The following is a 288,358-nucleotide window of genomic DNA, read 5'->3' on the forward strand; positions in this document are numbered from 1 at the left end:
CACACATACACAAATGACAAAAGATTCAACCAGACTGTAGACTGGTCTTATTAAATAAATAAACAGTCCGGTAGAAATGGGCTAAAGAGTTGAAAAGAGGGGCACCTGGGTGGTTCAGTGATTGAGTGCCTGTCTTTGGCTCAGGTAGTGATTCTGGGGGTCCTGGGATCGAGTCCCTCATCAGGGTCCCCACAGGGAGCCTGCTTCTCCCTCTGCCTATGCCTCTGCCTCTCTCTCTCTGTGTCTCTCATGAATAAATAAATAAATTCTTAAAAAAGAGTTGAAAAGGCACTCAAGAAAGAGGATTTCCGAATGGTCAATAAAACAAATAAACAAATAAAAAATGGGTACATGTAAAAAATGCTTAACATGATTAATTGTGAGAGAAATAAAAATAGAACCACAATGAGATACCACCATACTACCACCATACGGATACCAGAATGACTCAAAACAAAACGCAATACAAAGTGTTAACAAAGATGTGGAGTAACTAGAACTCTCATACACTGCTAGTATGAATGTAAAGTGGTAAAACACATTAGAAATCTCTGGCAGTATCCATCAAAGCTGAATGTACTAATATCCTATGACTCAGCAATTTTAATTTCACTCCATCATATATACTCAACATCTACGTATACATATGTTTACTGAAAAAAATGGACAAGAATGTTCATATTAGCACTATGTGTAGTATCTGAACACTAGAAACAACCCGAATGCTCATAAATATTGAAATAACTGAATAAATGATGGTATATTATTAAAACAACGAATTACACAGAAATAAAAATTAATGAATTGCTGTCATAAGTAGCAACATGGATGAATCTCACAAGCATAAATTTAGTGGAAAGAAATCAAATACTAAAGCGAACATACTGTATAACTCTATGTAAAATTCAAAATCAGACAAAACTAATCAAAAAGGTAAGATAGGAGGTGCTGGGGTGGCCGTGACTGTGGTGGTGACTAAGTCCTGGAAGAACATTGCGTGGCTGTGGCTATAGGTGAAGTCTTTCAAGTTGGGCATGGAATGTTTCAGAAGCGATTGAAGAAAACCCACTGACAAAGTGCATACTACTTGTTATTATTTCACGTCTACTCCTACTGAGATATTATCTCAGTTCTAATGTCACTGAAGGAAGCTTTATTTTGGGATCAGAGCAAACATAAAGACTGAAAATTCAAGACAGGAATAGTCTCCGCCAGTCAAGAAATCCTCAGAAGCATTTTGCTCTGGATACAGAAGATGAAGAAAACAGAAATGTTAGTAGATGCTGTTGTGCTTGTTCTGGATAAATTCGATGATCTGACTGACAATTTCTCCTCCCCTCACACACACTGAAAAGTTCTTGGTGGCATTGTCATGACAACAGGCACAGATGTTAAAGATGCCAAGGTGATAAGTGTTTCCACAGGAACAAAATGTATTAGTGGCAAATACATGAGTGATTGTGGCCTTGCATTAAATGACTGCCATGCAGAAAGTATATCTCAGAGATCCTTGCTTAGATTTCTTTATACACAACTTGAGCTTTACTTAAATGACAAAGATGATCAAAAAGGATCCATATTTCAGAAATTGAGTGAGAGAGGTTTAAACTGAAGGAGAATGTTCAGTTTCATCTGTGTATCAGCACCTCTCCTTGCGGAGATGCCAGAATTTTTTTCACTGCATGAATGAATGTGGAAGAACCATCAGACTTGCTCAGTGGCGAGTATCTTTGGAGTGTGGTTACTTAATCTCTTTCAGATAACTTTATTTTTCAATGTTCAAGTACTTAGGCATAAAAACATTATGTGGAAACTACTCTGTAGTTATCACAGAAAGTCAAAGCCATTCGAAAAGGATGAAAGGCAATGATTTTGGGTCTTTCAGGTCTTGACTCTAAGGCCTTTTAAGTAAATCCCTCTGCAAGATTAACCTTTTTAATCAGTTGGAAACCTTGCTATATTCATAGAGGAGATTATAGCCTGGATGTGGCACCTCTGTGTTTTTTTTTCACTCATGCATATGTATTTAGGTCCTGTCTCAGTGGCTGATAATCATAGATGCCATGAAAATTACGGAAGCATTGGGTTTTCTGAGATTAACTTTGGGCTGGAACTTGCTGAACATTCATCCTTTCATAAAGCCACCTAGGATATGTCCTCACAATGATAAACTGCCAGCCACAGAGTGAGCCCCTCTGCCAGTGCTGCCGGAACCTGCTGGAACTCTTTGCAGGTGGTGGTACCCAGGCTCGTTCTTGGGAGGTCTGATGGACAGAACTGAAAAAAACCCATGGCCAGTAGATGGTATTTCAGTGGTGTCTTGAACCTATGCTTAATACTCTTCATTACTTGAAAAAATATAAGGTGGCTAACAAGAAAGTGGACAAGAACTTTTGAATTCAACGGTCTTGACATCTAAGTTCACTCTTTTTTAAAAGGACACAGTAAAAAAATAAATAAATAAAAAATTAGAAATAAATAAATAAAAGGACACAGTTCAGGTATTTTTGTCCTTTAGAAAATATTGTTTTACTTACTGTTTTAAAGCATAAAACTAAAGTCATAACTCTAAAATGTGTGCTTTTTGATGTTCTGTTGTTTTGGTTTTTTAGGGTGTGCGTGTGTACTCTGTCTTGTTTTGCAGCACTTGGCTACTTGGCTATTAGCACATCTTTATTTTGAGGAAAAGGAGGATTTTTTTTGAAAGCATGTGTTAAAGGACATAAATGTAGCAGGGATGAGGGAAACAGAAGTTTTCTCAGATCAAATTGTACAGATCCCTAACCTTAGCCCCCAGTTTTAAAGAAAAACAAAATAGAAAGACTGATAAAACTTGATGGTGGGTAAGTTGAAATCCTCACATCAACATCTGTGGAGCTCTCAGTGGTAATCATAAAATACGATGTTGAGTGTTTTGTTGTAAAAAAAAAGTAAGAAGATACCTTTAGGGAGGAAGAGAGGGTAGTGACAGGGGGTGGGGGCACCAGCAGTACTTATTCTAGTAATGTTCTAGTTTCTGATCTAGTGGTAGCTACAGGATAAATTTACTGTGGGAAAAAATCATCAAGTCACACAAGTATGATATGTGTTGTGTGCTTTTCTGTATGAATGTCACTTTCTTCATTAACCAATCTTACTTAAAATAGAGTAATAGTTCAATAATTAGAACAATTATTTCCACCATTTTCTTTCCCCCAATTAGTCTAATCTACTCATAAATATTTATAGTAATTGGCCCCAAATATTCCAAGTATTCTTCTAATGCTTAAGGCAAAAATTTAGGTAGACTTCTGCAACATCAAAACACAAGACTTAAAACACACACACAAGACTTTCACATATTATTCCGTCCCTTTTCACTTTTGAGTAGATTCAGCTTTTCAGTTTAAGACAGGCTTTATTTCAACAAAGCAAGCTTCAAAGTCATCGAGAGCCTGTCTGACCCTTCCATTTGACATTGTATAATAGCAACATTAAGTACTGTGACTGATCTTCATCAAGAAATTCTTAGTATTGGCAGCAATACAGGCTTGGGCTGGAGTATAGTTTACAATCTTGGAATCCTTTCTCGGATGTCCTCCAACTCCTTTTGGTAACTGGCACAAATTTCCTCCACAAAATGGAACTGAGGAACTCAAACAATACTGTGCTTTACTTTCAGATAGAAACAAAAGAGTCTGTTGGAAAATCTGCCTCTGGCTAACCTTTGCATGCATAACTTGCTGGCTGCAGTGTAGATACTGTGTCTTTGCATCTTTTCTCTTTATCCACCTGAACTGTAAACAGCCCAGAAATTAACCTGTGTCCCATATACGCAGCAGCTTAGAAGCAATGGGGGGCACCTGGGCACCTTTCTTTGTACCGACATCTGTGGAAACAGAAAAAAAGGTACAGTTTTTTCAAAATAAATACACTCATTTTTTTTTCCGTATCTGCAGAGTATTTGCTTAATTAGGAAGCCCTGTGCTGAGGATTTCAGCATGCTACAGAAGAAAATACTTGATAACTGCCCTTTGATTTTAAAAAACTTAAATATATGAATGAAAACATAGCTACAGTCATGAAATGTGTCTCCAAGTCTTTCCTAAAACTCCAAGATCTCTAAAAAGGAAATTAAGTGATTTCTTGCAGGGAGGGAGATTGCATGGTTAATGGTAAGGACAGTTTGAGGAGCATAACTGGTAAGTCATAAAATGCTTCTTCTATTGCTACCTCTTTCTGTCTCTGATGTCACACGATTCTTCATTTAACAAATGTTCACTGAATGCTAATATGTACTGGGCCTTGTCCTGGGTGTTGAGGCACTGTCTTATGTGCTGGGAGCTCAGCAATAAACAATATAGGCAAAGAGCCCTGACAGTGTGGAGCTTATGTCCTACTGGGTATATAGACAACCCGATGCAGACAATAATAAAAGAGTAAATATGTAAAACAGATAGTATGTCAGGGCAAGAATGTTAAGGAGTGCCAAGGGGCCTATTTTAGATAGTGTGGTTATGGATGGCATTACTGAAAAAGCAATATCTGAGCAGACACCTGAAGGAAGCAAAGGAGAAAGCCATGGAGCTGTCAGTAGGGAGCCATATGGCCGGAGAACTTCCTAGTCCAAAAGAGTAGGGAGCACAGAAATCCTAATGTGGCCCTCTCTTGGCCTATGTGAGGAATGGCAAGGAAGCTCGAAGGAAGGTAGATCATTTTGCCAGGACTACTGTGACACAGTACCACAAACTAGGTGGCTTAAAAAAAAAAAAATTCACTCTCTCACAGCTCTGGAGGCTAGAAGTCCAAAATCAAGGGGGTGGTGGTGCCATGCTCCCTGCAGAGGCTCCAGAGGAGGATCTATTATTCCTTGCTCTTCGAGCTTCCAGGGACTGCATTCCTTGCCATGTGGCCACATCACTCTGACCTCTGCCCCCTTCTTTACATATCCTATTCTTTGTGACTTCTCCATATGTCTCTGTGCTTCTCCCCTATAAGGAACCCTGTGATTATGTTGGACCCATTGGGATGATGCAGGGTAAGCTCCTCCTCTCAAGATCCTTAATTTAATCACATCTTTTGCCATAGTAAGTACCATTCACAGGTACCTTCCAGGGATTTGATGAGGGTATCTTCAGGGGACATTTTTTCCTTCTTTTTCCCCTAAGGGAGGATGTTTTCAGCCTACCACTGAAGGGAAGAGTGAAAGAGTAGGAATGAGGTCAGAGATACAGCCAGCAAGCAGGTCATGGAGGGACTGTAGGCCACCACTAACCTTTAGTCTATTTCTCTGAATAAAATGGGAAATCCAGTGACATGATCCAACTTATTCTATATTTTTACTGTTTAGGAAATCTCTTTCAAAGTAATATCTGTATAGTTGTGATAAGGTTGTGATTCTTTCTTGGTTGTCTGATGGATCTTATTGATCCACATTGTGAAGATGGGACTGTTTATCCCTCATACCAAAGCCCCAGAGTTGTTTTAAAATCAGAGAGTAAATTCAGAAACAAAACTTACCTGTGGCTACTGAACATGCCCAGCTCTTACAAGTTTTCAAAAGAAAACTCAGGGACAGTGCAATTGGTAGCAGGAAGGGCAAGTGAGCCTAAAAAGAGACCCCTGCCAAAAGGAAGAGGAGGACACATGGGCACTGCAAAAACACCCATAATCCAGAGAAAAATCTCACCCTGTTCCTCTCTCTTCCACTCCATCACCCTCATCTCTGTCCACCCTGATACATCTATAGTGGGCCTGGGTTCCTGTCTGATCAGAAACATCCTTACCAGCCAGGCTAAGAAGCTTAGGCTTCACCCTAAGGACAATGGAACATCGCTGAAGGATTAATAGCTAAGACTCAGTGTGGTTTTGTTCCACAAACGTCCCAAAGGCCACAGTTTCAGATGGATGGGGTGGATGGAGAGAAGCGGGAATGCAGAGAAAGCCAGCCAGGACTGCAGGATTTCAGGCAAGGCATGAAGAGAGCCTGCCCCACATGGCAGCAGATACTGAGGCAGGGCAGGGTGCAGAGGATGAAAGAAATCTTCACACTCCTCGTACTCATAGCTGACAGCATTGAAAGAAACAGCATTATAGTAAAACAGCGCCACACTATATGATCCATATTGTAGAAGAGGGGTCATACGGATCAACGCCTGTTGTCACATGTAAAGTCACTATTCCTGACAGATGGGAGCACTGATTCATTGGGGCCCATGTGTATCAATGTCTCTAGGAAAAAACTGTGCCACATGTCCTACCTAGAGTACTGCAAGAAAAGCGGTAAGGAAGTGAATAGGTTTTAGGCTATGTTCACCATCTACCTCTCCTTAAATGACTGCTACTCTTTTTGCTTTGATGGTCAAGTCCAGATTCAAAAGGACATTTTTAAACTAACCACATCTTTTTCTCTCTGAGAGAACCTGGAGAGAAAAAAATGACAATTGAAGATACTGGTGGAGTGATCATAATCTTAGACTGCCCAGGACAGTCCAGGTTTACAACTGTGGAAAATTACATAATTATTAATAATAATGGCACCTCTTTTCAATCTTAAAAGTGACCTGGCTCAGATGATTACTTGAATGATCACTCCCAATGATCAAGATACAGGAAATAAAAAACCTTTCTCAAACCTGAAGGAGGCATTTTTGCAATTTCATGGCTATAACAGAAGCATGAACAATCTTACAGATATCACATTGTCGCCTGATGGTCCTGTGCCCTAGATTAGAGAAAACTTGCCTGATTGCACAGAGGAAAATGCTGATGAATACAATCAGTGTGTCTATTCTAATGTCCCCAAGTACTACTAATTCTGTTCATATTTAGCAATAAAATGATTTTGGTGAAGCTTAGGCTTAGGTCCGGAATGAGCACAAGTAGGACAAATGGCAGGAGGAAGTCAGGGCTCACAAAGGCCATCTGTTTCAAGAGGGAAGAAAGGGAGTGAACTCGAGGTAGGATCTAGCTACCATATAATGTCTTACTCCCATCAGAGAGCGAAACAAGAACAAGTAGTCAGAATTCTATAAAACTTATGTCCCCATAGATGGGGCCCAGCTACAGAATTTGTGGGGCCAGTCCTAAGTGAAATGCAGGGCACCTTGTTCACATATTACTAAAATTTCAGGATGGCAACAGCAACACAGAGCAGAATTAAGGACCCTTCTAAGTGCCATGCCCTGTGCGATGACATAAGTACCCGCAAAGTGGGCCTTGCTGGCCCAGATCAGGGCAGGGTTTCCCTCAGAGCACCTCCCTACTCCACCACTCTTCCAACTCCCTTCCCAAACTCACATTGACCTCTAGTAAAAAGTTACTGACACGTTTGTGTCACTTTGTACTTGACGTAATAGTACTTTCCCATATTCCACAATCAGTTTAAGCGCCTGTAACAAATACTAGAGGCTGAGTGCCAGCACGGCTATATTCTGTTGAGAGCCCTCTTCTTGGCTTGCAGATGACTGCCTACTTGATGTATCCTCCCAAGGGAGACAGATCTCTGTTCTCTTCATCACCTTACAGAGGCACAATCCCATTATGGGCACTCTCCCCTAAGACCCTGTTCAAACCCAATTACTTCCCAGGTCAAATACCTCCGAACACCATCTCTTCAGGCATTAGGGTGTCAATGTTTGATTTTGGAGGTTGGGGTGGGGAGACTCATAACACACTCATTTCGCAGTAATACACTACCTCAGTGAGTTTCCAACTGCGCTACCTGGACATGTCTCAGAGGCCACTGAGGGCAATGAGTGAAAGACCAACTGGGTGGGCTCCAGAGCCCTACTTTAATTTGTTTTATTGTGTGAGGTTCCTTGTAAGTTCTCCTCTTGGGAAAGATAAAGGGCTCTACTCCAAACAAAAGTTTATTTTATTTTATTTTTTTTTATTTATTTTATGATAGTCACAGAGAGAGAGAGAGAGGCAGAGACATAGGCAGAGGGAGAAGCAGGCTCCATGCAGGGAGCCCGATGTGGGATTCGATCCCGGGTCTCCAAGATCGCGCCCTGGGCCAAAGGCAGGCGCCAAACCACTGTGCCACCCAGGGATCCCCAAACAAAAGTTTAAAAGCCATTGCGTTGTTTGGTTTGAGATAAGCAGGGAAAATTGTATTCTTTCTAATTCTTGGGTGGGAAGAATAGATGAACATGTATTAAGTGCCTATTATATTCCAGGTACTGTGTGAAGTGCTTTCAGACGTTATAGCATTTAATTCGTACAACTCCACAAGGCATGTGTAATTCTCTGCTTGTAATAAATGGGACACTGAGGGGGCAGATAAGTTAACAGATAAATCCAATCAATATGTGGCAGAGCTGAGATTTGAACCCTGGCCTGTTAATAAAGCACATGTCCTCTCCATAATACCATATGGCTCCCCATCAGATAAGCCTACCATTGCTCCCCAGCAGACACCTGGCTGTAGAATCTACTGGGTGCTTTCTGCTTAGACTCTTAGCCACCAGCCCATCCTGGTACCTCAGGGAACCAATAGAAAGCCAGGAAGTTACTGAGTGGAGCAGATAGAAGCCGGGAGCCCAGGAGCCTGGACTTGCTGTCTTTGAGGCAGAAATAAGCCATGGGCAGGGAGGCCTGAGTAATGACCCTGAGGTGTTGCACTGCATGTCCTTTGAGAAGTGGACACTGCATCATCTGGGAGCAATGCAGCGACTTTCAACAATCAGTTCTGCAAATGCAATTTTCAGCATCAAAGAGTCTTAACACGTTTCTTTTTTGAGATATAGTGTCAAATTAGTTCTATGTAATGACTGTAATGTCTATCAGATGAATGAATCCTGAGGAGTGTCTCATAATGAATACTATTTATTCCACGCTGTAATGTTGCTGAACACTCCCGGACCGGAGGCAGACTTTGGAACAGAAGTATAAAGCTCCGTAGTTGCTTTGCAAAAAATAGTATGTAAACAGTAAGGCACGTAGACAAGATGCAGACATTGTAATAAACAGCTGTGATCTAGTGAGATCAAAGGGAATATTTTGTGTCAACAAGGATGAAGAAACGGGTTCCACTGACAGCAGAGGCTGTGCTAAGGCTGGTGGTTTTCAAATAAATAGTATAATCAGAACTCCCGCTGCTAGCATGCACATTTTTTTTTTCTCACACAGAATAGAGATAAATTGATTTTTTGAAGCCTCCTTAGATTAAATAGTCAGGATTAAATTGAAAGTAATGTGATCTTATCTAGAGAGGAAGGTATTGGTATTCTTGACGTAGTCACATGCATCCGTAACGGGATGCAATCGCAACTGCTTCAGAGAGCCAGTCATGGTGTTTCTCGCATCTTCTAATGTCACAGAAATAAAAAAGCCTTGTACCCTTCCCATCCTCTCAGTCCTTTTTTTTTCAAATGAAAAGAATGTGGAGATGAAAGCACAGCTTCCTCCCCATTAGTGCCAACAACTGCACTTCTCTCTTTTCAAATTTGCCTCTTAGGAATTCTAGTTTTAATAAGTGCTTGGGCACCAAGCATTTTCACTGAAAGAAAAGCTGTAATTTTTACCAGAAGTGCAACTTTCGAGCGGAATTTAATCTCGTTGGAAGGCAACAGAGAAGAACTTAATATACTATATTACCCTATGCAAATTATAGTTGTTGGGCAATAATTAGGTGTTATACATCTTCTGTTCATAGCGCCGCTTTTATATACGGACTATTTGAAACTTGGAAGTCTATTTCTTATTAGACAGACAGTCTCTGGGAAAAAAAAAAAAAAGACAGACAGTCTCTGGCAAGCTAAACAGGATCAGAAAGTTTAAAGGTCCCTACTTCAAATGATGGCGAGAATTGAATTTTCTGTTTAATACTAGCAAAGCTCTTGTGGAAGCTGCCAAGCTGTACTCACTGGGCGGGCTCTATGGTGCTGAAAAAGGGGCAATGGTACTGTCCTTAAGGCTCCCATCTCCTGACCTCTCCCCGAAGACGGCCCTACTGTCAGTTCCACAGAAGTAGCCCTGTTTTCTTCATCTGGAAATTGGGTTCGACACCTGCCATCCAGGCCTCTTGAAAATTCAGTAAAATCATGATGCAAAGTGCCTAGCACTCTCTAAATAGTAGCTCCTGGTATTATTATTGTTCTTATTGTCACTGTTGTTGTTCTGAAGAAGGGAGACTAAATGTCACAGGACAACAAGTAACAGTATTAGCTGCAGGCATGTTTCCATAATAGCAAAAACAGAAAGGACATGATGTCAGAACTACAAAGAAGCCAGAAGATTAAAGACCAATTCTCAACATACTGATTGAGCAGCTGTGGAACTCTGACCTTCTGAAAACAGCATCCTCTGGCACTACTCCACTATGACAACACAGGCTCACCAATGCTCCTCTAACATTTGAAAATCACTGTATTATAAAGCTAAATTGATCGGCATGTTCATATCACCATCTCTTTGATTTTTCTGTGGTATGTATTAGCAGGTCTTTTTACCCAATTTCTCTTTCTTTAATGGAGAACTTCACCTTCTTTCATGACATTCTTGTTTTGCCACTTGACACGTAAATGCTTTTACTGAAAGCAAAGTACAATTTACGGCACAGAACATTTCTAAATTACAGGTTGTGTGAAACTCGGGTCGCCATTTTAGAAACACAAACTTCAGAACCAAAGAGAAATAGCAGAAAACAACAGCAGTTGGTGACACAGCTGCCAAACAAATTGGAGGTGACATTTAGATCTACATTTTAATTCTCTTTTCTTGAATAAACCATCTTCCCCCACTAAATCTCTGTAACTCTGTACTCAGTTGTGTTTTTTTTTTTAGACCCTGCGGTTAATAATTCTTTTTAATTTTTTTAAAATATTTTATTTATTTATTCATGAGAGAAAGAGGGGGCGGGGCAGAGACACAGGAGGAGGGAGAAGCAGGTTCCATGCAGGGAGCCTGATGTGGGACTTGATCCTGGGTCTCCAGGATCATGCTATGGGCCAAAGGCAGGCACTAAACCGCTGAGCCACCCAGGCATTGTTCTGCTGAAAATCTGCCTAGCATTTCTCAGAACACACCTCTTTAGATCAGAACCAAGATAGAGGGGATCCCTGGGTTTAGCACCTGCCTTCAGCCCAGGGCGTGATCTTGGAGTCCTGGGATCGAGTCCCACAGCAGGCTCCCTGCATGGAGCGTGCTTCTCCCTCTGCCTGTGTCTCTGCCTCTCTCTCTCTCTCTGTCTATGTCTATCATGAATAAATAAAATAAAATAAAATAAAATAAAATAAAATAAAATAAAATAAAGAACCAAGATAGATCTGCCTTCTTGCAGAAAGCCGTGAGATCATTTGGGAGCAGATATCGTAGATGACGGGCACAAGGTGCTTTGCCAAACACTCTGCCCAATGTTCTCTTCTGCTTATTCTCATGGCATCCAATGATTGTCAGCAAAGACCAAGGTGGCATATGACTTAGACAAGAAACTGAAAGAGTTGGTAACCCAGGTAGTGTTTTCTTCCCTCCCTCCTGCTGTTTGAGGCCTGGGGGGAGAAAGGCAGCTCTGGTTGGTAAAGGGATCCCAAGGGAATCGACCTTTGTAAAATCTTAATCAGATCACATCAAACTTCTACTTAAAATTCTCCAATGCCTTCTCATGAAATATATAGTCTTTACCAATGATTGCTATGGCTCTGTGTACTGTTGACCTCTTGAAACTCGTCTTCTGTCTTTCTCCCATTGCCCACTCTGCTCCTGCTTCACTGTCCTTCCTGTTTCTCAAGCAAGTTCAAGCTCATTCCCACCTGAGGGCATTTGCACTAGATGGTCACTCTCTGTGGAAGGCTCTTCTCCCAGAACTTCATGTGACCAGCTCCTTATTATTTAGGTTCAGCTCCAGTGTCAACTTCTCAGAGGTCATTTTCTTGACCAGAAACAAAATAGCCCTGTCAGACTACAGTATCATCTCTCTGGTTTACTCTGTGTCTGGCATTTATTACTTTGTGACATTTATTTGTTTACATGTTGCCCTCTTCCATGTAGAATGTAAGCTTTGTGAGATCAAGGACATCATATGTCCTATTTACCACTGTATCCTCAGGGCCCAGAAGAGTACCTGGAAAGCTTAGTGGATAGTAAATGATGTTTGCCTATTGAGGAAATAGGGTATGAATTTCTAAACCGTAGCTTTAGATATCAGATGAATTGTGTTCTTTGTTCAAGTTAGAAGGCATCTCAGTATAGGGGTAAATACATTTGCTTATATTGAACATGATGCAAGAGTAGAAAATATGGCCTGATAAACTTCTGAAACCAGTTACTAAAGGGAATGCAAGGCAGCATTTAAAAAAAAATAATATGGGGGATATTAGAGATTAACATAAGAAAAAAATCCTGAAGGGATTTAGGGCTTCAGATGTGTATATGCCAACATGGCAAGCATAGATGATGGACAGGGTAAACACGAGTTTATAAAAATAATGTGGTGAAGATGGTCTCATAAATAGTATGTTTAGGTTGGGTGAGAATCAAGATTAGAATCCAATGATGAAAAGGTCTTCCCTTCATGCATGATGTTTTGTACCACTTACCAGGAGAGCATTCATGAAAAGGAAAAATGAGAGAGGTGACACGAGTGCAGAAAAATTATTATTTGTCATATGTGAAATTATTTCAGTATTATGAACATAATCCTTCCTTACCCAAACGGCCAGGCAGCACAATCCAGGGGCAGTTAGTTCTTGGCCAGTGCCAGGGTTTAAACCTGGGACAGGGGCATCCATAGCCCTTGGGCTTGGCATAGGAAAGGAGGAAGGAAGGAAGAAACAGGTAGACAGAGGGACTAGTAAGTGCTGATGAGTAGATCGGTGAGCAGGCCCATATGTCTTCCAAGATGGACAGTGTTCCTGCTGCCCGTTCCTGTGTTCTCAGGAGCCCTAGCATTCAGCCCTCTTAAATGTAGTTATGGATAAAATTGTCTTGGGAAACAACTAGGGCAAGCTCTTTTGCCTATGTTTGATATGTTTCTTTTTAAAATACATTTTAAAGGGGGGAAATTAGGGATACCTGGGTGGCTCAGTCAGTTAAGCATCTGCCTTTGGCTCAAGTCATGGTCTCAGGGTTCTGGGATCAAGCCCTGCATAGGGCTCCCTGGTCAGTAACGAGCCTGCTTCTCCTTCAGCCTCTCCCCTCCTCTGCTCATGTTTTCTCTCTCACACTCTCAAATGGGTAGATAAAATCTTTTTAAAAAATCCATAAAAAGGGGGAGAGGGATTATAAAGAGAATTACTAAATAAATATAATATTTATGGATAATGGGAAGATTATAAATATAACTGAAGTCGTAATTTAAAAAAAATATTATTGTGGGAGGCCATGCCTGGGAGGCTCAGTAGGTTATGTACCCTACTTCAGCTCAGGTCATGATCCTGAGGTCCTGGGATGGAACCTGGTGCCAGGCTCCCTGCTCAGTGGGTGGTCTGTTTCCCCTCTCCCTGTACCCCTCCCCCTGCTCACGCACATTTTGTATCTCTCTCTCTCTATCTCTCTCTCTCTCTGTCTCTCAAATAAATGTTTAAAAAATAAAAAGTATTACTGTTTTTCCTCCATTTGACTTTCTGAGTACAAGGATCAGATCTGCACCACAGTCTTAAAATTTTCCCTCACAGGTGTTTCACCTAATACATTTTTCTGCATGTCTAATCCTGCCTTGGCATCTCATTCTCAGAGGACATGAACTAAAATTCAGACATTAAATATAAAGATAAAAGTATGTTAAAACTGAAAGAATAGCAATATATATATCATACAAAAATAAATCATGAGAGGCAATGCAAAGAACTATCTTTTTTATCTGTAATAGCATTTATTATTCTGAAGTCTATTTCTCTGTTATTGATATAGGCATTTTAGTTTTCTTATGATTTGTTTCTGTATGATATATATTTCTATTCTTTCAGTTTTAACATATTTATATCTTTATACTTAATAGATGGAGCTAGAGAGTATTATGCTAAGTGAAAAAAGTCAGAGAAAGACAAATACCATACGATTTCACTCATATGTAGAATTTAAGAAACAAAACAAATTGGCGTGAGGATATAAAAGAGAGGAAGCAAACCAAGAAACAGACTCTAACTATAGAGAATAAACTGATAGTTACCAGAGGGGAGATGGGTGGGGGGTGGGTGGGTGAAATAGGTGATGGGATTAAGGAGTCCGCTTGTGATGAGTACCAGAGTGTTATGTGGAAGACTGGAATCACCCTATTATACACCTGAAACTAATATTACACTGTATGTTAGCTAACTGGAATTTGAATAAAAACTTAAAAAAAAGTGTTCTTGATGATACTGATTTATTGAAATGACATAAAATTCAAAATGTTTATGCACCTCAAAATAGACTAAGCAAAAACTGACAGAGCTGAAAAAAGAAACAGACAAAACCACAATAATAGGTGCAGATGTCACCACTCTTACTTTACTAATTGATAGAAGAGAAAGACACAGAATCAGTAAAGATATAGAAGACTGGAAAAGCACTATCAACCAACTTGACCTCACTGACATATATAGAACATTCCACCGCCAAGAAAGAACATGGATTCATTTCAAAGACACATTGCAACATTAAACTAGATAGACCATAAACAAGACTCAGCATATTTTAAAGAATAATATCATGAACCATATGCTGTGCGACCACACAGGACTGCATAAAAAAATCAGTAAGAAAAAGATATCTAGAAAATCTCCCAAATATTTGGAAATTAAATCTGGCCACAAAGAGAACTGTAGGCTTATATGGTTATGCTGGTGAATTCCTCCAAATATTTAAGGAAGAAACCATGCCAATTAAACATATGTTATTACAGAAAATAAGAGAGGAGGAACCAATCTCTGAATCTATGAGGCCAACATTGCCAGAATATGAAAACCATACAAAGGCATGACAGCCATAGAAAACTAGACACATATCCCTCATGAACATAGACACCAACACCTTAACAAAATTTTAGCAAAGGTAATTCCACAATATTAAAAAAATCACATCATGATCAAATGGGATTTATTTCAAGAATTTAAAGTTTTTTAAAAAGTATTTTTATTATTCACTTTTTAAGATTTTATTTATTTGGGAGAGAAAAAGTGCACATATGCGTGCAGGCAAGCAAGATAGATAGCACAAGCAGGGGGCAGTGGTAGAGGGAAAGGGAGAAGCAGACTCCCTCGAGTCCTGCAAGGAGCCCAATGCAGGACTCAATCCCCGGACCCTGGGATCATGACCCGAGCCATAGGCAGATGTTTAACCGACTGAGCCACCCAGATGCCCTAAAATTGTTTTTTATTTGAAAATTAAGTGATGTAATTTTCCATGTTAACAGGCAAAATACCATAGATGAATGGATAAAGAATATGTCACACACACACACACACACACACACACACTGGATTATTACCCAGCCATCAGAAAGCAAGATCTTGCCATTTGTAAAGACATAGATGGAACTAGAGGATGTTACGCTAAGCAAAATAAGTCAATGAGAGAAAGACAATTATTACATGATTTCACTCATATGTGGAATTTAAGAAACAAAACAGAGGATCACAGGGGAAGGGAAGGAAAAATAAAATAAGATGAAAATAAAGAGGGGATCCCTGGGTGGCTCAGAGGTTTAGCGCCTGCCTTCCATCCAGGGCATGGTCCTGGAGGCCCGGGATCAAGTGCCGCATCAGGCTCCCTGCGTGGAGCCTGCTTCTCCCTCTGCCTGTGTCTCTGTCTCTCTCTCATGAATAAATAAATAAAATCTTAAAAAAAAAAAGAAAAGAAAGAGGGAGACAAACCATAAGAGACTCTTAACTATAGGAAAGAAACTGAGAGTTGCTGGAGGGGAGCTGGGTGGGGGATGGAATAACTTGGTGTTGGGCATTAAGGAGGGCATGTAATGTGATGCACAACTAATAAATCATTGAACACTACATCTGAAATGAAGTATGTACTTTATGTTGGCAAGCTGAATATAAGTTAAAAAAAAGAAATTGAACTGTTAAAAATGTTTTAAAAAACCCACAGAAACAAGACTTAGTTATAGAGAACAAATCTAAATTAGTGAAACATATCCATGGACTGGAAGACTAATTGCTAGAATTTGAAATCTCCCCTGAATTATCTGTATGTTAAATGTAATTCCAATCAAAATCGTGGTAGGGTTTTTTAAATAGAAATTGACAAGCTCATTCTAAAATTTATTTGGATAAACAGAGGAACTTTAATAGAAAAATAATCTTGAAATGTGTGACAACAAGAGGGGAGGTTGGTGGGGTGGTGAGTAAAAAGTGAATGGGATTAAGAATGCTGTATTATTAAATTTATTTATTTTTATTTTTTTAATTTATGATAGAGAGAGAGAGAGAGAGAGAGAGAGACAGGCAGAGGGAGAAGCAGGCTCCATGCACCGGGAGCCCAATGTGGGAGTCGATCCCGGGTCTCCAGGATCGCGCCCTGGGCCAAAGGCAGGTGCCAAACCGCTGCGCCACCCAGGGATCCCCAAGAGTACCATATTATTAGTTTCAGGGGTAGAATTTAGTGATCCATCAGTTGCATGTAACACTTAGTGCTCATCACATCTCGTGCCCTCCTTAATACCCATCACCCAATTACCCCATCCCCCCAGCTACCTCCCCTCCAGCAACCCTCAGTGTTTTCTAGAGATGAGAGTCTCTTATGATTTGCTTCCCTCTCTTTTTACGTCTAATTTTATTTTTCCTTCCCTTTCCCTATGTTCATCTGTTTTGTTTTGTTTCTCAAATTCCACATATGAGTGGAAATATTTAAAAAATTATTTAAAATATTACATAAAAATATAAAAAAATATCTAACTTTGGGGCAGCCCCGGTGGCGCTGTGGTTTAGCGTCGCCTGCAGCCCGGGCTGTGATCCTGGAGACCCGGGATCGAGTCCCACGTCGGGCTCCCTGCATGGCGCCTGCTTCTCCCTCTGCCTGTCTCTCTGTCTCTCTGTGTCTCTATGAATAAATAAATAAATAAAAATCTTTTAAAAATATTTAATGTTAATGAAATATAATAATTTGCATATGATACAATATATCCATTTTTAAGTGACCAGTTTGATGTGATTTGAAAAATACATACACCGATGAACTAACACCACAATTAAAGAACAGCTCTGGGGATCCCCGGGTGGCACAGTAGTTTAGCACCTGCCTTTGGCCCAGGCATGACCCTGGGGTCCCGGTATCGAGTCGCACATCGGGCTCCCTGCGGGGAGCCTGCTTCTCCCTCTGCCTGTGTCTCGGCCTCTCTCTCTCTCTCTCTCTCTCTCTCTCTCTCTGTCTCTCATGAATAAATAAATAAAATCTTAAAAAAAAATAAGGGAACAGCTCCATCACCCCCTCAAGGCTCCCCTACTCCACTTTGAAGTCAGTCACTACCACCACCCCAATATAGATCGAGGCAATCACTGTTCTACTTTCTGACAAAACTGACTAGTTTTTTTGGTTGTTGTTCAAGAATTTCATATAAACAAGATCACACGGGAGTGTTCTTTTGTTTCTGGGTTCTATTGCTCAGTATAATGGTTTTTTTTTTTTGAGATTCATCCCTATTTTTGCATGTATCAGGGGTTTATTCATTTTTATTGCTGCTAGTCCTCCATTGTATGAATATACTTCAATTCGTTTATTCATCAGCTGGTGAATATTTGCATTGTTTTCACTTTGGGGCTTCTATGCATACAGCTGCTATTGACGTTTGTGTGCCAGCCCTTTGTGAGGACATATTTTTTTATTTCTTATTGGGTAAATATCTAAGAATAAACTTGCTGGCTTAGAGTGTAAGTTCAAGTCTACTTTACAAGAGATTATTAAATTGTTTTCCAAAGTAGTTGTTACGTTTACATTCCCACAAACAACGATGAGTGTTCCCATTGCTGAACAACCCAGCCAACAGTTGGTATTAGTCTTTATTTTTAAATTTATCCATTCTAGTAGGTGTATAGTGGTATCTCATTATGGTTTTATTTTATTCTTACCGATGACTAATTATTTTACCATATGTTCATGTACTTACCAGCCATTCACATGTCAGCCTTTGTAAAGTGTCCAAATCGTTTGCATATTTTTATTGAGTTGTTTGTCTTTTTATTGTGTTGTAAGAGTTCTTTATACATTTTGGGCATAAATTCTTTCTTTTAAGATTTTATTTATTTATTCATGAAAGACAGAAAGAGAGAGAGAGAGAGAGAGGTAGAGACACAGGCAGAGGGAGAAGCAGGCTCCATGCAGGGAGCCTGATGTGGGACTCGATCTCAGGACTCCAAGATCACTCCCTGGACCAAAGGCAGGAGCTAAACCTCTGAGCCACCCAGGGATCCCCTGGACATAAATTCTTTTGCAGAGATTAGAAAGAAATTTTCTTTCTCTCTGTAGCTTGCATTTTCATATTCTTAACAGTATATGTTTCGAGAGCAATTTATTTTAGCTTGGTGAAACCCAACTTATGAACTCTCTGTAGGAGTCATTCTTTGTTTAACTCAAATAAAAATTTTGGTATCCCAAGATCTTCTAGAAGTTTTAGAACCTTAACTTATACATTCAGGTATATGATATATTTTGAGTTAAATTTTACGTATAGTGTGAAGGAAGAGTTGAAGATGATATTTTTTCCATGTTCAAACCAAGTTATTTCAGCAGCATTTGTGGAAAAGACTATCCTTTCCTTCCATTGACTCACCATGGGACTTTTGTCAAAAATTAGCTACCATATATGTGTGGGTCCATTTTCTGACTCTATTCATTTCAATTTATTTATATGTCTCCCCTAGAATATCACACTGTTTCTTGAAGTCAAATATTGTAAGTCCTCACACTCTGCTCTTCCCTTTCATAATTTTTGACTCTACCAAGTCCTTTGGATTTCCAATAAAAATTTTAGAATCAACTTGTCAATTTCTACAAAATAAGGCTTCTGCCATCTTAGAATTGCATTGAATCTATAGATCAGTTTGGGGAAATGCACATCTTAACAGTATTCAAACTTCTAATCTATGAGCATGACATATTTCTCCGTTTATTTAGGTCTATTTTATTTCTCTCAGGCATGTATTATATTTGCCAGTGCATAGTTCCTACATCCATGTTTGTAAATTTATTTCTAAATATTTCCTATTTGTAAAGCTATTATAAATAGTAAGCTTGAATTTCCTTTTCTAGTTTTCCATTGCTAGTATGTACAAATCAGGCTCCCTGCCTCTTTCTCTGTGTCTCTCATAAATAAATAAATAGTCTTTTTTTAAAGATTATATATAAAATATATTTTTAAAATGCTATATTTAAAAATGTTTTTTAAAAGATTTTATTTATTTATTCATGAGAGACACAGAGAGAGAGAGAGAGGCAGAGACACAAGCAGAGGGAGAAGCAGGACTCGATCCTGGATCCCGGGATCACCACCTGAGCCAAAGGCCGGGCCCCAACCACTAAGCCACCCAGGCGTCCCTAAATAAAGTCTTTTTAAAAAAGTTTTTATATTGTCCTTGGATACTGCAACCTTGCTAAATTTGATTATTACTTCTAGTATTCTTTTGGATTTATTGGAATTTTCTTTGTATATGGTCATGCAATTTTCAAATAGAGTTCTACTCATTCCTTGCCTATTTGAATAACTTTTTCCCCCTACATTATTTATTAGCTAGAATGGCCAGTAAATTTGTGATTAGAAGTGGTGAGAGAAGATATACTTTGTTTCCAGTCTTAAAGAGAAAGTGTTCAATTTTTCACCATTAATGACTTTAGGTGCTAGCTTTACATAGATGATGATATATAAAAATTAACTCAAAATAGATGATAGATTACACTAGTGGAAATGATTAAGACTGGCTCTAGATTCTTTTTTATTTTTGCATATAGTCCATTTTTCCAGCACTGTTTATTGAAAAGACTATCTCTTTCATTTTGTTTCACTGATCTATATAATAATTCAGATCTATAGTTGCACAAATGCTTCTCTATACTGATGACCAGCCTTATAATCAGTGTAAATGCTCCAACTTTGTTCTGTTTAAAAACTTAAAAAAGGGGATCCCTGGGTGGCGCAGCGGTTTAGTGCCTGCCTTTGGCCCAGGGCGCGATCCTGGAGACCCGGGATCGAATCCCACGTCGGGCTCCCGGTGCATGGAGCCTGCTTCTCCCTCTGCCTGTGTCTCTGCCTCTCTTTCTCTCTCTCTGTGTGACTATCATAAATAAATAAAAATTAAAAAAAAAACTTAAAAAAAACTTTTAGCTACTGCAGGTCCTTTCATTTTTTATATGAATTACATAAATAGTTTGTTAATTTCTTCAAAATGCCTTCTGGAATTTCAACTGAGATTTATTGAATCTATAGATCAATTAGGAAAGAAGAATGGACATCCTAACATTTGGTCTTCCAAATCATGAACCTGTTATACAACTTCTTTTAGTTAGATCTTTAATTTGTCTTAGCTGTGTTTTGTGGGATTTAGTATACAGGTTTTGAACATATATTGTTAAATTTATTTAAAAGCAGTTCATATTTTTGATGCATTTCTAACTAATATTTACAGTTCAATTTCTAATTTTATATTTACTATTTAGAAATACAATATATGGACCTTGTATTTTCCAACCTTGCTATACTTGTTTATTTGTTCTGGAAGCTTTTTTGTGATAGATTCCTTACAATTTTCTACACGTGTGATCATGTTATCTATGAATGAAGACAGTTTTATATCTTCTTACCAATCTGTGTGCCATTTTTTTGCCTTAATGCACTGTCTATTTTAGGGGGGAAAGCATTCAATCTTTTTGAGTATACTATTAGCTGTAAGATTCACTAGGTGTTCTTTGTCAGGTTATGATATTTTCTTTCCTTTCCATTCCATTTCCAGGTTGCTGTGAGTTTTTAACATGGATGATTGTTAACTTTTGTCAAGTGCTTTTTTATATCTGTTGAAATGATCATTTTTGCCTGTTTTTTTAAAATTCAAATTCAATTAATTAACATATAGTGTATTATTATTTTCAGAGGTAGAGTTTAGTGATTCATAAGTTGTATATAACACTCCGTACTCATTGATTCTAGTGCCTTATTCATTTTTTAATTTAAATTTTAGTTAACATACAGTATAATATTGGTTTCTGGAGTAGAATTCTGTGATTCATAACTTACATACAACATCTAGTGCTCATCACAAGTGTCCTCTTTAATACCTCATCCCCCATGTAGCCCATCCCCCACCCACCTCCCTCCATCAACCCTCAGATTGTTCTCTATTATTAAGTGTTACTGATGGCTTGTTTCCCTCTCTCCTTTTTTTTCTTTTCCCCTTTTCCATATGTTCATCTGTTTTCTTTTTTAAATTCCACATATGAGTGAGGTCACATGGTATTTGTCTTTCTCTGATTGACTTATATTACCTAGCATAATACACTCTAGCTCCATCTACATTGTTGCAAATGTCAGGATTTCATTCTTTTTGATAGCTGAGTAATATTCCATTATATATATATCCATTCATCAGTCCATGACATTTGGGCTCTCTCCATAGTTTGGCTATTGTTGATAATGCTGCTATAAACATCAGAGTACAGGTACCCCTTCGAATCTGTATTTGTGTATCCTTTGGGTAAATACCTAGTAGTAAAATTGTTGGATTGTAGGGTAGTTCTATTTTTAACTTCCTGAGGAACCTCCAAACTGTTCTCCAGAGTGGCTGCACCAGTTTGCATTCCTACCAACAGTGCAAAATTCTTCTTTCTCTTCATCACCACCAACACCTGTTGTTTCAAAACTGGAAGCATCACAACTTTTGATTTCAAACTATATTCCAAAGCTGTAGTCATCAAGACAGTATGGCATTGGCACAAAAACAGACATATAGATCAGTGGAACAGATTAGAGAACCCAGAAATGGACCCTCAACATTATGGTAAACTAATCTTCAACAAAACAGGAAAGCACATCCAATAGAAAAAAGACATTCTCTTCAACACATGGTGTTGGGAAAACTAGAGAACAATATGCAGAAGAATGAACTTGGACCACTGTCTTACACCAAATGCAAAAATAAATTCAAAACGGATAAAAGGCCTAAATGTGAGACAGGAACCATCAAAATCCTAGAGGAGAACACAAGTACAAATTTGTTTTTTATTTTTGTTCATGTTTTGTTTCTTCAATTCCACATATGAGTGAAATCCTGTGGTATTTGTCTTTCTCCGACTGACTTACTTAGCATAATATTCTCTAGATCCATGATGCAAATGGCAAGTTTTCATTCTTTTACATGGCTGAGTAATATTTCAGCGTGTGTGTGTGTGTGTGTGTGTGTGTGTACATCTTCTTTACCCATTCTATCTATGGACACTTGGACTGCTTCCATAATTTGGCTATTTTAAAAAATGCTGAAATAAACACAGGGGTGCATATATTATTTTAAGTTAATGTTTTTTCTTCTTTGGGTAAATACCCAGTGGTAGAATTATTGGATCATATGGTAATTCTATTTTTTAACTCTAGTATAGCTAATATACAGCATTATATTGGTTTTAGGCATAAAATATAGTAATTCAACAAATATATATATATATCATTATATATATAATTCAACAAATGTATAAAATATATATGCATATATATATTTTTAGTGCTTATCATGATCAGTGTACTCTTTAATTTTCATCACCTATTTCACTCATCCCTCCACCCACCTCCCCTACCTACTTTAACCATGCAGACAACACCTGGTAATATAATGAGGTAGAAAGTTCCTGTATCCCTGAATGACCTTGTGTAGTAGAACTGCTCCACCACCTTAGGCTATTCATCCTGTTGCATGAAAAAGAAAAATTTCTGTATCATTTAAATCAATGTATTTGAGGGACTCTTTTTTGTTAGCTGTTATACTAACTAATATATTCACCAAATAAGAAGAAAAGAATATTCTGAATAGTCTCTAAGGATCTTACAAATCTATTGATTTGATGGATTTCTATGAATTTTCTACAAGACTTTGGAAAATACAACCATGACCCTTAGTACAAAGCCTATGCTTTTTCAGGTTTCCACACTTTATTTTACAGCATGAGGCCTTCACTTGGAGCTTCCATTATTTAGGTACATTCCTTATGTTATTTTCTTAGCATAGCCATCTGGAGCACAGACTCTAAAATCATCTCAAAGGTTCACATCGAGACTCCAACCACTTCCTAGTGTTCAATTAGTTAGAAGGTAAGTCACTTAACTACTATAAGCATCAATTCTTTATCTTAAAAAATGGGAATAAAAACTGTACCTACATTGTAGATATGTTTTTAGGATCAAAAAGCACTTTCCTCAGAATCTGACAAACACTAAACATAAATGTTAGCAAATTCTGATAACTCGTTACTTTTGATCTTTTGTTTCCTTAGTGTGGGAAATTATTCCATTTCCTGTTCCTATCAAATTCTGATAACTCATTACTTTTGATCTTGTGTTTCCTTAGTGTGGGAAATTATTCCATTTCCTGTTCCTATCAAAATTCTGTTAATCTTTCAGAGCTCAGACAAAATACTTCTACCACTGTTAGGGCTTTCCTGTTAATACCCCTCTACCCAGAAGAGTTTTCTCATTCTTCATATGATGCATTGTTTGCAATAAGAAATTTGTGTAAGGATACAAAACATTAAGTCATTGTGCTTCATATATACATATATATGTATGTGTGTGTGTGTGTGTGTGTGTGTATAAAATTTTTACTTTTCACTAAATCCCAGTTTTCTGATTTTCCTTCTATATCACAGGCCACTCCTTTTCAGTTTCCCTTGCTTGGCTGTCCCTCTTCTACTTCACTTCTAAATGGTAGAGTGCCTAGTGTTCAGTCCTTAGGCCTCTTCAATATTCATAGATGATATCATTTAATCTCATGTCTTTAAGTACCTGATGACTATTTATGTCTACAAAATAGATCTCTCCTTAACTTCAGTCTCAAGTATTCAACTGCATCCTCAACATCTCCACTTAAGTATCTAATTGGCATCTCAAACTTAGCAAGACAAAAATATATCTTTAAATCCATGCTCTCAGCCTAATTTGCTCCTCCTGTGGTGTTCCCCATTTTAATAAATTAAACTACCATTCATCCAATTGCTTAGGTCAGACACCTAGAATCCAGACTTCATTTTCTCTATTTCTCTTACTCTCTACATCCAAGCCATCAGCAAATATAGCCAGCTCTATCTCCAAAACTTATAAAATTCAACTATTTCTCACTGTTTTCTCTGCTACACACCTTGTTTAAGTCACCAACATCGCTGATCTTGCAACAGCTTCCAGTCACCCTGCTTCCTCACAGAACTATAAGGAAGATTTTAATATGGAAATAATAACAAATCTGCCTCCTACTCATACTCTCTCAAGACTTCATATCACATCTGCAGGGAAATCCAAACTCATCCAATGGCCTATAAAGGCCCTATGTGATCTAGCCCATGTCCTTTGACTTCATTTCTAACCTTTTGCCTTTTACCTAACTATACTATCCTACTTTCTGTTACTCATGCATGCCAAATTCAGTTTCATATTAGGTTATTTGCATTTATTTTATCTCTCTGCCTGCAATGGTCTTACTCCTGATGTTTTCATGGCTGACTCTTTCTTATCATTGTTCGGAGAGGCCTTCCATGACCACTCATTCTAAAGTAATCATCTACACTTACTCTCATGCCACCCAATTTAAATTCTCTATGTAGTACTTAATACTACTTGATGATTTACTTGACTATATTTGTTTGTTTATGTGATTCCTATCTGTTGTACTTACCAGAATGTATGCTTTGCTAAAAAGATCTTGATTGTTTTGTACTGAACTCCATACCCGGTATGTATCTAAAACAATTTGTAAACATAATAAGAATTCAAGAAATATTTGTTGAATGAATAATTTTGCCTTTAGTATCCCACACAGTACTTATTTGTTTTCCTCAGTCAAGTAAGTATAAAGAAACCATAACAAAAAACTATCAAAGTCAGAAACTTTGCAGAAAACAGTGTTTGACAAAAAACTTTATGAAGGCCAATCAATAGATGTACATATAGCCACATGCATACATACATATGTCTAGATGGATAGCCATAAAGTCTATTTCCAACTCCAACCAAAATGTAATAGTGGTAGGAGAAATGATGGTTAGTGCTAACCCATACCTTTAGTGGAGTAGCCTTATAAATTATTTGTCCTTTCAAGGAAAGGTTGTGCTTCTTATGCTACTTAAGCTGGCACCTAACATACACTATATTGATAACATGTAACTGTCACAGACTGGTCAGTGCCAATGACCATGATGGATAGTTACAGTGAATCATTGTCACAAGAGACCATCCTGTGGGCAGAACTCCTTTTTATGAAAAGACAGAAAGTAGGTGTATGACTAATATGATTTATTTGCAGTTGCTTATGACAGAAATTATTCTGACACCTGAATGATGCTCCCTTATCCATCCTCAGGAAAATGCCCAGTACAGGCTATGTATATAAAGGACAGAGGTATAGCCATAAATTCAGTGATTCAGATAATCAAAAGTTGAAATGCTTCTGGAAAATGAATAGAACTTCTGATGCTGGCCACAATGGAGTAAGCTCACTATATCCTGTTTCTCCCATTAATTGTAGCTAAAAATTGTGAAGAGAAAAAACAAGAATTGCCTGAGTACTCTAAAATTAAAGTAAATAATAGCAGGAAGACTGTATAGAAAAGTCAAAACTTGAAGAATGACTAAAATGGTAGTGAAGTACTTGATTTTATTTTCTTCATATATATATATATATAAAAGAAAACGTTGAAGAATGACTAAAATGGTAGTGAAGTACTTGGTTTTATTTTCTTCCTTTATAATAGGTTTTAACCCAAGGGTAGGACATGTTGCAGAGGTACACAGTGAGAATGAATAGGAAACATTCTGAGAGAAACTATTTTTTCTCACTTTCTTGCCTTGAGGGAAGACCCGGTGATATGGAAATGCAAGAGAGCCTGAAGGGGACTATGACTCTAAGAGAAACCCAACATTCTGACCAAAGAAAATAGAAAAAAGGGGCCCCTGAGAGCTATAAAGTGTCGAGGGAAATCCAGGAGGTACGAGTGCTAGAGAAAGGTTTCTCCTAATTCTGCGTATGAAGTAATACATGTCTTAGACTTGCCCCTGAGCAACACACACATAAAGCAGAAGCAAAGAGGCATAGTTTGAGAATTGAACTATGATATAAACCACTACATGAGTTTCAGACTAACTCCTGAGTGGCATATACATGAGGCAGACCCAAATACCACAGTAAAGGTTTTGAAACCTGAATTGACCTTGTAACCACTGCCCACAGAAGGTGAGGCGGAACTTGTGATTTGAGCCTAGGTGACTGCCTCCTAAAGCAAATAAACAAAAGTCTACATTCTACTGTCCCAGAGTCTTCAATATAGTATTCACAATGTTCAGGATACAATCCAAAATTTTTCAAAATATAAAGAACTAGGAAAATCAGGCCAATTTTAAAAGAAAATGATAATCAACAGATGCCAACACTGAGAAGGCACAGATGTTGGAATTATCAACAGTTTAAAAGCAATTATTAAAAACATGTTATGTAAGATGAAGGCGAACTCTCTTGAAATTAGTGGAAAGGTAAAAGTCTTCAGAAGAGAAAGAAATTATAAAAAAGAAACCCAGTGGAAATTTTAGAACTGAAATATAAAATATTTGAAATTACAAAAACCTCATTGGATGTGCTTAATAGAATTAAAACGGCAGAGGAAAGATTCAGATAGCTTGAAGAATGATCACTAAGAATCATCCAATTTGAAGAACAGAGAAAAGAGGAATGAAAGACTGAAAAGACCTTCAGGGATCTGTAAGATATAAACATAAGGTATATGTTCATGTCATTAGAGTCTCAAAAAGATACTGATTGACTGAGAAAGATATTGATACCTCTAAATTTTGAAGAAATAATGACTAATAACTTACCAAATTTGTTTGGAGATATAAATTTACATTCAAGAAACTCAGCAAAATAAAAATAAAATAAATTCAACGAAAACCAAAAACAGATCCAGCATCATTAAGGTGCTGAATACGAATGATAATTTTCAAAAAAATCTTGAAAGCAGCCAAATAAAAATGACACAATACTCAAGTAAGAACAATTCAAATGACTGAACATTATTCATCAGAATCCATGATGGCCAGTAGACATTAAACATCTTTAAATGCTATAAGGAAAAAAAAGAAGAAAACAAACTAGAATTCTATATCCAAAGAAAATATCCTTTCAAAATGAAAGAAAAAAAAATGAAAGCAAAATAGACATTTATACATGAAGAAAAACTGAGAGAATTCATTGCCAGCAGATTTTCTCCAAAGGAAATGTTAAAAAGTTGTATAGATTTAAGGAAAATGATAACAGAAGGAACTTCTGGAATGAAGGAATGAAGGAAGAACAAAAGAATTGGCCAATGTCTGCATAAATATAATAAGACTATTTTTCTCCTAAGTTCTTTAAAATATTTATCACTGTTGAAAGCAAAAAAATACATTATCTGGTGGCATTTTCAGTGTATGTAGGTGTGACACATATGACAACTATAACACAAAGGGGATCATGTAAATAGACCTGTGTGGCTGTAAGACTCCTGCATTGCACCTGAGGGGGTAAAATGTTGACTCTAACTTGACTGTGAGTGGTTACACATACATTGTTGAAACCTCTTGAACAAACGCTAAACAAAAGAGATACAATCAAAAAGTCAACAGATGAATTAGAATATATATACACACATACACACACATATATAATTCTATACGTATATACATACATGTGTGTGTAAAATTATTCAAATATTGTCAAGGATGTGGAGGAACTGGGACTGTCATACAATTCTGATGGGAATGCAAAATGGGATAGCCATTCTGGAAAAGGATTTGGTAATGCTAAACATAGAATTACCATGTAACCTAGCAATCCTATTCTGAAATATTTACCCTAGATAACCAAAAACATATGTCCATGAAAAAAAACCTTGTGTATGAATATTTATGGCAGCACTATTCACAATAGCCAGAAAGTGGAAACAATCTAAATATCCATTAACTGATGAAAGAACAACGTGTGGTACATCCATACTATTGACTACCATTCAGCAGGAAAAAGGCATGAACTACTGATATATGGGACAACATGAAGGAAACCCCAAAGGAGTATGCGAAGTGAAATATGCCAAATTCAAAATTAACAAGGCAGGAAACCACAAATGTTGGAGAGGATGTGGAGAAAGGGGAACCCTCTTGCGCTCTTGGGGGGAATGTGAACTGGTGCAGCCACTCTGGAAAACTGTGTGGAGGTTCCTCAAAAAGTTACAAATAGACCTGCCCTATGACCCAGCAATTGCCCTGCTGGGGATTTACCCCAAAGATACAGATGCAATGAAACGCCGGGCCTCCTGCACCCCGATGTTTATAGCAGCAATGTCCACAATAGCCAAACTGTAGAAAGAGCCTCAGTGTCCATCAAAAGATGAATGGATAAAGAAGATGTGGTTTATGTATACAATGGAATATTCCTCAGCCATTAGAAACAACAAATACCCACCATTTGCTTCAGTGTGGGTGGAACTGGAGGGTATTATGCTGAGTGAAAGTCAATTGGAGAAGGACAAACATTATATGTTCTCATTCATTTGGGGAATATAAATAATAGTGAAAGGGAATAGAGGGGAAGGGAGAAGAAATGGGTAGGAAATATCAGAAAGGGAAACAGAACATGAAGACTCCTAACTCTGGGAAAAGAACTAGGGGTGGTGGAAGGGGAGGAGGGCGGGGGGTGGGGGTGAATGGGTGACAGGCACTGAGGGGGGGCACTTGATGGGATGGCACTGGGTGTTATTCTGTATGTTGGCAAATTGAACACCAATAAAAAATAAATTTATTATTAAAAAAAACAAAAAAACAAAAGGTTGCGTACCGTATAATCCCACTTATATGACATTCTGGAAAAAAGGAAATTATATAGATGGAGAACAGATTAATGATTACTAGAGTTTAGGAAAGAGGTTTTATTCCAACAGGGCAGCACAAGGGAATATTTTAGGACGACAGAACTCTGTATCTTAATTATGATGATTTTCACATGACTCTATGCATTTGTCAAAATTCAAAGAACTGTATAGCAGAAAGAGTAAGTTTTACTGAATACATATAAAAAATTTAAAAAATGAGTATATGTTGATCTCTGTATCATCTAGGAAAGAAAAAAAAAGTTTTAACCTAAAGAGTTATTAAATTTGAATATGATCAATAATTTATTTATTTTTTATTTTTTTATGATCAATAATTTAAAAAGAAATACTTTTTAAAAACTCTACCATTCATGTTATTTAATATCCCTAAAAGCTGGAGTAAGCAGAATAATCAGAAGTTGGACAGCAGGTGGTCTCATCAAGAAGTCATCAAATTAACATGCCAGTCAAAATTATCACACTGCTCGGCCCTCACCCTAAAGAACTGGCTTGCTGGGGAGGGACTGCTTTGGTATAGAAGTGGCACATTCCAAAGATATGTTCTCCCTTTTATTTTTTTTTAAATCTTTTTTTTTAAAGATTTATTTATACATTCATTCAGAGAGAGCGAAGAGAGAGGCAGAGACACAGGCGGAGGGAGAAGCAGGCTCCATGCAGGAAGCCCGATGTGGGACTCGATCCTGGGTCTCCAGGATCACACCCCAGGCTGCAAGCGGCGCTAAACCGCTGCGCCACCGGGGCTGCCTTTTTTAAAAAATCTTTTTTAAAGATTTTATTTATTTATTCATGAGACATATGGGCGGGGGCAGAGACACAGGCAGAGGGAGAAGCAGGCTCCATGCAGGGAGCCCAATGTGGGACTCCATCCCGGGTCTCCAGGATCACGCCCTAGGCCAAAGGCAGGCTCTAAACCGCTGAGCCATCCAGGGATCCCCATGTTCTCCCTTTTAGAAACTTCTTCTGATAACAGTACATTACCTCTTCCAGGCCTGTGCATCCTATCGCTTAGGAAAAAAAAAAAAAACCCTAATATATTCAAAAGACTAATTAGAATTTAGTTTACACACCCGGCAACATCAAAATAAAAACATTAAAAATATGTTTAAGAAGACTAGGATAGTTAAGGCAATTGGAAACAGGAATGATGTGATTATTAAATTAGTTATTTGTCAGTTCTATATAAATATTTGCAGGAAGGTGTGGTTTGGGGCATAAAAGCAGTGCGCTGATAGGAGGTCTCGTGCACAGAGTGCCCAACAGAACTACACACTGATTATGACTATTTCACTGTTCAGCATACAAATGTGAGGGAAGGACCATCTGTTAATTGCTCACTATGAAGTAAGCACCTCCCATGCATTTTTCTCATTCAACTGTCAACACTTCTGGGAAGTAGAATTTACTGCCCCCTTTCCATTGATGAGAAAAATGGGGACTCAAAGAAATTAGGTACGATGCCCAGTGCTATAAAGATGGGATCTGAACCTAGATTTGATTTCGATTTCACACTGGCTCTCTAAGTACCTACCATAGTACCTCTCAGTCCTGTAGGTGCTAACATAACTGAAAACAGAACCAAGGGGAAACAGACCCGACATTGTTATTTTCATGGTATTTTTACATAAAAGGGGGTAGGTTCGAGGACTGCTAGAGGGTGGACAAGAAAAAAGCAAAAGTAATAGTAAAAAGCTTTTAAAGTTTTAATCAAATACAGCTATTTCTGGTGCACCTAGTTTCTTGTTTCTTCCCTGTGTGATTTACAAAAATAAATATGTCTCAGACTTCTTCCTTGCCCAAATGATCACATTGCTCAGAGAAATTTTTAATGAAAATGGAGATTCAGTTTTAAAATATTGTTAGGAGGTAACTGCACTTTCAAGAATATTTTCCTTATTCTCATTACTTTTTCTTTTTTTGCATTTGAGACAGCATGGTATAGTTTCAGTCTTTCTTTAAACTCACATTCTATTTGACTTATTTTTGTTCTATTTTTGCTCTCTCAAGACTGGCCTCACTTTATAAGTTCTGGTTACAAGAGTTGTTTGGATGAAAAAAGTGTATGTAGCTTCCTGAGGTGTTGTGTTCTTTCCATTCCAACCTAGGCTTCACAGTGCAAAGTTCAGCTTTTTGTTTTGTTTCGATGATAATGCTGCCTTAAGCCCAGTAGTTACCAGGACCTCCACCTACCAACCTTACACCTTGCTGGCAATGAGTAGAAAAAGGTCTGTGTTTCAGGATACCCACACCAACCCCAAAAGCTAGAAAAAATTCTAAAAGTTTATCTTGCTGTGCACATTTGTATTCATATACATAAACATATATGCTTAAAAAAGCTAGTCTCGTTATAATAGTCATTTTCATCATGGCAAAATTAGCAGGGTAACAGATGGTTTGCCTTAGTATGTGAAATGCATTTATAAAGGACAAGAGGTGTATAAGTGCTTTGGGAAATTTCCCTTCTTTCAAAAAAAAGGGGAAATTATATTTAGAATAATGGAATAAACTGGCATTACAACTGTTGATTTTTTTCTTTTTTTTGTTGTTTTTTTTTGTTGATTTTTTTCTAGACAAAAATCAATAATGTATGACCCATATGCTTACGAGTCAACTTTTATTTCAGATTCTAAATATAGTTCCCCAAAGTTCCTTGTATAAACTCATTTTAAGATATCTGACTGGTTATCACTGGGTAATACCAGAGGACCCAATGTCAACCGATGTTGGAGCTTTTGTAAAGGGTACTTTAAAAACAATTGATCTTGGGATTTTAAGTTCCTGCTATAATTCTATTGAGGCAATTATTCAGAGTAAAAGAATTAAAAAAGGTCACTGAATGTATTGATTGTGGTGGTCCCAATTTAGTCACACAAATGGGCTCATTCCTTGCCTAACAGAGCCATCCCAAATGAATGTGTTTGACTTAATCAATTCTAATAGCAGAGAGAAAGAAAGAAGGGAAGAAAGAAAAGAAACAGAGAAAGAACAAAAGAACAAAAGAGGTCATTCTCTGTAAATGGGGTTTTGTGAAGCAATCAAATCAGTTTTCCTGATTATCAATTCTAACCCAAGAATATTTGGCAAAAGTTTTATACAATAAAATTTTCCAAAAGTTGTGGATACATAACTTCCTTATTCTGTTTACTTCCTTATTTGATATAGTTTTTTCATTTTAACTTAAGGAATCAGGATCAAACAAAACATCAATTATATTATAGCATTTCTGTTGAATAAAAGCCAATCTAAGTGCGTAATGCAGGGAAATTATTTCTACAAATAGTATCATCTTTACCATGTTCTTAATTATCATACATAATTCCTTTCTAAGGTAATTACAAGATAGAAAACAGATATAATTATTATAGCATATTAATAATTATATATTATATATAATTATTATATATTATAACTATATCTATATCTTATTATCTATTATTAGAAAACTAAAATATAATTCTCCAGGGAGAATGTAGGTGGGTAGAGGACCAGTGGCAAGCTTGCAGAGACAGGAATTCCCTGCTTTTTGAAAGTTCAGGGTGTGCCGCTTAACTTCTCTGAAAGACTTACATTAGTACCTATTTTGGATAACTGAAAGAAATCCAAAGAGGATTTTCACTTTTTTGAAAAAAAAGGTGGCAGGTGAGAAGAGTGTGCAGTGTGTTTTGCTGTGAGCTGTTTTATACAGGCAGCATACAACCTGGAGTTGTGACAGTGGCATCACCCAGCCTCTTACCCAGGAACTAACTTGGCATCTCAGCATCACAGTGCCATTCCCTGAACTGTATCTGAGAGCATCTATCTGTGCTTTATTCTGAATTATTTTGTGCATCTGTTAGCGAGATGTGTCATAAGGGATCAGAAAAGCCTAAGAGAGCCTATCTTTTGCGGTCCAGGAACACTCAAAAAATTTCCCATATAAATTCATGGTAATTGCTTCTTCACTTCACACCATTTTTTGGCCAATGGCAGGTTTCTTAGGGACGCTCTACTTTTGGATAGTGGAGGAGACCTGTACTCCAGGATTCAGCTAATGCAGAGAAGAAGCAAGCAGACAAAGGAGACTGAGACAGAGCACCCAGTAATATAGGAAATAAATAGGAGAATGTGGCATCTTGGAAGCCAAGAGAAAGGAAAAATGTTTTAAGAAGAATGAAATGAGCCTTCTAAGAGGGAGCTGAGGGATTTGAGAGTGAAAAGATATCTCTTCCAAAGAGTATTGCTCTTTGAGAAAAGGAACTGAGAAATGGGGCTGTAGCTAGAAGGTGATAAAAGGTAAGAAAAAATGTTTATTCTTGCCTTTGACATAAGAAACGCTAAGGGCTTAAAATTTTATTTCTACTCCGAATTGAAGCATAGTTGGCATACAACATCACGTTAGTTTCAGGTGCACAACATAGGGATTTATCAATTCTATAATTACGAAATGCTCACCACAAAAAGTGTAGTTACCATCTGTCGCGGTACAAAGTTATTAACAATATTACTGACTATATGACCTATGCTGTGCCTTTCATCCCCGTGACTTATCTATTTTACAATTGGAAGTTGGTACCTCTCAATCCCCTTCCCTATTTTTTGGTCTTTGCATTTGATGGGAATGACACAATAGAAAGAGTAATGCTTCACTAGGAAGAGAAGGGAACATCCATTGCTGGAGTGATGACATCGAGAAGGTGAGGGGATGACACCAGAAGCACAGTTGTGGGGTTGGGCTCAGATAGCAATTGAGGTGCTGCTTCCACAGTAGCATAAGGAAAGTAAAGGAGTGTGGATGCAGATGCAGGGAGGCTGGGAGTTTAGGTTTGGAAAGATGTTGAACTTTCTGAATTTAGCTGCACCAAGAAAATGGATTTAGGATTATGGAGGATACTTGCGATCAGTTCTACAAATCCAAACATTCCCTGTACCCAGACTTCATGGTTATAATTCAGTGTGAATCCTATCACTGTTGCATTATACTCCTACATAGTTTATTCCTCATAAATTTCCAAATGTGGGTTAATCCGAGTGGAAAATTAGGGAAATTAAGTCAGAAAGAGGATTCTTCTAATTTCACAAAAGCAATTCCAAATTTTCTAGATTTTATTTTTAGCCTGGTGGCTAAAAAATTGTTTGCTTCAGAAGCATTTGTCCCTTGATTCTTGGTGAAGTTGAAGGTGGAATCGATGTTGTTTGATCCTGACCAATCTAGGGCTTAGTGGACTGTAGAGCTCTTAGGCCATTTCGCTTAGCGACCTGAAAGCTTTATTGACTTCATCACTTCCCTTCTGTAAGAACTCTTTCTAGGGGCTTCCTCCAATGTTGCATTACCCCCTTTCATTACATCCTAGGCGATCTGCCAATACCATCTTTTAGAAACAAAGAGGGTTTATTCAGAGTTTGTCAGCCCATAATATATTCAGTTATTTTCAGTGAGCAGATGCTATATGCAGAGCTCTGTGGAAAGTTTTCTAGGAAAGCAAGGTCTCCAGTCTATATTTTCAGGCATTTATTAGAGACCCCGAGGCTTGTCACATGATGCGATGTGCTAGGAAATAAGAGAGCTATGATTCCAGTGGTGCCGTCACCAGCTCCAGTCCTGTTCTCTATTGCCAAAACCAAACAGCAATTCTTTTTGTGTTTCCTGACATAGTCTTTTCAGAATCTAGCATATCAGAACTTTGAGATTTATCTAGTTTAGCAACTTTATTGTATATATTGGGGAAACTGAGACCCACATGAGGGTAGAGATGTGCCAGATTTGACCCAGGCTTAGCTGACTCCTCATGCATCACTCTGTTCACCATTGTCAACATGTTCTCCTCTCCCAAGGGGTCACTTTACCAGAGCCATCATCTTCTCAGAGCAGGCCACATGGTCATGTTGACTCCTGACACCTGTCCTGCAAGCTTCTGGAGCAACTTTCCCAGGGACCATTGTGAAATCCAGTCATGGTTAAGGAGCAAGGACTAGAAAACAATACTAAGGCAGAGGAAGCAGGACAGTGATACAGGGGAGAAACAGAAAAATACAAAGTCCTGAGCAAACAAACACTGGGGGAAAAAGATCTAGCATGGGGAAAAATGAAGAAGACAGCTGGCACGACAAAAAATGAAGAAGAATCCACAGATTGTTTGAAATAGCAGGGCAGAGAGGCAGACGAGTTATGTAGCACTCTTTCCCAGACTGATGGGGAGGACCCAACCCAGCTGCCCTGACTCTTCCAAAGGCCACTCTATTTCTTGCTGGTGATTCATCTTCCCCTTGACAGAGATAGACCTCCTGCCTCGCTGCTCTCTTCCCTGTTCCCTGCTTTTACTATGTTTGGTATTGTAAAATGACATTACTGCTGGTGCAATCTTTTTGTGAGGGAACTCATGGCCTCAGAATGAAAGATTTCATTACAAGAATAAAACACTTAAGAGCTCATAAAGTGCTAACTCAAGTAGTATCTCCTTTGGGTCTTACAATATATTTGAGGCAAATACTGTCTGGGACCCTCTAGCATGGTTCATGGTGGGTAGGCAGGGGCTAGTGGCCATGAAGGATTATTACACCAAACATCCTCTGGGAACATGCCAATCAAGGACATTCCAAGTGGGACTGGAAGAAAGTCAAGGCCACAAGTCACGAGAGGCTAAATCATATGACCAGGTGCCGAGGTGACAGAAGAGGATAGGGAGGACACAGACCAAGGAAGTTGAGATCCTGGATTAATGAGTAAGGGTAAAGTGTGGATGGAGTTAATTGATTCAGAAATGTTGGCACTGACAAATATTAACCAGGCCGCAGAATGCTCCAGTCAGAGCCACTGACTCTTTCCTACATCTGCATACACTAGACACCCATGTTCTTTAGGTCTTTGAACTTTCTGTTCCCTTTGGAAAGCTGTCCTACACCATTCCCATATCTACATGGTCTACTCCTTCACGTCACTAGGTCTCTACTGAAATATCACCTTACCTTGTGAGGTTTTCCCATACTTTCCTTTCCTACCTAGCATGTCCTCCCCCTTTCCATGCTTTATAGCTCTACACACAACATCTGTCACTATCTGAGTATAGATGTAGATATAGATACAGATATAGAAATATAGAGATAGACACATCTACAAACAACACGCACGTGCACACACACACTCATTTGCCATCAGTCTATTCCAATTGTAATATGGTCACAAGGACAGAAACTTTCTTTCCTTTAGTCTGTCTCTCCAGCCTCAGGACTAGTGTCTGGCCTAAAGAAAGCACTCAATAAATATTTGTTGAACAAATGGAAATTATGTTTCCTTGTCTGTGTAGCTAGACTGCAAATATCTCAAAAGGCAAAAACAACACGTCTTCATCATTACATCCCCAGTTCTTTGCAGGGGACCTAGGACACTATGCAGAGGACATAGGACCTAGGTGCTAATTAGGGAATGGTAGAGTGAGAAGTGGCCAGTCTGTCCCATTTCTATGGATCAAGCTGCAGGATATCTTTAAACTCTTTGTCCTGCCAACCTCAAATTTTCCTCTCTTCCATCAATTTCCCACTGAGCAACTGCTTTGTTATTCCGAGGGTATCCATTCTCCCTATATGATCACTTTCCCAGAACTAGCCCCAAATGAATACAGCTTTATTCTTTGAGAAGTCAGTTTGCTCAGGGTCTTCTGTATCTGCCAAGTTTCTTGTACTTGATGAGATATTTGTTAATTAACTTATAATTGAGAAGGAACAATTTCATATATGTGAGTGCTATCACATTACAGTATCTTAAAGTGTTATTTGAAGCAACACAATTTTTAACTGGAAAGACATAAAAATACCCTCTAAGTATAAGGCTAGCTAAATGAGTTCCCCAATCAAGATTTCAGAAGTGATTACAGAAATGGATACATTCTGTAGTTGAGTTAATAGACTTCCTTTTTTAGGGTATAAAGTCCTTAATATCCAGATCATGGTTTTGATGTGTTCTTGATGCTGCCTAACACATTTTGACTGCTCAATAAATAGCAATCAAATTAAAACCATGGAAACTCTAACATTAATAAGACTAATAAAGTGCTTGGCTCTGCCTTCCTCTTTCACTAGCAAGTACCTGTCAAAGGGCTTACATAACAAATGCAGTACACCCTTAGTCATTGGTATTTTGTCCTTTTTCTTGCAGGAAAGATTTAGAAATATTTATAATCTGTAAACAGCGGCAGGAAAGATATAATCAAAAACAGTAGCAAGTTACTGGAACTCAGCTCAAAATGACAAAGTAATGAATCAGAATTACAAGAAGCCATTGAGTTTTAAATATTCTTGAGAACAGATTACAGGGAAAACCTTGATTTGGGAGTGGACAAAAAAGAGCATTAAATGGCTCCTTTTCACAGGTGACTTGCTCTTTCCCCCATGAATCCATCTGCCACAGCAGCTGCCAGTATGATGGAATGATGAGATCTGGATAGGGACAAGTACCGCTATACCCACACCCTCTCTTCCCTAATGAGTAGGGTGGTTGACTGACAACAAAAGGGCACCCTTTGTCTCATGTTTAAAACAGGAGTAATAATGCACAGTGATACTGTGAAGATTATATTGAATAATGTATATGAAAGTATACAGGGTCTCATACCCAAACATATACAATCCCGTTCATAACACTAAGGCATCCTAGTTATGCTTTTGTGTTCTCATGATTTTCTGTAGACCAATCTATATCTGCACATAACTCTAACATACAGAGAAACTCATTAATGTTTCATAATCTTTTTCAGAGTATAGATTTCGTACTTCTCAGCTGAACCCACTGTGGTCCTTGTAAAGTGCCAAGAGGATGGTCCACTTTAGTAAATATATGTTCCATTATCTATTGGGCATTAGGTGTTAACTTAAATAATAATATTATTATTTTAATCTTCACAATAATTCCTTAGTAAGTGGATAATAATACCCCGATTGAAAATGATGAAAATAAGAATTAGAAAGTTTAAGTCGCTTGCACAATGTGATATAATCATGAATTGCTCAAGCCCTGACTCAAAATCCAGGTCTGACTCTAAAGCCCATATCCTCTTCTGAATGGCAGGGTGCCTTCTAGTACCATAAGAGTATGTGAACTGGGGACGCCTGGGTGGCTCAGTAGTTTGGCGCCTGCCTTCGACCCAGGGCGTGATCCTGGAGACCCGAGATCGAGTCCCATGTCAGGCTCCTTGCATGGAGCCTGCTTCTCACTCTCTGCCTCTCTCTCTGCCTGTGTCTCTGCCTCTCTCTCCGTATCTCTCATTAATAAAAATAAATAAAATCTTTTTAAAAAAAGAGTATCTGAATTGGAGATCTAAGTAATGGCTGTAGTCATTGCCCTGGTGCTATATTTGCATAAAACAAAAGGACTTTATTGACTTGGGTATGAGACTCTGTACACTTTCATATACGTTATTCAGTATAATCTTGACATTATCACTTTGCATTATTACTCCTATCTTTGAGATGAACCAACAGAACTTGACAAGGTTAAGTGATTTGCTCAGTCACACAGCAAGAGGCAGATCCAAGTGCCAAGTCTTCCAACTTCAAGTTCTATATTTTGCTACTGGTTATCATGCTTTGGTTTGCCACTTAATTCCATGCATGTGTATTTACACATACACAAGCACCCCTGTTTTATCTCAATTAGACTAAGCTAGCTATTATAAAGTAAGGATCATAATTCATATTGATTTATATGTTACATTGTACCTTGTACATGATACTTAAGAAATGGAACCACATCTTTACTAGCAATATGAAAAGGATTTAACAGAAATGTCAAATAAAAACTGATTTCTAGTAATATGTGGAGAAATGACAAGGTATTCACAATACAACAAATGTTTTCAATATACTCTGGTACTTCAAGATAGAAATCAAGGAAAAAAACACCACCCAAAATATTTTTATCCCAAATCAGGGACATTGAAAACAATCATTTGCTAAAATCTGCAATGCAGTGTGAATTGAAGGTGTTTTATTAAATTCTAATTGACATTTAAAAATATAAGAGTTATTAAAAAGAGAAAGCTATGACACGATGAGAGGCTCTCAACCTTAGTAGTAAATATAAGGTAAGCAAACAGTCTATGATTTAAAGTAAAATGAACAAGTAAAGCAGACTTCTAAAACAATGAGTGGAATATGGCTGACAGTATTGGTTTGTCATTCCTGAAACAAAATTATTTGGTGAAACTGTAAGATGTAAACATCAAAAAGAAATTTATATAGAACTCAAAATAGTGGCATTTATTTTTAACTCAATATAGCTGAAGCACACTGCATGTTAAAGAAATATGTAGCTAAATAAGCTGATGGCTGGGCCATGTTTTGTGTGTTAGCTATATAAGGCATCAAAAGAATATGTGAAAACTGAACTTTAAAAAATTTTGCTAGTTCATCCAAGTGCTCCGTATTACAGCAAGACACAATAATTTTGCATGACTCATCAATAATTCAGCCCAATACATTTATATCATGAACTTATTTTTCAAAGATTCATGCAAGCTTTTGTGAAAAAAGGCACAGTTGGGTCTAGATAGGAGATAAGGAAATGAATCACAAATGTGTTGTTCAAAAAATGGACAAATAGATGTGTCTGGAAGCTGGCAGAGGTAGACAATATTGAGAGAATATAGGTTCATGAAGAGGATACATGGGGTGATTCTCTTGATTCTGAGATGGTAGAGGGAGAAGACCTATTAATTTCCATAGGTAGATCATCCATTAATCAAGAGAATGAAATAAAATCCTAGTAACTAAATTCTATTAGAAATTATCACTCTCTTTGGTTCAATCATCAACATTTTGATGTTCAAATTATCCTATTAATGTACACAAGCTTTTAGCTATCAAAACTTGAAAACACATGGAAGAAATTTGAATGCATATTTCTAAATGAAAGGAACCAGTCTGTAAAGGGTACCTACTGTGTGATTCTAACTATGTGACATACTAGAAAAGACAAAACTATAGAAATGGTAATGAGATCTGTGGTTACCAGAGATTCAGGCAGAGGGATGGAGAGACGAATAGGTGGAGCATTGGGGATATTTTTAGGACAGTGTAATTATTTGGCATGATACTGTAACAGTGGATATATGACATTATGGGCTTATCAAAACCAATAAAACCAACAAAACATAGAGTAAACCATAATGTAAGCTATGGATTTTTAAATAACAGCATTTCTATAATGGTTCATAGTGGAAAAAAATTTAGCATAATAATGCAAGAATAGGGGAATAATAGGGGAAGCTGTGTGGGTAGGGAGAGATATCTGTACTTTCTACTCACTTTTACCATAAATTTAAACTTACTGTAAAAAATAAAATTTTTAATTTTTAAAATAATTTTATGTATTGTTAGATTTATCCATAATTATTTCATGTTGTTGGGGTGATTGAAAATTTAATTTTATTTTAAATTTCAGTTTCTAATTGTTCATTGCCAGTATATGGAAATACATTTGCATGTTGATCTTATACCACACGTTTGTGCTAACTTCACTTATTTTTTCTACAAGTTTTTTTCCTCCAGATTTACTGGGGTTTTTCTATACAGCCAGTTTGATTGTGAATAGAGACAATTTTATTTGTTCCTTTCCAATCTGTATGTACAAATACACATACCCAGTCAGTTCATAGCAGAATTTGTAGGAATGTATATATTTCATTAAATGACAAATACTAGAATATTTGGAAGTTATCTGTACAATGTGCTTTTGTCACTATGAATTCCTCTCATAGCTCTATTTTTAAATGACAATCATGGCTACCTCCAGAAAATAAAGTCATTTTTTAAAAAAGATTTTATTTATGTATTTGAGAGAGAGAGAGAGCACAGAGGGAGAGGGAGAAGCAGACTGCCCACTGAGCAGGGAGCCCGACAATGCTGGGCTTGATTCTAGGATCCCAAGATCATGGCTTGACCCAAAGGCAGATACTTAACCAACTGAGCAACCCAGGTGCCCCATAAAATAAGGTCATTTTTGATGGATGTGAGCAATGACCCAAATACTTAAGAAACATCTATAAAAGGACTTTGGAACTATCTAGGTAGAGGTAAATGCTTTGCTCATATTCTACAGATTCCCTACAAAAGACTATTCAAACAATGTAAACACTGTAGCTGGTAAATGCATCTGAGAAAGAATATTAATCATTTTGAGATAGAATTAAAACAACATAGTGATTGAGTTGAATTGGAAAAAAAGACATATTCCTACCTTTTTTTCATCACTTACACAAAGTGTGCAATAGTCCATTATATAGCAATTCTCAAGATACCAGTTACACTAAAAATTCTGCATCTGATTTGAGTTCCCGATAGACTCCAATACACAGAACAATCATGAGGAAGAAAATACTCAAGTAACTGGTATTCTTGAGTAAAACCTATACTACCCAGTAAGCTGTGATAGATAATCAATATGCAGAATTTTTTGTGGTTGTATTGATATTATCTTATGGAGGCATATTTTGTATATCATAAAATTCTCCCTTTTCATGTCTAATTCAATGAATTTTGGGGGAAAATTTACTAAGTGTGGTAAAACCACCAAGACCATCACCATGAATCAGTTTGGCAACATTTTCAGAACCTCAATAAGAACTTTCATGCACATTTACTGTTAATCCCTGTTACCCACCACTACCACACCAGGTAACCACTAACTTCTTTTCTATCTTTAGAACTTTGCTTATTTTGAATATTTAATATAAATGGAATAATAAAATATGTGGTCTCTTATGTCTGGCTTCTTTCACTAAGCAAAATGTTTTTGAGGAGTGGTAGCTTGCCTTCATTCCTCTTTATCACTGAATAATATTCCATTGAATGAATATACCACAATTAGTTTATTCATCCATGAGTGAATGTTTGAGCTGTTTATAACTTTTGATTATTGTGAGTAATTCTACCATTAAAATTCTACCATTAAAATCACTAACAAGTTTTTTTGGGTGTGGGCATATATTTTCAGTTTTATTGGGTATATACTTAGGAGTTGAATTCCTGGATCATATGGTAATACCGTGTTTAACTTTGTGAGAAACTGCCAAGTATTTTTTCCAAAGTAGCTGTGTAATTTTACATTCCTACCAGGAATGTATGTAGGTTCCAATTTCTCTAATACTTGTTATTGTCTGTCTTTTTGTTTATAGTCATCCTAGTGGATTTATGGGATTTTTATTTGTATTCTTCTGATGACTAGTGCTGTTGGGTGTCTTTTCATGTGCTTATTAGTAATTGATATATCTTCTTTAGTGAAATGTCTATTCAAACCTTTTGCCCATTTTTTGATAGGACTATTTGTTTATTTGTTATTAAGGTGTAAAACTTTTTTGCACATTCTGGATACAAGTTCTCTGTCAAATACATATTTTGCAAATGTATTCTCTCTTTCTTTTGCTTGTCTTTTTTAAAGTAGGCTCCATGCACAGCATGGCTTGAATGCATGACCCTGAGATTAAGACCTGAGCCGAAATCAAGTGTTAAGACACCTAACTGACTGAGCCACTCAGGCATCCCTCACTTGTCCTTTTTTTTAATTAAACTTTTTATTTCATGATAATTGTAAATGCACAGGCAATTTTAAGAAACAGTACAGAAAGATCCTATATTGTTCTTACCCAGTTTCCCTGATAGTAAAATCCTGCAAAGTAGTATAATATCACAAACAAGGATATTGACATTGATAGAGTCATATAACAAACCTTTCTATTACCACAAGATCTCTTATGTTGTTTTTTTTTTTTTTTATAGCCACATTGGTTTTTATCCAACTGTACACCTTTCTTAACTCCTGGCAATCAGTAATCTGTTAATTTTTTGAATATTTTTTTTCTTTTGTGGTATGTGCCTAAAAAAACACTTTCAAGTTAAGATCATTTCCAAGAAGTTTGAAGTACCCCTTTCAATATTACTATTGTAGCCAAAGTTTTTGGAAATCCTTCCAATTTATTTAAAACTATTTTAAATGAAATTACCTTTTTTGTTTTTGTTTTTCATAGACCAGATGCCATCATATGGCTTCAGTGTGTTCAGCTTTATTTATTTTTATTTTTTAAAAGATTTAATTTATTCATGAGAGACGCACAGAGAGAGGCAGAAACACAGGAGAGGGAAAAGCAGGCCCCCTGCAGGGAGCCGGATACAGGACTTGATCCCAGGACCCCAGGATCATGACCTAGTCAAAGGTAGATGCTCAACCACTGAGCCACCCAGGTGCCCCAGGGTGTTCAACTTTAGTATCAGAAATAAAATGAAGTGGCTGTCAGATTTCTCTAGAGTCCTCATATAACAAAAGAAATGATTTGTGAAGCCAGAAGACAGCCTTATGACAGAAATTCCGAGATGGTTTAGATCAGTAATTCAGGGTGGCCAATTAAAACAAAAAAGAATATTAGATGGTACCTGCACTACAAAGGAGCCATCCCACCCAAATGCCTCAAAAGACTGTAGGTTGATGGTTAAAGGGTGTTTTTCTTCAGTGGTTTAATCTAGTTTCAATTCAGTTTTAGAATGCCTCTTGTTTTATGAGTTGCTATAGGTATACCCTTCCATCAGTCAAAGAAGTTTCAGTTGTAAATCTGACACTATTATTTATATGAGAATTGATGCTAAATTTGGTTGAGTTACATCACTGTAATTAAGTATAAAGACAATTATTTAGGCAATTGGAGCCTTAAATTCATTTTCCTTAGGATGTTCCTTATGTTCCTTATGTTGTCCCTTTTTCTCTTTCTCTTGTGCCCTTAAGAAAATGGAAGTGACAATATTTGTCAGTATATGCTAGGTTATGCTAATATACAACTTCAAAATCTCAGTGGCTTAAAAGGCTCATTTCTTCACTCACACAAAGTCTACTGCTAAATATAATATTGAATGAAAAAGGTAAAGTCAAACAAATATACACCAGACTTCAAGATCACATAAAATGTAATTGCATAATGTTTAACAAAATATATATAGAGAATGAGGAAATGTCTATGCTAAGTAGCCTGACTACAGCGATCATTTCACTATGTATATGCAGATCAAGACATCATGTTGTACGCTTTATTTTTTAACTTTTATTTTATTTAAATTAAATTAATTAACATATAATGTATCATTAGTTTCAGATGTAGAGTTCAGTGATTCATCAATTGCATATAATACCCAGTGCTCATTACATCACATGCCCTCCTTAATGTCCATCACCCAGTTACCCATTCCCCCATCTCCCTCCCCTTTAGCAACCCTCAGCTTCTTTCCTAGAGTTAAGAGTCTCTTATGGTTTGTCTCCCTCTCTGATGTACACTTTAATATATACAATTTTTATTAAAAATATAATTTAGGTTAGTGGTTTCCTTTAAGATGGATAGTGAATATAATGGCAGTCATTGGGATCCCTGGGTGGCGCAGCGGTTTGGCGCCTGCCTTTGGCCCGGGGCGCGATCCTGGAGACCCGGGATCGAATCCCACGTCGGGCTCCCGGTGCATGGAGCCTGCTTCTCCCTCTGCCTATGTCTCTGCTTCTCTCTCTCTCACTGTGTGCCTATCATAAATAAATAAAATTAAAAAAAAAAATTAAAAAAAAAATAATGGCAGTCATTATCTTTTTATTCTTTATTATCTTATATGTATATATATATATATAGCATCTATTTTTTCTATGTGTGAAATATTTCATAAAAACAGTTGTTCAAATTGTACATTATCAATGATAAACTTGTATTTTAAAAACATTTTTAGAGGCTCTGTTTAAGAGTAATAAGTAATGCCAGTTATAGCTGGTTTACAATACTTAACTGAGGTACGGTCTAACCCTAGACCTCCTCTATTGTAAAGGTTTTCATAAATTCTATAGACATAATTTACACTTGAGCATGACATATAAGACGCAGCACATGGTTGTAGTTAACATAGACTACCAGCAAAATGCCTCAAATTTGATTCAAGTTACATAAAGGATACCCACCAATAAAATAATTGAAACTGTAAGGACATCTCAAAACTTGTAGGTATGAGGACTTCATCTATTTTTTGGGGGGGGGATTTTTATCTGCTTATTTAGAGAGAGAGAGTGAAAGAGAGAGTGAGCAGGGGGAGGGGTGGAGGGAGATAATCCCAAGTAGACTCTGCACTGAGAGCGGAGCCTGATGCAGGGCTCAATATCACAACTCTGAGATCATGACCTGAACCAAAGTCAAATCGGACACTTTAACCAACTGAGTCACATAGGCTCCCCAAAGCTTTCGTCCATTTTAAATTTTAGTTGAGTATTAGTTCGTGATCATTACCGAAAGGCAAAAGTGGGGTCCTTTGAGATGTGGTTTTATGTGAAACTGCTTGACCAATGACAATCATACAAGATTCCAGAGAGTGGCATCACTTTTTTACCCCACAACAGTCAAGCATAAATGCAAAGTAATGATATATAATCAGAGGAATATAGATTTATTGAGAAAGTTTTCAAATCTAACAGTTTTCCCTTTAAAATCAATCTCCATGAGAATGGAAAGATGAAAGACTTTGTAATATCTTTTAGACTGAGATCTCCCAGGTCAAAAGCAATCTTTTACCTCAGACTAACAGGGTAACAAACACAGTAAATACTCATAAAATGTGAAATGGCATTAATTGATCCAAATTAAGACCATTGTTTTTCAAGTTTCCCCATATGAGAGTCATCTTACTCTCTATCTCTATCTCTACATGTACATCTATATCTATCTGTATCTATCATCTATATAAAAAATTCTCTAGGCATGGAAGCTGGAACAACAGGGGCACATAAGCAGGCTGAAATGGTTGACTCACAGGGAAATGACTAAGTCACCAAAATACCATAATGTGGGCACTTAAACTATCTAACATGAGGATACTCACTCTTGGGGGCTATAGAACCCCCATAAGTAGTTTATGAATGGGACTTAGGGAGCTGGCAAATATGGCTACATCAGAAATACTTTAGGGACTACAAAAAGTTTTTCTTTTAAACCATTACTATATGACAGCCATCTAGAATTATTAAATTCAGGCTTTTGCTGAAAAAAAAAAGAGTAAAAGCCAACATGTATACATCTATAATGAACTGCTATGCGGAGCAATTATTTTTTTAAAAGATTGTATTTATTCATGAGAGACAGAGAGAGAGTGAGGCAGAGGGAGAGGCAGGCTCCCCTCAGAGCAGGGAGCTTGATGTTGGACTCGATCCCAGGACTCCAGGATCACGACCTGAGCCAAAGGCAGATGTTCAACCAACTGAGCCACCCAGGCACCCCTGATATGTAGAGCAATTAGAAAAGGATATAATGGAATAGCTAAAAAAAAAAAAGCCTTAGAAATAATGAAGCTAAGCTGGAAGGAGTAAAGTGAAATTCTTTGAAACTTAAGACAAAGTTGAAACTAGATAGCCTTTCCACCATGCTGTATGTAGAAATACAACACCCTTTCCAAAATTCCCAAACAGAAGTATAACTTGAAAGTCATTCTCAACAATAATCCAAAAGACTCTATTGCTTAAACAATTAATCTGGACAACAGTACTTGAAAATGGAACAAAAATTCATCAGTTTGCTAGATGTTATGCCCTTCACTGGATACTGGACCAAGTTCTAGCCATCTAAAATACAAACTATAGAATTCTGGAGCTTCGCGACCATTAGCTCCAATTACCATAATTTACCTGTGGAAGCAGAATTTTCTCATAGGAGTTCACTGACTTGTCCTAGGGTACATAATGGGTGAACACACCTGTACTAGGACCCTGGACTCCAAGTCCAGTGCTCCTCTTATGAGTTTTAACTTTCTTTGGATTCCGTAGTATAGGATCAGAACAATGTGTTCCTTAGCGAAATTTTGAAGAAGAAATAATTTGGCCTTGGCCTTCTTGTCCATTTCTCAATATCTTCCTCCAGGCACTCAGCATTCCTATTCTGCTCACAAGTCAGCACTGCTGCATTTATGGGCAATGCTTTGTATTCCAGATCTTTGTCATCACACTTCCCAGGGGTGCTGCAGTTTTTAATGTAAGAAAAACTCTAATAGTAGAATTTTAGGTCACAGAAATGTTTGGAGACGAAGGGGACATTTGTATATGCTCAAATCACAAGCAGTTTCATATATAAATCTTCTACTTCTGTGACATACACACCTCTGGCTACATTTTTTTTTTTTTTGCAATTCCAAAGGCAAAATTCAATGGAATATTTTCCACAGATGCTAATGCAAGTCCTGAGTAGAGTCTCAGATTGGATCACTAATGAACATTTGCAACAAGGTTATTTCAGGCAACTTAATGACCCAATGGCTCAGCAATCAAATCAATTGTTCAGCACCTGACCTTTAACTAGACAAAAATCTATATCCCTGACAAATCGGGTCTCCTGACCAAACAAAAAAGAGGGAAAAATGACTAGAGCATTAGCAAGTCTGAGATAAGAGAACAAATTACCTTATAATTTAATAAAATATATAATCACTTTTTCCTTCCTACAAATGCATCAGTACACCTACAGATTCAGCTCCAAACATAACAACCAAGCAACTACCACGGTGCAAGAAAGGCTGATTTCTTTCCTTTTTACACTAAATATAGCTTACTTAGGAACTATTGTAGAACAGCAATTTTTCTCCATCCCAAAAATCCAAATAGAGAAACATACTTGTGTCACTAAAACATACTGCCATGAAGTATTTTCTACCACATAGGTGAACAGAACTCTTTCTGGTTGTAACAGTGCTGCCATTGAAAGGCATGTTTTTCTTTTCTTTTCTTTTTTAATTTTTTTTATTTATTTATGATAGTCACAGAGAGAGAGAGAGAGGCAGAGACACAGGCGGAGGGAGAAGCAGGCTCCATGCCCCGGGAGCCTGATGTGGGATTCGATCCCGGGTCTCCAGGATCGCGCCCTGGGCCAAAGGCAGGCGCCAAACCGCTGCGCCACCCAGGGATCCCTGTTTTTCTTTTCTTTTAAATAAGCATAGCCTTGCAGATAATAAGGCTCAATATATTTTTATAATGTGCATAATAATGGCCTTCTCTTTAAGCTCTTTGATATGATTGGTCACTACAGGCTCTGAAACCTATAGCAATAGGTCACGGCCAGCATCCTAAGTAGCAACTGGGTCCACGTGGCCCTTAAAGTATCCATGTTTCTCTTGGCATTGCCTATACAATCATTCAAGCATTTGCCTCCAGTGGCAGCCAAATACCATGTCTTTTAAAAAGTTCTTTCTCTGGAAGTAAACCTATGCTTTCAGAATTGTTTTTCTGACTCTATGAACTGAAATCACAACTGCCTTTAGGGAAGGAAGAATGCTGCTTCAGGTTCCATTTAAGTTTTGTATGTGGAGAGAGGAAAAAAGCATTAATTCAGCTTATCTTCATTATGCATGAGGCCCAAGTCCTGTATTTATTAATTAGCATTTAAGATGTCAACAGATGTGCTCCATATATGAATGAATAGATGGCTGTCATAGAGTTTATCTTCCTGATGTTCTCCAATTTCCAGCCACAGAAGCCTCTAGAATATTGAACAAGCTCATGGAGGGGCCGCAGTGATACACTGCTGCAGTTAGGAGCAGAACATCAAACACAGAGTTCTTTAAGTATTTGGTTGTAGGCACATATCTTCATTTCTAGTGAAGAAAGAACAGAACTTCTCAGTATCTCATTGCAACAGTTAACAACAGCACTAAATATCTCAAACTAACATGATTAAATTGAGGGAACTTTAAAAATGAATGTGGTGATATTTTATTGTTTGTGGCCCAACCAATATGCCTCTTCTGACAACGATTCAATTTTCTGGTTCAAGTATAATTTTGGCTTTCTAAATAGCTGAGTACATACGTGGTACATATTAATATATGAGAATACAATTATTCTGTAATGCATTTAATGTTCAGTCAATCGGATTATCTTCTAGTTTAACCCCCTGATTATAATAGCTATTGGAGAAAGGGGGGGTAGCCAGGCTGGGGGGTTGGGGGTGGGTGACTAAAGGGGGTGATGAGGGGGATTGAGAGAGAGTGGAGTGGAAAGAGTTGCTGTTCAGGACTATAATTGAAAGCTAACGGGATGTTTTATTACCACCCAGATATGAGCTAATTCCACCTATAATTTCACTAGGGGAAAAAGAGTGCTTTATGTCCTATTAATTCCAAAGAATTTTTTATTGTTTATAATATTTTTATAATACACTCCGTAAAGGTAATAAATTGTGTCATTTTCCATTTGGTTTCGACACTCTATCTAATCAGCTTCCGAATAACGAGGAACATTATGAAGTAGCAATGCAATCTTGAATACACATGGAAACAGTACCACAAATCTGCCTGCCTATTACTTTCAGTGAAGGTAATAATCAAAAGTGCCTCTTATAAAAAGTACCGCGTATTATAGCTTCAGAGAATTCAGATGGCATCTCAGAGAACTGCTATGCATAACTGTTCATGAAGGTCAAAATAACTAATATAGCATGGGATGTGCTGCCTAAGGGAAGGGAGATTTTTTTGATCTTGCAGAGGCCCACAAGTCCATAACCCAGCAGCATTACATGATAATAGGTCAAGCCCAAGGGAAGTTAGCTCAAAAAAGGGAGGAATTGACCTAAACATTTACAAGAAGTCACTAACACTGATCAGCTCTCTTATGTACATTATTTCAGTGGTTTCCAACTACATTAATTAGAATATTTTTCAGCTATTTTAATAGAAAAATATATATAAAATAATAATTGGTTTCTTTCACATAATGGTCCAGTGTGGTGGATCAGACTAGAATGGGTGCTCCACAACAAGCAGTGGTTCTGGATCACAGTATCATTGCTCTGACTTTCTCAGCATAGTTTTCAAACCCAGGACCTAGAATGTCTGCTCTAGTTTCAGATAAAATTGCTGCATTCCAGCCAGCAGGAAAAGGATGATAAATTAAGAGGTCATGATTTTTCTTTATCAGCATTCCCAGATGCTTACATCTCATTGGTCATAACTTGGTGACGTGGCCACTAATAGTTGCATGAGAGGCCAATGTATGAAACTGTTATTCCGGCAGCTATGTGAGCAACTAAATTTGATCATATTAGAATATGAGAATAGATATCGGAAGGCAATTAGTAGTACCTGTCACAGCAACAAGTGGTCTGTGGAGCTCAAGTGTTCCTAGAATTATGGCAAAGGAACCACAAGGTCGTATGTATACGAAGTATTAACTGCAAATGGAAGAAACAATATACTTAATAGATGTATGCACTGTTAGATAATAAAATGCAAATGTATTTAAAAGTGTTCTTTAATTCGTGACAGTATTTTTATCGTTGCATATTCTCCCAATCAATAATACTAATGTATATCGACTTTATGTTAGGAAAAGGAAACTGAAGCTTAGAGAGGTCAAATGACCTGCCCTCAAATTAGACATCTAGCCAGTGGAGGACTTAGAACTCCTATCTAGGTTGTGTGAACCCAAAGCCGATATTTGTCCACTATGTCACACAATTCCCAGGCAAGCAATGCTGATAGTTTCTCATGAAGCTCAACAAAGATGGTGAAAAACAAACATCATGAACACTGAACAATCTTATTTGTATACCATTCTCTCTACTAGGCTAACTAAAAAGAATTTTGGGCAACATATGTCATGCTTGGTCTAAGGAAGTGGCAGGGCAGGGCAAGAGAGACCAATATGTGGACTATGGTTAGAGCTAGAGCAAGAGTTCCAATCTTGATTATCAAGAGCTCCCAGCCACAGGCTAAGTAAGACTGAGATTCACAGAGGTTTGCAAGGACCACCAGACTCAAACAAGAAGAGCTAGTGTCCCTTAATCTAAGGTCTCAGCTTATAACTTGAATGCCCAATTTTATGTTCCCTGCCCACCCTAAAGGTCAGAAAGTCAGCATATTATGATAAAGTCAGCATCCTCCAATTATGCTTTGGATTCAGACACATTCAGATTTAAATCATTGAGAAGGAATTTAAATTTAAATCCATTGTACTTCAAAGCATTAATCCCTACCTCTTATCAACTGAGGATAGTTGATGAGGGATGTAACAGGTTCTAAGCCATGTTTTAAGAAAAGCATATTTTTGGCAGCATGAAAGATGAAGAATAGCTCGTCTAGAGATTGAGAATCAAATTATAAGGCTGCTGCAACAGAATTATGGCAGTGGCTGTGGAGGAGAAGGGGGGAGCTGTACAGCAGTTGTTGCTGATAATGCTGCAACAGAACCAGGTAACTGAGGAGGGCAAGTTAAAGAAAGTGGTTTCTAGATTGGAAGATTAGGGAAATGGCAACAAACGAAGTAAACTTAAAAAGGAGGATGATTAAAAAAAAGAAAGAAAGGAGGATGATGACCTTTGGTCTACATCAGTTAGATGGTCAGCAGGAGATGGAAAGGGTAGGGTAGCAAGACAATGAGTTCAGTTTTTGACATGCTGAATTTCAGGTATCGGTACTGGATATATGCATTGATTATATGTGCAGCTATTTTGCAGTTAATGGAATAGGAAATTAACACATTACTCAAAAAACTCACCTGTGTATAAAAGCAAAATATCTTCTAAAATTAACTTTATAAAAGTGGATGTGATTGAAGAGGGTTGATAATCTTAGTCCAGCCTCTCTCAGAAGGTCACTGTGAAGATTTGAGGAGAGAGATGTGAAAGTGCTTTGTAAACTACAACGTGGTGTACAAATAGGAGTAATTGGCATGTTTTAGGGATGTCTAATAGGTATGTGGATACTGGACACCAGCTGCTAAAGAACAAAATCAGCTCAAATAATAAAGAGCTGAGAATGTTAACACAGAGGGACTGTGAGTGATGGAACACATTTTATTTTATAACCACCTTATTGGTATAACTCAGAAACAAATCAAATCAGGGCCAAGAAATATGAATTGAACTATCACTGGATTGCAAAACTGATTTTGCCCTTAACCTTCAAAATGTCGCACACCTTCTAGAGTCACACAGGATAGAAAGCATTCCATTTTCTGTGTCTATTAGGAAGATATTTATCTTTTGTCCCTCATTGCCTAGTGCCGCACACCACAGGAGTTACCCCATTATGGTGCTCTTTCTTTTGAAACCCTGGGTAATGAGAATGAACTAGATACATCCCACAAAATGGCCATTGAAAATTTAAAAATAAGGATTGCATTGGCTCATTAAAAAAAAATCTTTGTGGAAGGATTTCCACTGAAAGAAGCATATTTAAAACTGTTATGTGAGAAAAGTAAAATGTGAAAATTTTATTATTCCATAAGTACATGTAATATAGTTCAGGAATGTTACAGAGAAAATTATTACATGAGAAGAAAGAGTTAACATGCAATTGAAAGTACTTCTCCTAGCTACATAATGAAACAGTAGAAAGTAATCATTATTTAAAAGTGCATGGCATAGACAAAATGAATAGGGTCATTTTCATAATGTCTTTGTGGGTTATGAGCCAAATCTTCCCTCAGAATAGGAAAAAATGAAAATGAAAAAGTCACTCAGTTTCCTGAAGCTTCTCTCATATGTAACTGCACAATTAGCCAGGGATAATATCCAATTGTTTCTAAACTACCTTGTCTTTGCACACTAAAATAGAGCGTTTCACCAAAACATCAGCCCCTATTGAACGAGATCATCTGTTCCAAACCTTACTTTATAGATGAGAAAACTAAGGCTCAGAGAGTGGGAAGCAACTTACCCAAGGTCACACATCAGGAGTAGAGCTAGGACTAACGCCCACTGCTATTTTCAATCCGCCACACAGAGTCATATCTATAGTTTTGGTCTTACATAGTTTTTTCCTACCAAATCCTCTGAAATCTGAAGTTTCCTTAAATGTATCCTTCAACAAAAGCAGACATAATTCAAATCTGTATATCTGTCTAGTAGATCCTCCACCTATCCAGTAAGAAGAATGGGCAAAATTGAGTTGAATTGAAATAATCAAAAGTTATGAACGGTAACTGTCAACTGAGACAGCTGTGTCATCATCTGGTGTTTTGTTCTTGGTACAATGGTGTGCAAGAAACAGAATGTCACTGCAAGTCACCCAGTGAATTTACAAATAGAATGTAGAATTTTTTTTAGAGAATATGATGCTACATTTCCCATTGGTTCCATATATCTCAGGATTATTTCTTCTCTTGAAAATCTGCCTGATTGAGGATATTGTTTAAAATCACAGATCATTTTTGTGACTTATAAAATATCTAAAAAAACAAAGACAGGAAGAGAAAAATTAAAACTAGAGGGCGATTGGATTGTAATGGTATACGTTTGTTAAGAAAATTGTTTTTAAAATTAAATAGGATAATAACAGTCTTTTAAAAAACATTCTGTAATGCGTAGTTGAGAAAATTACGTGTGAAGGTCCATAGTCATATTAATTTTGAAAGAGAAATAAATATTTCATTTTCTAGGGATCAGCTCTGCCTAACACCTTAAGAACTGATTGAAAGACTCAGAATCTACTAATCTAGGATCTCTGTCTTATAATTTCATAAATGGACACAAGAGCCTAGGAAAGACATTATTATTAGACTCTGAGCCGTAATATTTGTCTAGTTACCAAAAGTGTGGGGATGCCTTGGCCTCCGTGGTGCGCTGCAGTACTTCTGGTGCAGCTGCCTGACTTAGAATGATTCCCCAAATACACATGGCTATGTGCTCAATACTGGTGATGCATCAGTCACCTCGCGCATCACATACCCGGGGTATAGTAACTGGCCTAGATCAGACCATAGTCTTCCTTAGAGTATTTCCAGTCTGAATTTGCTTGTTAGTCCTTCTTCGATAACAGGAACTATAAAATGTAAAATGTGAGAATAACCAGACATGTGGAAAGAAAAACCAATGAAAAACAGAAACCTCTGCTTCCAGTTGTTCTGAAGCCTTGCCTCTACTACGGTTTAATAAATATACCCTTTCATTAGCTTTGTAAAAGAAAAAAAAAACTATTTTCTTCCAATACATACTTTTTCAGCCTAAATTAGAGTTCCTGTCATCTGCAAACCAAAGTCTTAATTAGTATATGTCTTTTAAGTGGAATTTTTGATAAAAGTTCTCAATGAAACCTGATCACTAGTGCAAATTGGACGTTTATAATAATTTCGAATGAAGAAGCCACATGAGTAAATGTCGCATGCTTATAGGAAGTAAATCAGAATGAGATGATCTCATTTAATATTTCTTTTATATATTTTTAATTCTTCTTAAAAATTTATCTAAAGCATAAATTTTAATGCGTCCATTTATTTTTTCAGGGCTCTTTGGAGAGGAAGAAGATAAAGTTCCATTTATTTGAGGGTGTAAAATATGGGAGAATTTGAGGAGAAACATTTAACAGCCCATTTCTCACTTTTTGTGCAAAACGTTATCTGAGTATAAATCTCCTGAAAGTGTCTCGGCCAGATTCTTCCTAAAAGACTGAGGAAGGCATAGAAAAAAGGAAAATTGGGATCCCTGGGTGGTGCAGCAGTTTGGCGACTGCCTTTGGCCCAGGGCGCGATCCTGGAGACCCGGGATCGAATCCCACGTCAGGCTCCCGGTGCATGGAGCCTGCTTCTCCCTCTGCCTATGTCTCTGCCTCTCTCTCTCTCTCTCTCTGTGACTATCATAAATAAATAAAAATTTAAAAAAAAGAAAAAAGAAAAAAGGAAAATTAAAAATAAACAATTCCTAAAAATTCAATGTAATTCATAATAACTATATGGTTAGTGCATCTGGATGAAGAGACCCAGTTAGGGGTGAACATGTGGTTCCCCCTCATCCCTCCTCATAAGACAGCTTAAATTGTTTGATAGCAGAAAGGAAGTAGCTTCTAGCCTGTGTTTGGCAAACACTAGCTCTGGAGGGAACACTTCTTACTTGAAGGTAAATAAAGGAAACAATTGAGGCTCATAAAAAAATATTAAAGAGCAACAAAAAGGAGAAAAAAAGAACAACAAAAAGGAAATTCATAACAAAGACTCAGAAGAACATGCTTTTATTATTTTCATGAAACTGAAAATTATCTACTACAAGATCCTAAGAAACTTTTAGGAAACAGTTTGACAATTTTTATAGATGAAAAGAAAACATGGCTCCTCTTTCTCTCTCATATATACATCAACACAAATGAGTTGAAAATTAACAAAAAATATATTTGACTCACAATCATAATAAAACTGTAAAGTACCTACAAATGGAAAAGAATGTGCAGGTTATATATGCGGTGAATTATAAAACCTTTCTAAGGAAAATAAAGGCATCTTGAAAAATTAGACCATGCTCCCGAATGGCAAGACTCGATACCGTAAATCTGTCTAATCCTTTTAAAATTAATTTGTATATTTAGGCAAATGGATGTTTTGAAGTTGATTTGGCATAACAAATGGCCAAGACTTATATATAATTTTCAAAGTAAAATAACAACAGTTGAGGAATTCAACTAGATATTAAAATTTATTTTTAAGAGACAATATTTAAACCATGTGATACTGGCACAAATTGAAGAGACGTGTCAACACCAGTGAACATGTTTTTGCCTTTCACATTGCTGAAGGTTTTCTGAATATTTAAATGCTGATATGTGTGAGGTAAGGTGGTTTTCTTAGGCACTGTATAAAAAATGATATATTCTTTCTGGAGTTCAATTTGACACCATATATTAAAAGTCTTACAGAAGGGGAGCCCCGGTGGCTCAGTGGTTTAGCGCCGCCTTCATCCCAGGGTGTGATCCTCAAGACCCGGGATCGAGTCCCACGTGGAGCTCCCTGCATGGAGCCTGCTTCTCCCTGCACCTGGCAGGGGGCGGGGCAGCTCCCCCAGGTGCACACACCTAAGAGCACAGCAGGCCTCTCCCCCAGAGACCAGATGGAAGGACAGGGGAAGAGCAAGTTCTTGACCCAGCAGCGCTGGAAAGCTCCAGGGGAAGTCGAGGCCTTTACAGTATATAGAACCAGAGGGTACCCCTCCTTTTTTTCTTCGTTTTTCCAGTACAACTCGTTTTGATATCAGACTGTAAGTTTCCATTTTTTTTTCTATTTTCCCACCTTAACTACAATATTTTACCACCTCTTCATTTTTAAGCTTCTTCCTTTTTGACTTTCATATTCCTATAATTACAGGTCCTAGATATATTTTCCACTTCTAGATTCCCTTCAAAATATTCAACTTAATTTTGGGAGATATACAAGATAGGTTTTTTGTTTGTTTTCTTTTGTGTTTTTTGTTTTCTCTGCCTCATTTTGTTCTACAATGGCAGAAGTTAATACCTCTTAAAACATGACCAGCATGCACCCGAACCAAGTGGTATACCGTGCTGGTTCATTCGTGGGATTCCTCATTCCCATTCTACCCCCCTCTTTTATCTCATTTATGTTTTGGTGGTCAATGGTGGGGCCCTCTACAAGTATTTCTGGCTTATATAAATTTGGGACTGAGTGTCTTCTAATATACAGAGCTTAATCTACTCAGAACCAAGAGGATCACCCTCTAGGACCTTCAGGTAGATACATTCTCCCTCCACTACAACTTCATCACCAACACCATCTCCCAGCCCCCCTTTTTTTCTTTTTTCTTTTTTTCTCTTTACTTTTGCTTTTTTTCTCTTATTTTTTTCTCTTCTCTTTTTTTTCCTTCTTCTTTGGAATTCTAGGCCTTTTATTTTTTACTATTTTGTTTTAAAATTTGGTTTTCTTTTTTTTTAGTAATAAATTTATTTTTTATTGGTGTTCAATTTGCCAACATCCAGAATAACACCCAGTGCTCATCCCGTCAAGTGCCCCCCCTAAGTGCCCGCCACCCAGTCACCCCCACCCTCTTCACTTTAGTGGCCCTTTTATTTTATTTCTTTCTGATCTTTGTTTTCAATTTCTGGTCTCTGACCTCATCAAAATCATCTAGGGTGAAATTTACATAGGTCATGGTTGATATTCTTAACTCAGCCCACTCATACAACCACCCTGCACTGAGCAAATGACTAGAGGGAAGACCGCACCACAAAAGAAAGAATCAGAAACAGTACTCTCTGCCACAGAGTTACAGAATTTGGATTATAGTTCGATACCAGAAAGCTAATTCAGAAGCACAATTATAAAGCTACTGGTGGCTCTGGAAAAAAGCATACAGAATTCAGGAGACTAATGACTGCAGAATTTAGATTGAATCAGGCTGAAACTAAAAATCAATTAAATGAGATGCATTCCAAACTGGAGGTCCTAACGACGAGGGTTAATGAGGTAGAAGAAAGAGTGAGTGACATAGAAGACAAGTTGATGGCAAGGAAGGAAGCTTACAAAAAAATATAAAAACAATTAAAAGACCATGAAGGAGGGGATCTCTGGGTGGCTCAGCGGTTTTGCACCTGCCTTTGGCCCAGGGCGCGATCCTGGAGTCCCAGGATCGAGTCCCGCATCGGGCTCCCGGCATGGAGCCTGCTTCTCCCTCCTCCTGTGTCTCTGCCTCTCTCTCTCTCTATGTCTATCATAAATAAATAAATAAACAAACAAACAAACAAATAAATAAATCTTAAAAAAAAAAGACCATGAAGGAAGGTTAAGGGATATAAATGACAGCCTCAGAAGGAAAACTCTATGTATAATTGGGGTTCCAGAGGGCGCCAAGAGGGACAGAGGACCAGAAAGCATATTTGAACAAATCATAGCTGAGAACTTCCCTAATTTGTGGAGGGAAACAGGCATTCAGATCCAGGATATAGAGAGGTCCCCCCCAAAATTAATAAAAACTGTTCAACACCTCAACATTTAATAATGAAACTTGCAAATTCCAAAGATAAAGAGAAAATCCTTAAAGCAGCAAGAGACAAGAGATCCCTAAATTATATGGGGAGAAGATTAGATTAACAGCAGACCTCTCCACAGAGACCTGGCAGGCCAGAAAGGCCTGGCAGGATATAGTCAGGGTCCTAAATGAGAAGAACATGCAGCCAAGAATACTCTATCCAGCAAGGCCCTCATTTAGAATAGAAGGAGCGATAAAGAGCTTCCAAGATAGGCAGAAACTGAAAGAATATGTGACCACCAAAGCAGCTCCGCAAGAAATATTAATGGAGACTCTGTAAAAGAAAGAGGATGCCCAAAGAAACAATCCACAAAAACAGAGACTGAATAGGTATTACGATGAAACTAAATTCATATCTTTCAATAGTAACTCTGAACGTGAATGGGCTAAATGATCCCCTCAAAAGATGCAGGGTTTCAGACTGTTCTTTTTTTTTTGACTTTTTAAAAATTATTTAATTTAGTAGTTTTCTTGGAAAAAAAACAATAAGGCAAAAAATGAAAATATATATAGTTTTGTTTTGATGTGACTTCATTTCACCTGAAGGACTCAAAGCTTCTCCATTAGCAGGAATCAGACTGGGGATCAGGCTGGAAATGTAGTACAGATGGTGGAGGAAGAAAGGTGGGGTATAAAGCAGAGACATTCTGTTTGGTTGAGGAATTCCTGCTCTGGTTAAAGCCCCCTGATTAGGTCACAGCCTTTCTGGGCCTCCTTGAAAGAAGCCCCAGCACAATCCTACACTTAAGGTGGCAATTGGAGTCTTAGAGGAAACTCCCCAGTGGATGCCCATCTCTCAAATGCACCATAGCTAGGAAGGAGGGTGGTGAGGAAGGAATAATACTAATTTATCCAGTATAAATCCAATTTCCATGCAGGGATGGCTTCCTCTGGAATGATATTTCCCCCAGGACCCACACTGGCTGAGGCTCAGCAGTTAAGGAACAGAAATGAAAAACAGTAACAAAAAGCATAGAAGGAAGGCACCTCAATTTGTGATCCTCAACCAAGGGCAGGCTGTGCAGGGTCAGATTTCTAAACAAGACACCTGAAACAGATACGGAACACAATGAAGGAAGATTTCTTGTAGATTTTCTTGTAGAATTTCTGTCTACAAGAGACTCATTTTAGACCTAAGGACACCTCCAGCCTGAACATGAAAGGTTGGAGAACCATTTACCATTCAAATGATCCTCAAAATAAAGCTGGGTTAGCAATCCTCATATCAGATAAATTAAAGTTTATCTCAAAGACTGTAGTAAGAGATGAAGAGGGACACTATATCATACTTAAAGGGTCTATCCAACAAGACGACCTAATCATGAATATTTATGTCCCTAATGTGGAAGCTTCCTAGTATATCAATCAATTAATAACTAAAGTAAAGACATACTTAGATAATAATACACTAATACTGGGAGACTTCAACATGGCACTGTCTGCAAATGACAGATATTCTAAGCACAACATCTCCAAAAAAACAAGAGCTTTAATTGATACACTGGACCAGATGGATTTTACAGATATATATACAGAACATTCCATCCATTTTATTTTTAAAGATTTTATTTATTTATTCATAGAGACACAGAAACACAGGCAGAGGGAGAAGCAGGCTCGATGCAGGGAGCCCGATGTGGGATTCGATCCTGGGTCTCTAGGATCACACCCCGGGCTGCAGACAGCACTAAACCACTGCACCACCGGGGATGCCCAGAAAATTCCATCCTAATGCAACTGAATGCACATTCTTCTCAAGTGCACATGGAACTTTCTCCAGAAGAGACCACATACTTGGTCACAAATGAGGTCCCAACTGATATCAAAAGACTGGGAATGTCCCCTGCATATTTTCAGACCACAATGCTTTGAAACTAGAACTCAGTCACAAGAAGAAATTAGGAAGAAACTCAAACACGTGGAGGCTAAAACGCATCCTGCTAAAAGATGAATGGGTCAGCCAGGAAATTAGAGAAGAATTAAAAAGATTCATGGAAACTAATGAGAATGAAGATACAACCACTCAAAATCTTTGGGATACAGCAAAAGCTGTCCTGAGAGGGAAATACACTGCAATACAAGCATCCCTCAAAAAATTGGAAAAACCTCAAATACAAAAGCTAACCTTGCACCTAAAGGAACTGGAGAAAGAACAGCAAATAAAACCTACACCCAAAAGAAGAAGAGAGTTAATAAAGAATCAAGCAGAACTCAATGAAACAGAGACCAGAAGAACTGTAGAACAGATAAAAAAAAAACACCAGGAGTTGGTTCTTTGAAAGAATTAATAACATAGATAAAGCCTTATAAAAAACAAAAAGGAAAGACTCTAATAAAATCATGAATGAAAAAGGATACATCACAGCCAATACCAAGGAAATACAAACGATTTTAAAAATGTATCAGGAGCAGCTATATGCCAATAAATTAGGCAATCTAGAAGAAATGGACGCATTTCTGGAAAACCACAAATTACCAAAACTGGAACAGGAAGAAATAGAAAACGTGAACAGGCCAATAACCAGGGAGGAAATTGAAGCAGTCATCAAAAACCTCCCAAGACACAAAAGTCCAGGGCCAGATGGCTTCCCAGGGGAAGAATTCTATCAAATGTTTAAAGAAGAAACAATACCTATTCTTCTAAAGCTGTTCCAAAAGATAGAAAGGGATGGAGTACTTCCAAACTCATTTTATGAGGCCAGCATCGCCTTAATTCCAAAACCAGATAAAGGCCCCACCATAAAGGAGAATTATAGACCAATATCCCTGACAAACACAGATGCAAAAATTCTCAACAAGATACTAACCAATAGGATCCAACAGTACATTAAGAAGATTATTCACCATGACCAGGTGGGATTTATGCCCAGGATGCAAGGCTGGTTCAACAATCATAAAACAATCAACGTGATAGATCATATCAACAAGAGAAAAAAGAAGAACCATATGATCCTTTCAATTGATGCAGAGAAAGCATTTGACAAAATACAGCATCCATTCCTGATCAAAACTCTTCAGAGTGTAGGGATAGAGGGAATATTCTTCAGCATCTTTGAAGCCATCTACGAAAAGCCCACAGCAAATATTATTCTTAATGGGGAAACACTGGGAGCCTTTCCCCTAAGATCAGGAACAAGACAGGGATGTCCACTCTCACCACTGCTATTCAACATAGTACTAGAAGTCCTAGCCTCCAACAATCAGGCAACAAAAAGAAATAAAAGGCATTCAAATTGGCAAAGAAGAAGTCAAACTCTTCCTTTTTGCAGATGACATGATACTGTACATAGAAAACCCAAAGGACTCCACCCCAAGATTGCTACAACTCATACAGCAATTTGGCAGTGTGGCAAGATACAATATCAATGCCCAGAAATCAATGGCATTTCTATACACTAACAATGAGACTGAAGAAAGAGAAATTAAGGAGTCAATCCCATTTACAATTGCACCCAAAAGCATAAGATACCTAGGAATAAACTTAACCAAAGAGGTAAAGGATCTATACCCTAAAAACTACAGAACACTTCTGAAAGACATTGAGGAAGACACAAAGAGATGGAAAAATATTCCATGCTCATGGACTGGAAGAACTAATATTGTGAAAATGTCAATGCTACCCAGGGCAATTTACACATTTAATGCAATCCCTTTCAAAATACCATGGACTTTATTCGGAGTTAGAACAAATCATCTTAAGATTTGTGTGGAATCAGAAAAGACCACGAATAGCCAGGGGAATATGGAAAAAGAAAACCAGAGCTGAGGACATCACAATGCCGGATTTCAGGTTGTACTACAAAGCTGTGATCATCAAGACAGTGCTGTACTGTCACAAAAACAGACACATACATCAATGGAACAAAATAGAGAACCCAGAAATGGGCCCTCAACTTTATGGTCCACTAATATTTGACAAAGGAGGAAAGACCATCCACTGGAAAAAGGACAGTCTCTTCAAAAAATGGTGTTGGGAAAATTGGACAGCCACGTGCAGAAGAATGAACCTAGACCATTCTCTTACACCAGACACAAAGATAAACTCAAAATGGATGAAAGATCTAAATGTGAGATAAGGGGATCCCTGGGTGGCGCAGCGGTTCAGCGCCTGCCTTTGGCCCAGGGCGCGATCCTGGAGACTCAGGATCGAATCCCACGTCGGGCTCCCGGTGCATGGAGCCTGCTTCTCCCTCTGCCTGTGTCTCTGCCTCTCTCTCTCTCTCTCTCTCTCTCTCGCTGTGTGTGTGTAACTATCATAAATAAATAAAAATTAAAAAAAAATAAATGTGAGACAAGAATCCATCAAAATCCTAGAGAACACAGGCAACACCCTTTTTAAACTTGGTCACAGCAACTTCTTGCAAGATACATCTATGAAGGCAAGGGAAACAAAAGCAAAAATGAACTATTGGGACTTAATCAAGATAAAAAGCTCCTGCTTAGCAAAAGAAACAGTCCACAAAACTAAAAGACAACCTACAGAATGGGAGAAGATATTTGCAAATGACGTATCAGATAAAGGGCTCGTATCCAAGATCTACAAAGAACTTATTAAACTCAACAGCAAAGAAAGAAAAAATCCAATCATGAAATGGGCAAAAGCATGAACAGAAATTTCACCAAAGAAGACATAGACATGGCCAACAAGCGCATGAGAGAATGCTCCGCATCACTTGCCATCAGGGAAATACAAATCAAAACCACAAGGAGATACCACCTCACACCTAGAAAATTAACAAGACAGGAAACAACAAATGTTGGAGAGGATGTGGAGAAAGGGGAACCCTCTTGCACTGTTGGTGGGAATGTGAACTGGTGCAGCCACTCTGGAAAACTGTGTGGAGGTTCCTCAAAGAGTTAAAAATAGACTTGCCCTACGACCCAGCAATTGCACTGCTGGGGATTTACCCCAAAGATACAGATGCAGTGAAATGCTGGGACACCTGCACCCCGATGTTTCTAGCAGCAATGTCTACAATAGCCCAACTGTGGAAGGAGCCATGGTGTCCATCGAAAGGTGAATGGATCAAGAAGATGTGGTCTATGTATACAATGGAATATTCCTCAGCCATCAGAAACGACGAATAGCCACCATTTGCTTCGAAGTGGATGGAACTGGAGGGTATTATGCTGAGTGCAGTAAGTCAATCGGAGAAGGACAAACATATGGTGTCATTCATTTGGGGAATATAAAAAAATAGTGAAAGGGATTATAGGGGAAAGGAGAGAAAATGAGTGGGAAATATCCGAGAAGGTGACAGACCATGAGACTCCTAACTCTGGAAAACGAACAGGGGGTAGTGGAAAGGGAGGTGGGCGGGCAGATGGGGTGACTGGGTGATGGGCACTGAGGGGGGCATTTGACGGGATGAGCACTGGGTCTTATACTATATGTTGGCAAATCAAACTCCAATAAATAATATACAAAAAAATAAAAGTCTTACATATACACATATGATCAGATCTAGGATTTCTAATTCTAAGGTATGTTCTAAGAAAACTGTCAGAAATAAAACCAAATATTTATGTATAGAGATATTTATGTTAGCCTTTATCATAAAAGTGAAGCAGTAAGATAATCTAAATGATGGGGATCCCTGGGTGGCTCAGCGGTTTAGTGCCTGCCTTGGGCCCAGGGCGTGATCCTGGAGTCCCGGTATTGAGTCCCACATTGGGCTCCATGCATGGAGCCTGCTTCTCCCTCTGCCTGTGTCTCTGCCTCTTTCTCTCTCTGTGTCTCTCATGAATAAATACATCAAATCTTTAATAAGAAAAAGATAATCTAAATGTCTAAGGATAATGTCTCATTAAATAAAATATGGTTCATTCATATAATGGATTATGTAGACTCTACTAAATGTTAATTGAATATATAAATTAGTATCAATTTCACAAAAATCATGTGGGGAAATATTTAATGGAATGGAGGAATGATGAAATAATAAAATATAATTACTACTATTAGAATTATTTTTTTAAGTTTTACTTATTTAAGTAATCTCTATACCTGATATGGGGCTTGAACTCACAGCCCTGAAATCAAGAGTCACATGCTTTTCCAATTTAGCCAGCCAGGTGTCCCCTTAAATAATTATTTTTTAAAAAATAATTTTTTTAAATCAGGTTAATAAAACTAATTTTTCCTAAGGGTTTCAGACAATTTAGGGTAATTATTTTCTTCAATCATTTTCATTTACCTGGCTAGAAATGACTCAGAGTGTTCAAGGTTGTTAGCTAGTGGAGAGCATTGAATGAATGACTATGATGTGATTATGAAAGCACCCTAGAGTATCCCATTAGTTAGCAAACAAAAGTAGAATATGTAGCACCCCACGTAGCATGTAGCAATAATTATTTTAGAATACAATACCACTTGTATTATTTATATAACATATATATTGACAAGAAAAAAAATATCTAGAAATATACACAAAAATTGTATATAGTGCATTATCCATGGTGGTAAATTATTTTTCTCTCTTTTATGTATTTTAAAAGTTTATGCAGTTACTATGCATGATTTTCATACAAGTAACAAATAAAAATATTATTTTAAATTTGTTCATTGTCTCACATCAGGGAATTTTTTCCCTGGGCTCTGTTCCATTAGTCTGGAACTAACATGTACACACAATAGTTTTAATTGGCTTCCTATAATCATTTATTTTTGTTAATAAATAGGTTGACTGCAACTTGGGATTAGTCCTAATTTATTATGCTTATTTCTTTCTATAAATATCAGTAACCCCGGTTCGCTCCCCCAAATGTCCCAGTTTATACCATTAAGTATATGTTTGGTCATTCAATTTATCCTAGCACTCTTGTTATCAGCACCATCATTCATACTTCACACTTGGAGTTCACCATCAGTACTGCTCTTTTTTTTTTTTAGACTGTGCTTTAAGTGTGGTATTTCTCAACAAAATTAATTGTTAGAAGAACAATTAGAGGACATACATATAAATATCATGCCAGCATTCAAACTAAGATTTGTCTCCTATAAAATATATCATGTACCACTTCTGCAAGCAATTGTAAAGCTATTTCTAAGAGGTGGACAAGGGTACAAATCCAGTAGAAGACTGTGATAGTGTTCAAGAGGAGGACGAGGCAAGACAGACATTTTAGATTTTCTCAGCTATGGTGAAGGATAACCGAATATAGGGTAAATTAAGGTTTAACTTCTATAAAGAGGAATGCAATCCCATGACTAGAAATGCTTTCCTAAGGCCCTGTAGACCATGTTAACCTACCTTCATTGTCCTCTAAGGTGAGCGGAAGTGATAAAGTAAAAATCTCTTTGCAAGGGAGTAATTGTTCTCATTCCAGGGTGGTAACCACAAAGAAATCTGTTTTTCAATTGTATGGTATTATTTTTTTTTTCTTTTCCACCTTCACACTCACCTCGATGCACTGCTGCCGCTGTTAAATCTTAAATGCAGCAGACAAACTACCATTTTAGCTGATTTAAGCTTTCACTGCCACTTCAAACGCTTGTGTGCCATTGCTATCCTTGGGAGTTTTACTAACGAGAAAGATGATTAGGAAGGATAAAAAGCTAATCATAAAATTACTCTTTCTCCCAAACCTCTTTCTTCAGTGTCCCTTTGCTACACAATATTGGTTACCCTGCTGATAATTAATAAACAACAAAAAGAAGGCTGTTTTATAAAACCAAACTGCAGGACATTTTTCAGAAACAGGACCTGTGATGACTCAGGCATCAGGTTAATAAAACTAATTTTTTCCTAAGGGTTTCAGACAATTTAGGGTAATTATTTTCTTCAATCATTTTCATTTACTTGGCTAGAAATGACTCAGAGTGTTCAAGGTTGGTAGCTAGTGGAGTGCATTGAGTGAATGACTATGATGTGATTATGAAAGCACCCTAGAGTATGCTATTATTTAGCAAACAAAAGTAGAACATGTAGCACCCCACATAATTACTGGCCCATCTCCACTAAAGGGCCTTAGTTTGAGCCCTGTTGCTTCCTGTCAGTTCAGAATTATGGTCTGTGAAATTGAAAGTCAGTTACTGAATTTCAATGTGCTGGCTACCTGTTACTCCCATCTCAGAGTTGCTTACCCTAGGAGGAAGGAAAGTGTGTTTTGTAATTCCTCTGTGACTCTCTTGAAAATCTCTTCACAGACTTTGGGAAAAAACATATATCAGTCCAGAAACTTTTCCCAAACATACCTACTCTCACAGATGATTTTTTTGTGTTCTACACTGTGTTGAACATACAGGTATTGCTATGGACTGAACGTTTGTACCCACACCCCCATCCAAATTCATATGTTGAAACCCTCCCAATGTGATAGTATTTGGGGGGGGGGCAAGTTTGCAAGGGAATTATATCATAGAGGTGGAATTGAATGGGATTAGTGCCCTTGTAAGAAGAGGCTAGAGAGCTAGCTCACTCTGATATCTCCACGTAAGTTTACAAGGAGAAGCAGGCAGCTCTCTATAAAACCCGACCATGCTGGCCACCTGATCTTGAGCTTCCAGCCTCCAGAACTGTGGAAAATACATTTCTGCTGTTTATAAGTCATCCAGTCAATGGTATTTTATCAGCCCAAGCTTACTAAGATAGGTTTGTCTTTTTTTGAGAGAGAGAGAGAGAGAGAGAGACAGAGTGAGGGCACATTCAAGTGGTGGGAGGGGCAGAGGGAGAGGGAGAGAGACAATCCTAAGTAGACTCCATGCTCAGTGCAGAGCCTGATGTGGAGCTTGATCTCACCACTCTGAGATCATAGCCTCAGCTGAAATGAAGAGTCAGATGCTTAACCGACTGAACCAACCAGGTGTCCCCCAAGATAGGTATTTTTAAAGAACATAACTCCACCTAGCCTCAGCAATCAGACGACAAAAAGAAATAAAAGGCATTCAAATTGTCAAAGAAGTCAAACTCTCATGCTTTGTAGACGACATTATACTTGGTGTGGGCAACTAAAAAAACTCCACCCCAAAATTGCTCAAACTCATACAGGAATTCGACAGTGTGGCAGGATATAAAATCAATGCAAAGAAATCAGTTGCATTTCTATACACTAACAATGAGACAGAAGAGAAATTAACGAGTCAACCCCATTTATAATTGCACCAAAAACCATAAGATACCTAGGAATAAGCTTAACCAAAGAGGTAAAGGATCTGTATTCTAAAAACTACAGTATGCTTGTGAAAGAGATGGAGGAAGACACAAAGAAATGGAAAAACATTCCATGCTCATGGATTGGCAGAATTAATATTGTTAAAATGTCCATGCTACCCAGGGCAATTTACATGTTCAATGCAATCCCTATCAAAATACCATTGACATTTTTCAAAGAGCTGGACAAATAATCCTAAAAGTTGTATGGAACCAAACCAGAAAAGACCCCAAATATCCAAAGAGATGTTGAAAATGAAAACCAAAGCTGGTAGCATCACAATGCTGGACTTCAAGCCATATTACAAAGTTTTAATCATCAAGACAGTATGGTACTGGCACAAAAACAGACACATAGATCAATGGGACAAAATAGAGAACCCAGAAATGGACCCTCAACTCTATGGCCAAATAATCTTTGACAAAGCAGGAAATAATACCTAATGGAAAAAGGAGAGTCTCTTGAACAAGTGATGTTGGGAAATTGGACTGCCACATGTTGAAGAATGAAACTGGACCATTTTCTTACACCAAACACAAAGATAAACTCAAGATGGATGAAAAATCTAAATGTGAGACAGGAATCCAGCAAAATCCCAGAGGAGAGCACAGGTAACAATGTCTTCAACCTTGGCTGCAGCAACTTCTTGCTAGACCCATTTCCAAAGGCAAGGGAAACAAAGGCAAAAATAAACTATTGGGACCTCATCAAGATAAAAAACTTCTGCACAGCAAAGGAAACAGTCAACAAAATAAAAGACAACCTATAGAATGGGAGAAGATATTTGCAAATGACATATTAGATAAAGGGCTGGTATCGAAGATCTATAAAGAACTTCTCAAACTCAACACCCAAGAAACCAAAAAATCCAGTCAAGAAATGGGAAGAAGACATGAACAGACAGTTTTCCAAAGAAGACATACACATGGGCAACATACACATGAAAAAATGCTCCACATCACTTGGCATCAGGGAAATACAAATCAAAACCATGATGAGATAGCACCTCACACCAGTCAAAATGGCTAAAATTAACAAGTCCGGAAACAACAAATGTTGGTGAGGATGTGGAGAAAGGGGAACCTTCTTGCACTGTTGGTGGGAATGCAAGCTGGTTTAGCCACTCTGGAAAATGATATGAAGATTCCTCAAGAAGTTAAAGATAGAGCTACCAAAGACCCAGAAATTGTACTACTAGGTATTTTACCCCAAAGATACAAATGTAATGATATGAAGGGGCACATACACCCCAATGTTTATAGCAGCAATGTCCACAATAGCGAAACTTGGAAGAGCCGAGATGTGCGTAGACAGATGAATGTATAAAGAAGATGTGGTGTATATATATAATGGAATATTACTCAGCAATTAGAAAGGAGGAATACTTACCATTTACATCGACATGGATGGAACTAGAGGGTATTATGCTGAGCAAAATAAGTCAATCAAAGAAAGACAATTATTGGATGGTTTCATTCATATGTGGAATTTAAAATCATAGGGGAAGGATGGGAAAACTGAATGGGAAGTAATCAAAGAGGGAGACAAACCATGAAAGACTCTTAACTATAGGAAACAAACTGAGGGTGCTGGAGGGGAGGGGGGTGGGAGGATGGGGTAATTGGGTGATGGGCATTAAGGAGGGCACATGATATGATGAGCATTGGGTGTTGTATGCAACTGATGAATTACTGAACTCTGCCTCTGAAACTAATGATGTACTGTAATGGTGGCTAATTGAATTTTAAATAAAAAAAATGGAAAAAAAGAAATAGCTCTAGCTTCTGATGCTCTGATTACTCCTTGTTACCTTCCAAATTAAGCACAAACTCCTCAACCTGATATTCAAGGAATTTCACAATAAAACTTCAAGTGCATATTCCCGGCTTATCACCACTACTCACTCAAATCCCACACTTTAGTCAAATAAAAACCAATTGAGGGATTTCTGATTTCTCTGATGACAGACTCAGATACTCTCAAAGTCCCCTGCAGAAGATAATTATAAAATCCTGACCTAATATAAAAAGTAACTGCAAAAAAAAAAAAAAAGTAACTGCATGAAGGTACAGGAATGTCAACAGAAGCAGACAGATTCTGGTAAGGAGTATATTCTCAGAAAACGGGATGTGAGTAGCTGCATGAAATTCCTCCTTTTGTGGATTAAGTTCAGCTGCATGTGTGATGCATAAAGTGGTGAAGGCACCAGTGGAAAAATCCTAGTCTTTCTGGCCAGAGAATCTGAAATTTAAAAAATTCATTATATGGATTTAACAGCTAAATGGAAATGACAGAAAGGTATATGTGAACTCTAAAGTAAATCAACAGAAATTATTAAATGTGATCATCATGGAAAATAGTATGGAGATTCCTCAAAAAGTTAAAAATAGAATTACCATATGATCTTGTAATTCCACTACTGGTTATTTACCCAAAGAATACAAAAACACTAATTCAAAAAGATATATGTACCCCTATGTTTAGCAACATTATTTACAGTAGCCAAGATGTGGAAGCAATCTGAGTGCCCACCATAGATGAATCAATAAAAAAGATGTGGTATATATATAATGGAACATTACTCAGCCATAAAAAACAATGAGATCTTGCCATTTGTAACATGGGTGGACCTAGAGGGTATACTGTTTAGTGAAATAAGTCAGAGAAAGGACAAATACCGTATTTTACTCGTATATGAAACTGAAGAAACAACACATGAACAAATAAAAAAAGAGAGAAACAAACAGAGTCCTAAATACAGAGAAGAAACAGGTGGTTTCCAGGGGGAGGTATGTGAGGGGAAGGGCAAAGTAGGTGAATGGGATTAAAAGTCCACTTATAATGATGAGCCCTGAGTAATGCACAGAATGTTGAATCATTATATTGTACATCTGAAACTAATAGGCTCTGTTAGACTTTAATTAAAAACTTGGAAAAACTTAAAGAAAAATATAATATCTATATTTGCTCTAACAATTACTTGTGGAACAAAACAATGCTTAAAATACTTAGTAAGATATTTCTTTATTGATTTTTTTAGTTGATTTTTTATTGGTGTTCAATTTGCCAACATATAGAATAACACCCAGTGCTCATCCCATCAAGTGCTCCCCTCATTGATTTTTAATGATGGGTTTTATGTAAAATATGTTATAACTAAAAATTCCAAATATATGCAGAAGAAAATACATGTGACTTTAGCCATCAAAAAAAGGAAAAAAGTAGTCAATGTGGATAAAGAGAAGGAAAAGATTTGAAAGTAAACAAATAGACCTCGTTAACTTATGGATAATACTGAATTTTTCGGTATGTGAGTAATTGACACTCCAGAACAAAGGAGAGAGAATGAAACACAAAAAGTTACTTGAAGAAAAAAGTCGGGGGTGCCTGGGTGGCATAGTCATTAAGTGTCTGAATCTTGGTTTGGGCTCAGGGCTTGATCTCACAGTTGTGAGATGGAGCCCTTTGTGGAGCCCTGCATGGAGTGCCACATAGGGCACCATGCTGAGTGCGGAGTCTGCTTGACTTTCCCTCTGTCTCTGCCCCCCATGTATGTGCACTCTCTCAAATAAATAAATAAATCTTAAAAAAAGAAAGTCTGACAAGCAAAATTTTACACCTACAAGATGCTTCAAGAAAACAAAGCAGAATAAACATGAAGAAGCTCATGCCAAGACACATAATAGTCTTACTGTTGAAAACTAATACCCACCATTTGCTTCAACGTGGATGGAACTGGAGGGTATTATGCTGAGTGAAATAAGTCAATCAGAGAAGGACAAACATTATATGGTCTCATTCATTTGGGGAATATACAAAATAGTGAAAGGGAATAAAGGGGAAAGGAGAAAAAAATGAGTGGGAAATATCAGAAAGGGAGACAGAACATGAGAGACTCCTAACTCTGGGAAATGAACAAGGGGTGGTGGAAAGGGAAGTGGGCGAGGGGTGGGGGTGACTGGGTGATGGGCACTGAGGTGGGCACTTGATGGGATGAGCACTGGGTGTTATTCTATATGTTGGCAAATTGAACTCCAATAAAAAATAAATTATAAAAAGAAAACTAATACAAACAACAAAGGTCAAAAGTAGCAAAAGAAAAATGATAAATTACATACAATGGAACAATGATCTGACTAAAAACTGACTTCTGATCGGAAACAATGAGAGCTAGAACAGATGGAACATCTTTAAAATACTGAAAGGAAAAAAATGTGGTATAAAATTCTATATTCAGCAAAAATATCTTTCAAGAATGAAAGCTAAATAAAGGGTTTTTCCAAGAAAAGAAAACAAAAAGAATTCACCATGGGCAGATCTGTAGTAAAAGAAATACCAGTAAAAATTATCCAGGCTGAAGGGAAATTATACCAGATGGAAAGCAACAACTTCAAACAAAGAATAAAGAACATCTTTAATGGTAAATATCAAACTACATGCAAAAGACTAATATTTTGGCTTTTCTCCCCCTCTTAATTCTTTGTGATATATATAACGATTGAAAGGAAAATATATAACATTGCCCTGTGGTGTTTCATGTAAGTAGATTTAATACACAAAACAACTTTAGAATAAAGGAAGTAGTAGGTGTATGTGGCCCTGGATTGTTGGAAAGTTTCTATATTTTATGTAAAGTGGTACAATATTAACTGAAAATGAACTGTGAAAAGTGAAGGATATATACTGAAATTTCCAGAAGAATCTAAAAATATCCAAAGAAGTCTAGCTAACAACCCAATAAGAATAGTAAAATACAATCCTGAAAATATGGTTAATCTGATTAAAAGGCAGGGAAGGAGTAACTGAAGGACAAGAAATCAAAGAACACCAAAAAAAAAAAAAAAGAGAGAGAGAGAGAGAGAATAAATGGGTAGATTCAAACGCACTGTATTAGTTTGCTAAGGCTGCCATTAGCGCAGACTCAGTAGCTAAAACAACAGAAATGTATTTTCTCACTATTCTGGAGACTAGAAGTCTGTGATCAAGATGCCAGCAGGGTTGTTTCTTCTCAGGTTTCTCTCCTTTACTTGCAAATGGCATATTCTTCCTTGGTCTTCATGTGGCCTTCCCTTTGTACATGCCTGTGTCCTCATTTCTCCTTTTTTTAAAAAAAGATTTATTTATTTACTTAGAGAGACAGCATGTACGCAGGGGGAGGGGTAGAGGGAGAGAATCTTTGAGCAGACTCCCCACTGAGCACAGAGTCCCATGAGGGGTTCAATCTCACAACCCATGAGATCACGACCTGAGCCAAAACCAAAAGTCGGATGCTCAACTGACTGAACCACCCAGGTGCCCCCTAATTTCCCCTTCTTCTAAGAATATCAGTCAGATTAGATTAGAACCCATCCTAGTGACCTCATTTTAACTTAGTTATCTCTAAGAAGACCCTATCTCCAAATACAGTCACATTCTGAGGTACCAGGTGTTAGGAATTCAACATATGAATTTTGAGGGGACATAATTTAGCCTATACCATTCACCAATATCAACAATTATAATAAATATTCATAGATTAAACACCTCAATTAAAAGAAAAAGTGGGATAAGAGATTTCCTTAAAAGACACATTTACATACTTTCTAAAAAAGACACATTTTACATGTAAGGACAAATATAGAATGAAAGTTAAATGGATGGGGAAAGAAGAAAATAAATGGATGGGAAAAGATACACTATGCAAAGAATAAGGATTAGAATTAGGGAGTGGCTCCATTAATACCAGATACAATAGATTTCAAGATAAAAAGTAGTACTAGAAATAAAAATATTTCATAATAATAAGTGTCTATCTGTTAGAAATATATAATTATAATAGATGACTGTGCATATATTAACAGAGTTTCAAAAATTGTGAAGGAAAAATTGACAGATATTAGTAAAACATAGACAATTCTGCATTCATGGTTGGATGTTTCAACACATTCATCTCCTGGAATTTAGAACAACTAAATAAACAGCAAAAAAGTAATGAGTTAAAAGTTCTGTACACTATTAATGACAGTGACTTCATTGATATTTACAGAACACTGTGACCAGCAATGGCAAAATAACATATTCCTTTCAAGGGCATATGTTATGCTAACCAGAATAGACCATATGATTGGTTATAAAACAAGTCTAAATAACTTTAAAAGGATTGAAATAATACAGAATCTGTTCTCTTAGCACCAATAAATTATGTTAGAAATCAAAGATAATGATTAGAAGAAAACCAAATATTTGGAAAATAAACAATGCAGTTCTAAATAGTACAAGAGACAAAGAAAATATCCCAAGAGAATTTAGACACTATTTTGAAGGAGTAACAATAAAAATACATTATGTTAACCTTTGTGGGGTAGAATTAAAGTAGTGCTTAGAGGGAAAATTATAGCTTCCAATAATTATATTGGAAAATAAAGATCTAATATCAGTGATTGGAGTTGCCACCTAAAATTTTTTTAATTAGGAAGAGGAAGTTCAAGCCAAAGTAAAATGATAGAAAGAAATCATAGGAAAAAAACCAAAGTCAATTAAATATTAATTGAAAATATAAAAAATTGATGACATCAAAATCTGTTTTTTTGGAAAATAAAATAATAAGCCTCTTGCTGGACTGAAAAAGATAAAGAAATAAAACACAAATTACCAATATCAAGAACAAAAGTGGCCATGATTATAAGTTCTACAAAATTCAAGAGATGATAGGAATGCACACTGGTACAGCCACTCTGGAAAACAGTGTGGAGTTTCCTCAAGAAGTTAAAAACAGAGCTACCCTATGACCCAGCAATTGCACTGCTGGGGATTGACTCCAAAGATACTGATGTAGTGAAACGCCGGGACACCTGCACCCCAATGTTCATAGCAGCAATGTCCACAATAGCCAGACTGTGGAAGGAACTTCGATGTTCTTCAACAGATGAATGGACAAAGAAGATGTGGTCTATGTATATACAATGGGATTTACTCAGTCACCAGAAAGGATGAATACTCACCATTTGCTTTGACGTGGATGGAACTGGAGGGCATTATGTTTAGTGAAATAAGTCAATCAGAGGACAATCATTTTTTTGGCTTCACTTATATATAAGAAATAGTAGTGAAAGGGACTCCAAAGGAAAGGAGGGTAACTGAGTAAGGAATAATTAGAGAGGAAGACAAGACATGAGAGACCTAACTCTGGGAAATGAACAAAGGATTGCAGAAGGGGAAGAGGGTGGGAGGATGGGGTGACTGCGTGATGGGCACTAAGGAAGGAGAGCACTTGATGGGATGAGCACTGGGTGTTATACTATATGTTGATAAATTGAATTTAAATAAAAAATTTAAAAAAAATAAAGAGATGATAGGAAATACCAGGAATAATTTTAGGGCAAAAAATGTGACAAACTGGATAAATGGAAAACATTTCTTTTTAAGATCTTTTATTGTGATAAAATGCACATCTTAACCAGTTTTAGGTTTACAGTTCAGTGATATTAAGTGCAACCATATCGTCATGCAACCATCACCACCATCCACCTCCAAAACTCCTTTCACTTTGCAAAACTGAAACTCTGAACCTCTAAGACAATAGCTCCCTATGACTTTCTCCCTCTGGTCCCCAGCAACCATTATTCTACTTTTAAAAAAATACTCCCTTTTCCACCAACACCTAGCTTCTGGTAACTACCATTCTATTCTCTGTTACTATGAATTCAGCTTTATTTTATTTTATTTACATTCCACACAGAAGTGAGATCACACAATATTTGTCTTTCTGTGTCTGGCTTATTTCACTTGGCATAATGTTCTCCAGATTCATCTGTGTTGTTGCAAATGGCAGAATTTACTTTTTTTAATGACTAAATAATATCCCATTTATATCTATACCACATTTTCTTTATCCATTCATCTGTCTACAGAAACTTAAGTTGTTTCTGGTCTTGGTAACTGGGAATAACACTACAATAAGCATGGGAGTGCAGATATCTCTTTGAGATAGTGTTTTTATTTCCTTTGGATATATACCAAGAAGCGGGTTACTGGATCGAATGGTAGTTCTATTTTAAATTTTTGCAGAACCGTCATATTATTTTCTATAATGGCTGTACCAATTTACACTCCCACTGACAATGCACAAGGGCTCTCTTTTCTCCACATCCTCGTCAACACTTATCATCTTTGACTTTTTGAATGTAGTCCTAATAGGTGTGAAGAGATGATTAGCATTTCCTTGATAATTAGTGATATTGAGCATCTTTTAATATACTTGGGAAGATAATAAAAATAGAAAATGCACTATGATATATATGTATATATATCATATATATGTATATATATGTATATATGTATATATATCATATATATGTATATATATGTATATATATGATATATATACATATATATATGATATATTTTAATACACTTGGGAAGATAATAAAAATAAAAAATACACTATGAAAATCAGTTAAACGCAAATGAAGGCTGCAATGGGGGAATCGAGGAACAAAAATATATAAGATGTGTAGAAAACAAAGAACAAAGTGGCAGAAATATGTCTTTCCTTACTAGTAATTATTTTAAATACAGACATGATTCATTTCCCAATTAAAGAATAGAGATTGGCAGAATGAATGCAAAAATATCTACCTACAGGCTGACTATATGATACTCAATTTAAACTGAAAGACACAAATAGGATGAACGTAAAAGAAATAAAAATTATATCGTATGCATATAGTAAACAAAAGAGAGATGAGATGGTCATATTAATATCAGACAAAATGAAATTTAAGTCAAAAATTGTTACAAGAGACAAAGGAGGGCATTACATATTGATAAAAGGATCAATCCATTAAGACAGACCAGTTATAAATATATACACATGTGACAACAAAGCCCCAAATATGTGAGACAAGAATGGTAGAATTGAAGAGATTAGAAAGTTGTACAATAATATGTGGATATTTCAATACTCTATTTACAATAATGGACAGAACAACTAACAGAAGATCAGTAAGGGAATAGAGGACTTGAACAACACAATAAACCAACTATCCTTAACAAAAATATACAGAGTATTCCACCCAACAAGAATGAAATACACATTTTTCTCAAGTGCACACAGAACATTCTTCAGGATAGACTGTTTTAGGTTATAAAGTCCAAATACATTTTAAAAGACTGAAATCATGCAAACCATCCTCTTAATAGCAGATGGAAAACTGAAAAATTCCGGGAATATATAGAAATTAGACAACACATTCTTAAATAACCAATGGGTCAAGGAAGAAATCACAAGAGAAACTAGAAGATATTTTGAGACAAATGAAAGTGAAAACCCAATATACCATCATTAATGGGATGCAAAGAAAGCAGTGCTCAAAGGCAAACTTATAGCTATAAATGCATAGATGCAACCTAACTTTACTCCTGAAGAGACTAAAAAAGGAAGAGCAAACTAAAGCAAAAAATTGCAGAAGGAAGAAAATAATAAAGATCAGAGCAGAGATTAATGGGATAAAGAATAGAAACACAATAGACAGAATTAATTACACCAAAAGTTTGTTCATGGAAAAGATTAACAAAATTGACAAATCATTATCAAGACTAAGAGAAAAAGAAGGAAGACTCAAAATCCTAAGAACACACAACTTACCAAAATTGACTCAAGAAGAAAAAGAAAATTTGTAGATGTGTAATATACACAGATTGAATCAGCTGTTAAACAGCACACAAGAAAAGGCCAGGACCAGATGGCTTTATAACGAGTATTCTATAAAATTTCCAAGTATTAACACCAATATTTCTCAAACTATTCCCCAAAAGGTAGAAATGAATACTTCCTAACTCATCCTATTTTCTTCCAAAACAGTACATTTTATTTGACATTAGACAACACATTCTCCAATTTGTCTCAGTTGTGACATGTAGATGGCTGCAGATTGCTTTTGGTGGTCACCCATACTGAGCAAGATTGTTTAATCTTCAAAACACTCACAGCTCAAAGATTCTGCACTTCACATCAGTTCACAAGTCAAAGTGTATCTTCCCATCAGAGCATTTGGTAGAGATTTCCTTTTAGGTAGAAGGGTAGAGATGAAGTCATTTGCTTTAAAAATGGATGTGTTCACAATTTCATTATGCCATAAAAATCAGATGATGATAGAATTTCTCTCTTATTCTTATCAGTAGTGATAGTCTGAGGATGCCAGAACCAAGCTCACAGAAGTAAGGTGTTGCTGGCTGGTGCTTCTCAACAGGCTGGCACATCTCGGTATTTCTTGTCTAATTCTTACTGGCCTGCATCTCTTCACATCTTCTCTAGATAGCTTATTACTCCCCCCTCCCTCCTCAGCAGCCTGATGCTTTCTTTTTCTCATCAGATGGAGCTCTTAAGGAAAAAGGGAAGACTGAAATACAATGTTACCTATATGTCTCCCTCAAATGGGGTGGAGGTGAAGAGAAATGGAAATCTAAAAAACAAACAATAAATGGCTCAAAATTGTGATCAAAATTGGCTTAAGCCTGGCCCAGGTATAATATTGCCAACCTAATGATACGTTTACTTAGGGTAATAGCACCATCAAAAAGGGCATCTCAAAACAAGTGGGCTTAAATGGAAACATGAGAACTGGAAAGGAAGAACTGAAAATGTCCAGGGAGGACAGCAAAAGAAAAAATCTGGGACTTAATATTCTCAACTTGGGATGTCCTTTGCTCTTAGGGCTTCTATCTTTCCTGGATTCTGGGTCACAGGCTTTCAGCTTCCCACCTAATTTAGCCTTGAGATATCTTTCTCTCCTGGACCTTCGGTGCATCTAGAGTGGCTGGAGTCCTAGGTGTTTATGGGTGTCTAGAACCTTCCATCCTTGGATCCCAGATCTTTAAGCTAACATTTTTATCTCAAGCCTTGGACCTTGTGTTTTAGGTCTCAGACCTTTCATGGGTTCCCACTCTTAGGCCTTCAGTCTTCCACATTCTGTGAAGCCATCATTACCCTCATACTAAAGCCAGACAAACACATCATAGTAAAAACAAACACAAACCACTAGAAGCCAATATCCCATATGAATATAGATACAAATTTCCTCAATAAAATACTGGCAAACCAAATCCAGCAGCATGTCAAAAGGGTTATATAACATGCCAAGCCAGGATTCATTGTGAGGATGAAAGTGATGTATTTCAAAGTAGAAAAAAAATCATTCAATTTAATAAGGCATATCAGTTGAATATATGAAAAAAATTCATGGTCATCTCAACTGATGCAAAGAAAGCATTTGACCAAATTGAGCATTCTTTCATAATACAAATACTTAGCAAATTATGAATAAAAGGGAACTTCCTCACCATGATAAAGGGATGGTGGAGAACTCACCTATACTGTCAGACTCAAGAGTGAAAGACTGAAAAGTGTTCCCCCTAACATCAGTACAATACAAGGATGCTGACTTTCACCAGTGCTGCTCAACACGGTATAGATAATTCTAGCCAGAGAAGTTAGGCAAGAAACAGAAAGTCAGCCAAACTGGAAAGGAAGAAGTCAAACTAGCTCTGTTCATAGATGACACGATCATAGGCAGATAATCCTTTAAAATTCATTCACAAAATTTTAGAGCTAATAAACAATTTTAGAAGAATTGCAGAGTCCATAGTCAATGCTCAAAAACCAACTGAGAGGGAATGAGAAGTGACTGCTAAATGAGAATCGAGTTTTATTTTGAGGTGATGGTAATGTTCTGGAACTAAATAGTAGTGATAGTTGTACAACATGCTAAATGTACTAGGTATCCACTGAACTATACACTATAAAACAGTTAAAATGACACATTTTGTATTATGAACATGTTAACAGAATAAAATAAAAGCCAATCTTTGTGATTCTTGGTCATGGATTTAAACACCAACTTGGGCACTTACCAGCTGTGTTATCTTGGGCAAGTAACTAGCCACATGAAGGCTCATTTTCTGTAACTACAAAAATGAAGATAATACCAATCAGGTAGGAATGTTTTAATGATTCAAGATATATATAGATACATTACTGACTTGATCATCAACAGATATTCAGTAAATGGCAGTACTGGCAGGGTGGTAGTAATGACATTGGCATCATTATAAAAATGGCTTTACTGGCAATTCCTAAAGTCTAAACTTTGGCCTGGTCAACTAAAACACAAACTAGTTAGTTGGCACAATACCTTTATTAATTCCCTGAGAAGGAAGTTATATTTTTCCCAGTTTAAAATGAGAGAGAATTAAGATTCTGCATGTTCTTCAAATATTACTTGAAAGTACGATTATTAACACATTATACAGTATGTTATGGCTGTTTTTTTTAATTGAGAGGAATGTATTTCACAAACAACAAAATAAGATAAATAAGTTAGAGATATTCCTTGTAATACTTTTATGAATTATAATTTTCAAGCTCTGAAAAGTTACAAAAACGGTTCATGATGGTCCTGATTATTATATGTGAGGTTATACACCATTAGTTCTGTAGCTTCATTTTTTTTAATCTGAAGGCTTCAAATGGACAATATTTCTAATATACATTCTAAGTCTTTCAGTTTCATGGAAGCATTATTGAAATATTTAAATGCAAACAATATGCCAGGCACTACAATAGCCTAAGTGATGAAGATATATGACTAATCAAAAAGAACATGTTCATATAGTCTACTAAACAAGAGAGACATTAATTAAATTACACCCAAATGTATATTATTACAACATTGATGAGTGCTATGAAGGAAAAATACAAGTTAGGAAGGGTACGAACTAACCAGGGAGATCTAACGAGGCTCTCTTGGTAAAATGCTTACTAAGATTAAAACTCAAAAATGAATACAAACCTCAGAGTACAAAACAATTTGTAACTAATGGTGAAACTGAAATGTTAGATTATATAGGGAGTCCTATGATTTTGAGAGTTGTGGAGACATATTAAAACTATAAATAAGAGCCAAATGGAACTTCCAGATATGAAAAACAATATATGAAGTTAAAAGTACACTAATGGTATTAATAATGAATTAGAAACTGCAGAAATAAAGATCAGTAAAATAGAAGGTATAGCAATAGAAACTATACAAGCTAAAGCAGAGAAAAGAAAAAAAAGCTGAAAAAAATTAAGCAGACATATGAGTTAGGGTCAATATCAAGCCTTATGATGTGTGTTTTTTTTAGAATCCCAGAAAAGAAAAAGAGAAATTTACATAAAAAAATATTTGAAGTGGGTGATCAAACTTAGTTACCTAATTTTAACTCTGCCTCTGGCTGAATAAGTTATCATTTTGAGATAATCAAACTGGTTTACTTATGTAAAGATTGACTCAAAATGAATCCTCAAAGAGGAGCTTTGTATCTGTGTTCAAACTACCCTATAATCCAAGAATTGCACTATTAGGTATTTACCTAAAAGATACAAAAACATGATTTGAAGGGACACATCCACCCTGATGTTTATAACAGCATTATTAACAATAGCCAAATTATGGGAAGAGCCCAAATATCCATCGACTGATGAATAAGAAGATGGTGTGTGTGTGTGTGTCTGTATTGAAATATTATTCAGCCATGAAAAAGAATAATGAAATCTTGCCATTTGCAATGAGGTGGATGGAGATGGACAGTACTATGCTAGGGAAATAGGTCAGTCAGAGAAAAACAAATACCATATGATTTCACTCATATGTGGAATTTAAGAAACATGGGGTGGGGGAAAGAGAGAGGCAAACCAGAAAACAAGCTCTTAACTATAGAGAACAAACTGAGGATTGCTGGAGGGGAGGTGGGCAGGGGATGGGTTAAATGAATGATGGGGAATAAGGTGGGCATGTGTCGTGCTGAGCACTGGTGATGCGTGGATGTGTTGAATCACTATACTGTACACCTAAAATTATTATTACACTGTATGTCAACGAACTGGAATTTAAATAAAAACTTGAAACACAACGAAAAGCAAACAAAGATTCTCTTCCACCTCTGCCAACAAGAAGAGGCCAAGGATGAAACAAGAGAAGAGGCTTTCATGAAAATTTGATGGAAAAGAGCAGACAGAACAAACCACAGTACAAATTCACTTTTAAATATCTTTCATTATAAGGGAGATCTTTTCTTTTGAATTTTAAGAAAACAATACAAGCAGCCTGTTAGCAATGATTTCAGCATGCTTCATAAATCAATCTGGCTTCTCATTCTTTTATTTGAGAAAACAAAATGAAGATAACAATGCTATTTGCTGCCATTTCAAATTTTAAAGCAGTAGCCCAAATTAGCAGCATATAAATTTTACCCACTAGTCATTATTATTCCTTCAGGTAACCTAATTTTTCCAACACCATCTTTGTTCAAGGTCATTGAATTCCATGATTAGATATTCAGAATTGATGTTGCTGTATGCTATTATTTTACAAATTAATTCAAATATAGTCTAGATTTGCAATCAAATTCATCTTCACCTTCCAATTTGTTTTGAAAATTATTCAGTCAATAAGATATTTTATTGTAATCCACCAACAATGATATGGGTATTAATTGGCTAATTAAAATAACAATTTGGGATCCACTGGAGGAAACTGAACTCTATCTGAACCTGATGGCAGAAGGCACTTAAGTTACCATTGCAATCTACTTTGCTCTCCAAACAGGAGAGCAGACTGTTAAATAATCACTGTTTATAGCAGTAACTTTTAAAAAATATTTTATTTATTTATTCTTGAGAGACACAGAGAGAGGCAGAGACATAGGCAGAGGGAGAAGCAGGCTCCCGGCAGAGTCCAATGTGGGACTTGATCCCAGGACTTCTGGATCATGCCCTGAGCAGGCAGATGCTCAACCACTGAGCCACCCAGGCGTCCCTATAGCAGTAACTTTCAACAAGGTACAGAGCTAGCCTGAGAATGGGAGCAGGCCACAGAGATGGCTACGATTTTAGGGCACTCCCAACATCATCCACAAACAATTCCATTTACCAATTACTAAGTCCTCAAATTCTTCTATTAGAGAATTTCTCCTTTAGTTTAAGGCTTTGGAAGCTTTTAAAACACTAGTCCTTCTGAAAGAAGTCATGCTTAATGTACTTCTTTTCCTTTTTTTAAAAAAAAGATTTATTCATTTATTTGAAAGAGAGAGAGAATGAGCAGTGGGGAGGAGCAGAGAGAGAGAGAGAGAAGCCAACTTCCTACTGAGCAGGAAGCCTGATCCAGGCCTTGATTCCAAAGCCCAGAGATCATGGCCTGAGCCGAAGGCAGACACTTAACTGACTGAGCCACCCAGGTGCCCCAATATACTTCTTTTTCCATGAAGAAAGTTCTCTGGCAACTGAAACTAATAACTTACTTTGCTATACACGGCATTGATTTTTCCCAGCTTTCTTGAGATATAACTCACATATAACATTGCATAAGTTTAAGGTGTATAATGTGATGATTTCTTATATGTGTATATTGCAAAATGATTACCACAATAAGGCCAGTTAACACATTTATTACCTTGCACACTACTTTTTTTCATAATGAGAAATTTTAAGATCTATACTCCTTAAGCTTAATCATCCTCATGGTGTTAATCATATCCTATCTCAAGAACAGGGCTTGGTAAAGAGAAGTGGAAAACTGTAAGTACTCTGAAATCCAAGCAAAATCCAAGCAAAGGTCCAAAAAGTAAATGGGAGACTAAAGATGCCAGAAACAAATCTAATTTTCACTTCCGAATGAGCCTTTTCTCAAAAGATGAATCAACAAGTCATCAAGTCACAGGGTGAGTTCATTTTGGGTCAGCCTAGTGCTATGCATTTGCCCTGAGGATGAGAGAGATCTAACACACACACTGAACATCTAATGTGTATCAAATATTGTGGTAGGCACTTAATTATAAACATGTTACCCCTAAAAGCCAAATGAAGAGAGACCTTGGGAAGCTACTGTAATAATTCCTGTCCAAAACAATAAAACAACAAATAACAACAACAACAAAAAAAACCCTCAAAAATGACAAGCATACAAACTATGGCAGGGGAGTGAAGGCTTTATTTTATTTTGATATAACTTGGTGACTGGCTGGAAATGGAAAGATGAAAAAGGAGGGAACAAGGATGAGTGCCAGGTCTTATTTGGAAGACTGAGTGAGAAAAACTGGCAACATTAACCCTCTACGAACTGTAAGAATCAGTGTGTGTTATATAAGAAGAGGTGAATTCAGAATGGTTGGATTCGGTTTCTGTTATCTGTATTATATTCAGTTGGAGACACCTGGAATTTAGAAGAATGATCCTAAACTAAGATAAAAATAGATAAAACTTGGTGAACAGATTAGATAATTTGTAGAAAAGATAATGAATAAGAGGAGGACTGTGGTCCAGCCTCTAGGAAATATTTTATTTTTCCTTCAACTATTATATATACTATAAAATACTCACCACAAAAGTTTTTTACAGTATTATTGACTATATTGTCTATGCTGTACTCTTCATCCCTGTGACTTACTTTATAATTGGAAGTTTGTACCTCTTAATCCCCTTCACCCATATTGCCCATCCTCCTACCTTCCTCTCCTTTGGCAAACACCAGTTTGTTTTCTATATTTATGGGTCTGTTTCTCTCTTTGTTGTTATTATTGTTGGTACGGTTTATTCATTTGTTTCGTTTTTCTGATTCTACATGTAAGTGAAATCATAAAGTATTTGTCCTTCTCTATCTGGCTTATTTCACTTTAGCATAATATGCTCTAGGTTCATCTATGCTGTCGAGAATGGCAAGATTTCATTCTTTTTTAATGGCTGAGTAATATTCCATTATCTATATATGCCACATCTTTTTTATCCATTCATCAGTTGATGGACACTTAGGAAATAAAATTTTAAAAACAGGCAACGAAGAAAGTTCAGTGAAGGAAACTGAGGAAAAGCATACAGTGACATAAGAGGAGTCTAGGAAGAGAGTAATTTCAGGTACGACAAAGGAAGAATGTTTCAGGAAAGGAATAATCCACATGACGTTTGAGAGACCATGATCAGTAGAGTGATGGGAGCAGAAGCCAGATTTCAGTATGTTGATGAGTGAATGTAATGAAAAAATGAAATTAACACTGTCAATGGAGAGAAAGGCAGAGACACCCAGACAACCTAGAGATTCCTGAAAATAAATGACATTAAGCCACAGTGTGGATGAGGGCTGTTACACATAATCATAGTGGCAATATTTAACACACACAAGGGATGAACCAGAGGTAAGAAGTCAGATGCAGTTTATATATCCCAAATGAGATTAAGAAGAAGGGAGATCAAAAAAGAGAATTAAAGTGGGGCAGCAAAGCTCAGACAACCTAAGAAATGCCCAGTGTTATAGACAATCAAATTACGAAACTAATTTTGGAACTCAGGAATATCTGATTCCAATTCCAGGTTCTTTTTGCTATGCCAGTCTGCATACTGATAAGCCTTGCCTCAGGAGAGTCAACATCATATACCCGAAGAGTTACGAATATAGATTACCTTGGACCAGTATGAAAGTTTCTAGGCATCAGGAACCAAAACTTGTATTCTAAGGCTAGTTGTGTATGAAGAAGTACAATTTTATATCACATATTGACTTTCTAGAGGAGCTCCAAATTCCTCTCTTAGATAGTAAGGGAGCATCAGAAAGAGTCTTTGGAATATGACAAATGTTGAATTCCAGATATGCAATTGACTTGCTATGTGAACTTTAGTAATTTACTTAAATCTCTTTGCACTTCAGTTTCCTCATATGTAAAATGAAAAAAAATCAACCTTGTTGGTTTGAGGAATTTTTTAAAAGATTTTATTTATTTGACACACACAGACAGAAAGAGAGAGAGAGAGAGAAAGCACAAGAAGAGGGAGGAGCAGAGGGAGAGGGAGAAGCAGGCTCCTCACGGAGCAGGGAGCCCAAAGTGGGCTCAATCCTGGGACCCCAGGATCATGATTTGATCCAAAGGCAGATGCTTAACCAACTGATACACCCAGGCACCCCATTCAAGGGATTTTTATAAACTTATTTAGGTATGTTTTCCACTGAGTAGGTACTCAATAAAGGTTAGCTCCTTCCTCCTTCTTTTTTTATCATAAGGGCACTGGCATCTACACCTAATGAACCCTGGTACACATGAATTAGAGTACAAAACAACAAAGCAGGGTTCCTTTAGACCAGAATTTTTCAGAAGTTTCTATGCAACAAAAACTTCTTTCAAGAGCAACCCAAAAATTACTGCCTACTAGCCTTTATTATAAATATATATTGTTCTTCTCTTCTCTGCCTCTCTCTCTCTTTCTCTCTCTCTTTTTCTCTGTCTTTCATGAACAAATAAATAAAATCTTTAAAAAAAGAAAGATTTTATTTATTTGACAGAGAGCAAGAGAGAGAGTGAGCACAAGCAGGGGGAGAGGTAGGCAGAGGGAGAGGAAGAAGCAGGCTCCCCACAGAGCCAGGACCCCCGGGATCATGACTGGAGTGGAAGGCAGACGCTTAACCGACTGAACCACCCAGGGACCCCCATTTTTTGTTCTAAATGTATCTTTAGTGCTTCCAATTTTTTATGAATTCACATGCCACTTTCCCTACTACACCATAGTATTTTTATTTTTTGTTTTATTTTTTTTTCACCATAGTATTTTTAAATTCAAATTTAAAAAATTATGTCTTTATTTTTTAATTTTAAAGATTTTATTTATTCATGAGAGATACATAGAGAGAGAGGCAGAGACACAGGAAGAGGGAGAAGCAGGCTCCATGCAGGAAGCCTGATGTGGGACTCGATCCCAGGACCCCAGGATCATGGCCTGGGCTGAAGGCAGTGCTCAACCGCTGAGCCACCTAGGCATCCCCCCAAAATTATATGTCTTTAAAAAATTTTTTAGTGGTTGCTTTGAGTTTGAAATATACATTTACAACTAATCTGAGTCCACTTTCAAATAAAACTATAAAATTTCATGGGTAGTAGAGTACCTTAAAATAACAAAATAATTTTAGTTCCTACCTCCTGTCCCCTATATAATTATCATTCATTTTATGCATGCATAAAGATACATTATAAATAAAATCAAATACATTGTTGTCATTATTATTTTGAACAAACTGTAACCTGATGGATTATGGAAAAGAGAAGTTTTAATTTTTATCTTCACTTATTCACTCTCTGATGATCTTCCTTTCTTTATGTAAATCCAAATTTCTGACATATCATTTTCCTTCTCTCTGAAAAACTTCTTTCAACATCTCTTGCAAGGCAATACTGCGGGCAACCTCTAGCACCTAAATGTGAGACAGGACCATCAAAATCCTAGAGGAGAGGGCAGCCAGGGTGGCTCAGCGGTTTAGCGCCGCCTGCAGCCCAGGGCATGATCCTGGAGACCCAGGATGGAGTCCCATATCCGGCTCCCTGCATGGAGCCTGCTTCTCTCTCTGCCTGTGTCTCTGTCTCTCTGTGTCTCTCATGAATGAATAAATAAAAATCTTAAAAAACAAACAAACAAACAAAATCCTAGAGGAGAAAACAGGCAGTGACCTCCTTGACATTGGCTATAGTAACTTCTTTCTAGATATCTCTTGAGGCAAGGGAAACAAAAGCAAAAATAACCTTTGGGACTTTATCAAAATAAGAAGCTTCTGCACAGCAAAGGAAACAATCAACAAAACTAAAAGGAAACCTATGGAATGGGAGAAGATATTTGGAAATGACATTTCTGATAAGAGTTAGTATCCAAAATATATAAAGAACTTATAAAACCCAACATCCCCAAAATTAATAAACCAGTTAAAAAATGGGTAGAAGACATGAATAGATATTTTTCCAATGAAGACATCCAGGCGGCTAATAGACACATGAAAAGATGGTAAACATCACTCATTATCAGGAAAATACAAATCAAAACAATAATGAATTATCACCTCATACCTTTTAGAATGGCTAAAGTCGACAGCACAAGAAACAACAGATGTTGGTAAAAATGTGGGGAACGGGGAACCCCGCTTTTGCTGTTGGTGGGAATACAAACTGGTGTAGCCGCTGTGGAAAACAATATGGAGGTTCCTCAAAGAGTTAAAATAGAACTACCCTACAACCTAGCAATTGCATTATTAGGTATCTACCCAAAGAATACAAAAATACTAATTCAAAGGGATACATGTACCCTACTGTTTATAGCAGCATTATGTACATTAGCCAAACTATGGAAAAAATCCCAAATGTCCATCAACTGATAGATGGATAAAGAAGATGTAGATGTAGAATGTAGATGTAGGTTGTGTATATACACATAATGGGATATTAGCCATGAAAAATGAAATCTTGCCATTTGCAACGATGTGGATGGAGCTAGAGAGTATTATGCTAAGTGAAATAAGTCAGTCAGAGAAAGACAAGTATCACATGATTTCACTCATATGTGGAATTTAAGAAACAAAATGAATGAGCAAAAAAAGGGAAAAAAGGAAAAAAGAGAGAGGCAAATCAAGGAATAGAGTCTTAACTATAGAGAATGAACTGATGGTTACCAGAAGGGAGGTGGGTGGGAGGAGGGGTTAAATAGGTGATAGGGAGTAAGGGGTACACTTGTGATGAACACAGGGTCTTGTATGGAATTGCTGAGCCCCTAAATTGTATACCTGAAATTAACATTACACTGTATGTTAACTAAGTGGAATTTAAATAAAAACTTTTAGAAAAAGGAATGTCTATCTCTCTGTTACATTACTCATCTGTTCTTGCATGCTGTCTACTTTATCCTGTAGGGCCTTAACATATTAATCATAGTTGCTTCAGATTCCTGGTCTGATAATTGTAACATCCTCGCTATATCTGAATCTGGTGTGATGCTCCCTCTGTCCTTTGTTTTCTAGCTTTGAGTATGTCTTATAACTTATTCTTTTAGGTGATATACTGGGTGAAAGGGACTTCTAAAGATAGGCCTTTAGTAAAGTGGTGGTAAGCTTTAAAGGAGGGGAAGCATTCTATATTCCTGTGATTCAGTTTCAGTCTTTTGGTATTTGCCTCTGGACTGTGAACTTCATAACTGTTTCTAGTTTTACCCATCAGGTGGGACAGGATGGCTAGAGAGTGCTGGAGTTGGATATTCCCTTCCTCCAGGAAGATTAAGCTCTGATAAAACCCCAGCAGATTAAATACTAGTAAAGTAGTTTCTCCTTAGGGCAGACTTTGCTATGAAAAACAGAAAGCTTGGGTGTATTTCAAAATAGTTCCTTTTTCCTTATTCCTGCAGAAAATACTAGGGGATTTTTTTTTAAAGATTTTATTTATTTACTCATGAGAAACATAGAGAGAAAGAGAGAGAGGGGCAGAGACACAGGCAGAGGGAGAAGCAGGCGCCATGCAGGGAGCCCGACGTGGGACTCGATCCTGGGACCCCAGGATCACGCCCCAGGCCGAAGGCAGGCATTAAACTGCTGAGCCACCCAGGCTGCCTGTACTAAGGGATTTTTGATATTCACTGTGAGGACCGGGCAGAGTTCCTGGAGGTAAAACTCATAAAAGTATAGGGATCACCCCGTAACTGGGCCTGTGGAGTTTTTGACTCTCAGAGTTGTTCATCCAGAGTTTCTAGCAATTCATCAATTACAGTTTTTAGGTTTTCCTATCCTAGCACTAGTTCTTATGGAGGTTTCTGCTCCTGTAAATTTAATTTTCTGTATTTCCCTGTATCTCTCTCCAATTCCTGGGAAAACCATTTATCCTGTGACCTCGTGCCTCTTACGGATCTAAGAAGAGTTGTTGATTTTTTTTACATTTGTTTAGCCTTGCACCAATTTTTTTAAACGTAGTACCAATCCCTAAGTTCCTTACATGCCGAACTGGAAACTGGAAGTGGCAGAAAGGAGAAATAAAAGTTGAAGAACATATCCAAGGTAACAAAGCTAAGAAGTAATTAATCCAGACTTGAACCCAGTGCCAGAGCCCACTCTCATAACCACTGTCCTGAAATGCCCTTAGATTATTCTCCATACTTATGGACAGCATATTGGTTATGTGTGAGCTCTAGAGCTAGATTCTTTAGGCATAAATGCCAGTTCTTTTGCTTTTACTAGTGTATGACTTTCTGCATAGGAATACTGTAGAAGTTAAGTGAGTTAGTGTACATAAAGTACATACAATAGTGACTGGAAATGAGAAAAGTGGAGGCATTTGGTATTGCCTGTAAGAGCCAGCAATCTCATCCCTCACCTACCATGAAAAATAGTCAGATGTGGGGATCCCTGGGTGGCTCAGTGGATTGGCACCTGCCTTTGGCCCAGGGTGTGATCCTGGAGACCCAGGATCGAGTCCTGTATCAGGCTCCTTGCATGGAGCCTGCTTCTCCCTCTGCCTGTGTCTCTGCACCGCCCCCCCCCACTGTCTCTCATGAATGAATTATATATATATATATATAATTGTAAAAAAAAAACAACTCAGATGTGTGTTTGGAGGGGGGTGATGGTGGTGGTGGTGGTGGTGGATTTATAGCATCTCTTCTCTGTAAACTGCAGGTGGAAGAGAATCCTAAAACACCCATTTGTTTGAATTGCTCCAACCCATATAGCTCCTTACTGCATGAAGTCAGGAGCATTGAACCAACAGCATTGATATTTCCTGGGGGGTTGTTAGGAATAGAAATTCTAAAGTCCCATCTCAGACCTACGGGGTCAGAATCTGCATTTTAATAATAATGCCAGGTGAATAAGTGGCACATTATAGTTTGAGAAGCTCTGATATATTAGAATGGTCAATAACATAGGCTTTGGATTCAAATCTACATGGGTCCTAAGCCAAGTTCTGTCAATTAACAAGTTCTGTGATCTTTGGGCAGGTTCTGCAAGTCTGCCTCTTATCTCCTCAGCTATACAAATCGAGCAATAATAATGACCTATCTCATGAGGCTGTTGAGAGGATTGGCACATGGTAGGTGCTCAGTAAACAAATGTTAATAGTTAAATTGTCACAATTATCATCAGAGTTTCCAGCAAGGCAGACAAGGCAGATGGAAAGCTGTCTCCGTGGAGTAGGATATGAGAGAGAGGAGAGAGAGCGAGCGAGCAAGTGAGCACTTGGGGATGGATCAAGGCTGAAGAATGACCACCTACAGTAGGTTATTGAATGATGGTGGAGAGAAGAGTATTATCTTGAGGAAAGCCTAGAGAGAACAAAAAGGGGTAGAGTTGAAAGGGCTGGGCAAAAACAGCACGGTAAGAACAAACTGAAAATTGGAAGCCAGGAGAAACCAAGAATTAATGGAGTGCAGAATGTGACTCATGGTGCAGAGAGGAAATCTGGTCTCTCACACGGGGGCATATAGTACGATTGTGAGTTTATCCACTTGGCTTACTTGGACTGAACACGGGCTCTTCCAGCACCACTCCCAGAACATCAGGAACCTGGTTTAGTGAATCAAGGGTGTCAATCCATCTCATCTACTGCGAGCTGCATCCTTCCTAGGATGTAAAGCAGTGGTTCATGGGGCGCAAGAGGAGCAAGACTTTTCCTTTATTCAGATCAGTGTCTTCGGAAACACTTTCTGTACCCACCTAATCTAACTAGCACTCACTCCATCTCTATCTCAGTATTTTAATTCTCTCCATGTTATTTATGGTTACCAGATGGTTTCCTGTTTGTTTGGTTGAATGTCTCCTCTAATTAGAATTTATGAAGCTCCGTGAGGTTAGGTCTTTGGGGAACTTGTTTGTAAACTGTGTCCTCCTGGTATAGAACAGTGCCTGGTGTGTAGTACATTCTCATTATCAGTAACTGTGGAATGATTAATACGTTTCGCTAATTTGTTCTACTCTCATTTCCATGTCTTATTTCTTGTTCCCCTTTTCTGACATTTCTTTCCCCCCTCACATTCCTCTGTGGGTGTCCTTTCCATTCTATATAACCTCACTCACATCTCACTTCCTCCACGTCTTCCTTTATTCTCCAGTCAGAAACAGTGTGTTCAACTTAATCTGTTTTATTTGTAATAGCCATTTTTTTTTTGTTCTAAGAAAACAATTAGAGGAAAACAAGGGCATCATTTTGGAAAATTATTGCATTCTTCTAGTTAAGCGTTTAGGTGGTGGAATTGGACAGCATGGATTTAAATCTCACTGGGTTGCTGTATAATCTTGTGTGACATATTCAACCTCAGTTTCCTCCTTTGCAAAATGTGGACAAGTAATGGTAACTACCTTGAAAGGAAATAGCAAAGAATAGATGCAATCCTCCATATGAAATATTTAGTATATTATAAATAGGCACTTCATAAGTTTTATCCTTCATTGTCATTACCACCAGTACTAATACTATTAGGGGCTCATATGATTATTGATTGTATTTTATTGTAATGATATTAAACTTTATAAGGTATCAGTTTACTTATATACAATATTCTTTGAAAATAAATATAAAGTCTATTTTCATTATGCCTCATCTTTAAAATGTACTCTTCATGGTTATTCATAAATTATCATTGATATCAAAGTGGCAAATCCAAAAAATAAAAAAATAAAAGTGGAAACTCCTTTTACTATAGAATATATGTATTTTAAATGGTCTACGGGTACATTTCATAAAAGCTTGTTAAGAACATAACAATTGTGTCTAAATTGTAGGTTCAGGGTTAATCACAGGCCTTCACTCTGGTTTTTCTTCTAACATAACAGGTATGATTTAAATGGCAAGATTATTACACCTTTTATCATGACAAATAATATTGTTTCTCACCTCTAGTAACAATTATGATTATCTGACTCTTCTACAGTACCCTAAAACTTTATAATATGGCTATATATCTCCTGAGGTTTATGAGCACTAGTCTGTACTAGAAAATCTATATTAATAATACACTCTATGTGAACTAAATTGAATTTAAATAAAAAATTAAAAAAATTTAAAAAGGAGTGTACTTGACATGATGAGCACTGGTGTCATATGGAAGTGTCATATCACCATAGTGTACACTTGAAACTGTATTATTAACAGTTAATATTAATCTGTGTATTAACAAAAATGGGATTAATTTTCCAGACTATTTGTAGAAAGGCTCTTCTTTAGAAAATTTAATTTTTTTAAAGTTTTATTTATTTACTTGAGAGAGAGAGAGAGAGAGAGAAAGCAAGTGTGCCCACAGAGTGAGACAGAGAAGCAGACTCCTGCTAAGCAGGGCCCTGGGATAATGATCTGAGAGCCAACGGCAGACACTTAACGGATTAAGCCACCCAGACACCCCTAGAAACTTTAATTCTTTAAAGTTTGTCAAAGTAGCACTTGCATAACTTTCATAGAAATCAGTTTTGGCCATTTAAATGTATGAGTGTGAGATGATTGTGTGTATGTGTGTGTGTGTGCATGCATGCATTTGTGTATGTGTATATTTGTGTGTGTCCTCGATTATGCCTATATGTATAGTCACATACTCAGTTTGAGTTTGAGAGGAACATCTTTTTGCAAATAAAGCATGCATATAAAACATACTACCAACTTATAAAGACACGCTTCCAAGTAATATGTGTGACCACCTTCTGATCATGACTTAATGCCTTCCAGTTCTCTTCTTAGATCAATTGTTATCTCCTTTCAGAATTCACCAGATCTAAAGTACTTCCCACATCCTGCCCCTGAGCCATTCTCTTCTCTCCAGGAAGGAATTTCCAAAAAAAACCAAACCAGGAACTTTCTTTGTTTCCCTTAGTTTTTTCCCTACCATCTGCTAATAGGTGCCCCATAAATATTTGTTAAATGAATTAATATATGCTGTTCACAGCTGAGATTTAGCAGTGAGAGCTCTAGTCCACTAGTCCAGTGGTTCTCAAATTTAGCTGGGGATAAGAAATCACCTGGAAAGCTTTTAAAAATCTCAGTCATCAGAACTCTGGAGATTCAATAGGTCTGCTATTCATTCAATAGGTCTGCTTTGTTCACTGCTGTTTCCCTAGCACAACATGGGGCCTAGAGCTAGGGTTCAATAAATGGAAAGTAATTGGTATAATCATTACTCATATAATTATGAGTACTTTTCTTGTAGTAACCTTCAGCCTCATTCCCTGCCTCCAGTTGCTCCCTTGTCCCTAAATTCACATACACATCCATTTCACTTTCCATCTTACCCATGGGATGCTGTTTTGAACTAGGAAAACTGAACATGGCACCACCATGCATAAAAAACAGTGCATCATTCTCTATTTTCTTCAGGATGAAGTCTAAAATCAGGATCTTTTACAAGCTGACTCCAGTGTATCTTTTCAACCTTTCCAACACTGAACCTCTCCCGGTAAATCAGCCTTGTGTATGCTATTTCATCAGTCTAGAATGTTCTTTCCCTTTGTGTCAAATCCCTTTTATTTACTCTAAGATGTACATATAGTATCACCTCCTCTGGGAACCTCTTCCGAATTTCCCAGGCTTAGTTAGCACTTAGCACAGAACCATTATATATTAAGAACGTAAGTCATGAGAATAAAAAGGCACAGCGTGGGGAATGGAGTCAATGATACTGTGATAGTGCTGTATGGTGACAGATGGTACACTACGCTTGTGGTGGGCACAACATAACATACAGACTTGTCCAATCACTGTGTTGTACACCTGTAACTAGTGTAACATTGTGTGTCAACTATAATCAAATAAAAGGATTTTTAAAAAGAAGCTAAAATAACATAAAGGCAAATATCCTTATTTATGCAGTTCTAGTATCAGTTATAGTTATTTTGGAGATTTGTTTATTTTTTAATGAGAAGCCAGAGGCAAAAGCTTGGAGCGAAGTGAAGGTCAAGCCTGAACTAGCGGGCTAAGGGATTTTCTTTGCTATTTTATCTCTCTACTGACTCTCCAAGAATGAGGTGAAACTTTGACGAGATTTTTCTCTCAGAGACAATCTCTGTGACCTTCATGTCAGTCTTTTGTCAGAAGCAGCATCATGACATATCATTCGAGAATAAAAATAAGGTCTTTGAAAGGGCTTCTAACTAGCTGTGGTCTGGGCCTGCAGCAGCATACTCAGGTGTGTGCCATTCCCTGCGGAGCAGCATGTGGTAGGGAGCAACTTTCCTGGAAACAACCTGTTTTAGTCACAGTTCTTTTGCTTACTAGAGGTGTGCTCTTGGGTAAGCCATGTTCTATCTCCAAGCCCCAGTTTTCTAATCTGTAAAATTAGAATAATGAGTAAATAACCACCCTACTTACTTAAAGAGTTGGGGTGTTTTTTGTCCCCAAGTTCCCCAGTTTTAATCCTATTTTAGAGAAGACTTTCTTCTTCTTCTTTCTTCTTCTTTTCTTCTTCTTCTTTCTTTCTTTCTTTCTTTCTTTCTTTCTTTCTTTCTTTCTTTCTTTCTTTCTTTCTTTCTTTCTTTCTCTTTCTTTCTTTCTTCTTTTACAAAGGTAGTCATTGGATCAGAAAAAAAAAAATTGAATGGTTTAAAGACCCAAGAAATATTCCCAGGGATTGGAGAATGATATTCACTGCAGTCATGTGAAAGTGCTTCCAAGCAAAAGCTGCTGATGGCAGAGGAATGAGAATGTACAACCCTTTGGGACTTATGTATGGCTTGATGCAGAAGCTAATAAACACCAAACTTTTTGAAGACTTCTTATTTAAAACAAGAGAATTTAAACATTCTAATTTGTAATATATCTATTTTTATTTTGATATAAAGCGCTTTTCCACCCCAAACTTTCAAGTTAATGTAACATTCTAGGATGTTGCTCTGTTGTTTATCTCTGAAGGTCATGTCTGGGCATACCAGTGTGTGAAGTCTAGTTTTAATTTGTTATCTTGGGGGAGATGATGCAGAGAAGGGCCGAATATACTTACCTTGGTGCTGAATTTGGGAAAACCGTGTATGCCTGGAATGTGTACTATGTTTTTCCTTGCTCACCTATTTTATCACTTCCTTTGAGCATCTAAAGAGCCCTTCCCTTTACCCTTAACAGAAGGGGAAAGCACAATGCTAATTTTGTGTTCTTATGTGGCGAATACTGCATGTTGTGTCAAATTTGGCTTTCTAGCTATTTTTATGATCTGGAAAGCCAACACAAATCTTCACCTCTTTGGGGCTAGGATTTAAATTAGTGACCTTAGACCTTCAAAGTAAAAGCCTGCATTGGCTATGCTTGGGGACAATTAGGGTAGTTTTCCCAATCTGCCACCCACCCCTCACTACCTACCCTTGCCACTGCTTTCAGTGGCAGGATGAAGTTTGGTAAAGCAATTTCCCAGTCTCAAGGTACTAAAATATAAATGCTAACATTCACCCACAAAGACTTTCCACTGATCTTCCATTAAAGCAAAGACCAAATGCCACTTATGAAGGATCTTGGCAAAAAGTGTATAAAGCCTTCATAAAGTAAAAAGCCAGTCATCCATTCCACTTTCCTGGGGTCAAGGCAAAGTAGTTCCTAGGGAGGCATCTGGGCTGCAGACAGCACTTTGCCTTGTAAGTGAATGTTTCTCCACTACTGGTGCCAAAGTGTCCACATCTGGGTGAGCGTATAGGATACAAAACCAATAAAGAGAAGCGTTGGGGAAAATCTCTGTCTGCACTAATGAAATGTAGGATTTGTTTCTTGGAATCTCTCTGTCAAGTGAGCACGAAGGAAGCAACTGCTGGGCCCTGGAGTTGGCTGGCTCTGAAATGTTCTGCATATTCAGTAGCACATGTTCCTGTGTACAGCTCATGGAGGCAGGTGTGCCAGTCTCTATTTGGTAACCAGCCATCTGTTGGGTACATTTTTGTATGTGGTGTGAGGAGGCAGCTACATGATGGCTGATCATCTTGCTGATTAGAGTGCTGTGCCTGTGCTGTTTGACTGTCTGAGGGGCTTTTGGTCATGTTGGACCATGTTTGCCACTGAGGTGTGACTCCCTGTCCTGTTGCTTCTTCATGGTCTGTCAGGATGCTCATTTGAGGACTGTAGAAAGACTCTATGGGTTCCCAAATGAGCTTCTGAAGTGTGGCCTGTTTGCAAAGGTGACAACCCTAAAGCCATAAACATCGCTTTAGGTGGGATGGTTGAAAAATCAATAAAACTTGTCTACCCAGACATGGATTCTCCAGTCCCTTCCCTTAATTCTGTGCAAAGATTATTCCTCCTGGGAAGTGCCCTTTACTTGTTACTAATGTGACAGAGTCAGGGGTCCAGCAATACAAGATGAGGAGCAATATAGAAACACCAGAGTAGGTGTATATCCTGAATCTTCCTGGAATAGATAGTAAGTCGGTAACCAGGCCCAACTGTTTGGTAGTCTCAGTAAACTTCACATGATGACATTTCCACATGGCTTTTAAAAAAGAAGTCTGGGTAAAAAAATACAAGTTTTATTTTGAATTAAAGTAATTCCATCTTATGTTCAGGTTTTTTTTTTTTTTTTTGGACTGCCAAAATACTTCAATCCTGGGCTAATTCAAGGTTATCTTATACGTACCACTATTTCTCCCACTCTCCCCACCCACTGACAAGTAAATTCACCGTCCTCAATGCCACCCCTGGTAGTGGTAAGGCAACCACCATTGAGATAAATGGCAGTGGCATGGCCCTTGCTGCTTACAAGGCAAGAAATGGAAGCGTTGAGCTTGGTATTCATGACCACAGCTATCTGGCTCCAACCTCCATTTCTAGCTATGCTTCTTTAATCTCCTTCACTCAGTGACAATCTGTAAAGTTCTACATCTATGCTTTCACTCACAGTTTTTGAAAATGTAACATGGAAAGTTGCCTGGCATGCTGCCTGGAACATAGTAGGCATTATGTGAATATTCCTGAATATTCTTCCCTTCATTCTGCCCATCTGGCTCATCCATCATTTTTTAATTCCATTGCTACTTCCTCTATGAGGGCCTGTTATTACTAATAAAACTTGTATAGCTCCATGGGTTAGAAAATATAACATCCATTTTATCCGTTTTTTAACATGAAAAGCCAAAAGATAGGTTTGTTTTCTCTATATTACATAAAAGGACACTCAGGTTTAGAGAGTAGAGTAACAGGCCATATTCACAGAGCTAGTAAATTGCAGAGCTGGAAACTGTCTAACTAAAAAAGAAGACAAGACATATATAGTCAATGGTCCTAAGAATTACTCAGAACTCGGGGATAAAGATTTGACTTTTACAATTTATTTCTTTACTTCTTACTGAAATAAGTGTCCTGTATATTTTTTAAAAATGAACACACTCTTAGATTATTTTTAATGAAGAACTAAAACAAGCCCTTACCTATTTCCTTCTTTTTAAAAATTTTTTTATTGGAATTCAATTTGCCAACATTTAGCATAACACCCAGTGCTCATCCTGTCAAGTGCCCCCCTCAGTGCCCATCACCCAGTCACCCCAACCCCCTGCCCACCTCCCTTTCCACTGCTCCTTGTTCATTTCCCAGAGTTAGGTGTCTCTCATGTTTTGTCACCTTCACTGATATTTTCACTCATTTTCTCTCCTTTCCCTTTATTCTCTTTCACTAATTTTTATATTCCCCAAATGAATGAGACCACATGCCTATTTCTTTCTGAGTAGACAACTGATGTCCACACTATAAGATCCAAAGGAGAGGTCATGTCATAGCACATGACTTGTGTTTTAAGTTTTGTTTGTATTTTTTTCATTTGCTCATTCTTCTCCCAGATCACCAGCCCACCTGTTTGCAGTGTTGGAGAAGCATGTTTGCTGCTGTTGTCAAATACGAAGAATTAAAAATTTTAGGGAGAGGAGCCTTCTCATTGCACTCCATGGTCTCTCTTCAGAAAGCAGAACATTGTGTTATCCTGATTGCCCTTGAACAAGGAAAAGAGTCAAGCTGGCTTTAATGCTAGTGTCCACTGTGCATGACCCCTCTAGAGGTCAGGATATTTGACCAGTTTGATTGTTAGCTCCCTTCTGCTTTCACAGCACATAAAGCTGGGAAGACATATAATACAAACAGATCAAGGGAACATGAAAAGACTGATGAGATGGAAACTACTCCACTGCAAAATATGGATGGAATAAAGTTAGAACTGCTAGAAAATGATGCCGACCTCTAAATCCAGGGAGGGAAAACAAGGCAAACCATTAATGTGCAAAACCGACTTCTAAGGGATAATTGAGCACACTGCAGTGCAGAGGTGCTAGAAAATCAGGGGAAAATCTTCACTACTCATTTTTTGAAGGTTCCAGAGGGAACCGATGATAAAAATATGACACAGTTCTTTCTAAAATTCTTGAAAATATTAGGGCTAGAGATGGCTTTTTTAAGCAGGGGAAGGATTTAGCAGAACAACTAGCGAAAGAAACTCAATCCGAGATTGCTAGTCATAATTATGTTCTTTCTCACAAGATACTTTTACAATGAAAAAATTTAGTAAGTCAAAACATATTTATTTCCAGTCAAGAAATCCAGGATATTTTTGGATGTGGTTGGAAGTAAGGAACTCCAGAATTTCAATGGAGTTTGCATTTTGGCCTAATAACCAGGATCACAGAAGGGGTTTGAGAAGTGAACATATCTATAAAACCCAACTAAGATGCACGTATCATGAGATCTTTATTTAGATTGACTTGACTTGTCTATTTTACTGACTTTTGAGGTAGTTCTCCTTACTTTGGAAACAAAGCTAATATTTGTTCTGATTTAATATTCACAACAGCTTGTTATTGTTAAGGGAAGTATTATTAATAAATTCATTTTGCAGTTGGAAAAAACCCTGAAGCTCAGAAAGGGCAAGTTATTTGCCCATGTCCCACTGCTCTTTCATTTAATAAGTATTTCTGAGCTCCAAATATATATAAGAAACTTGAAATGGAGGCATGAAGATGAATGATCCCAGAATGGCTAAACAAAATGCATAAAATGCTTGTCCTCAAGGAGATCAACTTCTACTGGGAAAAACACTTAAGTAGAAAAATTATTCCAAAATAATAGATGCACTAATAGAGATATAATGTACAGGGAGCAAAGAGAAGTAGGGGTACTTGGCTCTTCATTAGGGGGAAAGTAGAGTGTTCTTAAAAAAGACCTCACAGAAGAAATAAAACTTGAGTGGAATTTTAAAGAGGAACAATACAATTTCTAGGAAAACATAATGCAGAAAGGCATCAGAGGGGAATAGCTATAGAGATCTATGCATCTTAAATTTTAATGTGCATGTGAACAGACATGTGAAAAAACTGCTCAATATCACTCATTATTAGGGAAATACAAATCAAAACCACAATGAGATACTACCTCACACCAGTCAGAATGACTAAAATGAACATTGGAAACTACAGGTGTTGGCAAGGATGCAGAGAAAGGGGAACCCTCTTACACTGTTGGTGGGGATGCTAACTAGTGCAGCCATTCTGGGAAACAGTATGGAGGGTCCTCAAAAAGTTAAAAATAGAGCTACCCTCTGACCCAGCCATTGCACTACTAGGTATTTATCCAAGGGATACAAATATAATTATTCAAAAGGAAACGTAATCCTAATATTTATAGTGGCAGTATCTGCAATAACCAAAATATGGAAAGAGCTCAAATGTCCATCAATGGATGAAGGATAAAGAAGATGTGGTGTGTGTGTGTGTGTGCATGTGTATATAAAATGAAATATTACTCAGCCATGAAAAAGAATGAAATGTTGCCATTTGCAATGATTTGGATGAAACTAAAGGGTATTACGCTAATTGAAATAAGTCAATCAGAGAAAAGCAGTTATCATCTGATTTCACTGATGTGTGGAATTTAAGAAACAAAACTGATGAACATAGGGGAAGGGAAGGAAAAATAAAAACAGAGAGGGGGCAAACATAAGAGACTTAACTATAGGGAAGAAATTAAAGGTTGCTGGAGGGGAGGGGGCTGGAAGGCTGAGGTAACTGGGTGGTGGGCATTAAGGAGGGCACTTGAAGTAGTGAGCATTGGGTGTTCTACGTAACTGGTGAATCACTAAATTCTACCTCTGAAACTAATACACTATATGTTACACTATATAAATTTTTAAAAAAATTTAAAAAAGTAAAAAAATTAATGTGCATGTGAATCACCTGTGGAGCTTATCAAAAAGCTGATTCTGAGTGAGCGGGTCTGGTATGGAGCCTGAGATTGTGGATTTCTAATCATTTTCCATGTAATGCTGATGCTGTCTTGGGAACAGCAAGGCAGCAAAGAATAGAGGTAGATTTGAATACCCGGCAAGTTTTAGTCCAAGGGCCACCAGTGGTAGACCTCTGCATAAGGATGGAGCCCCAGGGAAAACTGAAACCTAAGGTTTGAGAGGAGAGAAATGATATTAAGAAGTACTGGATAGGTAGGAGGAAAATTTAAATTTTTTTTTTTTTGTGATAGGCACACAGTGAGAGAGAGAGAGAGGCAGAGACATAGGCAGAGGGAGAAGCAGGCTCCATGCACCGGGAGCCCGACGTGGGATTCGATCCCAGGTCTCCAGGATCACGCCCTGGGCCAAAGGCAGGCGCTAAACCACTGCGCCACCCAGGGATCCCAGGAGGAAAATTTTAAAAAGAAGCTAAAAGCAGAGAGTTTAAGAAGGAATTAGTTAACTGTCTTAACTGTTCTATAACATACAGTCAAATAAGATATTAAAAATGCTCATTCAATTTAGCATGTAAGTAATCAGTGTGGACCACCTCAAACATTGTTACTGTGGAGTATACTTGGTCTGCACTGTCCAGTACAACAGCAACTAGCCACATGTGGCTACTGAGCACTTCAAGTGTGGCGACTGTGAATTGAGTAAGCTGCCAAGTATAAACACGTTAGTTAGATTTTGAAGACTTAGCATACGAAAAGAATATAAAATACCTCTCTAGTAATTTCTCTATTGATTACATATTAAAATGATAATATTTTGGATGTACTGGATTAAAAGGTATTATTAACCATAATTTTACTTATTCTTACTTTTTTAATATGGCTACTAGAGATTTTAAAAGTACACGTGTGGCTCACACATGGCTCATATAATTCTATTGGACAGTGCCAATCTAAGCAGACAAAAATTGGGCTTGGAGCAAAAGGAAGTAAGGATGTGGATACAGTGAGTAGAGTGAAATATAAGATCACTATAGGAAAGCAGTTTTTAGATAGGAGAGGATTGAGTGTATTTATAAAGGTAAGGTGCCAAAATAGAGAAAATGTTAAAGACAAAGAGGAAAGTTCATAATTGATAAATGATAGAGTGGTTATTGAAAAGCATAGGCATGGAAGTACATCAGTCTTAGGTTTAATTTCTGACTCTACTACTTCTATTTTTAAAATTTTCTTCAAGTTTTAGTTAACATAAGGTACAATATTGGTTTCAGGAGCAGAATTCTGTGATTCATCACTTAAATACAACACCCAGTGTTCATCAGACCAAGTATCCTCTTTAATATCCATCCTTCACTTAGCCCATCCCCCACCCACCTCCCTCTATCAACCCTCAGTTTATTCTCTATCATTAAGTCTTTTATGGTTTGTTTCCCTCTCTCCTTTCCCAACTCCTCCCGTATGTTCATCTGTTTTCTTAAATTCCACATATGAGTAAAATCAGATGGTATTTGTCTTTCTGTGATTGACTTATTTCACTTAGCGAAATACATTTTAGCTTCAACCATATCATTGCAAAAGTCAAGATTTTGTTCTTTTTGATGGCTGAATAATATTCCAGTGTGTGTGTGTGTGTGTGTGTGTGTGTGTGCACGTGTGTGTGTATATACCACATCTTCTTTATCCTTTCATCACTGACTCTACTACTTCTTAACTGTGTGATCTTGGGCAACTTATCTGATCATTTTGGGATTCATTTTCCTTACCTGTAATGTGGACCTGATAATAGTTCCTAACTTATAGGGTTGTTGAAGGATTGTGTGAAATAATATACATGAAGCACTTAACACAGGGCCTGGCACACAATAAGCACTTAGTAATTGTTAGCTATTACTGATACCCTTAAGATACAGAAGATTCCAGATATAGAAATTTATCTTGCATGGGAAGGAGTGTAGGTTTAGGGCTTTTCATGTCTGATTACTGATTACTTCTTTTTTTTATTTTTTTATTTATTTATGATAGTCACAGAGAGAGAGAGAGAGAGAGGCAGAGACACAGGCAGAGGGAGAAGCAGGCTCCATGCACCGGGAGCCTGATGTGGGATTCGATCCCGGGTCTCCAGGATCGCGCCCTGAGCCAAAGGCAGGCGCCAAACCGCTGCGCCACCCAGGGATCCCTGATTACTGATTACTTCTAATTCATCAGTGAAGTAGGAAATAAGATCATTTGTGAAGAAAGAAAAGTAGGCGGTGAGAATGAGAAATCTGTCAGGAACATGTAGACATGCTTCCAAGCAGTGTTGGCGGTCCAGCTAAGGTTGGAGACCATGGATTTGTGGTGGCACCTAACCATGAAGTGCAGGGCTTATGTATGTAGGGGACAAAGAGGGCAGGTGGTTGAATTGGTTTGGTCTGGAAGTATGTTGGAGAGACACAGCAAAAAAGCAGTGGAGGATGCTAGCAAGATAGCAGCTTCAGTGATACGCAACAGGGTCTAGCTAAGTTAGATACTGAACAAAGTGCAACCAGCAAAGAGGTAAAAAGATTGGAAGAAATGGAAGAGGATAAGAAATGGGGGACTGAAAGGAAGTTAAGGAACAAGTAGAATGGGAATAATGGAATAAGGAGTAGGAGTGGTAGAAAATAATGGCTAGAGAATTGCATATATGAATTTAAGATGCCAGCAGTGGACCAAGTCCTGATAATGACAAGGTCTAAAGAGTAAATTGAAGTAAATGTAAAGGTTACTGGAATCTAGGAACCAAGATCATGGTGTTGGTTGGGTTCTTTTTCTAAATTCTAGGTTAGTATTAAACAATAATAGAAATAATGATGGCCTTTCCCACCATAGCTTTAATATTAATCTCTTAATTGTTTGGTCATTTAATATGAAGTTAGATGAGTGTTTGATTTGGTATTTCTAAGAAAAACGTGGTAAGAGAGTATCTTTACTATTTATGAACAGGCTTCTTATCAGAAAAAGATGTTAGATTTTTATAAAATAGTATTTGGATTTTTAACATATTGGCATCTATTAATATGATAATGTGGCTTTTATCCTTTGACCTATCAATGGTATAAAACATACTAAGAGATTTCTTAATATTGAGCCATTTTTGGAATAAAATCTACTGGCAAGATTTTTAAAAAATATTCTGCTGGATATAGATTCTGCATGTGAATGTGTAAGTACAATCTATGGGTAGTTTTCTTTTCCTAGCATTGTCAGGTTTCACTATCAGGTTTTATCAGCTTAACAAATGGAATTGTTAATAAAAATTGCTTTCCTTTTAAACTGTTACCAGATCTAGGCAAAAAGGTAAAATGTTTTACATATTTAATTTGTACAGTAACATTAGGAGGTAAGAATGGGTATGCGTGAGAGAGACAGAGACAGAGAGAGGTGTAATCTCTATTTAAGAATGATGAAAATAAGGCTCAGAGCAGTCAGCTGACTTATTCAAACGCACACAATTTTAGTAACTGGCAGAACTAGGAACTGAATTCAGATATGCCTGATTCCAAAGCCAGGACTTTATTATGCTATATAATCTATTCAGATTTGAAAAGAAAATATACATGTATTCATATGCTCTGAAACAGTGTAACAGCATAGAAATTACACATTTATTGAAGATTTGAAACAAACTATCTGTAAAACAATAGGAATGTGGTGCTTTTATTGAGGTAGTTCTTTTGTTTTTAAAATTTTTACAGTAGGAAAGAATTGTCCAATTTTATTTTAAGTGCAAGAAATTACAGAGTTTCAAAAAGAGAAATCTCCAATTTGTTGGAGCTTTATTTTTTTTAATTTAGTATAGTCACTGTGCTGTACATTACATTCCTCTGACTTTATAACTGGAAGCCTGTACCTCTTGACACTCTTCACCAATTTTGTCTCCCCCTCAAGCACCTTCCCCACTAGCAACCACCATTCTGCTTTCTGTATCCATAAGTTATCTTTTGCTTGTTCATTTGTTTTTTAGATTCCATATATAAGTAAAATCATACCTTATTCGTCTTTTTCTGTCTGACTTATTTCACTTAGCATAATCCCCTCAAAGTCTATCCAAATTGTTATGAATGGGAAGATTGTATTCTTTTCTATGTCTGAGAGGTACTCCATCCTGTGTGCGTGCACGCCCGCGTGTGTATATAACATCTTTTTTATCCATTTGTCCATATAGATAGTTTTTTGACAACTTTTTCCATTTAGTTCATGTCTCTTGCAGATTTTTTACTTCTTGAACCAAGTGTTAATTTTTTTTTAAAAAATGATTATTTCCTTGAGAACTTTATACCTTTAAACATTATATATGAGTACTGTTTTAAAAATGTAGTACAGTGGCTATAACCTGCCCCTCGACCATTTCACTGCTAATGCTAAATAGATTAAACTTGCCAGAGATTTGTCTAAGTTACTGGAATTTTGAAATAACCATTTTTTGATTTATTAATTACTACTGCCCATTTCTGTTATCCAATTTACTACTCTCTGCTTTTATCGTTATTGGCTCTTTCTTCCTGCCTTTGATTTTTTTTTTTTGGTCTTGTTATTTTGCAACTGTATTTATTAAAAACTAAAATGAAATGTACAGAGTCTAGTAATTCAGATCTCTCTTCGTTCAGCACATGTACTTAATATTAACTGGAAATTATAGATCAGAGAAGAAAAGTATCGACTAAAAGAAAAGAACGGCATTTGGGTTAGTTCATAGAAGTGGAAGGACTTAAATTAATGAAGTGAAAGCCAGCTATTTAGGTTAGTCAAAACCTGAGGCAAGAGAGAGACCTTTGAGGGAAAGAGACAAACCTACACAGTAAAAGACAGAGTGGAATAATGGCTTAAGTTCTACTAATGATAAGAATGCTGATGGCCAAGAGCAGAATAAAAATCTTAACAGATAAAGTGCAAGATCTTTGACTAAGACCATAGTCCATTTTTAGTTACTTTAGCACTAGGTCTCCTTCTTTAGGTTAATAGCATTGCAATAGGAAAAGTACAAATAAATAAAATAAACAATAACTGGGGCTGAAGTGACATGTTCCAGCTAGTTCTTCTTTGAGGGAAGTTTGGGAAAGAAGTTTTAGAGACATACATGATGCAAAAAATATGGTGAAGAAAGACTTAAATATAAAAGTTAACTTGGGCTTAAACTTTCACATACTTTCTACACTGTTGCTTCTCTAATTTTGGTGGAATCAGTGTTAGATAAAAGTTATATATACACACCACGTTACTGGTCTACTCTGCCATCATTACTTACGAAGAGACTTGAGAAATTAGGGAACATGAACTGATAAAAGAGAGACATACTCTCCTGATATATTATATGAAGTTTACAACAGTTTATTTTTTTTAAGATTTTATTTATTTATTTGAGAGGGTGTGCATGTGAGAGAGCACAAGCAGGGTGAGCAGCAGAGGGAGAAGGAGAAGCAGGCCCAGCAGGGAGCCTGACTTAGGGCTCAACCCCAGGACCCTGGGATCATGACCTGAGCCAAAGGCAGATGCTTACCTGACTGAGCCACCCAGGCACCCCTGAAGTTCACAACAGTTTAGGTAGCTTGCTCTTTGCATGGATCTCCATGTCTATCATCACACTGGGACAGGCTATCCAAGCAGGGGAGTAGGGAATAAAACAGCAAATCTACACTTATATCTTTCAATTAATCCTTACACAAGGATTAATAGCAACAGAATGGTGCTATTCAGGTACCAGTAGAAATACATGTACCCAATCCAATGGGGAAAAAATAATAACTAAAATATAATTGAAGTATAACATAGCATAGATAAAGTGCTAATATGAAAGAATCCAAAATTCACTTGGGTTCCACCCGACAATATTATAACATTGCCAAAGTAGTTACAGATGCCTATAGATGGCAACAAGCAAATGATCACATATACATTCCTTATAAACTATATCACCACACAACAAATGATTAGTAGAGCTTTTCCTGTCTTCATTTGGAATTCATTTTAGCTAGGGAAGGATACCACACGCATACACAATAATTATTATCAGCTTGGAGGATAAAACATAGTTTAATCCATCAGGAGTAACTTTATAATTGAAAATATACATGCACCCAACATCAAAGTGTCTATACAATGAAAATATTAATAGATCTAAAGAGAGACATAGATAGCAATATAGCAGTAATTAGTAACAACATCTCACCTTCAACAATGGATTGATCATCCAGACAGAAAATCAACGAAACACTGAATGTAAACCTCACTTTAAACAAATGGCATTGGGCAGCCCGGGTGGCTCAGCGGTTTAGCGCCGCCTTCAGCCCAGGGTATGATCCTAGAGACCTGGGATTGAGTCCCACGTCAGGCTTTCTGCATGGAGCCTGCTTCTCCCTCTGCCTGTGTCTCTGCCTCTCTCTCTCTCTGTGTCTCTCATGAATAAATAAATAAAATCTTTAAAAAAAAAAAAACAAATGGCACTAACAGACGTACATGAAACATTCCATTCAACAGCAGTAGAAAACACATTTTTTTTAGGGACCATGGAATATTCTTCAGAATAAAACATAGGAAAGGTCACAAAACAAATCTTAGCAAATTTAAGAAAACTGAAATCATACCAAGTATCTTTTCTAATCACAATGGTATGAGACTTGGCAGCTCCTAAGCACATGAGACAATGCTCCACATCACTGGCCATCAGGGAAATACAAATCAAAACCACAATGAGATACCACCTCACACCAGTGAGAATGGGGAAAATTAACAAGACAGGAAACGACAAATTTTGGAGAGGATGTGGAGAAAGGGAACCCTCTTGCGCTCTTGGGGGGAATGTGAACTGGTGCAGCCACTCTGGAAAACTGTGTGGAGGTTCCTCAAAGAGTTAAAAATAGATCTGCCCTACAATGCAGCAATTGCCCTGCTGGGGATTTACCCCAAAGATACAGATGCAATGAAACGCCGGGACACCTGCACCCCAATGTTTATAGCAGCAATGTCCACAATAGCCAAACTGTGGAAGGAGCCTCAGTGTCCATCGAAAGATGAATGGATAAAGAAGCTGTGGTCTATGTATACAATGGAATATTCCTCAGCCATCAGAAGCGATGAATACCCACCATTTGCTTCGATGTGGATGGAACTGGAGGGTATTATGCTGAGTGAAGTAAGTCAATCGGAGAAGGACAATCATCATATGGTTTCACTCATACAGGGAATATAAAAAATAGTGAAAGGGATTATAGGGTAAGGGAGAGAAAATGAGTGGGAAATATCAGAAAGGGAGACAGAACACGAGAGACTCCTAACTCTGGGAAATGAACAAGGGGTAGTGGAAGGGGAGGTGGGCGGGGGGAGGGGGTGACTGGGTGACGGGCACTGAGGGGGGAACTTGACAGGAAGAGCACTGGGTGTTATACTATATGTTGGCAAATCAAACTCCAATAAATAAATAAATAAATAAATAAATAAATAAATAAATAAATAAAGTTTACAACAGTTTATTTTTAAAAGATTTATTTTAAAAGATTTATAACATAATAAATAATTGACTCTTCTAAACTGCAGAGTCAATGAACTCTCTATCAAAATTCCAAGAACATTTTTCACAGAAATAGAAAAAAATGGTACTAGAATTTGTATGGAGCAGAAAAAAACCCTGAAGAGCATAAGCAATCTAGAGAAAGAAGAGCAAAGGAAAATAGAATCTCAAGAAGATGTCTATGCCCCCATGTTCATTATAGCATTATACACAATAGCCAAGATATAAAAATAACCTAAGTGTCCATGAGCAGATGAATGGATAAAGAAGACGCAGTAGACATATACAATGAAATATTATTTAGGCATAAAAAAGAAGAAATACTACCATTTGTGGATGTTCAAGGCATTATGTTAAATGAGTAAATCAGAGTAAAAAACAAATACTGTATGTTATCAGTTATATGCGGATCTAGAGGGGATCCCTGGGTGGCTCAGCGGTTTAGTGCCTGCCGTCAGCCCAGGGTGTGATCCCGGAGTCCTGGGATCAAGTACCGCGTCGGGCTCCATGAATGGAGCCTTTTTTCTCCCTCTGCTTGTGTCTCTGCCTCTCTCTCTCTCTCTCTCTCTCTCTCTCTCTCTGTCTATCATGAATAAATAAAATCTTGAAAAAAAATATGTGGATCTAGAAAAGCCAAACTCAAAGAAACAGAGAGTAGAGTGGTGATTACCAGGGTCTGAGGAGTGTGAGAAATGGGGAGATATTGCTAAAAGGGTATAAACTTCCACTTAAAAGATTAACTAAGTTCTAGGGATCTAACGCACAGCATGATAATGATAGCTAATCACACTGTATTATGTACTTGAAAGTTACTAAGACAGTAGATCTTAAATGTTCTCATGACAAAAAAGAAATGGTGATTACGTGAAGGGATGGGGGCATTAACTAATGCTATGGTGGTAATCATTTTCCTATATTTTAATGTATCAAATCAACACACTGCACAGCTTAAACTTACACAAAGCAAAATGTCAACTGTATCTCAATGAAGCTGGAAAGTATGTAAATAAATAAAAGGATTATGTGAATCCTAGGATATGAATGTTGTAATATGATTGTCCAGACTGAAGAAAGTGCTAGATACTTGGATTTTATTTGTACTCCTAAATTTTTTCAGACTGGGGTAATGTTTAGTTTCCCATCCAACTGTTTGTGTATCTTAAGGGTGCATAAGTACAAGCCAGAAGTCAAAGGAAAGTGGTGATGGCAAAGTAATATCTTTGATGTGAGAGGGAAAGAAGTCTGCTTCCTTTGTCCCCAAGTTCATTCCATGAGTAAATAAGACCCATATCTGTGTTAAAGTACTTTGGTCCCACAGTGTACTGAGCCTTAAGAGGAAAAAATGCATGTACTTAAGAATAGTTGGTTAGACTACAGCCTCCAATTGACTGACAAAATAACCTTCAAAAAATTCCTTATGAAAGTGGAGAGGTGAAAAGCTTCTACTTCCCTTGATCAAAAAGAGAGAGTTTCATAAAGGTGTTAAGATTTTTTTGAGTGATGTCTAAATGTAGCTAAATTGTACATATATTTAGATACAACTTTGCCAGTTTTCTTTTATTTATTTATTTATTTATTTATTTATTTATTTTTTTGCCAGTTTTCTAAAGTGTATTTTGCTAAGTAAAATCTCAGGAGGAAAGAAATGAGATTGAAAAAACTTTCTCTTCTGCAAGACCCATAAATGTCATATGGACAGGTATCTGTTTCTGTTTTTTGATCCAGTTTTGTAGCGTTCCAGATAAGCTTAGTGACAAAGGGCTGTAATTTGTGAATTATGCTGCACAACGAGTGGCTCATATGGCACACTTCATCACTTCTGCTCTGCACTTACATAGTCTCACTTTTATGCTGATTGAGTCTACAAGTTTAATACTCAGGGTATACACTTTGCTACCTTTTCTGCATATTTTATTAACAAAAAGTTATACCATGCTGATCCAATTTCATATTTCAGAGATCCAGCTGCAGAAGTTGATGATGAAGCTACATAACTTAGCCTAGCTGAAAGCATAAACAAGCATTTAATCAATAATAAGGTTGCATATTTTAATGGAAACAATGCAATGACTGTGATAATAAAAAATACACATCAAACAAATTTATATTCTTGATTATTCTTAAAGAGCAAGTTAGAAGAGGTCTTTAGGCTGGCATTTTCAAAGGAATAAATATTTGTGAACTTAAAGATAGATCCAGAATTTTTCTTTTGTAATTTTTGTTATTTGCTCCCCCAAAATATCCAGGAATTAAAATTTGTCTTTTTTTAAAAAGGTTTTATTTATTTGAGAGAGAGTGAAAGAGCGAGCAAGCAAGCACAAGCACAGAGGGAAAGGAAGAAGAACACTCCCTGCTGAGCAGAGAACCCAAAACAGGGGTTGATCCCAGGACCCTGCGATCATGACCAGAGCTAAAGGCAGATGCTTAACCCACTAAGCCACTCAGGTGCCCCAGTTTGTCTTCTTTTGACATAGAAGTTCTGTTTACCAGATGGGTGGCATAACAGTCCCCAAACCAATCCAACTATGAATTTGTCAAACATAGCAGCTAGGAACCTTCTAGAAGAACACGACTGACAGAGACTCAGGGATGTAGACCCCTTGATTTCTACTGTGGCATACCTGGGTCATGGCTGATTGGTTTCCAACTAAGAGGGTCAATTGAATAGTTCAGAAATAGTCTCTTCACTGCACATGTTGATGCAACCTGTTTTCCAAGTATTACCTCAAAATTCTCAGAATGATTGGCTTAAGGAAGATTTTTAAGTCCTGGAATCTAATTCAAAAAGCCCTTATTAAATGATACTATGTGCCAAAAACTATTTTAGATATTGGAGGTGGAGTTGGGATCAGGGCACCTGTCTTCTAGGACAAATTATTTAGGAAGAGAGATGGATCCTTGCATAGCTAAAAGAATGCAACATTACAATTACAAGCATGTAACCGAGGATTATAGAAAGCAAGGGAAGGGGAAATTCACTATGACAAGGGTTGAAAGTAGAATTTCAATGGGCCCTGAAGGACAGAAAGGATACCCACGTGGAGAGTTGGCAATGACAAGCATTCCAGGCAGAGTGGTATTCTTCACATTTATTGGACAGTAGAGTCCTTTTCCACTGAAACTGGAAGAAAAATTTTTGTCAAGGTTAAATGTTGTACATTTCAAGATACTTTCATCACTTTTTCACTTTTAAGAAAAGTAAGCTAACTGTTGCTAGAAATCAGTCTTCACATATCTGCTGTTTTCAGGATGGTGATTGGAGGGCATTGCTGTCCGTATTGTGTGCTTGGCTAACTCCAGCTCAAACTGGGAACTGGGCCTCAGTCATGCAGGCAAGAACAGAATAAATGAGGCAGATGTTTTTACTGACTTCTGCTCTTTTGAATCTGTTCTGTGCAGAAGGAAGATGTTGTTTGCCTGAAATTATTTAAGTATAGCATTTGTCACTTCTATAATTCACTTACCACCACCAGATATGCAATTACTTTAACTGCGAGCCACTTATATCTTAGTCAGTTCTTCTGTCTAAAAATATGTTGGCTTTTATTTGAAGAGCTAAGATTGAAGCTGTCACTTGGGGCCATTCCAAAACTTTGCTAATTGTGCACTTCAAGTAGAGCAATATTTGAATTAATTTTCCTCTTGAATTTTAAGAAAAATGATTACTCATGTCATGTTTTTTCATTTATAAGGATCATTTTACACTACTTTTCAAGAATAAAAATTGGAAATTGGTTGGCCTGAAAGGCTACACGGTTTGTTCTGCTGTTGGGCCTTGACTTACAACTTTAACTTATCTAAATGTATTCTTTCTAGATGACTTCCCTGAGAATTTGATCAACTTCAGCTTATACTCTAATCCTCATAAACCAGCACTTTATTGATTTCCTTATTGTTCAGAGCACTGAGACTCAGAAAACAATAAAACTCTTCAGCAAATTGTGTCTTTTTTACACTAAATGTGGCCCTGAGAGATTGCATCTACCATTCCTGGCTAGAATATAGAAATAGAGTTAGGAATAGAAAACTTCTGGAGAGCAGTTTACTTAGCTCAAAGCTAGGAGGTATGGGATCCCTGGGTGGCGCAGCGGTTTGGCACCTGCCTTTGGCCCAGGGCGCGATCCTGGAGACCCGGGATCGAATCCCACATCGGGCTCCCGGTGCATGGAGCCTGCTTCTCCCTCTGCCTGTGTCTCTGCCTCTCTCTCTCTCTCTCTCTGACTATCATAAATAAATAAAAAATTAAAAAAAAAAAAAGCTAGGAGGTAACCCTTCTATGTTTAGTTCACGTGATAGATACCCTGAGTAGGTTAAAAAATAGGCATGATAAGAAGGAAGTTGGGCAGCTCTCATCTCAAATACAAGAGCAGAGCCTCGAAGTTCACTGGGAACACAGGATGGTGTTGATGACTCAGAAGTGAAGGGCCTGGAATTCTTTGCCATGTTGGGTTGTTTTCCAGAGTAAATGAACTGTGGCATGTACCCACTTTGTTGCTCATCTCACCAGCTGTCCCTGTTTTCCTTGCAACTGAGTATGGGCATATTCTTCACTCTAACTGGCTGGACCCAGTTCTGACTTGAAGAAGCTTAGCACTGCAGAGGCTAAGGATGTCTACCTCTGTCTGTCTTTTTATCATCTTTCAGTTCTCCTAAAACTCGGTGTTCTTTCCTGACTCAAAGGATCTTCACACGCTGTCCTCACTGTCTGTAACTCTCTCTCCATCCTTTGCCTAGTCAACTCTTTGCCACCTCCAAATCTTATTTCTAAAAGATACATCCTCAGAGAAGCCTTCTCTGACATCTAGAGGAGGTCAGGCCCATGTCTATGATCCACAAAACCCTGTTCTTCTCCTTTGTAGCATTTACTGAAAATAGTAATGAGTGATTTGCTTTGTAATTCTTGTTTAAAATCTCCCTCTCAAATGTATACTCCTTGAGTGCAGAGACTGTGCTAGTCTCTCAACTTGCTGTACCCCCACCTCCCCAGCACAGTGGCATACACATGGAGAATCCCTCAATACCGATTTGTTGACTGGATAGCTCAGACTGAAAGTTGAAAACATAAACAGAAGATCAGGTATTTATATCTCTGTGGCAAAGGTTTTATCTAACAGTTTATTTTCATGTTTATCTTGCTATTGGGAAAGGCTTAATAGCTCTAAGGCAGATGATGCAGTTAGTTTACTGGAAAGTGTACAGTCTTAGTGGCTGCCAGACTTAAATTTGAATCCTTCCTCTTCTAGTTGAGTTGAGTGATAGAAATATACTTCATATTCCTTAACTTGCTTTCTTTGCATTTCCAAAATGGGAATTAATATAATAGCTGCACTGTCTTTAACATTCAAGGGGACAGTAATACCCATATTGTTGCGTTACAATGAGAACATAACAGGATCTCAGGGAATGCTAATTATCTTCCTTCCCACCCTCTTCCTTTCATCCCAAAGCACTTTTTGGTGTGAGACAAGTTAAATGAAGTTTAATATTTTATCTCAGTCTTTTAAAGAGCACAAGATAACATCTAAAGGCATCACTTTTCAAATCAGAATTATTTGCGCTTCCTGAATAGTAACCTGTTTACCATGTAGACTTGGAACTAACTAATTAATTTTGAAAATGATCACATACTAAAATGATGGATTATATTGAACCATCTAATCAAGAACTGACAAGGGGAAGCAAAATACTTGAAAATCAATGTCACAGTTTAATCTAAAAAAATAAAATCAATATTACATACTATTTACAGTTTTTGCTGAATAAAGGAAACCATTTCTAGGTTTCTGATCAAATAAGATTTCATGACTTTTGCAAAAGAACACCATGTCTATGGTCAGTAATTAATCTGATAGCTACCCAGTGAGCACCTACTATGTGGCAATCCGTGAACACATGTTGAATAAAACTATAGGTCCTCAATCAACTGTGATGTTAAACCGAGCATGATAATCACAACAATAGAGGTGCAAAGAGATGTGCTGTGTGCCAGAAGTCGCACTTGAAAAATAAATCTAATTTTGTCATGTAGAACTAGTAAACTTTATGGAGAGGAAGTAGCATGCATGAAGTAGCAATCCAAAAGGCAAGATAGTTGGAAAACTGTTCCTGGATTAGTGTATCATGGATGTATTAGGGTTCAGTGGTTCCCCCAGAGAAATGGAAACAATGGGAAGATATATATAAATTCAGGATATATACATATCCTGAAACATAATCTGGAGAGATTTATTATAGGGAATTGGCTCATGCAATTATGAAGGCTAAAAAGTCCCACAATCTCCCATCTGTAATCTGGAGACCCAGGAAAGGCAACGGTGTAATTCAGTTCAAGTCCAAAGGTCTGAGAACCAGAGAAGCCAATGTTGCAGACTCTAGTCTGAGCCTAAAGGCCTAAGAACTGGGAGCACTAAAGGCAGAAGAAAATCCATGTCCCAGCTCAAGTAACCAGGCAGAAAGAAAAAGGGTTGAATTTTTCCTTCCTCCATTTGTTCTATTCAGGTCCTAAATGTTTAATCTGGCAACCTGTGGCTAATCAACACATGAAATTAACTATCATAACAGAAAGAGTTTTACTGGAATCTGGATGCTTTAAAGAGTGCAAATGAGTTCTAGTTAACATTTATAAGGCACCTATTATGTGTAAGGTGCTCTGAGTACGGAGATTAAGGCAGTGTCCTTGCCTTCTATGAACTCACAGCCTAGTGGAGAGAAGAGTAGTGACAGGAGATGGGTAGAAGAGTTGTAAAAATAAATAAAAGAAATGGAGTTTCTCTGAGTTAAATGCAACAGCAGAATGACATACATAGCAAGGATATAGAAAGAGCATTAACTGTCTGGATACTCTGTGTGTGTTGTGTAAAAGCTTTATAGTGTTGGTACAGGGCACTTGAGTAGGGTTTTGAAGAATGGATATTCACCAAGCAGACAAGGCCTAAGAAGAGGCATGGAGGCATACAGCAGCATGGTAGGTACAGAAAACTTGCAGCATTTGGGTTTCACTGGGACAACAGGGAGCAGAAAGACATGAGGGTGGACAAGCAGACAGGAGTCAGATCCTGGAAGATCTTGCAAACTGTCTTAAGGTTTTGGACTTACACTTGGATGTTATGAGAAATTGAAGGTTTTAAAGCAGAGAAGTGAGGTGTCTGTCAGCTTTGAAGTTTAGGAAGATCTTTCCAGCTGCTGTGAACAATTGTTCTTGAACTCAAGTGTTTTTCAGAATAACCTGGGAAGCTTATAAAATGCAGATTTATGGATTCCACTCCCAGAGAAGAGAGCATGGAATTCATGCACGTGCATTTTAAGGATTCAGAGTTTTTTTTTTTCAGGTTGCAGGTGGTCTTCAAATGGATTTGGTGGTAGCTATTGGAGTTAGGGGCAATTCCAGGATGAGGGAGACCAGATAGGATAGCATTACTGAAGGTAGTAGGATCAGAAACTCTAGATTATGGTTTAGAGAATAAGACAGGGGCTTCTGAGGGGGCTGAAGTACTTGATACATTATTAATATATAGCTTCAAGCACAAAAAAGACAAGATCCAATTATGAGAGACGGCTGTAACACAAGGTTACGGGTGCACTCACAATAAGGTACCTTGCTAAAATGTCTGTCTTGTTTACACTTCTCTGCCTGAGGTCAGATTTGGTTTGCAACGACTGATTCTATAGGTACACAAGCTGATGACCCCAAGGTGTTCAAAGGAGAGGTCTGGAGAAGCTGAGAGCCAGTCAAAATTCTCTAGGGTTGCCTAAGAGTGTTGCTAAGCAGGGACAGAGGTCCAGCTGTAGAGCTGCGGTTCAGCAGCATGAAGTGTTCAACTGTTTCCAGCCTATTCCTCAGGAGAAAGGAATAAAGCTTTATTCCTCAGAAGAAAAAAAAATATGAAGTACAACATACATGTTAATTAAATGTTTTCGCCATTCAACAGATCATCATCATTTACAAATGACTACACAAGAACAGCATGCAAAACTATTGAAATTGTGTGAAAGAGAGGGAGAGAGAGAAAATTAGGATACATTTCATCATAAGTACATAGTCTACTGCCACCAAATCTGTTTTTCATAGATGCTGCTGCAATAAATCTTTGATACGCATTTATTTTTCCTCCCTGTGGCAAATTTTTTAAATGGATAAATGCAGCTATTGTAGCATTTGACAAGATAAAGGAATCACACATTTCCCATGACCATAACTAATTTAGGGCATTTTTGTTTTTGCATATTCACTTTTTGTCTTTGTTTCTTGACATATAGCTATATTTTGCTAGTTACAGCACACTCACAATTTTAAATTTTGCTTCAGTATTAGTTTGTTAGGGCTACCATAACAAAATACCATAGAATGGGTGACTTAAGCGACAGGTTTATTTTCTTATAGTTCTCTGAGATCAGGGGATCCCTGGGGGGCGCAGCGGTTTGGCGCCTGCCTTTGGCCCAGGGCGCGATCCTGGAGACCTGGGATCGAATCCCACATCGGGCTCCAGGTGCATGGAGCTTGCTTCTCCCTCTGCCTGTGTCTCTGCCTCTCTCTCTCTCTCTGTGACTATCATAAATAAAATAAAAATTAAAAAAAAAAGTTCTCTGAGATCATAGTATTGGCAGGGTTGGTTCCTTCTGAAAGCCATGAAGCAAGGGTCCATTCCAGGCCTCTCTCCATGGCTTGTAGACGGTCACCTTCTCCCTGTGTCTTCACATTGTCTTCTCTCTGTTTGTACCTATGTCCCCAGATTTGCTCTTTCTTTTTATATGTGGAGCTCTCTTCTCTTTTGCTGTCACCTCTATAGGAAACATTTTTCTTGGGAGGGAGCAGAGGGTTCCATTGGAATGCACATTGTGCCTTTTATGTTGTTTCCCATTTTGCTGATGTTATAGGTATTGTTTCATTAAACATCTTCGCACATATGGCCTTTTTACTTCTCTTCAAATATATCCTTAGGGTGAATCCCAAAGAGTGGGATTACTAGGTCGTTTTTATGGTTTTTGATTCATATTGCCATATTGCTTTTTAAATGGGCTATGCCAATTTATATGGCTACCAGCAGTATTTGAATATACAGTTTTGCTACAATACCAGCATTTGGTGTGATCGTTTAAATTAGTTTATTTAATAGGTGCAGAATATTACAGCATTGCTATTTTAATTTGCATTCCTCAGATTACTACTGAGGTTGCTCACTGCTGGTTTTCTGTCACAGATTAGAATAGTTCATGTAAAATATCAGAAAACCTTTATTCAAGCATTAATTGCAGAATTCACATGAATTTAAATTCATTCATTCATTAAAAGATATCTTTTGGTACACTTTTGATGAGCATCTGCTCTATGCCAGATATTGTGTTAGGGATAAAAGATACAAAGGCAAACAGATTCCTTGTGTCTATAACAGGAGGTATATGTTGGCCTTTACTGTCACTTAGAAGGTTTGTAGAAAAGTTCCAAACTTACACAGTTAAATTTGAACAGCCCCCTGTGTCAGGATCCCACTAGAAAGAGATGACATATTCAAAGGAGTATTTGAAAAGAGTTTAATAAAAGAACTACTTAAAAGTAAGGTAACCAATATGGAATAGTGAAGTATCATAGATTTTAGCAATAGTGGAAGCCATTATCATCCCTAAACCTAAAGGGACAAGGAAAGCAACCCTTAATGGAATACAGAGAGAGCTATTGAAGAGGGGCCCTATAGGAACTATAGTCTTAGGTAGAGGAAACAGGCCCTGACCAACAGCACCCCCTTTCAACTCTTCTTCCTCCCTCTGTCCAGTGTTCTGCAAGAGCTTCCCAGAGGCTGAACCCAAATGGAGCCTGGATGAGCCAGTCAATCATGTCAGTCTACCAGGACTTAAAGAAGGGCAGAGAAGGTCAGAAAATGGATCTTGAGGGGCAAATAGAATATCCAGTATTGGTCCACCACTATCCCCCTGCCAAAAAAGGAATAAAACTGTTTCATAGCCAAACAGGTGAATTTGGAATATGTACTCTGAAAGTGACCTAAAACAACTTGCTTGAAAATAATCATGTACAGCGTCACTTGGGGCACATTTCTTTAAAGCTGCAAGACACCAGTATGTTTGCCACTGCTAAAGAACTGTCCTTATTTGGCAAGAAGTGGGAATGACAAGAGAGAAACATTTAATCAGATCCGGTGCTGCTCCTGACCCAAGTGGGCATCTTAACAATGTAGTGCTAAGTTAGGATGATTCAAGTGTTTTAATTAGAAAGTTACAGTCTCACTCAGGTTACCCTAAATCATGGAGTCATTGTAAGTTGCCATAGTAACTGATCTGATGCTCTGTTTGTCTGGGTGCCATTGTAGATGCAGGGCTTTCTCTTTCTCTCATGGCATCTTGATTTTTCTTTCTTCATTCCAAACATTTTCTCCTGCTACCAACAAGAAGATCACCTTATTATCCAATCAATTTCTGGCTGGAAAGAGTTTGACTGGTCTAGCTAATCACCTAATAGGATTAGCCATTCTTAGGTCAGGTGGTCCAGTGATGATACAGTAAGTACTATCCCTTGCTCAAGAAGCAGCCTGCTGATGTTTTTATTAGCAGAGACTACAGAAAGAGCAGTTTCCCTTGGAGGAAGACAGTGAGAGTGGCACAAAGTCCTTGGAGCTAATTGGAAAACCATAAAACTTTCTTATCTGAAACAAATCTCTCCCATATTCACCCCAGTCAAGATTAATTACTCCTTCCAACAGGCTTCCAAAACTATTTTTTACAGGTTTATTGAGGTTTAATTGACATATAATATTCTGTACATGTTTATAGTGCAAAAATTGATGATTTTAGATATAGGTATACATTCCTGACTTCACCATCATAATAAAACTAATGAATATTTACATCAATATAAAAGATTTTTTTTTGTTTACCTATAGGGGGACATATTACAAAGATCCTGTCCTGAAGGAAATTAATCAATCAATCAATCAATGTCAAGTTAAAGACAGGTAAAGAACTAACTGCAGATGGGCTAGGCATAATGAAATCAAATAAAGACTCGACACCAAACTGCAAACAGTACATTGTGCCTTTCTGTTCAAGATTTACAATCCTGAAAGAATTGTATTTACTAGGTTTGGATCCTGCGCCCACCCCTGGAGCAAATAACCATGGCAAAGGGATCAGGGTCTCAAAGTATTAACACGAACACTAGTGGCCTGTCATCCCTGCATATTGAGGCCATTCCCAGAGGAAGAACTGTCATCTGGAACACCATTCCAAGAGGTATTTACTATGGGATAATCGAGATTAAGAGACTTATCCAACATCACACAAAATATAAACCTTAGCTCCCTCTTTTCTACTCTGCCACATTTGTGTTACACTGTTGAACTTTCTGTCTGGTGGGCATTTCGACTGATAGGGATTTGCCTTCTCTAGGAATCTGAAAAATCCTATTTTTTTCATCAGATTTATATCTCCAAATTAGCTGCCCTTAAGTTCTTTCATTTTTGAAATTGACCACTTCAGAGTTAATGCTACAAAATTTGCATGTCGACTCAATTCTAACCCTTAATGGAACACACACACACACACACATGCACACAGACACACAGACACACACAAGACAGCCTGCCTCTCTCCAGGACTCTTTGTATATCTGAATTTTTTTTTTCCAAACCAGGCAATTACTTACATGCAGTTGTGGGCATGATATAGTGACTTTATGGGTGAAGGATCCAGTCTGTATCAGTCTCCAGTAGTTCTGAGAACCAGGAATAAAGTAGATTCTGGAGCTGTTCTTGTTTTGGTCTTTAAATGGGAATAATAAAGTAAAATTAAAGGGAATAAGAATAAAATGAACTAGATAGATTTTGTCTAATCAAGATTATGAGGATCAGAGTCGTCTTATTTATGTTTTTTAAAAATTTTTGTTTAAGATAGAACGAGTGAGAGAGAGAGAGAGAGAGCAAGAGAGCACATGAGCAGAGGGGAGGGGGAGAGGGAGAAGCCAGCTCTCCAATGTGGGGCTAGATTCCAGGCAAACACTTAGCCAACTGAGCCATCCAGGCATCTCTTATTTATGGTTTTAAAGGGCATGGAAAATTTCCATAAAAAGAATAGGGATTTGTTGAATTCTTTGCAGCAAAACATCACAATAAAAGGAACTGAAATCACATTAAAGCAAAACAAAAAGTGTTCTTTAGTCATAGTAAGGAACTTTCCTTGTTGATGTGTTAAATTGCAAGAATGGGGACCGAGGGCTATGTGGCATTTCTGCTTCCTGGAGAGTTCTAGGGAAGGGCAAATAATCCTGCATTGTACCAAACTGCACTGATCCTACATTGTACTGAAGCCGAGGAAAACAGACATTCTTTCAAGCTTTCTTTTTTTCAGCTCTTCAATCCTACTATCCTCTGATGGTTTCCACACGCTATTCCACCAGCAACGAGTGTCATTTAAAGACTTCTCTGGAAAGAGAGACCTCATAGGCTCTTTTTCAGGCCTTTTGCAGTTTAGTTGTATCTCAAGTCAAGTGAGCACTCACTCTGGATATTATTTGTATTCATTTGTTTGCATAATGCATAAAAATTAGAGATATTTTCAGATCTACTTTTTTTTATCATTTGTTTGGCTTAATTAACCTAAAGCTTGAACAAATAATAGCATTTTCTTTTAGAACTCTCCACCCTGGTTTACTGCCAGAATTATTAATAGCAATGAAGAATTTCAGTGGTAAAGATACTGGTTTAAGAATGACTCAGAGATCTTTAGGGAGACTCAGAGAGTCCACAGAGGCTCTCTCTTCTCCTCCTCAAAGTCATAAAATGACACTAGGAAAGGAAGGGAGTGTAAAGACATTAAAATTATTCTCTAGGGGCATCCCCAGTGGCCCTTCGGCCCGGGGCGTGATCCTGGAGTCTTGGGATCAAGTCCCATGTCAGGCTCCCTGCATGGAGCCTGCTTCTCCCTCTGCCTGTGTCTCTGCCTCTCTCTCTCTCTCTCTCTCTCTCTCTCTCTCTCTCTGTGTGTGTGTGTGTGTGTGTGTGTGTGTGTGTGTCTGTCATGAATATATAAATAAAATCTTTTAAAAAAAGAACTCAGTTAAAATTATTCTCTGGTGAAGACCAAAGATATAATTGTGGGTAGGCCTTGAGTTGTAGTTTCTACAGTGCACCCTCCAGCCAAAAATACTACAAAATATAATGAAACTAGTCTGAGGAAGAGGCTCCCCCCCTGCTCCCACCATATTCTGTCTTTCTGAAGAACTTATCAGCTTGTGAGAACAAAGTATTTGATTTCTAAGGCACCATCCTAGAGGTATTTGAAGGAGTTTGCAGATTTTAAAGAAGATTTCACACATCAAGGGAAAAGGAAAATGGTAGCTCCGACAGTGTTTTGAAGGGAGGCTACCATATGGCCTTTAGGAAGGTAACATTCGCCAGAGTTTTGTTAGACTATGAGATCCTCAAGGTCAGAGAAGCTATTTGGTTTTCCCACTCAGAGAGGATTGTGGAAATATAACATAATGGTTAAATTACAGACTGAGGAAAGCCTACTTCGTGAGATAAGGCTGTAGCTAACAACCATGTACTTGTGTTTTCCAAAGGCAAATGGCTTCGTTCACTCAGCTGTAGTAAGAAACTACAACTTACTAAGCACTTAATTCTGTGCTGTGCAGTGTGTGAAGAGGTAGAGATTCCGTCCTGATTAAGACATCATTCCTGTCCCAGAACATCTCACACACTCAGGGGAAGGGGGCAGGAACTGACTATTAAACAGGCTATTAAAATGCAGATAGTTAGGTATTGTGGTATGGGAAATATGAGAGGCAGTGGGATGGAGTGCAGAGGAGGGGCAGGCACTTTGCCAGAACCCAGCAGGGAGAAACGGAGGTAGACACGGATTTTGGAGTATCTGCTGTTTTGTATGCTCCATGCCACAAGCCTTCTCTGTTAGAAGGACTAAGAAATATTAGGCGAATTTTAATTTTCTTTAATGTTCTAATTCTTTTCTTATATTTAAGCTAAAATAATTTTTTTTACAATGCACCATTGCAAAAAAAGAAAGGCAGATTTCTCCGATTCCTTATTCAATAGGCGATTTCCTACATGAATGAGATGGTGTCAAACGGAATACATTCATTCATTCAAAAAATTACACATTAACACCGCAAGAAGAATTTGATCAAGAATTCGCCAGACAGAACTTGGAAAATACTCCACTGAGGACCACTGAGCTGCCCTTGCCAAGGCGAAGGACAGGTAATTTGCCGTGACTAATTGAAAAACATAAAGAACATTAATATGAAAAATGAAAGCATAATCCATGGTATAACAGGCAGTGAAACCATTCACGTAATTGATTACTCTTCAAGGTAACATGTTCTTCCTCTCAGGAATTTTTCTTTGGCCCATTCTGTTTTAAAAGCCTGCTAAAGTGACATCACTTGAAAGGTCATGGGAGCAGCTGTCTCTATACCAGTGGTCCAGAGAGTGAGACTAGGATGCTCACAATTTGGGGAAAGAATTATTAAAAAAAATTTTTTTTTATTTATTTATGATAGTCACAGAGAGAGAGAGAGAGGGAGAGAGGCAGAGACATAGGCAGAGGGAGAAGCAGGCTCCATGCACCAGGAGCCCGACATGGGATTCGATCCCAGGTCTCCAGGATCGTGCCCTGGGCCAAAGGCAGGCGCCAAACCGCTGCGCCACCCAGGGTTCCCATGGGGAAAGAATTATTAAAGAAAATATTTAGAGACCTTAGTGATGCTATATGCTCCATCTGAATATGGTGAGACATAATATTAAGACACAATGATTATTTTATCAATGGCTTTTAATTTGAAAACAAGTAGCAGGTTATCAGAGGACCTAGGGTTTAGTCTTCGCTCCACTGCGTACTAGGTGTGTGAACTTAGACAAGTCGCTTATCTCCACGGGATTCTCAGTTTCTTTATCAGTCAAATGAGGATAGTAGGAACTCTTCTGCTTGTCTTGCTAGGTTGTGAAACACCAAATAAGAGCACTGGTGCAAAAGCTGTTAAAGACCATAAAGATTAAACATAAAAATAAATGTAATCAATGTAGAAAGACTGAACCTTTTGGTATTCATCAAGCATTATGGAGGTAAAAATAATGGGGCAACAGAAAACAGTAACTGAAGGCACAGCTCTGGCATCAGAGTCCAGGTTCAGATTCCAACTCCTCCAGCTCTGTGTGACCTTAGATAAGATAACCTCTCAGAGCTTCACTTTAAATCATGGGGATCATATTGATCGCTTTTTCACAGGGTTGTTCTGAAAGATCAATGATGTGATGCACGTGAAATGCAGAAAAGGACTGTCCCAATTGTATGTGTCTGTTCCAATTACTCTTCTGAGTAGCCTCCTGTCCTATTCTCCTTCACCTATGGGCAGAACTGTTAAGTCCTAGACAGTCAGACCTCATGAGTTGAGCCCCACCAAGACATAATTAGGGCAAATGTACACATAGATTAAATCCTTCTTGATTATGTCCTTGAAGGATAAATTTGCTAAAAAATGAAAGATGTCACACATATGTGGTCAATTGATCAAAGGTGCCAAAGCAATTTAGTGCAGGGGAGAATAGTCTTTCACAAAATAGTGCCCGATTAACTGGATATCAATATAGGAAAAAAAAGTGAACACCAACTTCTACCTTATGTCACACGTAAAAATCAACTCAAGATAGATAATAAATGTAAATGGATGCTAGATGGACCTAAATGTAAAACTCCAAACTCTAAAACATCTAGAAAAAGACAGGAGAAAATCTTTGTGACTTTGGGGTAGGCAAAAGTTCATAGAACACAAGAAGCACAAAAATATTTAAAAAGTTATAAATTTGATGTCATTAAAACTTAAAACTTTTATTGTTTATTTTTTAAACTTTTATTGTTTAAAAAGTATTGTTGATAAAAAGAAAAGACAAAACTTGGAGAAAATATTCATAGCACTTACATCAGACCAAAGTACTTATATCTAGGATGTATAAATACCTCTTATAATTCATTAATAAGAAAACAACCAACCAATAAAAATGGACAAAAGATTTGAAGAGATATTTCACACACAAAAAAAATAGTCACAAATGGCCATCAAATGAATGATGCAACCAAGACCAGATTTAAGAGGGGCATTGTCTGCGCTCCATAAAATATTGCTAGTTATGCTGCTAATTGAGGTCAAGGGGCAGGGAGAGAGGACTACCCTGCTGTGTCCCACCACCTCTTCCCATACATTTCTCTATTTTCTCCATTCCTCTTGCTTCTTCTTATCCTTTTTACCCTGAAGAGAGAAGGTTTTAAAGGGCTCAAGTCCAGTGGTCTTTATTTGCTTCTCGATCATATAGCTAGTTCTAGGCAGAACCAGAAGCTAAAGCCATCCTGACTCCCTGGATGTAGGTTCTTCATGGGGTGCCATGGGCCTGGTTGGTTGCTCTTTCTTCCCATCTTTAGTTTAACACTGTGTGCTACTTTAAGACGGGCAGCCCAGCAGACCTAGGGCCACATTTACATTTGGGATGTTTTCAAAGCAGATGTGCAGTGTCACTTGCTGAGATCTAGTATGTGTTTCTCTTGCACTTTGAGTGGCAGACTTACACCTCAGCACTTTGGACAAAGATGGGTAATCAGCATTGGCTTTGGCTCCCAGAATCAAAGTGTAAATTTATATTGCTGCAATGCAGCTATGCTTTCAAGCTGATGTTCTCAGCTATTTGTAAGGTTCTGCGAAGTGTCCCTTCCCTTGCCAGTATGGGAAAAAAATGTTTCCCCAGAACTGCCCAGAATCATCTGCCACTAACTAACTGTGTGACCCTGGGCAGTCACATCCCTCTGTGGGCCACAGTGGCCTCATAAATAAGACTGGGGCTTGAACTAGTTGATCTCTGAAGGCCCTTTGGCTTTGCCATTTTTTACATTCTCCAGCTCCATGATTCCAAGTCATCAGCCTTAACACTGAAATGCCACCAACACAGAGTTAGGTATATTTTTTGCTGTTGATTTGCAGTCTCTGGGATTCCTCTGCCTTGTTTATTGCTTCCTTGGAGCTGTCTTGCATAATCTGCCTGCTTACAATCTTGCTGTTTCTTACAGATGGTGTAGTGTTTGAAAGGTGAAGGCAAGAGTATTCAATGCAGAAGTGTAGACACAGACCTATCCCTTTCTGACACTAAAGCTACGTGTTTCTCCTGTTTCTTGTCCTCTGCCCCTCTTCCAGTTTGTTCCATTGCTGCATTTGGGTTTTATGATTACATCTGCAATAGCAGGCACAGATGTTTTTCTCACTCAATTGTATGGTTAATGGTGAGATGGATTTTTCAAGCAGATGCTCGCATGTGGGTGCTATTCTTTTCTCTCCTGACACATTCTCTACACAAACAGCAGATTGTGTGTCTGGTGTGCTTTGAGCCTCACAAGAGAATTCAAGCTGAAAAATGCGGGGCTGATTTTTAAACTCTTAAAAAAATAATGCAGGCACTCAACTTGATAAACACTCCAGACCTACATCTCCAGCCTTCGCCAGTTTTAGCTGAAGAAGCTGAGATTAAGAATTTGTCCTTTGAAGGGTTGCCCTTATGAAGGGCAAATGGCATCAGATCCAATTTGAAAAGAGCTGGACTCGTGTGCTCTGTCACTGTGGTTTCTGTGACTTGAGGCATGTTATTTAAGCTCTGTTTCTTCATCTGGGAGATGGGATTGATAATACAAAGCTGGTGAGCATCACCAGCTGGTGTGCTGAGTTGCAGAGGTCCCTGCTCTAGTCCAGTCCATGCTCACTATGGCATGTACAGCTAACTGGAGCTGACTGACCAGAAGTCTATTTGCACAGAGGACTGAGAAACCTCTTGGGGGAAAGACAAATGTGTGCAAAGCTTGAGTTTGAGCTTAACTGAAATTTCAATAGTGCCAGAGCTTCTTAATGTTGGCACTACTGAAATTTGGGGCTAGACTGTTTATTGTGATGGCTGTCCTGTGCATTGTAAGATTTTAGCAGCATCCCTGGCCTCAACCCAGTAGCACACCACTCCTCAAGTTGTGACAATTAAAATTGTTTCCAGATATTGCCAAATGTGCCTGAGGGGAAGGGGTCCAACTGAGAACCACTGCCTTAGAGGCATTCAATTCTGGCTTTAAATGCTAGTTCTTTTTTTTTTTTTTTTTTTTTTTTTTTTTTTTTTTTAAATGCTAGTTCTAATGCTTACCCAAGGTCATGCTGCTAGTAACTCTCTGTGCTTCAATGTCCTCATCTGTAAAATGGGGTTCTTAGCTACTTGGTAGGGAGGACTGTTGAGAGAATTCAAATGACAGATGTGTGCAAATTCTGGCACCTAGTAAGACACTACCTTTCTGCAAAAATAGGGCCTTTGCTTGTTCCTTTACTCTTCCCTAAGATACTCTCTGGCTCTTGCCCCACCTCTCTGTGTCTTGTGAACTCCAACTCATCTTTCAATCCTCAGCTAAAGCATAATTTCTGGGGGAAGCTTTCCTTGGTCCCTCAGACTATGTCAGAGCTCAGGGCACTTTCAGCACTTATTTTGTTGATATTATACATTCTAAGACTTGGGTGATCATTTCATTAATGTCTTTTGGATTACTAGACTGTAAGCTTCATGATAGCAGGTGCTATGTCTCTCTTGTTCACTGTTGCATTGCCAGAGCTCAGGATGGTGCCTGGGACAGAACATGCATTTAATAAAATATTACTGAAGGCAAGGAGGAAGCAAGAAATGAGGAGCTCAACACAGCAATTCAAATGTCATTGTCAGCAATTCAAATGTCATTGTACCTTAATTCCCCTAAGAAGTTATAGGCAGCTAATTAGCCCAGTGAAAAGAATACAGTGACAGGAGAAGAACAGTAGTTTTAAGGAAAGTCTGTCACTGGAAACTCTCCAGCTTAGTTCTCATAGACTGTGGAATTTGGTGGGCCCAAGAAATGGAATACCTTCTTTCCAGCTGAATTTGAAACTAAAAGAGTAGAGAGATGAAGATCAACAATATTATCTTTATTCCTAAAAACTATTGGGTCTGGAGAACATAGTTTATGTGTACAGCAACATACTCTTAGGACTGTACCCCTCCCTGAATTAGCTAGATTTACCTAGTCATAGGCAGCACTAAACAAATCCGGCACACTACCACCAATGGGGACTTGCATTTACAAAATTCATGGTATATAGAACTAAGACTATTTGTTTCCTTACAGAAGACCTGTCCCAAAGGGAGAAGCAAGAAGTGTTGAGCTGAGCGAAGATTTTCTTCCTCCTGTGGAGAAAGGCCAGGAGCACTACTCTAGTGCAGGTCCTCCATTTAGGAACATGATGCAGTGGGAAAGGACATCACTCCACATCTACTCCTGCCAACAGATTTATGTCTGTCTTCAAACAAAATAGAAAACTGGGAGCAAAAATTGACATAGGTATTTCATTAAAGAGCCTGTAATATTAGGACTCATGCAGTATGCTCTGGGACTTCTCTACCTGATTATGATAGAAAAGGAAAAAGAAGTGATCTTCCCCATTTTCCCACAAAACTCTGAAGCTTTGGCATCTTGAGGGCTCTAGTGACTTGATCTCACCAGTTGTTTCTGGGGAAGATGGTAGCCCCATGGAAATGGAAGTGAGTCCCACCCAAAGTGGGCATGCTCAGTGGATGAAGCAGTGCTCAGAGCAGTACTTCTAGATCAGGATAAGAAGCTGTGTTTAGTTGGCAATTTTCAGAGGCTAGTAGTACAAGAAGCATGGAAATGATAAATGCACCCTTGTTTTATTTTTATTTTATTTTTTCAAAGATTTCATTTATTTGTTCATGAGAGACACAGAGAGAGAGAGAGAGAGAAAGAGGCAGAGACACAGGCAGAGGGAGAAGCAGGCTCCATGCAGGGAGCATCGGGGCTGCCCCCACCCTTGTTTTAAACTCTGGCCTACATAAATCAGGAAACTTTGTATGTAAAAACAAAAGCTTTGTAAACTGTAAACCTATTCAAATGTGAAGGGCTATTAAATTTTCCCTTTTCACAGTTTCATTTGTTTCAGTTCTATCCCAATATGCTTTTAGGACCTTAGGTCTTCATGATATTCTGTTGCCCAGTTGCTGCGGTGTGGCTACTTTTCAGGATTGAGACAGATGGGTAGGTAGGTATGGTGGCTTGAGAACCATCATATATCGTGATGTGCTTGTGTTACCCGATCTTAATAAAAGCCTCAGACCAAAAGACTAAAATGGGCTTCCTTAGACTGATACGTTGCACGTTCATCTCGAACATTTACTGCTATATAGAAAGCATGTCCTGTGTGGCCCCAGATGGGAAGAGACTTCGAAGCCTGTGTTTAGCCTCTCTGGATTTTGCCCAATTCATATTTTTTCCTGTTGCTTTTGCTCTATATCCTTCACTTAATGAACCTTACCATTCATTGCTATTGAATCTTGTCTTTGTGGTGAATCAACAGTTGAAGGTGGTCTTGGGGCCCATGAAACACTCTACTTTCAAAATATATCCAGAGGTTAATGACTTTATACCATCTTTTCTGTTCCTGCTCTGGTCCAGACTACCATCTGTCATCTGGGAAAATATAGTACTGCTTCCACTCTTATGTCCCTATATCCAGTTTTCTAAAAAGCAGCCAGAGCAATCTTCAAAAAATGTAAATCTTATTTCATCATTCCCCTACCTATTCAATAACTTCCAATGACTTTCCACCACATATTTAAATAAAAGTCATGCTCCTTATCTAGCTACAACATCCAGCATGATTTTTCCTCCTGACATCTCTCTGAAATCATCTTTTACCACCCTCTCCTTTGATCATTTTGTGCCTCTTTGTTTCTAGAATACCTTGAGTTCATTCATTCTGGCAGAAGCTGTTCCTTTCATCTAGAAAGATCTAGCTCTAGTTCTTCCTCTCTATCTTCCCAGGGTTGGCTCCTCTGGTCATTCAGGTCTCAGCTCAGATGTCACCTCCACAGATCACCCTGGGTTTTAGCCCTTCCCCTCAATTACTTTTATTATACAGCCCTCTTTATTTTACTTGTGCCGTTTACCAATATCTGAAATTAACTTGTTTGCTTTTAGAACACAATCCCCTTGAAGACAAAGACTTTTTGTCTTTCTCATTTACCGATGTTTCCCCAGTGTCAAGAACAGTGGCTGACGCATAGTAGCAGACATTCAGTAGATATATTTTGATTGAATGGATGAAATCTAAAACAATTTGCAGTTTTAAGGAAGTTCCTATTGGGATATGTGTGTGTGTGTGTGTGTGTGTGTGTGTGTGTGTGTCTGTGTGTTCTGAAACATGCTGGAAAATCCTTTAGGTAGATAGTGTATGTATAAGGCTAGGACATTTCTCATACAATGAAATCTCTATCATCTATATTACTCATTGTTGTGTCCTCAGTTTCTGGAACAGTGCCTGGCTTACAGTAGGTGCTCAAGAAATATTTGTCAAATAAATAAATGGTGCCTGATAAAACGTGTGCATCACAAATATTTGGAGAAAAACATAAGAAGTTATGACATACCACAAATACCTGGGTAAATGGTTTATGTATTTCCCCTTCCATGTTTCACATTTCTCTTCCCCTCAATTAAAGCTATTTGTTCATTCTTTCAATCAAAATTTATTGAAGGTCTAATATGTGCTAGTGATATTATAACTACCCAAACTAACTAAACTAAATGTATTACTAGACCAAACATCTTTAATAGTTGAGTTCATCTTATATCTTTGTCAATTGGGAAGTAAGAAAATTGGTAGACAACTGGAATCGCAGTATATCATGTGGTATCATAAAATTTGACTCCACATCTAAAGATTTATACACAGGGAGAGAATTAAAGGGATAAAGCTGGATAAAAGATCTAACAATGGTATATACTGACTTTTTTTTTTGGTCTACTCCTAATGCCCATGCCTATTGCTGGGATTTTAAGAGAGTATTTCTATGAAGTTCAATGTACTTTAATACGTTTTACAAAAGGATTGACTGCCTTGGTCAGTTAAGAGTGGGTTGTGCCAGCCTGATAGCATTATTTGGATGCCTGCTTTTTGGGTAAAACTTTAAAGGTCAATTATCTTGGATCAGAAAGACAAGTTATTTCAAGTATTTTTGGACAATAAAGAGCCTTTGCAGTGTCTAGGAACCTCAAGGGGGCTATAATGAGCTTTCATGTACATACATATCAATTTATACCAGTGAGATAGATTCCTACAAATGAAGTGGTTGGATGAAAAGGTATGCACTATTAAAATGTTCATAGTTATTGTCAAATTACTTTCCAAGATGCTTAGAGCAAATGTATACTCCTGCCAACATCTGTGAGATATTGCCCTTTTCCTGTACCTGCACTCGCAGTAGGTATCATAAAACCTTCTAATTTTCTACTCTAATTAAAAAAAAAATCACACACTTCTGATATTTCCTTTTTCATTTCCTGGAAAACCACTCAGGTTGTGACTACTTTCACATGTTTATTGATTACATTTTAATTGTGGAAATGCTGTATTCATACTCTGCCTATATTATACTGTATTAATTGTATTTTCTATGATAGATGATTATTGATTTGGTGGATTTTTGTATATTAGAGATGTGAGTTTTTTGTCTGTTATATTTAAAAATTTTTTTTAAAGATTTTATTTATTTATTCATGATAGTCACAGAGAGAGAGAGGCAGAGACACAGGCAGAGGGAGAAGCAGGCTCCATGTCGGTAGCCTGACTCGGTACCCGATCCCGGGACTCCAGGATCGCGCCCTGGGCCAAAGGCAGGCGCTAAACCACTGAGCCACCCAGGGATCCCCCTAAAAATGTTTTATTCTCATTTTTGTTCTTTGAATTTATTTATAGAATCTTTTGAGATACTAGAAATTTTAATATTTATGTGATTAAAGTGATCAGGTTTTTATTCCTTCTGGATTTTTTTTATCTTACTAGGAAATCCTTATCCATATGAATTCACAAATTATTATCTTCTTACATCACTGCATTTTTTCCATTTCAGTTTTAATAATTCCAACATATATGTAGATGAAATATAAATTAATTTTCTTCCTAACATATTTCAATGGGCCCAATTAGATTTATCCAATAATCCTCATTCCCTCACATCTTTGATTACTCCTATTTAAATATATTTCATCCCCGCTTATGTTTGGATCTATTCCTTGACTCTGTTTTTTTGTTCTATTCATCCATTTGTTTATTCTTTTGTCAACAGCGTAGTCCTTTGATCATAGCAGCTTTTTGATATATTTTGATATCTGATAGGTCTAGTTCTTCTACAATATTCTTCTTCAAAAATCTTGTCACTTCTTGCATTTCTTCTGTCATAAGAACTCTAAATTAATTTTTTATAATTGCAAAGAAATTCACTTGGATTTCGATTGAAAATGAATTAATATACTAACTCCATTGCCTAGCCTTGCTATTATCAACTATTTCTATTTTTTTTAAAGATTTTATTTATTTATTCATGAGAGACACAGAGAAAGAGAGAGAGAGGCAGAGACAGAGGCAGAGGGAGAAGCAGGCTCCATGCAGGGAGGCGGATGCGGGACTCGATCCCGGGTCTCCAGGATCACGCCCTGGGCCAAAGGCAGGCGCTAAACCACTGAGCAACCCAGGGATCCCCTTATTAACTATTTCTAAATAAAGAAATCTTATCTCTTTAACCTTAAAGACTGCTATTCAGATGGAAAAATCATTTTGACTGCAAATCAAAATCTGTAATTCATGTCTGATCCTGTGATGTGCTGCTCATATGTTTTCTGTCTCTGTAGCCTCCTATATGTCATTACTGATGAGTAGTCACATGGATATCTTATGCTTCAGCGTCAATTACTCTGAAGGACATCTGCCTTAGTCCTGGAGGTGATCCCCAGAGCCCTCTAAAATTATTTTCATGTAAGCCACAAGATTTACATTTCATCTTATAACATATCAAACCTACTCAATGGTATTTTGAAACAGATACTTAATTTACATTTAGGAATACATTATGCCTTTAAGGTACTCTCTTCCTTTCCAAGGACCATGAGATGTCTATTAATTAAGGTACTTTTTATATGGTTTCAGTATGTTCTTATAATTTTTCATTGCAACATGTATTCCTTGGTATTTCATAGATTTTGTGGCAATTGTGAACAGGATTTCTTATTCTTTCCATTTCAATTTCTAATTGTATATTGTTAGTATAAAACAAAGTTCAACTTATTTCTAGCCAACTTCCTTAATTTCCTTATCCTGATTGTTGATTTATTTGGTGATTTTGAGTTTTCTAGGTACAAAATCATTTGCAAGTAATATTGATTTTTGTCTCATATTCTAAAATACTACATATTTGATTTTTCTGTCTTGTTGAATTAATTAATAGTCCAAATAATAATTACAGATAGAGCAAAATATTTTTTATATTAATGCTCAATAGTTACACTGAATACTATGTAGGGTGAATATCTGAATACTTAATGACAAAGGAGATGCACTCATGCACTCATTTTAAAAAGATACAGAATTATTTCTGGGCTACAGTCTAGTTTTAAAACACACACACTCTCACATAAAATACAAAAGAAAAAAAAGAACCCTGGGTGAGTCAACATAGAAACTGTATCATCATAGGATGATAGAATTTTCCCTTTTAAAAAATATTTTTTGGTTTTTTACAATTTCCATATTGAGCACATACAGTTCTCATGATCAGAATAAAACCACAAATATATTAAGAACAATATAGAGATTTTTAGGGGAAGTACTATCAGATAATGAGAAGGGGGTTCTTACTTGGTCTGCAAGGTCTAGCCACTAAGTTCCAAAATATTAACTGCAGAGAGTTTTTAATATAACGGCAGTTGCTCAACACCCCATCTTTATATTTCTATGACTCTGGTTGCTCTCTTCACAGATTTATGGAATGCTGGCACTGCAACTCTCCTTCAGTGCAAACTGGCTCTGCCAACGCCATCTGCAAAATGCATTTGCTGAAAAATGTATTTGCAAAATGACTACTTTATTGGACCTAAGTAGAGGAAAGAAAGAATTTCTGCAGAATGCTGCCTAGAAGACCTCCCTCATCACTTGAGAGTCCCCTTCTCCCCTAGAGATCTTTTTCTTCTTTCTCTACCAGCGATCATCCCCTTAGTTGACACCATTCCAGTTAAAACTGGTCTCTTTGCAGGCTTGCTGGTCAGCTTTCCTCTGTTTCATGCAGGTTATAAAATGGTTGTAACTTCTGTACTTGCGCAGAATTAAAGAACTTGCAGTCTCATGTTTTATAGCCTTTGTCCATTCTTTCTAAGGAGATTTTATTTAGAAAAGATATTCACCTGAATTTGCTATTAGCTGTGAGTCAGCCAATCTAAGCCACAGGAGCATCTTAAATTTTAAGGATGGAGGCTCTGTAGGCTTTGTTGTCTGTGGCCTTTGATTTCTTTCCCTCCTCGCATGAATAGAGTGGAGGGCAATGGAGGTCAAGGAAACCACATGGAGCAGAAGCTGTCAAAGGCTTATTAAGTAAAATCTAAGACAAGAATTCCAACCCCCCCCCAAAAAAAAAAAAATTCCAAACCCACCAAGCTTGAAAGCATAAGCTTTCCTTCAAACACTTAGAACATGGATATGTTCCTTAAGGTGTTTGGTTTTGTGTTAGAAAGTCCAAATTATTTTTCATCTTGTTAAAGAAGATTTTTATGGAAATGTTAATATTTTTAAGCGGACTGCTATAAACTGAGTGTGTGTTCTTGGTTTGAGGAAATCAGGAACATCCCACGTTTTGGTCCATATTTAAGGTTTTAGGTGGTATTTTCTTCCTTTCTTTTATTTACTAACAGAGATGCTACTACTGAAAACAAACTGTTGCTTTGTCAAAACCCATATTCTGTTACTCGCTGTTATTTATTCAGAGTCTAATAAAACATTATGCTACTAATCAAAGGTGATAGATACAAAGCATTGTTTTGTCTTCTGGCATTATGGATTATGCTAATGGCCATCTGCCCATAATTGATATTTTGTTCTTCAGTCACAGAAAAACAGAATAGACTATAAAAGACAACTATTTTGTTGTGATAGATGGTTTTGCAGTTGTCTTTTATTCTCCATTATGTTTTTCATAATTTCTTAGTTAATTATTTAGTAGTATAATACTTTTATGGCACTAGGACTGTCACTGCATTCCAAATGGGGATTTGAAATATATTGTATATACACAGTGATGTCATCCCTAATAACCTCACTGTGCAGCTGGAAAATAACAATCAAGCCCATAACAGTTAAGACATATTGGGCTAATATTTTTACTTTTCTTTTCATACATGTTGAAGGGTAACTTGCACTTTAGTTTTCTGTAAAGTAAGGATTAGTAATAAAAATAATCAATCCAGAAAAAGGTAGGCTTAATGGTTATAGTGATAAATCAATTAGGCCAAAGTCATCTTCGATTTTGCATATATAGCCCTAAATTAGAGGGAAACTCATTTCTTCAAGGAATTCATTTGCAACTCCACTCTCCATTTTTTTAATAATAAATTTATTTTTTATTGGTGTTCAATTTGCCAACATAGAGAATAACACCCAGTGCTCATCCTGTCAAGTGCCCCCCTCAGTGCCCATTACCCATTCTCCACTCTCCATTTCAATCAAAAGTTCCCCTTTGTAATTGTGTCTGGAAGTAGATGCGGATATATGTAGTTGAAAAACATTCATTGTGTATGTGAAGAGAACTCCACTAAATACTATTAAATACTAGGAGGGAATACAGAAGAAGTCAAGTATGTGGTACTTGCCCTAGAAAAATTTATGATCCCATTGGGAGCTGTAGTCTACGACTTAGGAACATTTGTAAGCAAGGCATCTGGGATGAATTGATAGAGGCCTTAAGTGCTGGAAGATAAGGATTTGGGTAATAAAATTACCCACAGAAATTACTCACTATTTTGAAGGGTCTAAACCAAGAAGAGAAGTTAAAATCTTTCCTGAGATCTTTAGTATCTGCATGCACACAGTGAATAGACATCATCATTTAAAGGCCATGGTATAGTCCCATGGTAAAAAGTAGCCCTGCATTGATAGTTGAAATGGCATCATTGGTAATACATGTCTTTGAATTAAGTAAGTGCTCCTCTCTCCATGAATTAAGTATGATTGGTATCTCAGAGACGTTAAGTGATGTGATTTTCTTGCCAGAGTCAATAGCAGAACATGTATCTGTATACACAGTTTCAAATTACAGACATGACAAGCTTTTCAGATTCTAAAAAAGAGAAGGGATGGAACATAATGTCTGCTCATTTTTCTGTCGAGTTCCTAATGTATCACCGTATATTGTATATTAGCTTTTTGTTTTTCATACATATGGCAAATATTTTCTCCCATCTGTATTTTTCTGCTGTTGTTACTACTTTATTATGGCACCTTGTGCCTACGTTTTTAATTTTTATGTTGTCAAATAAGAACTTTTCCCTTATGTGTATATATATATATATATATATATATATATATATATGCATATTCGATTTAATGTTCAGGAAGGCATTCTCTACCCTAAGATTACACAAATAGCCTCCTTTGTTTTCTTCTATTTTTTGCTTTCAACTTTTATGTTTATATTTTTAATTTATGTGGATTTTGTGTTGATGTATGGTATGAAGTACAGTTTAACTTTGTTTCATTTTTCCCCCAGCTTGTTGTGTTATCATTATATATTTAATGATGACAGAAAAACCTTTATCACATATTGAATTACAATGCATATATTGTTATTTTTTTTTGTTTCCGGAATCTCCATCTGTTTAATTGATTTATTTGTCTATTCTATTTAGTGTCAGGATCATATTCTTTTTTTGCTGTAGTTTTATAGTGGATTTTTATATTTGTAGGGCAAGATTCCCTCAACATATTTTCTCTTCCATAAGAATTTTAGAATCAACTTGTCATGTTTCAAAAGAAACTTTCACTGGGTTTTTGGTTGTAATTGAATTGAATTGAACTGAACTGATGGCTTAATTGGAGGGAATTATCTTTATAATATAGAATATTCTTATATAGAAATATGATCCACCTCCACCCTCATGCTTGTTTATATGTATACTTCAGTTATGTATTATATATTTTTATCTCAAAAAAGTTCTACACAATTGAATCTGAAGTCATTTTAACCATATTTTCCATGTATTTATCTCTTTCCAACTTATTTTGCATTCAGTCAACTATATTCAAGAGCAGTTTGTGAAGCTCTGAATGCCTACTAGTGCCCATGACACCACTCCCATGATTCTTCCTTAATGAACATGGATCCAATACTCTGACCACAACCAACCAGAGATCAGAACCAGTCACATATAAAATAAAATTTTTGAAAAAAAAAAAAACTCTGCTCATTAAAATGGTTACTCTCTAACCAATCTAATCCTCTCTATTGGGGAATATTATTTATTTTATTTTATTTTATTTTATTTTATTATTTTATTTTATTTTATTTTAATTATTTTATTTTTAAGATTTATTTATTTATTTATGGGGGGCATGGGCAGACGGAGAGAATCTCAAGTAGACTCTCCACTGAGCAGGGAGCCTGACACGGGGCTTGATGTCACAACCAATGAGATCATGACCTCAGTCATAACCAAGAGTCAGATGCTCAACTGACTGAGCCACCCAGGTGCCCCTCTATTGAGGAATTTTAATTTGGAGATACAGAAAAAGTTAGTGATTGGTTGTTGGGCCGAAACTGGATGAGAGAAAATATGAAGTAGAAGAACAAGGCAGCAGAGTTCATAATTATTCAGAAGCCGTGAGTAAGAGAATACAGAGATGACCAGGAGTAGTAGCCCAAGTGGAACAAATGGAAGCAGATAGAGGGAAAAGCTGAGTCAGGAATATGGTAGAGTTGTGATAATAGGGAGCAATGAACATCTGTTGGTGAAGGGATACAAATAAGACTGGGTCCCTGCTGCTTGTATCTTGAGTAATATTCCAGCTCTCCAAGGGCTACTATTGAAACTCTTTCCTGTCCTTTGTTTCTCTGTGTATTTTTCCAATTAGCACTTTTGAACTCAGTCAATCTGAACACATCTCTGTTCCTTGCAAACTGAAAGATTCCAGTAACATTATTGCCTTCTTTGAATTTGAGAACCTCCTGCTGAATTCCATCCCAAATAATTTCTCCCTGTTTCCCTCTCTCCTATAAAAGAAAGCTCCAGTTCAGACTCCATATCCTTAAAAGTACAGGAAAAGAGCAGAGAGTTGCTTGGGGACACCTTTACCTATCAAACAGAGGATGCTAGAAGTGGTTTACAAGAGTTGTCTATGTAAATGTCTCCAATTCTTCACATTCCATTCTTCCTTGAACCCACTCTGATCAGGCTTTTTACCCCACCATTCTACCACAATTACTCTTGTATAGGCCAGGGAGCATTTCCACATTGATTAATCCAGTGTTAAATCCACCTTCCTCAATTTATTTAATCTTTAGCAGCATTTGAAATATTTGATGACTCGCTTTCTTGAAACACTACCTTTGTTTAGCTGCTGACATCACACTCCTCCTCTTCCTGCTGCCCCATTGGCCAGTACTTCTCCATCTTCCTTGCTAGTTCATCCTCATCTCCTCAAACATTGCAGTGCCATAGGGTTCATTCAGTCTTTGAGCCTTTTCTCTGTCTACACTTACTTTCTAGGTGACCTTGTGTAGCCTCAGGCCTTTAAAAAATCTGTAAGTTGATGATTTTCAAATTTATCTTTCCTCTAAGCTCTCCCCTTACCTCCAGACTCACGTGTCCAATTGCCTAATCAACATCTCCACTTGGCTAAGAAGCACCTCGATCTTTTTTAAGTCCACAACTGAACGCATGATCTTGCATCTTCCCTTTGTAAACCTGCTGTTTCCTCACTGTGTTCCATTTTAATTAATGGTAATTCCATCCTTCTAGTTGCTCAGTCCAAAATTCTTGGAGCTGCCCTTGATTTCTCTTTTTTTCTTTCACATCCCAAACTCATCCACAAATGCTCCTAGCTAATATCTTCAATATATATCCAGAGTCTATCCATTTCTCACAATCCCTGCTCCTATAAACCTGATCCACTCCATCATTTTCTCTTGTCTTGATTATTCTAATGGCTTCCCCAATTCCCAACTTGGCCCCATAAGTCTGTTCTTGACACATCAGCTAGAGTGATCTTGCTGAAGTAGAAATCAGATCTTGTCACTCCTCTGCTAGAACATACTTCACTCAGAGTAAAAGCATTTAAATTTTGCAACCTTCCCCCCCATCTGATACTCTGCCCATCTGACATTCCTTATCCCCCTTCCTTGATGTACTTTCTCTATAATACTTTGAACTTTCTAACATACTATTTGTTTTACTTAGATTGTTTATTGCCTGACTCCACCTTTTAGACTATATAAATTTTTTCTTTCTTACTCATTATTTCAATATCTAGAATGGTACCTAAAACATAGTGAATGCTCAACAAATACTCACTAATTTGTATTAAATAATTGATGTCTCCTGACACAAAGACAAGAAAGTCACCTGAGTACAAATAAAAGGGCTTAAATATCGGGCAACCTTCCCTATATCTCTTCACATACCAGCTAACTCTTTGTTGGGTGACTCTCCAATGTATTTGCATTGCAAGCTGTGATTACCCTGTTTGTACGAGTAGATATTGTGACTATCTATTAATCTTCCACACTAGACAGCTCCTACGTGGTAGAGATGGTTTAATATTCACTACTTATTTTTGTATTGACTGAATACAGAGCCTGCCAACAATAGGTACTTTGTACTATTTATTGAATATATGGATAAATCCATGAATAAAGGTTGTTGTTGGTCCTGGAGTTGCCCTACCTGGTATGTTATTAATATTGACATTGTCTTCTTTCTGGAAGAAATAGAAGTCTTTCCAGCTATGTCTCAGAAGAATGCTTCTAGTTCGGAAACCCCCGCACCCCCAACAGCCTATATTTGCTGACTCTAAAGAGTCAAGCTGGCCAAAGCTGACAAAGCCACTATGAATGCTGGCTTTCTTTTCTCCCCAAGAAGACTGTGTAAGACTAAAAGCTCCAAAACTCCTTTCCCTAAAGGGCTGAACCTTTAGAAGTGAACAAATATTGAATGTAAAGATTGTTCTCTGAGCCTCAGTGCACACAAGAATTGCTGTCCCTCTGGGGTGTTACCTGGCCCTCTACCTAGAGACAACAGCTTTGCTCAAGTCAGAATGATTTGAGCTCTGAAACATCAGCTCTTTCCAATCAATGTTCAAAGATAATCACTGCTCCTTTTTCTTACTTTTTTCCCCCACCTCCAAAAATTACATTGTGTTAGTGATGGCACAGACATTGTAAAACTGTTGGTTTTACCATAAAATAAAGCAGCATAAAATCAGTTTTGCTGTTCAGATGGTTTCAAGAACACCTCCCTGTGCCACAGAGGCATTTTCACATGTGTCCCTGTTGCCCTCTTGATTAAATCGCCTGAGCAACAGTATTAGGCAATGTGATGCTTTGTGTATCTGAATTAAAGCTATGGAGAAATAGAAATTGTTGGAGTGATTTGCTGTTGCTGTTCGTTTTTGTTTTCCATGAAGTTATATTTCTTGTAGGAGAGGGTTCAGCATCTTTTCTTTCCTTGTATTTTTCCCCTTGTTTCAATTCCCTTTATTTTTTAAAGATTTTTATTTATTTATTCATGAGAGACAGAGAGAGAGAGAGAGAGAGAGAGAGAGAGAGAGAGAGAGGCAGAGACACAGGCAGAGAGAGAAGCAGGCTCCATGCAGGGAGCTCCACGCGGGACTCGATACCTGGTCTCCAGGATCACATCCTGGGCTGAAGGTGGCGCTAAACTGCTGGGCCACGGGGGGCTGCCCTCAATTCCCTTTAAAGAGAATATGCCAAGGCATCAAAAGCATGAAACCAATAGAAAAAGTGCTGGTGTCCAATTGGATACTACCCCTCAACCCTGGAAAGTAACACTTTCTCTGTTGCAAAGCATTGAAATGCTGAAACAGGAAACGCAAGAAAGCATCATGCTGTTTGGTTCACTTTCCACCTCTTAACAATGTAATTGTTTTTATGAGTATTAAAAAATTGACCTATTACCAACCAACCCCCTAATTTTCAGTTAGCACCTTAATTATCAGGTAATTGGAAACTAATACCTAATTTTTCAGTAAAGCTTTTGTCAGGGATTTCAATAGTAATCAGCAAGAATGAGTTTGCCCTGCCTGCCAAAACAAAGTGGGGGAGGGTGGCTGACTTTTTTTCTTATTCTACGCTTTTTCATGAGGAAATTCTATTTCATTATGAAAAGCACATTTTCCATTTGTGAAATAATTAGACAACAGAGTGCAAGGTGAAACTTATCTTTCTTGATCCTGCTTTCTATTAGAAATCCTTATACATAATAAGCACTCAATAAATGTCTTGTGAATTAATGTCTAAGCCCACACTCTTACACCTAAGTTAGTGGCAATGCACTCATTTTATATAGGAAAAAACAGAAATCCAATATATGGCCATGCACCTGGGCCAGGTTTCCTTGTTCTCATTCCAGTCTTTTTTTTTTTTTTTTATGATAGTCACACACAGAGAAGGAGAGAGGCAAAGACACAGGCAGAGGGAGAAGCAGGCTCCATGCACTGGGAGCCCGACGTGGGATTTGATCCCGGGTCTCCAGGATCGCGCCCTGGGCCAAAGGCAGGTGCCAAACCACTGCACCACCCAGGGGTCCCATCATTCCAGTCTTTTTCTCACTAATGACTCTGCTGACATGAAGCAGGAATCATATTAAATACCCTGCCACTCAAGCCCAAGATTCCTTGGGACAGTAAACTGAAAAGAGATTTGCAACAGCTGGTATCTAGATGTAATTTTTATTTTTATGGATCAACAAATGAAAATAAGTGAAGTCATTGAAGGAAAATTTTTAAAAGGAATCATCTGTCTGATGGACAATATATTAGCTTATTTTTATACCACATTTAGGATTATTAATTACACATAACTACAATCATTATTCTCTCATACTACTTCGATGTTCTGTGAGCTATTTAAAAGTGGGGGAAATATTCCACTCTCAGTCCCTGCAGCTGGCACTCTGGTCCAAGGAAGTTGCTCTCTAAATAAACCAGTAATTAATTCACTAATTCATTAGCGTCAATAAAAACAATTATTTTAATGGCATCAGGTGGTCATACAGACACACAGAAACACACAAAAACAAATCAAAGGTAGTCACTAAACCTATGGCAGGAAAAAAAAACAAAAAAAACTATGGCAGGAAGAATTGATATCTGTTTTATAGTAAAGCTTGAAAATCTTAAATATATATATATATATATATATATATATATATATATATATATATATAGTGGGCCAAATCAAACCAAACTAATCCAATTCACACTCTTACATTTCCTGGGTCAGGAGTTAGTCCCAGACATTTAAAGCAGTCCATGCACTCTTTCACTCTCCAACACTCATCATTCCACAGACTTTGACACTCACAGCTTCACTACTACAGTCTGTCCTGAGACCACCAGACCTATGTCACTTTATCCCTGATATGTCAGTTATACACAAGAAGTCCTAGATTCCCAGGGTTCATCTCCCCCAGGCTAAATTCCATATAATTCCAGACTACCACCTCTATTCTGTCCATTTCTCTGACCTTTTCCTGACTCTGGAAAGCCTTCTTCTGTGTCCTCTGAAACTCACCACTTCTATCATCAGCAAAACCCACCATCCCTGACAGTTTTCATTCTCCTGTCACCAGGGTAAATTACTCACTCTGTCCCATTGTTGTGGCTTTTAAAAAAGATTTTATTTACTTATTTGAGAGAGAGCATGAGTGAGTGAGCAGGAGGAGAGACAGACGGACAGGGAGAGAGAGAATCTCAAGCAGATTCTTCGCTGAGCAGGGAGCCCCATGCAGGGCTCAATCTCATGACCTTGAGATCATGACCTGAGCCAAAATCAAGAGTTGGATGTTCAACTGACTGAGCCACCCAGATGTCTCCCATTGTTGTGACTTCTAATGGCTGCTGAGCCATTCCCCAATCATTTCCCAAAGATGTTATTTCCTGGTACATTGTCATTTTCTCTAAAATGACTCCAGTCTTAATTCTTAACAATTTCATAATAGCCATAACTGATACCCCAGCATTCCAATGTCCCAATTTCTTAAAGCTTTCCCCTCTAATGATTTTAGTTTTAATCTCACTTGGATACTCATTTCCACAGTCATAACCTTGATCTTATCATAACTAATGGTCAGCTCTTCCATAATCTCCATTTTAATCATCACTCTCTGTCCACTACCTCCCATCTGTCCATCTGATTCCTTCACTTAACATCAACTCAAATGATTCTTCAACTCATGTTGACATAAGTGGTTCTACCAGCTTTGCCACTCTCCTTTAATCCTCATGTTTTTTCTTACCTCCTTGACTAGATTAAATTCCAGAGTCCAACATTAAAATGTTTCCCTTGCAATGACCCTCAACTCCCTTGCTACTCTCTTGCTTTGTTGTACTGTCTTAGAAGAACAATAACATGATTAAAACCAACTCTCTTGGGCAGCCCGGGTGGCTCAGTGGTTTAGTGCCGCCTTCAGCCCAGGGCGTGATCCTGGAGACCTGGGATCAAGTCCCATGTCAGGCTCTCTGCATGGAGCCTGCTTCTCCCTCGGCCTGTGTCTCTGTCTCTCTCTCTCTGTGGCTCGTGAATAAATAAATAAAATATTAAAAAAAACTGTCTTCCTCTTATGTACCAGTATCTATGCAACTGAATGTAGCTGGATAAAGTCACACAGCCATGTTTACTGGAATTACTTTAAATTCATTCCCAGTAAGTACATGTGGATATTTAGTGTAATCCATGCATCTCTCACTCTCTAACATTCATACTTTTACTATGTCCTCTCTCTTTAATCCTCTACAACTGCCTACCCCACCTTTATTATCAGCTGACGAATTTGCTTACTCTATCATTGAGAAATTTGCAATAATCAGAAGCAAATTTCCACATACCTGCATCATCAAAATATACTTGCACCATCAATATATACTTGCACCATCAAATATACTCACCTACCAGCAGCTGGTCCTTACATACTCTACCTTCTCACCTGTTACCATCAATTAATTATGAATGCTTCTAACACAAGTTAGAAGTCATTCCTTCTGATCTATGTGTTCTCATTCCCCCTCACTTACTCTAGACACTGAATTGCTCCAGCAGTTCTTGGTCTCTCCTACACAATCATTTTTCTCCCCTCTACTAGATCATTCCCAGTAGCATATAAAAATGTTGCTATACCTTCTGTCTTTAAAAAAATAATCTCAGCTCCACTTTGCCATCCAGGCACCACCTCATTTTCTTTGCACCAAAACTCCTTGAGTTTTCTATACTTGCTATATCCAATTCTTTTTCTTCCATCCTCTCATCTTCAAACAAGGCTTTTACTCCTACCACTTCATACTAACCTGCTTTTTTCATGCTCACCAATGATGACCATGTTGCTATAGACAATGGTCAAGTCTCAGCTCTCATCCATCAGTAGCATTTGAATAGTGCTCCTTAAACTGTTTCTGGTTGAAATATCTGGATTCTATGATATATTTTATTCTTTTCCTTTTACCTCATAGGCTTTCCTTTCTGAGTCTCCTTTGCTGTCTTCTCCTTTTCTTCCCAATCCTTAATATAGGAGACACAAGAGATCCTTACTCATAACTCTTTTCTAAAATACATTTACTCTTCTGGTGATTTCATCCAATCTCATGTCTTTATATACCACCTATATGCTCATGACCCCCAAATCTACATCTCCAGCCTAGCCTTCTCTCCTAAACTCCAGACTTGTGTATGTAGCTATTTGGCATTTCCACTCAGATGTCTAATAAATATCTAATAGAATCCACAAATTCAGGCTTCAAAATGAGGGCTCTTGATCATCCCACACTAAAGCCTGCTCCTAGTACAGTCTTGCCCATCTCAGTTAACAGCAGAATTCTTTAACTATACCTTAAAAAATTTCCAGAATCTGCCTCCTTTTGAACCCTCCACCAGTGCCACCCTTAGACCCGGAGAAGAGGTGGCTTTTCTCTTTGCTTACTTCTTTAGAGGGCGCCTGCCTAGCCCAAACACACAAAAATAAATTTATTAAGGAACACATGGGCATTTTTTGTTACATGAAAACAAACATTTAGCACTGACAAAATATAATCCATAACCCTAAATATCTATTTTCCTGATGAATATCATTCAGGTGCCAGAGAAACACTTAACATCACTTGCTCTGTATTCTTAAAAAGAAAAATAACTGCATATAAATTCTCTGAAGACTCACAGTTTGTGTGGCTGCCGAAATTGAAGATAGACACTGCAGTAGAGTGTGGGGAAGATCTGAAAGGCAGAAGCTCCTAAGTAATGAAAAGAACAAATTAACTTACCAAATCTTCCCTCTCAAATAGCATAAATGCAATAGAATCTTGAATAAGAAAATATTATTTCCTAGCAGTGCTGTGTCCACTTTCTCGCTTTCATGTTCTAGTTCATGGTTCCAGAGGGAGTTATGAATTAATTCAGTATTCACAATTGGATATGGCACCTCAGGAATATTTTTTAATATTAAACAATTCACATTTGCTTAAATTTAAAATATACATTTCTTTAAATTTCCTCTAACTTGTGGAAAGAACGAAACCAATTTTTAAAATTACTGTACATACCTACTTATCACTTTACATTTTTTAAAGATATTATTTATTTATTCATGAGAGAGACACACACAGAGAGAGAGGCAGAGACACAGGCAGAGGGAGAAGCAGGCTCCATGCAGGAAGCCCGATGTGGGACTCTATCCCCAGCCTCCAGGATTATGCCCTGGGTTGAAGGCAGGCACTAAACCGCTGAGCCACCAAGGGATCCCCTACTTATCACTTTAAGTGTGATATACAAATTGTGAAATTTGTATATGTCCTGGAGAATAAATAATACAATTTAAATATACTGTAATATTTTCTGCAATAATGAAAATTTGCCAAATGCACTCTGTTACACTATTTGAATGTGCTAAGTAAAATCTATGGTTCATTTATGAATCTAAGTATTGCTTTAACAATTTCATTTGCAATTGTAGTTTGTACTATCTCACAGATAGTTTCCCCAAGTAGAAATTATTAACAATATATTAATAATATAATGACTCAAAAAAGGATACTTGCCATTGTCATGAACAGAATAAATATTATGTTAAAATCTTGATTATAACGATTATTTTGCTGAAATAAAGAAATATTTTATAGAACAGATATATAACAAACCATGAAATATATGTTTTATGTTATTAATAATGCATATATTGTCAGTCCACCAACAGAACTCCCAGATATATACAATAATAAATAAATTTGGTCATATTTGACATTTTCCAGCTTTCAGTTATTTAAAAAGCATATATTTATGCATTAAAAACTTCTCAATATGAAGGCATATTTGTAAGATAGGAAGATAGAATATGTCATATTTAACACTTGTAGACTTTCATTTAAACTCCTTCCCTGAGCACCACACATTTAGGGTGGACTAAGACTGGTCCCACTGAGTTCAAAGCCATCCTCATTGCTCACCTGAATGCTTGCAGTAATTTTATAACTGGTTTTTTTGCTTACATATCACTGTACCATCTATTTTAAACCAACTAGTCGGAACGATTCTGTTGAAATGTGAGACTGAATCACTCCTATATTCAAAACCCTTCAAAGGTTTCTTATGTCATCAGAACCAATTTTACGATGGCCTACAAAGGTCCCATACCCTATCATTATTTTTCTGCTTCATCTCCTATGACCCCTCTTAGTTTACTTACTGCCTTCTAGTCTCCTTAGCTTTCATACTGTTATGTAATGCACACTTTTGCCTCAGGCCCTTTTCATTGGTTATCTCCTCTGCCAAGAATGACCCTTCTCCTATTGATACATGGTTCACTTCCTCTTCTCTATTAAGCTTTTGCTCAAATATCACTTTCTCAAATGAGGCCCATTTAAAATTTCAAGCCATTCCCCAGCAGTCTTAATTCTCATGATGCTTCCATCTTCACACACACAGACACACACACAGAATATTACTTAGCCATCAAAAATAATGAAATTTTGCCATTTGCAATGGTGTGGATAGAGCCAGAGTGTATTATGCTAAGTGAAATAAATCAGTCAGAGAAAGACAAATACCATATGATTTAACTCATATGTAGAATTTAAGAAACAAAACAGATGAACATGTGGGAAGAGGAAAAAGGAAAGAGGGAAACAAACCATAAGAGATTCTTAACAATAGAGAACAAACTGAGAGCTGATGGAGGGAGATGGGTGGGGGATGGACTAGATGAGTGATGGAGATTAAAGAGGTCACTTGTGATGAGCACTGGGTGTTGTATGTAAGTGATGAGTCATAGAATTCTATATCTATATCTATATTGACATATCCAACATTGTGCTGTATGTTAACTAAATAAAATTTAAATGAAAATAATTATTGAATAAATGAGCATATCCTTCCACTTCACTTACTCTACTTCAGCCAAAACAATATTCCTATTACTCAAAAATAACTATATAATTTCCTTGCTTAGAATCTTTCAGGGGTTCCCCATTGTTCCCAGAGCAAAATCCATACTCTTAATAGCTAATCAGAGTTTACATGTCTTACAAGGTTTATAAGGCTTTGTATTATCTGTTTTTCATCTCCACTTTCATTCCTTGCCCTCAACCATACATGTTCCTCAGAACTCAAACTCATTCACAGTTTATGGCCTAGATCAGTCAAACTTTCTCATTTACTACTTCACATCATATCAAGAGCTCCTTCAGATTTTGATACATGAGCTTCTGCCTGCCTGAACTCCCCCTCAAGCCAATGAGAACACACACTCCCACATGCATAGTCTCTTAACTCCCTTCATCCTTCAGAGATCTTAGTTTCAATGCCACTTAAATTGTTTGTGACTCACCTGAGAATTTGTTAGGTCCTCCTCATCGGAGTTTATATAACCCCCTGAACTTCCACCTCAAAGCACTTGCCATGTTCTCTTGTTATACCAGTTTAGGTATGTTTCCCCAGGTGGATTTTGTCATTCCTCAGAAAAGGGACCCCGATAGGCATACCCTCAGTACTTAGGACAGTATCTGTCAATAATAATCAGTGTTTTTGTGTTGGTGTATTTTTCTGAGCACTGAATATATATTAAGTAATTAATCCTAACAAATAACTAAGAGGTATTATTACCCTCCAATTTGCAGATGAAAAGAGCAAGGAACAGATATTAAGCAAATTGCCCAAGGTCATAAAGCAATAATTGCCTGAACCAAGATTTGAACTTAGACTGACTGCCCAGGTGCAGAGTTCTAGCTCCAAACCATCATGTTACACTGTCTCTGGAGTACGGTAAATGTTAAGACTGTAATATGTATTTGTTCAATGAATGTGCAAAGGATAAGACACACGTAGGCTCCGTAGATGGCACTTATGGAAGATAAACTCTTCAGGAGAGGCTGAAAAGACTCCTATGCCAGCAGGCAACGTCTCTGTACCCAGTGAAAACACAGACCACCACACAAGGGTGATCCACAGATACCTGATGTTTCTCCATGATCATCACAATTAGCTGTGTGTCTCCAGATTCTTCCTTCCTAGAACAACTGTGCACCATTGTTGATGGAGTATTTTCAAGGAAATTTCCCCCCTTCCTAACACAGTATTCATATATGAAAGCAATAGGCCATCATTGTAAATCAGAAAACAATGAATTGCTCATAAACCTTAAAAATTATGAATTAGATAAATAAGGGTGAGAGAGATAGAAAAGGTATCTTCTCAGCAAAATTTTAAAAAGTCACACTACTCTTAACTGAGTAGAATATATGGATAGTGTTATGAGTACAGCTTGCTTACTAATTCTCAAGACCTCATCAATCTCTTATCCTATTCATTGTGTTTTTTTATATGGCCCATTTACTCAGAAGAACCTTATCCAAATAAGATAGAAAAATATTCTTGAAATGTTTGGCAGAACACAAGTACAGAATATTTGAAAGAAAATGTCATGTTCTGCTCACCTGGGTATATTTTTATATCTTTTTTTCCTTCTGAGCTGACCAGTGTGGACTCTACCTGTCTTCAGTAGCTGTTTGAAGAGAGTAAAACAGGTTTAGACACCACTAGATCTCTGTGCCATCAGACAACCTAGAGAGTGGGGAGATCTGAAAGGCAGAAGCTCCTAAGTAATGAAAAGAACAAATTAACTTACCAAATCTTCCCTCTCAAATAGCATAAATGCAATAGAATCTTGAATAAGAAAATATTATTTCCTAGCAGTGCTGTGTGTCCACTTTCTCGCTTTCATGTTCCTAGTTCACTGGTTCCAGAGGGAGTTATGAATTAATTCAGTATTCACAATTGGATATGGCACCTCAGGAATATTTTTTAATATTAAACAATTCACATTTGCTTTAAATTTAAAATATACATTTCTTTAAATTTCCTCTAACTTGTGGAAAGAACGAAACCAATTTTAAAATTACTGTACATACCTACCTTATCCACTTTACATTTTTAAAGATATTATTTATTTATTCATGAGAGAGACACACACAGAGAGAGAGGCAGAGACCACAGGCAGAGGGAGAAGCAGGCTCCATGCAGGAAGCCGATGTGGGACTCTATCCCCAGCCTCCAGGATTATGCCCTGGGTTGAAGGCAGGCACTAAACCGCTGAGCCACCAAGGGATCCCCTACTTATCACTTTAAGTGTGATATACAAATTGTGAAATTTGTATATGTCCTGGAGAATAAATAATACAATTTAAATATACTGTAATATTTTCTGCAATAATGAAAATTTGCCAAATGCACTCTGTTACACTATTTGAATGTGCTAAGTAAAATCTATGGTTCATTTATGAATCTAAGTATTGCTTTAACAATTTCATTTGCAATTGTAGTTTGTACTATCTCACAGATAGTTTCCCCAAGTAGAAATTATTAACAATATATTAATAATATAATGACTCAAAAAAGGATACTTGCCATTGTCATGAACAGAATAAATATTATGTTAAAATCTTGATTATAACGATTATTTTGCTGAAATAAAGAAATATTTTATAGAACAGATATATAACAAACCATGAAATATATGTTTTATGTTATTAATAATGCATATATTGTCAGTCCACCAACAGAACTCCCAGATATATACAATAATAAATAAATTTGGTCATATTTGACATTTTCCAGCTTTCAGTTATTTAAAAAGCATATATTTATGCATTAAAAACTTCTCAATATGAAGGCATATTTGTAAGATAGGAAGATAGAATATGTCATATTTAACACTTGTAGACTTTCATTTAAACTCCTTCCCTGAGCACCACACATTTAGGGTGGACTAAGACTGGTCCCACTGAGTTCAAAGCCATCCTCATTGCTCACCTGAATGCTTGCAGTAATTTTATAACTGGTTTTTTTGCTTACATATCACTGTACCATCTATTTTAAACCAACTAGTCGGAACGATTCTGTTGAAATGTGAGACTGAATCACTCCTATATTCAAAACCCTTCAAAGGTTTCTTATGTCATCAGAACCAATTTTACGATGGCCTACAAAGGTCCCATACCCTATCATTATTTTTCTGCTTCATCTCCTATGACCCCTCTTAGTTTACTTACTGCCTTCTAGTCTCCTTAGCTTTCATACTGTTATGTAATGCACACTTTTGCCTCAGGCCCTTTTCATTGGTTATCTCCTCTGCCAAGAATGACCCTTCTCCTATTGATACATGGTTCACTTCCTCTTCTCTATTAAGCTTTTGCTCAAATATCACTTTCTCAAATGAGGCCCATTTAAAATTTCAAGCCATTCCCCAGCAGTCTTAATTCTCATGATGCTTCCATCTTCACACACACAGACACACACACAGAATATTACTTAGCCATCAAAAATAATGAAATTTTGCCATTTGCAATGGTGTGGATAGAGCCAGAGTGTATTATGCTAAGTGAAATAAATCAGTCAGAGAAAGACAAATACCATATGATTTAACTCATATGTAGAATTTAAGAAACAAAACAGATGAACATGTGGGAAGAGGAAAAAGGAAAGAGGGAAACAAACCATAAGAGATTCTTAACAATAGAGAACAAACTGAGAGCTGATGGAGGGAGATGGGTGGGGGATGGACTAGATGAGTGATGGAGATTAAAGAGGTCACTTGTGATGAGCACTGGGTGTTGTATGTAAGTGATGAGTCATAGAATTCTATATCTATATCTATATTGACATATCCAACATTGTGCTGTATGTTAACTAAATAAAATTTAAATGAAAATAATTATTGAATAAATGAGCATATCCTTCCACTTCACTTACTCTACTTCAGCCAAAACAATATTCCTATTACTCAAAAATAACTATATAATTTCCTTGCTTAGAATCTTTCAGGGGTTCCCCATTGTTCCCAGAGCAAAATCCATACTCTTAATAGCTAATCAGAGTTTACATGTCTTACAAGGTTTATAAGGCTTTGTATTATCTGTTTTTCATCTCCACTTTCATTCCTTGCCCTCAACCATACATGTTCCTCAGAACTCAAACTCATTCACAGTTTATGGCCTAGATCAGTCAAACTTTCTCATTTACTACTTCACATCATATCAAGAGCTCCTTCAGATTTTGATACATGAGCTTCTGCCTGCCTGAACTCCCCCTCAAGCCAATGAGAACACACACTCCCACATGCATAGTCTCTTAACTCCCTTCATCCTTCAGAGATCTTAGTTTCAATGCCACTTAAATTGTTTGTGACTCACCTGAGAATTTGTTAGGTCCTCCTCATCGGAGTTTATATAACCCCCTGAACTTCCACCTCAAAGCACTTGCCATGTTCTCTTGTTATACCAGTTTAGGTATGTTTCCCCAGGTGGATTTTGTCATTCCTCAGAAAAGGGACCCCGATAGGCATACCCTCAGTACTTAGGACAGTATCTGTCAATAATAATCAGTGTTTTTGTGTTGGTGTATTTTTCTGAGCACTGAATATATATTAAGTAATTAATCCTAACAAATAACTAAGAGGTATTATTACCCTCCAATTTGCAGATGAAAAGAGCAAGGAACAGATATTAAGCAAATTGCCCAAGGTCATAAAGCAATAATTGCCTGAACCAAGATTTGAACTTAGACTGACTGCCCAGGTGCAGAGTTCTAGCTCCAAACCATCATGTTACACTGTCTCTGGAGTACGGTAAATGTTAAGACTGTAATATGTATTTGTTCAATGAATGTGCAAAGGATAAGACACACGTAGGCTCCGTAGATGGCACTTATGGAAGATAAACTCTTCAGGAGAGGCTGAAAAGACTCCTATGCCAGCAGGCAACGTCTCTGTACCCAGTGAAAACACAGACCACCACACAAGGGTGATCCACAGATACCTGATGTTTCTCCATGATCATCACAATTAGCTGTGTGTCTCCAGATTCTTCCTTCCTAGAACAACTGTGCACCATTGTTGATGGAGTATTTTCAAGGAAATTTCCCCCCTTCCTAACACAGTATTCATATATGAAAGCAATAGGCCATCATTGTAAATCAGAAAACAATGAATTGCTCATAAACCTTAAAAATTATGAATTAGATAAATAAGGGTGAGAGAGATAGAAAAGGTATCTTCTCAGCAAAATTTTAAAAAGTCACACTACTCTTAACTGAGTAGAATATATGGATAGTGTTATGAGTACAGCTTGCTTACTAATTCTCAAGACCTCATCAATCTCTTATCCTATTCATTGTGTTTTTTTATATGGCCCATTTACTCAGAAGAACCTTATCCAAATAAGATAGAAAAATATTCTTGAAATGTTTGGCAGAACACAAGTACAGAATATTTGAAAGAAAATGTCATGTTCTGCTCACCTGGGTATATTTTTATATCTTTTTTTCCTTCTGAGCTGACCAGTGTGGACTCTACCTGTCTTCAGTAGCTGTTTGAAGAGAGTAAAACAGGTTTAGACACCACTAGATCTCTGTGCCATCAGACAACCTAGGGAATTGGTTGAGAAAGGCAAGCCTGCGTATGTGCTGAAAGGTATTCACTAGAGGATAGATGGGGGTTTCAGAAAACAGACTGATCTTGACAGCCAGCTTCTCTCTTACTGAAATCATTCATTGTGGGTTACTTAGAGAAGACAATAAGTTTTTATATAAGGAGTTATTTTATTTTAGGTCTTAGAGTAACTTGATAGGAAGGTGAACCCTCATACCCTTGCTAATTCACTGATAGAAGGAACTAATTATCCACACAAGCAATTGATTTAGTGCCACAGTATGCCAGCATAGTGATACAGCTTAGCTGAATGTCTCCAGAATAGAGCGAGTACTGTTTCCACAGATAAGCATACAGCCACTTTTTTGACTTAGGTTTTCTCATTATTTTTTATTTATTTTAAACTTTAGTTTCTTTTCATGCTATTGGGAAGATTAATATGATTCATAAGGGCTTCATATTGTAGCTGGGGTGAGGCTATGGAATAGTAGATTGCTTTGTCAAATCAATTAGAAAATAATTAATGACTTATGGAGTGCATAAACATGCCAAGTTATATTTCAAGTTTGGGAGAAGTCGTGGTATATGTGTGCACAATACACTTCTATAAAGTATCTTCTTTACTCCCCAGAAATCTGGAGGTCAAACTGTGCTATTGAAAATAGGTTGATTAAAAATTCACTCTTTCCTGGACTATGGTGATAATCTCATTGGTCTCCTGGTATCTACTATTTATTACACTCAATCCAGCCCAAGAAATTGGAGTGGTCAACCTGTAACATAAATCTGATTATGACATCCCACTATTTAAATTTCTTTAATGGCTTCAATTTTGATGTTGGATAAATCCAAATTCTTCATTATGGAATGAAATGACCATCATCTTTGACACCTGTCATAGCTTCCTCTACCTACCTCACATAACCAAAAGATAAACTACACTGGACTATTCCTGGAAAACAGCATATACTTTTTATTTGTTTATTATTTTTATTTTTATTTTTAAAGATTTTATTTATTTACTGATGAGAGACACAGGAAGAGGGAGAAGCAGGCTCCATGCAGGGAACCTGATGTGGGACTCGACCCCGGGTCCCCAGGATCATGCCCTGGGCTGAAGGTGGCACTAAACCACTGAGCCACCCAGGCTGCCCTTTTATTTTTTTTTAAGATTTTATTTATTTATTCATGAGAGATACACACAGAAAGAGAGAGAGAGACAGACAGAGACAGAGACAGAGACATAGGCAGAGGGAGAAGCAAGCTCCATGAAGGGAGCCTGACGCGGGACTCGATCCAGGGACTCTAGGATCACACCCTGGGCCGAAGGCAGGCGCTAAACCACCGAGCCACCCAGGGATCCCCCAAACATAGACTTTTTAATTCCATGCTTTTGAACATCCTGTTATCATTGCCTGGAATGCCCCTGCCACACATTCCATGAAGTATTGACTCTAGTTGTAACTGGAGAAGCTCTCAGTCTACTGCAAAAGACAGACAACCAAAATCGTCTTCTGATTATGGCAAAATGACAGATAAAGAGAGTTGAAAATACATACTCCTGTAATGAACACCTAATAATGCTTAACTATATATAACAAAATTCTTTCATTTACATAGTTGGGATCATAATTTCTGGCATCAAAAATAAAGTGAAAATTGAAAACCAGAGCAGGAAGTACATGGGTTAATATTTTATCACAGAAATAGAAATGATAAGGGGTTGTATCAATAATCTAACGGTTGGGGTTTTTAAAATCCACCTGAGGACAGTAGATTAGGCCTTGGGCTCACACAGGAAAAAATAATTTGAAGTAAAAAGTTGGCTTAAAGCTAGGACCATTGAAGAGCTGCATTTTCAGCTAACTGATGGATTATGAGAAAAAAAAAAAAAAAGAAAACAATCAAGGCTCCCAACAGCCCAGGGATATGATGAGGAAGAATTTTTGTCTCTATATACCTGGGTAGAAAAATATCAAAATATCTCTTAATAATTCAAATCCATAGGTTTGTACCACATGCAGACTTGGGTTAAAATCTCTACGCTCCACCTGTGTAATGCAAGAAACTCCAAACCAAGAAATTAGCATAAGATTGGGGGTGAGCTGCAACTATCCCTGAACATTAGCAAACAAAACCATCCTGAAGGGTATGCCTCCAGCCCAGTGACTCACAATTTATTCATACAAAGCTCTACAGAAAATAACCTACAATCCAAAATTTAAGAACACAAGAGGAAACAATTCATCATGAGTGAGAATCAGTAGAAACAGCAAAATAGAGGCTTCCTGCTTTTCCTTCATTCCTCCATCCACTCAGTAGATTTTAAAATATTAAGGAGGTGCACATGATGTGATGAGCACTGGGCATTACATGCAACTGATGAATTATTGAAAACTACATCTGAAACTCATGATGTACTATATGTTGGCAACTTAATTTAAAAAATTAAAAATAAAATAATCTGAGACTATAGATATGTTTATGATAATTAAAGATATGGTTAGATAAAAGCCATAAGAAATAACAAGATGATATGAAAAAGAAAAGGAATGAGTATATCTGGAAAATAACCAAATAGCACTTCTAAAAGTAAATAATATGGTCTTTGAACTTAAAATGCAATATATTGGGCATAACTGTCTATAATCTATTTAGAACTCAGGAACTCAAATATAAACATTTAAAGATTATCTAGAGTCCATTGCAGAGAGATAAAGAAATAGAAAATGTGAAAGAGATATCAAGAGACATGGAAGATAGAGAGACAATTCAACATATATCTCATAGAAGTTCAGAAAGAAAAAATAGAATAGGGATGAGGCAATATTCAAATATTTTTTTCTAGAATTTATTTAGAATTTTCAGACTCTGGAAGTCTAATGAATCATGAGATGATAAATAAAACTGAGACTACTTGTAGATACATAATAGTGAAACTGTAGACTAACGACAGGAAAACATCATAAGAGCAACCAGAGGAGGGAGGATTACATACAAAGTAATGACAGATTATTAAATAGGCATAAGTGTCTCAAAAGCAGTAACAGAAGCCAGAAGACAATGAAATCATTATTGTGAGTAATAGAAGAAGAAGAAAGCAATTGTCAGGATGCCTGGGTGGCTCAGTCAATTAAGTGTCTGACTTCGGCTCAGGTCATGATCCCAGTGTCCTGTCTCGGCTCCTTGCTCAGCTGGAAGCCTGCTTCATCTGTCTCTGTCCTTCCTCCCACTTATGCTCTCTTTCTCGCTCACTCTCTCTCTCTCTCTCTCTCTCTCTCTCAATAAACGTGGATAGAACTGGAGGGCATTATGCTGAGTGAAATAAGTCAATCGGAGAAGGACAAACATTATACGGTCTCATTCATTTGGGGAATATAAATAATAGTGAAAGGGAATAGAAGGGAAGGGAGAAGAAATGGGTAGGAAATATCAGAAAGGGAGACAGAACATGAAGACTCCTAACTCTGGGAAACAAACTAGGGGTGGTGGAAGGGGAGGAGGGCAGGGGGGTGGGGGTGAATGGGTGACGGGCACTGAGGGGGGCACTTGATGGGATGAGCACTGGGTGTTATTCTGTATGTTGGCAAATTGAACACCAATAACAAATAAATTTATTATTAAAAAATAACAACTGTAAAAAAAAAACAAATCTTAAAAAAAAAATAAAGCAATGGTGAACCTAGCATTCTACAACTAGCTGATTTGTAATGTAAAAATGGACATAGTTTCAAAGAAATAAAGAATGAGGGTTCACCAGTCATAGACACTTGCTGAAATAACTATTAACAGAACTACTTTATATTATAGAAATTGGACTCAAAAAGAGTAAGATGTAAGAAGCAATGGTGAAGAAGAAAGCGATAAATAAGTGGGTTATCTAAGCATGGACTCTGTACAATAATAATTATGGCTAATTTCAGAAGGGATATAAAGCTAAATGGAATTAAAATATCAGACATCTAGGAATGAAAGAAAATGGCCTCTGTAAGAGTGTTTGTTCTAAGGTTTCTGAAGTGTCCAAAAATAGGACAGACATACTGCTAAAATTTAGAGATTAAATAATAAACTTAAAATGTTAACAACTAAAATAATAAAAATAAAATATGTTCTTTGGGATCCCTGGGTGGCGCAGTGGTTTAGCGCCTGCCTTTGGCCCAGGGCGCGATCCTGGAGTCCTGGGATCGAATCCCACGTCCGGCTCCCGGCCTGGAGCCTGCTTCTCCCTCTGCCTGTGTCTCTGCTTCTCTCTCTCTCTGTGTGACTATCATAAATAAATTTAAAAAAAATTAAAAAAAATATATGTTCTTTATATATAGCTGATCTTTTGTGTTTAAGATTGTATTTATTTATTCATGAAGGACACAGAGAGAGAGAGAGAGAAGAGATAGGCAGAGGGAGAAGCAGGCTCCATGCAGGGAGCCTGATGCAGAACTTGATCCCAGGTCTCCAGGATCATGCCCTGGGCCAAAGGCGGTGCTAACCCACTGAGCCACCCAGGCTGCTCTATAGCTGACTCAACACCAAGTTTGAACTGCACAAATTCACTTTTATGTGATTTTTTTCTACAGTACAGTACTGTAAATGTATTTTCTCTTCCTTATGATTGTCTTAACAATATATTCTTTTGTCTAGCTTACCTTATTGTAAGAGCACAGTATATAATACATGTAACATACAAAATATATGTTAATCAACTGTTTGTGTTATTGGTAAGGCTTTCAGTCAAGAGTAGGCTATCAGTAGTTAGGTTCTTGGGGAATCAAAAGTCATACAGAGGTTCTTGACTGCATGGGGTTAACCCTAACCCTGTATTTGTTGTTCAAGGATCAACTGTTCTAGTAGAAGAGGAAAAGGTAAAGAAAGAAGAGTGAGTAAAGAGAATACAAGAGAAGAGAGAAGTAAATTAAAGCAAAGAGAGAGTACAGAAGACATGCGAAGAAAAAAATGTTAGAAATAAATCCAAATATATCTGTAATCATAATAAATATAACTGCCTATAATTGTTATTTAAAAACAAGGTTTATGTTGCATATAGAAACATTTAGCCATATGTTGTTTATAGGAGATATGTCTAAAATGCAAAGACCTAGAAAGGCTAAAGATAAAAGAATGAAAGAAAATACATCAGAATTCATATATAATGGAAATATCAATATCAAATGAAATCAATTTTATGGTGAAAAAAGTATTATTAGGGATAAGATAATGCTAAAAGAAATACTAACAATATATTATTGGGGATTTATAATCACATAACACATAGCATCAAAACACATTACACCAAAAATATCAGAACTATAAAGAGACAAATCACAAATCCATGATCGTAGTGAAAAATTTTAATATTTATCTCTCAAAAACTAATGAAACAAGCAGTAAAAGCATTAAGACTATATCATTTTGTACAGCAAAATTAGGAAGATTTACCCAATGGTCATATTTAGAATCTCACACCCAACAATTAGAGATTAATTTTTTTCAGAGCACAAATGGAACATTTATTTAAAAAATAGTTTTATTGATGATAACTCTTAATATCTACCCCCTTAGATCTCAAGTATTCAATAAAATATTGTTAATTATACTCATATTGCTGTACATTAAATCTCTAGAACTTATTCATCTTGTATCACTCAAACTTTGTACTCCTAGAGCAACATTTCCCCATTTTCCACCCCACTCTAGCCTCCAGTAACCAGCACTCTACTACTCTCTGCTTTCATGAGTTTTGCCATTTTTAGATTCCACTTACAAGTGAGATCATGCAGTAGTAGATTATTTTACTTAACATAATGTTCTACAAGTTCATCCATGTAAAAAAAGAAAGCAAGCAAGAAAGAAAGGAAAGTGGTAATTATGTGAGGTCGTAGGTATGTTAATTAGCTTGATTGTGTTGATGATTTCACAATGTATATCAAAACATCAAGTTGTATACCTTAAATAAGTTTTTTTAAAGATTTTATTTATTCATGAAAGACAGAGAGAGAGAGAGAGAGAGAGAGAGAGAGAGAGAGAGAGTCAGAGAAGAGACACAGGCAGAGGGAGAAGCAGGCTCCATACAGGGAGCCCGAAGTGGGACTCGATCCCGGGACGCCAGGATCATGCCCTGGGCTGAAGGCAAACGCTAAACCGCTGAGCCACCCAGGGATTCCCCAAGTATAAGTTTTATTTGTCAAGTATACCTCAATAAAAGATGGAAACTTATATTATGTAACAATAAATAAATAAATAAATAAATAAATAAATAAATAAGATTATGTCAAGGAAAAAATATTAACCATATTTTAGCCCAGAAAGAAAATGTTGATAAATGTATGTCAACCAATATCTTACAGAACAGACAGTATTTGTTTTGCTTAATATGAGATGAAATAACAGAAAAATAAATGATAACCAACTCCCAATATTTTTAGAAATATTAAAATATGCTTCTAATAACTTATGCAACAAACTGAATGACAATGAAAGAAGTTCATATCAAAAGTTGTGAGATATAGCCAAAGAGAAATTTGTAGACTCATATGCATATATCAGAAAAAAGACTTCAAATTAGTAAGAAAAATTTGCAATGCAAGAAATTATAAAGACTGCAAAATAAAACTAAAGAAGGTAAGAATGAAGGAAATAAGTATAAAAACAGAAATAAAGGAAAACGAAAACTGATGAACAGGAACAACAAAAAGTTTTTTAAATAAAAAGCAAATGTAACAGATAAAACTTCAGAAAAATGGATCAAAAAGAAAGGCAAAAGGGCCAAATAAACAATATTAAGAGTGAAAATATGAACATTACTGAAAATAGAGCAGAAGATTGAAAAAAGTATAAGGGAGTACTATTAATAACTTTAATAAGCCAGTAAATATGTAAACATGCATGAAACGGATGATTTCTTAGAAAAATATGACTTCTCAATACTACTCAAGTCACAAAAAAATGAAATCTTGCCATTTACAAAGACAGGGATGGAGCTAGAGGACATTATACTCTGTGAAATAAGTCAACCAGAGAAAGACAATTATCATATGATATATTTCACTCATGTGGAATTTAGGAAACAAAACAGAGGATCATAGGGAAAGAGAGGAAAAAAATAAAACAAGACAAAATCAGAGAGGGAGACAAACCATAAGAGACTACTCATCATAGGAAACCAACTGAGGCTCCCTGGAGGGCAGGGGGGTGAGGGAACAGGGTAGCTGGGTGATGGACATTAAGGAGGGCATGTGATCTAATGAGCACTGTTTTTTGTTTTTTGTTTTTTTTTTTTTAGCACTGGGTATTATAGAAGACTGATGAATCACTGACCTCTACTCTGAAATGTTCTACAAGTAGTTACAGTAGTAACATACCTACTACCCCACATAGTTACCGCTTTCCTTTCTTTCTGAAACAAATAATACATTATATGTTACTTAATTGAATTTAAATAAATTTTATAAAGACTTCTCAACAGTGCTTCACAAAGCATTGAAAACCTGAATAAATGTATAACCACTAAAGAAACCGAATCAGTAGATTAAAATCTACCTGTGAAAACTACACCAACACACACACACAAACTCATATGCACACATCCCAGTCAAGTTCTGTCAAACCTTTAAGGAAGAGATGATCTTATATTATACAAACTGTTTTTGATGCCTAGCCACAGTGAGATTGAAAAACATTTTAGAAGGTTACAATATGCCACAACAAAGATTGGGAACCACGGAGCTGGTCTTACTTCTTCATTTTGCAGCACACAAAAGTGGGACTTAGCTAGGTAAAGGGACTTTTTCAGCTCACAAGGTCAGTTATGTTCTTTGAATTGAAGTTGGTGTTTTTATTGCCAAAGGAAGATTTCGCAGAAATCTCTTTTGGATATTTTTCTTATTCAGAACTGCAAATCCTATATTTTTCATTCTTTTTCTTCTTTGGAACTGGTTATCAGTAGTAGAAAGTTACACTTCTGATGAGCCCATAATAGGAAGTAATATGAGATTATTGAATGCTATTTCATTTTGGAGCAGGATTGAAATTGAATTCTTCAGGAGTGAAAGGAGCAGACAATAAACTTCTCATCTGAAATGGTTCAACATCAGGTTTTCACAACGTAGAAAAATGAGAGAGAAGTGCTTTACACTCAATTTTTCTGTAAACCTAAAGCTGCTCTAAAATAAAAAATCTATTAATTTACAAAAGTGATAGAAAATATCCTCTTTCCTCTTAAGAGAGATTTTCTTTTGTGGTTGATACAAAGGACTATGAGTATTAAACCTAGAACTTTCTTGGCATTTAGTTCCTCACTCTTGCTCAGTATTAGAAGAGTAGATAGGGAGGGAGTATCTATCATATGCTAACTGGTTCAGAGAGTGTCCAATTAGATGGAAATATTTCAATAAATGTATCAGCCACAATTACAAGCATAATGAACAGCAGTCAAAGTATATTAGTAAGGATTATGATTCATTTTTGGAAAAGTTGATTTAGTTCCAGCTCAACTGGGTAGTTCAGATTATATTTCTGGTGGGTAATAGGCATGTCAGTTACATTGTGAATACTTCTACAATAGCCACAAATTATAACGAACACAGAGAGTTACAAAATCTAATGGAAGAGGGCTTCGATTATGACAAAAATCAGATGGAAGGCCAATGACCAAAACTTATATTTAACAACATATATGAGAATCCACAAACCCCAAACATTTCTGTGTTAAGAGTGATCTGCCCAGGGCACCTGGGTAGCTCAGTTGGTTAAGCATCTGACTGGTTCAGGTCATGATCTTGGTGTCCTGGGATGGAGCCCCACGTCAGGCTCTGTGCTCAGCAGGGAGTCTTTTTAAGTCCTCCTGTTCGTGCTCTCTCTCTCTCAAATAAATAAATAATTTTTTTTTTAAAGAGAGCACTGTGCCCAATAAATGAACACAATGTGTTCAGAAGAAATACTCTAACCCACACTCAAACAGTGACAACAGTAAACCTCCACTGAATGCTCATTATCTGTGTGCTACTTTAATATACATTACCTTATTTAATATTCATAATAATTTTTCAAGTTTGGCAACATTATCTACATTTTTCCAAATGGGAAGCTGTAGTAAAAAGGCAAGTGGCTTACCCAAAAATCAGATGGCAGAGCCAGTGCTTTAACTTAAACCTGCCCATTATTATTCTCAGTGTTCTTACCAATTCTCTACTGCTGTCACCTTTTGTTAAAAGATAAATATGTGTATATATATATATTATATATATATTTATGAATGAATGAATGAGAGGGGCTAGGGAGGAGCAGAGGGAGAAGGACAAGCAGACTCCATACTGAGCACAGAGCCTGATGTGGGGCTTGAACCTACAACCCAGAGATCATGACTTGAGCCAAAACCAAGAGTTTGGCCACTCAAGTGCCCCTGCTGCCATCTTTTATAAGCTCTTCACGGCTGGAGCCAAGAGATGCTCCTAAAACAATTTCACAAGGCCCCCGTGAGAGGTTGGGCTGGTGGGCCTCTCTTCTTTCACTCTGAGTTTGTGCCTTCCCCTTGGCATTTCTTTCTTCCTACTGTCCTCATTGTACCCCATGTCAAGAGAAAGCTATACCCACTTTCTTTCTGGCCAAAGAATAAATAACAAAAGCTTTTTTAAAAACTATTTTTTTGCTCCTTTTAACAAACAAAGATATGACAAACTAGTATTTTCAAAACAAAACAATTTTACTAAAACTGGAAAGAAAAATGAAAAATAAAAGTAAGAGAAAGGAAGAGTCAGAAAAAGAGTCTTATCTCAAGTACAGTTTTCTGATCTGAGTAGATAAGGATTTGGTGAAAATAAGAACCTTGCTCAGAAAAGTCTCCCATTCATTCTAAAGGTCCTTTCCCATAGAATTTGAGTATATTGGAAGTGGAGTGATCATAATGTTGGTGGCTTAGCCCTAAGTGTATAAGGTACATAGCAGCAAGGTCAGAAAGTACTGAGACTCAAAACCATCCTCCAATCACCTTCACTTGATCCTGAGGTTATCTCCTCATAAGTGCCTACAACCCCTTACTATGTTACTAATTTTTGCCCTCTATCTTTGTTAATGGAACAAATCTATAAACTCTAGGCCTTCGACTTTGTGACCTCCGCGGTCCTTCCAGATGTAAAACTATAGGTTTCTAGTATCTGTCTTTATCTGACTTATCTCATAATGTCCTTAAGGTCAATCCATATCATCCAAAATGGTAGGATTTCCTTCTTCCTTATGGATGAATAAATAATATTCCATCGTACATACATGCTACATCTTCTTTATCCATTTATTCATTGATGGACACTAAGGTTGTATGATATCACTTCTATGTGGGGCTCAGGGTAGGGAAACAGGAGACATGTTGTTTAAAGATATAAATTTGCAACTAGTAGACAAATCTGGGATATCTGACACACAGTATAGTGAATATAGACAATAACTGTATTATAATCATCAAACTTGCGAAGAGTCTAGATCTTAATTATTCTCATCACCAAAAAGAAATGATAATTATACGACTTGATAGAGGTGTTAACTATCACTACAACGGGAGTCATATTACAATATATAAATGTATCAAATCAACACGTTGTACACCTTAAATTTACACAATGTTAGGTGTCAAATACATTTCAATAAAAAGAACTATAGTTTTCCACAACATAATGAGACAAAACATTTCCAAATCATCTGAATGCCTGAGAGCACTCCGTCATTAGAACCCTAGTGAAACACAGTGTTTACTTAAATGCCTTTGTCCTCAGTTCTGGTTAAGTCACAAAGCTCCTTTTGGCATTGAGCTGCTCTAATGTGATAACAGGTCTCATCACAACAGAAGTAACACACAGGTTTTGTCTTGAAACTGTCTGTCAGAAATGGGCTTCCATACAGTGCTATTATGTTTTCAGATGTACGTAGTGGAATTGATTAATTAAAAGTTAACAGCAATGCAAACTTTAATTTTACCTTCAGTGGATCCATCCTATTTTCTCTGAAAGCCTAGGGACTTGCTATTGAAAAGTTACGATTTATCACTGTCTGCAGTGGTTTCTTCTGAAAGTCTGATAAGAGTTAGCGTTATTTTGAAAAATCATTATCAGTTTCTGCTACTTTCATATTTTATCTCTTTGTTTATAATGAACTACTCCTCTGAAAAATCACTTAAGGCGGTTGTTCACTGAAATAATGTGCATATCTAGTTTAATTTGTTATATGAACAAGTAGTGCTAAATTCTCAACACTGCAATTTTGTTTTACTTTGTTCACAAAACGGGGCCAATTAACTCAAGGGTTTATTGGCCTTTCTTTTTGTAATAGCAAGACTGGGCTTTTCAATACAGAGAAACTGAGTGCTTTTGGTTTTATTTTGATCATTTCTTCCTCTAAACTATGATTTTCTACTGTCTTTGAGGCCAAGCAGAATAGCAGTTCTTAAATGAAAGGAGAAACCATATCTCACAGGAGATTAGCTTAAACCCCAGAGTGTTATCTCTCTTTCTGCCATATCTAAGGCTTGTGTTGATCATTTCTAAGAGTCACTACCAGGCTGCCAAAATAAATCTGTCCAAAATTGGCAGAGAAATTACCAGGTGTTCACTGGTGTGAAAATCTGTAAATGTGGACACTATTTTTCCCCCCACCTCCACTCGGCCTTGGGACAGTCTTCTAATGAAAGGCAATTGATATAAAAAATTCTCATTTCAGATGAAAGAGTTCATAGATTTGGGGAGGTCTTATAAGAAAGAGCAGAGAACAATTGGAGTACAAAAAATGATCTGATAATGCACATTTGAATCAATAAAATAATAAGTATTATTTTCATATTGCTCTCTTGTGAAGGACACTAAGAGAGGCAAAATGAGATTTAAGAGAGCAGCTAAAGTATAATCTGTTGCTTTGAGAGAATATTGTCATAAGATAAAAGCTGTCTGAGAGAACTGCCATGTAGTTTAGCAATGTGGGTAAGGGAAGTGGGCAATCATATTGTTCAGGCAGAGATGTCAGTGACACAAATGCTATGAACCAGACCTATGGGGCAGTTACATCAGAACTTCTACAAGTGATACAGAATAACACGTTCATTAGAGGAATTATTTGTGTGTGCTATTGTGGGGACTGGTGAAGTGATAGCTATACATCTGTTGTTTCTTATGTTTGCCTTGAAGATAGGAGGGCAGGTAGCTAGGAAGGAAAGATGCATGTAAAATGGAGGGAAGAATGGAGAAACCAGAATCTACAAGGATAAGCTAGAAGCCATCTCAGTCTCCTGCCACTTCCTTGATGATGCACATAAACTGCAAGAGGAGCCAATGTCTTTCATCAGGAAGCTGAACACACAACAGGTCCAAAGGTCAGAGCTGAAGCTAAAAGTCCAGCAGGAGCTGAAGGGGCTACAAGCCTGACTCTAATACCTATGCCAGTAGATGAGGAAGTAGATCTGTGATAATGTGCATGGACTGCCACACTGCAAAATCCTAAAGTGCGTGTAACTGTGCGTACTTATATACATACACATACACATACACACATACACATATGAGAAAAGGAAGGAGAGAGGGGAGAGGGAGAGAGAGATGATTCACATACCATAAAATTCACCCTTTCAAAGTATGAATTCAAACAATGTAATGGTTTCTATTATATTCACAAGGTTGTGAAATTATTGCCACAAGGAATTTTAAAACATTTTCACACAAAAAGAAACTCCAGATACTCTAGCAGTCACACCCATCCTTGCCATTCCCTCAGCACTAAGCAACCACTAATCTACTTTCTTTTTTTAAAAAATATTTTTTAAAGATTTTATTTATTTATTAATGAGAGACAGAGAGAGAGAGAGAGAGAGAGAGAGGCAGAGACACAGGCAGAGGGAGAAGCAGGCTCCATGCAGGGAGCCTGATGTGGGACTCGAACCCGGGTCTCCAGGATCACACCCTGGACTGAAGGCAGCGCTAAACTGCTGAGCCACCGGGGCTGCCCTAATCTACTTTCTATATATATGAATTTGCCTATTCTGGACGTTTAATATGAATGGAATCACATAATACATGGTCTTTTTTGAATGGCTTCTTTCATTTAGCATTATATTTTCAAGGTTCACCCATGTTGTAGTATTTATCAGTACTTCATTCCTTTTTTTTGGAGAATAATATTCTCTCATATGGATATATCTTACTTATCTAATCAGTTGATGGACATCTGAGTTAATTCCATTTTTAGTTATTATGAATAATGCTTCTATGAACAATAATATATATATATATATATATTTTTTGTGTGTGGATGTATGTTTTCATTTCTCAGAGGTATACACCTCAGAATAGAATTGCTGGATCAAATGGTAACTTTAGGGAGAAATGTCAGATTTTTCCAAAGCAGCTGCATTGCTTTACGATTTCACCAGCAATAAACAAGAGTCCCAGCTTCTCCACATCCTCATCAACACTTAGTGTTTTTTAATATTGTTATTATTATAGCCATCCTAGTTGGTGTGACATGGCATCTCACTGGGATTTTGATTTGCATTTCCCTAATGATTAATGATGTTGAGCATCTCTTCATGTGCCTATTGACCAACTCTATATCTTTGAAAAAATATCTATTCAAGCCCATTTAAAAAATGATTTTAAGTAGGTCCCATGCCCAACTTGGGACTTAAACTCATGACCTTGAAATAAAAAGTCATATACTCGGGACGCCTGGGTGGCTTCAGTGGTTGAGCATCTGCCTTTGGCTCCAGTCGTGATCCTGGGGTCCTGAGATCGAGTCCCACATCAGGCTTCTCGTGGGGAGCCTGCTTCTCCCTCTGCCTGTGTCTATGCCTCTCTCTCTGTATCTCTTATGAATAAATAAATAAAATATTTAAAATTTTTAAAAAAGTCATATACTCTACCTACCGAGCCTTCCAGGCATCCCTCAGGCATCTTTATTTTTTAATTGAGATTTTTTTTCTTTCTGTGTTGAATTGTAGATTTCTTTATATATTTGTTATATTAGTCACTTACCTGATACATGACTTGCAAATAATTAATCCTGTTCTGTGGGATGTCTGCTCATTTTATTGATAGTGTCTTTTGAGGTGCAAAATTTTTAATTTTTATGAAATCCAAATTGCCTACTTTTTCCCCTTTTTTCACTTGTGTGTTTAGTGTTACATCTAAGAAACTGTTGCCAAATACAGGGTTATAAAGATTTACACCTATGTTTTCTCTTAAGAATTTTATAGTTTTAGCTCTTTTTTTTTATTATTTATTTATGATAGTCACAGAGAGAGAGAGAGAGAGGCAGAGACACAGGCAGAGGGAGAAGCAGGCTCCATGCACCGGGAGCCCGACGTGGGATTCGATCCTGGGTCTCCAGGATCGTGCCCTGGGCCAAAGGCAGGCGCCAAACCGCTGCGCCACCCAGGGATCCCAGTTTTAGCTCTTATATTAAGGTTTTTGTTTCATTTTGAGTTATCTGTACATGGTCTGAGGTAGGAGTCCAACTTTTTTCTTTTGCATGTTACTGTCTTAGAGGAGATCACAGTTTTAAAGGCAACAAAGCAGCAAATTGGGACTTTGTGAATCTGAAGTTCAGTTCTTTTCCTGCCACTAATGTCTGGTTCAGTATTTATCAATTAGATATACTTTACTTACTATAATACCGAGGTATTCTATATGTTTGATTTTATTGTTTTATCCACTTGGGTCTATCACAGTCTGATAGAGATGAATTAAAATCTGTACTACTCATATATTTTTATCTTTCTCATTTTATTTCCTGCTATTTTTTGTCTTTTGAAAATTAATGCTGTATTGTTTGGCATACAGATTTTCATAATTCTTGGGTCCTTGTTAAGAATTTCACCCTTTATCACTACAAAGCATATTCCACAATTTTTTTCTATTTTAATATTTGTTGCTGTAAATTCATTATACCTGATTTTGAAATCATGAACCCTGCTTTATTTTTGCTTGTGTTTGTAGAGTTTGACTCTGTTCCTCATTAAATATCAATGTTTCTGAGTCACTTTATGTACTTTGGATTTTCCTATATGGTCTTATTGGAAAGATTTCATTTTAAAAGTATTTTGTTTATTTATTTGAGAGAGAGAGAGCAAAAGCAAGGAGGAAGGGCAAAGGGAGAGGGAGAAGTAGGCTCCCTGCTAAGGAGGGAGATGCTGGGCCAAAGGCTGATGCTTAACCAACTGTTTCACCCAAGAAAGCCTTTATTTTTTAATAAGTGAATTTATCTGATTTTATTTATTGAAATGGCAAGCACATATGGACTTAGTTTTGTCAAATTATTGTATGCTCTGCTTTCCATTTTTATTGCTTTTAATATATTTTCTTTGATTTTTCATGCATTTCTTCTGATACTTTAAAGGATTACATATGTATTATATATATTTTATTGAAGTTCGATTTGCTAACATATAGTATAACACCCAGTGCTCATCCCATCAAATTCCCCTCTCAGTGTCCGTCACCCAATCACCCTGTCCCCCGACCTGCCTCCCCTTCCACTACCCCTTGTTCATTTCCCAGACTTAGGAGTCTCTCATGGTTTGTCACTTCAGGTAGTATTCATTGCTGATAATGAACATTGGTGGAATTAGCATATTTTCAGTTTCTCCATCTTTCTTTTCCACCTCTGTGTTACTCAAATTTTAGTTATTTATCCAAGTATTTATCATTATCTTTTAAAATACCTGTATACACAAATTACCTTACCAAATTAGAATACTATCATTTGACCTCAGTTATGAAAGATGAAGCTGCTACTATAAAGAACACTAGTCATTTTATTCCAGTCCTCCTCTTCCTTAATTACCTCTTTTCTACATTATCAAGGTTTATGGAATTTGTATCTTTGTATCTGGAATTATAATCCCCACATTTGTTTTACTTTTAGCCCTATATTTCAATGGATTCGATACTTATTGTTACTCTCTTTGCCAGATTTTTCACTCATCTCCTCATGAATGCAGCATGACCACTGTATTCATTTTCTACTGCTGTTGTATTAATCACAGACTCAGTGGCTTGAACACAAATTTATTATCCTATAGTTCTGTAGGTCTAAAGTCTGACAAGTTTCTCATTAGGTAAAAATCAGCAAGTCAGCTGAGCTGCATTCCTTGCTGAATGCTCTAGTGACAATTGTTTCCTTGTTACAACCAAGTTGTAATTGTAGGGCTGAAGTTCCTGTTTCCTTGTTTGCTGACAGATGGAGCTATCTGCATGTCTTGGCTCCTGATTCCCTTTCTCCATCTTCAAAGCCAGCAATGGTGGTTTGGAGTCCTTCTCACACTTTGAATCTCTCCAACTTACTCCTCTGCTTCCTTCTTCCAGTTTTAATAAGAGCTCATATGATTACCCTGGGCTCATGTAGATGATCCAGGATAATCTCCCTATTTTTAGGTAACCTTGATTTCATCTGCAAAGTTCTTTTTCACATGAAAGGTAACATAGTCACAGGTCCCAGAGAAATTGGACATCTTTGGGTGGCCATTATTCTTTCTACTACAACCATTACATCATTTAAAGGTTTTCCTTGTATCACAGAAGAGAAGCCAGAGAGAAGTTTCCCAGGATTCCTTTTCCTAAATGGTACTGTATTAAAGTTTGCCTATGAGAGGCTCTTGCATGAGATTTAGAAGGTGGGACAGATCAGTCTATTATACTGTACCAGCAGTTGCAGCCAGATGCACAGGCAGATGTGAGATTTATAGGAGCTTCCTAGTAAGCTCTTGAGAGACATCTGCTTTGTAGTGGCAGACAGAGATAGATACTGGGAGATTCCTCATGTTTCTTGAAAAATCACATTAACTTCCCAGCATATGAGTAATATAAGTGATGACATAAAACATTTTCTCTATACCTTGGCAAATTATCATATTCCTTTCCAAGTATGGATCAGCTCCCAATATTTTATCCTTTGCATTTTCAATATTGAGCAACTTTTCTAAGGGTTCCTTTAATGTGAGGGGTTTTGCCTGTGTCACTTCCTTGTGTCACTTTTGTCTTTCTAATTACAACCACTTTTCCACTTCATGCTTGGTGATATTTTTTCTTTGATATACTTTTCATTTATTGGTCAATTCCATTTTTATATTACCCATTTTTATAAAATGTCACATAGCTTTATCAATGGAAGGAAAGTATGCAACACAATCAATGGAAGGAAAATATGCTGTGTCTGAACTGAATACCAAGCATATAGTGACTATTCACTAACAGACTGTGTAAGAAGTGAAGTGATTGGTCATTCATCATGATGCATACTTATTATTTACATAGTCATATGTGGACTGAAGAGTTAGCAAAGTCTGTACTTTATGCAATTATTCAATTGATATACTATGGTAACTGACATCTGAATCATTCTTTGAGCAGTGGTGTTAATTAACTAAATCATAGTCAATTCGGTTTTTGGGGCTTCCATAACAAATTACCATAGATTTGTAGCTTAAATAATAGAAATTTATGTTTTCACATTTCTGGAGGATAGAAGTCCAAGATCAAGGTGTTAACAGGGTTGGCTCCTTATGAGACCCTTGAGAAAATGATCTGTTCCAGACTTCTCTCCATGGCTTGTAGACAGCCATCTTCTCCATGTTTTCACATCAACTTCCCTCTGCGTCTGCAACCAAATTTTCCAGTCATATTGGATTAAGGTCTACCCTAATGATCTCATTTTAACTTAATTTCCCTCTAAACTCCTTATCTCTAAATAAGGTCATATTCTGAGATATAGGCTCAGGACTGCAGCATATGAGTTCGGTGGAGGTTGTGTGTGGGGGTGCCAATTCAGCTCACAACACATGGTAAGTGAAATTTGTGCATATACAAATAGTACAAAAAGAGATCATCCTTTGTTTTCCTGAATGGACCCTCATAAAGATATAGCTAAATTTTGAATTTTAGCAGTATCTTCAAAAATGACTCACGGGAAATATGTTCCATTAGTTTTTCCCAAGTGCTAAAAACACTCTGTGTCTTTATATTTGAATGTCAGATTGGTTATGCTTAGAATTCTTATGTCAGCTTTTTTAAAAAAGATATTTGAAGATAACATGCCAGTGTATTCCCCCTAAATTTATATATATTTATATGTTAGGAGGCAGAGATTTTGAGTATTCAGTGGATGTGCTTTAACAATTCTATAGAACCATATAATAACCACCATAGTTAAAGTATTTGAACTCTTTAATCACTCTCAAAATTTCCCTTGTGTCTCTTTGCAGTCAGTCCCTCTGCACATCCAGCCCCAAGCAACTTTTGTTCTGATTTCTATCAACACAGTGCAGTTGTGTCTGTTTTTGAATTCTATATAAATTGAACCACACAAGTATGACTGGCTTCTTTCATTCAACATAATGCTTTGGGTATCATCTTTGTGTTGTGTGTTTTAGTACTTTGCTGAATGGTATTGATTATAGGGATATGCCACAATTTGTTTTACCCATTCTTCTCTTGATAGACATTTGGGTTGTTTCCATTGCTTTATGAGCATTCTAGTAAAAATATTTTGTGAACATATATTTTTATTTTAGGACCAGATATATATTTAATTGTATAAGGAATTACCAAACAGTACAGTTCTAAAGACTGGCTGTACCATTTTCCATTCTTACTGTCACTGTATAAGAATTGCACATTTTTATTTTTTTCAAAAAAGATATTCTAATGAGTACAAAATAGTATCTTACTCTATTTTTCTTATACTAATGATGGTAAGCACCTTTTAATATACCTATTAGCCATTCCTATGTCTTCTTTTGCAAATTAGTTTATTCAAGGTTCTTGCCCATTTAAAAAAATTGAGTTGTTTGCCTTTTGCTTTTAGTAAATAAACTTTATTTTTTTAGTGGTTTTAGGTTCACAAAAATTGAGTGGAAAGTAGACAGTTTCATATTTTCCCTCAATTATCACCTCACAAGTTCCTCCTATTATTAACCTCTTGCATTAGTGTGGTATATTTGTTACAACTGATGAGCCAACTGATGAGCCAATAGTGATATATTATTATTAAAGTCTACAGATTATGGGATCCCTGGGTGGCGCAGCGGTTTGGCGCCTGCCTTTGGCCCAGGGCGCGATCCTGGAGACCTGGGATCGAATCCCACGTCGGGCTCTCGGTGCATGGAGCCTGCTTCTCCCTCTGCCTGTGTCTCTGCCTCTCTCTCTCTCTCTCTCTGTGACTATCATAAATAAATAAAAATTAAAAAAAAAAGTCTACAGATTATATTAGTGTTCACTCTGTTATACATCCTATAGGTATTGAAAAATGTGTAACGACATGTATCCATTATTATTTCATCATAAAGAATAGTTCCACTTCCTAAAAATCTGTGATCAGCCTATTCATTCCTATCCCCACCCCACCCCTGGCAACCACTTATCTTTTGCTGTTTCCATAGTCTTGCCTTTTCCAGAATGTCACATAGTTGGAATCATGTAGTATTCAGCCTTTTCAGATTGGCTTCTTTTATTAGCAATATTCATTTAAAGTTCTACATGTCTTTTCATGATTTGACAGCTCATTTATTTTTATTGAATAATATTCCATTGTCTGGATGTACCACAGTTTATTTATCCACTCACCTATTGAAGGACATCTTGGTTGCTTCCACATTTTGGCAATTATGAATAAAACTGCTATAAACATTCATGTGCAGATTTTTGTTTGCACATAAATTTACAATCCATTTCAGTAAATATTAAGCAATGCAATTGCTGGATCATATGGTAAGAATATGTTTGGCTTTTTTTCTAATAAATTAATTTTTATTGGTGTTCAATTTACCAACATACAGAAAAACACCCAGTGCTCATCCCGTCAAGTGGAATATGTTTGGCTTTATAAGAAACTGCCAAAGTGTCTCCTAAGGGTTGTTCATCTTTTTATTCTTGATTTTTAGGAATTATTTATGTACTTATATATTCCTGATACATATGTCCTATTTATATATTCTAAAATATATTTACTTAGTATATATATTAGTCCTTGTTGTGTATATGTATGTGTGTGTGTGTGTGTGTGTGTGTGTGTGTATATATGTTCGGTGGCTTGCCTATTCATTTTTTCTGATGATTTAAAATTTATTTATAATGGCTTCCAATTAAAGCGACCTTTGTAAAATGTACATTTTTTATTGAAGTACAGTTGACATGCAATAGTATGTTAATTTCAGGTATGCAACCTAGTGACTCAATATGTATACACATTATGAAATAATCACCACAGTAAGTCTAGTTACCATTGGTCATCATACAAAGTTATTATATTATTGACTATATTACTTATGCTGTACTTTACATGCTTATGAATTATTTATTTTATAAATGGAAGTTTGTATCTCTTAATTCCTTTCATCTACTTTGCCCATCTCTTTACCCTCCTCCCCTCTGGCAATCACCAGGTTTTCTCTGTATTTATGGGTCTGTTTTTGTTTTGTTTTTCAGATTCCACACATAGGTGAAATCATATGGCATTTGTCTTTCTCTGACTACCTCTGTCTGACCACTTAGCATAATACTCTTTAGGTCCATCCATGTTGTTGCAATAACAAGGTAAGATTTCTTTTTTTATGGCTGAGTAGTAATATTCCACTGTGTATGTTTGTGTGTGGGTGTGGGTGTGGGTGTGATATTACATTTTTATCCTTTCATCTACTTGTGGGCACATAGGTTGCTTTCATATATTGGATATTACAAATAATGCTACAAGGAACACAGGGGTAGATAGATCTTTTCAAATTAGTGTTTTAATTTTCTTTGGGTAAATATTCAGAAGTGGAATCGCTGGAATGTATGGTATATCTATTTTTAATTTTTTGTTAAAAAATGCATACCATACTATGTTCCATTTACTAACTTACATTCCCACCAGAAGTACACAAAGGTTCCCTTTCTTCAACCCCCCCCAACACTTATTTCTTGTCTTTTCAATAATGCCATTCTGACAGGTGCCATGTATTATATGTTTTTTGTTGTTTTTTACTAACTCATATTAATTTATATTTTCTTATGTCACTGTCATTTTGATTTGCATTTCCCTGATGATGTTGAGCATCTTTTCACATGTCTATTGGCCATCTGTAAGTCTTCTTTGAAAAAAATTTCTATGTAGGTCCTCTACCCGTTTTAAATTGGATTTTTTTGTGTGTTGAGTTGTATAAGTTCTTTTTATACTTTGTATATTAACCAGATATATCATTGGCAAATCTGTTCTCCCAGTCAGTACAGTATGTTACGTTTTGTTTTGTTGATGGTTTCCTTTGCTGTATGAAAGCTTTTTAGTTTGAAGTAGCCTAATCATTTATTTTTGCTTTTGTTGCCTTTGCCTGAGGAGACAGATTTAAAAATACATATGCATTCTAAGACCAATGTCCAAGAGTTTACTGCCCATGTTTTCTTCTAGGAATTTTATGATTTCAGGTCTAAATTTAAGTCTTTAATCCATTTTGAGTTTATTTTTTTACATGGTCTAAGAAAGTGGTCCAGTTTCGTTCTTTTGCATGTAGTTGTCCTGTTTTCTCAACACAATTTATTGAAAAGATTGTCCTTTCTTGATTGTATATTGTTGCCTCCTTTCTTGTAGATTGACTATATAAGCATGAGTTGATTTCTGGGCTATTTTGTCCCATTAACCTATATGTCTGTTTTTGTGCCAGTACCAAACTGTTTTGATTACTATAGCTTTGTAGCATAGTTAGAAATGGAAGTGTGATACTTCCTGCTCTTTTCCTTTTCCAGATTACTTTGGCAATTTGGAGGCTTCTGTGGTTCCACACAAATTTTAGGATTATTTTTTCAAGTTCTGTAAAAAATGTCATTGGTATTTTGATAGGGGATTGCATTAAATCTGTAGATTTGCTTTGAGTGGCATGAATATTTAACAGTATTCTAATCCATGAGCATAGTAAGTCTTCTCATTTATTAGTGTCATTTTCAATTTCTTTCTTACTGTCTTTATAGTTTTCATGATGTAGGTCTTTGACCTGCTTGGTTAAATTTATTCCTGGGGATTTTATTTTTTATGTAACTATAAATGGGATTATTTTCTTAATTCACTTTCTGATTGTTCGATATTTGTATATAGAAATGCAACACATTTCTGTATATTAATTTTGTATCCTGCAACTTTACTGAATTCATTTATTCTAAAGTTTTTTTGTGTGGAATCTTCAGTTTTCTATATTGATTATGTCATTTGCAAATAGTGACAGTTTCGTTCTTCCTTACCAAATTGGATGCCATTTATTTCTTATTCTTGTCTGATTGCTATCATTAGGACTTCTATGTTGAAAAAAAAGTGGAGAGTGGGCATCCTTGTCTTGTTCTTGAGCTTAGAAAAAAGTTTACAAGTTTTCACCAATGACTATGATGTTAGCTGTGGTTTTGTTATATAGGTATCATTTATTATGTTGAAGTATGTTCCCTCTATACCCACTTTGTTAAGAATTTTTATCATGAATGGATGTCAAATATTGTCAAATGCTTTCTCTGTATCTATTGAGATGATCATATTATATTATTTTTATCCCTCATATTGTTAATGTGGGGTTTCATATGATTGTGGATATTGAACCATCCCTGTATACTTGAAATAAATCCCATTTGATTGTGGTGCATGATTATATTAATGTATTATTGAATTCAGTTAGCTGATATTCTGTGGAGGATTTCTACATCCATATTCTTCATGGATATTGGTCTATAATTTTTCTAGTGTCTTTGGTTTGGGTATCAAGATAATGCTGGCCTCATAGAATGAATCTGAAAGCATTCCTTCCTCTTCAATTTTTGGGATAGTTTGAAAAGAATAGGTATTAACTCTTTAAATGTTTGGTAGAATTCACCTGTGAAGTTGTCTTCTGGGCTTTTGTTTGTTAGGAGTTTTTGGATTACTAATTCAATTTCTTTGCTGGTAATGGTCTGCTCAAGTTTTCTCTTTCTTCCAGTTTCAGTTTTGGTAGTTTATATGTTTCCAGGAATTTATCCATTTCTTCTAGGTTGCCCAATTTGCTGGCATATAATTGTTCATAGTAGTTTCTTACAATCTGTTATATTTCTATGGTGTCATTTGTAATTTCTCCTTTTTCATTTCTGATTTATTTGGTGCCTATCTTTTTTTTACTGATGAGTCTGGTTAGAGTTCTATCAATTTTGTTCATCTTTTCAAAGAACCAGCTCTTGGATTCATTATCTTTTTCCCATTTTAAAGTCTCTATTTTACTTATTTCTACTCTAATCCTTATTGTTTCTCTCCTTCTACTGACTTCAGGTGTTGTTTGCTTGTTTTCTAGTTCCTTTAGGTATAAAGAGTAGATTGTTTATGAGATTTTTCTTGTTTCTTGGGGCAGGCCTGTATCACTATAAACTTCCCTCTTTAAACTTCACTGCTTTTGCTGTGTCCCACTGATTTTGGACCATTGTGTTTCCATTTTCATTTGTCTCAAGGTATTTTATGATTTCCTCTTTGATGTTTAATTGACACATTGGTTGTTTAGTACCATGTTTTTTAGCCTCCACATGTTTGTGTTTTTTTTCCAGTTTTTTTTTTTCTTGTAATTGATTTTTAGTTTCATACTGGTATCATCAGAAAAGGTGCCCTTTTGTTCCATGTTTTCTGGTTATTTTTGTACTTTTTCTGTTTATTTCTTCTTCTCTTGCTCTCTTTCCTTTCGATTTGATGACTTCTCTTAGTGTTGTGTTTGGATTCATTTCTATTTTTTTATGTATCTGTCAAAGGCTTTTAGTTTGTGGTTACTATGATGTTCATATACAACACCTGATGTATATAGCAGTCAATTTTAAATTGATAGTCTTTTAAGTTCTAACACTTACCATTTTCTTAAGAGCATCTTTTGATGAGCAATATCTTTTCCATTTTTATGAATCCAATTTATAAGTTTTTTCTTTTATGGATAGAAGCTTCATTCATAGGTTTTGGTTTACTTTAAGTCTATCTCAAGTTAATGGTTATATATGAAATGAAGTAAGATTTGAAGGTCATCTTTCTTTCCCATAGTTGCATAGTTATTCTATAAGGAAAAATTTATAATATCAATTTGCATTCCTAGTTCTTATATCTTTATTTTTGAAAACCATTCTCTACTAAAGGTAATGAGGGTTCCTTGAGAATGGCTGATCCCAGAGCTGGGGCAGGAAAAGTACAAGATGAGCCAGGAATATCTTATAGTCCCAGAAAAAAGAAAGTGCTTAAAGAAAAAAGTAAACATGTTAAAGGGACAGAGGGGCCAGATTAAAAGGGTTCCCGCTTCAAATCTGGGAAAATTGAGCTCATCAGCATGAATAAAGATAGTAATGGATTATAATCTATTGTATAAAATAAGAATTCAAGGGCCTCTCCTGATAAAAATAAACATATGAATAAAAGAAGATGGAAATTCTCTTTTAAAGTAGAATGTAAACTCATATTAAATATTTCTTTGTAGTACAAAGTAATTATCTTAACTTTGGAGTGGGGAAATCTGGCAGAAACTCTAACCAACTGATAAAATTACTAAAAGGACATCCTGTGCTTTCTGATATGATGTACTAAGAACAACACAGTGACACTTCTGTGATATTCCTGCCAAAAGTGCATAAAATAAATCTAATAATGGAGAAATACTAGCAATTGAGGGACACTTTGTAAAGCTACTAAAAAGCCTGCGTTCTTCAAAACTATCAAGGTCATATCACAGAAAGACTGAAGAACTGCTCCAGACTGAAGAAGACTGAAGAGACGTGGCAACTAAATGTAATATATGATCCAGGATTGGATGCTAGACCTAAAACTTTCCTTTTGGTGACAACTGGAGAAAATCTTAATGAGGTCAGTGGACTTAAAAAGTAGCATTATATCAATCTTAATCTCCTAGATTTTGATAGGCTGTGGTTTTGTAGGACAGTGTACTTGTTTATAGCAAACACATGCTGTAATAGTAAGTAAAAGTGAGTCTTCATGTTTTCAAGTTTCAAATGGTTTAGGAAAAAAGATTATCTTTCTCACACACACACACTGACTATGAGAGAAAGATAAGCCAAATAGGGTAAAATGTTAAGGACTGGTTCACCTGAGAGAAGCATACGTAGGAATTTATAAAAATCTTACCAGTCTTTTATACATTTGAAATAATTTCAAAACAAATTTTAAAACAATGCAAATTAAGAATTAAGGTAGGACCAAGATCTGTAAAGAACTTATCAAACTCAACACCCAAAAAACAAATAATCCATCAAGAAATGGGCAGAAGACATGAACAGACATTTCTCCAAAGAAGAACTACAAATGGCCTACAGACACATGAAAAAAATGCTCCATATCACTCAGCATCAGGGAAATAGGAATCAAAACCACAATGAGACTCTACCTCGCACTGGTCAGAATGGCTAACATTAACAACTCAGGAGACAACAAGTTTTGGTGAGAATGCAGAGAAAAGGGAATCCCCTTACACGGCTGATGGGAATGCAAACTGGTACAGCACCTCTGGAAAACAGTACAGAGGTTCCTCAAGAAGTTAAAAATAGAACTACCCTATGACCCAGCAATTGCACTACTAGGTATTTACCCAAAGCATATAAACAGTGATTTGAAGGGGCACCTGCATCCTAATGTTTATAGCAGCAATGTCCACAACAACAGCCAAACTATGGAAAGAGCCCAGATGCTTATCAACAGATGGATGGATAAAGAAGATGTGTGTATATATACAATGGAATATTACTCAGCCATCAAAAAATTAAATCTTACCATTTACAATGATGTGGAGGGAGCTAGAGGGTATTAGGCTAAATGAAATAATTCAATTAGAAAATGACAATTATCATATGATTTCACTCATATGTGGAATTAAAGAAACAAAACAAAGGATCACAGGGGAAGGGAAGGAAAAATAAAATAAGATGAGATCAGAGAGGGAGACAAACCATGAGACTCTTAACTCTAGGAAACAAACTCAGGGTTGTTGGAGGGGAGGTGTGTGGGGGGGTGGGGTATCTGGGTGATGGGCATTAAGGAGGACACGTGATGTAATGGTAATGAACTCTACCTCTGAAACCAATAATATGTTAATTAATTTAATTTAAATAAAATAAAATTAAAGAATGTAAGAAAAACATTTGCCACTTTAAAACTTACTTTTATATTCATTTTCTCATTTGAGACTCACACCAAGTTCACAAGGGGGCATTTTTATTTACTTGTTACAAATAAGGAAATTGGGTTTCAGAGTTGCTCAATGGTTTATCTATGATAGGGCATGTCAGATGTAAAACCTGGACCAGGTATTCTCACCCCCAGTCCAGCTTTCTTTTTACAATCCCATGCTACTTCTAAAGATAATGTCTTATGGGGACACCTGGGTGGCTCAGTTGGTTAAGCATCTGACTCTTGATTTCAGCTCAGGTCATGATCTCAGGGTTGTGAGATGGAGCCTTGCATTGGGCTCTGCATTGGGCATGGAGCCTGCTTAACATTCTCTCTCTTCTCATTCTGCCCCACCCTTTCTCCTCACATTATGTTTTTCTTATCTCTTCTAGAACTTCATTTCCTCATCTGTGACTGACTGGCTTTCATGAGCAGGCCACTCTGTAGATCCTTCTCTCATTTAACAACAAAATAGCACTTAGAATGAGCAACTAGCACTGTTTCCTCCAACTCTGAACTTCTGTGATTCCATCCCCATTTTGCACAGACACTGGGATACTTGTGGGAGCCAGTCTGAGATTTGAGACAGACATGGGATTACTCTTATACAGCACACACCTCCTCTTACCTAGGGAGGATTTTTACTCAATGAGTCCATTTTCTATATTGAGAGAACTAGGCACTGAGTGGACAGAAGAAGCCAAGGAGGCTGAAGGAGGAGAGCAGGAAAGCTTAGGGACCCTGAGAGGGGAGGGTGCTGGAACTCAGCTGAGGGCCAAACACAGATGCTCCTAGAGCTGAGAGAAATCCTGTTTCCCTCTCTCAGATGGCCCTAGGACTGCTGGCCTCTCCCAGGAGGACCACCATGGTAGCACAGTGATGAAGGAAGGATTCTGATAGTACAGTTGTCTCTTTACTCTGAGAGGACGTTATATATCCACAATCCAAATGTAGCATGAATTCTCCCAAGATTGAGAGAGAAAACTGAGATGTTACAAGGTAGCCCTCAGAATGTCATCATGTTTACTTCTTTCCCTAAAAAAGCTTGTCTGTCTCATTATTATGAGAACAGCATGTTTTGAACTAAGAGAAAGCAAGATCAACAGGAAACCCCTTTTTATTCTTCCAACTACTTCTTATTCGAGAATAAACATTTTAATTTAAATTTTATCATTAAATTTATAGATACTTGGATAAAATAAGAGAGGTAAAGTAACTATACAATCAATTTAAAATGCAGGTAATATAGTCATTGCAAGATAATAAATTACAAGTCTGAAGTGAAAAATAATATGCAATCTGTATATAGCACTTTGCAATTAGCCAAATACTTTTACATTTTATCATTTGATCTTCACTGCAATCTTATGATTTAGATCTTATTATTGTACAAATTTATTAAAAAGGAGACCCAGACTCAGAAGAATTGACTTGCTCAAGTCACATAGTAAACAAGAATATGACGATTTGAACCCAAATTTCAAAAATTCTTTTCTTTCTCTGCTGCTGCCCTGAAATGCGCTTCACTCCTTTTATGTAGCATGTATATCCCTTAGATAAAACATGGTCAGTTTTGATTTTATTTTTGCCATGCTGTGACCCTGCCAGTTCTCATTACAAGTAGCATCATTGGTAGAAGAGGGCAGCAACATGCATATGTCCACCTGGATACAGCCACTCACACAATGACACATATTATCACATGCAGTCTCCTTAGAGTTTCCCACTAGGGAGGATTATTTTGGACGTCTCTCAGTTGTACACGCAGGATTTTAATCTATGGAGATGATGAACAACATGGAGAGGCCAATGCCACTGAAATAAGATTTAAAAAAAAATTTTTTTTATTTATTTATGATAGTCACACACACACAGAGAGAGAGAGAGAGAGAGAGAGAGGCAGAGACACAGGCAGAGGGAGAAGCAGGCTCCATGCACCGCGAGCCCGACATGGGACTCGATCCCTGGTCTCCAGGATCACGCCCTGGGCCAAAGGCAGGTGCCAAACCGCTGCGCCACCCAGGGATGCCTGAAATAAGATTTTTATGACTTATATTTCCAAAGAAGAGGGGGCATACCATGCTATGCAGGGCCACGTGGGGACACATAAGGTTTTAGCCAGGATGCAGAGAGGAGTTAAGGGGAAGACACAGGCCAGAGCCCTTACTAGAGTTCTCCCAAGAAAGGCTGGATGAGGCAGGTTCAAGTTTAGAATTAGCTAGCTTAAATCATTCTAGTGGATTTTGGGGCCTAGGGGCTGTCTCTAACTGTCTAGTCCCTGGCTCTGGGTTGATTCAGGACAGTGGCAATACTGGCTTGGTGTGTGGGACTGCATGAAAGGAGATGGTTTCAGGGTAAGGATTTGGACCTCAGGGCAGATGTAAACAACTCTGGCAGCTAGTTTGGCCCTGTAATTAATTAATACCAAGTAGACATATACAGAATATAAGAAAAGAGAACAGGACTATAGATTCAGAATATCCTATTGGTTCTTTTGATACACAGTTCATGCTTTTATCATCTTCAGCATATCCTGAGTGTCTCCATGTTTCCATCTCCCCTGCTGTGGAACAAACTATCCCAAACCTCTGTGGTTTAAAGCAGCTGCCATTTTGTCTGTTCATGATTCTGTCAGTTGGTAATTCATGTGGTTTTGGAATTCATGAGAGTGCTTTGGCTCTCTAGGCAGGCAGCCGGAGTCGTTCATTCAGCTGCACTGCGGTGCTGGCTCTGCTGGGCTAACTGACCTGTTTGTCTACAGCCCTGCTGCTTCTCCACGTGGCCTCTCTTCCCCCATGGGGCTAGCTTGGGCTTCCTCACAGCATGGTGTTCTCAGGGTACTTAGACTTCTTATATGGTGGCTGGCTCCAAGGAGGGAACATTCCAAGTGGCCAAAGGCAAAATCTTCAGGTCTGTAAGGCCTTGCCTCATAAGTTATAAGTCACTTCCATCACATTAATTTGTCAAATCAAGTCGCAAGGTCAGCCCAGATGAAAGAGGCAAAGGAAATTGTTTTTCCTCCTTGATAGGCTAAGTGGCAAAGAATCTGTGGCCATCTTCAGTTCACCACACCTATTCTTCCTCATGAAAAATTTAATCTTAATGAAGTAAGCAGCCAATTTGAAAGAGAGGCCTATTCTACACTTAAAATCGGAGAAGGACAAACATTATATGGTCTCATTCATTTGGGGAATATAAAAAATAGTGAAAGGGAATAAAGGGGAAAAGAGAAAAAATGAGTGGGAAATATCAGAAAGGGAAACAGAACATGAAAGACCCCTAACTCTGGGAAACAAACTAGGGGTGGTGGAAGGGGAGGTGGGCGGGCGGTGGGGGTGACTGGGCGACGGGCACTGAGGTGGGCACTTGACGGGATGAGCACTGGGTGTTATTCTATATGTTGGCAAATTGAACACCAATAAAAAATAAATTTATAAAAAAATAAAATAAAACAAGTAAACACAAATTGACAGGATGTGCTCCGATATATCTGACAACAGATTTATCATGATGCCAGCTACTTTTTAAAATGTATGACAGTGCCAGGAACAAGCTAAGTGTATGAGTTTTTGTATGTTCAAGGTGCCTAATTATATCAAAATAATTAGGAATGAGAAAAAAAGGAGAACAAAAATCTCGTGCAATATACTGAAGGAAATAGAATCTAGATTATGGCAAAATGGAAACATATGCACAAATGATACAAATTACTCAGTAATAAGACATTAACTTACAGGAATCATTCAGTTATTGATATCTGAGCTTCCAGTTCTGTGTGTTTCAGACCGTGAGTGTATTTGGCACTATGGTTCTCCTGCATTGTGCATTGTCTGAGAAACTGAACAAAGTTGGGTTATCTTTAGTTCTGAGGTGGGAGTGTACCTAAGAAATTCAGGTGGGGTATTATGCGATCATGAAGAAGACATATCTGTGTATCGTATCTGGGTCTCCTGACATGTATCTTGAGAACTCAAGGTGATATGTTTGACACATTTGTTGCCAGAACAACGTGTATTTTGATTCTGTGAAGCCCTTTTATCTATCTGGAAGGAAACAGACTGAATTTTGAATTTTCTTTTTTTTTAAGATTTTGTTTATTCGAGAGAGAGAGAGAGAGAGAGAGAGACAGAGACACAGGCAGAGGGACAGAGGGAGAAGCAGGCTCCACGCAGGGAGCCTGACGTGGGACTCGATCCTGGGTCTCCAGGATCACACCCCGGGCTGAAGGCGGCGCTAAACCGCTGAGCCACCTGGGCTGCCCTGAATTTTGAATTTTCAAGTGAGATTTTGTATAGAGAGAAGGAGAGGTACTACTAAAGTTTCCTTTTTATTTTAACACACCAGTAATATCTAATTTCTTTTAACCATAAGAATGCATTAATTTAGTATTTAAATAAACACATAAAAATGTTTTAGGACGTTTTGTAAGCTGGAGAGGGTGAAGCTAAACCTCCTCACTCCTCTCTCATAGCCATCTTGATGTGCTTACTGTAAAAAATAGCCCAAGGTACACCTGGTTAAGACAAAGGAAGGGAGAGGTCTATGGGCAGAAGCCTGGATCTTAGTGGCACCAAACTGACCCTCTCGCAAATATCCCCTCCAAAGCTTCTTTCTGCACCTGGCTGCATAGTCAAGGGCTAAGTTGGTTTACACAATCTGTGCACAATCCCTCTGGAGGCTGAAGAACCAAGGGAATTTTACAAGTCTGGCTGCTGGTTTATACCAGGGCAGGGTTTAAAGCTTGGAAGGTGGTGGAAGAGATAAGCACCAGAGCTCACTCCCTTGCCCTTGGGCTGATGCTCCTGCTAAATACTGGGGTCTAAACCTCTTCAGGACGTTCTGAGCCAGAGCTGTCCTGATTAGTTTCTGAGCCTGAGATAAGGCACACAGTGTACTTTGCTCTGCCCCCAGCACGTTCACACAGTTGAAAAGGTACATTCAAGGGTCACATGAGAGGAGAAAGGGAGTAAGGAGAATGACATGGGGCCCTAAGCAAGGTGAATGGAGAAGGAAGTGCTAGCAGGCCTTAGCATTGGCAGGAGAGCATCATGAACATTATGAGTCTATACATTTTGGTTATTGATACTACTCACTTCTTCCCAGGTGCTTCCCCCTAGGTCACTGATGAACCACCTGTCTCTCCTCCCTCCCTCCAAGTTGAGAAACACTTCCCAAAGTCACTGTTCAGCTCTGTGATCACTTCTGGTCAGGGCATTTCTTGTTTTCAAGGAACTCAGAGCCCCGTCAGATGTGCTATTCATGGTTGCCTCCTCTGTTTTTCTTCTAGAGTCCCTCTGTCACAGGGTTATGAGGAAGAGGACCAGGGCAGCACGAACCTAATTATCTCTGGGTCCCCACCAGACGTGCCTCATTCCCAGAAGTCCAGTGTTTAACACTCATTCAGTGGAAGGGCATACGTGTCAGAGAGCAGCTGAGACTGTGGTACTGTGCCACCAATGTGCTGCTCTCCTGGGTCTCAGCCTCCTAGAGTGCTTTTCCTTGTGTATGGTCGTTGTTCAAGGGTCACTGAGGCAGCTCAATCACTAGACCCAGTGCCTGCCACAGAATGTTTGCTACTGGGAATAGAACCCTGGGCATCTCTTCTTGTCATTAGGGTCTGGACATGGAAAGTGGAACTGGACACTCACTGCTGCCCTGCAGGTCCACCCTCCACTCCAAGCCATGAATGTGTAAAATGGCTAGAAACTGTCTCTGATATTTCCTGTCCCTTCATTCCATCCACTGAACACTGATAGGATTGCTGACTATATACTCTGAGATGCTGAAGATGAAAAGATGACTGAGAGAGGGTCTCTGCTTGGCCCCCAGCGGCTTCTGATCTAGTAGGGGAGCTCCTATCACAGGAGAGTCCAAGGCTCATAGTCCCTCCTACATGCTCTCTTTTCTGTCTATTCTCTCAGTAGTATGATGTCCCCCTCTTCCTACCTTGCCCTGTTTCTCTCCCCACAGCCTCTCACCTCCACGGATGCCCATTCTACAGTAAAAGTATTAAATAGGGTGTTTAAAAAATTATTTTGCCATTTTTATTATGTCAGTCATCATTTCACTGTTTCATGATCAGAGATTCATGGATGATTTTGGATGATTTGAAGAGTATTTTGGATGATTTGAAGAGTATTTTGAACACTTTGTGCAGCCGCCACTTCTATTTTTTATCTCGATATCTGCACCCTGAGATTCTTTCACCCACCGAACATTTCCAGATTTTCTACTCTGGGCCAGACAGTTTTCTAGGCATTCAGGATAGAGCAGCTAACAAAGCAAAGTCTTTGGTCACAAAGACATTCTAAAGAGGAGGCTGACTGATGATTAAACTGCTATAAGATATGTTGGCTGCTAGTATGATAAATACTATGTAGGGAAATGAGGCAGGGTTAGGGATTAGAGATTACTGGTAGAGAGTGGGGTGCTCTGATAGATGAGGTGGTCAGGAAAGTCTTCTCTCAAACAGTGGGAGAAGGAGTCGGGCAGCTAACTGGGGAGAGTGCCTCGCAAGGCAGAAAAGAAAGAAAGTGCAAAGATCCTGAGGCCAGAGCTACTTGATATGTGGGGAGAATAAGCAAGAAGAATACTGTGATTAGAGCAGAACAGGAAATGGGAATAGGCACAGGAGATGAGGCAGGGCTTTGCAGGCCACAGCCAAGACTTTGCTTTTTATTTCAAGTGAGAGTGGAAAACTGTTGGGATGATTTTGAGCAGGGGAGTAAAAAGTTCTCACTTTTGTTCAAAAGGATTCCTGTGCCTACTCTCTGGAGAAGTCCTCTGCCTTTATTTGTGGGCACTGAGAAATATGAGCCACTGCCCTGAGACATGAGTCACTCGTTCCCTGGCCATATCCACAGGGGAATCTGTTCCAAGATCCCCAGCAGATGCCTGAAACTGAGGATAGTCTTGAATTATATATAGACTATATTTTTTCCTATACGTACTTGATACAATTTAAATAAGTTAGGCACACTAAGACATTACTAGCTCATGTAATAAAATAGAATTTTTTTAACACATTACTATTATACAAGTTTCAAAATATCTCTTAAAGTATCTTACTGTCCTGTACTCACCCTTCTTGTGATGATGTGAGATGATAGAATGCGTACTGATCCAACGCCAGGGTACGGTTGATCTTCTGGTGCCAGGTCAGAAGGAGGGTCAGCTGATTCTGGATCAAACCACCCTTGGCACGGGTGACTGAAAGCACCGGAGAGCAAAAAGGTGGATCAGGAGGGACTCCTGTGTGTACTGTAGGAAGAGAAGAGTGAAAGCTAAGCAGTTGTAGCAGTCTGGGTGGGAAGAGGAAGGCTGGATCAGGGTGGTATAGTGGGAGAAGTGACTGAACTGGGGATATATTTTAAAAGCAGAGCCAACAAAATGCCAGCTCTAGGGTCCTGGACTCAACGATTTAAATAATCCAGTTCAAAGTAGAAAGCCCAAAGCATTTAAAAACACAAGTGTTCATTGTTAAGCAACAAACAACATACGACCGAGGGCCAAGGGGCATTAACAGGACATGAAACAGAGAGTCAAAGAGAGGCGAGAGCCTGCAAATCTTTCTCCAGTGGTGCTTTTGCAGAAGTTTTTATACTTCACTGTTTAGAAAAAATACTTTTTAAAAAAGGATGTACGTATACAATATTGTTTCCCAACTAGAGAAAAAAAAACCCATTTAGATATTGTTTTGTTTTCAAACAGGAGCCCCAAGGAAGGGCCTTTCGTAACTCCGAAAGGATGCGTGGCTCCCGCGGGGCAGGCCGCAGCGCCAGCAGTTCCCTGGGTGAGTGGGATTTCAATAAGCGAGGACGTGTGTCACCAAAACACGTGTGTCACCAAAACACAGACCCACCAAGAAGCCCTGCACTGTGTGAGTCGGCTGAGTCCGAGCGTGACTGATCCTTTAAACTTGAGCAGGGTGGCCCTCTCTGAGCTGGGTTTTCGCGGTCCCGGGGCGCACATCCGGGCTCTACCGCGGGAGCCTGCCCTTCCCAGGCGCCGGCCTCGGGAACTTCGGCCGCGGGACCCGGCTCCTGGCCGCCCCCTCCCTTGGACCGAGCCCCCAGGCCCCGGCCCCGCCCCCGGCCCCGCCCCCTCGCGGCGCCGGGAGCGCCCTGACCACGCCCCCCGACCCGGGCCGCGCCGGCGCGCCGGCCGCCCGAGTGGCTGTGCGGGCGGAGCTTGCGCAGCCGCCGGACCCCAGCGCGCACCGCCCTCCGCCCCTGGCCACCGTGCGCCTCCGCGGACACGCACTTCCTGCGAGGCCTCCGTGCGCACCTGAGCCGAGCCGAGCCCAGCCCTGCACTTGCAAGCCGTTCGCCATGGTGGACGAGCTGGTGCTGCTGCTGCACGCGCTCCTGATGCGGCACCGCGCCCTGAGCATCGAGAACAGCCAGCTCATGGAGCAGCTGCGGCTGCTGGTGTGCGAGAGGGCCACCCTGCTGCGCCAGGTACGTCCGCCGAGCTGCCCGGTGCCCTTCCCCGAAACGTTTAGCGGCGAGAGCTCCCGGCTCCCCGAGTTTATCGTGCAGACGGCGTCTTACATGCTCGTCAACGAGAACCGATTCTGCAACGACGCCATGAAGGTGGCATTCCTAATCAGCCTGCTCACCGGGGAAGCCGAGGAGTGGGTGGTGCCCTACATTGAGATGGATAGCCCCATCCTAGGTGATTACCGGGCCTTCCTCGATGAGATGAAGCAGTGTTTCGGCTGGGATGACGACGAAGAAGACGACGACGACGACGAGGAAGATGATTACTAGGCCGGGAGACCCTCGGGCCCAGGGGGGAGGGCCCTGCACGCCGCCATCCTCTCCCCCGCCTCTCCTGCCCGGCCCGGAGCCGCCCAGCGCCCTTCCGCCCTCCGATCCCCTTCCCTACCCCCAGCCCTCCGGTTCTCTCCGTCATCCCCCCGTAGTGCTTGCCTTTGTTCCAGTTACCTGCTGCTGGGGCCTCGCTCGGAAGCGCGCCGCCACCCGCTCTGGCCAGCCCCAGGACCCCCCCCTGCTGATTTGGACTGTGTCCTGAGCCCCAGCTATAGGGCAGGCCCCTGTTACAAACTGGTCAGACCACGCACAGCCCTGCCCTGCCGACTGCAAGGCCTCCATCTGCCCAGAGACCTACGCTGCCACTTCACCATCGACCACCACATTCCAGCGACAGAACACAGCCTTTGAAAATAAGGACCAACCTAGAAGATGCCTGAGTTGGCTCTGTGTCCTTGGACATTGATTTGGACAGCTCACCAGCCCCTGAAGGGGCCAGTCTTTCAACCTGGTTAGTTCCCTGCCTACTCCCAGAGTCCTCCCCTTCCCCACCAGATTGCTGCAGGGGCCTAGTGTGCCTGGCAGCCAAATTGTTGACATTTCTTTTCTCCTATGCACCAGTTTTGCACAGCTGTCCTTTTTCTTTCAAAACTGCAGCAGTCCCAACAGATGTGTGCATTTGGACAGAAATACTAAAAACAAAACAAAAACAAACAAAAACAGGCACTCAGCCCAGCTCCTCAATACCACCTGGAAAAAAGCAATTACGTTCTTTTCAATAAATATCAAGCACTACAAAAATAAAGAAAGGAGTGTCTTTTAATGGTTAAGTGCTATCATTGGCCTCTTCCAATCTCACTCTGACTCCCGTTATGCCCCCTGAGGTCAGGGAACTTAGTTCAGTCCCAGTATTAGCCACTGTCATCTCTAGGCTACAGAGGACAACTACCACAGGGTTTTCTAGGGATTCTGGTACTCTCCTCACCAAGGCATTTCTTAAAGCCCTGGCAAAAGGAGTGAGTGTCCTCTGGGGCCTCCAGGGTGGCATGGGTAAGGGGTGGCTGAGCAGGTGGCACACCATCCCAAACTGGGACACTTGAGAGTTAAAGGGGGACACTATTAATAATTAGACTAGGAAAACAGGCATAAATCTGGACACATACAATGTTATTATCTTCTTGAGCCTTTGGATTCCTTACTCAACACTGCCAGGGAAATTCTGTCCCTTAAGTCTTGTTGCCCGCAGGGCGCTGCTGAGTTCAGACTTCAGTTACCTACGTAGCATATTGTTTTAATGCCCCTTTCAGGTGCTTGAACTAACATTAAGCCCTGGATCCTGTGTGAGTGAACCCATACTAAATAGAGCGTGATCTTAACATTTCATCACCCCGGGTGCACACTCTTAGAATCCCCACCCATACATATGTCCCAGATTCCTGCCTATGGAAATTGGAGACTGTCTCCTGAACTAGACCTTGTACTGCTATCTGGGCTATGCTGAGACCTCTTTGTGGGCCTGGAGGGCTCCGAGGCATTCAGGGAGTGGGGTGGGGGTGCTGAGAAGAACTCTTTGAAATGTGAAATCAGATAAATTCGGTTGTGGGTTTTGTGGAAGCTGTCTCTGCCAAGGGAACATTTAGGAAGATGTGAGGGATTCAGACTTCTCATTTCTATCTGCCCAAATGTACTCATTGTACCATAGCTGGAGCCAGCCCTACCTTAACATCTCCAGTTTAGGTAATAAACTTCCCTATTGCATAAGATCTTCTGAGGCTGGTTATTCTTTTATTTGTGCCGGTAAACCTCACTGTCGATTAAATGAGATACTGGTCATCCTACCGGTCACCTCAGAGGCATGGGTTTGTTGAGATCACACCCATGACGTATTTACAACTGTTCCTACTACATGGTGAGCGCTCAGTAAACATGGACTGTTACTCCCAGGCCTGGAATTGAAAGTCACCTGGGAAGCAGATGTCTTGCTGTGAGTTTGGCTTTAATAGGAAAATGTCAGGAGTGAAGAGGAATGGAACAGGTTCAGGGAGACTGGAAATGAGAGCATGGTAAGAGCTCATTTACTCATCAAGATCTGACATAAAGTCAGGTAGAAAGCTTACTTGGTAAACAGGAAGAAGTATAGGACAGAAGTGATTTCTCTGGCATAGGAAAGTTGTCTCTGGCATAGGAGGGTAGGGATGGGTGGATATGGTTTAGCAAAGGAGGTTGAGGCCGAGACTGGGGGGTAGATGTGGGAAAGTGGCGAGCTAGAGCTGAAAGCTGGGTAAAGGATCCAGGAAGACCAAATCTCAATCATTGAAATTTTCAGTGGTCCAGGTATACTGAGAAGAGTTAAGGATACGGTGATGAATGAAAGGTGGTTGTTGTCCTCACAGTGATTCCAGATTGTTGCTTCTATGGTGGCTTGAGCCGGAACTAGGATGATCCCCAGCTATAGTTAAGGTCCAGAAAGAGAATTTGGACTGTGATTAGATCTGGGAGTGAACTTTCTGGGGGAGAGGGAAGTGGAAGACGAGTGGATGAGATCTATTCCCCACCAGCAAACCAAGTGAGCACATGCTGTGTGGGGAAGGCAGGGATTTCTGCACAGTGAGGCTGCCCTGCCAAGGCAGCATCTGAGTAGCATCCATGAGAGCTAGCCCAGGGAGTTTCTGAGATTTGAGGTGCACAAATCCCAGGCGCGTGTGTATGCGTGTGCTTGCTCTGAGTGTGTGGGTGTATGGCAGGCGGGCATGATGTCCTTCCTGGATAATGGAAGGGCAGGCTGTGCTGTGAGCTGTAGAGGATGGCATGAGAATCTGGCTGCCTGGGGGCGGGGGGCGGCGGGGGGCAGGTGCTGCAAAGAAGCACGGTTTTGGGCAAGGACTCTACCACTCAGGATGAAAGTCATGGCAGTGGCATAAGGCAGAGCAAAAGAGAATGGAGAAGTGAATAAGCACGTCTAAGATCAAAGCACCACTTGGATGCAAAGTGTTAAAAGTTCGTAGAAATGCTGAAATAACAAATAAGAACTTCAGACTCCTGAATTCTCATCTTGGTCATTCTGGCCTTGAAATGGTCACTGGCGTGCTATCACGGAAATGAAATTAATCAATCATATTAAATCTACCAACGTATTTTGGATTTCTTTAATCATTTGAGTAGGTAAACAGTGCCATCCCTTAATTCCGTGGGGCTGTGTTTTGCAGGAGGGTATATGAAGCTAGAGGTACATTAACTACATTGTGTTTGGTTATTCTCTGCTATTGCTACATGGTTAAAAACCTCAGCAGTTTGGAAGCAGGCAGAATTGAGAGAGATGCCTCGTTGAAATTAGTGGAACATTTGTTTTGTAACAAATGAGTTCTAAGAAAATTTCTAGGTTCTTAAAGCAATTAAAGCTAATAAAGGGGCATCAGTTCAAGGTCCTGCGAATGTTTTCCTTGATGGGTGATTACAATGAGATAATTGTATGAAGCGTATCTATTATTTTCTTTGAAATACGAATTTTGTTAAAATTGTGTTTAAAGTGTCTGGTAGTTTGCACTACTGAGTAGTCCAAGTATATTCCTTATAGTCTTATGACCTCTTAGCTCTAAAGGTAGATACAATCAACTAATTGGTGCCTTTTGACCATGCTGGTAACCACCTACTTCCCTTAATGAAAATCTGATCATGCCCCTTGCATTTTTTTTCCTGTCTAAAATTCCTCTTAGGATCTTTTTTTTTTTTTTTTTTAATTTATTTATTCATGAGAGACACACCGAGAGAGAGGCAGAGACACAGGCAGAGGGAGAAGCAGGCTCAATTCAGGGAACCCGACGTGGGACTCAATCCCGGGTCTCCAGGCTCAGGCCCTGGGCTGAAGGGCCCTCAGTTAAACCGCTGAACCACCCAGGCTGCCCCTTTTTAAGTTTTAAGATGTTCTGTTGTCCACAGACTTTTTTTTTTTTTAATGATGCAATTACCCTGGGCTGGGTAATAGTTTGCTTGAAGTAATTATGAATGTCATAGTAAGATTTGTTCATGGAGCAGAGGCCTTCCCCTGGATGAGTATGTGTGGGGGCACTGGCAAAGTGCTGCAAAGGGGATTTCAGAATAGCCAGATAGAGCAGCATTTGTGTACCTCCCTTTCTCCCCCCCGACTGATATCTGAGTTATGATCAGTAACAAATTTATTTTTCTTATGATACTATTCACAACATTTATATACTCTCCCTCCTCCCCTCCCTAAATGATAACTTATTTTAGCAGCAAAACTGCAGTAATATAAGGCTTATATTTTAGCCAAAGTCTTTATACAGTTAGTTTAATTGAACAACCAATTTGGGGTCAACCAGTCAGCTCAAGATAAAAAACTGTCCCATCACAATCTATGTGCCACATTTTATTCATTTATTTATTTGTTTGTTTTTTATGTGTCTCTTTTTGAATCTTTAAAATAGTCTTAAAACAATAGTAAAGGGAATTATGTTTCAATGCTGACTAAAATAATCGTGATATTTCTAATTTGTCTGTTCTCTAGACACAGATAATTATGTTGCCATATAGGACTTTTAGAAATGTTCATTTGAGGGGCACACTTGGGTGGCCTAGTTGGTTAAGTGTCTGCCTTCAGCTTAGGTCATGATCCCGGGGTCCTGGGATCGAACCCCATATCTGGCTCCCTGCTCAGCAGGGGGTCTGTTTCTCCCTCTTCCTCTGCCTCCCCCATCATCTCCTCTCTCTTGTGTTCTCTCTTTCAAATAAATAAACCTTAAAAAAAAGAAATGTTCATTTGAAAAAAGATGTTCATTTGAATGTATGTCGAATTTCTAACATATACACAAGTAGAATAGTATGATGAGCACCTTAAACATATCTTCAGATTCCAAACCTGCCAACATTTTTCTATATCTATCCCTTTTCTTATAATTTTTATGAAATATTTTTTTATTATTTTTTAAAGTGGGAGGGGGAGGGACCAAGGGAGAAGGAAAGAAAGAATCCTAAGCAGACTCCATGCCCAGCACAGAGCCAAACACCAGGGCTCCATTTCACTCCTGAGATCATGACCTGAGTCAAAATCAAGAGTCCCGAACACTTAACCTACTGAACCACCCAGGCATCCCTGAAATAGTTTAAATCAAATCTCAGATATATCTATTTGAAGGGAATCATCAGTACTTCAGTATATTCCTCTGACAGAGATGGTCTTAAAAACAATCCATAACATCATCACCACATGTACTAAAATTAGCCATGATTCCTTAATATTTAATACTCAATCCATATTCAAATATCTTTTAGATCATAAATAAAAATGTCTTCTTAATTATTTGCTTGAATTAGTTCTCAAAAAATGTCAACATATTGCATTTGGTTTATATATCTCTTAACCTTCTTTTAATTGGTAACAATTCCCTTCCACCCTTTTCCCCCCCTATAATTCATTTATTGAGAAAACTGGGTCATTTCTCCTATGGAACGTTTTTATATTCTGAATTTCCTTTATTTCTTTCATATGCTTGCCCAATTTTCTCTTGGGTTGTTGATGTTTCTCAATTTTTTAGAAGCCCCTTATTTATTAGGGTTTTGTGATATATGTCACAAATATTTATGTCCAGATAATCACTTCCGTTTTTATTTTCATTATTTTCACGCTGTTGTGAAAATGTTTAATATATTCCCATTTTTTCCACTTTCTCCTCCCATTTCTATGCTTCCCAGTTTATGTGCTTACATTTTTTCTCTTAGTGTTTATACCCTTAAATAGTATATGTACCTCTATTATTTTTCAGATACGAATGATACCTTTTGACTCTCAGCCATGAAAGATGAGGAACTCACCATATGCACTAATTCTATTTCTCTATCAACTTTGTAAGTTACATTGTTTCTATGTTGTTCGTGTTTGTAACATTTACATATTTTTCTGTGAACAGCATCCCCACATGTTGCAATCTTAATATATGTGACAAATGGAATAATTATCTTGTTCACTTTTCACAACTCCCTTTGTTAGCCAAGTTTTTGTTCTTTCCTTTTTTAGTTGGGGAAAAAAAAACAAACAAACCTCCTGGAACTATATGCTCTGAGGTTTTCTTAAAGCTGAGCAATTTTGTTATGAGTAGAGCTGGTGTGTCACCCTTTCTTTTCTTTCATTGCTCTACTAACTTTTAGCATTGACTGTTACTTTGTAGAAGTATGAGGTCACCCTAATATTTTTCACTCGTAATCAATTTGATATTTTTATCGAGTTCCCAAATATTTTTTCTTTACATGTGAAGAGGGTATATCCGAGTGTTCTTTTTAAATTTAAATTCAATTTGCCAACATATAGTATAACACCCAGCACTCATCTCATCATGTACCCTCCTCAGTGCCCGTCACCCAGTTACTATCTGAGTGTTATTTATTGTTTGTCATATTTTGTGGAACCTGGTATGGCCATTGAAAATGTAGGTTCAAGGCCTGATGCATTTATGCAAAGTCATCTTAATCATTTCTTTAAATACAGCTAATATATACTGATATTTATTTGTGTTGACTCCCCTTTTTACCTACCCTCGATGTTTTAAATGTTCTCAGGCTTTTAAAAGGTTTTCTTCAATGTTATTTTATTCTGCTTACTTTTATCAATCCTATTTTAAATGTGCTTCACAGTGGTTTCAGGAGTATCCATCATTATCTGTGTTGCTTCCAACTTGGCTTTGTTTCTGTGATTTGATTTTCTTCCACTTCTTTGCCTGGTTCAGCCAACTCATGTTTTAACTTCTATTGACTCCTGCATATTCCTGAATCTCATATCTCTGATTTGTTTTCTTGTTGTGTAGCTATGATTCCTTTTTATTTTGAAAGCTGATGGTGATATGAGATACTATGATACGATATGTCGGTGATATGGTAAGTCACATCTGTTTCCTGGCAATATTTTTCTACTGAGTATTTATTTGCAATACTTATGGACTCTGTGGCGGTGTTCCAAGGATCCTTTCAGGATCTTGTCTACTTCCTAGTGATGCTATTCTTCCTTAGTAAAGATAGTCCGTCTCCTTTGTCTTTTTCAGTTCATCCCCAAAACAATTTTCTCTGGCACAGATAATTCAACATTGGTGGATTGTACCTTGTATACTTCCCACTTTCCAGAGATGAGACAAATCTGACCCCTTACCTTTGTTTTAGCATTTTATGGGTCACTTCAATAGCCCTCTCATGTTTCCATTGTACCTGAATGTACCTAGATGACTTCCGACATTATTTTCAGAGTCAACATTCTGGACTCTCTGTTCTCACCCCTGCTGCTCAGTAGCTCTGATGTCTCAATCACCTGAGGTAGTCTATGTTCCTGGGAAGTATCAACCTAGATTTTAGAGAGGGATTGAAAAAGATTCAGCTCTGGGGGTGGAAGAACCTGAAAGATAATTAAAATATTAATGACTTAGAATCCTTTCTCACTAGAGCTATGTATGTGTGTGCATGTGTGTGTTAAAAAAATCAATTTTACTATCATTTTTTGGGACATTTTCTCCCCATATGTAGCAAGAAGACAAAGAGAAGGATTTTAGACATCTATGGAGTAGAGGAGCTACCTGCTTGTGTAGAAATCTGATCACTATATAAATGGGAAAAAGAAAGAAATCTGTTATTCATTGAAATAAAAGTTGAGGAGATTGAAATTAGTATTAGAAAATGGACCTTAGAAGAGATAGACAAGTATATATGGTAGATCAGTTTGTTTTGAGTTGAGAATGGATTGTTCTTAAAGTATGAGTTCAACGAGAATGTGTTCATGACCAGAAAGACTTTTGATCCCTGTTGTGGCTTTGTTACAGATTTACTCTGCCAACGCCAGACAGTTTACTTGATTCTACACTTCTGTACCCGTATCATGGGAATCATTACATCTCAGGACTAATATAAGAAAAAACTGCTTAGTACCTTATCTGGTAGTCAGTAAATGTTAACTTCATTCTTCTTTTCTTCAATAGATATTATTTAGTAAAATAGGAATGTCAGATTGACTGTTATGGTAGACTTGCATATTCTGGTACAAAAATACTGATATTGGGAGATTTGGAGTATCAGGAAAAAAGGTATCTAGCACATTAACAGTAATACCAGAGGGAAGTTCACGGAATAGATATTAAAGATTCATTAACATGTGAACAGCATCTGACACTTTAAGAGTCACTTTGGTATTCAGTTTCTTTGAGACTCACACCAACTCAGTGGAGAAGGATTTTTATTTACATTTTACGGTTCGGGATAGAGATGCTCAAGGACTTGTCCATGGTAGAAAATGTCAGAATTTGGGTCAGAAATTCCCACCCCAGGTCCAGTGATTTTGTATAATCTCATGTTGCCTTTGAAAGTAATGCCTTGTTCAAGTTGCTTATCCCTCATAGATCTTTGCTTCCTGATTTGTGACCTGAAGTATTTTCATTAGTGGTAACTCTGCGGGTCCTTCTCTCATTTAACAAAATAGCCCTTAGAATGAGCAAGGGCCCCTGTCCCCTCCAACTAGGTGGACTTCTGTGTTTCTGTCCCCATTTTATACAGACACTGGTACTTGTAGAAACTAGTATGAGCTTTAGAAAAGATACCAGGATTACTGTTTCATTTTTTTAACAGCAAAAACAATGATGCTGAAATGTTTATCAAAGGAGAGAGATTTAGATAAATTAAGATAGATTACATCCCACTCTGAGCTACAATACAGAGGCAAAACTAATTTTCTCTTTATATTTATGAGGAGAAGTTCTGATAGGAATTGTTAAGGATAAAAGTAGTTCACAGATACATGTAGAGTATGATGCCATTTACAAATATTTTAACATTTATTTGTTTATTTTAGGGGGGAGGAGCAGAGGGAAAGGGAGAGAGAGAAACCCAAACCAACTCCACACAGAGTGCGACATGGGGCTTGATCTCACAACCCTGAGATCATGACCTGAGCTGAAACCAAGAGCTGGACGCTTAACCAACTCTACCACTCAGGCACCCCACCATTTACAAATATTTTAAAACCCATGTGTATGCATGTGTGTGTATGTATGTGTATGTATGTATGTATATATGTATATATATAACAAAAGGTGAAAAGAATAGAAAGATAAATTCCAGCTTTTAAAGTGTTTACCTGGGATCCCTGGGTGGCGCAGCGGTTTGGCGCCTGCCTTTGGCCCAGGGCGCGATCCTGGAGACCCGGGATCGAATCCCACATCAGGCTCCCGGTGCATGGAGCCTGCTTCTCCCTCCGCCTGTATCTCTGCCTCTCTCTCTCTCTGTGACTATCATAAATAAATAAAAAATTAAAAAAAAAATTTAAAGTGTTTACCTTAGAGAAGGGAATAGCATGAAAGGAGTCTTTTTGCTCTTTTACTCTATATTGCTCATCTTTATTACTGGGAGTGCTAATGTAACTTAAATAGAATTTGCACTTGTTCTGGGAAAGTTATGGTGAAAATGAAAAGCAACTGTTGGTACTATTATAAAATAGTACTCTTTTGGAAACGATTCATATTGTAGGAACCATAAACTGATTTACAACTTGTTATAAAATACAGATAATTGGTTTTATAAATTCTGCTATGTTACTTCAATTCTACTGAACGGTTGATAATAAAACTCTCTTTTATCAGTGAAGACAAACTCTACTCAGACATTTACTTTAGTGGTAACTCAGGTCAGTACGGTTGGAAACAGGTTCATTTACCTAATACCTCTTCAGGTTATCCCTTCCTTTTCAGCTACTTTTGCCTTAGTTCAGACACTCATTGCCTGCCAGTTTTATTTGAATGGACTCCCAACGATCCTTCCTCTTACAGGCTCGCTTCCTTCTAAGCTGTTCTTCTCATTGCTGGTAGTGTTGTCTTTTTAAAACCTAAATCTCATTTACCACTTTTTTATTCAAAATCCATCAGTGAGCCCATATTTAGAAAATTTTGGAATTCCTTAACATAACATTTATGTCTGGATTACTCTTATTAAGAATTAACTTTCTATTGAGTTATAATTAATATACCATAAAATTAACCCTTCTGTGTGGGCGATTCAGCATTTTTAGAATATTCACAAAGTTGTACAACCATCACCACTATTTAATTCCAGAACAGTTTCATCATCTCAGAAAGTTATTCCATACCCATTAGCAGTCGTTTCCCATTGCCCCATCTACCTCCCCTCCCCCATCCCAGGAAATCACTAATTTCTTTTTTTTTTTCTTAAAGATTTATTTATGTATTCATGAGAGAGAGAGAAAGAGAGGCAGAGAGACATAGGCAGAGGGAGAAGCAGGCTCTATGCAGGGAGCCCGACGCGGGACTCGATCCCAGGACTCCAGGATCACGCCCTGGGCTGAAGGCAGGCACTAAACCGGTGAGCCACCCAGGGGTCCCCAGCATTGTGGTTTTGATTTGTGATTCCCTAATTATTAATGTTGATGAGTATTCTGTCTCATGCTTGTTGACCATTTGTATATCTTTTTTTTTTTAGAGAAATGCCCACTTTTTAATTGGGTTGATTTTTTTTATGGTTGAGTTGTTAGAAATACTTATGCATACTAGGCCTAATTATTATCAGATATATGATTTACTAATATTTTCTCTCATTCAGTGAATTGTCTTTTCACTTTTTTGATAGTGTCCTTTGGTGCGCAGCAGTATTTAATTTTGATGAAGTCCAATTTATCTGTTTTCTCTTTGGTTCTTTCTGCTTTTGGTGTCATATTTAAGAAACCATTTCCTAACCCCAGGTCACAACAATTAACAGCTGTTCTCATAGTTTTTATGTTTTACATCTATGTTTTCATAATTCTCAGAGTTTTAAGTTTTATCTCTTTTATTTTGGTTTTTGACCCATTTTGAGTTAAATTTTTGTATATGATATGAGGTAGTACTGTCAATTCATTCTTTTGCATGTGTATATCCAGTTGTCCCATCACCATTTGTTGAAAAGACTACTGTTTCCGCACTGAATTATCTTTGCACCCTTACTGAAAAATCAATTGACTGTAGACGTATAGGTTTATTTATGGAATCTCAATTCTATTTCACTGGGGGTTTATGTCTATCCTTATGCCAGTATCAAGCTGTCTTGATTATAGTAGATTTGTAGTATTAAAATTGAGGAGCATGTGTCTTCCAACTTTTTTCTTCTTCCAAGATTTTTTTTTAAAGATTTTATTTATTTATTCATGAGAGATACACAGAGAGAGGCAGAGACCTAGGCAGAGGGAGAAGCAGGCTCCCTGCAGGGAGGGAGCCTGATGTAGGACTCAATCCTGGGACTCCAGCATCAGGATCTGAGCCAAAGGCAGACGCTCAACCGCTGAGCCACCCAGGTGTCCCAAGATTTGTTTTTTGTTTTTTTTTTTGTTTTTGACTATTCGGTTTCCCTCTCATTTTAATATGAATCCTGGGTTCAGATTGTCAACTCCTTCAAAAAAGACAACTAGGAGTTAATGAGAATTCTGTTGAATCTAGATCAATTTAGGGAGTATTGCCATCTTAGCAATTTTATCATCTTAGTCTTTCAATCAATGAACATTATTGTTCCATTTATTTAGGTCTTTGTTTCAGTGATATTTTGCTGTTTTTATTGTATGTCTTCCACTTATTTTGTTAAATTTATTCCTTAGTTTCTTATTCTTTTTGCTATTACTCTAAATTGAATTTTTAAAATTTCATTTTCATATTGTTGTTAGTGTATAAAAATGCACTTGATTTTTGTTCATTTGGTCTTGTATCCTGCAACTCTGCTGAACTTGTTTATTAGTTCCAATAGTTCATTTTGCAGATTGCATAGGATTCTCTGTACAAGATTATGTCATCTGAAATTGAGATCATTTTACTTCTTTTCCAATATAGATACCTTTTATTTCTTTTTCTTGCCCAATTTCTCTGGCTACAACTTCTAGCACTATGTTGAATAGAGCTGACATGAACAAATATCCTTGTCTTCCTCTTAATCTTAGAGGAAAAGTTTTCAATCCTTCAACATTAAGTCTAAGGCTAGCTGTGTGTTTCATAGATGTCCTTTATCAAGATAAGGAAATCCCCTTCTATTCCTCATTTGTTGCATGTTTTTATCATGAAAGTATGTTGAATTTTTTAAAATGCTCTTTCTGTATATATTGAGATGATCATGTGGTTTCAGTTTCTTACTCTTCTGATACAGGGTATTAAATTGACTGATTTTTATATGTTGAATCAATCTTGCCTTCCTGGAATAAATCACACTTAGTCATGTAATATAATCCTTTTTATATGTTGCTAGATTTGGTTTGCTAATATATTGATGATTTTTGTCTATATTCATAAGAAATAATGTCATGTAATTTTTTGTGATGTCTTTGTCTAGTTTTGGTATGAGGGTAATATTGGCCTCATAGAATGAGTTGAGAAGTTTTCTACATACATTCATTTGCACTTGTTTTTTCTTTTCCACTTAACTATAAATTTGAAGTAACTGTCAATTCATAGATACCATTCTCATTTTTGTGCAGCAATGTAACCAACTTTGAATTTGCCATAGTTATTAATAATTCTCTTATGCATGGTGCTATGTATGGGAAATATTTTGTTTTTACAAAAATAAGTCTCCCCATTAATGACAACATACATATTTTATTTTTATAATTGTGGAGGTATAGCTTTACAGTAAGTTCCTGGGAGAAGGATTGCTAGCTCAAAAAAATAAGTGCATATTGCATTTTGTCAGATATTTTTAAATTCCCTCCCACAATGGTTTTGCCACTTTATATTCCATCAGAAATGGATGAGACTGGCTGTTATTCTATAACATTACCAGGATAAGGGTTATTTTGAATGATCTGATAGGTTTTTAAAAATGGTACCTCAGTTTAGTTTTAATTTGCACTTCTCTTATTGTGAGTAAAGTATTTTTCCTCTGATAAGGGCTATTTTAATTTCTTTTTCGATGTCTTTTTTTGTATATATTTTTTTTATTGGAGTTTGATTTGCCAATATGTAGTATAACACTCAGTGCTCATTTTATTTCTTTTTATATGAATCTTCTGTTCATATCTTGAGTATTTTTCCCATCCTGTTTTTCTCATCATTTAAAAGCTCTTTACATACTTGGGAAGTAGTCCTTTATGATAAAAGTTGTATGGATTTTCTTCTAGTTTTTCATTTGTCTTTTACCTTTTTTTATGGCATCTATTTTCTGCAGTGTTGATGTTTGCATTCTTATATAGATAAAGTCACCATTCTTTTCTTCTTGTTTCTAGATTTTGAATTATAGTTAGAAGACTTGCCCCACATCCAAGCTGTAAAGGAATTTCCCCCAGTGTTTTCGTTTAATATTGATGTGGTTTCAATTTTTGAACACTTACATTTCTGTTCTATTTGGTGTTTATTCTAGAGTATAATGTATCCAATTTAACTTGTTTCCCAAATATCTATGTAGGTGTCCCATGCCATTTGTTAAAAGATTCATCTTTTTCTCAGTTATGTGATATAGTTATCATGTACTAAATTTCCATATACCATTTTGTCTATGTGGACTTACTATTTAGTAAAATTAGTCTGTAGGCCTATTTATCTGTCATTACCACAAAATCTTCATTATAGAAACTTTAGAATATGTTTTAACATCTGGTAGCACTAGTCCTCCTTTTATTACTCTTTGGTCTCAGGGTTCTTACATGTGAATTTTCCATGTCAATTTCAGAACCCATATGGCTAGCTTTATAAAAAAATAGCTTATTATATTTGATGAGATAGCATTAGAGTAGTGTATTAAATTGTGAAGATATCTTTGCAAAGCTGAGTTATCCTAACCAAGTACAAGAGCTGCCTTTTCAATTGCTCAGATTTATTTTCAGGCCTTTCAAAAATGTTTTAATATTTTCTTACATAGGTTTTGAATACTGTATTTCCTAAGTAGCTTCTAACAGATTTCTCTCTGTATGTGTGTGTGTGTATGCTATTGTTTCTCTGTGCTAATTTTATGTCATGCCAAAAAACTTTAATTTAGTTTTTGTATTTATTTTTTTGTTTTTCCAGATATAATATTATACTATATGTAAAACTTCTTTTCCAAATCTCATACCTACAATTGTTTTCTCTTGTCGTGAAATTGTTGTGGAGATAGAGAGAATTCTTCCCTTGTTCTACTCCTTAGTGACAGTGCTTATACTATTTCCCTATCTTCATATTTATAAACGCATAGGGAATCCCTGGGTGGCTCAGCATTTTAGCGCCTGCCTTCTGCGCAGGGCATGATCCTGGAGTCCCGGGATCAAGTCCCACATCAGGCTCCCTGCATGGAGCCAGCTTCTCCCTCTGCCTGTGTCTCTGCCTCTCTTTCTCTCTCTCTCTGTCTCTCATGAATAAATAAATAAAATCTTTAAAAAAATATAGACGCATAGATATATATTTGTGTATTCTGTGTGTATATGCGTGCACGCGCATGTGCATGAAAGAGAGAATCATGATACGACATGGTGCTAAATTTTATATAGCCTGTTTTCAGCATCTATGAAGAAAACCTTATAGTTTATTTTTTTCCCTTAGATTTATTAAAATGTTGGATAAGGAATTTTCTAATTATATTATTTTTTTAAAAGATTGTATTTATTTATTTGACAGAGAGAAAGAGGGAATGAGTAGGGGGGAGGGAAGAGGGAGAAGGAGGCTGCTTGCTGAGCAGGGAGCCCAATGCAGCCTCTGTCCTAGGACCCCAGGACTATGACCTGAGCTGAAGGCAGATGCTTGCTTAACTGACTGAGCCACCCAGGTGCCCGGAATTTTCTGATTTTATACTTTCCCTGCATTTCTGGAATAAATCTCATTTGGTCATAATATCTTTTTACTTGTAATATGTAATTGGAATCTGCTTGTACATATAATACCAAGTTTTCCATCAATATTTATGAGATTGGTCTGTAGTCCTTGTGTTTGTGTTTTTATCAGGTTTATGTATCACTATTATGCTTCCTCAACAAAATGAAAGGTTTTGTTTTTGTTTGTGTTTTTGTTTTTGTTTTACTGTGCTCTGGAACAATTTAAGTAGCAGTGAGATTGTCATATCCAGGTTCATTTAAATCTATATGAACAAAATAGTCATTGTAAGATTATTACATCAGAATTCTCTAGTGGAAAAAAAAGTATTAGTTGAAAATACTTTGTTTAATAAATAGTTTACTATACATTTAATAATGCTTAATCATAGTTAATTTTTGATAATAGTTAATAGTTTAATAAAAAATATAATAAATATTTTTATATTGTATAGTTTGATCTGCATTTCGATTTTATGAATGTTTTATACTCATTTTATCAATACAAAAACCAAGGCTCAGAAGAATTAAGTAGCTTGTGCAAACCACACTTGTTAGTAAACAGCAATGAAAGAATTTAAACCCATATACTCTGTTCACTCTGTACTGCTTCCATTAAATGTAGTTCACTGACTTTATGTCAGTAGTTGGCCAAACATTTTAACCCACAAATCAATTTGCGTGTGTATTTAGTAATGAAAAACATCCTGGATTTTGAATCTATTTTTACTGCTATAACACTATCAGTTCTCACTACAATTAGTATCATTGGTGATGGAAGACAGTAATATGTGTATGTCTATTTGGATATTGTTTCTCTCTCTCTCTCTTTCTCTCTCTCTCTCTCACACACACATACCCTTTAAGAACACCATGGGAGGGGGAGGAGATTACCTTAAACCATCGATTCATAAAACCCAAATAGGCTTTTGGCATATTATTATTTAGTTGTTATTATTAGGAGTTGTTATTAGGAGTTGTTATTATTTAGGGAACATACTTTCATTTCATAGTATATCCTCATTTTACTCATCTGCTTAATGAAGAGATTAGATTGGCTCTATGTTACCAGCCATTTTGACGACAGGCCTACTAAAAATAAAAATCCCAAATATCAGTATGAACAAATTTAAGATTTAATGTGAGGTCAGATACTTTCTACAAGATACTGAAATTCCAGAAACAAGCATAATATATAATCTCTTATACCTTAAACTTGACTACTTGTATTAAGGTAACTAGGAATGGGAACATATAAGTGTAATAATATAAAATAATATTGTAATCAATAAACTCAATAGTATATCAATATAAAAATATATACATTTTGCTGATATGAAGCATTTTCATTTTGTAAAATTTAAATTCAATTTGCTTAATAAATAGAGTATTATTAGTTTCAGGAGTACAGTTTAGTGATTCATCAATTGCATATAACACCCAGTGTTCATCAAGTGTCCTCCTAATGCTCATCATCCAATTACCCCATTCCCCTCCCCACCTGCCCCCCAGCAACCCTCAGCTTATTCCCTGTAGTTAAGAGTCTTTATGGTTTGTCTCAGTTTCTGTTTTCCTCATATTTTATTTCTTCTTCCCTTCCCCTGGTTCATCTGTTTTGTTTCTTTAATTCCACATAGGAGTGAAATCATGGTACTTGTCTTCTTCTGACTTATTTCACTTAGCATAATAACCTCTAGTTCCATCTGCATTGTTGCAAATGGCATGATTTCATTCTTTTTGATGACTGAGAAATATTACATTGTATATATGTACCGTATCTTGATCCATTCATTTGTTGATGGACATGTGGGCTCTTTCCCTATTTTGGCTGTTGTGGACATTGCTGCTATAAACATTAGGGTGCATATGCCCCTTCAAATCACTATTTTTGTATCTTTTGGATCAATACCTAGTAGTACAATTGCTAGGTCATAGGATAGTTCTCTTTTTAACTTCTTGAGGGAACTCCCTAATGTTTTCCAGAGTGGCTGTACCAGCTTTCATTCCCACCAACAGTGTAAGAAGATTCCCCTTTCTCCACATTCTCACCAACACCTATTGTTTCCTGAGTTGTTAATTTTAGCCATTTGACTGGTGTGAGGTGTTATCTCATTGTGGTTTTGATTGTATTTCCCTGATGATGAGTAATGTTGAGCATTTTTTCATATGCCATTTGTATGTCTTCTTTGGGAAAATGTCCATTCGTGTCTTCTTCCCATTTCTTGATGGATTTTTTTTGGGGGAGGATGTTGAGTTTGATAAGTTCTTTATGGATTTTAGATACTAACCCTTTATCTGATGTGTCATTTGCAAATATCTTCTCCCATTCCATAGGAATGGAGCCAGGGTTGGCTTTTAGTTTTGTTAATTGCTTCCTTTGGTATGCAAAAGCTTTTTATTCTGATGAAATCCTAATGGTTCATTCTTGCTTTTCTTTTCCTTGCCTTTGGAGATGTGTCTATCAAGAAGTTGCAGTGACGGAGATTGAAGAGGTTGCTGCCTGTGTTCTCCTCTAAGATTTTGATGGGTTCCTGTCTCACATTTAGGTCTTTCAAACATTTTGAATTTATTTTTGTGTATGGTGTAGGAAAGTGGTCCAGTTTCATTTTTCTGCATGTGGCTGTCCAATTTTCCCAACATCCTTTGGTGAAGAAACTCTTTTTTCCATCGGACATTCTTTCCTGCTTTGTCAAAGATTATTTTACCATAGAGTTGAGGGTCCATTTCTGGGTTCTCCATTCTGTTCCATTGATCTATGTGTGTGTTTTTGTGCCAGTACCATATTGTTTTGATGATTACAGCATTGTAGTGTAGCTTGAAGTCTAGAACTGTGATGCCTCCAGCCTTGGTTTTCTTTTTTGACAGTCTTTTAGCTTTTTTTTTTCTGGTTCCATACATACTTTAGGATTGTTCTAGCTCTGTGAAAAATGCTGTTGGTATTTTGATAGGGATTGCATTGAATGTGTAGATTGTGAAGCATTTTCATTTTGATGTACATTTATCTTCAGACTAATTTGTACAGAGTTCTAGCAAGTTAGTTAACATGATTGTCTTTATTTCATCTAATTCTAGTAGTACCTGAAATATGTTATCAAATGTAAACTTTTTGCCATGGCTGCACTCACGGTGCCCTCTCCTCCCACTTCTTATCTCTGAATTCATCTCTCCCTTTCTATTCTTCACTCAGAGCTTCAGCTCAATTGCATTTTTAATATTTTAGGACTGCCACAGTTTTTCCTTCCACAAGGACATCCGTATGCTGTTTATCTGCCTGTATCAATTTTTCCTACCTCTCTTTACCTAGCTAACTCCAACAGTCTTCTGATCTTACTTCAAATGTAGTTTTTCCAGAGTAACATTAGCTGGCCGTGCCCTTCTCAAATTATACCAGTTTACCCTGTTATAAACTCTCAGTATGCTATACTTTTCCCTTGAAATATTTGTTAAATAATTATATGTGTAGATTTTATTGTCTCCAAGGAGAATCGGGATAAAATTAGACCTCCTCCATGACTTCAGGGTCATTGCTTGTCTCATTCTCCCTAGGTATCCCTAGTATGTAAGTCATCTAGTAGGCTAGCAAATATTTGTTATATAAATGAATGAATATTTTTTTATTTATTGAGAGAGACACACAGAGAGAGAGAGAGAGAGAGAGAGAGAGAGAAAACGAGCAGAGAGGAGAGAGAGAATCAGGCTCCCTGTTGAGCTGGGAGCCCGATGTGGGGCTTGATCCCAGCACCTGGGGGTCATGACTTGAGCCGAAGGCATCCGCTTAACTGACTGAACCACCCAGGTGCCCCTGAATGCATGATTTTAAATAAGAAATGTGAAATAATTTGTTATGTATGATAATCAAATATAGGGAAATCAGAAAATTCAAGCATCATTACATTAGCAAATACAAAAGGAAAGAGACTGGCATGAGCATGCCCTAAGAAAGAAAGTAAGCCTTTCTGCAAAAGCAGGATGGCATGGAGCTCTTTTCCTAACGTGTTTCAGTACTGTAGGTATCATATCATTTCCTTATTTAATTTACCAATAAAAGTAGTAAGGACCGCTGGAAGTAGCATTCTTCCTGAGGTTTATCAATGATGTACAGAGCTTCTGCTTTCCATATCACTTGATCATCAATCATAGCATTAAACTCTCTCATGCTCTGCTGGTGATATAAGTGTATTCAAAAAAAAAGAAAGTCATCATCATTGAGAACACTGGATTCATGTTGCTACCCTAAGGACATTGGGAAATCCCACTGATTTAAGTTTTAGGTTAAAGTACACTTTTGGAGAAAGATGCTGTGTTTTTAAAAATGTCAATATGAGAGCCATGTCTATATGCACACAGAAGTTAACTGTTTTGAAGTTGCTTTTCTTCTTTCATACCTTCTTATTTCCATGTCCTTTTCTTTTTTCTATACCTCCCTCTTCCCTTGACTGAAGTCAACCATGGAATAGTTAAAGTAGTTTCTGTAAGTACACTCAGCCTCTACACCTTTAGGAATACAATTTCTAAAGGCACAATAAAAAGAAGTCCAGATGGAACATTCCACTCCACAGTGAGCTTGGTATAATTGCCTCTGGGATGGTAGCTACCCTCATACATATGAATGGAACGATAGAACTTGAAAGAATATTTTATTTATGTGTTCTTGTCTGTTAAGCATTGCATATTTAATCCTTTTTGGTTGGTTATTTGTATCATTTCTTTTGTCATTAGTGCTCATGGAAAATGTAAGCATCATTGAAAGTAATTTCTAAATTTTCAATTGGAAGTTGTGTTAGAAATATTTATTTGATATCTAGTATTTGCATGATATTCTGCTGTATGGCTGTTGGTGGTCTGGTTCCAATGTTTATTTCTTCAATGAAGCCTTCCCAGGCTTCAGCTTCTTTCCCCTGAACACATATATACACAACAGATTCAATCTTGCCCTTTCCTCATATTCCTTTAGCACTTAAGTTGGATTATTCCAGAAGATCTGAGGGAAATTTTTTGATCAGTTGCATGACAGTCAACACATTTTTAGGAGTTAGAGACAGAAGAGAGAAGTGAAAGTGTATTTACTGAGCTTCATTTTGCCCTTTCTCTAATAATACCAATGACAGATCCCTGCCTCTGAGAGCTACAGTTTCGTGGACACATAGTCCCGAAGCTCACACAATACTGGAAAATTTCCTGTTCTTCTTGGTAATCATCTTGGTGAATAGTGTCTCGATATCCTCTTATGTCAAAGTATTGCTAGATAGCATTTGAGAAATGCCTGTAGAATATAAATGACCTCCTTAAAATCATTGAATGTAGGCCATTGTCAATTATGTGTCTGTTCAATACCTTAAAAATACCTAGGGATGCACTTGAAGAACACAACAATATTCTGAAACCTGTTTTGATTTCTAGCTGTATGTCTGGCTATCCACTATGGGAGAGATTCTCTTGAAGAGAGGTCTGGGGAGCAGACATCCAATGTATGGCTTTAGTTCTGCTCATGCAATTCTTCAACTGCTGGTAATGTAGCTTTTAAAGCCTTTGGGATAAAAAAAAAAAAAGAGCCTTTGCTCTTTTTCAAAAAGTTACTGAGATCCAATGAGATCTTTTGAATAGAGATCCAATGTCACTGCAGTTAATGGCCCCATGATGACACAGTTCACATCAAGAATATAAATGTTTATGATATTTTATTTATTTATAGATCTTTGTGTATCTTAGGAGGTATAATAAGACTTTTTGTAGACACCAAAATTGAGGTAAAGACTGTTGAAAGTACCTAGGATTATGGTCATAAACCTACCTCAGAATTGAGATTAGAAGGGAGACAGAACATGAAAGACTCCTAACTCTGGGAAATGAACTAGGGGTGGTGGAAGGGGAGGGGGGCGGGGCGTGGGGGTGACTGGGTGGCGGGCACTGAGGTGGGCACTTGGCGGGATGAGCACTGGGTGTTATTCTGTATGTTGACAAATTGAACACCAATAAAAAATAAATTTATTTATTTTTTAAATAAATTTATTTTAAAAAAAGAATTTAGAATCCCTAGGTTCTTGCTTTTGTTAAGAAATAGTGATAAAGGGAACTGTACATGGTGGCAGTTTGCAAGAAGTCTTGGGTTGACTTGCTTAAATAGATATGGTTATCATTTTAATGTTAGGCATCACTGCTGTAGCCCCATGGAATACTGAACCTGATAACATCTCTGAATGTGTACAGTAGGCCAAACTCTGCTATCATTATCTCTAACTTTTGTTGCAATCTTTCAAAAATAGTATTATTCTTATGTCACAGGAATTGAGGCTCAGTGAGTTATAAATACTTGCCCAAATTTTATAACTAGTGAGTGCCAGAGCCAGGATTCAAAGTCAAGTCTACGTGATCCCAAAGGCACTACCACACCATGATTCTGTATGAATAATCATATATATCAAATGAATATATTGTATAATAGAGTAGTGAGTGTATACAGCAGGGATGACATTTGAAGAAGTGAGTGGCTACTGTAACAAATAACTACAAACTTGGTGACTTAAAGCAGTATAAATTTGTTGTTTCACAGTTTTTGAGTAGAGAAGTCTGAAATTAGGTGTGGACAGCACTGCAAGGCTGCCTCTAGAGGCTCTAGGAGAAAGACTGTTTCTTGTTTTTTGTTTTTGTTTTTTTTCATTTCCAGCTTCTGGTGGTTTATGGTTGTGTCACTCTGATCTCTGCTTCTGTAGTCACATTGCCACCTCCTCTTATGTCTGTCAAATCTCCTTCTGCCTGATTCTTACAAGGACACTTGTCATTTGATTTAGGGATGACCAGGATAAGCCAAAATGGTCTCCTCTGTCTCAAGATCCTCAACTTGATTACATCTGCAAATACCTCTTTTTCCAAATAAAGTAACCTTCACAGTTTCCAGGAGTTAGAATGTAGGCATGCTTTTTTTTTTTTTTTTTATGGGGGCGGTGTTTGGTGAGATACTGTTCATCTTACTGCAGTGAGTAATGGACTTCTGTGGTCAGACTGAGTTGCACCAGTGTCTTTGCTCCCTCCTCCAAGTTTTGGTATCCTGGAGGAAATAGGATTATTGGAGCTCTCTCAAAGCCCTGAGGAGATGGATGAGTCAGATAAATTGAACAGACGGGTATGTTGAAGCAGTGTAGCAAGATTATTCCTATGGACTCGAACCAGCCAACATGAAATCATTGACTGAAAAGTTGAAAGATTCTATAGGATAAACTAGTTTTAGAGTGAATGTTGACTGTGTAGACCTTGTCTTCAAGGGACTTACATTCTGGGCAGCATGACAGTTTATTGAACAAAGCATGAGCCTATCATAACAATTCATCAGATGCTGGATGTTTTCATAAAAATCCACAGCAAAAAAAAAATCATGGTTAAGGGAAGAAATCATCATACTGGGGGAAAAACATGAAGAGCAGAATAAAGCTGAACAGGCCTGCTCTCAGACAAAACTCTCACCCTTCCTCTCTGGCCAGCAATAATCAGGGTTTGTTGTGGAGCTGTGAGGACTAATTTCACTTTGCCCCTTTTTCCTCAGTACCACAGGTACCCCAGGTCTCCTGAGCTCCACATTTACCTTGTACATCTTCATTTTAACCCTATTTTCCAGCTCATATGCCCTCTAGAACTCAGACTCCGTGTTCAGCAAAATCCTATTTTCAGTAACTTCTCTTAAAATTTCCTTCCCCTCATTCTAACCGAAATCTGGCTCTACTGCAGTGGCTGTCACTGCAGCCTTTTTAAATAGTTGATTTTTTTTCTCTTACACAGCCCAACTACTGTTGATCCTAGAGTTAGGATAGGTATTTTTCTTATTCTTCCTTGCTAATAATTGTCTATTCTCTTCCTTCTCCTTTCAGCTTGGACTCTTATGACATCAGATTATAGATCTCTCATTATTCCTTTTGATGGGTAATTTTATGTGTCAACTTGACTGTGCCATAGTGTGCCCTGATATTTGGTCAAAAATTATTCTGGCTGTGTCTGTAAAGGTGCTTTTAGATGACTTAACACTAAATTGATAGCCTGCATACAGCAGATTGCTCTCCCTAATGTGGATGTGTTTTGTCCAATCAGTTGAAGGCCTGAATAGAACAAAAAGGCTGACCTCCCTTAAATAGGACCGAATTCCTCCGGCCTGTCTTTGGACTGGGACATTGTTTCTTGTTTTTTTTTTCCCCTTACCTTTGGACTTAAACTGAAACATTGACTCTTGCTGACCCTTGAGCATATTATACCATCACCTCTCTGGATCCTCAGGCCTTCGGACTCGGACTAGCACTGCATCATCAGCTCTCTTGGGTCTCCGGCTTGCTGACTGTAGATCTTGCTACTTGACAGCCTTCATAATTGTGCAAGCCAATTCCTTGTAATAAATCTCTTTAAATCTTATTGGTTCTGTTTCTCTGGAGAACCCTGACTAATATACACCTCCTTATTACAGTCATCTACTGACTTCTAGTTTACCCTTCAGTCATTGAAGATATTTGACTTGATGTCACACTATAACTCTTGTCAATACCATTCCTGTTTCAATTCTTGGTGAATTTGATACCCATGCATATGATCCTTCCAACACCCTGGCCTCTTATTTCCATGATTTTTTCTTCAGTTTTATTACCTTCACCAAGTTCACTACTTGTTCCTATGGCCATAGCTTATCTTGTCATTATTCATACTGTGACCCCTCTCTCAGTGTGAAGCATCCCATTTGACTACCAATCACTTCCTCTGGTACCTGATAATTTTTTTACCCTACTGGAACCTCCAAAATTGTGACTCTACTAATTTTTTCCCATCACCTCCCCCCTACCAACATATCCTCTCTTCCATATCGGGCCCAGAGCCCATTGTTCATTATTGTATTAAACTCCCTTGCTTCTTTCTTGTTATTCATACTTATGTGACAAAATCCCAAGCCCAGTTAAATCAAACTGTGGTTTGGAGAAACCCATACAATCATGTTAAGTGGTCTCACTTTAAATTCAAGATCACCAGCCTCAAGTGGGTCCTTATTGCTGCCTGGCAATTATGCCATCTTTGCCAATGCCATTAGCACTCTCAATGACTATTTCATGCCTTCTCCCTTTTCAAAACTCAAATATTCACTCCCTCCACTTGCTTTCTGTTTGTGAAAATAGAAATAATCAGAAGAGTTTTTTCTCAAGCTACTATCCACCACGTCCTCCCACCAACCAAATTCTATGACCATATATTCAGCCTTCTCTCCTGTTACCAGGGATGAACTGTCTATACTCCCAGCTAAACCTGTTACACCTAATCCCATCACTGCTCTCCAACTGCAGGATATCTCTCCTGCACTTCTCTTCTTCCTATCCTGTAGCATTAATTTTTCCCTGGATCTTTCTCATAAACATAACCTACTAATCTTTCTCTTGACCTAATCAAACAAAAAATAGCTCTCTTGGTTTTATTTTCCCCTCTCGCTGCTGTTCCCTTTCTCCTTCCCTTTTACAATAAGAACCCTTGAGAGAGAGTAGTGTAGAGTTGTTGATGTCTTCAGTTCTTCTCCAATTTGTTCTTAAAGGCTTTCAATGTTACCACTCCAGGCACAGTTGATTTGAGAAAGTTACTGGTGAAGACTGAATTGTGTCCTCCCCAGAGTCATATGGAGAAGTCCTAGACCCCCATTACCTCAGAATGTGACCTTATTTGGAGAGAGGGTCTTTACAGAGGTAATTAAAGTCAGGTCACTTGGGTGAGCCCTGATCCAATAGGACTGCTGTCTTTATAAGGAAATTAGGACACACAGAAAGATGCAGTGAGAGGCAGCAAGCCAAGGAGAAAGGCTTCAGAAGAAACCAAACCTGCCAGCTCCTTGATCTTGGATTTCTAGCCTCCAAAACTCTGAGCAAATAAATCTCTAGCAGATGAATACAGTTATCAATCACAGTCATGTTATTAACCTAAGGCCCATTGTCAGTCTTCTTGTAACTTGACTTATCAGCCATATTTAATAGAGGCAATCACTTCTTCCGCCTTGATGCAAGAGCTTCACTTTGTTTCAAGGATGTTTTAATCTCTTGATTTTCCCTTGACCTCACTGGCTTTTTCCCTCTCAGAGTCCTTTGATGACCCCCTCCTCCACTTCTTCAGGGCTAAACTTTGGACTGTTCCAGGGATCCATCCTTGGACCCTCGCTGCATTCATTATTCACCACTCTCATCACTACCTCTCTGGTCCAAGATAATTTCTAGCCTGGACTGTAGCTGTATCTTTTTTTTTTTTTTTATTTTTTAGCTGTATCTTTTGAACGTGACTTGACACTTCCATGTTTGACTGTCATAACAGTCTGTTCTCCACATAGTAGACACAGTGATATTTCTAAAGGATTATTTTACTTTTCTACTCAAAACCTTCTGGTGATTCCTCTCTCCACTAGGATCAAAGCCTTACCATAAAGTCTTCATGATTTTGCTCCTGCCTCTCTCCTTAACTCCTCCTATGACTCTCCCCTTTATTTATAGTCACCTCTTTTCTTTTCCTTGAGTATGCCACACATACTTCCACCAGGATGTATTTGTATTTGCTTCATTTTGCCTAGAATGGACTTTACCCAGGTAGCTGTGTGTCTCTTTCCCTGACTTCTTTCAGGACTTGGCTCAAATGTCAACTTCTCAGGTCTTCCTTGACCATCCTGTTTACTTTTATTTACTTTTATTTATTTATTTTTTTGACCATCATGTTTAAAATGTGAATGTCACTGGCAGCAATTGTTACTCACATCCCCTGCTTTTCCCCAAAGCGCTTATCACCATCTGACATTTGACATAAATTATGCTTTACTTACTGTACCTACATACCCACATACTCAAACAGAAACTCCATGAGGGCATGCATTTTTGTCTGTTTTGTTTGCATACGCCTACCTCCTAAGACAGGACCTGGCACATATTTTGGGGTCCCATGAGTATTTGTTGAATGAATGACCAAATTATATTCATAGCTAAAAATTCCATCATGGAAGAGTAAGTTATGAGAATTAAAAAAAACTCTCAAGATTATTTAGAATTCAAAGACAGAAAATGTTAGGAACCATGGATAGAAGTCAAGTCCTATAATTGCTTTTTTCTGACTGTGATGCCTTTAAAGTTTTTACATTAAAAAATCCACTTGTTTTAATGGCTTTAATTTGGGTGTAAATTTTTTAGTTTCTTGAGTTTTCTTTACCTAAAAAAAAGGCCACTTAATGCTACCTATGTGAAGAAGTAAGAGGAGGCACACTAAAGGATAAGACATCTGAATATCACTCGCTGACACAGGAGTTTTTACAAGCTGCTTTTCATCAACATTTATTTTGTATCCCGTAGAGTTTGAAAGCATTTATTTTGAAAAACACATGGTATTACAATTGCCCCAGTGTCCAAAGAAAGCTTCTCTCTTTTTTTTTTTTTTCAAAGAAAGCTTCTCAAAGTATAAATGTTACTTAGGAAAGTCCATGTGACCTGCTGTGAAATATAAATATGAGTACTTCTTTCTCACTGTTTGGCTAGACATTATGTTATCAGTAAAACCAAAGTCTTAACAAATTTCTCTGTGTCTTTCTGGGCTGTTTACTTTATCCCATTGTCTTATCTGCTTTACATGATTTAGAGTATTTTTCTTCCCTTGTATTAGTGAGGTTTATTTCCTTTGCCAACCTTCAAGAGGGCTGCTTGAATGATTTTTTGACTTAGTACCTAGCATAATATCTAACATACTGTAGATCCTCAATACATTTTGAATGAATAAAGAGGTACTTATTTTTTAAAATTCAGTATCTTTTGCCTGTGCTTCTCAAAGGGTGATATGCAAAGCACCTGTATCAAAATCACTGGGATGCTTATTTATTAAAAATGCAAATTCCTATAGTCCATCCATGATATACTAAGTAGTATGGAGGCATTGGGAGTCTGAGAAAGTTATTTTAAGCTGCTACTTGTCATACTGTGTGTGATATGTGCTGTGATAGACAGCTAAGGTCTTTTCTGTCCCATGAAAGAACTTACCCTTCAATGAGAAACAGGGAACAGATAAAAAATTAAATGAATAATTATAGAATGTGGTTAATGCTATGAAGGAATAGATATGGTGCTTTGATAAACAGTAACGGGATGACGTACATTATATCAAGCAGTTAGAAAAGTTCTCTCTGAGGATGACTTAAATTGAAACATGAAGATATATAAAGTCATAGGACACTCTTTTTTTTTAATTTTTATTTATTTATGATAGTCACACACACAGAGAGAGAGAGAGAGAGAGAGAGAGAGAGAGAGGCAGAGACACAGGCAGAGGGAGAAGCAGGCTCCATGCACTGGGAGCCCGACGTGGGATTCGATCCCGGGTCTCCAGGATCGTGCCCTGGGCCAAAGGCAGGCGCCAAACCGCTGCGCCACCCAGGGATCCCCATAGGACACTCTTATATTTAGAGGTTGGAAAGAGGAGGATGGTGAGCATCCAAACCAGAATACTTTGGAGAATGAAAGGAGGCAGGACAAGTGTGTGAGCAAGTGGCTCGATGCTGGCACCCTGACAACCCTGCACGTCTCCCCGTAGGCCATGCAGACAAGGCTCAAGGCTCATGCATAAATGTGGATAAAAACAGTACCTATTTCATGTATCAGTGTGAGGATCAAATAAGCAATTAGTACCTAGCAGATAGAAAATGCTCAGTAAATGTTAAATATTATCAATTATTTTAACTTTGATTTCTTGGATACTAGTGAGTATATAGATCTTTTTATGTGTTTATTTTCTGTTGTTATTTCTTTTTGGAGGGATTTCCTATTCACATTCCTTGCCAAGGTTGTAATGTTGTGTTCATCTTTTTCTTATTGGTTTTCTAAATCTTGACCTTAGTCTTCCTGTCTGCAAAATAAAGAGGTTGTATCAGCTGATCTTTAAAGGCCTTTATGGCATTGTACTCTTCAGATTTCTAAGTGTCTTCAAGACAGAGCCATTTCTGTGAGAAAAACTTGGACCCCTAAGAGTTTTAAAAAGCATTTTGACACTGTACTTTATGAAACAATCTGCACTTGAAAATCTGTTTTTCTTGTTAGGCAACATTATAATATTCTATATATTTATTCCCAAGATGCTCAGGTTTCATTGCTTAGGAGAAAGGGTTTTGTGACTATCACCTTGAGTTAGCCTTCTTCAAGGCCATCATTTTTTTTTTTTTTGCTTTGAGATTCACTTATTTGTCTTTACAAAGGAGTAATATCAAATAATACACTTCAGAAAGGTAAATTTTCCTCCCAGAATGTCCTAGGTAACTGCTTTGCTACTAAATTTTCTCCTCGTAATTAGTAATGGCATTAGTAGCAGTGAGATGAGTAATGTAAGATCAGGACTAGAAATAATCCTCTTGCTTTGGGTTTAGGTCATAACATATCTTTGAGCTGGTAACAGAGGCTACATATGCTTCTTGTTTCTTTTTCCCACAGATTCTGTATGGGATACATTTGGCTGTATCAAACCTTCCTGGAAGTTTAATTGATACTTCAATCATTGATACTATTATACTTTAATTGATACTATGGTTGTTAACTAAGCTCACAGAGTTGTAGGAGAAGCATGAGTTTAGATACTTGGGGATTCCTGGAGAAGCCATGACCTCTACAGTCATGGGGAAATCAGGGCATGCTAGCTACTAAGAGGTATATTATTACACCTCAAATTGGTGCCATGGTACTAGAATTATAGTAATTTAAATTTTCTCAATTTCTCATCTGACAAATGGGAATCATAATGCTGTGGTTTAGGCATTATTATTATTTTGGCATACTTTTCTTCATATTTGCATAGCTCAGCCTCATAGTTTTTCTCCATTATGTTGCCTTTGTTTCCTACAGTGCAAGACCATGCCTAATCAGAGAAGTGAGTATTTACCCAATCTATCTTTTCTAGTTCTTTTATTGTTTTACTTTTTAGATTTATGTCTTTTATCTTCTTGAAATTCATTTGCTATTTGGTGTGAGACAGGGAACCTAATCCCTCTCTTTTCAAACACTTAGCCAGTTGTTTCAATACCACTTATTTAAGGAATTCATTCTGCCACCTATGTGTTGCGCCTATTTCATTATGTACTCCTCTGTGTAAACATAGAAACATAGCTTTGTTTCTTTTCTTTTTTTTCCCATAGCTTTGTTTCTTGATTTCTTCTTTCTGTTCTAATTATTCATCTACCTGATCCTTTATCAGTATTAAACTGTTTAATTTTTGTGGCTTTATAATGCATATTAATATGAGTCCTTTTTTTTTGCTTTGCTTAGTTAATCTTGTCCAGCTATTGTCTGTAATCCTCAGAATCATTTTTGTTAAGTTCTAAAAATCACATCAAATAAATTAGAGGTGGGTGTTCACTCTTCCATTTGTTCTCACTCTAGACCTATGAATAAGTTGATCTATGTGTGCAGTTTTGTATGTTGTGGAAAGGGGAAGTGATTATCATCTTTAAGTAGGTAGGGTGACCATTTAATTTAATGTCCAAACCAGGAACTTTTTAAAAAAAAGATTTTATTTATTCACTTATGAGAGAGAGAAAGAGAGAGAAAGAGAGAAAGAGAAGCAGAGACACAGGCAGAGGGAGAAGCAGGCTGCATGCAGGGAACCTGATGTGGGACTCAATCCCGGGTCCCCAGGACCACGCCCTGGGCTGAAGGTGGCGCTAAACCACTGAGCCACCTGTGCTGCCCCAAACCAGGAACTTTTAAGAGTGAAAGAGACTAGGACAACTGTGTAGGGTAGTAGCTCCACACTGATCCTCTGACAACCTTGCATACCTCTGCAAAGGCCACATAGATGAGGCTCTGACACAGCCTGGCCTGAGTCTTACAGGAATGCCCTGGCATTCTCACAGGAGCACAGCAAAATTGGCAGCCTGGTGAAGAGATGTCACAGGGCATTTCTCATTTGACCCCTTATCTTGTGAGAGGCTGCTCTCATCTGCCTCCCTGGTTTTGATGAGGCATAGGATATTCCACCTCACTCCCTTCTCCTTAGAGTACAGCCACATTCTATCAGACTACTTAGCTGAATTCTAAATGGGCTCCCCAACAACTGAGCAACCTACTGCTCATGTTGTCTCTCATCTGGCCACTTTGATTTGGTGTCACCCCAGAAGCCACATGATGCATGAAGCCAACACCATGTTGGTCTTGCTTTTGCTGTTGGCGTAGGTAATAAACTATCTGAATCTATCTGGGTCTGGTATCTCCTTACTCTCTATTAGTCTGTTTGATAAAATTCTAAACCAGTTGAGATTCAAAAACAATGAGAAAAAAGTGCAATAAACAGTTAAAGCCCACATTGTTCTCAACATTTTCCCCATGACACAAAAGGGGCTCAGTGGTAGTTTGTCCATAACAATTTTATGCAGTCAGCAATACTGCTAAAATACTTCTTGGCAATATATTCTGGTAAGCTCTTTCCAGTATTGTGGTGGTACTCCTGGAGGAAGGCAGCTAATCAGATACACAGTCTTTATTTAACTTCAGCCATGATAACATGCTGACTCTAGAACATTTTGGAAAGTACATAAAACTAAAATGACAACTCTTATAAATATTCTTGGTGTATATCCTTTTAGTCTTTTTATGATGTGTGACTTTTACATAATTATAATAATGCATTATGTATATCTTTATATCTGCCTTTTTAATCCTAATGCTTGTAAATGCTTTATAAACATTTTAATGACTGCATATGTTTCCATCAAGTGGATTTATCAGTTTTTGTAAATACTTTCCATTAAGTGAACTGAAATTATTTTTTAATAGTAACCGATAATCTTGTGATAAACATATCCAGCCCATATGATAGATTCCCAGCAGAGAAAGCTGTTTTTTTTAGGGCTCTTGATGCATACTGTCAAGTTGCTTTTTAAACGGTTTGTCAATTTATATTCCCAGCAGCATCTGTAGTATCCATTGTCTAGCTCTGAAAGTGCAAAACAAATCCCAGAACCTCATAATTATTTATATTAACTTTCTGGGAAGTTGGGAATAATTATGTCTATAAGGACCAAGCAAATAAATGAAAAACTACATGGATGTGTTTTCAATCAAATAATGTATTACATTTTTAGTGAACATTTTTTGACAGAAAAGTTTTCCTGGTTGATATATTTTTAATTTCTGTTATAAACATAGTAACTATCTGTGATGGCTGAGGAATGCCTGGTGTGGACTTGATGGTCCTAAACATTACCTAGAATTTCCACAAAGATAGAATGCATATAGCAGGAGTGAGCTTCCTATTGTTGATCAAAGAAAGATTTCTAGATAGCCACTGTCTTGATCGCACTGTCAGATCATACAATAGACCAGTGGTTGTTAATGATCACAAAAGTAGAACATGTAAGGATTTTATTCTTAAATAAAGTGAACATATGGACATAAGCATTAAATTTGCAGAAATTTGCAGATTATTGATGATCCTCTTGAAGTATATTTGAAGATTCCAGATTAAGAGCTTCTAGTTTTAGGCTGTGATCCCCCACCCTAAACATGTTGCCTAAAAGAGTGGAATGTGGTATAGACTGATAACTGCCCTAGCACATACTGAATATGGTGTAGTGAACTTTTGCTCTCTGGACACTGCACTTCCAAGCTTCTTGTCCTGTATCATGGTTTTGACTTAGATTTCTGACTGACTTACTGGCGAGTGAAACTCCCAGACCCTTGCCTGAAGAAATGGCAGCTCAGCCAATTCTCCTCCCTTTCTTCTTCTTCTTTTTAAAAAGATCTTATTTAATATATATATATATATATATATACATATATATATATACATATATATAGAGAGAGAGAGAGCATAAGCAGGGGGAGCTTCAGAAGGAGAGGGAGAAGCAGACTCCTGAGCAGGGAGTCCGATGCGGGGCTAGATCCCAGGACCCTGGGAACATGACCTGAGCCAAAGGCAGACAGACACTTAACCAACTGAGCCCCTCCTCCCTTTCTTATAATGCAAATAATTTCTTCACAAAAATGTGGTAGTTTACATTTACAATTGTTGGCCATCATCCCTGGGAGGTACACATAAATTGTGAGCAGTGGTTCTCAAACTTCAGTATCCATAAGACTCTTCTAGGAGCAATTCTTCTTAGTATGCAGATTGCCAGGAAGTTCCCTCTATGAAAACTCTGTTTCAGTTGTCTGGGTTAGACCTTGGGTATCTTTTTAAAAATAAATGTTTACTTTTAGAATCATCTTTGATTTACAGAAAACCTATGAAGATAAAACACAGTTCTTTATATCACACACCCAGTTTCATTTCCTCTGTTATTAACATTTGACATTAGTTCGGTATATTTTTCACAGTCAAGGAGCTAATATTGATACATTATTATTAACTAAACTCTATACTTTATTCCGATTACTTCTGTTGTTACGTAATTTCCTTTTTCTGTTCCAGGAGCCCATCCAGGGTACTACATTACATTTAGTTGTTATATTCCTTAGCCTTTTCTTGACCATGCCAATTTGTCAGACTTCTCATGTTTTCTATGACCCTGACAGTTTTGAGGAGTACTAGTTAAATACTTCTTTAAGAAATCTGTCTAATGGAATTCTTCTGTTTTTCTCATGATTAGACTGGAGTTGTGTGTTTTGGGGAAGAAAACCACAGAGATTAATTATCATTGTCATCACATTATATCAAGGGTATATACCATCAACATAAATTATCATGATTTACATTAGTCTGGGTCACTTGGCAGAGGTAGTATTAATCATGCTGTCCATTGTAAAGTTATCTCTCTTTCTTCTTTTCTACTGGCCTCTTTGGCAGGAAGTCACTATGCATAGCCAGAATAGGAAGAATGCTCCATCTCTTCCAGGGTGGAATAATCTGAATAAAGTATTTGGAATTAGTGTGCAGAGGAGATTTGTCCATTTTGTTCATATGTCTTTATTCCATCATTTATTTATATCAGTATGGATTCAGGATTGCTTATTTTATACTTTGGTCTGTAATACAATACTATTTTATTTTTTTTCATATTGTTCCAGCTTAGACTATTGGGAACTCTTATAGTTACCACCTGTGTCCCTTTGGCATACCCCTATCATTGTGTTTTTCTCTTCTCTGATTCAGGCACTTCTTGTGTATTTCTGGTCCCATTTCTCCAAGGATCCTTGGCTCTTCTTATCTGGGCACTAGATATGTTCATTGCTACTAGAGTGTCATTGTTTCCAGATCCTCTCAGCTGACGGAGCAAGGGAATATATGTTGTATACTAACATATGTGCGTATATCCGGCTGGCTAGTCATCACCTATATTGTCTATATGTACATCTCTATCTATATTAGGATAAACATGAGTTCATGCTAATTCTTCACCTCTAAATATTATTACATGATTATTCTAGCTTTCCCCCCTTGCTTGTTGTAATCCCCCTTTTTAAAGATTTTATTTATTCATGAGAAACAGAGAGAAAGAGGCAGAGACACAGGCAGAGGGAGAAGCAGGCTCCATACAGGGAGCCCGACTCGGGACTGGATCCCGGGTCTTCAGGATCACGCCCTGGGAGGAAGGCAGCGCTAAACCGCTGAGTCACCCAGGTTGCCTGCTTGTTATAATCCCTTGTTCTGAGAGTGAGAAGCCTGGCTCCCACCATCCTCTATCCATTTCCTTAACTCTTCAATTCCAGTATATATGTTCAGTGTTTCAGAATTGCTAACTGTACTCCTATGGCAAACGACTTTACCAACTTGAGTAGAGCACTTTATGTATAGTTCCTTTTGCATTAGTCTCACAGTATCCACTCATCTCCAAAGTTACTTAGGTTACTGTCTTTTCTGCACTGTCCCCTTCAGTGAAGTTGTTTCACACTTGTATAATATGGTTAGATGATTTTGTCACACTGTAGTCCATCCTAGGATTTCAGACTTCATAAATGGCTTCTAAAGTTTGCAAACGTTAAGGTACACTCTTTGTGCTGTGAAGTTATATGGGTTTTGACAAATGTATAGTGTCATGAACCCACAAATACAGTATCATACATAATAGTTTCACCACCTAAAAAATCCTCTGTGCTTCAGCCATTAAACCATATTCCTGAACCCCCATGCCCTGCAAACCTCCAGCCACTCATCTTTATTATTGTCCCTATAGTTTTGCTTTTTTTTTTTTTTTTAGAATGGCATATAATTCGAATCATATGGCATGTAACCATTCTGACTGGTTTCGTTCACTTACCAGTATGCTTTCAAGATATCTCCATGTCTTTTCATGGCTTCATAACTCATTTCTTTTTATCACAGAATAACATTTCACTGCATAAAAATACCACTGTTTTAAAATCTATTCACCCATTAAGGGGCATTTTAGTTGCTTCTAGTTTTGAATTATTATGAGTACAGCTACCATGAACATTTACATTCAGGTTTTTGTGTGAACATAGGTTTTCAAATCCACTGAGTAAATACTTGGGAGTACAATTGCTAGATCATATGGCAAAACTATGTTTAGCTTATAAGAGACTGCCAAACTGTCTTCCAAAGTACCATTTTGCATTCATACCAATGAATAAGAGTTACTCATCAGCAGTTGGTACTGTGTTTAGGTTTTATCCATTCTAGTGAATGTATAGTAGTATCTCATTGTAATTTGCATTTCCCTAATGCAAAATGATGTTGAGCATTTTCATATTTTTATTTTCTTTGGTGATGTGATAGTCCATTTTTAATTAGCTAGTTTCTTATTGTTGAGTTTTAAGAGTTCATTATATACTTTGGGCAAAAGTATTTTATCAGATATGTATTATCAGGTAGGTGTTTCGTAAATTTTTTCAGTCTATGGGTTATCTTTCTATGGCCTTAATGGCATCTTTTGCAAGCATAAGTTTTAAGTTTTAATAAAATCCAGCATCGGTTTTTTTTTCATGGATTATGCTTTTGGTTTGTGTCTAGAAACTCATCATCTCACTTAGGATAACATGGGTTTTCTCCTAGGCATCCCTTTCATTAAAACAAAAACAAAAACAAAAAAACTTTTCCTGCCACCTCATTCTCATTCCTCACCATAGATTCTGATATCCATGGTCATTTCTTGTGTAACACTTTGAACAACACTGTTATAGAATTTAAGAGCTTGGGGATCCCTGGGTGGCACAGCGGTTTAGCACCTGCCTTTGGCCCAGGGCACGATCCTGGAGACCTGGGATCGAATCCCACATTGGGCTCCCAGTGCATGGACCCTGCTTCTCCTTCTGCCTGTGTCTCTGCCTCTCTCTCTCTCTCTCTCTCTCTCTCTGTGTGTGTGACTATCATAAATAAAAATAAATAAATAAATAAAAAATAAAAAGATGTCTTTAAAAAAAAGAATTTAAGAGCTTGGATATTATATTTAGACAGCTGTCATTTCAAGTTCTGGCCCCACTACTTCATAGCAATATGAAGATTTTTTTCCAAGTTCCTTTAACTCTATGAATTTTAGTCTCCTCATTTGCAAAATGTGTCTCTAATATCTACAAAGTAGAGTTGTGAAGATAAAATGGGTTCAAACCCACATTATTCAAGGGTCAACTGTAAATTGCAATAAGACCTTTTAGGTAAGCCACATGGTAACCATAAAGCAAAGCCCAACAGTATGTTTTCAAAAGATAAACAGAAGGGAATCAGAGCACACCACTCTGGAAACCATTCAATTCACAAACTAAGGCAGTAAGAGAGGAATAAAGGAACAAGGCAACTACAGAACATCCAGAACGCAATTAAAGATAAGGCAAATGAAGCTCTGAGAACTAAGGTTCCTTTTCTAAAGGCCACATACCTGATAGATGTCTGAGTTTGGATTAGAACCTGAGATTGTCTGATTCCAAAGCCAGTCCTCATAGGCACTATGCTCAACAGTCTCTCATGGTTCAAGTGAAATAAGTATAACAGTTACTGAGGGTAATAAAGTGATATCCAAGAAGAAGAAGGCTTAAAGGACAAGATGTATTTTCTGGGTAATCATCAGTTACTATATCTTAGGTTTCTGTTTCAGAATCTCTGTCCAAGTATTCTTTTGGTTCTCTTGGTAGTGCATATAATGTGGCAGTCACCCATCTTTCATGATGATCCTCATTACATAAATGATCCATGACTGAAAGCAAAGATAATTCTATTTTACATTTTGGAAATGTGTATAACAGAGATTCCAGTAATTGTGTGACATTTGTCTTTTTATATTTTCTAAAACTAACAACTGTATGGTTGATGTAATTTTTAAGAAAGTCAGTCATTTAATTTCCCAAAGTATGTTGGATGTCAGTGCTAAAATTGAGAAGCATCCATGCTTCACTTAAACCTCTGCATTTGGTTTTTCTTTGCTAATTCAATATTATATATTTCTTAGCGCACCCTGTCTTGTCAGCATCTTCATGAACTTTGTAATTATTGGTTTAAAATTTGACTTCACCTTCATGTAGCATTTGACAGATATGAATTTTTGTACCTTTGTTATCAAACTTGTTGTAGTAAACTTGTTCTCAATATGTGCCCATTTCACATTATATTAGCACTTCTCAAAGGATGGACACATGAATTATTCATATCTTTGTGGTATTTGGTACTAAGCACAGGCCACTTCCTTAGAATCTCCTTTGAATTCAATGAGTATGTGTTGAGATGAATGAAGCCACAGAGGAGACTTGCAGATATTTCTGGTCATAATCTCAAGACATTTCATGGACATCAGGAAGTTTTCATATTATATCTGACTTTCACCTATAACGAATATACTCAAGATTGATATATATATTTGGTAGAGTAATGTCTACCATAAAATGCCAGGTTAGAATCGTGAGGACTAGCAGATCTCTGATTTGCATTTTACATGAAGATTTACTATTGTCAAGACAGATTCTTTATAGTTTAATAGAATCATTTTGAGAAAGATACCTCTAGAGAAATCTGAGATTTTTCTTTCTACCAAAATACTTTTTAAAACAAATTGTTCTTATCTTCTCATTGGGCGTCATATATAGCCCCTGTTTCTTTTGACTTCATAAACATCTTTATGAAATAAAATAAATTTCAAAGCCATTTTTAAAGCAACTTTTTCCTGCTGCATTTTAACTGGCTTTTGTCCTTTCTCATTGATTAATGAGGATTATTGATTTGGCTTGTTTATGACATGTTCCTCAGTATTAGGAGACTTTATCTTATCTCTCCTTCAGATTTTATTTCCCCTACAGTTTTCTAAAGCTGTTAATTTTCTACAGGTGCTTTTCTGAAGCACCTATTCCCAAGGACAGAGATGCTCAGATAAGATTTGGTAACACATAGAAAAAACTTTTACCTCTCTGCTCTCCTGGTGGGGAAGTGAAGGATTAATGGAGCAGTGAAAGAGAATAACTGAATTGTTGTTATGGATTGCTTAATAAAAGCAGATTTGTGAAGCAATTACATTTAATGTTAAGTAATATTTACAATGTAACCATTTTGCTGTAGGCTGAATGAGAAGATATATGTGAATATTCAGAAAACTGCAAAGTGCTGGTGTATGTGAGGCATCATAATTATCATCTTTAAGCTATTCCTTATTCAGGATGCTATCAGAGGACTTAGCACACCTTCTCCCCACCTCAGCCCCCTCCTCCCAAATTAAGACAAGACAGACTATAGATGTTGAATTTTATTTATTGGGTTTTTCTAATTTTTCTCCATTCAAGTAGCACCTAACTTTGGTTCCTTAAATTAGTTTCTGGCAGTCACATGTTCCTATTAGTGTCTGTGTTACACCGAAATCTGACCCCGGTCAGCTCATAGTGTTCATTTTAGCCTAATGCACCTGCACTCTAATACCACAGCGCTATGCAAAGGACATCTAACTTTTTTTTTATATTGTCTTTGTGGACCATTCTATCCTCCCTTCTAGCCTCTTCTTTCCCAATATGTCTGCTTAAAATTCAGTCGTGTCATATTTTATGAATCCAACTTTTCTTTTTTTAAATTTTATTTATGTATTCATGAGACAGAGACAGAGAGAGAGAGAGAGAGAGAGAGAGAGAGGCAGAGACACAGGCAGAGGGAGAAGCAGGCTCCATGCTGGGAGCCTGACGCAGGACTCGATCCCAGGACTCCAGGACCATGCCCTGGGCCAAAGGCAGGCGCTGAACCACTGAGCCACCCAGGGATCCCCTATGTGTCCTCTTTCATTTCATCGTCATAACAACTCCTTGAGCCTATTATTAGTTTCTGACAGAGTAACGTATCTGCTGAATGGGGGAATTAATACATGTTCAAGAACTGAAATAACATCCCCAAGGTCCAATAGATCTGAAGTAGGATTCTGTGAGACCCCAAGCCTAAATTTCTTTCTTTTTTTTTAAGCCTAAATTTCTTAAGTGTCATACTACATAGTCTGTTTTAAGGAAGATTTTGAAGAATGACAGTCTCCCAAGCACTTATATACTTGACACTGCAATATTTTGTATTTATTGTCACCTTGACCTTTATGTGATCTCTCATTCATTAGCTTATTTCTTCATTTTATAAATATTTATCGAGCACCTAATGTGTGTGTCAGGCACATGGTAGGCACTGGGCATCCTGTGGTAAATGAGATCAACAAGAAAAGGAATTTCCTTTACTGCTAATTTTTCAGAACTTTCTGATATTTAAACTGTTTCCCCTTAGATGCTGAGGAATATATGGCAATTCCTCATATATCTATACCATTTATTATTCTCCCTGTTTGTGCACAGTGGATACTCATGTTTGTTCAATGGTGTGAGGATGTCATACAAAAAATACTAGAGTAGGATCCAAGTGCCATCCCTTTTATTGACTACCCCTGTGACTTTACACAAGTCACTTCATCTATACAATCCTCAATTTCTTCATCTCAAAGTAGGAGCAGCAATCTCTGCCTCACTAGTTCATTGAATCTTACCATGAGGATAAATAAGCTTTGTAAGGTATAAGACTGCAAAATTTTCTCATTCCTGTTATAGCCATTGTTGACTGACCAGATAAACACTAGAAAGTTATTTTTAACTTGGGAGGGGAAGAAGTTGCAGAAATGGGAAATGAGGCTGAGAAATTAAAGTTAACCTGTTGCTTTGAACCTCTATCATTCTGATTGCTCTATTTTGAGCTGTCTTCTATTGTTATATATTAGATTTTTTTATTTCTTTGAGAGAGAGATAGCATAAGCAGGGGTAGGGGGCAGAGGGAGAGAAAGAGAGAGAGAGAGAGAATTTCAAGCAGACTCTGCTGAGCACAGAGCCTACTGGCAAGGGGTGGGTGGAAGTGAGCTGGATCTCAGAACCCCAAGATCATTTCCCGAGCTGAAATCAAGAGTCAGAGACTCAACTGACTGAGCCACCAAGGCACCCCTGTTATATTTTCAACACATTATCCTAATAGTGGCTGGGGCTGACTATTTTATTTTATTTTATTTTATTTATTTTATTTTATTTTATTTTATTTTATTTTATTTTATTTTATTTTATTTTATTTTTTTAATTTATTTTTCTAAAGATTTTATTCATTCATTCACAGAGACACACACACAGAGAGAGGCGAGACACAAGCAGAGCGAGAAGCAGGCTCCATGCAGGGAGCCCAACGTGGGACTTGATCCCGGGTCTCCAGGATCACACCCTGGGCTGCAGGCAGCTAAACCGCTGAGCCACTGGGCCTGCCCTGAGGCTGACATTTTAAAGTGCTAGAATGTACCTGAAGAAAATGATAGTTTTGAGACTTTTAAGAGTTGTCAAGGTTATAGAGTGACCTTACTTTAGGGCTCTTCCCTTATGTTCCCTCAAAATGTTAAAGATCTGAGGAATATCATAAGAAGGATTTAGAGAATATAGATGAATGCTTCAAAACTTTACTAGTGTGTAGTGCACATGGAGGAAAGGGAAAACAACTTTTAGATCTTCATGGACTGTAAGACATTTATGTTTATTGCATATGCTGATGTTTGTTCAGGTAGTTCCTTCAGACAGGGTAAGGCTATAGTGCTATTGGCATGTGGCTATAAAGGATTCGGCCTCTCTAATCTCAGGAGCAGCAAAGACAGGAGAAGGTACAGCTTTAAGAGTATTTTCCTCTGCATTATTATTTTAGAAATAAAATTGCAGTCTGGTAACTTCTTTCAGTCTTGTTGCTAATAGCTACTAAATTTGCATAGTCTTCCCTCCCTCATTTTCAAAGCTTTGAAGTAGGAACATTGTAGACTGAATGGTCCCGACTATTTTAATAGAAATACAATGGCCATTATGATACCTTGACAAAGTATGGTAAGTAAGGCGCAAACACTGGGGAAGAAGAGGGTCATTGTGAGCATATCAGTAATGATCACTTATCAGAGTTTTAAAACAAAGATACAACATGAAAGAGTGGAAATTACAGGCTGCTGGGAGTTTAGATATGTAGCTTAAGGACTCTTCTTGTTTGCATAACATCATATAGTGTGTGCAATACCATCTCTTAAGTTTTCTTGTTTGCTTCTGCCATTAATACTATCAGGTGGCTAAAACACTTGATCTGTTGTTGTTGTTGTTGTTGTTGTTTATACCTATCAAAATCCCCCCCCCCATTTTTTTTGTTATAGCAACTCTTTTTCTTTGGGGGAATATCCCATCCCCCATATCTAGAGGGATGCAAGGTATCCTGATTGACCATCCCACAAGAACCACAGAGTTCTACAGTACGGGAGAATAAACAAACATGTAATTAGCAATGTTTGGGGAAGGATACAAGAAGTCTTGAGGACATGCCTTGCATCCCTGAATGCAGTCGGTGCCTGAGGTCTGTTCCACTCTTCTAAATTTATTTATTTATTTGTTTATTTATTTATTTATTTATTTATTTATTTACTTATTTCACTCTTCTATATTTAAGATGACATATTCCCTTTATGTGAGAGAATTGGGGTTCTGTTCCTTACAACTGAATGAATCCTGAATAAACCACCCCTAGTGTGCAGAAGAGGAAACTGAGTGTGCTTCCCAGTGTCATATATCTAGTGTGTAGAGTTAGGACCCCGATCCAGGCTTCTCAACTCAAAGCCTTTGTTTTCTTACTACACAAATGTTCTGTAATTATGGCTCTATCTTTAAATACATGTAGGACTTTGATAACTTGCCTAGCTATTCTAAGCCTCCATTTTCTTCATTTTTAAAATGAAGTAGCTGGATCAGTAATGTCTAGTTTCCTTACCAGGCCTAGTTTTCTCTTATTTTCCAATTTACATATTTATTTTTAATTTAATATGTAAACCATGAAAAATTCCTATTGTAAACATTCCAAACATTACATATTAAACTAAAATACCTTTGACCACCGAGCTAATTCCTATTCCTTTCCCAACAATTTAGTGTCTATCGTTTAGGCATTTTTCTATGCACGTAACATAAATATGGATGTTTCTATAGAACTATTCAGTTTGCTGTGTGTCTTTATGTGTATTTTTAACTTAAATTGTCTCATATTGTATGCATTGTTGTGCAGCTTACTTTTATCATTTTACTATGAGTCTTGTAGATTCACCAAGTTAGTGCACGTATATATACTTTATTTTCAATTTGTCCATGCTATCAGTCCACCATATTTTATTTATCCATAACATATTGACGGATAGTTCATGGTTTCTCATTATGACAAACAAAGCTACTATGGACAACCCTGTCTATATTTGCTTTGTGTGAGTGTTTTAAAATACCAAGGAATTCCAATTTATATTCCTTTCAGCAGTGTATGAGGGTTCCTATCTCACCACATCCCTTGCCAGCCCTTAATATCATTAAACTTTGGAAAAGTTAACAACTGAATTATTGTTTTAAATTCTTGCTTCTCTGATTTGGGGGATATATACATATATATTTGTGATTTATTTTCTTCCTGTGGATTGCCACATTCTGCTGTTTGTAGTGTTTGACTTATGGTTAATCTGGATGACCATGGTGTCAGTGTTGCACTGTAGAGAGCTAATAGTGGTATGATAATGAGAATCTTCTTCCTTCAGAAAATTTTTGGATTAGATATCTCTGGACTGGCTTGTCCACCAAAGTATACTTTGAAGACTGACATGGAATTACATAACCTCATGTTTGGAAAGAACTGAATCTTAGCTGTCATTCAGTCCTATCCCACCACTTGATGTGTGAGCTCTGTCTTCAAAATCTGAGCCAAACAAGCATACAGCTGATGCTTGAACTGTGCCCCTTGAGACAGCCCACTCCATCAGTGGATGGTTCAGTTAATTGGAACAGTCTTTCTTGTATTAAAGCAGATATTGCTTCCCTGTAGTTTCTACCCACTGTCTTGAGTTCAGAGAACAAACCTGCCTCCTCTTCCACATGACAGCCTTTCTGATATATGGTGACAGTTTCTATAGTACTTCAAGTGTCTTTTTTCCCATGTTAAACAGACTAGTTCCCATATGATTCTAATTTGATATATTTTTAAGGGTTTGCCCCCTCACCTCCTTGGCTACTTCCTATTGAAGAGTTCCTAGTTTATCCATGTCCCCCCTTTTTAAAAAATGTGTCACTGAACTGAGCACTCTCTTCCAACATGAAAACTTGTAGTCTTGTGGGTGGGAGCCTCAGGTTTAGGGGGTTGAGAGCATGGAGAGAGACAGGCACATTTCTGGGTTCATCAGGTCAACGAGGGTAGCTGCTGCTCCTTTTCAGGACAGGACATAAGGCTCAGCCCCAGACAACCTGGCAGGAGACAGCCATCAAAATAACAACAGGCCACCATTCCCTACATAGTAATGCTTTACACCAGAGATAGTATTTACTTGGCACTTAGTTAAGGGCTCAGCAATTTCCATCATGAGGGTGACCCCAAAATGGGGGGACTTCAGGTCCACAATTCCTCATCCATAACTCCAAAATCTAGAAATTTCTAAAAACCAAACATTTTTCTCTTAGGGAGGGGTATGTTAAGTCCTGCAGACCAAATTATGTCACACAAGCTAAGAATGTTTTTCTCCATTTTTAAGTGGTTGAAAACAAATCAAAAGAATGCATTCATGATAAGTAAAATTTATATGATCTTCAATTTTTCATTTCTAGAAATAAAGCTTTATTGGAATACACAAAAACTATGTCACTGGATTTAAGACCTTAGAATTTACTAAATAACAATAATAATAATGAATATTATTATTCATGGAGGGTGGTGCTTCATGATGCTTTCAGTAAGAGAAATTGACCTTTATTGAGCATCAGATACTGTGCCAAGCATTTTACATGCATCAATTCATTCAATCCTCCCAACAATGCTAGGAGTTGAGCTTTTCCCCCCTCTTTTGACTAATGAGAAAACTGAGGCCCATGGAATTTAAATAATTCATCCAAGACTGCACTGAAGAATGCATATTTCAGTGTATGCACCTAAGACCACATGAGTTTTTTCTAAGTTGCTGATTCATATTAAGTTAATTATCAGCTCAAATCCCCAAGTCTTATTTGAATGGACTAGCGATGAGGCACTGTTTTTCATCTTGTACAGGTGAGTTTTGGAACCTAGTCCAGGACCTTATGCTTGTCCCTGTGAACCTGCACATCAGCTCACATAGTCTTTTATAATTTGTAGCCCATAGTGCTATTCAAGACCTCTCCCTCATTCCATTTTTGTCCCTGATTCAGTTAGCTTGCTCTCTTCTTGTGGTGACCAACTTCACACTTGACACTCAACTACAGCACCATATACTACATATTTTCAGCTTAGCTATACATGGGTGAACTGTTTTTTTTTTTTAATTTTGCTTTCCTTTTCTGTTTGCATGCAGAACACAGGTTCCCAGGGTAGAGGGGAGTGGATATATTCCCACAATTTTATAGAGGTCATCTACTCTATTTTTCCTTCCCGCTGGAAGGATCAAAAGCATTTACCAACTTGTCATATGCTTCATGTAACAGTCAGTGTTGTTTATGTTCCTTTCAATTTTTTTTCATCAAGGATATGCTGGAAAATGATCCTGTGTGCCAGACTTGTCAACTTAATTTCTGCCTTTCTCCTTAAGAAAAAAATATATGTTTTTGTATATTAACTATAAAGTAAAATGCCTCTCCTTATATTCCTCCTAGCCTTAAATTGAATAATTCAAAAATCAAGACACTACTTAGAGCACATTTCAGCTATTTTTTCTTTTCTAAAGATTTTATTTATTTATTCATGAGAGACACAGAGAAAGAGGCAGAGACACAGGCAGAGGGAGAGGCAGGCTCCCTGCAGTGAGCCCAATGCAGGACTCGATCCCAGAACCCCTGGATCATGACCTCAGCCAAAGTCAGAGGCTCAACCGCTGAGCTACTCAGGTGCCCCTCAGCTATTTTTTTCTACTTTGAATTTAAAAGTCTATGGAAAAGTATATAGTGGAAAGGTCAGGGGATGCGGTATTAGTGGGAATGTGGACAGGAGACATGGTTTCTACTGCTGTTTTCTCACTATTTGACAGATGAATCTCCACAAGTCATTTCCCTTCTTTGGTATGTAAAATCTATAAAATGAGGTAACTGGAATCAAGTGAGGTAAGACCCTTCACTACTCAAAAACCACCTTGAATTTAATATATTTTTTATAATATAACTCATATTCTTCCAAAATTCTGAAACAGCTTTGTGTGAGTGCTTTGTAAAATCTCTACTCAAGCTTCATAAAAAAATTCTGGGGCTTTGTCTATGAGAAACATTGCCTATTAGAATTTAGAGGACAAAACATTTTGAGGATTACGTTAATGCTGGTTCTGATGAAAATAGCAATCATAGTTGGATCATTTTAGAATCTTTTGTAGGCTAAGGCCTTGTATGGCTGGCTGTGGGCAGATCAGGCACTTTCAGTTTTTGGTATTGAAAAGAGAGTCAGGGGCCCCAGCCCTGTACTTGTACCCCACAGTACATCCTCTGGAGGGCAAGCCTCTAGGAATGCTGGGAGCCTCTTGAAATTCATTCACACACCTGCACAATCAGCCACCAACTTATTAAAAAACAAGTTTTCTGTGAAACCCTCATTTGCTTTCTGTGTCTGGAAAAAAAAAATCACATGAAAAACATCTGGGATGCATCTTCAAATCTATTTGTAAATATATTTACAGGGATGAAAAAACACAGGCTGAATTGTTTCATTTCTTTAATGCAATGTAGATTTTGAAATGACTTTGTTATAGCCTACTAGTATAAATGAAGATATTAGTGAAGATAAAATTTATTTACAAGAATTTTTAAAATACCACCTTCCTGGGTTTTTGTGGGGCTCATGTTTTATTTATGCTCAGAATATATTTTACTATGCTTCAGAAGAATTTACTGCTTTTATTATTATTTTTTGAAAATTTACTGTTTTTAAAGCATTTCATTTTTTGTTTCTTTCCATTTAGTCTCTGGGAACATTTATCTATTTAAAAGTATACATATTTTAATATAATTAATAATTAATGCTGTTTCTCTCAATAATTTCTTTGTAAGAGAATCCAGTGAATGCCAACAATATATAATATTGCAGAAGTGGAAAAAAATTGTGTTTATCTGTGCCTGTGATTTCTGGAACAAACTCTTTTTGGAGAAGATGAAGTGACCCACTTACCAATACTTAGAATAATTTCAGTAGTTGATATAAATATCTTAATTATATTTTTCTGAAAATATTGATTATTTTATAAAGAGGGGATAAAGAAATTATTGTTAAATTGAAAATAAATTCAGCAGGAATGCATATGGTACATTACATTAAATGAAGAGATTAATATTTAAATAAACAGATCATAACTTTTCAACTATCTAGAATACTGGGAATTCAGAAGTAAACCAATGGGAAATGAATGGAAACTAGGCATATCAAAGAATAAATTAAGACATACCAGTAATTACATAAAATGATTATATGTATGGGATATGTCTAATTATTACCTCACATTCCCACTCCCCATACTTTCCCAAGGGAAATATTCACACATCCTTCAAGCCATAAGATACTGGAGGTGAAAGACACATTTGTAATCTTCAGAATCTCTGGATTTTACCCATCTGAGTTTCATACTTTCAAGTTTCTTCTCTCTTGATGGCTGCAATATCTCTGTACTCAGACTCACTCTGCATTTCTTGCATGAAATTCTAATATGAAAGACTTTTTGCCTTAACCCCTAGTATCTTATTTGACTTTTTAGGCACATTAACTCAAGCAACATTTATTCATAGAGTCATTTCGATAGGTGTTTAATCAGAAATTCCCATTTGTGAAGTACCCTTCCAGGCACTGAGTGATTCAGTGGTGAATAAAACTAACCAAATGTCTCTGTCCTGATAGAGCTTACAGATCATAAACAAACATATAATTTCAGGTAGTTCTTTGACTAAAAGGAAGTAGCGAGGTGGAAGAAGGAATTGGTGTAGTGCTTGCTTCAGCAGCACGTGTACTAAAAAATAAGAAGGAATTGATGTAGATAATACTTCTACAAGGAGGTAATTTTTTGGTGAAGATTTTATTTATTCATGAGACAGAGAGAGAGATAGAGAGAGATAGAGATAGAGATAGAGATAGAGATAGAGATAGATAGAGATAGATAGAGATAGATAGATATATAGATAGAGAGAGAGAGAGAGGCAGAGGAAGAAGCAGGCTCCATGCAGGGAGCCTGATGTGGGACACGACCCTGGGACTCCAGGATCATGCCCTGGGCCAAAGGCAGACACTAAACTGCTGAGCCACCCAGGGTTCCCCTACAAAGAGGTAATATTTGAATGACATAAGGAATGATATAAGTAAATACCTGGAGAGTGTGTCCTAGACAGAAGAAAGAGCAGGTGCAACAGTATTAAAGAGCTTGAAATGTCAAGGAACAGCCAGAGAAGACCAGTGTTTCTGGAGCAGAGTAAACCAGAGAGAGAATAGTAGAGGATGTCAGAGAACTAACAACATATGGGATAATGTGGGGCATTATAGGTCACTTAAGAAATTTAGGTTTGATTCTAAAGATAAAGGGAAGCCACGGAAGAGGTTTGAAATAGGAAGTGACAATGTATAGATTATTATCTACTCAGCACAAGATATAGATTTATATCTAGTTATACTTTTTACAACTTTATTAAAGTATACTTGACATATAGTAAGCTGCACTTTTCTAAGTGTAGGATTTGAAATGCTTTGAAAAATGTATATAGCCATGAAAACGTCACCACAATGAATAAAGTGAGCACATGTCTTCCTTCAAAAGATTCCTTATGCACATTTGTCATTTTTTCTTTCCACTCTTCCTTGCCCTCACCCTGTCCCCAAGCAACCACAGATCTGCTGTCACTACAGCACTATAGAATAGTTTGTATTTTCCAGAATTTTACATTAATGCAATGACACAATATGTATTTGTTATTGTCTGAGTTTTTCAGTTTGCATAATTTATTTTGAGATTCATCAATGTTTTTATGTAGCATCCCTTTTTACTAAGAGCATCCCTTTTTTACTAATGAGTAGTACTATATTATATGAACATATTACGATTTGTTAAACATCTGTTGAAGGATATTTTTAAAATAACAGCTTTATTCAGGTGTAATTAACATACCATGAAGTTCACACTGTGAAGTGTACACTGAAGTATTTTATTTTAGTACATTCATAAAGTTATGTAACCATAACCACAATCTAATTCCAAAACATTTTCATCACCCTAAAAAGCAACCCCATATCCATTAGAAATCACTCCCCATTGCTTCTTTCTCCAGTCCCTAGCAACCACTAATCTACTTTTTATCTTTATGGGCTGGCCTATTCCATTTTATAAATGGATTCATATAATGTGTGGGCTTTTGTGTTTGGACTTTTTGACTTGGTGTAATGCTTTCAAGGTTCATCTGATTGTAGCATCAGTAATTCATTCCTTTTTATGACTGAATAATATTCCATTAAATAGATTTACCCTGTTTTGTTTATCTATCTTTGGCTGAGGATATTGGGTTATTTTCACTTTTTGGATCTTGTGATTAATGCTGCAATGGACATTCATGTCCAGGTTTTTATGTGGACATATATATTTTTTTCTGACACATTTCCAAAAACTTTTTATTTTTTATTTATTTATTTTTTTAAGAATTTTTTAGTTTTAGTTTTAGTTTTTTTTTATTTTTTTATTTTTTTTGTAAATTTATTTATTTATTGGAGTTCAATTTGCCAACATATAGAATAACACCCAGTGCTTATCCCATCAAGTGCCCCCCTCAGTGCCCATCACCCAGTCACCCCCCCTCCCCGCCCACCTCCCCTTCCACCACCCGTAGTTCGTTTCCCAGAGTTAGGAGTCTTTCATGTTCTGTCTCCCTTTCTGATATTTCCTACTCATGTTTTCTCCTTTCCCCTTTATTCCCTTTCACTACTTTTTATATTCCCCCAAATGAATGAGACCATATAATGATTGTCCTTCTCCGATGGACTTATTTCACTCAACATAATCCCCTCCAGTTCCATCCATGTTGAAGCAAATGGTGGGTATTTGTCGTTTCTAATGGCTGAGGAATATTCCATTGTTTACATAGACCACATCTTCTTTATCCATTCATCTTTCGATGGACACCGAGGCTCCTTCCACAGTTTGGCTATTGTGGACATTGCTGCTATAGACATCGGGGTGCAGGTGTCCCGGCGTTTCATTGCATCTGTATCTTTGGGGTAAATCCCCAGCAGGGCAATTGCTGGGTCACAGGACAGATCTATTTTTAACTCTTTGAGGAACCTCCACACAGTTTTCCAGAGTGGCTGCACCAGTTCACATTCCCACCAACGGTGCAGGAGGGTTCCCCGTTCTTATGGAGACATATCTTATGAATATTCTGAGGTATATATTTGAACTAGAATTGCTAGGTCATATGGTAGCTCTGTGTTTAATATTTTGAAGACTGCCAAAATGTCTTCCAAAGCAGCCACACCATTTTACATTCTCATAAGCAATGTTTGAGGGTTCCAAATTCTCCACATCCTCGTTATACTTGTTATTTAATGTCTGCATTAAAAAAATATAGCCATTGTAGTGGATGTGAAGTGACATCTCATTGTGCTTTTGATTTGCATTTCCCTAATGACTAATGATGTTGAGCAACTTTTCATGTGCATATTGACTATTCGTATATCTTTTTTAGAGAAATGTCTTTACAGATTCTCTGTCCATTTTTAATTGGGTTGTTTTTTATTGTTGTAATAATTATTTTTATATTCTGACTGTGAGTCTTTATCAGATGTATGATTTACAAATATATCTTTCATTCAGTGATTTTTTACTTTCTTTTTTTATCTTAAATGTTTTTTACTTTCTTAATGGTATCCATTGAAGGCCAAATTTTTAAAATTTTGATGAAGTTTAATATATATTTTTGTCACTTATGCTTTAGATTTCATATATACAGTTTTGCGGAAGCTCAATATATCTTTTTGTTGTTGTTGTTGCTTGTGTTTTTAATGTCATGTGTAAGAAGGCTTTTCCTAACTCAAATTCACAAAGATTTACTTCTACATTTTCTTCTAAGAACTGTATAGCTTTAGCTACATTTAGGTCTATGACCCAGCTTGAGTTAATTTTTCTGTGATGTGAGGTAGGGGTCCATCTTCATTTATTTATTTATTTTTTGCATGTGGATATCCAGTTCTCTCTGTTATTTATTGAAAAAAAAACTTTTTTTCTCCATTGAATTGTCTCAGGTTAAAATTAGTTTACCATAAACATAAAGGTCTGTTTCTGTACTTGCAGTTCTGTTCCACTGATCTATATTTCTATAATTATACCAGTATCACACTATTTGGATAACAGTTGCTTTGTAGTAAGTTTTGAAACCAGGAAACATGAGCCCCCCAACTGTGTTCCATTTCAAGATTATTTTGCCTATTCTGGATTTCTTGTATCTCCATATTAACTTTAGGATTGGGGGAGAAAAGAAACAGATTTTGATAGGGATCATGATAAATCTATGTGTAAATTTTGGAAGTTTTGCCATATTAACAATATTGAGTTGTCCAACCTGTGAACATGGGATATATTTATATATTTAAGTCTTCTTTAATTAAAAAAATATTGTAATTGGAATTTTTCTTAATTTTATTTTCCAATTTGTCATTGTTAGTAATAGAAATACAGCTTTTTTTTAATGATGGTTTCTTTCATGCTACCATGCAGAACTTGTTTATTAGTTCTAAGGTTTTTTTCTGGATTCCTTAAAATTTTCTACATGAGATCATATTATCAGCAGATAGGGATAGTTTATTTGTTCCTTCCCAATCCTGATGTCTTTTATTTTCTTTTTGCTAACTAATTTCCCTGGCTAGAGATTTCAATACAATGTTGAATAAAAGTAGTAAGAACAGACGTCCTTCGTCTTTTTCCTGATCTTAGTGAAAAAGAATCCAATTTTTCATCATTAAGTGTGATATTAGCTGTGGAAATTTTGTAAATGACCTTTATAGGTGATAATGATTCTTTCTAAACTTAGTTTTGAGTGTTTGCAACATGAAGAGGTGTTGGATTTGGATTTTGCCAAATGCCTTTTTTTGTATCTATTGAGATGTGGTTTTGTGACTTGATTCTGTTAACATGCTGTATTACATTGATTGATTTTCACATATGAAAACCAACCTTGCATTCCTTGGATAAATCTGACTTGGTCATGGTGTATAATCATTTCCAAATGATGATGGATGACTTTGAAAATATTTTAAGAACTTTCGCTTCTTTATCCTTAAGAGTTAATGGTCTGTAGCTTTTTTTTTTCTTGTGATGTCTTTGTCTGGTTTTGAGATCAGGATAATAGTGACCTCACTGAATGAGTTGGCATGCATTTCTTTCGCATATTTTTGGGAAAAGTTTGTGAAGGATTGATAGAATTCATCAATGAAGCCATCTGTACTTGGAGTTTTTCTTGATGGAAAGGTTTTGATTACTAAGTCAATATCTTTTCTTTTTATAACTCTATTCACATTTTCTATTTCTATGGAATCAATATCAGTAGTTCAAATCTGCTTTTTTCATTTCATTTCATTTTATTTTATTTCATTTCATTTTAGCTATTGTACTTTTTAACTCCAGAATTTCTATTTAGTTTTTCTTTAAAATCTATTTTTTTTGTTCTGTTCCTAAGTGTCAGTCAGGTTTCAATCAGAAAATCAGAACCAGTAGAATATATTTATATGTATCTGTGTGTCTATCATCTATCTATCTATCTATCTATCTATCTATCTATCTATCTATCTATCATCTATCTATCTATCTATCTATCTATCTATCTATCTATCATCATCATCATCTCTCTATCTATCATGTCAATATAAAGAAATTCATTAGAAGAAGTTGACTTACTTGATTTTGGGGGCTGGCCAGGCACATCTGAAATCCATGAGGCAGACAATCAAGGTCAGTTTGCAACTGTCAGGCATGAGTTGATGGTCCTATTCAGAGACAGGTTTTCTTCAAGAAAGCGTGATTTCTGCTCTTTTAGTTAATTGAATCATTCCTACCTAGATTATCTAACATAACTTCCCTTCCTTAAAGCCAAAATATTTACAAAAATACATGTATAGTGCCCGAGTCTTTTCAGGCTGCTATAACAAATGACCACAGCGGTTTATAGCTTATGAATACCAGAAATTTGTTTCTGACAGGTTTTGGAGGCTGGGAAACCCAAGATGATGGCACTGGGCAAATTCAGTGGGGTGGCTGCTGAGGACCTGTTTCTTGGTTCATAGGTGCTTTTTGCTATGTCCTCACATGGTGGAAGGGATACGAGAGCTTTCTGGGGTCTTTGCGATAGTTTCTCCCAGTCTGCCCCTTGCCTTTTTGTTTTTTCAGGTTTTTTTTTATATAAACTTATTTTTTATTGGTGTTCAATTTGCCAACATATAGAATAACACCCAGTGCTCATCCCGTCAAGTGCCCACCTCAGTGCCTGTCACCCAGTCATCCCCAGCCCCCACCCACCTCCCCTTCCACCACCCCTAGTTCGTTTCCCAGAGTTAGGAGTCTTTCATGTTCTGTCTCCATTTCTGATATTTCCACTCATTTTTCCTCCTTTCCCCTTTATTCCCTTTCATTATTTTTTTTATATTCCCCAAATGAATGAGACCATATAATGTTTGTCCTACTCTGATTGACTTATTTCACTCAGCATAATACCCACCAGGTCCATCCACATCGAAGCAAACGGTGGGTATTTGTCGTTTTTAATGGCTGAGGAATATTCCATTGTATACATAGACCACATCTTCTTGATCCATTCATCTTTCGATGGACACCGAGGCTCCTTCCACAGTTTGGCTATTGTGGACATTGCTGCTAGAAACATCAGGGTGCAGGTGTCCCGGCGTTTCATTGCATCTGTATCTTGAGGTAAATCCCCAGCAGTGCAATTGCTGGGTCGTAGGGCAGGTCTATTTTTAACTCTTTGAGGAACCTCCACACAGTTTTCCAGAGTGGCTGCACCAGTTCACATTCCCACCAACAGTGCAGGAGGGTTCCCCTTTCTCCACATCCTCTCCAACATTTGTGGTTTCCTGCCTTGTTAATTTTCCCCATTCTCACTGATGTGAGGTGGTATCTTGTGGTTTTGATTTGTATTTTCCTGATGGCCAGTGATGCGGAGCATTCTCTCATGTGCATGTTGGCCATGTCTATGTCTTCCTCTGTGAGATTTCTCTTCATGTCTTTTGCCCATTTCATGATTGGATTGTTTGTTTCTTTGCTGTGGAGTTGAATAAGTTCTTTATAGATCTTGGAAACTAGCCCTTCATCTAATAGGTCATTTGCAAATATCTTTTCCCATTCTGTAGGTTGTCTTTTAGTTTTGTTGTCTGTATCCTTTGCTTTGCAAAAACTTCTTATCTTGATGAAGTCCCAATAGTTCATTTTTTATTTTGTTTCTCTTGCCTTCATGGATGAATCTTGCAAGAAGTTACTGTGGCCAAGTTCAAAAAGGGTGTTGCCTGTGTTCTCCTCTAGGATTTTGATGGAATCTTGTCTCATATTAAGATCTTTCATCTATTTTGAGTTTATCTTTGTGTATGGGGCAAGAGAGTGGTCTAGTTTCATTCTTCTGCACGTAGTTGTCCAATTTTCCCAGCACCATTTATTGAAGAGACTGTCTTTTTTCCAGTGGATGGTCTTTCCTCCTTTGTCAAATATTAGTTGACCACAAAGTTGAGGGTCTACTTCTGGATTCTCTATTATGTTCCATTGATCTATGTGTCTGTTTTTGTGCCAGTACCACACTATCTTGATGATCACAGCTTTGTAGTACAACTTGAAATCCGATATTGTGATGCCCCCCCTCTGTTTTTCTCTTTCCATATTCCTCTGGCTATTCAGGGTCTTTTCTGATTCCACACAAATCTTAAGATGATTTGTTCCAACTCTCTGAAGAAAGTCCATGGTATTTTGATAGGGATTGCATTGAATGTGTAAATTGCCCTGGGTAGCATGGACATTTTCACAGTATTAAATCTTCCAATCTATGGACATGGAATATTTTTCCATCTCTTTGTGTCTTCCTCAATTTCTTTAAGAAGTGTTCTGTAGTTTTTAGGGTATAGATCCTTTACCTCTTTGGTTAGATTTATTCCTAGGTATCTTATGATTTTGGGTGAAATTGTAAATAGGATTGACTCCTTAATTTCTCTTTCTTCAGTCTCATTGTTACTGTATAGAAATGCATCCCTCAGAAAACTGGAAAAAAAACTCAAATACAAAAGCTAACCTCGCAGCTAAAGGAACTGGAGAAAGAACAGCAAATAAAACTTACACCAAACAGAAGAGAGATAATAAAGATTCGAGCAGAACTCAATGAGATACAGACCAGAAGAACTATAGAACAGATAAACAAAACCAGGAGTTTGTTCTTTGAAATAATTAATAAGATAGATATACCATTAGCCAGCCTTATTAAAAAACAAAGAGAAAAGACTCAAATTAATAAAATCATGAATGAAAGAGGCGAAATCACAACTAATACCAAGGAAATACAAACGATTTTAAAAACGTATTATGGGCAGCTATGCACCAATAAATTAGGCAATCTAGAAGAAATGGACGCATTTCTGGAAAACCACAAACTACCAAAACTGGAACAGGAAGAAATAGGAAACCTGAACTTGCCTATAACAAGGGAGGAAACTGAAGCAGTCATCAAAAACCTCCCAAGACACTAAAGTCCAGGGCCAGATGGCTTCCCAGGGGAAATCTATCAAACATTTAAAGAAGAAATTAAAAAAATAAAGAAGAAATAATACCTATTCTACTAAAGTTATTCCAAAGGATAGATATTCCAAATTCATTTTATGAGGCCAGCATCACCCTAATTCCAAAACCAGACAAAGACCCCACCAAAAAGAAGAACTATAGACCAATATCCCTGATGAACACAGATGCAAAAATTCTCAGCAAGATACTAGCCAATAGGATCCAACAGTACATTACGAAGATTATTCACCATGACCAAGTGGGATTTATCCTGGGGATGCAAGGGTGGTTCAACACTCATAAAACAATCAGCATGATCACATCAACAAGAGAAAAAACAAGAACCATATTATCCTCTCCATGGATGCAGAGAAAGCATTTGACAAAATACAGCATCCATTCCTGATCAAAACTCTTCAGAGTGTAGGACTAGAGGGACCATTCCTCAGCATCTTAAAAGCCATCTACGAAAAGCCCACAGCAAATATAATTCTCAATGGGGAAACACGGGGAGCCTTTCCCCTAAGATCAGGAACAGGACAGGGATGCCCATTCTCACCACTGCTATTCAACATAGTACTGGAACTCCTAGCCTCAGCAATCAGGCAACAAAAAGAAATAAAAGGCATTCAAATTGGCAAAGAAGAAGTCAAACTCTCCCTCTTCACAGATGACATGATACTGTACATAGAAACCCCAAAGGACTCCACCCCAAAATTGCCAGAACTCATACAGCAAATCGGCAGTGTGGCAGGATACAAAATCAATGTCCAGAAATCCGTGGCATTTCTATATACTCCGTGTAAGTTTTAGAATTAGTTTGTCCATTTATGTTTTTAGAAACACCACTGAAATTTTTACTCAGATTGCATTGAGTATAGAAAAATTGGAGAATTGAAATCCTAACAATCATGAATCTTCCATGCACATGGTACATGTCTAAATTTAAGTATACTTTCTCTTCACGATATTTTGTAGTTTTCTCTACACAGTTCTTCCTTATATTTTGTGAAATTTGTTCTTACATATTTCATATTTTTATGCTATTGTTAGTGGTATTGGCTTTTTAAAAATATTTTATTTTTGTATTCATGAGAGGCAAGAGAGAGGCAGAGACATAGGTAGAGGGAGAAGGAGGCTCCCTGCAGGGATCCCAATGTGGACTGGATCCCTGAGCCCTGGGATCAGGCCCTGAGCCAAAGGCAGATGCTAAACCACTGAGCCACCCAGGCATCCTGAGTGGCATTGTCTTTTTCTTTTGATTTCTAATTTTCACTGTTAGCATATAGAAATACCATTGATTTTTTTCTTTCATGAAGACAAAAGCATTTTCTTTCTTTTTTTAAAAAAAATTAATTCAATTAGCTAACATATAGTTTCAAAGATAGAGTTTAGTTATTCATCAGTTGCCTATAACACCCAGTACTCTTTACATCATGTGCCCTCCTTAATGCTTGTCACCCAGTTACCCCATCCCTCCACCCACTTCCCCTCCAGCAACTCTCATTATGTTTCCTATAGTTCAGATTCTTTCATTGTTTGTCTCCCTCTCTGATTTCTTCCCAGTTTTCTCTCCCTTCGTCTATGTTCCTCTGTGCTGTTTCTTATATTCCACATAAACCATATAATTGTCTTTCTCTGACTGACTTGTTTAACTCCCCTATCCTATAAAAGGCTTCCATAAAAAAACCTAGAAGTAGCATGATAAATGACAAAATGTTTTCCCCCTAAAATAAAGAAAAGGCAAAGGTATGTGTTCACTACTTCTCTTCAGCGTTGTGTTAGAGGTTCTAGCCAATGTAATAAGGGGAAATGAGAGATAAAAGTCATCCAGAATAGACAGGAAGTAGTAACAGACAACAGTTTTTATCTAAGCAGTAAATATCATTGATTTTTGTATACTGATTCTATATTCCACAACCTTTCTAAACTCACTTATTAGCTCTAGAAGCTTTTTTTGTAGATTTTAAAATATTTTCTGGGAAAATTGATATCGATTCCGAATTTAATTTCACAGTGATCAGACAACATGCCTTGTATGATTTGAATCATTTTATATTTATTCAGACTCATTTTATGACCTTATATATGGTTCTATCTTGGTAAGTGCTTTGTGTGGACTTGAAAAAACTGTGTTCTGCTGTTTTGGGCTGAGTGTTACATGAAAGTCAAATAAATCTGGTAGCTTGATATTATTGTTTTGGCTGATATATTTTATTGATTTTCTGTTTCTTTTATCAATTGTTATAAGAAGGGTATTGAAATATCTGATGATAATTATGAATTTGTTTCTCCTTGCAGATTTATTTGTTTCTTACATTGTGGATTTTGAAACTCTATTATTTTGGTTGCCTAAATATTTAAATCCTCATGTTCCATTAGCAAATTGTGCCTTAGAAAATTGGAACTCTATAAACTGGAAAGTTTGTAATTTCTCTCATTTTTCCTGGTGATATTCTTGCGTCTGAAATCTATATCTGGTATTAATGTAGGTATTCCAGCTTTCTTTTGTTTAGTGTTTCCTCTCTGCGTAAATTCAAATAGTTATCATTTCAATGTCTTTAAGGCTGCTGGTAGTTTTAGTTTGCTACAGTAGCCCTAACAAAGTATACAAACTGGGTAGTGTAACAGAAATTTATTGTCTCACAATTCTGAAGGCTGTGATTCTAATATCAAGGTGTTAGCAGAGTTGGATCCTTTTAAGAACTGTAAGAAAGAAATTTTTCCATGCCTCTCAACCAGATTCTGATGATTTTCTGGCGATCTTTGACATTCTTTGGCTCATGAAAGCATCATTTCAATCTCCTCCTTCATCTTCACATGGTTTTCTCCCTGTGCGTATAATTCTGTGCCCAAATTTCTCCTTTATATAAAGATACCAGTAATATTGGATTAAGACTCACTGTCATGATTTCCTCTTAGCAAATTGTATCTGTAGTGACCCTATTTCCAAGTAAGATCACATACTCAGGTAATGGTGGTTAGGACTTCAACTTTTTTTGATATTTTAAAATTATTTTATGTATATATATATGTATATATATGTATATATGTGTGTGTGTATATGTTTGTTTATTTATTTATTTATTTATTTATTTATTTATTGGAGTTCGATTTGCCAACATATAGTATAACATCCAGTGCTCATCCCATCAAGTGCCCCCCTCAGTGCCTGTCGTCCAGTCACCCCCTCCCCCTTCCCCCTCCCCTTCCACTACCCCTTATTCATTTCCCAGAGTTAGGAGTCTCTCATATTTTGTCACCCTCTCTGATTTTTCCTGCTCATTTTCCTTCCTTTCCCCTGGGGAAAGGACTTCAACTTATGAATTATGAGGGAACACAATTCAACCTATATCATTTTTCCCCTTCTGCAGTGTCTAATATGCTTTGTATACATCCAGTGTATTTTTTTCATTTCAATACTAGAAGTTTAATTTGGGTATGTTTCATATGCCTGCTTAACATGTTCAATCTTTTCTCTTGTTTTTTGAACATGTAGAATAGAGTTATAATGACTATTTTAGTGTTCTTGTTACTTATTTGACCATATGTGCCATTTTCTGATCTGTTTCTGTTAAAAGGATTTTCTGTTCATTATTGCTCCTATTTTTCTGCTTTCATGCATTTTTGGTGATTTTTTAATTGGCACCAAATAATGTTGGATTTTTTTGTGTGTATTTTTTCCCAAAATTATTCTCAAACTTAAATCCAAATGCTTTTAATTCATTTGGAAGCAGGTTGATTTTCTTGAGACTTCATTTTAAGCTTCATTAGATAGGACCAGACTAGGTATTAATATAGTGCTAATATTTGTCCACTGCAGAGGCCCTCTGAGGACCCTACCTGAAGCCATGTGAGAAACAAGGTTTTCCATTCTGACCTCTGGGAATATGAAATACTTCCTGTCCTGGTTGAGTTCCAAGAGTTGTTCTCTCTTTTCTCATGTGATTCTTTCCCCCAGCCTCAGGTAGTTGCCTCACATTTATGGGCTGATGAGTGCTCAGCTAAGGAGTTGAGGGGACCCTCTACAGATTTCTTTGCAGGTTTTTTCTCTCGTTTTCTGACCTGAGAACTCTATCTGCATTTCCCTCCTTAGAATCCCAGCTCTGTCTTCTTAGCTTAGGGAGGCCACTGGGTTCCACCTGAGTTCTCCCTCTTTGTGATGCAGCCTAAATTCTTCTTCCAGGCAATAAATTGGGACAATAATACAGCTTCACTTTGCTTGTTTTGTGTCTTGCTGTACCTCATCTCCAATATGTGAAAGCGATTGTTTCGTATATAGCCTAGTGTTTTTAGTTGTTTCTGTTAGGAGGATAACTCCATTCTCTGTTACTCCATTTCAACTATATGTTTCCTAAGAGATTATTTTATTACTTAACTTTTTATTATGAAAATGGTATTTTCTCATACAATATTCTAGCAAAGCAAACATGTATATAGGAAAATTAGCATTCCCACCATTCCCCCTAGCCCGTATTCTCCCAAAACTCAACTGCACTCATGTTCTTCAGAGAAAACAGTTTGTAGTTGGTATGTTCACTTGCAGATAATTTTATATTCATTAAAAAATATATACATGCATACATCATATATAACTATATACATATATGCAAACATTATATATACAAAAATGTTTTGACAAAAATGAGATATTAGGTATTATTTTATAAATTGGATTTTTTGCTCTGTAACTGTGGTTTTTCTTTTTGGAATATGCCATACAGACCCATCTAATTATTTTAATTGTCTGCATAGAACTCTATAGTAAGGATGCACCATTTTTAAAATCTAGTTATTTTTTAATGATGTGCATAAGGATTTTTACCTAATTTTCACTATCACAAATATTACAATGAGCATTTTTGAACCATATGTCTTTGTATATGTGTTATCTTTTCTGTAGAAAAGACTCCTAAAAAAAGTAATGTGCTTTTTAGGGTTTGATAGGATTTGCCAAAATATCCTACAAAGTAGTTGTACTTCGTACATTCCTAACCAACAGTGTAGGAGCACTTCCTATTCCCACTTTTTTTTGTCAATCTGATGGAAGAAATTTGTTCCTTTGATTTAATTATATTTACTACATGAATAGTGACATTGAATGTCTATTCTTATCCATTTGTAGTTATTAATTTATGAATTGACTCTTCCTATTCACTGTCTTTTTCAATTATTTCTTTTTTCTTTTTTATTTATATGAGAATTTTGTATTTTTATTTTTCTATAATATACGTTGTGATTATTTTCTCTCAGGCTCTTGTTTATTATATTTTGACTTTGTGTAAGGCACTATCTGCCTTATGAAAAATGTCTTCTGAAAAAGAATAGACCTCTTTCTTTTTTCTCTTTTGAAAATTCCCCCTCATCCATCAGCTGGAGGGCAAAGCACTAAAATCGTTAACTGGGCTTGAGAAAAAGAAAAGCAGGCTCTGACATTCAGGCACTAGGCCTGGGTATTGTTTCAAGCTGGCCTGGCAGTCATAGCTACCCTTTGGCATTCTTGTATTGAACACAAACACTTCCATAGAACATCAACATCAAACCAGGTCCCTCTGTGGCCATGATAGATGAAGACAAAAAGAAAAAAGAGACCACTCCAAAGTCATGATTGAACATAGAAAAATGGTGAACACTGTGCAAGTCAAAGAAAAATGACTACACATTACCCTATGCTGGCTGATAGCAGTGACTGCTGTTTATTTACCAATTACAGCTTTACCTTTGCTTTAGACTGGCTTCCCAATAGTTAAGATTTATTAAGATACCTAGTCATCCTATTACCCCTACTTCCTGACAGCCTCCAATTCAGACCAAAACACTGCTTTCTGAAAACTTCCTCCGAATCACCTTATATAAGCCCAAATCCTATAACAATCACTTTCTGTTATCTTCTTATTGGGATGCACTGCAGTTCCCTGTCATGTGTGTTCTCTCACTGCAATGAGTAATAAACCCAACTTGTGCCACTGTGGTGTGTTCCTGTTGGTCTTTGGCTAAAGGGCTCTGAGAGAATAATTATGAAAATATTGTGGCTCATAGTCAAACTGCTTTTCTTTTTAATAGAAAAGGCCGTTTTCCAGTCATAAAATAATTTAAACATTCAGAGATAATATGTACATGAGGGTAAAATATTAAGTATCAGGGAGTCAGTGTACTATGGTTGAAAAAGCAGTGTACTATGGTTGCAAAAGCACTGTGGTTTTGATGTGAGAAGATCTGAATTTGCAACATACTAGCAGGATGGTTTGGGGGAAATTTGCTAATCTCTCTAAGCTTTGATTTCCTCATCTGCAAATGGAGATAATAAGTCTTACTTTACAAGGCTGTTGTGAGGATCAAATGATATAAAGTACATGGAGGCTTTTGTAAGCTATGTCCCGTAAATATGAAAGACTTAAGCAAATTTAATGTTAGAGCTGGAAGGGAACCAATTGCATACACATCCCCTTTCAGCACTTCATTTTATTCATGGGAAACAAAAAACACAGAGAATTGGCTTGCCTTAGATCATAAAGCAACTTTGGGGGTTAATTTGAGATTAGACTCCAGGTCTTATGACTTTGAGTCTATCATCCTTCCTATTGCATGACATCTATTTTTTTTTTCTTCTTTATTTGCTTCTCTATTACAAAAATTGATTTATCTAATGATTTTTTGAGATGACACTGTCTTTGAGATTAACTCCCCTGAATCCCCCAAACAATTTGCAGCATTAAAAGCTTCAGGGTATTTATGAGATTATGTTTAAGCCACAAACGTGTATTTAAAAAATAATTGCCAATCTTTTCACATCTGAATGATTCTTTTGGAATTACCCCCCACCTTTTTTTTTTTTAATGCATTGACTCTCTTTGTCTAACCAAGATTTAAGGTCTTATTTGATGGTGGTTTCACTTGGTTATAATTGGGTGCTATACAATTGTGTTTGCTCTGCTTTGCAATGGAGGGTTTAAAAAAGAAAAAAAAAATAATCTTGGAACCTGGGGAAAGTATTCTTTTCACTGATTACAAATTGCTATCTATTTGCCGGTCAACTCTTTGTTCTGGTTACTTATTCTTTCTAACATGCTTGACTGCACAAATCACAAAACAGAGGGATAAAAAGATCTTTCAGAATCGGTATTTGCTATGTTGCAAGCTCAGTAACCATATGGAACACAAAAGCTCAGGGCCTTAAGTGTGAACCAGCATTTTGTTGTTTTGCTTCCCCCCTTAGCATTTTGAGTATGTGTCTTTTTAATTGCTGCTGAAATAGAGTATTATAGAAAGAGATCGTGGGGTGTGTGTGTGTGTGTGTGTGTGTGTGTGTGTGTGAAGTACATTGGGAAGGGGTACTAAAATCATTGTAAGAAGCAACATTTTATGCAGCAGGCAAATATGATAATCTAGACATTGCAAATAACTGGGAACTTTTTGTGAACCTTTTACACATTGCCCGGGAATTGATTACACAAACATTTTTATTACTCGGCTTCTATCATATTAGATTAAATGCTTACTATATAGCCTAACCCCAAAGGATTTAGATTATGTACACTTTCAAAGCAGATGAAAAATGAGACAAATGATCAAACGAATCTTTTTATTCCCTCCGTCACTTATTTTTCACACATTTCAGAGACCTATTTTGTGACAGTCACCATTGTCAACCTGAGAATGCGGAGTGAAGAAGACATAGGTTTGCCCTTATGGAGCTATATAGCGAAGCTTCTTTTTTTTTTTTTTTTTTTTTTTTTTTTTTTATAGCGAAGCTTCTTAAAAAAAAAAAAAAAGATGGGGCACCTGGGTGACTTAACCACCAACTTAACCAACTGAGCCACCCAGGCGCCCCAATAACAAAGTTTCTTAATGTAGCAAGAATCAGAAGACATTTGGCTAGGAGACTAAGTGCTATCTTTTGGTACTGAGAGTTCTATAGCTTCTCTCAGCTTGGTAGGTGAGGTATCAAGCTCCCTCAGTTGTGTACCTCTTTGCCACACCATGAGTCCTCATGGAATGCAAGCCAACTTAAATATTAATGTAGATGGATTTTTATTTTACTTTTTTATTTTGTAATTTTTTCTTTAAATTCAATTTGCCAACATGCAGTATAACACCCAGTGCTCATCCCATCAAGTGCTCTCCTTAGTGCCTGTCACTCAGTCACCCCATCCCCCCACCCACCTCTCCTTCTGCAACCCTTTCTTTTCCAGAGTTAGGAGTCTCTCATGGTTTGTGTTACTCTCTAATTTTTCCCCAGTCAGTTTCCCTCTTTTCCCTTGTAACCCCTTTCACTATTTTTTATGTTCCACATATGAGTGAAATCATATATGATTGTCCTTCTCAGTTGACTTATTTCACTCAGCATAATACCCTCCAGTTCCATCCATGTCGAAGCAAATGGTGGGTATTCATCCTTTCTGATGGCTGAGGAATATTCCATTGTATATATACACCACATCTTCTTTATCCATTCATCTGTTGAAGGACACCAAGGCTCCTTCCACAGTTTGGCTATTATGGACATTGCTGCTATAAACATTCGGGTGCAGGTGTCTGGTGTTTCACTATATCAGTATGTAGATGCATTTTAAGAAAAACACATCTGCTTTTTAGGTTCATATATGACATCCCTGAATCAAATATAAATGATAGATTTATCTGGCCACTGATGGGAACATAGACATAGGTAACAGAGAGAAGTTTAAAGAAGTTCCATAACTAGGGGCAGCCAGAGTGGCTCAGTGGTTTGGCGCTGCCTTCCGCCCAGGGCATGATCCTGGAGACCCGAGATCAAGTTCCACATCGGGCTCCCTGCATGGAGCCTGCTTCTCCTTCTGCCTGTGTCTCTGCCTCTCTCTATGTGTCTCTCATGAATAAATAAATAAAATCTTAAAAAAAGAAGTTCTCAACTAATATAATATTTGTTTCCTCACAAATCTGGCAATATATATTGCCAAAAATACCAGAAAATGTAGGATCTCATAAGAGGAAAAACTTCACAAAACTAAATAAGTTTACTGACAAGGAAACTGAACTTCAAGTGGTTAAATGATGTCTTCGGGATCACCAGTTACTAAGTACTAGAATTGCAAACAGCAGCTCATTCAATCCTCCCAATAAACCTTTAATTTAGTTACTATTGTTATTCATCTTTTACAACTAAGGAAATTGAGGTCCAGAAGAGGTAAGTTACTTGCCCAGGGCCGCCTGGCTAATAAGTGTCAGAGCCAGAATTTGAGCCTGTAGTTTTGACTTGAGAGCCTATGCTTTTAACCCCACACTGTTCTCTCTCTCAAGGAATAGCCTTAGTCACAGTTCCCTGAGTTTTCTTCCCTCAACCTTTCCCCATTTATGTCCACTTTTTTCATTATACTGTGGTACTAAGTATGCATATGTACAAATACACACATACATGCACAACAGGAAACATTTTAAATATGGGAATGTATGTCTCTATGTCTCTGTCCCTATTGCTGTCTTCTTTGCTTCGCATTGTGTCTGCAGAATTACAATTGATAAATGACTCAGCTCAGAGAGCAAAGAGACTGATTCTGTTTTATCATCAGCCAGGGAAGAGAAGCTTCCTTTAGGCATTCTAAGCATAAGGCAAGATGAACAGGGTGCTAATTAGCTCTAGCCCTATCAGCCTGCTGTCCTTTGTTGGGGGCCAAGAAGGAAAGAGGTTAGATTGTGCATAACAATATGGTCCACTGGCCTGATTACAAGGCTCTAAGAGGGCTTTTGCAGCATGAGCATATGGACATTTTGCAATATTTACAGGGGAAAATGTACGCTGATTGGGATAGAGGTTACAAACGGTTTCATGTTGGAAGCCTCTTTTGTTTTTTTCCCATAGGTATGCTCACCATCCTCTTAGATTTAATTATTCTTAATTCAAAGAAAATACTTTATTCAATTATAACCCAAACTATAGTTTTTCTAGAGGAAAGTATTTAAAAATACCACTAGAAAAATAATTTAATGGAAAGAGCATTGGTCTTAGAATCAGAAATCATGGGCTGGGTCCTATTTCTGCCCTGTGCATTAATTACCCCTTCTTTATACTTGGAGAACATCAACCCATCAGACACCCTGATTTCACTTTAAATTAAAGTGAATTTCACTTTAAAGTAATGTTCTCAAAACTCAAATTAGGTCTCAATACTGCCTGGAATTTCAACTGTTTCTCTATAGTAAGCTCATTTTTCTACCCTTTGAGACCTCATTTTAATACTTTCTCTCTTCATAAACTTTATATACCATCCCCATTCTAATATTCCTGGTTCTATATCTCACTGAGAAACTAAAAGCCATAGAGAAGAGCCTGCTCCAACTTTTTACAGAAAAATCTCTACACTTCACATTTGCATACCTTCTCTCTTCTCTTACAACCAAGAAGGCATCCCTATTCTTATCAAACAGCAATCCCTCCACAATTGCACTGAATCCCATTCTCTTTTACCTAACCAAGTGTTTTGTTCTTTCACTTACACCTTCTTTCTCCTGCAACATCACATTATCTTTCTCTATTGGATTATTTCTGTTATCATACTCATATGCTATAATATTTTTTATTCACACTACTTATCTCTCCATGGATAATCCAATTTCTCTGCTCTCCTCACTATAAAACCATGCAAAAGCTGTCAATACTCATTGTTTCTTCCTCCCAACATTCCTGTCTCTCTTTATCCCACTCCAGGCTTCACTCTGTCCACTCCACTGATCTTGCTTTTGTCAAGTTCTCTGGCCATCCATGTTCCTAATTTAATGATCAACCACCAGTCTTTACTTAAATCTTGGTTTGAACATCTTCTTCCCTTCCTTTCGTAACTTCACATTTAATCTGTTTTTTCTTTTTTTTTTTTTTTTTTTTTTTTTTTTTTTTTTTTTTTTTTTACCTCACAGACTTTTCTTTCTTCTGTTCGTTTACTGGTTCCTCTTTTATTCAATCCCAAAACCTTAGCCTAGGCTCTCTACTCTTTATCTACATTCATTAGATCTCACCCAATCTCTGCTTCCCAGGATTTTTTTCTTATTGATGTACTTCAAAAAAATTTTTTTTTCATACATAGCACTTATCAAAAGTTGATCAGAAATTATTTATGAAGGAATTAAGTGGTGGATAAGATTGGAAAAGCAGTTTTTATTAGATTTTATAGGCCTTATATACTCAGCTTTATGGACTCTGTGTTGTGGTCAGCAAAGTACCAAAGATAACTTTTTCAGCTGGTTAAATTTGTGAAAACAGAAACAGAATATGAGAAGCAAAGTGTATCAGTTACAAAGGTTATGAAGTTGAGCATTGTAATGTCTTGATGTATGGTGAACAGGACCTGAATTAGATATTTTGTGAGAGTGGAACTATAACAAAGTAATGGACAAGGAAAGACAGTAAGGAAGACTTAACAAGAGTTGATGAATGATTGAATAAGAGCAGAGAAGTGTACCTCTCTTCATGATACTTAATCCACATGATTTGGAGGATGAGGTGCTAATATTGGCAATGAACACTTTCTCTCTAGGGACTGACTGACTTCAAAATTGGAGCTAAGTTTACTCTTATGGCTCCACATAAATTGACATGATACAATGGTCTGATTTCTTTTATGAAATCAGATCTGAAAAAATTCTTGTATTCACTCACTCTTTGTTCAGTTTTGATCTTTCTATTGTAGCTAAAGATTACTTTGCCCCTTTGCTTTGTTTTTGGCCAAAGGCTATTGCAAAAGCAATGAAATTATGATCTAGCTCTATGGGCAGAAAGAGGAAGGTCTAGAGGGAAAACTTGTTTGGGCCAACATATGTAGTTTCAGACATGTTAGGTTTAAGGTGATGTCAAGATATCCCAGTGGAGAAGGCAGTTACAAAGATGTCCTCGAACCTAGGGAACACTGAATGGTGAAGTCAGTCTGGGCAGTCATTCAGCAGAGTGCAATGGACGTGAGACACAATTAGGAGTGGTGTTCTAAGAATTGAGTCTGGGGATTACATTTCACAACCAGCAGAGGATATTAAGACAATCAAAGAGATAGATGAGATGCCAGCAGAAAGGCAGAGGAAGCAAACAAACAAACAAACAAACAAATAAAAGAATGAATAGCCAAGAAGACATTTTGAAAAGCAAGGAGGGGTTGACTATGCTAAATGTTGGCTTAGAGCTATCAAAGAAAATAAAGGCTGAGGATTTTTTTTTAATTTTTATTTATTTATTTATGATAGTCACAGAGAGAGAGAGAGGCAGACATAGGCAGAGGGAGAAGCAGGCTCCATGCACCGGGAGCCCGATGTGGGATTTGATCCCGGGTCTCCAGGATCGCGCCCTGGGCCAAAGGCAGGCGCCAAACCGCTGCGCCACCCAGGGATCCCAAGGCTGAGGATTTTGCAATGATAATGTTGACTTTGAGCAGCACATTTTCAGTGAAGTGGTGGGGGTGAGAGTCTTAGTGAAAAAGAGATGAGTCAATAATGAGGAAAAGGATGAAAAAAAAAAAGAAGAGAAATACCTGCAGGGGTTGGTATTCAGGAGAAAGAATTTTTAAAACAGTTTCATTGGGTTATTTTTTTGTGTGTGGGAATATGATACACACTTCTTGTAAAGATTAAAAAATTCAAAAAAATATGCATTAGAAAGTAAAAAATATGAAAAGGAACAGTACAGAAACATAACCAGCATTATTGTTTTTATATACATACTTGCAGATAATTATCTTTGCATATATTTATGATTTTGTAAAGTTCTCTATGCCTCACCTATATGGTTCAAATCTGAACACCAGACATGAAAACAGAATCCCATTTGTTATACATATGGGGAAAAAGGAGAGAAGTGGCATCAATCACACAATTTTTTCAAATCTTTCTCCCTACTTATTGGCCCTTGATAGAAGACTCATGAGTTGAAAATCCTTTACAATGAGATGAATGTTATTTATTGTTAATACAAAGACACTGTCTCACACTGAACCATGGTTCAGTTGTAAGGATCTCCATTGCCCACCCTTCTTTTTTTTTGTCTTAGGGTGATCAAGAGGAGTAGCATTTGCTTTCCAGGGATCATCCTGAGGTCATGGGTAATGTTCTAAATTTCAAGCTGTAAACAGGACTCAAAACATTTTTAGCAGTTCTTCCAGTATGAATGTTGGGTCATATTCACGTACTCTTGAGTAGAACCAGCTTTTCACTGGTCCCTTTCCCCAAGGCTGCCACATCAAAAGTGGGGACCATACATACTGGCTTCTTTCCTCCTAAGATTCAGGCAGAGAAGATGGTGTCTTCATCTCTTGATGATTTATCATGCTTTATCATGCTTAAAAGAGACAAATTTAATAAACCAGAACATTCTTCTGGCAGGGTTCTCTCAACCACATACAGTGCAATATTTTGATTCATCATATACATGAGCCAAATAGTTGCTCTCTGAACACTTGCCTTTGACTGTATTAGGCTGAAGGAGAAGAAATACATCTGCAGAAGAAGCTCCTGTATCTGGAGCTGCAACCTATATCTGTGTTTCTATTCCAATTCTTGAGTTTAGATAATCACAAACAGAACTTTAAGGAGTATTTTTATATATGTATATGCATATTGATTACACATGTATACTGTATACTATTTGATAACCTGCTTATTTTCATTACATGATACCTCTACATCAATAAATATAGATTTACATTATCACTCTTGGTGGCAATGTAGTATTCCATAATACATTTCATAAATCTTTTATTAGTGGCTGCTTATGGGTGTTTCCAAGGTTTTACCAACACAAATATTGGGGGAAGTTTTCTTGTGCATACATAGTTTTTCCCTTATACAATTAGTTTCTTGGGTTAAATTCCTAGAATTGAGATTTTGAGGCCAATAGACTAGTAACATGTTTTGTCAAATGTGTAAAGAAAATATCTTTATTATTGGCACGCAAGTAAAGTAATATAATTTTTATAGAGTATCATTTAATAATATGTAATAAAATAGGATTATCTTAAAATTTTATTTTGCATGTAATACAAAGAAAAAGACATAAAACATATATGTAAAATTTAACTAATCTTTGTACAGTGAACAACATTGGAATTACATACTGAGGTCAAAAAACAAAGTATTACTGTTGCCTGAGACTTTCCTCCTGTACCCCTGACCATTTGTAACACTGCCTCTCCCCCAGTGGTAATCATAGCTTTATGGTAGTGTTACATGTATGTATGAACCCTGTAACTAGGGATCATCATATTGTACCTCATAGACCAAATCTGGCCTACCAGTTAATTTTTGTAAATATTTTTATTGGAAAAGAGCCATACCCTTTTGATTATGTATGGCTCTGGCATTTTTGCTGTCACAGTGTCTGAATTGAGTTGTTGAGACAGAGATCTTACTGCCTACAAGATCCAAACTATTTACTATCTATCCCTTTATAGGGAGGCTCTGCTGCTCCCTGATATAGATGAGTTTTACCTGTGTTTGAACTTTGTATAAAAAGAATCGGGGGGGGGGGATCCCTGGGTGGCTCAGCAGTTCAGTGCCTGCCTTTGGCCCTGGAGTCCCAGGATCGAGTCCCGAGTCAGGCTCCCAGCATGGAACCTGCTTCCCCCTCTGTCTGTGTCTGCCTCTCTCTTTCTCTCTATGTATATCATAAATAAATAAATAAATAAATAAATAAATAAATAAATAAATAAATTAAAAAGAAAAGAATCAGGGATGCCTGGGTGGTTCAGCGGTTGAGCATCTGCCTTTGGCTCAGGGCGTGATCCTGGAGTCCTGGGATACAGTCCCATGTCAGGCTCCCTGCGTGGAGCCTACTTCTCCCTCTGCCTAGGTCTCTGCCTCTCTCTCTCTGTCTTTCATGAATAAAAATAAAATCTTAAAAAAAATCATACAGTATATACTCATTGTGACTTGTTTTTTCCTCTTCAACATTATAATTGTAAGATTCATCCACAGCAGGACATTATTTTCTGATGCTTAAAATCCCTTTTATGGATCACTGTATTATTAATTTCAGGAAAAATATGTACACATTGTTTTTTTTATCAAGTGACCATCAGGCTCTAAGTGTTAAATTTCTTCTGAGTTGTGTTAGCTTTGTAAGTAATAGCAGCAAACAATGAATTGAAATTAATATATTTTAATATTTGGAAAATAATTACTAAATATAAAATGTTAACACTTGTTGAAAATGCATTTCTTAATGAGATCCATGGAATTTTTCTGTCTCCTCATTCATTTTTGTACACAAAGACAATTATCAAGAATTGCTTGAATGAGACAGGGTTCATTATCGATTCTATCTTCATTTTTTTGTTGTTAAAAATACCAGAGACTTTGTTCTCATAAATAAGTACATAAGAACGGTTGGAGGTGTTTTCCTTTTATAGTCATTTCACTCTATTCTTTAAACTTTTTGTGAGCTGTGTACTCAAAATTATATATTTTACACATTATGTATTAAAATTATATATTATATATAATTCTGTGACAATAGCAAGTCATTCTTCAATTTTGTTGAAAACAAAGCACTGGAAATTAGCTGACTTGCAAAAAGGATTTGCTACATAGTCATTAGAGTTTTTCACTTTCTCAAGTTGATTATCAATATTTCTCATTATCCTCTTGCCCTTGAGGTGGTTTTCTTTTTCTCTCCTTGAACTTTTTGTTATTAAATAAAACAAAGATAAAGAAAGTGCACAAGATGAGCATATGACTTTATCTCTACCTCCTGGCTATCAAGCAGTAGAACATCCCTTACTCAACTCGGTATCCTCCCGTGTGTGCCCTGCCCAAACCACCACCCCCTCCCTCAGACAATGGTTTAACAAAAGGAAGATAATATATCTGTGTTTATAGGAAGCCACAAAGTGACCAATGGAGAAATCAAGACCAAAGATACTTAGACTGAGAAAGAAGACATGATGAAGCAAGCAAGGTCTTAAAGAAGGCAAGAGAGGATAGAATCGGATAAATTCTACATCATTATGAGGTGTTAGTCTTGGAAAGGAGGAGTTTCTCCTCCTTTTAGTCAGAGAAGAAGGAAGAGAGGACAAATTTATTCAACTAATTATTTAACAAAGATTGATTATGTCCCTATTGATTGACAATGCTGTACAAAGCAATGGAGAGAGATTTTAAAGAGGAAGACAAACTGTACTTAGGCTCTCCTGCTAAGATGAACTTCATCTCTTCAAGAACAAGAAGATGAGGTCATGGACTCCAAGTAAGAGCTGTTTAGAGAAAGGCATATTTGGACATTTGAGGAGTGTGAACGAGATTTCAAAAAGCCACAGTGAGGAAAGCCCCCAGGAATCAGCACATTTTCTTTGCAAGGCTCTAGAAAGAGCCAAGCCTAGTATTTTGTTTTGAAAGCTAAACCTGGAATGCTCATATCATACATCATAGCAAATTTTATTGATTCCATTTTTAAAATTGCACCTGCCATGGAGTTGTGCCAAAACACACATACCAAATTAAAGCACAAAAACCAATAAAATATAACAAGAGCTGAATGCTGCAAATTCAATTGCTTATTAAAAAACCATTAGCCTTAAAATGTTAGCTTGTCAGAAAACAATTCCCTTCCACCCATGTCAGCCTCGAAGGTAGCTAATTGGAAATATATAGAATTAGGACAGGTAGGGAATTCAATAAAGCAGACCCTGTAATGGAAGGAACTTTGCTCCAGGACTTTGCTGGTGGAATTGGAAAGGTGTCATCAGGCACAGGCCCCTGGATCAGAGCTCTCATTAAGCAAGTTACAATTCTGGTGTTCTGAGTTCACCTTTAGTGAACTCAAGTCGTCTTTTAAAATATCCTATTTGATGTGATATTTTAAAATGTCTCTTTAAGAGTGCTCAAAAACCACTAGGATATGTGACTACTTTAGAAATAAAAATATCCGAAAAAGCTAGCCAGTGAGCTCTCTTTCATATTTTCTTTTGCTTCAGCAAGGCAGTTTTGTGCTTTGTCTTCTTTCAGTTCTTCCTTTCTGTTCTTTGAAAATTAACCTGCATTTTTGATTTTAGATTTGTACAGGGTAGAGTGGTTACTGAAGTCTTAATCAACATTTAAGCTGACAGAAAACAGTTGCACCTGCTATTATCTTTTGTGCTTATTGTAAATGCCCTGGGCTCTCTGAAGACTTGGGAAAAGAGGACTTTGAAACTGAGGTGAATGGTGAAGGATTGCTTTAGATCCCTAAGGCTGAGAGAACTGCAAAGGTGACTCAGCGGAAAGTTATTTATAAGATGGTTCAACAGAACATGAAAAGGAAACTATTTTACTTCAAATATGATACCTTTTTGTTACTATTAGCTGAATCATAGAATTTGAATTGGAAGAGATTTTATAAGTCATCTGGTCCAGTGATTTCCTAAGACTAATTTCCATACCGACACAAGACTGGAATGGTATTTTTACCAGTCCATGACAGATAGAGAAATAAAAGAAGAAAACAGTGTAGAGAGGTTTTCTATGAAGCTAGATTTGTTGTTTTTAATCCTGGTATTATGTTCTTCCTACTTTTTGGTCCTAAAATATTATTTCTTCTGTGAGATGATGAATGTACATGGTGGGACATTTAAAATGTCCTTGGTTGACAAAAGGAAACATTGGCAGTTCCCCCATATATTTTATAAATGCTATTGGATGGTGAAAATAGCATTCTGGGGCCATTACACTGGCTTTTTAAAAAAAAGTTTTATTTATTTATTTGAGAGAAAGAAAAAGAGAGAGAGAGAGAAAGAGAGAGAGAGCAAGCAGAATGAGAGAACAGTCAAGAAGTCAAACAGACTCACTGAGCATGGAGCCCATCATGGGTCTGCATCTCACAAACCCTGAGACCTGAGCTGAAACCAAGAGTCAGTCACTTAACAGACTGAGCCACCCAGGCACCTCTACTCTTAATATAGAAAAAGAGACATAGAGTATGCTCCCTATCTCACTACTCAGTACTTGGTTGGATCAAATGAAGTAATCTGTATTCTTTTGGAATTTGAGGCAGAGCTCATGTGAAGCTCCACTAGGAATTAGACAGCATTCAGTTTGGTGACCAGGATCTCAGCTTTCCTGCACCCTTCTCTTCCTCTGCAGTACTCAATATCTTTACTTTCCAGTGCAGGCCACAATGTTCTACTCCATTTTCCCTCAAATAGAGCCCAACTTTGGAAAGAATTAGCATTGAGTCATTTATTTAACTCAGTTGCAAAGTGAGGGTGAACTGGAGGTGTTAGGAGGCATCATCTCCTGCTCCCAGTTTTCTTTTCTCATCTGCGTTGATTTTCCATCTCAACCAGCTCAGTATACAGATGGGATCTAAATTCTTACATCGCTTTAACGAGCTGGAACATCCCCCGTTCTATATCCCCCTCCAGCTCATTTATTTTCTCTACTAAACACACTCTTCTCTTCTCCCTTTCTTCTCACTCACTTTTCAGTTCACCTCAATTTAGTTTTGTCCTTATTCAAGTGGAACTGCTTTCATCAAGGTCAACAGTAACATCTGTGTTACGAAAACCAATGGTCGATTTACCATTTTCATCTTACTCAACTTCTCAGCATCATTTGACATATTGGCAGCCCTCTCTTCTTCAAACAGAGAAATCTACCAAGACTGTCCCATTTCAGAGCCTTTTCATTTGATTTTCTCTCTTCTTCACTGCTTGCTGTTTCTGACAAGTCCTTCAGATCTCCTCTGAAATAATACTTCCTTAGAGAGGACTTCAATTAATGCCCAATAAAAAGTAGTTCAATCCATCCCAACAATTACAACTGCCTGTTGTTCTCTTTCAGCATCCCAAAACTTCCTTCATAGTGCTTACAAGGGTCTGTTAATTATTTGTGTCTTTTAGTTATTGTCTACCTCTCCCAGTACTGAAGCTGTATGAAGGCAAGGACCATTCATTGCTATATTCACTGCTGTACCTCCAGAACTCAGCACAATGCTTAATGCATAATAGTTATTTATTAAAGACTTGTTGAATGATTTGATGGATAGATGAATGCTAATAGTCCCACAGAATGTTCAGTAGTATCACTTGAAAAAGCATATTAAGTCCTTTATATCTCTGCAGTGATTCTAACATCTCTCTTACTTTCAATCCTTACTTCCATTTACCTTGCTCAAGTCGCCATCACCTCCTACTTTAACCATCTATTAAAACCTGTAACTCATCTTTCCTCTCTTTTTTTTAACCAAACTTCAGTTCACCCTATAAATTGCAGTTAATCTTATAACCTTCGTGAACCTCAGACTTTATCATTTTCCTATGGAAAAAAAAAGCCGCCTCTTTGTCTGGAGAGTTTCTTCTAAACTTTGTATCCTGGCATTTATGGCCCTCAAAGAGCTGGCTCTAACCCCTCTCAGCTAGAAGTGATCATGACATCTCATGAGTTCATCTCTTTTTAATGTACGAGAGCCTTCCCTTATCCACGGCCTCTCTTTCCACGGTTTCGGTTACCCAACATCAACCTTGGTCTGGAATCAGATGATTCTCCTTCCGACACAGTGTCAGAAGGTCACTAGTAGCTTGACATTATGCCACAATGCCTACGTCACTCACCTCACTTTATCTCCTCATGTAGGTTTTTTATCATCTCACATCATGACAAGAACGGAGAGCACAATGCAAGAAGGTATTTTGAGAGAGAGAGACCACAGAACTTCTGTTGTGGTATATTGTTATAACTGTTCTATTTCATTTTAGTTTTTGCTTTTAATCTCGTCCTGTGCCTAATTTAGAAATTAAACTTTATCATAGTATGTGTGTATAGAGAAAAACATAGTCTATATAGGGTTTGGTACTATCCACAGTTTCAGGCATCTACAGGGGATCTTGGAATGTATCCCCTGCAGGTAAGGAGGGACTACTGTACCTCTTTTATGGAGCTTTAATGACTCATTGTGGAGATATTATGCCATTTTAGTAGAGTGAGAGCACCTTGACGGCCAATCCATGTTATATTTTCTAAACTCATAGCACAGTTTATACAAAATATCTTGATACATAGCAAAGTCTATAAATATTTGTTTTTATTTATTTTTAATTTTTAAAAGATTTTATTTATTTATTCATGAGAGACACAGAGAGAGAGAGAGAGGCAGAGACATAGGCAGAGGGAGAAGCAGGCTCCATGGAGGAAGTCCAATGAGGGACTCGATCCTGGGACTCCAGGATCATGTCCTGAGCTGAAGGGAGATGCTTAATTGCTGAGCCACCCAGGCGTCCCAAATATTTGTTTTTATACATCATTGCACAACCCTCATCTTGCAGTTCTATGTTCAGGATCAAACAGACCACAGAATATAACAGATAATTGATTGCAAACCCATATATTGTTTAAGCATAACTAAAATTAAAATGAGTACTAAGTATTTTGTTTAAGGCAAAGGGTAACTTATTAGCTGTGGTAAAGTTAAATATATTTGCACAACTAATCTTTGTGGCTTCCTGTGCCAAAATAAGAAAAATAAAAGTCCTCAGAAGCTGTCCAACTAAAAGGCCATCCAATTAATCACAAGACCCTTTGCAAAAACTGTTGATGCATGTAGCCTTTTTGCCAGACAGATCTGCAAGATATGAAGAGAGCAATAGCCTTGGGCAGCACACTCAGGAGATGAGACTGTAAAATGTGAAAAAGCCCATTCCGGACATTTCCGGCACAGATTGGCTATCTGCAGGTCCTGATATGGACACCCAAGCATACTGTTTGGACTACCTTCACCACCCCCATAGTCACTCATGTGATATTCTTGGCAGCTTAGCAAAGGAATTCAAATAGCCAAACATATATTTTTAAATTTTGTTAAAAATTATTTTTGAGTTGTATCATGCTGCATAGCAACAACATAACAGAATTAAGGCTAAATTAGCAGGTAGGCAGTTACTTTGGGGAGTATTTTTCTTAATATAGTAGTTCTCAAGTCTAGCTGTACATTAAAGCTATCTGAAGAGCTTCCAAAAATTCAGATGTCCAAGTCCCACCCCTACATATTCTAATTTAGTTAGTCTGGTGTGGATCCAGGCTGGTAGGCATTTTGAAACTTCCCCAGGTAAATGGAAACTGGTACAGCCACTCTGGGAAACAGTATGGAGGTTCCTCAAAGAGTTAAAAATAGAGCTACCCTACAACCCAGCAATTGCACTGCTGGGGATTTACCCCAGAGATACAGATGTAGTGAAACTCCAGGACACCTGTACCCCAATGTTTATAGCAACAATGTCCACAATAGCCAAACTGTGGAAGGAGCCTCGATGTCCATAGACAGATGAATGGATAAAGAAGATGTGGTCTATGTATACAATGGAATATTACTCAGCCATCAGAAAGTATGAATACCCACCGTTTGCTTCAATGTGGATGGAACTGGAGGGTACTGTGCTGAGTGAAGTAAGTCAATCATCATATGGTTTCACTTATATGGGAAATTTAAGAAATAGTGAAAGGGATTATAAGGGAAAGGAGGGGAACTGAGTGGGACGAATTAGAGAGGAAAATAAACCATGAGACTTCTAACTCTTGGAAACAAACAAAGGGTTGCAGAAGGGGAGGTGGGTGGGGGATTGGGGTAACTGTTTGATGGGCACTGAGGAGGGCACTTGATGGGATGAGCACTGGGGGTTATACTATATGTGGGCAAATCGAACTTCAGTAGAAACAAATTAAAAAAAAAAAAGAAAGAAAGAAAGAAAAAAGAAAGTTCCCCAGGTAAATCTAATGTGCTGCCAGTGTTGAGAACTGTTGCAGCTCACTGAAGATTGACAGTCAGCTGTAGGTTAATAAGGAGTAAAATAATTAATATTCAGGGAATATTGGTTCCATTCTAATGGTATTTTTGGTTTCATTCTAATGGTATTTTTTCTCTCTTAAAGCTACAAACTTGAGACGTGAGTACTGCACACTGAACATCTACCATGAATGCCAGCGAAACTCCATGCTCAGAATATCAATGAGTATTCCGTTGGGCACTAGCTGTTCCAGTGATATTTTTTAAGAGTTGAGAGTGTTGACGTGCCATGTGTAATCTTTATCAATCATGATCTAGTCTCTGAGTAAACAAAGTGCATGACTGACAATCTGAAATACTTCATGCTTTATCCCACTTTATCTTCTTATCTTCTGTTTGCATCCTATGTTGTGCCTGATTCTCTTTCCAGCTTATGCTGCAATCACACCGAATGATGTTATTGTCCCCTCCATTCCAATAATGCACAGACTTTTTATGTCTGCAGACTTTTGCCCATGCCATTTCCTTTGGACTCTCTTCTTGTCTGCCTAAACTTTCCTACTCACCCTAAGAGTTCTTAATGGTGCACATTCTGAGTTAGTAAGCAAAATTTACGTCTATGTATTTTTCAGATGCATTTTGATTGGAAGGAATATCATAGATTTCATCATATCTCCCAAATGGTCTGTGACTTCATGAAGATTAAAATGCACCCCTCTTGCTTGTGCTCATTGTAACACAGTGTAACACATTTTGAGACCTCTTGGTCTCCAACTGTTCCCAGTCAAAATTACTCTGTACCTCTTTTTTGCTTGTCTCACATTGGACTGAGAGCAAATTCAAGACAGGGAAAGTGGCATTCGTTTTTGTTCCCAAAGCTTCGGAAAACATGTTCATTTGTATACAGCTGGAGAGAATGTTGAAGCTCAGATTAACTTGCCTGGAATTTAAAGTTTTCATACACTACAGTTCTAGGAGGAACCAGTGTTTGTGTCTTCTATTACCTATATGGTTCAGTTTTTGACCAGTCATTTCCTTTTTTAGGTCACATTTAAAGTGAACACCAAGAAATATAATATTTCTGATTAACAAAATATGAAAATCTTGAACTATTATAGATTGATTTTCAGGACATGTATGTTTATATATAATATATAAGGTAATGATATTGTACATATATAAAACATAGTGTATTAGATACAATATAATATATGCATATAATATATTATATAGATATATATCTATATATAACATATCTATGTTATATAATATATGATTACAAAAAATATATGATTACATATAAATATATGATATTTAATATATATTTTAAATTTAAAAATATATTTAATATATAAAATATAATATATAAAGTGTGAGTTAATACAATCAATAATATATTAACAATAATATAATGATTAATGTATAACATTAATTATATAATACATTTTATATAGTTATATATATGCTATATGTTATATAAAGTATATATATATATACATATATATATATAAAACAATCAATGTGACTCTTCACTAAGAAAATTTTCTTTGGTGTTTTATTTTATTTTTATTATTTTTAAAGGTTTATTTATTTGAGAGAGATAGAGCATGAGCAAGGGGAGGGGCAGAGGGAGAGGGAGAGAGAGAATCTCAAACAGACTCCCTGCTGAGCATAGAGCCTGATTTGGGGCTCAGTCTTGGACCTTGAGATCATGACCTGAGCCAAAACCAAGACTTGGACACTTAACTAACTGAGCCACCCAGGTGCCCCTTCTTTGGTATTTTAATTATATGGGTTCTAAATAGAAAAAAAAAATACATAAATTGGAGGGGAAGAAATTGTCAGCCAAGTAACTCAAGAAAAATTCTTAGAACTTAAAGATGTTTATTTATATATTAAAGGACTAGTTGGGGCACCTGGGTGGCTCAGTTGGTTGAGTGTCTGCCTTTGGCTAAGGTCATAATGCCAGGGTCCTGGGATCGAGCCCCAAGTAGGGCTTCCTGCTCATTGAGGAACTCACTTATCCCTCTCCCTCTATCCTTCCCCCTCTCATGCACTCTCTCTCTCTCCCTCTCATAAATAAATAAAATCTTTAAAAATAAATAAGTAAATAAAAGACTAGCACCCAGCAAAAGAGAGAAAAATAGACTCATGCCAAGATACATTACTGGGAAATATCAGAACACTGGGAACAAAGGGAAAATTGTACAAGTTTCTGGAGGGGTAAAAATAGGTCAAGAATCAAGAATGACTTAAGAATCTTCAACACCATCAGTATCAACCAGAAGGCAATGGAGTGATACTTTGAAAATTTATAAGGAAAACTATTCTGGCCATACATAAACAAATATGTAAATAGAAAACAGACATTTTCAGATATATGAGCTCTCAAAAATTTTGTCTCCCTATGCACATTTTTTCAGGAAGGTATTGGAGATTTTTCTCCACCAAAAGAAAGAAGTAAATGAAGAAAGAGAAAGATGTGGGATGCACAAAATAGGAGACATAATGTAAGAGAGAAAAATAAAATCCCTAGAAATGTGGCAAAGGGAGATCCTAGGATGAAAATTTTTTTTAAAAATCTATTTTAAAGATTTTATTTATTTGAGTGGGGGGGGAGCAGAGGGAGAAGCAGACTCCATGCAGGGAGCCCGACATGGGACCTGATCCCGGGTCTCCAGGATCAGGCCCTGGGCTGAAGGTGGCCCTAAACCGCGGGGCCACCCGGGCTGCCCAGGATGAAAAATTTCAACCTGACATAGAGCGGCCAGTATAGACTATTTCAGGTGAGTAGCCTTCAGGAGTATTCTTCAAGGGATGCCTGGGTGGCTCAGCAATTGAGCATCTGCCTTCTGCTCAGGATGTGATCCCGGGATCCTGGGATCGAGTCCTGCATTGGACTCCCTGCATGGAGCCTGCTTCTTTCTCCCTCTGCCTATGTCTCTGCCTCTCTCTGTGTGTCTCTCATGAATAAATAAATAAAGTCTTAAAAATAAATACTATTTAAGATGAATAGTGTTGATAGAACAATTGATGAGAGGAAAGCCTTGGGAAGAGATTTAGATAATTAAAACGTTTTTGATTGAATTAGTGAAAATCAAAGAACAATTAAGTTGGAATTTGATAATAAAATCAATAATGTAAATACAGACGTCTCTGCATTTCATGGGTTATCATAATGGAATAATTAGTGATTTTGAAAGAATTAGAGGGAAAAATTGTGAGTGGCAACAGAAGTGGTATTTTAATAGGAATTTATAGACAAATGTTTATATTAGAAAAGAAAACACTTGAAATTATTGTGTGAGGTATCTACCTCAAGAATTAGAAAAGGAACAGCAGAATCAATTCTGAGAACCTAAAGTGAAGAGATAAGTGGAAATTAATAAAACGAAATAGAATAAGTACAGCCAAAATTTGCTCTTTGAAAAAATAACAGGGACAAATCTCAAGCAAGGTGAATTAAGGAAGAAAAGAGAGAAAGCAAAGATAGAATTAAGAATTAAAGGGAGTATAGGGGTGCCTGGGTGGCTCAGTCAGTTAAGCATCTGCTTTTGACTTAGGTCATGATCCTGGGGTCCTGGGATTGAGTCTGTGTCGGTCTCCCTGCTCAGTGGGGGAGTGTGCTTCTCCCTCTACCCTGCCCCCCTGCTCATGCTCTCTCTCTCTCACACACACACTCTCTCTCAAATAAATAAAATCTTTAAAAAAGGAATTAAAAGGGGTACATAACTATACATACAGTATAGATTAAAAAGCTTATAAAAATATACTAAACACTTTTTACCAAAAAATTGAAAACTTAGATCAAATGGAAAGTCTTACAAGTATGTAACAGTAAAATTGATACAAGAAGAAATATATTATCTGAATAGTCATAAATATTAAAGGAAATGAAGGATTGATTAAAGTTGGTTCAACAGGCAAAACACTACAGATTTTTTTCCAAATAGAGGATTACAGCTTATATGACAAATTCTAAAACATAAAAAAAGAATAATCCAAAACCTATTCTATGAGGTTAACAGAAGTTTGATACCAACACCACGCAAAATACTAAAAAAAAAAGATATTAAAATTATTCTCCATTCTTATCCATGAGACAAATAGTGAAATTACAAAAGTATTTGTGTGAATTCTTTGAGCTTTCAGATGAAGATTGCTTCTGCCACACGTCCAAGATTACTGCCATTGTGGGATAACCCAACACAAATTCCTATCTTGAGCAAAAGCATTTGTGTGAATTCTTTGAGCTTTCAGATGAAGATTGCTTCTGCCACACGTCCAAGATTACTGCCATTGTGGGATAACCCAACACAAATTCCTATCTTGAGGTTTGCTGTAGTACTCAAGCACTATGGAACCAGACTTCAAATATATGTGACAACTGGCCTGTGGCCAGGACTTGTCAGGGATGCATATTTTTGCTGTTTCCCCTGCTTGCTTTTCTCAGCACCAAGGCAGCCTTTGCTGAAGTTCCTTTAGATTGGAAAGGGAATAGATTTGCTTTGTTTCACCATAAAGATGTGGTCCTTCGGTATCCCAGACCCATTTGAAGATAGTCTGCTATTAAACTCCTTTTCTTAGGTAAGCCCTGGGCCTTGGTTACAGTTTCTCTTGATATATGAGGCTGCTCATTCCTTCGCAGCCTGCCAGTTTCCAATACTATTAAAGTTCCTTCTGTCTAGAATTGTTTCATTGGAGGAGTGGGTCCAAATAACCTCGGATGCCATTATGGAACACAGAAGTTGGTGAATTTTTTTTTATCTCCTCTGTGACAGCCTTCAGCAGTTAGTATTCTTCATGTGATACTATTTTATTTTTCTGTTCCATTCCTCTTTTTTTCTTGACAGTATAGTTTTTATAGGTTTGGGCCTGCTATTTCTTGAACACATCTTTGAATGTGGAAAGTTTTTCCTGGGCCATGTATTTCCAGCTGTCTGGATGGGAAGCTTTCAGAGGAGGAGTTGAAAGATAGTAAGGATTTTCCTTAACATTCAGAACTTGTGTGTGTGTGTGTGTGTGTGTGTGTGTGTGTGTATGCAGGTGTATGTATGTGTATGAGGGGTTTTTTTGATAAGCTTTTTTATAAGCTGGCCCAAATTAATAATTTTTGCATAGTATATTCTATTATCTCAGAACATTTATTGAAGGACTGTTCTTTCCCTCATTGAATTGACTTGCCACTCAGAAAGCAATTGACCAGAAATATATGGGTTTATTTCTGAACTTCCAATTCTGTTCTATTTATCTATATGTGTATACTTATGCCAATAACACGCGGTCTTGATTACTCTAGCTTTATATTAAATTTTGAAATTGGAAAGTGTTTCTTCCAACTTTGGTCTTTTCTTTTCTTGTTCCTTTGCCTTTCCATAAGAATTTTAGGATCAGCTTGTCAATTTCTGCTAAAAAGACAGTTGGGATTTTGATAGGGATTGCAGTGAATCTATAGATCAATTTTTGAAGAATTACCATCTAATTGACCATTTTTCAAACTCACAAACACAGGATTTATTTCCACTCTTTTAGGTGTTCTTTAATTTATTTCAACATATTTTATAGTTTCAGGATTCAAATCTTACAGTATAGTTAAATTTATCCCTAAGTTTTGTATTCTTTTTGATGCTATTATAAATAGACTTGTTTTTTAGTTTTGATTTTAAGATGCTCACTGCTGATGTATAGAAATATAACTGAGTTTTGCACATTAATTTTGTATCCTGAAAGCTTGTTGAACTTCTTAGCTATAATAGTTTCTTTGCAAGCTCCTTAAAATTTTTTATATATGAGATCATGCTATCTGCAAATAGAGAAAATTTTAACTTTTTTCGTATCTGGATGCCTTTTATTTCTTTTTCTTGCCTATTTGCCCTACCTAGAACCTGTATTGCAATGCCTAATAGAAGTGGAAAGAACAAACATCCTTTCTTTGTTTCTAATCTTACAGGGAAAATGTTCAGGCTTTTGTCGGTAAGTATGATTGATGTTAGCTGTGAGATTTTCACAGATACCTTTTATCAGGTTGAGGAAGCTCCCTTCTATCCCTAGTTTGTTGAATATTTTTACCATGAAAGGGTCTTAAGTTTTGGCGAAAGCTTTTTTTTTTTTCCTTATTGAGATGATCATGCTTTAAAAAAAAAAAAACTTTAGTTACTGGTTTTCATATGTTTAACTAACATTTTATTCCTTGGATAAATCCCACTTGATCATAGTGTATAATCCTTATATATATTTGGTTTGCTAGCATTCTGTTGAGGATTTGGGGGACTATATTTAAAAGGGAATTTGGTTGTGTTGTCTGTTCCTTCAATTCTGTCAGTTTTTGCTTCATCTATTTTGAGGTTGTTTTTTAGGTGCCTGTATAATTATAATTCTTACATATTCTTCATGGATTCACCCTTTATCACTATGAAATGTCCATCTTTAATCATCTGAAATTCTTTAGTAACAATTTTTTTTCTTAAGTGTATTTTGTCAGACATCAATATATACACTCCAGCTTTCTTTTGGTCACTTTTTGCATTATATATATATTTGTCTTTTTTTCTTTAAAGATTTTATATATTTATTCATGAGAGAGAGAGAGAGAGAGAGAGAGAGAGAGAGAGAGAGAGAGGCAGAGACACAGGCAGAGGGAGAAGCAGGCTCCATGCAGGGAGCCCGACGTGGGACTCGATCCCGGGTCTCCAGTATCATGCCCTGGGCTGAAGGCAGGCGCTCAACTGCTGAGCCACCCAGGGATCCCCTTATATATATTTTCATTTTTACTTTCAATTCATTTGTGTCTTTGGGTCTAATGAGTGTCTTTTGTAGACTGTAAAAGATTCAATTATGGGTTTTTAAAAATTCTTCCAAGTTCTGCCTTTTAATTGGTATGTTTAATCCATTTACATCTAAAACAATTACTGATAAAGTAGGATTTACTCTGCCATATTGCTATTTGTTTTCTATATGTAATTTCCTTTCTGTTTCTCTGTTCTCCCATTACTGCTTTTTTGTTGTTGTTGTTGTTGTTGTTATAGAGAGGTATTTTCTAGTGTACAGTTTTTAATTTCCTCATAATTTTGGTAGTATTTTAAAATGTTATTTTGCTAGTAGTTGTACTGAGGATAACAGTTATCATCCTAATTTATAACAAGCTAGTTCAAGTTAATACCAACTTAATTTCTGTAGTAAATAAAAATTTTGCTCCGATATAGAGTCATTCATTCCCTCTTCCTTTGTGTTACTACTGTCACTCAAATTATAACTTTACACATTGATGCCTATTAGTAGAGATTTATCACTATTTTTATGCACTTGTCTTTAAAATCAGATACAAGAAAATTACAAAAATGCATTTATAGTGTATTTACATTTACCTATGTAATTATCTTTATCAATGTTTTTTTATTCTTTTTATGGATTTGAGTTACAGTCTAGTATCCTTTCATTTCAGACTGAAGAACTCACTTTAAGATTTCTTTTAGAGCTGGTCTTCTAGAAAAGAGTACTGTTTTTGTCTTAATTTCTCCTACATTTTAGAAGGATAGTTACTGGATTGGTTGACTTAGAGGACAGTTAGAAGACTACTTTTAATATAGCATCCCATTGCCTTCTGTCCACTGTGTTTTGTGATGAGAAATTGGATATTAATATTATTGAGGATACTTTTAATGTGATGATTTTTTTTTCTCTTGCTGTTTTCAAAATTTATCCTTGTTTTGACTTTTGGTAATTGGGTTGTAATGTGTCTTGGTATTGATGCCTTTGAATATATACTGTTTGGAATTCACTGAGCTTTGATGTATAGATCAATTTTTCCCTTCAAACTTAGGATGATTTTGGACATTATTTATTCAAATATTATTTCTACCTTATCTCTCTATTCTCCTCTGGGACTACCATTATCCATATGTTGGTATACTTAATGATGTCCCACAGACTCTGTTTTTTTTTAAAAATTCTTTTATTTGTGTTCCTCAGACAGGAAAAATCTCAATTGATACATCTTCAAGTTCATGAATTCTTGAGCTCCTTTACTGTGCTTTACACCAAAAATGTACTTTTCAACTCCATATTTCTTTTTGGTTCGTTTTATAACTTATATATCTTTATTGAATGTTCTCTGTTTGGAAATATATTGTTTTTATACTTTCTTTTAATTCTTTAGATATGGTTTACTTTAGATATTTGGACATATTTAAAATAGCTGATTTAAAGTTTTGTTCACTAAGTCCAATGTCTGGGCTTCCTCAGGGATAGTTTATATTGACTACTTCTTTCCTGTGTATATGGGCCATATTTTCCTATCCCTTTCCATGTCTCAAAAGTTTTTTTGTTGAGAACTCAACATTTCAAATAATTTAATGTGGCAACTCTGGAAATCAGATCCCTCCCCCTAGAATTTTTCTATTTGTTGTTGGTGGTTTATTTAATACCTAAATGATTTTTCAAGATGAATTCAGTCAAGTCTGTAATTTTTTTTGTCATGTGTAATCACTGAAATTTCTGTTTGATTAGCTTAACTTGTCAATTAATGACTGGACAGTTATTTCCTGAAATGCCTGAAAGCAATAAATCTGTCTTTGCCAAAGGGCTCTATATGTGTTTTAAAACATGCTTTCGACATTCAGACAAGTAGTTTACAACTAAGGATTATCCTTCACTTAATGCTTATATATTACCTCAAGGTTAGTCAGAAATGAGAGCCTAAAGACTTCTCAGGACTTTTCCAAACAGATACATAGACATGGGCAGTGTATAGCCTGCATGTATGTGGATTTCTAGTTTCTCTGGAATATGTTGGAGCATTGCAAAACCCTCTATTAGCATCTCATTTCCTAGCTTTTTGTTTAGCCTCTTGCTTGCCCCAACTATTATATACCACTTTAGGCAGTTGTAATGTGTAGTACTTGCTCAAAGTATTTTTTAAATACACCCTTGGGGGAAAGGCTGTTATTTGTGGGTGATTTTTTTTTTTTGTCAGGTAAAAGAAAGACATCCTTGGAATTTAGTCTTCCATTACAGGTCAAATAAAGACATTCTCTGAGAATCTTTGGAGGATCTTGCGTTAGTCTACTTGGGATACCATAACAAAATACTGTAGACTAGGTGCCTTATACAATAGAAATTTATTTTCTCATGGTTCTGGAGGCTAGAAGTCTATGATAAAGGTGTTGGCAAATTTGGTTTCTGGTAAGAACTCTCTAGTTTGTAGGTGGCTGCTTTCTTGCTGGGCTTTTACATGATCTTTGCTCTGTGCACATGTAGTATGAAAGTGAACTCTCTGCTGTCTCTTAAAATGACACTGATCCTGTTGGATCAGGGCCTCATCCTTATAACCTTATTTAACCTTAATTACCTCCTTAAAGCCTTTGTCTCTAAGTATAGCCAAACTAGGAATTTGGGCTTAAACATATGAATTTTGAAAATCTTCAGTTGTTAACAGATCTCTAACTCTGCTCTATCCTCTCTAGTGCTTGTGAGGATGCTGGTTTTCACTGTGATTGTGGACTGTTGTTTTTTATGAATATTATGGAGTTGAAACAGAATTGCTAGGAACAGAGAAAGTTATAATGCAAAAAAGCTATTAGTTCCACGATTTAGGTGTTTTTTCCTCGAAAAATAAATAAATCTTCAATTTCTACAAAGCATCGGTTAATTTCTATAGTTCTAAAAACATTGATTTTGATAATTTTTCAGCATTGTTGTTGCTTTTAATGAAAAGACCACTTTCAGAGATCACAATTACACTGTTTTCACAGATAACCCCTTATTTTAAGTTTTTGAAACAGCACCGATATGTCAATCTGGTACCATTTTCTGTATCAATTTTCTATTGACACAATTATGCTGCATAATGAGGCACCCAGAACACAGTGATCTATAAACTAACCATTTATTGTTGTACATATCACTTGTAGAATTTGGATTATCTTGGATGAACTTATATTCTCAATTCTTCTCCTTTCCACTTGGGTTCATTTATGTCTTGTCATTGGATGAATGTTGACACATGTAAGATAGCTTCAGCTAGGATGACAAGCTCTGTCCCATGTTTTTCTATATCAGCCCAGAAGTCCAGACCAGGTATCTTGCTATGGGAATTATGATGGGGTGCGAGAGAGGGGTGGGAAGAGAAGAAATATGTAAATTCTTTATTAATTTTCTTCTTGTATAAAGTTTGCTACTACTTCTTTGCCAAAACCAATTGTACATACGACATCAGTATAGGAGGTACCACAAAGGAAGTTGATATAGGGAGGTATAAAAAATTCTGACCACTATTTGAGTCAGTCTGTTATTTATTATTTTACTCTCCACTTTGAAGAATTTCCCCAGTTTTCTAGAATCTGATGTTGTTGCTATAAAGTCAACTGACATACTAAGTTTTGTTCTTTTGTGTATTATGATCTCTTTTTCTGGTTGCTTTTAAGATCTTCTCTTTCACATGTGTGTTCTCCAGTTTCACTAAACTATGTCTAGATATGGATTTATTTTTATGCTATTTGAGATTTGGTATGTTGAATGTGAGGATTCATATTATTCATTCTTTATAGATAACACTGAACCATTACATTTTCTAAAAGCGTTTTGATTATTTCCCCCACTCTTTTCTGCTTTGGGAAAAGACGACTGGGGGAATATTAGAAGTGTTTATTTTGTTCTCCATATCTCTTAACCACTCTTTTCTATTTTCCATCTCTCTATCATCATGAAGCATTCTGAATAATTTCTTCAAGTATACCTTCCCAAAACTGATCTCATAAGCTACATCCAAAATAAAGGTGGATATTTGCTTCAATGTGGATGGAACTGGAGGGTATTATGCTGAGTTAAATAAGTCAGTCGGAGAAGGACAAACATTATATGGTCTCATTCATTTAGGGAATATAAAAAATAGTGAAAGGGAATAAAGGGGAAAGGAGAAAAATGAGTGGGAAATATCAGAGAGGGAGACAGAACATGAGAGACTTATAACTCTGGGAAACGCACTGGGGGGGGTGGAAGGGGAGTTGGGCAGGGGTGGGGGTGACTGGGTGATGGGCACTGAGGGGGGCACTTGATGGGATGAGCACTGGGTGTTATTCTATATGTTGGCAAACTGAACACCAATAAAAAATAAATTTATAAAAAAAAGCAGTTTAAGGTTAGGTTTTAGGGTTTAGGATTGGGGGTTAGGGGCTAGGGTTAGGAGTTAGGGTAGAGTTATGGTTTAGGGCTAGGGGGTAGGGTTAGGGGTATTGGTCACAGGGGTTAGGGTTGGAGTTTGAGTTAGAGGTTGGGGTAGAGTCCGGTTAGGTTTAGAGCTCAGAGGTTAAGTTAAGGATTAGGGTTAGGGTTTAGGTTTAGGTTTAGGTTTAGGTTTAGGTTTAGTTTTAAGTGTTTTCTTTAGGGTTAAGGTTAGGGTTAGGGTTAGGGGTTAGAGTTAATGTTTAGGGTTAGGGGTTAAGGGTAGTGTTTAGGGTTAGTGTTAGGATTAGAGTTGGGGTTGGGTTAAGAGTTAGGTGTTAGGGTTTAGGGTTAATGTTACATTTGCTTAGGGGTTAGGGTTAGAGGTTTGGTTTAGGGGGAGGGTTTGGGTTTAGGGATGGGGTTGAGGGTTAATGGTTAGGGTTAGGGTTAGGGGTTTTTGGTTAGGGTTATGCTTAGGGGTTAGAGTTAGGGGCTACAGCTAGGGTTTGAGTTAGGTTTCAGATTTGAGGTAGGGTTACAATAGAGGTAGGGTTAGGGTTAAAGGGTTAGGGTTATGTCAGTGTGTAGGATTAGGGGTTAGGATTAGTGTTGGGGTTAGGGTTATGGTTGGAGTCACGGTTAGGTTTGTGGATGAGGGGCTAGTGATTCGTGTTTGGTTTTCAGTTAGTGATAGGACCAGTGTTAGGCTAGGTGAAAGTTAGGATTAAGATTAGGGTTATGGTTAGTGTCTGAACACAGGTAGAGATTGGATCCAGGCATGTGCCTGGCACTAGGACACCGAGTATTTTCAATGGGTTAGTTTTAAGTGTTTTGTTTAGGTTTGGGGTTAGGGTTTGTGCTTGGCATCCATCCATTCAGAGGCCTCCCCCGAGAATCAAACTCCAGGCTTCTGCTCAAGTGAGAATAGTCATGGCAGGGATCTCCTGAGTTGAGATAAAGAGGGGATATGTGGCTCTAAATACTCTTTATTTGGATTTTCAATTTCCTTACTCATTTTATCTCTTGTGTGCACCAGTGTCATCAATACTAACAATTGTTATTTAAAAAACATAAAAATAAAAATAAATAAAGGTGGAAGTTCTTGTATGTTTATTTATTTATTTATTTATTTATTTATTTATTTATTTATTTTAGTTAGTTAGTTAGTTTGGTACCATATAGATCCGAGTATTTGCAATTCTATTTTTTACAGCTGCCAAACCTCTATAAAATCCCATCAATTAGATACTGCCAAATATGTGGTCATTTTAGACAAAATTTTTGAGTAAATAATACTGCACATGGGTGATTTATTCTGTTTATATGCACTTCTGGTGTGTGAACATAACCACAAACATATTTTCTTTTAATTATTTTCAGTGTAAATTTTAACCTGGATCTTTTTTACACAGTATTTACTATATGGATTATTCTTCCCATTATGGGACAGCTTTTAAATTTTTTCTTTGGCTTTATTTGCTTTTACTCCATGTATATGAATCAGCCACTATATAAACACATTGCTCCTGGAATAGTAAAAATTAAACATTAACTTTTTAATATTTAAGTCATTGTGCATTAATCTGTAGGCTTTTTTTTTTTAATAACTGAGAGCCTTTCACCACAAGTTGCAGTCCTGAGAATACAGGGCTGATTTTACTGGGCAAGAGTTATGTTAACAAGGTAAATCGCTATCCCTTTAAGTTTTGCTTTCCTACGATTTGATATGCTACATTGTTCCAGGAGCAACAGGAGAATTATCTTCTGTGCATATCTTTATTAAGCCAAGTTGGCAGCTTGAATTTAATTAATTAAACTAGTAACTTTTTTCTTTACTTGAGAGGAAGAGATTTCAGATTTTAGTACAGTGATTCAGCATGATAGATAAGCAGTGAGAACAGAATGACCAAATTGAGTCAGAAAAAAAAAATAAGTAGGAGGGAAATTAGTCTGATTAAAATAAATAAATAAATAAATAAATAAATAAATAAATACCATAATAGTGGGTTAATCTGTGATATATTCATCTAATATGTTATCAAAGTGAAGGAATGTGTGCAAATGATATAATTTAGGAACAATTCATTAAATGTGCTTAGGACTTTGTTTCAAGTGAACTTGATTGAAATTTATAGAAAACTTGATAGATCACATATAATTTTTATAATAATCAGCTATATAAGGTCCTATGTATGCTAATCTAAGATCTAGCTCTTCTCTTAATGAGCTTAAATTGTAAGCATGTGGGGGAACACCGAACCAGCAGAGGGATTCAAACTGTTCATATTCATAGATTGATCCTTAGGATCATTGTTGTTTTTTTGCACTGGACAGGGCCAATTTTCAGTCTTATATTATTAGATCTCTCTTATCCGTTGGATTTCTTGCTCACTTCCTTTTGAAGCACTCTTTTCCCTATGTTTCTATTATACTATCTCCTAATTCTTGCCCACCTTCTTTCATTTCTTCAGCTTCTTTGAACTCCTTCACACACACACCCTTAAATACTATGTTCTTCAATGTTCCATCATTGTCTCTCTTCTCACTTGATCTTCTCTGTCCCTGTGATATCATGATTTCTGATTTCTCATATCATTCATACAGTAGCAACACCCAATTTGTAGCTCCAGCAATTTCTCTTTTCTGTGATCTTGATTCAGGTATCAGTTACCCTTTAGACAAGTAGTCCTGTATGCTATATAAATATTTGTCAACATATTCTAAGCCAAACTCATTATATCTTCTCTTTTCTACTCTTCTGTCTTCATTCCCTTTATGCCAAACCTTATTATCTTCCTGTATTTTCTATCTTGATTAATGGCAGCGTCTTATCACCTAGGTCAGAAACACAGAAGTGATCTTCAATCCTGTTATTTTCTTCCATTCAGAATTAGTTGGTCACTCTATTAGGCTCCCATCCATTGCTCCTGTAATAAATTAGCAAACTTAGTGGTTTAAAAAACACAAATTTATTTTTTAAAGATTTTATTTGAGAGAGAGAGAGAGAGAAGGAGAGAGAGAGAGAGAGAGAGAGAGAGAGAGAGAGAGAGAACATGAGAACATGGGGGAGAGGGGCAGAGGGAGAGGGCGAAACAGACTCCCCTTTGAGGAGAGACCTGGAACCATGACCTCAGCCAAAAGTAGATGCTTAACTGATTGAGCCACCCAGGTGCTCCAACAACACAAATTTATTATTATTATTTGTTATCTTACTGTTCTGGAGAAGTCCCTTACTAAGTCAAAATCAAGTTTTGGGCAGTACTGTATTTCTTTCTTGAAGATTTAAGGAAGAATCAACTTTCTTGCCTTTTTCAGCTTCGATATGCTACTCCTGTTCCTTGGCTTGTGGTCTCCTTTGGTCTTCAAATCAAGTGATGGCTGGCATAGTCTTTCTCATACTGCGTAACTCTGACACTCTTCCACAGTCACGTATCCCTCTAACTCTGACTCTTTCTTTTCTACTCTTTAGGATCCCTCTTATTATATTGGACCCACCAAGATTATCCAAGATAATCTCCATATTTTAAGTTCAGCTGATTTGAAGCCTTCATTCCATTAGCAACCTTAATTCCCTTGTGCTATTTAAGATAACACAGTCACAGGTTCTGGGACTTAGGACATATACACATCTTTTGGTACCATTGTTCTGTTCTACCACAGTCACCAAGAGGATTTGGTCCCACTATCTCCTGAATCTGTTTTGTATTCTGCTTTTCCTGTTACTACATTAGTTCAGACTTTTTAAAATTATCACCTCTATTAATGTAATGTATTCCAAACTAACTTGATTCTATACCTCCGGTAGCTCTCTCCTCTACTTCATCTTCTACATAGTTGTAAACTAATATGATAGAACACAAATCTGATCATGCTGTCCCTATTTTAAGACCTTTAGCCTAGCATGCAAGACCATTTATTACTCAACATTTACTATTCCCCTTCCCCATCCTCACCATGTACTACACTAAAATATATCATTTACCTTTCCTTAAATGTGCCACACTCTGGAATACCTCTTTGTTTCTGGATATACTTCTTGAACTGCTTATCCTCCAATTTCCCTCCAATTCTTTTATTTATCTGCTAATATCTTCTCCTCCTTTATCATCTATCTCAAATATCTCTTCTTTCACGTGTTCTTGCCGGTAAATCAATATGTCGTTTGTGACGTATCATTTTGTATAATCATTTACTCTTATTCTATTGAATTGTAAGGATTTATTTAACCTGACCTATAAGCTTATCAAAGAAAGGGACCAAGTCTTGCTCATGTTTTCTCTCTCTGAACAATTACTGTGGGAACTTTTATTGAGCACGTATTATATACTAGATTATGCACTAGGTCCTTTTGAATATACTTTCTCTTTTGATCCCCCATATCCATTGGAGGTAGATATTAAAGCACAAGTAAATCTGGGATTTGAGAAGTTAAGTGACTTGTTCAATCTCACACAACTAGGAAATGTTGGAGCTGAAATTTAAACCAATGTCTGTGACTCCTAGGCCTATGTTATTTCAACCTGAGTTAGGAAAAATTTTTATGATCTTAGTGGGGGTTGAAATGACTTCATGGAAAGCCTGAGGGGTAATTATGCCCTCAATATAATTCTCAGTTTTAGCAATGTAAATGACTGTGCCTCAGTTGGTGCTGTGGGCTTTTGTGTATAATTTTGGAATATTGCAGAATGATCAAAGCCACTCCATAAAAACTGGGAGTATTTAATAGCCACTTTTTATCTCTCAGGCCATACTCTAATAACCAATACCCCATCTATTTCAGGTTTGGGGGATTTATTCATTTTCAAATATGTATTGAGAATATCTTTGTCAGAGAATATGCAAAGTATCAGGAATACCACAATGAGTAGGATAAAGTTGGTGTGTGTTGTCTTAGTGCTTATGGGAGATATGGATAAGTATATGCTATGATGAGGGAAATGTAGAATACTGTGCTAGTGCAGTAAGAGGATCACCTAACAGATGTTGGTAGTGATAAGTAGCATTGTTGGGGAAGACTTTGTTGAGAATTGGATGTTTTAGCAGGGATGTGAAGTATTTGAATAATAATCAAAAATAAAGACAGGTTGCAGACAATGAGGATGGGGACAAAATAATAGTCAAGATAGGGGCAGTAGTATGTGCAAAGGCCCTAGGACCAATAGAGAACTTGACACATTTAAGGGACTCAGATATAAGGATGATCCTGAAAGGAAGACTTACTTAGAAAGATACTTGATGATATACTCAATTTCAGAATTATTCCTGAGATCTGTTTATTTAGGCCAATTGATATGATGCACACAAAGTGAAAAATTAAATAAGTTTTGTGGTTATATAGTCTACTCAGTAGCGTTTCTATTTGGTAAGCCCAGAGTACTGTGTTTGGTTAACAATCCTTAATAATTATTCCAAAATTAATCTCATGTATTGAGTATTCTTATTCTATTAAATTATACATAGAGTATGAGGAAGCAAGACCTCAGAGAGAGTGATTTTAATGATAGAATTGAAAGATTGTATTATAATTAATTTTATTTGTCAATATACTTATTGCCTCCATTCTTCCTCTTTTATGTGCTATGTTCAGATTCCCTTTCAGCTTACTTTTGCTTTTTAAATTTCTCTTCACCTCTTTTTCTTCTGTTTTCCCCAATCCTGATAATTTCCCATTGAGTACTTAGCAGGCAGTCAACTGGGCATGAGAGTGAAGAAGAGAGAAAGAAATTTTCCCTTTTTTCTCTCAATCTAGTTATTGGTAACAGTGCTCTTTGGTTTCTCTGTTTTCCCAAATAATGAAGCATAAAAATTCACAGGCCTAGCTAGAACAAGTTATATCTTCATTTGAGGCATAAATATGAAGAATCAAAAGCCCCTTTAGTTAGCTGGAGTTTTCTTAAGGTTTTCTTGTTCTCTGGAGAAGATATCTCAGACTTAAGACTCTGAGTATTTATTGCCAAAGTATGTTGTGAATGAAAAGGGCAGAAAATTCACTAGTGTCATCTGAGTTTCAGACTGTCATGAGGCATGACAAGTTCATGTTACTTTCTGACCTTCAACAGTAAAAATACAGACCCTTCATTTTGAGTAAACATATCCTCCATTGAGTGTTGTCTTCATATGTCTTAAACATCTATTAACACAATGATTAACAATTTTAGAATTTTGCTGATTCCTTATTCTCACATGTAAGTTTATGGAGCAAATTAAATATGATTCTCTTGACCATTTTCAGAATTGAAATCTTTCTAAAATTGAGATTATTGTGTTTTGTACTTGTTAAGTTTTTTATTCTAATTCCAATATACTTAACATACAGTACTATATTAGTTTCAGATGTACAATATAGTGATTCAACTATTCTATATATTGCTCAGTGCTCATCATTGTAAATGTACTCTTCATCCCCATCATCTATTTCACCCATTCCCCTACCCACCTCCCCTCTGGTAACCATCAGTTTGTTCTCTGTAGTTAAGAGTCTAGTTTTTTAACTTGTCTTTTTTCTTCTTTTGTTCATTTGTTTTGTTTCTTAAATTCCACATATGAGTGAAATCATATGATATTTATCTTTCTATAACTTAATTCGCTTAGCATTACACTCTCTAGTTCCATCCATGTTGTTGCAAATGACAAGATTTTATTCTTTTTAATGGCTGAATAATATTCCATTCCATATATATACCATATCATCTTTATCCATTCATCTATGGGTAGACACTTGGGCTCCTTCCACAATTTGGCTATTGTAAATAATGCAGCAATTAACATAAGAGTGCATATTCTTTTTGCACTGGTGTTCTCATATTCTTTGGGTAAATACCCAGTAATACAATTACTGGATGATAGAGTAGTTCTATTTTTAAAGTTTTGAGGAACTTTCATACTGTTTTCTACAGTGGCTGTACCGGTTTACATTACCACCAACTATGCATGAAACTTCCTTTTTCTCTACATCCTCACCAACACTTGTTTTTTGAGTTTTTGTGTTAGCCATTCTGATATGTATGGGGTGATATCTCATTGCAGTTTTGATTTGCATTTCTCTGATGATGAATGATGTTGAGCATCTTTTCAGGTGTCTATTAGCCATCAGGAGGTCTTCTTTGGAGAAATGTCTATTCATGTCTTCTGCTCATTCTTTAATTGGATTATTTGTTTTTTGGCTGTTGAGTTGTAAAAGTTCTTTATATTTTTTGGACTAACCCTTTATCAGATTGTGTCATTTTCAAATACATCCTCTCATTCATTAGGTTGTCTTTTAGTTTTGTTAATTGTTTCCTTTGCTGTGCATAAGCTTTTTATTTTGATGTAGTTTTAATAGTTTATTTTTGCTTTGGTTTCTCTTGCTCAGGAGACATATGTATAAAGATGTTGCTATGGCCAATGCCAGAGAAATTACTGCCTGTGCTCCCTTCTATGATTTTTTATGGTTTCAGGTCTCACATTCAGATCTTTAATCCATTTTGAATTTATCTTTGTAAAAAAAATGAATTTATCTTTTTGTATGGTGTAAGAAAGTGGTCCAGCTTCTTTTTCATGTAGCTATTTTTACCAGCACCATTTGTTGAAGAGATTGTCTTTTTCCTATTGGATAGTCTTTCCTGATTTGTTACAGATTGACTATGTAATTACGAGTTGTTTCTGGGCTTTCTGTCCTTTTTCATTGATCTATGTGTCTATTTTTGTGCCCATACCATATTGTTTTGATTACTACAGCTTTGTAATATAATTTAAAATCTGGAATTTTGATACCTCCAGCCTTTTCTTTTTCAAGATTGTTTAGGCTATTCAGAGTCTTTTGTGTTTCCATACAAATTTTAGGATTATTTGCTCTAGTTTTGTGAAGAATTCTGTTGTTATTTTGATAGGGATTACATCAAATCTGTAGATTGCTTTGGGTAGTACAGACATTTTAACAATATTTGTTCTTTCAATCCATGAGCATGGAATATCTTTCGATTTGTTCCTTGTGTTATCTTCAGTTTCTTTCATTAGTGTTTTGTAGTTTTCAGAGTATAGGTCTTTCACCTACTTGGTTAAGTTCATTCCTAGATATTTGGTTGTTTCTGGTACAATTGTAAATGGGGTTGCTTTCTTAATTTATCTTTCTGTTGCTTCATTATGGGTGTATAGAAATGCAGCAGATTTCTATACACTAATTTAATATCCTGAAACCTTACTAAATTCATTTTTCAGTTCTAGTAGTTTTTTGGTGGAATCTTGAGGGTTTTCTGCATATAGTATCATGACATCTGCAAATAGTGGTGTCTTTACCTGATTTTGGCAATAGGGTAATGCTGGCCTTGTAGAATGAATTTGGAAGTTTTCCATTTTCTAGAATAGCTTGAGAATAGGTATTAAGTCTTCTTTAAATGTTTGGTAGAATTCATTTGTGAGGCTACCTGGTCGTGGACTTTTGTTTGTTGAGAGTTTTTGTTTGCCTGTTTATCACTGATTCAATTTCATTGCTGGTAATCAGTCTATTCAAATTTTTTATTTCTTCCTGATTCAATTTTGGGAAGTTATATGTTTCTAGGAATTTACCCATATCTCCTAGGGTGTCCAATTTGTTGGTATATGAGATTATTATATATTTTTAAAAACAAGTGTGCATTCCCAACCCAGAGACACTGAATGCCCAGGTCAGGAGAGATGGTAAGGGTAATGTCATCACAAGAAGCACCTGGTCCTGGAAGTGCTCTCCTTCACCACCAGGTGTTAGGCCCTTTTCCCACAGCCAGAGATGCCATGCAACTGAGGGCAACCAGCCAAGATGATCATGTTATGACAGGACCCAGGTAACCTCTCTACCCACCACATGCAGAAGAAAAGCTTTCACAAAAGTGTCCAACCAAGGAATCACTCTTCACCTTGTGGTATAGAGACTCTCTTTTCCCACCTAGAGGCACTAGGCAACCTGTCCTGGGGAACTTTTTTCTTCCCCCTGAAGCAGCATCAGCAGAGACCATTGAATTTAGCAGCCAACAACATGAAATACACCAAATAAATCAAAATGGTACTACTTGACCTATGAAAATTAGACTGTTCTTGGAACCACAGTTAACAAAAGTAGCCTGGAACCTTTGTTACAAATCAAAGCAAGATTTCCTACTAAAATAAAAACAAATAAGACCCGGCATCCTCTAACATATTAGTCAAAATGTCCAGGATACAATAAAAAGACACCCATCGTATCAACTGTCATGAAGATCACAACATGAATGGGAAAAAGCAATTGACTGATGCCAACACCACATGAATCAAATGTTGAAACTATCTGTCTGTTAAGGATATTAAAGAAACCATCATGAAAATGATTAACAACCAACTAGAAAATCATTTGAAATGAATAAACATTTTCAGAAAAGAGATATATTATTAAAAATTAGTGAGAGGTGCCTGGGTGGCTCCGTCGGTTAAGCATCCGACTCTTGGTTTCAGCTCATGATCTCGTGGGTCATGAGATTGAGCCCCACATCGGGTTCTGTGCTCAGTGAGTAATCTGCTTAAAAATTCTCTCCCTCTGCCCTTCTCCCCTACTTACACTCACTTTCTCTCTCAAATAAATAAATATTTTTTAGAAATCAGTAAAATTATGGAACTGAAAATATAACGTTAAAAACAAAATACTTGTCTAGAACGTCTCAGTAGTAAAACGGGAAAGACAGAGGATAAAATCAGTGAACTTGACAACTCAATAGACTTTATACAATCCAAGTAACAAGAAATTAGGCTACAAATGAACAGGATCTTTGGGACTAAAATTTAAAAATCCAACATTCAGATAACCTTTGTTCCTGAAAGATAAATTGGGAGAGATAAATTGGGACTGAAAAAGTACTCAATGTAATAATGGCTGAGAAGTTACCAAAATGGTCAGACATAAACTCATGAATTCAAGAAGATGAGCAAACAGGAGGACATGTGATGCAATGAGCACTGGGTGTCATATGCAACTGATGAATCATGGAACTCTACCTCTGAAACTAATAATACACTGTATGTTAATTAATTGAATTTAAATAAAATTACAATTTAAAAAAGGTGAGAAAACTACAAACAGGATAAACTAAAAGAAATCTATGCCAAGGCACATCATAATTAAATTTCAGAAAACTAAAGACAGAAAAATATATTGAAAGAAGCTAGAGAGAATTAACACACTGTCTATAGAGAAACAACAATGTATTTCTCATTTGAAATTATGGAAGCCAAAAGAAGTACAGCATTTTCCAAGTACTGTGTAAAAAGAACTTTCAACCACAAATTGTACTGGAGAAACTATTCTTTAGAAACAAAAAGGAAAAGTGGACATTATCAGATAAAAGAAAACTAGAATAATTTGTTGCTAACAGAACTAACCTTAAAGAATGGCTAAGGAAAGTTATTTTAACAGAAAAATGATACAGTAAAGAATCACAGCAACAGGGAGGAAGAACAACAGAAAAAGCAGACATATGGGTAAATCAAATACACTATCCTTCTCCTCATGAGTTTTCTAAATCATATGTGATGATTGAAACAGAAATTATAACACTATTTGGTACTCATGATGATAATTAAAAGTATGAAGGGTAAAGGGATCTAAATGGAAGCACGGTTTCCATATTTCTCTTCAAGTAGTAAAACATTGACACAAAGTACTCTGTGATAAGTCACAAACTAATATTATACTACCCAGAGCAACCACTAACTAAACTATACAAAGTCATAAATCCCAAGATATTATGAATAATTCACATTGGACTCCTAGAAAATGTTAAAGTAGCCCAAAAGTGAAGATAAAACAAATAGAAAACAAGACAAAGGGAATGAATGGAAACCAAATAATAAAATGACAGATTTAAGCCCAGTGATATTCATAATTATCTTAAAGGTAAATGTTTTTTTAAAGGTAAATGTTTTAAATACACTATTTAAAAGATAGAGATTGGCAGAGTAGATTTAAAAAATACAACCCAGCTGTATGCTGTTCACAAGGAACTCAACTCACATTTAACCACATGCATAGGTTAAAAATAAAAGAATGGAAAAGATACAGCATATAATCAGGAATTAAATAAAGCAGGAATGGCTGTATCAACACATAGAGTAGATTTCAGAGCAAATAAAATTGCTAGAATCCTAATGAGCCAGGTGCGAGGTGAGTTCTCATCCTGACAGGTGTGAGGTGGTTTTGATTTGCATTTCTATGACGTTGAGCACCTTCTCATGTACCCATTACCCATTTGTATGTCTTCCTTGTAAAAATATCTATTCCGATCCTTTGGCATTTTTAAAAAATGGATGATGATTATTACTTTGCTATTGGGTTGTATGAATTTCTGATTTTTTTTGGTTATCAACCCCTATCAGATACATAATTTATAAATATTTTTTCCCATCCTATAGTTTGCCCTTTCATTTTACCGGTTGTATCTTTTGTTGTATAGAGACCTTTTAGTTTGATGTAGTCATATGTGTTTATTTTTCTTTTTGATAGTTGTGTTTTCGATGTCATATCTAGAAAATTATTTGCCAAAAAAATTTAAAAATAAAAAAATATTTGCCAAGGCCAATGTCACAGAGTTTATTCTTGTGTGTTCTTTTTCTAGGAGTTTTATTGTTTCAGGTCTCAGATTTAAGTCTTTATTTAAGCTGATTTTTGTAAATTGAATGAGTCCAATTTATTCTTATGCATATGGATATCCAGTTTTCCCAGAATCATTTATTGAGAGACTACTGTTTTCCTATTGTATATTCTCAGTGCTCTTATCAAAGGCAATTGGTTGACTATACATACATGGGTTTATTTATGGGTTCTCTATTCTGGGTCATTGGTCTATGTGCCTGTTTTTATGCCAGTACCATATAGTTTTGATTTCTATAGTTTTGTAATAGAGTTTGAAATCATTTTGATGCTTCCTGCAGGCACAGGGCTGCTTCATAATTCAAAATGGAGACCAAGCTCTGTAGGCTTACCTCTATGGGCTTGGACTAGTTTGTATCCTGCCAAATTTCTGGGTAGACAAGACTTCTGCTGGACTGCAGCTAAGCTGAGCTGGAGCCAAATCACAAGGCTGCTTCAGGATTTATAGTCACACTGAGGGCACAGAGGAACATCTATCCTGCCAGGACCCTGGGTTGACAGAAGTATTTCAAGACCATGGCTGAGAGAGGCTAGAGCTGAGTAATAGGGCCATTTCAGGATCTACTTTTGGGCTGAGATCAGCAAGCCTGTAACTCAAGGCATGGGCAGGCATGAATCCTTTGGCGTCCCCTGGCAGATGATACTAGGGGCAGGATCAAGGGCAAATGAGGTTCTAGCCAAGTCCACAAGAGGATAAGTCTGTTTTCATGAGCATAGTGAGTTAGCCTACCACCTGGTAATGGGCCAACTTCTCAAAATGGCCCTCCTTTGTCTTGAGCTCCACTGGGTGTCACAATCTATCGGAATCCCAGAACTCCCAAAAATACTTTTGTCCATTGATAGCTGGCAATTATCATTGCTGAGGGAGGCTATGAGTAGGGGATCTTTTATTCTGCTGTCTTGCTGATGTCACCTCTCTCAATGTTTTATAGTTTTCAGTGTAAAGGTTTTATACATTTTTATTAAATTTATTCCTTATTATTTCCTGCTTTTGAATGCTACTGGAAATGGTATTTTATTTTATTTTATTATTTATTTATTTATTTATTCATTTATTTTTGGAAATGGTATTTTAAAAGTTTCTTTTCAAATTTTGGTTGCTAGTAGATTAACAACTACAGTTCTTATACTGACTCTGTGTTCTGTAAATTTGCTAATTCACTTGTTAATTTTACCAGTTGCTTTGTAGATAACTTAGAATCTTTTTTTTATTTTTACTTTTTACTTAGAATCTTTTTTTATGTAAACTACCATATTGTCTGCTAACAGAGTTTTACTTCTATTCCCAAATGTAAACCTTCATTTAATTTTCTTGCTTTATTTCACTAGCTTGTCCAGGCCCTAAAATAAAACTATTTCCTTTCTGGAAGCTTTATGGAAAAATGTTCAATATTTCACAAGTATGACATTAGTCATAGGTTTGTATAGATGCCTTTTATTGGGATGAGGAAATTCCCACCCATGTCCAGTTTATTAATAGTTTTTAAAATCAAGAATGAGTGTTGAATTTCATCAAATACTTTTTACTGAATCTATCCAAATGATCATATGGGGTTTTTTGTTTATTTATTTTGTTACATGGTGAATTACGTTGGTTGATTTTTTAATTGTGAAACCAACATTTTATTCCTTGGTTAAATCTCACTTGGTCATTGATCAGAAAAGACTTAGTATTGTAGTCTGGAGATTATTATCATTAAGGCACTAAGGGGGGCACTGGACGGGATGAGCACTGGGTGTTATATGTTGGCAAATTGAACTCCAATAAAAAAAAAATACCAAAAAAAGAAAAAAGGAACCATTCTCTCATGGGCAGCCACTGGCTGATGTTCAGGAACTTGGATTTCGGGAAGGCTCTCTCTAACTGATAAAAATGGCTCACTGTGCTTAAACTGCTTATATAAACAATGTGGTTATGCTGAATGCCTGCTTTCCCCTTTGGAGTTTGGAATTTTGATATGTGCTAGGCAGAAGGTTCCTACACGATCAGCCCCCCAATAAAAAATCATGTCATTAAGTCTCTAATGAGATTTTCTTTTTCTTTTTTTGTGATAGTCGCACACACACAGAGAGAGAGAGGCAGAGACATAGGCAGAGGGAGAAGCAGGCTCCATGCACCAGGAGCCCGACGTGGGATTCGATCCCGGGTCTCCAGGATTGTGCCCTGGGCCAAAGGCAGGCACCAAACCACTGCACCACCCAGGGATCCCTCTAATGAGATTTTCTGATAGCATTTCATATACTTTGTTAAAACTTTACGGGAGTTACACATATCTTGTGTTTAATTCCCAGAGAATTCCTGGAAGCTTGTGCCTGGTTTTCTCTGAACTTTGCCCCATGTGACTTTTCCTTTTGCTGATTGTTTCATATACTATGCCTATGTTTGTGCATGTGTTCATGAGGGATATTGATCCAGAGTTTTCTGTATTCTTCCATTTTCTTGACAGATTTTGGTATTAGGAATATGCTGGTCTTCTAAAATAAATTGATAAATATTCCTTCCTCTTCTATTTTTGAAACAGTTTGTGTAAATTTGGCATAATTTCTTATTTTTTTAAGATTTTATTTTTAAGTAATATCTACACCCAACATGGGTCTCAAATCCACAACCCTGAAATCAAGAGTTGCAGGCTCTACTGCCTGAACCAGCCATGTGCCCTAACATTATTTCTTCTTTAAATATTTGATTACAGGGCAGCCCCGGTGGCACAGCGGTTTGGCGCCACCTGCAGCCCAGGGTGTGATCCTGGAGACTCAGGATCGAGTCCGGCATCGGGCTCCTTGCATGGAGCCTCCTTCTCCCACTGCCTGTGTCTCTGCCTCTCTCTCTCTCTCTTTCTCTCTCTCTCTGTCTCTCATGAATAAATAAATAAATAAATAAATAAATAAATAAATAAATAAATATTTGATTACATTCACCAGTGAAGACATCAGAGCCTGTCGGGGTAGGGGGCGTTATTTTTTTAAATTACACATACATCGATTATTTGTGAATTCAATTTTTTAAGAGATTTGAGATTATATCTCTCAATTACTTCATATGTAAAATTGCACAAGTTGCATATTCCAAGTAATTTTTCTATTTCATCTGTTTTCAAATTTATTGGCATAAATTAGTTTTATGTTCTTTTATTAAAATTTTACTGCCAGTAGGACTTAGAGTGCTCTCCTCTCTTTCTTCTTTGACATTGGAAATTTGTGTGTTCTCTTTGTTTTAATTTTGTTAAAGATGCATCAGGTTTATCAATCTTTTCAAAACATCTTTGAATCCTTCCCTATCATAACAAAGCAGAAATCCACATGTTTTTATGTGTAGCTTTTTGTTATTCAATTCAAAGTGGTTTGTAAATTCTAATATATTTTTTTCCTAATACATGAGTGATGTGAGAGCAGGTTTCCTAGCTCCCAAACTTTTAAAATACTCTTTTAATCTTTGGTTTCTACTTTAGTTACTTTTTTCTTTTTTGTGGCAGTGAGATCTTTAAGACATCAATTTTTAAATCTTTTTTTGAAATTTCCTTCATGACCTAAAACAAGG

General features: G+C 37.1%; 2 protein-coding genes across 2 annotated transcripts; one reads left to right on the plus strand and one right to left on the minus strand.

The window, feature by feature from the left end:
• Positions 1 to 76,898: 76,898 nt before the first annotated feature.
• LOC121482688 (protein argonaute 2-like) lies at positions 76,899 to 185,950 on the minus strand. The gene is made up of 6 exons (XM_041740504.1): positions 185,937 to 185,950; positions 185,480 to 185,883; positions 184,701 to 184,878; positions 110,433 to 110,515; positions 78,801 to 78,854; positions 76,899 to 76,955 (listed from the first exon to the last, which is right to left on the minus strand). Exons 1-5 carry the CDS (start codon positions 185,948 to 185,950, stop codon positions 78,826 to 78,828), a joined length of 708 nt encoding a protein of 235 aa, XP_041596438.1. The 3' UTR covers positions 76,899 to 76,955; positions 78,801 to 78,825.
• LDOC1 (LDOC1 regulator of NFKB signaling) lies at positions 185,819 to 187,197 on the plus strand. Its single transcript, XM_041742273.1, has one exon. It carries the CDS (start codon positions 185,949 to 185,951, stop codon positions 186,387 to 186,389), a length of 441 nt encoding a protein of 146 aa, XP_041598207.1. The 5' UTR covers positions 185,819 to 185,948; the 3' UTR covers positions 186,390 to 187,197.
• The last annotated feature ends 101,161 nt before the right edge of the window (positions 187,198 to 288,358 follow it).

This window comes from Vulpes lagopus, chromosome X, assembly GCF_018345385.1.
Source record: "Vulpes lagopus strain Blue_001 chromosome X, ASM1834538v1, whole genome shotgun sequence".
NCBI classification, from domain to species: Eukaryota; Metazoa; Chordata; class Mammalia; order Carnivora; family Canidae; genus Vulpes; species Vulpes lagopus.

What these genes read in the sequence shown, in the direction of transcription:
- LDOC1 (XM_041742273.1), top strand. Translation starts at nt 185,949, where the DNA reads ATGGTGGACGAGCTGGTGCTGCTGCTGCACGCGCTCCTGATGCGGCAC.
- LOC121482688 (XM_041740504.1), bottom strand. An exon ending in CTCACATCATCACAAGAAGG is followed by an intron (nt 110,516 to 184,700) that starts GTGAGTACAGGA and finishes TTTTTCTTCCAG; the next exon opens with TTTCAGTGGAAAAGGACTCT. An exon ending in TGTCATTGCCAACTCTCCAC is followed by an intron (nt 78,855 to 110,432) that starts GTGGGTATCCTT and finishes TCATTTTTGTAG; the next exon opens with TTACAGAAAATGAGCCTTCA.